Source organism: Aulonocara stuartgranti (genome assembly GCF_965226115.1).
Source record: "Aulonocara stuartgranti genome assembly, chromosome: 1".
Taxonomy (NCBI): domain Eukaryota; kingdom Metazoa; phylum Chordata; class Actinopteri; order Cichliformes; family Cichlidae; genus Aulonocara; species Aulonocara stuartgranti.
The window spans coordinates 10,505,926-10,794,283 of NC_138939.1; the positions used below are offsets into that span (position 1 = coordinate 10,505,926).

The 288,358-nt window shown below is 39.2% G+C and overlaps 5 protein-coding genes, 1 long non-coding RNA gene and 1 pseudogene across 26 annotated transcripts; 3 read left to right on the plus strand and 4 right to left on the minus strand.

The window, feature by feature from the left end:
• Positions 1–8,718: 8,718 nt before the first annotated feature.
• On the minus strand, positions 8,719–180,551 carry celf6 (CUGBP Elav-like family member 6). 8 transcript variants are annotated; one of them, XR_014277217.1, is made up of 14 exons: positions 180,139–180,551; positions 169,277–169,359; positions 74,318–74,366; positions 60,329–60,454; positions 54,757–54,836; positions 45,725–45,868; positions 44,650–44,797; positions 42,068–42,217; positions 40,856–40,918; positions 40,208–40,288; positions 36,265–36,408; positions 30,665–30,814; positions 26,526–26,605; positions 20,864–24,223 (listed from the first exon to the last, which is right to left on the minus strand). XR_014277217.1 is itself a non-coding variant. In XM_082536061.1 (13 exons), exons 1-12 carry the CDS (start codon positions 180,386–180,388, stop codon positions 30,687–30,689), a joined length of 1,479 nt encoding a protein of 492 aa, XP_082392187.1. In that variant the 5' UTR covers positions 180,389–180,551; the 3' UTR covers positions 8,719–8,769; positions 30,665–30,686. The 8 variants fall into 8 exon arrangements, 3 of the variants coding, with proteins under 3 accessions (XP_082392187.1, XP_082392186.1, XP_082392185.1); XR_014277218.1 differs by having other exon boundaries at positions 45,695–45,868; XR_014277219.1 differs by having other exon boundaries at positions 60,329–60,457.
• On the plus strand, positions 91,088–97,371 carry LOC309710085 (uncharacterized protein). The gene is made up of 4 exons (XM_082539289.1): positions 91,088–91,278; positions 94,412–94,829; positions 95,248–95,407; positions 96,471–97,371. Exons 2-4 carry the CDS (start codon positions 94,488–94,490, stop codon positions 96,485–96,487), a joined length of 519 nt encoding a protein of 172 aa, XP_082395415.1. The 5' UTR covers positions 91,088–91,278; positions 94,412–94,487; the 3' UTR covers positions 96,488–97,371.
• LOC309701165 lies at positions 135,054–137,175 on the plus strand. Its single transcript, XR_014274891.1, has 3 exons — positions 135,054–135,139; positions 135,881–135,941; positions 136,429–137,175. It is a non-coding gene; the product is annotated as an uncharacterized lncRNA (long non-coding RNA).
• A 40,047-nt stretch (positions 180,552–220,598) lies between the features above and the next one.
• LOC309710820 (protein mono-ADP-ribosyltransferase PARP6) lies at positions 220,599–242,230 on the minus strand. Of its 9 annotated transcripts, none has more exons than XM_082540618.1 (26): positions 242,084–242,230; positions 241,901–241,968; positions 241,443–241,502; positions 238,439–238,532; positions 237,010–237,082; positions 236,413–236,490; positions 234,667–234,776; positions 234,362–234,422; positions 234,105–234,195; positions 233,856–233,922; positions 233,504–233,653; positions 232,222–232,372; positions 231,632–231,763; positions 231,146–231,241; positions 230,774–230,866; positions 230,409–230,534; positions 230,080–230,145; positions 229,628–229,695; positions 229,341–229,389; positions 229,091–229,203; positions 227,469–227,541; positions 225,724–225,793; positions 224,825–224,904; positions 224,477–224,540; positions 223,911–223,995; positions 220,599–222,894 (listed from the first exon to the last, which is right to left on the minus strand). In XM_082540618.1, the coding sequence occupies exons 5-26, from the start codon at positions 237,010–237,012 to the stop codon at positions 222,792–222,794; spliced, it is 1,929 nt and encodes a 642-aa protein (XP_082396744.1). In that variant the 5' UTR covers positions 237,013–237,082; positions 238,439–238,532; positions 241,443–241,502; positions 241,901–241,968; positions 242,084–242,230; the 3' UTR covers positions 220,599–222,791. The 9 variants fall into 9 exon arrangements, with proteins under 9 accessions (XP_082396744.1, XP_082396750.1, XP_082396749.1 ...); XM_082540624.1 differs by having other exon boundaries at positions 234,667–234,761; positions 241,443–241,505; XM_082540623.1 differs by having other exon boundaries at positions 230,080–230,142; positions 241,443–241,505.
• pkma (pyruvate kinase M1/2a) lies at positions 240,701–257,183 on the plus strand. 5 transcript variants are annotated; one of them, XM_082540692.1, is made up of 11 exons: positions 240,701–240,884; positions 247,766–247,947; positions 248,330–248,421; positions 250,135–250,266; positions 250,367–250,553; positions 250,659–250,929; positions 251,144–251,294; positions 251,441–251,593; positions 253,654–253,820; positions 255,625–255,806; positions 255,922–257,183. In XM_082540692.1, the coding sequence occupies exons 1-11, from the start codon at positions 240,844–240,846 to the stop codon at positions 256,026–256,028; spliced, it is 1,665 nt and encodes a 554-aa protein (XP_082396818.1). In that variant the 5' UTR covers positions 240,701–240,843; the 3' UTR covers positions 256,029–257,183. The 5 variants fall into 5 exon arrangements, with proteins under 5 accessions (XP_082396818.1, XP_082396817.1, XP_082396820.1 ...); XM_082540691.1 differs by lacking the exon at positions 253,654–253,820 and adding an exon at positions 253,075–253,241 and having other exon boundaries at positions 240,704–240,884; XM_082540694.1 differs by lacking the exons at positions 240,701–240,884; positions 253,654–253,820 and adding exons at positions 242,337–242,425; positions 253,075–253,241.
• Positions 257,184–257,262: 79 nt separating this feature from the next.
• On the minus strand, positions 257,263–261,593 carry dhdh.2 (dihydrodiol dehydrogenase, tandem duplicate 2). Its single transcript, XM_082540740.1, has 7 exons — positions 261,464–261,593; positions 259,731–259,842; positions 259,420–259,583; positions 258,923–259,178; positions 258,212–258,336; positions 257,882–258,029; positions 257,263–257,700 (listed from the first exon to the last, which is right to left on the minus strand). The coding sequence occupies exons 1-7, from the start codon at positions 261,551–261,553 to the stop codon at positions 257,591–257,593; spliced, it is 1,005 nt and encodes a 334-aa protein (XP_082396866.1). The 5' UTR covers positions 261,554–261,593; the 3' UTR covers positions 257,263–257,590.
• A 3,007-nt stretch (positions 261,594–264,600) lies between these two features.
• LOC309690351 (trans-1,2-dihydrobenzene-1,2-diol dehydrogenase-like) lies at positions 264,601–274,311 on the minus strand (annotated as a pseudogene). The gene is made up of 14 exons: positions 274,222–274,311; positions 274,007–274,113; positions 273,713–273,920; positions 272,527–272,779; positions 271,889–272,012; positions 271,603–271,678; positions 268,988–269,031; positions 268,058–268,171; positions 267,810–267,921; positions 267,569–267,732; positions 266,298–266,542; positions 265,662–265,785; positions 265,318–265,468; positions 264,601–264,931 (listed from the first exon to the last, which is right to left on the minus strand). The product of its transcript is annotated as a trans-1,2-dihydrobenzene-1,2-diol dehydrogenase-like (transcript).
• Between the last annotated feature and the right edge of the window lie 14,047 nt (positions 274,312–288,358).

The following is a 288,358-nucleotide window of genomic DNA, read 5'->3' on the forward strand; positions in this document are numbered from 1 at the left end:
AGCTTTCATGGCTGCAAAACAAGCCCTAAACAAGGCATATTTGTTCAGTCTTTTTTTCTATTTGTACTATCACCCCTAGTGGGGGACTATAGCAAAACATACAGGAATATCTGATATCTGAAGAGGTGGAATGCATTCATGAACCTAAAGAAGAAGTTCAGCTGCTTTCAACTCAAGTGCTAAAGACAGCCATGACTGAGACATGACTGCATGACTGAGAAGCTGCACAGACATTAGCAAACCTGGAGGAGGAATGGCTTACCTAATTTGAATTCAAGTGGTGATTGCTTATTGGACTTCTGTTTGAGTGTGTATGTCACCTGGGTGAAAAGATGATCTTACCTATCCACAACTTCATCAGCTCGCAGAAGAGGATGCTGGTTAGCTCTGGTGCACCCCAAACTCATGGAGAATCTTGAGGAGGTACAACACATCTTCAGCTATCTGACAGAACTTGAGGGAAGCTAGGAAAATCGAGTTCCATCAGTCCTTGTCCCATATCACTATTGCAGAAGTGACTCTATTCTGCAAGTCTACAGCTGTTGCAATAAGGTTGTTGGTGAAACATCCAACTGTGGCCATTACAGGTAAAGGGAGCTATCTAAATGTAGGGGGAGATGCATTAAGCTGATTAGCTTGTGGGATTCTGGAGGCAGCTGATATATATTGAAAGGTCCAGCAAAGTGTAGTTGTAGCAGTGGCTGAAGCAAAGGACAGGTGTGAGAAGAGTTAGAAAAATCTTCTAAATCTCAATACTATGTCTTCGATCACTAAGGCCTATCCTCCCCAGTGGCCCTGGGCTACCCAAGGCTTGGAGTTTTGGCTCAATTTGTCTGGATTGGACATCTGGGTGATGGTCACCATTTTTAAGAAGAGAAAGCTGAGGTTATATCCCCCTACTTCAGAGATATCATACTCCTCAACCTCCTTTTTGCCAGTGGTTTGGAGACGAGAGATGGCTTCTTAGTTGGATTCAGGAGGAAAAATGTGGTTTTCATTCTAGTTTTGATCCTAGTTCTCAGACAGCTGACCTTGGCCTTTACACTCTTGATGACACTTGAGGGAGCGTAGGAGTCTACATTCACTGTGGGTTATGAACTATTCCAACACAACTCTATCTATCTATCTATCTATCTATCTATCTATCTATCTATCTATCTATCTATCTATCTATCTATCTATCTATCTATCTATCTATCTATCTATCTATCTATCTATCTATCTATCTATCTATCTATCTATCTATATTTACAGATTCATCAGTCAGTCTTTCTTGATTTATTGTTTTACAAGTGTAATTGATTTTCACTGATCAATCATTGTGGTTCTGGGGAAAAATTAAAGTCCTCAGTAAACTGTAAATTATTCATAGTATGATAGGTGCAGTGTACAAGCAAATTCCTATTATTACACACTGCATTAGAATTGTTTACTATAAGGACATTTCTATGTAGAACAAATTCAAATTGTGTCACACTCTTATTATGCTGTATGTGCTAAAAGAAAATTAGTCTCCCTTTCATCATATTTTAGACCTTTTCTCAAAGAGCAACTTCAGAAAATTGGAAAATATATGTACAGAAAGCTTCGCCTAGAGAAATGCATACGCGTGTCTTTGAATGGGCCCATTTGAACGTGAGCTTGTGTGTGTGGATTGCAGTATTAATGGACGTTCCAGTACATTTGGTCTGACGCCAATGGGCCCAATTGCTTAGCATGCCTGCAGGACATTAATTGATGGCCGGGTTACGCTTCCTAATAAGTGTCATAAATAACGGTTTAGCAGGACGAGGGGAAAATCTCAAAAACATTAAACACTGCGTTGACATCTTAATGGAGATTCAACTGAGATGTGATCAAGTAGAATCCGTCAAGTAGGAATTCATTAATGTGGGGCCAAACCCTCCACTCTGGCAAACTTGTGACAGCAATGACAGGGATGGAACAGACCAGCTTTACCGCTGCTCATGTGTCACTTGCAGCTTTAATGGACAGTCTTGTCAACATCCTCATCCCCACTCACACATGGCCCTCCACCAACACAGCTGTTGAAGATCTGTCAAACCTCCGTGTCAGAGAACCACACACACACACAAGCACACTTTCCAAAGTCGCTGATGGAGCCAGTAAAAACCACAGGCCGTTCAATGGCAGCATCATTGATTTTATCCTCGAATTATTGTTGAGGACGCACCATGCCTTGCATACCAATGGCAGGCCTTTCACAGGCAGACAGGCAGGAGGGTCAAGTTAGCCCCAGATTGTCACAATTTTTGTTGAAGGAAGGAAGGTTGGAGAAAAGTACTGGCAGCTCTTTTTGGCGATTTGTTCTTGAGCTCATGTGCACACACACATACATAGATGCACATACAGAAAATATATTCATAAAAATTCACCCAGATGCATTTTGCCAGGTTTTCCCCCATTTTCGGTATGTAGCCAGGAAGCTCATCAGTGGAATTGCAGGTTTAGCCAAGTGAAGGTTTTTCTGTGTAACCAAGCCTCAAATGAATGGTAAGAAATCCCTCTGAGCTCTCACAATATACTGTAAGTGAAACTGTAGAGGTAAAAGTATTAGTCCATTGCTAGGGCTATGTTAGGAAGCAGTGTGTTTATTCGAATGCATGTGTGGGAGAGAGAATGCGCATATACACCGGGGAATGCTCTTTTGTGGGGGTGTTTAAACATGTGTGAATGGGATTCTAAATGTATGCAAATACAAGCTTATTTGAAAATACAAGGTTAGCATGTGTGTATGCCTGTCGACAAAAGCTCCATAGACGTCTTTTCCAAAAATGTCAAATTTATACATTTATTCCTTTTTTCAGTTTTCAGTGCAAAAGAAGACTAGCACTCAAACCAGTTGTACCTCAACAGAGAGTGTTTTAAATTAGATATATGAGAAAATTAGGTACTTTATTTAAAAAGGATTTTTACATTATACCTAATTACCATATATAAGATTACTCAAAGAGACAATGAGTTTACCTCAGTAAAATATTTTATTATCCTTGCTGTCAATCTGATTGACTAGAAACAAATGTACAATAGCACTGCATATGAAGTGCCATGCTCAGCTCTTTCAACAGAGTAGTGGATGTGGTCTATCATTAGCCTACATACTGTCTTGACAGTTGCTTTTGTTAAAAGGAATCCCCTTAAGTGTATCAACTAGGTTCTCTGAAGTTTCTATTGTGAATGTGCCAGTTTTTCTGAGGTAAGTAGAACTGCTGCAGTGACAGCCACCGTGTGTAAATGTGTGCCTGACGGTGTGCATGTTTCTGTATGTGTGCTCGCATGTGCATGGAAATGTCTGCTGGGGCCTGTGGGGTGACAGTTCTGCTCTCGGCAAGTAGGTAATTAGCATGCATTATTCAAATGAAAGACGGAGGGAATGAGGGTGGGGACCTGTCCACCTGGTTGTCAGCATTGGAGCCCGTCTCGTTCAGCGCCACTTACTCCACACATTTAGAACATCAGAACGTCTCGTCAGTATATTACCCTCTTCCCTAGCTTGGATATAATACACTTTTACAAGGTCCCATTAAGAGTGAAGATGTGATAGAAGTAAAGCCAAAATTAAACAACATTTAATCTTTCGACTAAAACAGAAATGCCCATGTTAGACATTTGTATTTAAATCATATTACATCTATTACATTAGTACAGAAATGTCAGCAATTGTGAGCAAATTTCGGCAAAAAAAAGGCAATGGATAGATAGATAGATAGATAGATAGATAGATAGATAGATAGATAGATAGATAGATAGATACTGATCTTGAGAAGATGGAAGGAAATATTCATTCACATGAAGTAAGTCAATATGAAGATAGACACAGTGTAACAAATGCTTTAACTGTGAGGTTTAGATTGTGTCTGTCAGTTCAGCTGCATGAGGTGCTCCTGGCTGTTTCACTCTGTGTCATGAGTGATTATTAAAGTTGCAGCTATTTTTTGCCACATACTTAATTTTATCTAACATGACTTTAAAGCTTATGTTAAGTGTCTGTGGGAGCATTACACTTACATTACACAGCATTACATTACAGCATTACACAACATTACTAACTATGTTCTCCTTTTTTTGTTTTGTTTTTTTTAAGGGAAACATAGTGGAAAAAATATGAATAGGCTTGAAAGCAACATACACATTTTTAGTGATACTTTTGAAGGCATGTTATAATAAGCTACTCTATCATCTTGCTATTGCAATGTTAATTTTGTTGTTAGAATATAGTGGGAAAGATTTGAAGACTTATTGGACCAAGCCATCAAAATTATGACACCAGTGTGTAAATATTGTATTCTAGTTGTTGACTGATGATGGAGGATGCCATCCTTTGGACTGACATTTCGTATATTCCTGGCTAAATACAGGTCAGAATTAATTAACAAACAAACAAACAAATAAACAGAAATTTATATAGGAGTTTCCACTGCAGTTCAGTCTTTTGTAAAGGATAAAGCATTTGTATAAAAAAAAAAGTTTCTCTTTGTTAGTATGAATGAGCCAAATTACATTTCTGCAGGAAGTAAACTGGCAGTAATACAAGTTGAAACAATATGTCTTTGTGAAAACATAAGATGTAAAAACAAATCTATGGAATAAAAATCATAAAGCATCTCATATCTGCACCTAATGGACCAGTGCAGCATTTATACTCACATATGCAACATATCATGACTTTTAGCTTTGTTTCATATATTCACATATTATACCAGTCACCAGGTGTTTCTGTCTTACCACTGCCGTTTCTGTTGCATTATCATCTTCAAGCTGATATTTTAGGCACAGATGAGTCATTAGCACCTTATCATGCACCTATTCTCTAACCCCACCACACCACCCCTCCAGGAGTGGACTGTGTTTACTTAATTGATCAATTAGCTGCTTGAGAAGGCTTCTACTCCTCCACACGTCCCATTTAGCCAACATTTACATGTGCCAGTTTAATTGTGTCCCTATCTCCTCTCCCAAATTATTTACCTACTCACTCACCCACACTGCAAAACTCACATTGTCCCCTGGTGACTGATAGTCTGACTGGAATGGCAATGTGCTTCCTTCATCATAATTTTACCCTCTCACTGGAAAATGATAAACAAGGCAAGAAGTTAACTAGATACAAGTTTAACCTACACTACAACAATAGGTTTTGTGCTAAGTACACAGCACACAATTTTTATCTGTAAATGGCAGTGTGTTGTACAGTTGAAATGTTTAACACAATACTGCAGTAAAATGAAAAGTCAGTAATAACCATCAGCAGACATAGAGCAAGAGTCCAATGAGATACTAAAATGAAACCTGTGTGACAAAACATTTTGCAGGAACAGTGACTTTGTGTTGGTGGTTGACTTTTTACAAAGGATTTGCCCCCCATAACAGTTCAGACATGGGGTCTGCTGGCCTGAGAACCATTTCCAGTGGGTTGACTGGGCATGAAATCAAACTGGCATAACCCTCCTCTTCCATAGTGGATTTGCACGATTTACATACGGCAGTCTTTTGATTGTGCTGGACCACCAACTAATCCTTTGTTCCCAGGAGGGCTTCAACCTAACATCACCCAATTTGGGTCTGTTATAGACTTGTACTGTCCTCCAGTGGCGGAAAAGCAAATTACATCTTGGTATAGAAAGTACACTATTCGTTGCGGCTGATTCACATTTATGTCAACTATGCAAATCATTTTTATTGCAGACTACTTAAAACAGCATAAAAGACAGACTTATTATTATTATTATTAGGATAATAATCATGCATGTATGCTATGTATAATACAAATAATTGAATTGCAAGATTTTTTTCTTGTCCTATGGAATGCCCTCCATTTCTATGAAACATGCATGGAAACATTTAGTTAGCATATTATCACTTTGAAACAGCATATTTGTTCAATAGGTATATGCATCTTTAGGTGTTTTTATGACAGTAAAATATATCTTAAGTTCTACCTCCAGTAACCACAAGGTGGTGATAAATCACTGACACCAATGTGCCTATTTCTTCTTTACAAAATAAGAATTCTGAAACATGTATTTTTTTTATTGAAATAGATTTTTTTAAAGCAACATTAAAATTTTCAGTCCACATGCACTATTTTATTTTTAGTGCTTCATCCTAATTTTAACTTGTCATTTGGGCTCTGTCTTCTCCATCAGCTTAACAGACAGGGGAGAAAAGATGAGTTGCTGTTATATTTTCTGGTAAAACAAAAAGCAAGCAAGTAAGAAAGAAACATTTAAAGAATTATTTTAAAAGCAAAATAAACAAAATGGTAAATACCTTTTTTTTGTATTTATATCCAATGAACAACAAAAACCAATAAGACTATATATTTAGGCTTCAGTGTTAGGCATTCTGCACTAACACTAACAGCTTAAACGAAAAACACTTCTTTTCACTTTGTGCTATGCTAAGAACAGTTTATCCTTTAAAATTGAGGAAATATGAATCTCTTGAATTGCACTGGCAAATAAAAAATAATGAAGAGCTATAAAATGTACTTTTTTACAAGCTTCGAAATCAAAAGAGTAAAGTGAACAACCAGTAAAACAGACCACTCAAATAACTTAAAACTAATTAAAGGAAAGTGTATTATAAATAAAAAAATAAATAAAAGATTAATAACAGTGTTAAAATAGTATGCATTTTTCTTTTTACTATACAATGCGATGGAAAGTTATATAGTTATAGAAAGTCATATAGTGAAAGGTTTATTTTCACTCTGTATTGTTAACATATATACAGTTCATCACTAATAATAGATGGTGTACAAAATAAGTACAACGAATAGTATGATTTGTATACGGGTTAGAATTTACTATGTGTCTGATGTGTGTAGATCTCTGTGTGCGTAAACAATTTACATAACATTCCCTCATATAGCTTTGGGAGATCAGTAAGGGCTTAAAACTTTACCTGCTTGGTATGCACTCAAGGCAGCAGTATGGCAAAAATTAGTGTGTGTGTGTGTGTGTGTGTGTGTGTGTGTGTATACATGCTCATACATGTGTTCATCAGTACTCTCTCTATCGAGAACACTGGTGAGCTAATGGTACAGACCTCTGTCAGATTCAGGACCCCATCACAAGCATCCAGCCATCAGGGTTCAACCTATCCGCCCATTAACACAGAGGCCTGAGGATGCTGACTAACCACACCAAAAGAGAGAGTGAGCCTGACATAGATCAGGCCTCTCTCCCACAGCGTGCTCACCAGCTTGCACTTTCCAAGGACATTACTGCTCCATTCCACCGGCTCTCCGGTGGCAGGCTATCATTAGTGCACTTGCGAGTGCCCAGAGAGGTGATAGCAGGGGAATTGTGGGCTTTCATATCCACAAGCTGGTCCACGGGATGCCAAGGAGAGTGTGGTAATTTAGCTCAGAGGTGATGGAAAATAGTGGGTTAGTTTAATGACAAGTTTGTGTGGCCATGTAAAAGCACTCATCAGAGAGTGGGTGATGGAGAGAATGGTTGAGAAGCACCAAAATGAAGAGGGGAAAGCGGAATTTTTCATAGAGTCACTGTGTTTGTGTGCTCATTTCTTATTGGTTTCTTTTTTCTTTACTAATAATGTGTCAACTTACATTTGCATGCAAACATTGGGGCAAACCTGGGAAAATGGTATATTTTGACATTTTAGGTGATAAGAACCAAATTATGTCCTAAACTGTCAATACATTGCTGTGCTAATATGGCACAAAAATTTTTAACATTGCACAATGTACATTTATTTCATTTACTTATTGTCTATGTCTTGCACAGTCAAAGGAGCAGTTCAGGACACATTTCTCTGTGTGTTGTACTCGTATGTGACAAATAAAAAATCTTAATTCTTGAATCTTGAAACAAATAGACATTAAAAACAGCCTGTCTTTGTGTTAATACACCATAACCTTTTTTCATGAACTTTAAAAGTAGAAAAAACTAAAACTTGAATTGTAGCATAATTGAAAGAACCTTTCATCTTGTTCAGTCATGTAAATGCATTTTGCTTTACTGACCTGCTAAATTTCTACGGCAAATTCTATGGTTTTTACTCTAATGTTTTCTTAGTTTGCAGATTCATCTAAACCTAAATCGCATGTATTCATTATAAAAACGGTTGACTAATAGTATAATTTATGCCTGTATTTAATTCTAGTCAAATTATCTTAAATACATGTATTGCCACCTTTAAATATACACAGTACATTAAATTGTCATTTGATGATTAAATAATTTTATGGTCAACAAAGCTCCATAATTTATCTATATTGTTATAAAATGAATAAATGAATGATGTTAATAGATAGTACTGACAGCATCGTCCATAAACAATTAGTGCAAGAGATCTGCCAAAAATAATTTTACATGATAAAAATGTATTTGTTGCTCATCTGTTGCTAATCTTTATTGATCTATATCAAGGTAAAGCTCAAGGATTAAACTGTAAATGAATAATGTCACCATTCATAAATGTTAGTGTGCCTTGTCTGATGCATTTTTTATTCATGTATCTAATTCACTTTGAATTTTATCCCTTAAAAAAAGAAAAAAGGAAAACAAAATCAATCCTCCATCTCTGTCTCCCTTGGCAACAGGTTATAATCCATAGTTACGAGGAGCTGTTGCTAGGTGCGTTGCTGAGATACAGACCCTTCTCTCCACTGGCACTACGTAGGAGGCCACCGGGTCCTTGATGATGGCGGATAGATGAGGGACGGGTGAAAGGATGACAAGAGACAGGACAATGAGGATAGGAAATAGACGTACACACCTGACAGAGCCACAAAGAGAGCACAGAAGAAAGACTGAAAATGGGAGCAGAGAATAGAAAGTAAACACAAAAAAGATAATATAACAGTCTAAGTGGGCAATCTGCACACCTCCATTTGCCGCAGCTGCATTTTTGTCTCCATGTGTGTGTTTGCATCTGCTTCAGAGTGATCCGGGAAAAAAGGGAATTTGAGGAATGTATTTATATACATATATGGAACAAAAAAGAAAAAAGGAAGACAGAAAAAACCCCGAAACTTAAATATAAAACCAGATAGACGTGTTACACATCCTCTCATTTTCCCACAGATGTTGCATATGGATATGGAAACAGTTCTGTTTATTAGCGCTCACGGCCATATAACAACCTAAGTTAGCCAAGCTGTCATTTTTTCCTAAGGCTGATTCGATTAGTGTGGTGATGATAGAAACCCAGGGGAGTACTTCCTCCTCATGAGTTTCCTTGTTGGTGGATAGAAAGAGTGCTCTTTGGTGCTGAAGCTGCATGAGCCATCTGCCGCTCCCAGCTCCGATTATCCCTAGCTTCTCCCCCAGGGGGCAGTAGCACCGTGCACACAAACACTTGGTAGACTTAACTCTGCTCTTTCCCCGAGATCAAAGGCACAGCGCTTCTGCAAGCCAGAGGCAGCCACCACCATCCCGTCTGCTTTCTATTGTCTCGGAACAAGTTTTGATATACATATTTAAATTAATTAATTTATTTATTTTTAAGGATTTTAACATGATGTAATGGTATTAGAAAGCAACCTCGAATTCTAGGCTTCTTTTGAATAGGTATTGAGTGTTTGCCTAGCGAAAAAACACATTGCTTAACACTCCTGACTTTTGGTTTCAGGTCGGGTTACTTGGTGTGTTTTATTAATATTGTCTCATCTCCTGAGGGAGCAAATATCAGGGTTAGCTGGTTGTTAGGTCTTTGGTATATTTCGTGAATATTACATAAACTTTATATATATATATATATATATATATGTATATATGTATGTGTGTGTGTGTGTGTATACTACTATATCACTAGTTGAAACATCAACAGTCTTTAGTTATTGACTTATAGTGCTTTGCAAGAAACAACCCCCCACCCAAACTATTATATTTTTACTTCACGACGACCTAACAAAACATCTTTTATTATAGTTTGTGAATTTCCCATCTGCACCCTCACGTCTGTGTTTTACCTAATTTTTTCCATGGCTTAAGTTCTTGGAAATCATAATAAAAGACTTGTAAGTAGTCCTTAAAATGCTCGGCAATTTATAATTAATGAAAATTAATAAATTTGAAATCTCAGTAGTTGGCTGCCTTGTGCGATTACTTTGATGTCTTGATGTACCCAAACAAAATCCAAACAAAAGAAAAATAAAAAAGAGAAATTAATTAAGTGCCTATTAGTTTTTATTTGTACCGAAATGATGAAGAAAATGTATACAAAAATACAAAGGTGTCAGAAGGCTGCGTCAATAAACTGGTTTTACTTTATATTCCTGTGTTACAATGCATCATATTGGTTTGGATTGGATTAAACAATAGATGGGCCTCTGGCACAGTGTCTGTCCTTCAGTTTAGCAGCCTCTTCAGGCTTTGCGTTGAGGAGGGACTCCTGTTTGTTGATTGGAATGACTTTCCTAATTGGATTCAATTCCTAATTGAAATGTAATAAAAATGCATCAGTAGACGTGGTGCCAACAATTACCTCATGCAAATCTCTTGATGAATTGACGTGAGGGGCGTAATTGCAGCTGTAAAAAAAAAAAAAACACCAAGAAAAAAACTGCATTGATTTCTCCTGGAATAACATCAATTCAAATCAGTTCACACATGCTTCAACCTGTGTGTGGAAAACATTTGTCATCACTCAGTGCTCCTCTTAGCAGGTATACAGGAAAAAATGGAAACATCTGTATCCCTTCACAAATGTATGTCAGTTTGATTGGGCTTGCGAGACATATCCTGTGGAATACATCTATGCATATGCAATTAAGTATTCTCCACACTTCAAGAAGGAAAACAAAAGAAAAATAACTTTGCTATTGTTTTCATGGAGGTGGTGCATTGATTATTTGACTTCTTTTGGATAGAGCAAAAATATTCTGCTAGGGATATAGCAAAGAAAAACACAAGATCTCTTCTCCACACACATGCGCATGCAAAACTGTATACTTAGAAAAGCAATATGAATCCTCTGATTCTTAAATTCACCAAATGTTCTGAATATTATCTGCCTGTTGATTTGGCGTAGCAGTGTAGAGTGAAAGGGTTAAGGCATCTTCTGAGTTATTGCCTACTGCTGTAGTCATAGCAACAGGTTAATAAGTAGCTTCTGGATCGTCCTCTGTTGCTGCACAGGTTGCTAAGATACAAATAGCATTCTGGACTCAGTGGGCTGAACTACAAACATCTTTGATAAGAAAGAACTTTAAACATTTAAACGTAATATGTAAGGTAAATAGTCATATGTGCGCTCAGGGTTGCAAGAAAAGGTGTAAGACTCCACGATTTCACCTACAACCCCAGTGATTGCATCTACTTGATTTGACCTACCCATGCCAAAAAAAAAGGAACACAGCAAAACAAAATTGAACACTTGCTAAATCCAGCTACCTCATACCTTGGAGGCGAGTGGTTGGCCCATGTCTAAAGGTAAACGGGCCAATCAGCTTTGGAACAGAGTGGCTGTTCCTAGACGCGTGTGCGAAACCAAGGGCAAATTAAAGCATTGCCTCCGAGTTGCATCATTCTCCCCTCACAGCTCTATTAGTAGGCTAGCCACAGTGTCTCTTTACGAGAGCTACTCTCAGAACAGAATTAGGCACACTTCCCTGCAGTGATATGTCTTTTTATGAACCACATTGGCATCATGTGTAACAGTTCTTACAGGAACAAACCAGTGTTGAATTAATGGGAGAAATACATGTCTGGATGCCTTTATTTCCAGAGAAGATGACATAACATGACATGACATTTTCTGACTTCTTTGGATTTAATTAATGTTTTGGATATTTTGGCCATCTGAATAGTGATTTTAAAAAATGACAAATAGGCAGTGTCCTCACCTCCTATTATTATCTTAACTTTTCCATCCTTGGCTCATCTCGTCTCCTTTTAATGGAAGCTGAAATAGCATTGATTGAAGAAGATGGACTATCCACACAAACACAATAAACAAACAACAACTTGACTGGAGGAAGCTGTGAGGCCACAGTAGGGAGTACTGGAGTCATTTTTGATAATAATGCTTGATCCTTCTGATCTCTCTGTCACCAGGCTTCATTCTTTCACTTTAGCTCAGCTATCATTCAGCAATAGCTACTCACTCAAGTGGTTTAGCACACATGTACCCTAGTACACACACACACACTATACAAAGTTGCAGGCTTGTGTGCAGGCTTTGCATAATTATTCAAAAGACTAAGTGATGATTGTGTATCTGTGTGATTAAAATAATTATCAGAAAGTAATAATATATGTTATTTATGAGAAATTATGAAATTTCATATACTGAAAGGTGGCAGGTTGTCAAAAACTGAACTGTGAAAAACCAAGTAAGATTTAAACAAGTTCCAAAGTTAATGCTATGCAGAAACAAAGAGGCTGTATGTTGCACACCCACAGGTTTTTTGGATAGCATAAGAGACCTGGGGGTCATAAAACTTTAACAAAGGAAATTCACTTACTGTTAATAGGTAGAAAAAAAAGTACCCATCACAAGAACCTCTTGGTTTATTAAGATTTTACACTAGATTTTTTCACAGATTTTGACCTCACAAGGCTCATGAATAAATTTTCATTTCAAAGTGAGAAAAGCATCATCAAGTTTTCCATTGCGTGGTTTCAGCCACAGCAGTTTTATTCTGTGTACATCTACAGATGAAAGCAACACTCACTCCAATACTGATTAAAGGCTGATCTCTCCCACTGGGCTCCATGCTGGTTTTGGTTCATTCAATCTAGGCCTTGATTACTCGATTGGACTCATTGATTGAAGGGGAACTTTAATGACCTATTATCTCAAGTGTTAATCAGATGTTGACGGACAGCTCTCTGTGGGACTGGGCATAGCTGAGGACGAGAATGGACGGAACTTGCTGGACTGCTGCTGCTCAGACAAGTTAAGGGTCGAGCAGTAGACACGGTGCAGGCACAGCGCTTGACAAGCTTTCCTCTGGAGCACAAGCTGTGCAGTGACATCATCTTCACTTTGCCCGGGTCAGCCATGACTCAGATGTTTTGATGCCTTCTTTAGCTGTACTTTTTCTTCCCTTAGAGTTATAGTTACAGTTTTACCACCCTATGAACCACGATGAAATGAGAGAGAAAGGGACACGGTATATAAAAGTCAAGGCCTGAGACTGTAATGGTGGTGTTCCAAGTTCCATGAATTCAAGAATTGTTAATCTGAAATGATGGAAAAGCCTGATGTTTGAACATGATTTAGGTTTTTACTGAGTTACTGATTTAGCTTAGTTTGAAGCTACTTTCCAAATGTGCATAATCCAGGCTTTCAGAATTTTTTCATAGGGGTGGCCAGCAGGTTTTGGGAGATGTGTTTCTCTACAGTGGCTTTATTAAGAAATACAATTAGATTTTAATTAATAATGAGGAATCTTGTGAAAAAAGCATTGATGAACCTTTAGGTGCTCTGTTGAGCAAGCGAGGTTTGTTCATTTGTCTCCCTTACTTCCTCACATTGCTTACATTTTTCTCCCAAACATAAATTTTGAACTTTGTATGTTAACTCATATTTTCCAGGACTTTATCTGGACATTTAACAAACAGACTTAGCTGTTGTTGTTGGCCTTCTCAGGCTGCTCTCGGAAAACAAACTGAGAAAACTGTTAAAATAATCAATGTAATCAATGTTACTACCAACCTATTAATGTAAAAGAAAACTGTAAAAGTATAGATACGAATACATTACTCTTGGTTTAAAAGCTTCCTTTGATTCAGGAGAGATCACATGGACATGTGAGTAAATTATTTTAATGATGTTTTCGTGGAAAGCATTGTAGACAGAAGGCAACATACCCAAGTTTCCACCTTATATCTCCAACTTAAATCTCTTTTGTCTCCACCTTCGCCATGTCTCCCACTGCAGCTCTCTCTTTAATTATCTCCCTTTTCAATCCCAGCATCTTCAAGTCTCATCAATGCTTCTTAATTTCCATCAATAACGCTGCAGCCTAAGCTCTTCACACCTGTCCAGTCGCCATGGCAACCTCACCTCTAACAACAAAGAGCTCTGTAAGACATGGCATCCTGTATTCCCCTTGATTAGATATTGATTACGCTTTTGTAATACATAATAGGATCAAAGGGATTGTGCAGCTTTGCTTGCCCAGGTCTTCTTCACACTTTCAGTTAGTTTTAATCTTTTGTTATTTAAGAATCTGCATGTTAAGAGGGATGCAGCTGAAACTTGCCACACTTAGTCACAGCCAATGAGAGCCTCATTCAGAGGCTTGTAGATGCACGTGGAAAAAGAGGGAGAACAAATGTAAAACTACAATTTAAAAAGTGTTGACAACAGATTCAGCTTTCTGGGTGGCATAACTTGTGCCTAGTGTTTGCAGCATGTCTCCCATTAAGGGACATGCTAATAGGCCCATTGGAGTGTGCAGAGGCTCCTGGATGGTTGAGTGTCCCTAATGGATGCATTGATAGATTAATGGACGATAAAAGTCAGATGCTAAATGCATGGTAAGTGACAAGAGATAAGTCAATATGGTAAATATTTGTGTAGGGCATAGTTAAGATGTTGAAAGGCTGTTATTCACAATTACCTGCATATAAGCCTTTCCTTGGTATAATGTGACACATGACATAGATTTAAAAGCTTTTGAAAGTAATGGTCTGGAGTGCTTTTCTGTAAATTACATATTAGTGTCAGCTGCAAAACACACATGACGGAATTGTTTCAGTTTATCATAAATCCATTAATTTTGTTTTAATGACATGTCCCACATGAGGAAAAAGGGCAGTCTTTTTTATCTTAAGCTTTAACTGTAGTTTAAGGTGCATTTTGAAAAAAATAAATAAAAAGAACAACACAAACAAAAAATAAGCTTTATATATGCAATAGAATTTTGACTGTAATATCTGAAGCGTTGTTGTCATTCTTCGGTAAACTGCAAGAAAAAAAAATCCCGAACTGCATGTGCTGTCTGAAATAGCCAATTCAGTTGTACAAACTGCACTTCTCACTTATAGTGCATTTATTGATGTGAATGATGTGATACTCAAATCCTGAAGACACTTGCTTGAGGACACTAGAAAGATCGAGGCTAATCTTTTTAGCACCCGTTTTTTTTCTTATCTGTGCTTTTGCTGTCAGCAACGATATTTGAGCTTCATAAGACCACCCCATCTCAATCAGAATCACCAATAAAGTAAATACACAGAAGAAACACTCCAGCCAGACAGGAGGAGGTTGTGTGTTTGTCAAATTTACACTGAAGACTTAGAAGGATACAAGGCTGAGAGAAGTGCAAAAAACGATTTTTCTCTTTCCGTACTGAGAGAGAAGGGCAGTCAGAATTGAGGATAAACCAAAGAACTGCAAAGAGCCATGTTTGGAACAATCTGACCTTTTTTTTACAACTCAAACAAGGATAAAGACAACAAAACGTAATAACTTTCCCCTATCCAATCCATACTTCATGATTATCCCTCACTCCAAAACATTGGGGGAAAAAAATGGAACTGTCAAAAGGGTCTTGTTGTTCCATTTTCTTTCCCTTGGCCCCCCTCCTGGAGACAAACAAACAAACCCCTGTTAGCACATTTCATCAGCTTTAGGGGTTACAGAACAGATTGAGTATCGACAACGGTGGCTGTCGAGGCTTATGGCTCAAAGGCAACAGTGGAGGAAAATCTCAGGGGTAGGAGATGCAATCGAAAGGACCAAAATAATTCAGCAGGACTCACTCAAGGAACAATCCAGTTTGTCATGTGGAATCATGGAGTGTCTGGTGCACAATGAGTGCAAGTCCCTGGAGAATCAGCACGGGAGTCAGCATGTGAAAAGCCAAGAGTTAGTGCCCCAACTGGCCACTCTTTGCCTTTTTATCACCTGCAAATTTAGCAACCATAAATCTGTTTCCACATGAATGCTACTGCACAGACACAGCAAAGAGACCTATAAACAAGAAATGATGTTCGGTGTCATGGGATGGTTTGGTCATTGATGGCCCCTTGGGTGTCGTACTCTTTTCTAGGAACAATTACTGTCACAAAGTTTTGACGTTTTCCTTCTGCTGTGATGGACAGTTGTGGCTGCTGGAAATTGCTGAACCATGTTGATCTGCAAAGATCTATAGTCCACTGGGGGGTTCAAGTTAGTTGCAATATTGTGTGGTATTTTCATTTCATTGTTATAGGTTCTGAGGCACCTGGTGACTGCTGGGTAACTCTGACAGAGGAGGGGCCTCTGAGCCATAGAATGGACCCTGGCCATATTCTTTGTCAATAAAAAAAGTAGCATGAGAAAAGCCTCTGATTAATGGAATGACCACCTGCTTCTTATTCACAGATGATAACTGGTACCACAAATTGCACCTGATTTTGTTTCTACTGTAACAACTCCATAAGACAAGGACTGAATATCCATTTCCTTTTAATCAATTCACAATTTATTCCTCTCCCTATTCCAATCTCCCTTTCATTTATTATGCATTATTCGCCCTTTTTAAAACGATTTTCTACTAACCGTCTCATCTAATTTGGTATTCGGATATGGTTAGTGCTGTTAGCTCAATTAATACAATGACATGTCCTAAATGCATTCTCTCCACAATCCAAGTGACAAGACGACACCGAACACTTCACATCTTTGCAAACGGGGTCATGCATTCACATCATGCTAGATCCAAACATTTAGGAGTTATTTAATCGGGCTATGTATATGGATAAAAAAGACAAAGGAGCCTCAGTCTTCTACAGGACTGTGCTTTATTTTAGTCTAAGCAGAATATAATGAACTAGAGAACTACAGAGTTCAGGAGCACTATGGGAAATATCATCCTGAATCAGGGAAACGGACCAGAGCCAATGCTAATTCAAATTACATCTCTGTTTCAAACGAAAAGAAAGAAAACAGTAACTCAGATTGTTCAAGACAAAAAAAACCAACAAAATAAATGAGGTTTTTTTTTCATTCACTGTAAATTTAAATACCTAAATAGATTGTGAGTTTTTATGGCAATGAATAACAACAGTGAAATTAGACTGTGAAGCTGGGAATGCAATGATTCATGGTAAAAATCTTCATGGTGCAAAATTGCCTATGACTAAATACGAACACTTTAAAGGCTCTCATTTGAATGCTTGATTGGAGCAAACTTCTCAGTTATCTGAGTTTGTTTACATTTTGGTCCTTGTAACCAATGGAAATGGTAATGGATGACCGCATCCTTATTTGTGTCAGAATGAGCTTGAGGCAAAACTGATTCTGGCAGAGTGTTTGTTTCGAAGAACATTTGGCATCCCCAGAATACAGCGTGTCTGACCACTGTTCACAGGTAGTACTGTCAGAGAGAACAGGCTGGGTTTAAGGCAGAATTTCCTCCTCGCATAACAAACCAAAAAACTGGAGAAAAGCAGCGTGATCTACTTTTGGCATGTCTTCAGTGGATGGTGTCACATCAGATAACAACCTGTGGAAGAACTGTCCCATGAACAAAAAAAGATATGAAAATCAGGTCAATAAATGCAATTAACCCTTCAAAATACAAGGCAAGAAAAGGACATAGAGAGAACTTCATTACAGGAAAGCAACAATGGCTTAAACATAATGACATATGGCAGCATAAGTCCCCAAAACAATCTGATGGCAAAGTTTGATTTTTTTTTCTTAAAACAACAAAAGGTCCAAAAAATAAAATTGCGTTTGAACATACAATTCTGATCCTTTTAACCTCAGTTGTGCAAAGAACCCTTTTTTCTGAATCCACAAAACCAGTACCATCAATCATCCTTTTACAGTGCAGTTTGCTAATTCTTGTATTGATGTAAGAGCTTTCATTGAACAAAATCTCTTTGAACTTTCCAATCCACAAGGGATTTTACACAGGGATTGTGCAGCCAAAAAAATTAAATGGAAAAAAATGAACAATGATCAAAGCACATCTGAATAAACCTCATGACAATGGGTCTATCCCAGCTTCAACCGATAATAACAAAACAAAAGAGAGAAAATAAAGACGTATTTTCAAACATGAGTATAAAATCCCATTTCTGAACATCCGTGCTTCACTCTACAAGAAATAAAATCATTTTATCTTCTGTTTTTGATAAATTATTTCATAGGTTCCTTTTCTTAGTTTCACTGAAATATATTAACTATTCTTTCTTTTTTTCTGTTTGAACATGATCTATTGTACGGCCTATAAAGAATGTTTAACAGAATTGAAAAATAAGCTATATTGTATGTACAGGTGTAATGCAGCTGTGTGGTCAGGAGAGCAGTGTCAGACTGGGTCAAGCAAGCAGGGGGTTCTGCTGGGATCAACATAGTTCTCTTGTTTGTCCCCTTCCTCTAAACTCAACCTAACTGTGTTCGTATATTTTAAACCATGTGTATTAAATGTTTGATTCCAAAATGGTTTATGTACATGTTGAACACACTGTAACCTGGAGTTTTATTTTCTAAAACTAGCGTCTTAAATGCTGTAAAGCCTCAACTTTTACTTCCAAAGAATTTAAAAAAGAGTGGTGCTGGCTGATGGTTTTTTTCACACTGTCAAGCGGAAAGCATGCAGATGGATGAACTCTACTGTCAGTGTCATATCTGTTCATCAGCCCCAACTGGACTAATCCAATTACGGCACAGGCAATCTTTCTTCTGTCAGAAAAATCATGACATGTCGGTGTACACAGAATCTTAATTACCGGATCACTTCAGGGCCATGGCTTAGGTTTGACACTAAGTCAAATACTCTCTAAGCCTTGGCCAGACACTTAGAGTTGTAGGATGCATGTTCACAGCCCAAACCGAAGGGGCTTATAAGGACTAAAACTCTCCTAAATCCCTGCACTGCTGTGGATACATTTTATATTGACATCATTGTCCCACAGAGTTGGACTTCTCAACACAAGTTGCTGTACACCCTTCCTCTGTTTTTTTGTATTTTATAGTCTATTTACATTAAGAAATTAAAAAAAGTCTTTGTCTTCATTTCTTTCAGACATGTTTCTGAACATAATTTCATACCTTCAGCAAACCACTGTGCAGTGTTGGGTTGATAATGGCATCTTTTGTGTTTCTTTGTTTCTCTTTGAATGGGATGGTAATACTATAAATCCAAAGCACAATATTAGGTGGTTCATCAGCCCTTCTGCTGGCTCAGGACACCCCACAGTGACATGTGATCGTACAGCTTCTGCTGTCCTCATATTTATCTACTCAAATGCCTTCAGGATAAGGGGTAAGGCAAGGCTCTGAACCTCTCCACTAATCATGACATCATAGTCCCTGATGCCCTGAGTATTGGGAGTGATTTTGTGGAGTTTCAGTTAAGCACACAGCACCCCCACCACCCAGTGCCTGTTTCCACTATTTCCATTGCTACCTTTTTCAATACAAAATCTCATTTCCACAGCAAACCCTCACTGCGTTAAACCAAGATGCTGAAAAAGCTTTCTCCCAAAGCAGCTATTAAATGAGAAGCATTAATTTCTTCCCTCCTGTCCAACAGGTTCCTTTAATTATCGCTCCACTTTCAGTCAATTACATTTCACTTCCTTTCCTTGACAATCACTGCTATTTTAGGGTGAGTGTTATGCACCCAGGGGTGGGAGATTCATTCTCAAACAGACTTGTGCTCTGCCCTGCCATTGGCTGGGAACCTCTAAGGATACATGCTCCTTAAGCAGACAGATCTTGTGAAAAGTGGTGTAGTGGCAACTGAGGAAAGGGGCTTACTTCATACTATATAACCTCCAAATTTTTAGGTGCATAAGCCAGAGGCAAATGGTTTAAATGCTCACAAAGAACTGACTATACCTAAGTATTACTTTTGCTCATCACTGATTGAAAAATGGCAAATAAAGGCAGTGCAGTATGAGAAGATAGAGAAGATAAGCTTTACCTCTTTGGAGATATTTATACTTTTTCATGTTCACATATATATTTTTTCTTTTGCCTAGCATGCTAAATATTATATTCTAAGAACTTATTCAAATCTTATGTATTTCTTTTGGCAAAAACGCTTAGTTGCATTTTCTTTTTGTAAGCTGGACGGCAAATATCAAATCACAGTTTGGCAACAGCTTGGTAGTGTGCCTGCTGGGTTGACATTTGTCTGTGATTTTAGAGGTGAAACATAGCCTCAGTCTGCTCTTGTCTCCAGTCCAGGCTAAGGGCAAATCAGGCAAGAGCCTCTTTAATAAATGGTAATGAGAAGATCTATTTTCTTTCTATTTTTTTCCTCATTTTGGTAGTTTCAGTGCAATTCTAGTGTTTCACAGCTATTTCTGCTTTTAATGCACAACACTTCAGCAACATTCTCCCTGGAGTGTAAATGTAATAGGAGCACCCGTTTTAAAAATGTTGAAGTACTGATTTCACATTGCCTAATTTAGCCCTGGCATAGCAGATATGCTACATGATCGCTGCACTGTTAGCCAAGCAGACAGCAGGATACTAGGCTAGGCTGAGTTTTGGCTCACTGGGGACTCAACCTGCCATTAGTAGTGGGAACTAGTACAGCATCTGGTATAAGACAGAAAAGATTACAGGATCAACCATGCAAGGTTCGTGTTGGAAATGTATTCTAGAGATGGCCAAGACAAGCAGAGGATATTGCATTGCTCATGGAACATTAGATTTCCCATTGATTAGTTCAGCTTCACTTAAATAATGAGCATAAATGGTTTGTAGAACATGGCTTTGTTTTTACTTACTTCACATTAATTCACAAAGCTCCTTCTATCAGTAACACATGTCAAATGAAATGACAGAGGGAGGGCTGGGTTTTATCTTACAGTATTTAAAGGCAATCCTTAAGAAGTCCTTAAGAGCTGATATATATTCAACCATACCTCATTCAACCATCTATATAGATTATATATATATATATATCTATATATATATCTATATCTATATATATATATATATATATATATATATATATATATATATATATATATATATATATATATATATATATATATATGAATGAGGCTATAACTTGCAGGCATCATCTTCTGAGATGCAGTGTTGCTGCTGAAAGAAAATTCACAACAACAGGCCTCACTGCAGCTGAACAGTAACAGAATTGAGGATTTCTAGTAAAAAATGTTGGATTTGACCCAGTTTTAAGCAACTATTGCTGCAATGTTTGTGATAGAAAACAAAAACTAAATCAATTTTGCTACCTGCCCTTCTCTTTTAGTTTTTGGTCAAATTACTCTGGAACATTAAAACCTTGCTATGATATGGAAGGTTTTATCCCTCATCCTGCATTGCCTCTTCGGTAAATTCGGCTACATTATTGGTGCCAGGTCAGCTGTCACCAGCCTTGCCAGGGAGTAGGCGCAAACATAATTCTCCCTAATCTTCCTTCTGTCATCCATGTGCATGCAGGGGACCATCTCTCCCGTCATTTGGTCCAAGTGATTATCCCAGTGATTTTTCACTTGGTTGCTGCTAATGTATAGAGGCTGATGATTACAGTGTGATTAGGGAGAAAGGTGAAATAGCATGTCTAATGTGGTGCAAGAGATAATTGAAGGGTAGTGAGCACAGGCATTAGGTAGGTTCGAAAATGCTGCTCCAACGGGAGAGCCGCTAAACAATTGTGCCGTGATTTAGAAAGGCATGGCTGCTCTAAGGACGGGAGAAAAGGAAGTGCTACGTGGAATGTTAATATCAAGGGCTGAAATTAGTACCTTCAGCTTTTTTTTAAGTGGCAAAGGCAGTATATTAAAAACTATGAAATCTGCTGGCACATTTAATCAGTCCCTTCTTTAGTGATTTGGACCAATTCTGGTCTGATTTTCTAGTTCAACAAAAAAGAGGGAGAAGAAGACTCTCATTACTTAACATGAGCTCGTTGGACTGGTGCCTAAAGTATTAACTTGAGGTCCTACTTGACTGTTTAATCTGCTTTTGAAAGCATATAACACAGATTATGATTAGATTATGTATACTGTTTGCCACCAGAGCTTGATTAGGGTTTCTATTTTTTTTTGGTTAAATCATGTGGCATCACCTACCAGCATCAGCTTAAAGGATCTCGGTGTGATGAGTTCTTGACTTCCCCTCTTCTCCCCACTCTCTCCTTGCTTCTGTCTAGCCTTGCCAGCTGTCAGTGCTTAGAGGGCTGGTATATGGATTTGAGCTGGTGTTCGGCGGAGAAAATTGGGAAGTGCTCGTGGTGACTGAAACAGCATCGCTCCTCCCCCTAGACTCACTCGAAACATATTGATCTGGTTTTAGAGAGGAGCCTGCTTCCAGAGCTGTAAATTGTTAAAAAACAGAGGCTACAGGACTCTAAATCAAGACACGACACTACTGGAGTGCCTGGCATCAGTGTCAGTGTAGCTAAAGATGAGTTGAATGATTTTAAGAGTGACTGTTAGAATTATCTTAGATCGAGGCCATTAAGCTCTACTTTTTTTTTTACCATGGACTTTATGAATAATGTGTACATTACGCAGGTCAGGGAGCATGTTAACAGTGGAATTAACATTACACAGGTAAATGTGCTCTAAAAGCCGGCACTCCTTTCCTGCAATACAGAAGTAAATTGAATTCATCTTTAGAGAAATTTGCCAACAGACAAGAATGAATTTTTCTCAGTCTAGAGTTTTGCAGGAGCTTCAGTGGACACACACATATCCTTGACATGTCATTCAAATTTGTGGCTGCTTATGATGGGCATACTTTGTTTTTTGAGAGAATGCTGATACCACAAGAGCCAATTCATTACTAAACCAAATACATTCTGCTGGCAGTTACAATAGCTATCACTTTTTTCTCCTTCCCTCTTTACTCTTTCGGTCATGACCATCCATTTGTCCATCTCACTTTTAATCATCTCCTTTTAGAAGTTTGTGGCTTCATATTTCACACTTCATGTAGCAATACAAAAAGGCCAACAGCAAAAAAAAAAAGACACCCCATGTCCATTTTACTTGGTCTTTACAGTGGATTGTCGCTTGAACACAAAGGCCAGTGAAGCCTTAAACATCTGCACCCCGTCCAGCACAGACATCAGTAAAGTCAGTCTTTTTTTTCTTCTTATTCTTTTGTTTTCTTCCAGAAGATCATCTCCATATCTGTCAGAGAGTGCGGTGACTTGTACATAATGATGAGCGCGATATCCAGTGGCTGATACGTTAACATCCAAGAGAAAGAGAGTTGTTGCGTTTAGGGGCAGATGAATGCTTCCCCCCACACCATCCCACCCCTCTTTTGCCCCATTTTCATTACAACTTCAAGTATTTTTTTAAACAACAGCAAAAGTTAGCAAATCTACACTTTTTTTTTTCTAGTCTACTCTACTACTCTACAACCTGGTGCTAAATCAGCATCCAGAGCAAAAGATCAGCCCCTATACTACGTTTCCATGTCTTTTTTTATACATTATTTCCATGTTCTTTTATTCATACTTACAGTAGGCCACTGGATATTGATTTAATGTTTTTGTTTTTTTGTTTTTTTACTACGAGTAAATTGTAATACTTGCAGCTACAAGGTATGAGTTTTTAAATATATATTTATATATTTATATATTTATATTCTTTTAAAAAGCGTTTAGTCCTTTGGTCCCTATTTCCTAAGGAATGATGCATGTAAATTATCCTGGATTCTCCACTTTTCTCCTTTTCTTCTTGTTTTCTTCTTCGATCCAGAGCTTGCCCTGTCACAGAGCACAACACCTGTGTAGGCACAAAAACCAAAATGGCAGCAGGCTGGTGTGTGTGTTTGTATGTTTTGTGTGTGTGTGTGCGCACACGCATGAGTTTGCTTCAGTTCTTGTGTTGGCATTTGCACTTATTTATACATGTACAAAGTTTTTTTTTTCCTTTTTTTTTCTTTAAGTGTAGCATTTTTGAAATGTGTATGTTTGATTTGTTTTCTGTGTTTATCTATATCCTGTGTCAGTATGCATGCTTTGAGCATAATGAGTCTATAAAGGTTTTTTTTTTTCCATCATGTCTAAAAAACAGCAGCAAAAAGTTGGTCTCTGCAAAAAATCTTCTTCCACAGACGCCAAAGCAAAAGAGGAAAAAAAGAGGCATTTGCGAAGAAAAACGAAAATAAATAAACAAACAAAAAAACCCGACAACTCTGGGATCCTTCTCTCAGTCACCCAATCTTTCAGCGGCTTTCCAGGAGGATCAAGGGACCACCCTTCCTTCATGATATGTAGCAGAGCAAGAAGTCTTTGTACTTTTACTGCACTTGTGGAAATAAGGTGTTGTGGCCCTTCATCCTGTGACACAGAGAAAGAGAGAAAGGAAGAGAAAAAGACAGGAGAGAATAAGGAGAGTGGATTCAGTGGGGCTGTGGCAAACATGCTCAGGGTTGCTGGCTCCTGGTTATCACACAGACTGACAGGCACAGCCAACAGCATGAGAAACAGACGGGGAAGAGGAAAAAAAAAGAGGAGCGTGTCAATCACAACCAGAAATAAGTGGGCTAGAGGTGGGGTGGGAAATTTGTGTTTTAACCATATGGAACAGACATCTACACTGTGACAGCACTAATCCAGCGAAGGCCTAATTTAAACTGACTGCATCTCCCTGATTGGAAAAAAAAAGTTGCCCGAGATGTTGCTGCCATTCATCTTTTTGTTAATTCATTACAAACAGGCTACAAAGGAACAAGAAGGAAACATAAAGAAAACGAGACAAGTGTGTGTGCAAGTTCTAATATTGCAATAATTAGAATCACGTAATAACTGACAGTTGTCCATTATGAAAAAGATACATATTTCAAGAACTAACCTCTAATTAGGATAGCATGAAAAACAACTCCCTTGCCTTTGTGCTGGATTGATATGCTGCACTGTTACTAAATGTGTCTGTGCTGTCGAGCTTTGGGTTGATAAAAGATCTAGTTTACAGCCTATCATCCCTAATATGTTGTGAGCTATGATGTGGGTGAAGAAAGGCTATGAAATCACAGCAAATCACTCTCTGAGAGTGAACATGAAAGGGTCTGACTTTGTGACGAGAACATGCGCCCAGACGCTCTTTGTTCTACCTTTCCATTCCTGTAAATGAGCTTGTTACCATTTCATAATAGATCTGCTTTTTAGATGGGGGAGCAGCGATTCAAACTTATTTCTTATGTGTGCCAAAGCGAGCCCGGCCATTAGCAACATAAAGCACTAACAGTCCCAATTACAGATGCCCTATTTTATAAGCCATTCGCAATTCTCCCTATACATGTAGCTGAGTAGAAACACACAGTGGCTTTCAAATTGATCATTTTTTCCCCAAGTAAACAGCTTCTTTGAAAACATCACAACTGTTTCATGCAGTAACTTTGTCCAGTAACAAAGAATTCCTTTCTTTCTTTTCCCTTCACAAGCTTTTAGTCCTAATATTATGCCTCCGCACACCACCACCTACTTGGATGGCTCCATAAATGACACCTGGCAGTTAGGAGGCATAGCTGATGCCAGAAAAACCTTATGCCCCCTGGCGTGCCTGGCTAGACACCCCCTGAGTTCACTGGATAGACTAAGGTTGGGAGAGTCACCTGCAGGGCTTCTGAAATAATAGGGTAGAATGTGCTCAATGAAAACTACTAACGCTTATCAGTCTTGGCCTTGAGGGTTGGAAACAAACTCACTTGCAAAGAAAGGACCTTTTCACTATTAATTTGTATGCTGCTTTTTTGTACACAGAGCAAAAATTGTACTACATACAAGCAGCAAAACCGAATACCTAAATTATGCGGAGCTAGAATCACACTAAAAATATAACAAGCAACAGGCAGCCACAAATAATCAATCCAGGTATTTGTATTTCATTCTATCTTTTGTACCCTACTTACACCTCTCTGTACAGTATGGTGTATGGTGGACGGATTTTGGGTACGCGGGTCTGTAATGCCGCCAGCAGCTTTTCTATCACTGTGTAATTGGTTTGCACCCTCATAAATAAATAAATGGGAAGTGATTCTCGTGTTAGGCAAACAAAACAATCTTGCTGAAGTACTCCCTGTGCAGATGGAAGTAGACTGTCAACATTTGCCTGTGCTCTCTGTGTGAACGTTAGAGATTTAATTGGCTTCACAAACATAGGGTCATCTTGGCCATCTCTCAACTAAACAGCTGTCGAACAGAGAGAGAAATAGGTCCTTTTTGAAAATAAGTAGACTTAAAGAATAAAAGTTTTCTGGAAGAAAAAACGCTTCGTGATGTGAATGTGAAGAGATAGAGAAATCGAAAATACAGTACATCCATACACATGAACCCCACAAGAGAAAGTAAAACATCACAAGGGCACACATTACAATAGCACAAAGGGTTAAAGGCCACTTCCAATTATAATCAACCAACAAGTCAGCACGTCAGTTACAGGTACCAGCCATGAAAGGCATCGATTACTGCACTCCACAAACTGCCAATATACAATATACAGTATATATAAATATATATAAAAGTAGGGCAGAATATAAAGAGAGAGTTTAGAGATATCAATCAACGCCACGTCATGCAACGCAGTCACAGGCCCACCACATGACGTCATCCAAAAGAAAATGACACCATGGGTTCAACTTACAGCTGAGGGAACTTGGCCCCATGACAGGTGTGGGGGTGTGTGGCTATAGCGGAGAAAGGCCACCTCACACTGTGATTGGCCTTGTCAGGTTGCCAGGTTGGTAAGGGTGCAAAAGAAGGAAAGAAACAATGGGATTTTCTTTTCCTCAAGTCAGAATTCAAAGCACCCCATCTATTTGTTCCATACTCACTTATTCTGCCTGACAAATCAAATGAGGTCATTATAGTTATTACCATAAAACTGAAAAAAAAAGACAAGTAAAACAGAAATAACAGAGCAAATAATCTTCAGTGCAGCACAGAAAAAAGCCTCTTTGTACTTTAGTGTGGTGGTGAAATATTATTGGGTTGACAACATCTGCAGGTTAAAGGTTTGAATTGATGTTTTTATATTCGCAAAGATAACCCTTACGGCAAAAATGCATATTTCAGAAACTTGTCCTGTCTACAGTAATTGGATTTGCCTTGCATTGTTTGCTATGAGGGTACAGTGAGTGCTTCAGGTTTTTTGCATTAAGTTTATCTTTAAGACACAGAACGCAATTTCAGAGTAGCAGGGCTCCTGAGACCAGAAAAGGAGAATGCTGTCTGATCGTGTTTTTAATTCAACTTCAAAGCAAAAATTTTCAGTGTTACAGAAAAAAGGCCTTCTGAAGTTATCTACATATTAAAGTTTTTACCTATAAGGAACACACACATGCACACACAGAAAATCATCATTCAAGTTTCATCAAAGTTTTTCATCATAATAACGCATTAGGGTTGGAATTTAGAAAATTAAACAGTTGAACTTTATTTACTTTAAGCCGAACAAGCCAATGTACTCTCTCCTGCTATAAATAAATGCTTGTGCAATAATTTAAAAGAACATACCTAGAAAATATACACTTTGTTTTTATCGGCCATGATTTTTAGGAATCTATTAACCTAATTGCTCAAATTGACTTCAAAAGGTTAATGCATTTATTTCCTTAATATTTCAATGCTTATTATTGGTCTGTCTATTAGTTTAAAACAACCAAAGTGGTGTAATTACATAAGCAAAACACAAAGATGGCACAATGACAGAGGGATACATTGAAAAAACAAGTATGCACACATACTGATTAAGTGACATAATGTCATTATGGGAAACGTGTTTGCTTGGAGCCATTCTGAAAATATTTCAATGACTGTCATGTCATTCAGTGCTGTTGTATTTTCCATTTGCTCCTAAATCAAATTCACTCACTCCTTTTCTCTTCTTATGGTATCTTCTTAATTAGCGAGGATAGCTCTATTCAAATTATATCAGAGAACTGATAAAGGGAGCTGTATCAGTATAGGATACCACCTTCTATGAATGCTTTTTAGTAGAATAGAATAGAATACCAGAATAGAATACGTGCCTGTGTAATTGTAATACAAAAGTTTCCAGGCAATTGGTTTACGATGTATTTATATTGTCTTTTCACTGACAACTGTAGTTTGTATTAGATAATTATTTGAGACTAGATGCACTAATCTAACTTTTTCCAGGTACAATAGGTATCACCCAATACAGCAGTCCTATCTAAAATAAAGAACTTTATTCCACCTAATTTTCTTTTAATTAAAATGTAACAAATAAATGTATGTCATTTTACTGACTTTATGACCATGGATTAATTTGCACTAGTCTAGTTTCAGCAAGAGTTATTAGACTGTTGCACGCTAGTTTCTCCTAATCTCAGGACAGTACATTACACCTCTGTAAATGCAATAAAAGCTTTCCAATAAGTGTAAAATCAAATATAACAAGACAGAGAGAGACTGAAAAGCTTAAAGCATTCTTATTAAGGATTGGCAGTCATGTAAACACATTTGACTACAGTTTACATTGAAGTAAAAGCCAACCTTCAAACTTCAAACCTTTGGTTGTTAGGTTCCTCAATGTTATATAACCTCCTATGTTTGTAACTATTGCCATTCTGCTGAAAAGGGGAATAATGAACACAGGCTAATAGAGGACTGAACTGAATAGATGAGCCTCACAGATCTGCTTGTTGTGACTAATACCTGATCCAGACTTTCAGTCAGGATTGGCCCAGTACCCAATTTAAATATCAGATCGATGCATCCCTATATGTTACAATGGAGAATTATTCTATTGAGGCATGTTGCTACCTTAAGCAATCTGTATTTTTATTGATTTTTATTGAAGCTCTCACATTTTAAGGTACCTAATAGGGAGCTGTTGACAGAAGATTTCTTGCGGCAGATACACTAAGTGTGAAGACAGTGGCACAATTTTTTTTTTTTACATTTTGCCTCTATACACAAACACAGTGGACCTAAAATCAAAAAATGAGGTGTGTTTTCAAAACAAACTAACATATACTTTAATAAAAGTATTGTTTGTAATACTTGGATAAAACTTGGACATTATCAAATTCTGTGTTTCCTTCCTTGAGATGCTCTGCCAGGCCTTTAATAATTTCAATGGCCTCTTTCACTTCCAGTGACAATGACGCTCTAGACCTTTTATTGGGAGTTCAAGTTACCAAGTGGAAGTTCGGCACTTATAATCAACTACACAAATACTTAATTTTTTATGCAATAGCAGGAGAATAGGCCTCATCTGGCCAAGTGTTTGTCAATCAGCTGTCTTTTGAGCCTTTGAAATTGGGGGACTATGTAAAAGAATGTCATAACAGTGTTACTATGCATGCAACTATGCATCCGTGTTGTTGTGGAAGCATTAAAAATGACATTTCCATGTATGTTAATTTCATAATAAAATATACAACACTATTTTCACTTCATAAAACATCTCTATAACCCTTGGTTACAACTAAATAGTTACAATAGAGCAGGATTAAGCTAAAAAACAAAAACGATATCTTAGATTAATAATTGTTTATAAGTACAAGTCTTTGAGTGAACAAAGGCTTTTACATTATGGTTGTCCCATACATGCTGATGGAATGAATCACTGATATCTATGGATATATAGAAAGGCCAGTTTTCTGTATCCTTTAACACTGAACACAGTGTTGCATTCTAGTGCACCAAATGCAGAATGCCACAATGGGACTGACAAATACTGATAAATATAGAGCACAAACATTTAAACATGCTGCACTTACTCTTAATACTCATTAGATGTCTGAATTGACTGTATAATTTTTTTTTCTTCGATAAAGGATCAGCTTGTATATTGCCAAATAGCTGACATAAGTCTAACGCTATTTGAGGAGATAAATTATTGCTTTTGGAAATTTGTTGCTAAACAACTTGTATCGATTTCCAGTGGAGTATCCAGTAGACAGGTAATTATGCACAGCTAGGTATTGATGATGTCATTTATTTGCCCTAAAGCATCCTGCAGGTCCAAGTTAGGCTAGGCTAGACTAGACTCCCAGAAGTAGACATAAAACAAATCTGTGCAGCAGGGAAACCTGGCAGAAATCACCAGAGGTTTTTGTGAAAAGGTCCTGTAAAATCTAGAAACATTGACACTTCTTGATTATCTTGATTATAGAACTATGTTTTTCTGACTGTAAGTAGTTGACACATTTTGTGGACTAATTTGTCTGGCATATAGATGACTCTGTAAATTTCAGTATTTTATTCAATGATGGGATTTTTATTTGGTGGAATAACGGAAGGTTGAGAGTTTATTTTCTTTTTGCGCATCTCAGTACAATAACCCCCCTGTAAAAAGCAGCCCACACTTTCACATTTTTTAATATTTGAAATGAGCAGAGAAATTCATAAAAACGAGCTTGGGAAATGTTATTGTGTAGCTCATTTCATTACATTCTCAGTTAATACTCAAATGCAGTTCTTTATTTATACAATTTTTTAATTCATTTCTGAATTTCTGCATTGAAAGTATACAGTATTACTTTATAGTTGCTCAGATAATAAATTTGAATTTTAGGAGCAATCAACATTTTCATTAGAAGTTACAATGAGATTTGCAGGAGTAAGTTCACAAACATTCTAGTCTTCTGTATTGTGTCCTATGTACTGCACTGATAATATTGTAAATTCAATTCAATTTTGTATAGCGCCAAATCACAACAGGAGTTACCTCAAGGCGCATCCATACCTTTTTCAAGTGAAGTAAAACGCTTTTGAATGGCATGGGACATTATAGCATGGGTGTTACTGTACCTGGGTATGAATAGCAGACGAGTCAGTAAGGTCGGTTGGCATCTTTTGGCCGCTTTAGCTGCACCTTCAGCCTCTTCATGCCTATCTGAAAGCCATTCATGGCCTGGATAGCGGCTTGAGCACTGGATGGGTTATCAAAACTCACAAAGCCTGGGACAAGTACACAGAACAGGAGAGAGATGGGGGCAGAAAATGGGAAAATGAAAAAAGAAGGAAGGAAGAAAGAAGAATAGGGAATATGAGAGAGACATGAAAAAGAGAAAGGGATCGGTTAAGGAACAAAGAGGAAGACAGGTGAGATGAAAGAAGCAAGAGAAGGAAAAAATACCCTTTTTAACTCCCAACAATGGCAAAACAATAGGTCTTTGTTTTCGCTTTTCAGGCGATTAATTGAAAATCTCCGAATTAAAAAAGAAGATTAAACAAAATACCAGAAAGGCTAATAACGTAATAACACAGATATAAAAAAAGCAAAGGAGTACCATTAGAAACTGGGTGTTCAACTTGAACAGAGAACAAAAAAGAAAAAAAAGGTGTTCAGAGATATGAAAGAGAGAAAAGGAGTCTTGTATTATGTGTAACGCAAATGTTGCGCCTGTAAAAGTAAACTGTGTGTTGAGCCATACAACTACACCAGTGGTGTGTGTGTGTCTGTGTGCATGTGTATACATATTTTCATGTATGTGACTGCATCTAAGTAAGGAGCAAAGGGCATCGGGGACGTGACGAGATGCTAGGAGCAAGGTGTATAGGACAGAGGTGCCTGCTGCTCTGAGTTATCACCTGGGTGTCGAGGCGGAATGAGCCCACAGCTTTCCACACTGGGACTCCTTGCCTGGTCTTATCAGACACCTATGTGATTGACGGCCGGAATTTTCCGCCTGCCAACTGATTTGATCACACTGCTATGGGTCCAATTTAATTTGGGGGGAGAGGGCAGGCTTTTGTCAGTACGGGTGAGATAAGGCTGCTGCTTTTACAAACCCTTTAAACAAACTGAGCAGGGAAGGGCCTGTCAGTTGGTAGTGATCCCCCTCCCAATCCTACAAACACATCCATGCCTACACTATCCCTGGCTTTAATGAATCTCCATACCTCACATTTACATCCACATGCCAAATAGGTGATAGGATTCTAGGGGTCAAAGTAAAGTATAAAAGGACAAAGACTACCCTGCAAACTCTTGAATTCAGGCACATAAAATAAACAAGGATAAACAATATTTGAGTGTGCTCCTGATTTAAACTGTTTTCTTGAGGTTGAGGTTTCATTCCTGTGATGTGGCATGGAGTGTGTGTTGCAGTACAACTCAAACCCCAAACACTTCTACCACTTGAAGTACAGTTCTTCCCACAACCATCCATATCAGCAGAATGCTGCAAGCTTTGTAATGTTATACATTTCTAATAAAAACACACATTGAGGAGCAACAGGGAAAATCTAAGTCGAGGTGCCAGGTTGAACAGATTAGATTACTGCAGGAGTGAAGTCTTACATTCCCCCCCTACCCCCCACCCACCCAAAATACTGAGATGACCAGTAGACTCACACACAGTTGTGGCGTGCAGTATGCAGTAATGATTTTTTGGTAAATTAGTTTATTTGCTTATTTGCTGTGATGATTAGTTTATGTTCTTAGGTACTGACAAACTATCTATATGTCCTTTTATTGAACATATAACATAGCTGTTTATGGATGTAAATGTACTATATGTGCACTTTCGAAGCAAACAACAAACATGCAGAGGCAACTCGTCTTGATTTAAAAATAGAAAAGAGGTATTAAAAGGCAAAATAAAATGGCAAAAAACAAACATGTAGAAAGGGTAAGATGTTTCCGGTGTTCTCTAGGTTAGCTGCATCTCCTTGTTTTCATTTTTGCACCGTATTTAACGTGCTTCCTGTGCGTATGTGTTACGCCATTCTGAGAAGACCTTTTGAAATGTATTTTTAAGCTAATTCCGCCTAATTCCACTTAACAAGGTAAGCTTTGATCACATTTTAAAAGTCAACAGCGAGTGACTGAATGCAGAGGATTAAGACTAATTTTGTATCAGAGCCCAGGGTTAAAACCAAACATAATAATAACCATAATAATAATATAGCTCTTCATCAGTGGATATATATGGAGTTTACAGATTACCCTTAATATATGTTTTATTAATTTCTGAGACTCAATAATTCATTAATGATTTAAAAAAAGCTTGGTAAAATTATGTATTTTATAGTTAACAATTATACCAAAGTATATTACAAAAGACTGCACATGCAACTGTAGCATGCATCTGTTGCGATTTCTTGTCATCTTATTGTTTTAATTGTTTTGAGGTGAAATATTCCATCTCACCTGCACAAGTGTTTAATATCACACCACATCGCACATTGATATCCATTTTTTCATACTGCAAATAAATGCACTAAACTAAATAGACTAAATTTACAGTTATAAATCCCTTACGAGTATACTGTTCCAGGTTACATCCTTTAGAAGTAAGCATATTCTTTGAGTGTGCCTCCAGTGACCTCCTTTTTTATCACATTCAAATTCTCAAGCTTCTCTGTAAACACTTGGGTAAGAGGACGATCTGTGATTATCTTCTCACAATATGCCAAAACAAAAAAATAAGGTAACACATGCATACATATGGTATTTCTGTTCATTTGCTTACAAGTAGCCTTCTGCCCTGACGAGCACTTGGAGAGAAAAAAAAACAGGAAAAAATCTTGGCTAACTAAATGTCATCTTACAGACTGCTTTATTTAAATGTTACATATATAAATAATTAGCCTGCCAAAATTTGAATACACACCACAGTGCTTTGAACATTTTCTGTTTAATTAACAGTAAGGTCACCTAGTTTAGATGAGCGCTTCTTATTTGGTAGCCACTGTAATTGTGCTTTGCATAATTAGATAGCTAAGTATATTTTCTTCTTCATTCAATAGACTTTATCAGACAATCAATCTATTCACTGTGATACAGCTGTGTACAGTGTGTAGATGCACATATAATGTATTTACACATTTCCAATCATTAACCACACTATCAAGACTAAACTCACACATTTTTAAGATTAAGTGTTCCAAGTTCTTAGATGCATAATAACGTATCTCCCCTAATGCACAGCATCTTCTGCCTAATTTGTTAATGTCCTACAAAAGAGCCTTGGGGCTCCTGCTATAAAAAGGAGGGAGAAATTACTTTTTTTTAAAAAGCCACAAAAGAATCATGGGTTGAATTGATATTTTTCAGCTAAAATCTTAATTACTTGCTATGAAAAAGAAGCTGGGGAGGCTGATGAAGTTGCCGCCCCTTTGTCCTTCTCCCTTGTTGACTGACAGATAGTGATAGTGAGAGGCATATGTTTATAGGAGAAGACACACAGGGAGCTAGTCTAACAAAGAGGGAGAGATGAGAGAAGAGAGGAAAGAGGAGGAAGCCTCACAGACATGCCATGGTGAAGTGAAACTGAAAGAAAGCCAATGCTGGAAATCTCTCTCTCTCTCTCTGTCTCTCTTGCTCTCTTTCTCTCTCTCTCTTTCCCTGTCTCCTGAGTGCTGCTGTCCAACTGAATCAACAGCAAGGCCCACACCAGTCTATTATTATCTCTTTAAGCCCATGGATTCCACCTGCACCGCCTCCACCCTGATGAACTGGTTTGCTGTGTGGGAGGCGAGAGAGGCAAGCGAGGGGTGGCATGATGCTGCTGGGTTGCCCAGCTGGAGGATTGCGGGAGTCTGGGAAAATGCTTTTCTCTTGGGTAAAGGAGGCTTGTAATTGTAGGAAGGGGAAATAGATACTAATTGTCTCAGTAATGGTGTGATAGAGAGGGTGATGAGCAATGTTGGGCAAGTTACTTTGAAAAAGTAATTAATTATAGTTACTAGTTATTTCTTCAAAAAAGTAACTGAGTTAGTAACTGAGTTACAAGATTCTAAAAGTAATTAGTTACTTGAAAAGTAACCATTGCGTTACTTAAAAAAAAAAAACAGTTTAACCCTCTGGGGTCCAGGGTATAATTGGCCATTTTTTAACTACTTTTGATGTTTCCTCTACATTTCACCTTTAAAAACGATTTACTTTGGCTTGTTTGGTATCATCAGCACAACCTCATGTGTCTGAATTTACAGCTATGTTTTCATTTTTACATACTGTATTAACACAATTGATCTAAAACATAAAATCAGTGTAGAAAAAGTTAAAATTTTACTGTAACAACCACAAACATGTTTAATGAATCATATTTCATAACTTGAAATGCAAATATAAATTGACAATTTTAAAATGATATGCACAAGTTTTGCAAACAATACAGTTATTTGCAGCCATTTACCTTTTACCCCTTTTTAAATAACCATTTCAAACTATTTACGCAACAATCACATGTTCTGCATTAAATAAGATGCCACACAAATTATTTGTGCCACTCCAAAAATATCTGTCCACTATAAAGGAGAACATCATAGCCTGACCTGCACAGCCTGCAGGTCTGACAGCAGCAGGTGTATCACTCCTGTTTCTACCTGGAGACAGTGGTCGCCTCATTGTTCTGACACACAACACAAAACTATCCACAACACTACACACTAACTACACAAGACAACACATTAACTACACATTCCAAACACGCTAAACGTCACAAATCTCTCCCATCTTAAAACTCGCTCTCTCTCTCTCTGTTGTCTTTCTTTCTCTCTCTCTCTCTCTCTCTCTCTCTCTCTCGCCATCACTCCTAAAACTTCCCCCTCTTCCTAAACAACCAAATGTCCTGTTGCCGTATCATTTTTTGATTGGTTGAAATGGTGCATTTTTCCACCAACACGAACGGGCTGTTTTTTATTTTAGTTTTTTGGTCATAAGCAGAGAGTGCTTGCTAGCTCTATCCTTAGACAGTAAACGTGACGAAAGTATTCAGAAAAAAAACACCGCTTATTTATTTTTTATCATGACTCTGGTTTTAGTTGCCCTCTTAGCACAATTTAAAAACTGGTATATATCACTTTATTGCTTTGTCATCTTGAAGTGGTCATGTGATTGGCTTACCACGACTACTATATTCTTCCTCAGCCAAACAGCAGCACTCATGCCATTGTTTTCCCCCCTTAGCTCCAGGTGTTGTGCCAAAAAGTCATCGTTTGCCAGAAAGTGATTGCCGTCCGCGGGAGCTTGTAACGCTGTTATTCCCATCACTGATGACACGTAATGTTGTGATCAACAGTGTGATGGATACATGTGTGAATGAAATGCCAGCTGTGGAGAGACACTTGGGTCAGTGGCTAGCTCACCAATTCTAGTGAGCTTTTGGCTTTTCTATTACTAAGACCACTATCTTTTTATGTCTGTGTGGTAGACTCAGGGAGCACTGTTCCTTGATCTCCCTCTCTGCTCCCCTGTGCAGTGGCATGTAACGACACTTTTAAAATGTTAATTGCAGCTTGATTAGTTCAGACAGTGGGAATAAAAGCAAAAGCATACACTAATTGCAGGGAAGCAACAAGAGAAATGAGAATATTACCAAACACAGCCACCTTGCAACATTCATTTCATTGGATCATTGGAATTCTTTTTCCCTTCTCTTCATAAGTGATTTTTGACTCACCGAAACATTTGCTCTGATTAGTCGCTCGGTCCACAAACACTTTGGCGGAGATGACGTTGCCAAAAGGTAGGAACATTTGCATGAGCTCAGCGTCTCCAAACTCCTGGGGCAGGTGATAAATAAACAGGTTGCAACCTTCTGGCCCTGGTGATGAGAGAAAGACAACAGAAGGGTTATGTGGGAGTGTAATGTGCCCGGTGAGAGAAAGACTGACCATAATAACATGGGTGGAAAAAAATAACTATAAGGCAGTCTTGACAATAATCCAGTAATGCAGGAACCTTGGAAGCACTTCACTCTGTTTATTTTATCGGTGGCACAAATATTGGCTTTGTTAAACCTGGTTATTGTGGCATTTGCGGCGTACACAAAGCCTAATCCCATTTTTTCTAGTGTTATAAGGTCAAACTGTATGTTCAGGTTGTTTTTGTGGTTTCCATTTGAATCTTTCTAAGAGCCCCATTTCATACAATAACTGCATAAAGAGGGGACACTTCACTGAATCAGATTATAACGGTTAAATTTGACTTTTGTGTGAGTACATGTGCTGAAAATAGCAACACACAGACAGGTAGAAGCAAAAATAGGAGAATGAAAAGAAAAGAAAATAGCCAGATTTAACAACATAACCCCAAAAGAAGTTGAATTAAAGTAAAAGACTTAGACAGCTATACTGGGAAAAGTGAAGCACTGAGACACAGAAAAACAGAGAAGAGACAGAGCACACATTAAGACATAAGCCAAGTTTTTGCCCCAATTACTGTGTGACAGTAGGACTGTGTTCCAATCTCTCTCCATCCTTCACACTCATCCAACCAGCTGCCACATATTGTACAGGCCAATCTGGATAAAGGAAGGAATGAACTGGAAAGAGAGTGAGAGAGGGAGCCATGGACACATAGAAAGAAAGAGAAATGTGATGGACTCAGGGACAGTAAGCTTGCAGCTGGCTGCCTGGCTAGGTTTCTTCCCTGTCTCATTGCTCAGGGTGATAGCATGACGAGATGAGACTTGGTCTGGTGAGAAGGCTGATAAGAGGGCTGCAGTGGTGGCTGGCTGCAGTGCTACTATGCCTCGTTGAGATAGAGAACACACACACACATATTGGTTGACAGAGTGAGAATTTTTTTAAGCAGTTATACACTGTATCTCAGTTCTCTCTGTACAGATTTAGGTGCTTCACATAATGTTCACATTAAATTCTTGCTTGCTTGAAAAGCTTTTTGTTTGAAAGAATAAAATACTAGTGCATGAGGACTTTTTTCACATTTGCCTTACAAATATAATCCCCCGTTGTTTTTGTTAATCAACTTCAGTATGCTACTGCATGAGCATGTAACTAATGAATCTTTATGTTATAAAGAATACACTTAAACATTAAGGCCTTTTTTTATGCTTTAGCACTACGAAGTGAAGATTAATTGCACAATGCACCGACTAGAGAATAATGGCACCATCAGGATTTACACTTGTTTCATACGAGCCTGGCTCTTACTCTGCCATTCTTTCTAGCACTAGGTACAAAATCTCCTCTGAAAGTAAAGGTTAACTGTGCACAAAACAGGAAGGTGATAGCACATTTATTTTACCCAGAACAATTGAAGTACCTCTACCTGGCAACAGAAAAACAGCCAAGTTGTCTGAAGGTGGCAAAGTAGGTATATAGAGAGGGATATAGGAAGCGCAAACTTCACATTCACTTCATAGAGAGAGCTATGGGACTTCAGTTGGTAATATTTCGGCTAGATCAGTGGGTAACAAAACATGCCAGATTATTAGCTTAAGAAAAATGAGTGTTTTAAAATAGAGAGCAAGTATCTGTGACAGCAGATAAAGGTGGCGGTGTGTCTGTGCCTTGGTGTCTATGTTGTTCTTCGTGTCCAAAGTATAAGATGATGATAAAAAGGAACATGCCAGTCTCCTGTGGTGATCTAATACTCCTTAGTACTGTCTCATACACAGTTTCTAAAGGTTCACATTCCAAGGATGCCTAATAAAGTACTCCACGATCCAAGACACCAGAGTAACATTAGAATGTGTGGCAATCACCTAGGTGTTTGAATGGTGGATTAGGTATATGATGGAGAAGTTGGGGGTGTCCAGTAAAGACCTAACTAGTGCCTTCATGATGCTATATAAATAAAATGCTATAACCTGTAGCCACTGACTTCCAAGGGCCATAAATTTGAGGTGTGGTTGCTTCTGGGTTACTGGCCATCAGTGTTTTCATTTTGAAACTATTGGTAAAACAACTGGGACATGGAGCCATGGACATGTTGATGTTCCCATCTACTGTTTGATGGCTAGGCATGTAACCAGTCACTTTCCTCATTCCTCTCCAGACCTCCCTGGTGTCACTCTGCTTGTCCCTCTTCAGGTTCAGGGGAGTAGTGTTGTAAAATAAGGAACGGCTTCAATTGACGTCACTTAAAGCATTATTGTTTAGGCTGAACAATAGGAGTTAGTTGTCATTTCACACTGATGTTTTGCACACAATTGGTAGTTAAAGATGCATTAAGTGTTATGTAGGTACCAGGTGTTTGGATAAGTATGTGGAACTAATCGATATCATGTTGGTAATACTGAAAATCAATGATATTTCTAGAGAAACATATACCACAAAATAAACCACTTTAACGTTCTAATTTTGTCAGATTGATGCACCAAACTCTGGAATATAAAACAAAACAACAACAACAACAAATCTCTTGTTTTGACATAATAGAGAATTAGTTGTATACTGTGGTTAAAATTTGAGGCATTTTTATTTATCCTTGTGGTTGATTTAACAGCAGTGTAACAGTGTATTGACATAACATATATTACTGTCAGTGTGTTTTGCAATACTGAATTAAATAAAATACAATACTGTGGTGCCTAACAGGCTAGTGTTGATATTGCTGGATAAAATTATAATTTTGAATTTTGAAGGACTATTACTGTTGACATATCACACACACACAGCTAGACTGAATCCAAATTGCTAGCCTTCAGTGGAAGGAGGAAGCTGAAGTTTGACTCTGCCTGTGTATTCAGGTTTAAATGTATCTTGTTAAATGGAAGGGCTGCAGACTGTGGCAGTGGCCCGAGACAGGCTGGGACACCAGCCAAAACCCACAGGAGACCAGAACTCAGACAGGCCACTGGCTAAACCGAGAAGAGCTGTGTGATAGTGTGCCTATGAGTCTGGCTGTCTGTATTTGCATTAATGTGACTTCTATGATTCTTGCTAATTATTAAAATGTTCAAATGCATCACTGGGAGATGTTAAGTAATTGCCTTAACGATTCTATGTTTCTTCTATACTGTGGAATTATGCCAGCATGCAACTTGTGTGGATAAGTATGCCTGCATTCATTTTCATTTGTACAGTTCTCCACAGTGACCCTGTCATGCGCACACACTAGTGACAAAATATGAACATAAACTAACTTTTCCTCCAGGCAATGCTGGAAACACTCAGTTTCAAGTCCATATATTGATTATTCATACCACTCTACGCTGTCTCATATAATCATATAGATGAATAATTGAGACTGACAAATGGTGCCAAAAAGAGTGATTTACCGTCACAGTATATCCTATACTTTATTATATCTGATGCTGTGCCATAAGAACGAACACTACACTAGGAATGGTAATAAATGATTATGCATGCAGCTAATTAATCTGATGAATATTTATAACCACTTAAACACATTGTAATGGACTGATTAAGCAGTCCAGCACTGCGAGTTTGAATTAGTGCAGTTTTTGAATAATGACAGAGTAACTTTCCATCTCACTGCTAATGTTCTTCTCTTTAAATGGGGAGCCTTTTTCTCATATTTTCCCCAGCCAGCTTTTTCCCTCCCTCGCTAATTCAAAGCAGCGCAGCTACATTAGAATGGAACATGGCAATTATCACCTTTTATCTTGGGTGGGCGCGCTTGCTCGCTCTTACCTTCCCTCTGTTGCTGGGGAATGATGGTTGGTTGCTGGGGGAACGCTTGGCTGATTGGCGCATAGGCGGCAGGGTAGGCTGCTGTTGCAAAGGGAGAACCAGAGTGGAGTTTTTCACATCTCCATTTTCATATTTGACACAACAAAACTCAAATCATTATTCCATTGTTCATTTGTGTCCTCTAGACATTGCATAAATAAATTGCATGATGACTGGGAGCCTGGGCTCATTTGGCTGGCAGATCACTTCACAAAGAGAATGGTAAAAGGGGAAGTTCAAGTAAGCAGACGCATAAAGAAAGGGAGTAAGACTAACACCATGTTAATGAGAGCTGATGTCATGCACAAAGCAGTGCTCACGACAGGTCTGTGTCATCTCTCATCCAGGAGCCTTAGGGTAGGTTAAAAATCTCAGCTCTTGGTGTACTTTTAGAATTAGGGTTTTTGTGTGGGTGTATATCAAGTCAATTAAAAATCTTCTTTGCAGTTCTAATGTAATGTAGCCTGATCCAAGAGGAAACTGGCAAGTCATCTGGCAATCGCTACCTGTCATGTGCCTGCTGATGTGACAAACCGAATGGGAGAGGGAAGAGGCAAAGGGACAGATGGAGGAAGTGAGGGAGTAGTGAAGGTAGGAGAGACAGCTCACCTGCGTAGTGCTGGACACCAGCATAAGCCTGTTGGAGAGGGTCGGTCACTGTTGGACTCTGTGCTGCACAGAGACGAAAAGAAAGACAGACAACAAAGAGCAAAATTAAAGTAAATGAGACAAAGAGAGGATAGATGGCGGTCAAGACGGACACAGACAAAGAGAAATAGAGAGAATGTTAAACAGCACGACAGAAATTGTGGTTAGTTGCAGAGAAACATCGGGGGGTAAGATCACACAGGGAGTGAGAGAAATTTGGGTTGTCATGTCTTTCAGTTCTTCAAAATGCCTGTTCGTCCCAGATGTTTGCATCAAATATTAACTACATGCCAAACAAACCACTTTGTAGTTCATTACAATTGCAGCTGCCTTTGCATAATGCAAAAGTGGAGAGTGAATGTCTGTCAATTTTTCAGGAATCAGTCCAAGGCAACATTAAGAAGCTGAGAACAGACTGAGACATATCAAATTAGCCATAATTGACTGATGGATGAACTGATGGATTCATCATGATACTGGGATGGCTTCTCAGAAATCTGTCAAAGATACTGTTGATTGACCCTCAAGCCTTAAATGCTTCAATTCAGTTGAAAAAAATATAATCAGAAAGTGAAGTTTAAAAGAGCCTTTTGAAGTTTTAGTTTTACATGAACTAATATAAGTTGTTACAGCTGACAACTTGCATTGTAGCTCTAGTATGCACCAACATGAATATTTTTTTCTGTGGTAAATCTGGTGAGCTGGCCAAGGACTTTAAGAAAATTCCAAAATCGTGGCTGATCACAATTTTGAGCAAAATTGAATGCTCAAAACTTATAACAAAATTTGGTTGATGAGTGAAAGGTAGAGAATTTCAGGACATTGGCAAGGCTAAAGAAGACAACATCTGGTTAAAAAGAGTATATATAAGCGGATATATCTATTAATAGATATCTGTTTAAGAGGTATTTCTGTTTATTTCAAAAATGCATATACACACACAGAAGGTGCTTGGTTTGAATTTTATCTGAGGTGTGTCCTTTTACTTTTCAACCAATCTTCAACCAGTAATTGTTAACATTGTTTAGATGTTTAGGCAAATTTGTTTTCAGCTGTTGCTGGGTGAATGTACAACAGAAGCATAATAAAAAATAACACACTGTCAGTGCTAACAGCTAACAGTGTCCAGGCCCAGAACAGACTCAAGACTCAGCTAAACCTAGATATTCTCACCTGGGTAAGGGTGAATACCATTGGTGTAAATGGGCTCGGATGTGGGCTGCCCATTGCTTTGAGGTGGGAGGGCACTGAATCCATTGACCCCAATAGGAGTGGCTATGCTGGGCACGGCTGTGGCAGAGATGCCTGGGGGTGTGCTGGTGCCTGCAAATAGATACAGAGTCATTATGAAAACTGCAGGGTGTAGGCAACAAGCTTAAAATTTGGTCCAAGAAAAGTATATTTTTGTAGTGAAAAATACATGTTCTCACCTGTACTACAATATAACATGCATCGAATGGGTACAGATGTGTACATTTTGACTAGGGCTGGGTATCGTCACTGATTTCTAGAATCGATTCAATCCGATTCGATTTGAATCGGGTAAATTTTGCCTCAGACAGTCAGAAATATTATAATTCTAATCACGTATCAGTACATTTCCATATTTTTATTTCTATGAAAAGAAAGCTGACACTTGCGAGACTTTATCAAAGGTGTAAGCATCACAGCAGATACCTTTGTGTCAAAGTAGCCGAGGAGAAAACACAGAAAAGCATGAAGGCGACTTTCCTGGCCTGGGATTTTATAGCAGATAACCTTAAAAATATTCTCCAGTAGATCAAAAACAAAACAAAACGTAATCAACATATTAACATTACCTAATGCTGCTGAAGTGAAGCAAAGCAAAGTTACAGAGGTTTTATTAGAGACACGGCTAAGCCTTTTGCAATTTTGCATAATTTTAAAAAGTTTAAATTTGTTCAGTAGCCTATTGAACAGCAGCAATGAGGCTTGTGTCAGTCAGTACCATAACATTGACTCCGCCATGCTCAACAGATGATGTAGTATGACTTCCTGGCACTTTTCTCTTTCCATCATTCTGGTAATCTTAGTTAATCTAAGATTTTTTGCAGAGCTGTGTAGGCTCTTCTAAATGTTTTCTGACAAAGTCAAATCTGGTCTTTTTGTTCATGAGTGTCAACAGTGTTTGATAAAGGTGTCTCTTTATTGTAGACTTAATTATATGGCTCCTTCTTTAAGAGCGTTCCTGACTGTACAAGATGATGTCAGTGTTTTCCTTTATCAAGGAAGGTTTGGCTTGGTTTGACTGAACATTCAGTTTTCAATTAAAAAAAAGCACTTAGTCTAGATGCACGCTCAATCATCCAGGTAAGGAAATCCCAGAAAGTTGTTTCTGTTTATGTGGACTTTGTGTTTCAGTGGGAGAAAATGCAACATTTGCCATTGAAAAAACAATGTTCAGCACAGAGTCATATCCTTCTGGGAATGACTGTTGATTTGGCCACTCCTAAAGTTTTGCTGTATCAGTTTGTTTTGGGAGTTTTTCAGATTAGTGAGTATTCCTTTGATTGCAATGTCCCTTTGGACCTTATTTTTGGATTTCTAGTAAACAGTTGCCAAAAGCAACTTTAAAACTTGGACTCAATCACAGATCTTTCGTCTGCGTAATTTTTCATAGAAAAACAAGGAAATATTCTCACCTGGCCACGAAACTGCTTGTTAGTCAATTATCCACTTACATTTGAGCCTTTGGAAATGGGGGGCTTTGTATACAGAATGGCTGTAATTCATAAACAGTCATTTAACAATATTTTAATACAAATTCAAATTTGTATCAAAGCTGAAATTCTGTATTTCACTCACATCTTGTTTTTTTTTTTATTTGTGTACAGATGCAAAATGACAAAAACTGTTTTTGTCCAGATACATATAAACCTGCAAGTCTACTGGATGTAGAGACCTGTGTCTTTTTTTTCATACCAACTTTCCTCCTTGCGATGATATTCCAAGTTTGTCACCTTGTCGGTGCATTTTTATGCTGATGGATTTTTATTATTTTTCTTATCTAGGTGAAGGGCATTTAAGTCATGTAGGATTATGTTTTATAGGCATTACCTGGAATATGTAGGCCTTGTGGATTACAAATGCCAGGTACAGTGTCAAGCCACTTTATTTAATACATTTGCAATGACCCTGTCTTCAGGCAGCCTGCCTACTTAGTGTCGAGCCATCAAAGCTCCTCATGACAAGGGCCAAAATGATAGTTCAGACTGGGGTCCAGGATTATCTCACACAAATCTTTGCTCTTATATTGTATAAGCCAAGGACTCTGCATCCAAAGTCATCGGATTGGCTGAGTTCCCAGAAAACACTGTCATAGAGACACAGAAGGAAGGAGTGACAGACAGAAAGAAAATGAAAGATAATGTGAGAGAAGAGGAGAAAGAGACTCTATAATGTGGCTGCCAATGAGTGTAAAGGAATGCTGTACATCTTCTCCCATCATGCCTCACTCAGTACAAGGCTCTTCTTCCTTTAATTCAACAATGACAGTGTCTGCCTTAACCCAGAAAATGGGACCTATATCTTAAAAAATGTAACAAGGGCAAAACTAGAAAGGCCTTGAATGAATATATTACTACTGCTTCTATAATTCTTGCTAATGATGAAAATGTTCCAGGGCAGGAGTGAAAAATGAAAAGAAAAGTCCTGAATGGCTGTATATGTGTGCTTTTGCACATGCCTCTGCTCTTGCACCCTTACCAGCTAGTAGTGTGTGTGTTAATGTATACCTGAGGAAGGTGTCATGGGAGTAGCCACCAGGCCGTTGACATTGAAAGCTGCCATTTGCTGCATTTGTGCGGCAGCGATGGCTGCCATAGGGTTCAGGTAGGACCCTTGTGTTGCTGCCATCAGGGCTGCTTGCTGTTGCATCATCTGCTGTAGGATTAAAGAGCAGTGGGGAGAGGGCGAATGGTGGGAGGGATGGAAGGAAGGACAGAAAAGGAAAGTAGGGTGAAATAGCCGCAGGATCAGAGCATGTTTACTCTCACATCTCTGTTTGCTTGGCCAATGCCTTGTTCTTGAACAGAGTGGTTTGTGTTGCCCTGCAGCTTTGCTTCCCAGCTCCTGTAAAACTGCATTGGCCTTGTGCTTATTATACAGAAACAAAAGGGTATGTGGTGAAATGAGTTTGAGAATATGTATTTGTATATGTACTGTATATGTATAAGTGTGTGAGAGGAAAAGAGGGACAACAGTGGCAGAGTTAGAGGAAAGATAGTGAGTGGGCGATTCTCACCTGTCAGGGTGAGCTGTTAGCTACTGTGTGAGTGTAAAATCTCACAGACTCCTAACTCAGGCTGTGACTTTCATGTGTGAATATGAAATGGGGGTGGGAAGGGCTGACAGAGAAAGGGGTGGGGTGGGGGGAATCGATGTGGGATGTTAGTAATAACGTGCACCTCTGTCTGGGTAAAAAGAAATGTGTAAGAAGACGAAAATGTTAAAAAGGCAAGCTCGCATTTGCAGTCTAGATTCACAGGCTGAGTCAGAAAATGCAGGAATGAAAAATGAATATGTATGCAAGTAAAACAGTGTAGTGCTGGGCATATGTGATTAACAGCTTCCCTGGACAAACAAGGGGATAAAAAGACAATATAAAAAGCAGCGCTGGATTTTTTCTTAAGCCACTTTAATTTGGGATTCTTAACAGCTATTTGATAGTGTAAATCACTTAAGGAACCATTCACTGGGAGTGCCACATGCCTAGTGGGAGAGAGTGTGAGTTCAAACCTCAAATCACAACAGTTTTTGTTTTCTTTTTTTAAAGCTCACCGTCTCCTCCCCCGCCGGGCTGAGACTTACAGCATGAGAGTAGGCGCCATAGGCCCCAAACTGGATGGTCATAGGACTGAAGATGCCGAGCTGGCCTGCCATCTGGTGCATTCTGCGCAGGGTTCTCTCCTTATCAGTGTCGGCAAATTTGACCACCAGGCTCGACGAGGCACCCTAGAGGGGAGATTTACAAGGTTGATTAAATAGTCAACTTTGAAATTAAAAATACTTTTGTAGCTATGCTTTGATTTTTTTTACATTTTATTTTGGTATGCACCCTATTGTTAGCCAAAACTCGCTGTATAAATGTTATAAATTCATGATAAACTTGAAAAGACAAAAAGAACTGCAATTTTTTATATAACTACAGCAGTTCAAGAAGTCGTTGAACTGCAGTTGTTTTTAACCTGGAACAGTTTTTACCTGGAACAGTTTAAATATGATCTGGGAACATCTGGCAACCCTTAAAAACAAAGTTTTCAATCCCATATATTGCATTGTCATAGTTCATGATACTTTTTTAACAGTATTTGTTTCCCATGGGGAAATACCTAAAAATAAAAAGTACATTTTAATAAATGTCCAAACCTTTTTTTCAATTAAAACACGAGTGTGGATTCCCTGTGTGAAACAAGAGAACTGGTGCAACTCATTTCTGTCATTTAATGTCCAGTGCACATCATACTCAAGCCTTTAAGAACTCATATCTCTAAACCAAGGAGGCCACTGGAATTAAAAATTCCCCTCATATGACTGCAGTCATTTAGCTGTCAGCATTAAATGGAAAAGAATAGTGAGTGATATTTGCTTTTGTGAACTTTCTAACTCTGCTGTATACACTGAAAGTGAACTGTGATCCTAACCAGATCCCACAGGAGTCCAAGTCCCCCACTGGTGAAGCTCCACTGAATACAGCACCGGGTAATTAGGTCTGACAAAAGCCTTCGGCATGTGGAGGGCGAAGTATTGACTAATGGCTCTGCCTTATGGCAGATATAGTTCTGTATTGATGTCCGCGCTCCTGAGTTTGCATCCAATTAAATCATTTGAGAAACAGAGACCAGAGTCAGTTCCTCATGCGACACTCAGGCAAGAAGAGAGAGAGAGACTGGGGAGGGGGGGTATGTCAGGCAAAGAAAACAGCCACATACACTGTCAAGAGAACTAGTCTCCTATTTAATTACAGGCAGTGCATGCTGGGAAAGAGCACGGAGTACCACCAGGACAGAAGGACAGAGACAGCCAGGGGGCAGTCAGGATATGATTAGTAAGATCATAAAAGCAAAGTCGCGGTGAGAAAAGGACTCCATAATCACAACTTGGATTCATCTTTCACAAAATGTCTCATCCTGACAGGGTCAGTACAAATTCGGGCTTTGATTTAAATTTCCATATTTTCTTGAGTTATAGAAATCAAAAATGTGAGCTGCATAGGACACACAAAGATAAGGTTGATCAGGGTGAGTGATGCTGCGTACACCCGTTTCTTGTAAATGATTTCATGGGACTTTTTGTATCATATACTGAAGTTGACAAAGGTAGACCAAACTGTTCTAAAGATTCAAATTTAAGCTTAAGGTACCATTTACAAAAGGAATGTTTCCAAAGCAGAGCTACACCAACAGATAATCATAGAAATAAACAAAATTCCATCTCGTGAATTTTGCAACTATATAGTACAAAAGTGTTTATCTTGCTGTAGTTGAGCTTTACTCTATGCTATTTCAAAGCAATTCATGCAAAAAGTGTGTCCTATTTTTGTAAGTGCCTCATGAAATTTTAAACAGTAACAGATAAGCGATAGTGCCATTGAGAGGGCAGTTTGCCAGGGTTTTCACATGCTTTCTTTGGTCAGTTATGACTGCTGAAATAAATCTTGCATAATGCGAAGTTCATATATTTATCCAGCCTACACGCAACATTTATTATTGATTTTGTGCAATTCCCTAAAGTCAGTCACCGTTTTCTTAAACGCTATCCTCCCCTCGGCACTATTTCTTGCCTTTGTAAGTCTATAATTTTCTGTATAAAATATAACTAATATGTACTGTAAATATCTATTTAGGAAATGCAAAATGAAATAAGTTCTTTTTGTTTGTTTGTTTTCTTTGCAAACTATTTGAGGATGTTAACATTTTCCTATAAACATTGTACAAACACATCCAGGAGAAAATGTTGGCTCCAGCTAACTGTGAGAAAGAGGCTGGAATGGTGGAAGGAATCAGCATGGACCCCAGGGACAGTACATCTCAGATGGGATCCTATCAGAGCCAGCCAGCACCCTACCTCAGGCCAGAGGAGACCCATCTGGTGTTTCTCCCTTGATGCCATTTCAATTAGTTAAATCAATACGCCGACATGGCGCCGTTAACGGCACAGTTTTTCCCTTTCTAATTGCATTTCATTCCACCTTCTGACCTCTTTCTGTTCTTTCTCAACTTTGTGGGCCAATTGAAGGGACTGGGCTGTTGGATTTAATGAGGCTGGCACTAAGCAAACATCTTCCTCGAGCGTTGTTGCTCAAGTTTGCCTACAGCACAGGGGCTTGGCATTTAGATTACATTCATTTTCTGCTTTGTGTATCTGTGTATTCTTATATTCATTTAATACCTCATGAAGAATGCATTGTGATCATCGGGACTGTGAAAGCCCGAGGCTCCCTGTACTCACTGCGCCGTGACTCAAGATGAGGCGAGTTTGGCCTGGTCTCGTTTCACCCAGCACAGTGTTTTGTTATAGACGACAGCACGGGAGGAGAACCACTCTGCAACGTCTGCATAGTCTGCGCGTAGCCTTGGCACTGGCGTTAAAGCAGTACAACAGCCTCTGCAGGTGTTTTCATTTCTGCCGCTCATGTCAGAGCCAAGCATTTCCGACTTTCATAGTATAAAAGCCAAGGAAAAAAAAAAAATCTTACCCTCACCTCTGAACAGGAGAATTACATATCCTCACATCTCAAGGCAACTAGATCCAAGATCTAATCAAAAAGGCAGATTTCAGTGTGATCCCTTACAGATTAAGAGTGTCTGTCTACATGAAGAAAGAATAGTATCTGGCCAGGTAATGAAGGAACAGGTGGTGGCAAGCAACAAGCACTGGATGCAAAGCAGCTACTCCTCACTGGTTGCAGAAAATCACAAGCTGACAAACAAACAGAATAATAACCTCGACCAGCATGACTCCTTTACCTGGAGAGAAAATGAATTTTCCGAATTTGATAAGGGCCAACAGGGAGCCTTCACTTTTGACAGGTACAACTAAGGAATTTGTCACAGGTTCAAAAACGAATCTAATTTCTTGAACAATGCACTTGACTTGTGAAAATCTCCTATATTGGATTTTGTATAGGTCACAAAATGTGTAGATGGAAAAATACACAATGGTAATTGAGGGATTAGAATGCAACTACACCGGTGAAATCGCATTATGCTTTTATCTCTGCATTATTGTGATACAAAGACGCCAGTGTTAAGTGTCTACAAAAATGGAAAAAGACACATATCGTCAATCCTTTACAGACACTTGAAAACAACAATAATAACAATGCAGTATAAAAACAGTTTCAATAAAGGGAAAACTGGAATTTCAAAAAGCACTGTAATGATTGGCCACTAACTCACTAAGAACCATTTTTTCTTCACATTATTCACTAATTTTGAATAATAAGTAAGACTTTCACAGTTGTCTCAGCTTTCTACACTTGTAACTGACTCAAAATTATGAATTGTGTATGTAAAAAAAAAATGAGAATAAAAATAAGTAAAAACGCTAAAAGAAGCTTGTTTGGTAATTGGATGGACCTCTGTGGGCTTTACTGTATGTGGCTGGATCGGTATGCACATTTTGTCCATAAATAACAATTTTTACCTTTCATTTGTAAGGAGCACAAAACAAAACTGCACCAAATGTGGTACAGTATGTCAGTTACAAGGGTTTTTACCGTGGATTTTTGTTTCAAGCTTTCTGTGTCGCAGGGACAGTGTTTTCTGGCTTGGTCTTATCTCTCATTAATCCAGAACTACATTATAATATCATACACATGCACACTCTTGTTTCTGCCAACAGTACCGAGCTCCACAGGTTCTGTCAGCCACACTGTGATACCAAACATGACAATGTCTGCAATTTGCTGGGTGTTGTTTGCCTGCCCCTGGCTTTGCCATTTGAAGTTTTGCCACCTGTGTCTCTGCAGCCTTCTAGTAATTCAACAGCTGAACCGACGAGAATGCCAGTTCTGTGCTCAGTCATATTTTAACTTAATTTTGAGAGCACCTGCAATCTGCAATGAACATCAATTAAAGCTATGATCCAATCTATCGGCAGATGCCCTTAGGTGACATCCCTTGCCCTTAAGCTTCATTAAAGCCATTTGTTTTGGGCCAGTGTTTTTTGGTATTATTTATAGCACGTGTGTGTGTGCCAGGTAACACAGATGCTGTAGTGAGAACATTAAGAGGAAAAGGGAGACAGAGTGAGAGAAAAATCTTTGTTCAAGGTTCATCCAGACCTCACAGCTGGCAGGAGGCAGTGAGCATAGCAACCCACTCTCTGAATCCTACCTCCTGTTAGTTAGTTGTTGACGACATGTGGCAGTAATATTATCCAAATTAACTGCATCCCCCATTGGTACCAAAGCCTTAGTTGGATACTAATGGCCACCTTGCCTATTAATCTGAGAGGAAGCTGGATTTGGGCAGAGGCGGACAACAGGTGCAGGGATAGAGGGAGAAAGATATGGATAATATAGATTATTAATGAACAATTGGATCTCTTGATCTGCCCCAGGTTTATTTGGGGCTCCATATGTTGCCTTGGACAGTTTATCTGCAACAGAGCTCAGGTTTGTTATTGACATGGTCTAATGCGGCTGCATTTGTGAAACAAAGTAGACATCATACACAAACTGTGCAAAGGTAGCCAGCACGAGTTAAACTTGTTGAAAAAGAAAGAAAAAAAAAACATCCTATTGCTACAGTCAATTATGTAAACTTTCTAGTTTCTCTACAAGATATTTTAAGTAAAGACAAATATTTTGATTAGAATCAAATTTCAAAAACAGTCCCAATATAAGTACAATTGATCAATACGCAACATGACTTTTTTTGGCTCTCGACCCGCAACCCAGTGAATTTTGACACTCGATATATATATGCCACAATGTTGGTTGCAAACTATATTCTCACGCAAAGTTAAAACATCTCCTCCACTTATTTCCCTTTTTCACTACTTCAATGTAATGCAAAATGAGGATGCATCAAAAAGATGTGTAAATTAAATCTGGCTTCCAAGACACTATCTGGCTGCCAGGAAGCATCCGTAAATATTTATGGCGGAACATCAGTGAAGTGTGTGAAAGTGCGGATGTCTGCCAGAAAGTGTGTGCATGCTCATGTGTGTGTCCAGCTGTGTAGTACCCAACACACACAGCACTGGCAGGGAGGTGCTTTGTAATTCGTCATTTCTTTTACTTAAGCGTTTTTTGGTAACGTTGTTCAAACCTAACAGAAGCGTATCCAATTCATAATGAACTGCTGTTTGACAAGAGTTACAGGTTTAGTGGTCTCATTCTTCAGCTAAAGAAATAAACACCAACTAATGCTATTTCAGACATTCATCAAACCAGTCTCCCACATTTTACCCAGTATTTACAATTCCTCGCATAGTCACATACGTGGTAATCTATATTTCAGATTACTTTCTATCCGAAGGATGCAAGGTCTTGCATTTGATGTCAGCAACTGTTGTTCTTTGTAATGAGTCAATGGGTGTATTGAGTGTTATACTTATGTAGTTTTCCTATTTCTGTATAATTTTCAACATCAAGTTTTTTTTGATGATTTGATATAAATGAGCTTTTATAAACCTACACAAAAAATAATCTCTCTCTATCCTCATTTATGACCCACAAGACGTTTAGGCAGTTTAGTCTGAAACTGTAGTTAGCCAGCAGTGCATAAAGTGTGATTGCGGGACTCTATAAAAGCACAGAGACCAGTTATAATGCTGTCTCTTATTACATGTCATGTTAAGCCAATGTAATTCAGTTTTGTTTTTACAGCAGTACCTCACAACAACAGTTGCTTCAAGGCATTTCATACGTTCAAGGTAAAGACCCTACAATATTAGACAGAAAATCCCAGCAATGAAGTGTTCCTCTACAAGCACTGGGCAACAGTGGGAAGGAAAAAACTCCCTTTTAAAAGGAAAAAGGAATCCCTTTAAAAAAAAGTTCTAAGAACCACAAGACTGCACCTGAGAGCAAAATGCTCTATTAGTATAATATGATGCTGTGAAGTCCTTAAGATATGATGGGGCCTGATTATACAAGACTTTGAATGTGAGGATTAACTTCTGGATTTAACAGGGAGACAGTGAATATGAGTGAATATGAGAGAAATATGATGCCTCTTTCTGCTCCCTGTTAGTACTCTAGCTTCAATATTTTGGATCAACTCAAGCCTTTTCAGGGATAAGGAACTACAAAAGTTTGATGTATAATTAACAAATGCATGGGTTAGTTTTTTGGAATCACTCTGACACATAGTGTTTAGAATTCTAATGATAATGTCTAGATGAAAGAAAGCAGTGCCACATATTTGTTTAATGTGCATGTTAAAGGATACATGATGATCAAAAGTTACTCTAAGATGACTTGCAGTGAAACTTAGTTTCTTGGTTTATTTGGTGATTTGCGTCATGTGACTTTATATATCAATATAAATGGATATCGTCTGTATAGCTACGGAAATGTATGCAAAGTTTTCTAGTACTATTACCCTAGAGAAGCATATATAACATAAAAATGCTTCAGTCCCAGCACAAAACCCTGTTGAACTCCATGTCATTTTATGTGTGAGAAAAAAACTCCTCGTAGCACATTGCTTTTAATGCCAACAGTGTATTGTAGTCAATGTAGAAAAATAATGCGAACACCAGTACTGAATACTGCACTGAGATCTAGCAGGACAAGCACTGAGACAAACTCTAAATCCTTACTGAAGCTCTTCAGATAAACTGTTACCCTGCAAATGATCACTTAGTTAATTTAAAACAAATCTTTTGAGAGCTTTCAAAATGAAAGAAAGACTGGAAATCAGCCCATAATTAGCTAATTCAGCAGGATCAAGTAAGTTTAAAAAAAAATTAATTCAATTACAGCAACTGTGATGCATAGCCTGTTAATAAAGATAAATTGATCATATGTAAAATCAAAGTACTAATTAATAGCCAGCAATTGTCAGCTGAGGATTGGACTGCCAGGGCTCCGTCTCAATCACTACTGGGATCATCTGGAAACCTAAACCCCTCCAGAATTATAAGGTGGTGATTTAGAGAGATTGGGTGAAGGGCTTGGCCATTTCAGAGGGCTCATCCAAATCGAACGGTGCCATTTAAGGTGGTTTAGGAATCTGACTGAAACTATTAATACTAAGAACTAAAGGAACACAAGGCTCAACATGAAAAGACACTGAAAAGACACAGTACAGAAAAGCAGAATGGCTCCTGGTTTCTTGGAATGACAAATAGTAAAATTTCCTGCCTTTATGGAAGTAGCAGTCTATTTTTGCAGGCAATATAAACTAGTGGAATGTCATTTCCTCTTTAACATATGTGTTGTGTCCTTTAAGGAACAGGTTTTCTAAATAATAATAATAATAATAATAATAATAATAATAATAATAATAATAACTTTATATATTTATTAACAATATGTTTTATTTATTTTAGCTTCTGCAGATAAGCATGGCTACATAATTGTACCTTAAAATGTAATGCTGCTTCCGTTACTCTCTAGATCTCACAGCCACTGCTGCTCCTCTTTGTCTCATGCTGGTTGAGAGAGGAGGGACCAAATTTAAGTATTATTTTACAAAAGTAACCAAATATATTTCTGCTTTTTACATCTTTAGGCAATTTGATCTATAAATAAGCTTGGAAGGTGTATTATTATTGACAATGTAACGTGTCCGCAACCCTGTACTTTGATAGATAATACCCGGGGTTTGATGAGGAAATGTAAAGCCAAAAGTTAATGGAGGGGTGATAAACTGTAAGTGTCTCACAATATTATAAAGGACTTAATGCTGAAATGTCAGGAAGCAGTTAAGGAAGCAAAAGCAGCTTATTAATCTGACCTCATTTTGAAGATCCATCCTAACTCTAGGGTGCTTTTCAATATTATTGACTTACTTGTTAACCTCCCTTCTAGTCTCTGTAATGAGGCTTTCCATGATAAGTGTTTTCAAGTGTTTTAAATATTTAATATTCTTTAACAAAAAGTAGTCCCATGACAGGGACCAAGCTATCACTGTTAATAATTTGAGTTTGATGAGATGTTTTCAAGACATTTCTCCAACACCGTTTAAAGAAACGGACTTTAATCTGTCCTGTTCATATTACAAATGATTCCGTAATCGGTGCATGCGTTACATTTTTGCGGGCAGTTTAACCCTCTCAAGGCAGGCATTGCAGATTTGCAACAGTTAAAAGCTAACAACCTGATTACCCCACATACATATTTTATGAGGTTTTTTTTACTCAGAAGTACCACTGCAGGTATTCTTTTGTGCATTAGCAACAAAAACTTAATTTGAACCTGAGAGGGTTAACTTGTGTAGTTTTTTTCCCCTTTGACTACAAAATGTTCACTAGCACCTTAATAATGGTCCGTGTTTTTTGAATGCATGATAGAGTTTACTACTATATAAAAAAAGAAAATGGAAATATGCTCGGAATTGAGTTTTAAAAGAGGTGCACATTATGCAGTGGGAGTAGTCATGTGGAAAAGAAAAAAACACTTAGTCAGTGGCTGCCTCTTGGCAGGGTAGAAAGTGTCAACAAGTTTACCAGTGTTGTTGTTTTAGACTAGTCTGCCTCAGTGATTTTATAGAACTCAGACCATAGGCAAAACAGAAAAGAGTAAATATGAACAACCTTTGGAAAACTTTCACAGAAAACTGCTCACATCAAGTGTAAAACACAATTGCATGCAACTGTAGTAAATGAACATGACAACTCATGGCAGCAATTATGACAGTACTTGTTATGAGCTTGTTACTCACAGGCATAGTCTGACCACCATGCAAGCTGTTGATGGCGGCCTGTGCTTCTGCATGGCTGGAGAACTTGACAAAGGCACAGCCTGCACAGATAGAAAGAGAGAAAGAGAGGAGAGGCGGGGAGATCAGCAGGATGGCCTTGAATACCATCGTTTTCATGTTATCTGGTTTGTAAATATATTCTGCCACTTGTGTGTTGAGTGCATAACTGAATAAATCAAGCTAATTGTACTAAAGGCATTAGCTGCTTGGAACACCCTGTCTCTTGCCCATTTCTAATTTGACCCCCACCACTTTAGAGCATGGAGCCAAGGCATTTACTATCATGACTTGTTTGTGATTATTAATCTGTTTAATATTTACACATTGTGATTTGTGTGCAGTCACTCATAAAAGAGATTATGATGACAAAGGCATAGCATTATAATCTGCCTATCTAACCGAATCTTTCCTCGAATATAATTTCAGATGAGGGGGTGCTTTGCTCAAGGGACATTCAAATCATCTTAAATCTGTTTTGTAGTTAATACACAAAAGAAAAGTCAACAAAAAAGCTGGCCAGAAGACAAGGAAGCAGGCTTTGGTAGCATTACTCTGGAGCCACATTGCATTAAAAAGTCAAATAATATTAAAAATAATTGAAGTAGATAATATTGCATAGTATTACAACGTGAGTTTTGGAACGCTGCACGACTAAAGCGTATCTGTTAGTATGGTCTCAGTAAGGACACGCATTATATTAATATCATAAAGGGAAAGATGGTGAGCTGAAATGCAGTGGAACTGAAATGTGGTAATTTTGCAGAAAGCCATTAAATGAAACAAGAGCTATTTCTCTAAGCTTTATGGTTGTCATAGACTGCACAGGGTATTCTGTTATGTCCTATTCTTATCCTTGCCTTCAGGTAGCTCATGTGTTAAGTCAAGAGATACCTAATTAACAAACTCATGGATTAATTCTCCCCATTTTTTATTAATTGAGTAGCAGCAGTGTCAAAGAACCAGTCAGGCTTTTTCTGGGTTCAATCCCTGGTTTCTTGTGAACTGCAGATATCGGTTTTAAAATAGTTACACACATTCATATATTCATTCTACATGACCAAAGGAGTGATGATTCTTTTAAACTACAAACACTAATAGGTAGGCTCAGGAGCTTTTTTGTGTCTGGCAGCAATCCATTCACTTCTACCTCTCAGGAGTCAGCTTTGCTTTCCCAACAAACAAATTAATAATTTACTGACAAAATCAAATAGATAGAACTGTGGCAGGACAATTTCCACGTTTACCTCAGGCTTTGCACACACTTTCAAGCCATACAATAAATTGTTAGCACGTGAAACTGTTATGTGTGAAAATGTGGTGAGTAGTAAAGGCCATGTGTTCTGTACAGTCAGTGTCCTCAAAGCTGTATAGATCTACAGAGGCAAAGTGATAAGTCAAACAAGCCCTTGATTCTGTCATAGCATTCTAGCACCCTTTTATTTCACTTGAACCCCCCTCCGGGAAGTGTCAGGAAAGGTCTTCATTTGTCCAGCTGAAATACATCAACTTACTGTGTACCATTTGACTGTAGCTCTGTCTTTTGGAAGAATAAACACATTTAACCTTTGTAGCTTAAATAAAAAGGGATCAGTTTTTTCTCGAAAAAGCCTTCTAGTTTTCTAAGGCAAGATAACTCGCTGCTTGTTCCCTAACAAGGCCAGCATATATTGTGCCAGGGTCACAGTGATCCCGGCAACGTAGCCCAGACAGACCAGACTCTTAACTGCGGGGCTTGCATACACCATCACCAAAGTCATGCTGAACATACAATGTTGTCAAAATTTCCCATCAAAAAATAGTCTGTAGCTTTGCTTTTGCTGACCTAAAAAAAAGTAAAGGGACACGGAGCACAACAACTCGAAAGAACTGGGAAGTGCTACAGCCTCAGAAATTATAGTGCACTGTTGGGTTTTTGAATTTGATGGCTCAGAATGAGTTGGAGAAAAGGGAAAAAGAGAGATTGTATTGCTTTCAAGCGAGAGGATCTGCACTGCCTTTTGAATTCCCGGGGTAATAATATGTATGCATGAATTCCATCCCTCTGGATGGGTGACATTTATAACACAACTTAATTATAGACCTAAAAGCCATCTCTCTATTATTCCTGACAATTCGGGGCTCTATTCAACTCTGGCAGCAAGTGTTGCACTTTGAAAGTACTTTGAGGAGCAGCGCCATAGAGAGATGGATGTTAAACTTCTCGGCCTTTTTATTGGGTGAAGAGGGGTGCTGAAAAGCCTCTGAGTAGCATAAATTTACATCAACAGGGGACAAAGCCTCTACCATGGAACAGATAGCACTGTCAATTTCAAGGTCTGTCTCATTCAAATTACGGGAACCTCATCCCGAGCGAGGCGCCTGGCAAAATAATTTGCCGTAACATCCCGTAATGATTGCATAGGACTGTTGCACGGTGACTGATAGGCCCAGATACCTATATATGAGACCTTTGTCTGGTGGTGGCATTCATAGTTAACATTACTTTACAGTTTCCATTTCATAGCAGTGAAACTTGAAGAGAAATGAATGATCAAGTCTGTGATAATAGAGACAAATAACAAAGCGGGAAAGTATGGCATGTGAAGAGAGACAAAGAAAGAGTTGAGGTGTGGGGTGCAGGAGGGTGAAAAGAAGTGAAAGCACGAATGAGGGAGAAAACTAGCTCCTGTCTGACACAGCAGCACCGGCCTTATTTCATTTTATGTGCTGTCAATCAGCTTGAGGCATCTGAGCAGACAGAAAGAGAGGGAGTCAGATAAGAAGAAAGAGACAGCAAAAGAGGAAACAAGGCAGGGAGAAGGAAAGGTACTGGGCTGCTGGGGCAATGCAGAGCAATAGACCCGGGATTAACAGTGAGGGGAACAGATGTAGACACCGATAGGTGTGTGGTTCAGTATAGCCAGGCTTTCTCTTTGATATACTCAGAAGGCGTTGCAAGATTATCATCCTCTCTCTTTTGCCTTCCCACACATCTCTCACACACATTCAGAAGCTTCATGTAGAAGAATAAATCACAGTCAACAAAAAGAAAAGATGGTAGAGGTTCAGCGCAATATCGTGGGCTTTATTGCTCCAAATTTGGCTGTGAGAGCGAGAGAGACCCATCAAAATTTGATTAGGAGCCTTTTGCACTCTGTGAACAATCACACCTTCATCACATATTTTACAGCCATCTTTAATTTGAACATGCTCTGTTAACCAAATATCATATAAGCCACGGACAAAAATGCATAAGCTGTTCCCGAATACAGGCAAATTTGCCGCACAGTGAGTGACGGCAGCAAAACCCAGAGCCTGGCTGCTTTATTTACAGTAGGGCATTATTGTCCAATGGTGTCTCTGGGGAGGGATGATGGGAATGTGGGAAACAAACATGATTACACCCCTCTGCTTTTCAGATAACAGGACGAACGGGAGGAGGAGAGGAGTGAGCAGAAAGACGAGGTGTTGTGTGATGTATTTGTTGAGTACAAGCACAGGGTGGAGGGAAGCTGCCGTGATGAAGAGACAACATGAGAAGAAGTTCGGGGAGGAAAGAAAAAAGAAGCGAAAGGTGACATGAGGACAAAAGAAAACAAAATACAAAAAGTAGTGAGAAAAAGAACGTGGGAGGAAGGATGTGTTGAGGCACAGTGACAATGATGCATGAAAGGTACGCTTGCGCGACATATAAGAGAGTGGGGAAAAAAACCAAAAAGGGAGGATTATAGACAATGTCAATGAGTGCACCATGGGTGAAGCATGGTGCTAAAAATGTAAAGAGCAGAGGTGTGGACTCGAGTCACATGACTTGGACTCGAGTCAGACTCGAGTCATTAATTTTATGACTTTAGACTTGACTTGAAAAAATGTTCTAAGACTTGTGACTTGACTTGGACTTTTACACCAATGACTTGGGACTTGAATTGGACTTGAACCGGTTTACTTGAAAAGACTTGATATTTTACCCCAAATATAAAATTTAACATGCATATTATATAGAGATTGAAAATGTGACGTCATTCACGGGTAGAACCGCAAAGGATTCTGGGAACTCGTGGCAAGAGGTACTAGCGCACGCAGGCTTTCAATTAAAATCAGTTACACAGCGATAAAAAGAAACACAAAAATGTCAAGAAGCTGTTGTATCATTAACTGCAATAGCCGGTCGCATGACAGCCACGGGAAGCCGACGGGTAAAGAGATCGGTTGTTATCGGATTACGTCGTTGAAGAGAAATTGTTCGAGCCATGTTTCCGAAGTAACAAAGACGCGACTGGATTGCAGCCATTCTAAGACCAAATATAACGTCCCAGAACCCTCCAGCTCACAGGTTAGTCTGCTCCAAGCATTTACACGAAGGTCAGTGTTTTTTAGTAGTTAATACGTCATTTTCATAACATAATTAGTGATATAGGTTACAAGCAAGTCTGGCGCTGAACAGAAATTGTCGCGCTATGCTCCTTTGTTTATTGTGCATAAATAGTGAATTGTCCTGACACAATATTGCGTTTCGCCTCTGTTATTATGGTACATTGACAAAAACATATACTTTTATTCACAGGATAAAACAGGTTTTTTGTATCACTAATTGCCCAGTACGATTACAGCATACAATATTATTGTCACTGCTACATTTCTGTGATGGGTACCAGAAATTATTTCCACTGCTAATTAATTACCGTTGAGCTCAAAGGTCCTATTAATAAACGGTTAATGAATGTGTATTTATGACGACAATTTGTGAGACTGGTAAACTTATGATACGTACGATGGTCTTTCGTTCTACACGGTGCATTTCAAGGTCCTGTACCCATCCGTCGGTAAACTGTACCTGGGCTTGTTGCAGTGACCTGAAGTTACTAAACTTCATGAGTGTATGCACTCACTCCAAGAACCGTATGATTATAAATATGCATATAAATATGCTACGATGAGATAGCTGACTTCATCTAACTAGCAAATGTTGTCCAGGCTACGTTGGTGATACAGTTTTTTTTAATGTGTATGATATTTTTGTCATGCGATTTTAAAGCTGGTCCTACAACCGCATCCAAGAATAACATGCAGCTTATCTCAGAACTGTCGGTGAAAATTATTCTTGGAGCTAAGTTTAATTGAGCTGCATTTTAAAGAGGTGCAATTTCACAATTTGTGTATATTTTCTACGTTCACTTTTGTCATGTGTTGAGAAAAACACAGATTTAAAATTACATGGTCTAATATTTACATTTAGCATATAACTGCAACATTATTTTTTCGTTGTTTTTTTTTTAAAGACTCGAAAGGACTTGAAATTCAAAGTTTCAGACTTGTGACTTGACTCGGACTTTTACACCAGTGACTTGAGACTCGACTCTGACTTGCCTGACATTACTTGAGACTTGACTTGAGACTTGAGGATAAAGACTTGAGACTTACTTGAGACTTGCAAAACAATGACTTGGTCCCACCTCTGGTAAAGAGTAGAAAGTGAAATAGAACACAAAGACAGAAGGACTAAGAAAAACGGAAGAAGGGGGTAAAAAAGAGTTGGAGGTGTGTGGGCTCTGACCCTTACTGGCCCCATCAGGCCCTCGGAGGACGGTGCACTCCTCAATCTGGCCGAAGGTCTCGAACAGCCGCCGGACATCATCCTCACTTTGCTGCTTGCCGAGCATCCCAACAAACAGCTTCCTGTCTTCTAGATAGGAAGAGAGAAAAGGGAAGGAAGAGGGTCGAGGGAGGGTGGAATAGAGGAGAGAAGAGAGATATGGTACAGCTGATGGCACCGTTCTGCAGAGCTGAAAGGAACTTGTGAAACTCAAACCCCCCTTTTATCAGCAGTCTGCCGTGTTGTTGTGGCTGCTGCTGCTGTTGTTATTGTTGTTGATCTTATTGTTCTGTGGTGTGCTACCCCACCCTGGTATGAATGAGATATATTCTTGTTTCCAGTGAGCTATTCAAGTCTGCCACAGTGATGCTTGATACAGATGACGCTTGGAGCGGTGTGGGTTTCAGGTAGAGGTAGAAAGAGAGCAGGAATGTTTTGCTCAGCTAGAGAAACTGTCAGATCGCCTGGTTGCAAACTTGAAAGGGAACACGGAGCAAGAACATGTTATTACATTTTCTCATCACCAAAGCCATAAGAATTATATTACACATGAGTAAACTATGTCAAGGGTCGCCAATGAATAATATGAAATTTTTTTTATATTTTAAAGGTCTTTCTTGAAATCCAGTGTATTTAAAAAAAAGAGTGTTTTTCATTGTGCACTATTCATTGTTTTCTCTACCAGTTCCTGTTTATTTGTACTATACTTAAAAGAAAAAAAATGACAATTCAGCTCATGATATTTTATCACCATGAACGATTCTTAAGTTTGGGAAGCTAAAGCTATGAGACATTAAGAATTAAAAAGAATTAAATGAATAAATAAGATCACATTCAGTGATAGTGCCCATTAAAACAATGGCAGGTGTGATTTAGTAGGATTTTATTGTGAATAATTTGAATCACAGGTTCCTATATTTGCCATTTTTTAATTTCATTTAATTTCCCACAAATAAGAACTAGTACAAGATAAATTAAGATAGCACAATATATAGACAGAATTGGTCTCCTTAAAATGAATGAACACAGTACTAAACACAGCAGAAAGTACTGAAAAATATTTCTGTTGATGCTGTTGTGGTGCAATTAAATAGTCTCCTTCATATTACTGCCCAGCGTCAGCTGGGATAGACTCCAGCCCCCCACGATCCTGAACTGGATAAATGGTTGAGAAAATGGATGGATGAATGGAAAATTAGGAAATTCAAAAAGACCTATGCCAACTGCAGAAAAAATGAAGCTATCATATCAGCACTAGACATGAATCCTGGAAAGATCAGGGCATCAGATCTATCAAACTGTTTGTACAAAGTCAGAAAAAAGTCCTGTGTGAATGATAATAATAATAATAATGTGAAACAATCCTGACTGTACAGTCAAAACCTTAAATCAAGCACGATTTAACATCTTTATCATCAAACATTTCCTCAGCAAATTTATTGGATTCTCCTTATTACATTTGAAGGGCAACTTCACCTAGCAGTCTCACTGTGCCCTAGCTGATATCCAGAAGGAGGCACTCACATTCACATGTATAGGCTCTATACCACTAAACTTTAGCCAGTCAGAAAGCTGGATTTTTCTAATTAATCTTCCTGGTGCCCTGGCATTAGACAGAGCATTCATCTTCTTTACATCTTTTACATTATGCATCTCCTATTCCACCGTGTTGTGGAATGAAATGGCTACTAGCAAGAACCTATCGCCAGAACTGATGGAAAGTGGCAGGAAGAGGAAAACGAGTTTATTGGAAATGACACTGTTGATCTTCAACGTGAGTCATTTGACTGGTAGGGGGCGGGTGAGGAGCGAGGAGGAGTGGAGGGTGAGAGCATCACCTGGGCCTCAACAGATGTGACGCCTCCTGTACCTGCCAGGCCCCATTAGACGCAGCTGTTCTAAAAATAAAGCACCAGGGCTTCCTTTTTGCAGCGGGGAAATCGGATCCTGTTCCATTCCTGTAAAGTTCAAATGAGACACATGCCTGCTAGCCGCTTGGCCACACAAATGAGCACCTGCATAATCAATAAGGCTACGGTAGCTGGTCTCCACTGCTGGTGTTGTAGCAATGGTGCCAGTTCATGTTCCTATAGTCACGCCTTGCACAGTAGGATTTCTTAAACCCACCAGCTGAGTCTGATTTTTTTTACTGTTCATTAATGTGTCTCCCCTGTTGGACCTCTAGGGTCGGAAATGAGAGACAGCCCTGAGGAGATCACCACAACGACTTACATCAACTGAAATTTAGCAATGACCAAAAGGCGTAAAGACGTCTATGGTTCTGGGAATCAGTCAGTCATTGCTGAACAGGTGGTAGAGAGTGAAATGGGGTCAACCCCTGTCAATGGCACCAAAGGTGAAAGTGGTACACGTCCAAGAGACTTTGCCATGTGTGTCCCCTCCATCTTTCAGGTTTTTACTGAGGTGTCACTGTTACAACTTAAATGGGCAGAGTGCAGTTTTACAGGCCTCCTGCAGTGTGTTAATGTTTTGGGACAAAAGTCTCATCTCGGCCCTGGCCCGAGGAGATCTAATGGCGGCTTTACAAGGCTAATTAACAAGCCATGAGCGAGGTAATGAACTTTCCAAATGTGCTGGCAAACGCAAAAATAAATTACACCCCAGTGAAGGCATTAAAGGAAGTGTGAGTGTACTTCTGAGCCTTCCTTTGGGAGAGCCACAGTGAGAAAATGAATTTGGAGCTGCTATCTTTTCATTGCCTGACCTAAGTGTGTCTCAGTCGGCCCACTGCATGCCCTGGCCAGTGTATAGATTGCTATTAATTAGTCCACTTTGCACCTGTCTCCAAAGCAGCTCTTATTGGATTTTGCAAGTTCCCACTCATCTCCTATGGCCACTCGCAAGCCTTAAATTGGCATTTTATGAATATGAATAAATATCTCGTAATGCACCCTCTGCACAAGGAGATGATTCCATGACTCTAAATGAGTCCAATGAGTTATCTGTTAAAAGGGGCAAGCGGAGGAAAAAAAAATACTCCTGTGTAGTAGTCATGTATTTGCATTAAGAGGGTCAAGGACTTTCCTATGGAATTGACTGAGATGACAAAAGTGGGGGGAAAAAATCATTACACTGACTGACCTCTTTGTATTATCTCTCATTGAGAGTGGCTCATCTTATCCTTCTAACGGAGATGAGCCACACAGCTGGAGAACATTTGTGCTCTACAACACTTCTCTGCTCTTCTATGAAGAGACCTTTGTAATCTGTTCTTTAAACAACTACTTTAATATCTTGTACAAATCCATGCATTGTTATTAAGACATGTATTTACATAATTTAAATCACATTTAAATAATATTAAAACACGTCTTAAATGGAAAACTAGATTCACAGATACATATTTAGCACTTTTCCACATGCTTGTTAGCATTCTTGCCCTTTTGGCGTATGTGTATACTTGTTGTCATGTGATCAGAGGTAAATTGATGTTTAAATGAGTCCACTATGAGTGCTTACTTGTGTCCTCTAACACACACTGTCATTCCATACATTTCTGTTTTCCTTTTTCACCCCAACACTTGACTGGAAGTGGGAGCAATTGTGTGGAAAATGGCTCCATGTCAGTCTCCAGCCATGTCCACAGTAAGGTGGCATGTGGACAGCTCCATTTCATGAATGCAAATAAAAAGGGAGATGAAAAAAAGTTATCAAAACACTACTGACATCTGACAATTGCTTGTCTCAGGAAGCCTTTTCATTTCAGCACCCGGTATATTAAAAATTAATGGATTTTGCACAGATGCCATATGCTGTCAGGACTGATGCTTCTCTCTCAGGAATAAAGTGCTACTTGTGTTGTAGGCTGCAGTATATGCATATAGATTTTGTCTTTTCCCCCTTTGTCTCTGTTGCTCTCCGTATATATTTCTCTTTACCCTTTATTGTCATCCCTCACCCTTGCCTGTCTCCCCAGGCAAAGAATCAGTTGCTCTGAAGTCTACTTTTCAAAAGTTTCTGCTTTTGTTTGCCAATAACGTGAATATTCTCTTTAAAGAATTACTCTCTTGCTCCTGTGTAGTGGTAAATATTTCTTTTTTTTCCACAGTTCTATCACTTATTGCCCGTTGGCAGTATAGTCAGGGAAGCTTGCTAGTTGTAAGTGTTCAGAAAGCACGGACAGCTGCATCCAACGATAAAAGATGCATGCTAGTCCGCTGGGTGCATTTCAAATGCAGAGTAATGTTCCAGGCAGCACAACAAAGAAGTTGTGCTTCTTATGGACTCATTAGAAAAGCCTGATGCTGGTACGCTGCTGCCTGGGAGGCCTGCCACCAGACACGCTCGCATATGTAGGCGTGCAGACTGGGTGCACAAAATGTTGGGAACTGCTGCTTAGTATAGAGTTAGACTTGGTTTGTAATCATCTGTGTATTTCCCTGTTGTGTAAATGCTACTGGGGCATGCCTGAAATCAAAATTGGCCATTTGCTTTCAGAATAAGCATTTTAGATTATTAACATTAAATATTTATAGAACATGGAGGGAAAAAAATCCTAAATAGTGACTTGTTAGATACATTCACTGTTGTTAAAGGTACCATTTTCTTATGTAGCGGTGTTTTAACTCTCTAACAATACTTTTATACCCTTAAAAGACTGAATTTCCCTTGAAGTTACATAAGGGACTAATACAAATTCACCTTCTACAACTTTTCTAGTTACTTAGTAGACCTGTTATTAAAGAAAAATGTATAACTTGCAATCTTATAGAGATAAATCAACGTAAGTAAATAGGCATGAATTTTAAAAAAATACAGGCGAAATTGCTACACATCTTAGAGCTACAGCTAGATCTTCCTATAACATGCTGCCAGGTGATATAAGGCAATGTAACTTCCCCCACCCAAGATTACAATTACTAGTCTTGCTGACATTCCAAATGTTTTTCAGTGTTATGGATATACTTGCATTTTAATAACTTCCTATTTTTTAGATGTTACATACTTTGCCTTGCCCTCTTCTGGATTTCTTGTTATGGCCGTTCATCCAGGTCCCGAAGCAGCAAAGAAGCCCCAGACCATCTTATTACCGCCACAATGTTTGAGTTGGTTTGGTGTTCTTTTTATGAAACCCTGGGTTAGTTTTATGCCAGACATACTGTAACCAGACACAAACCTTACAAAAAGTTCAGCTTTTGTTTCATTAGTCATCAGAAGATTTTTCCAAAACTCTTCGAGCTCATGAAGATCATGATGTGTTTTGGCAATTGTGACAAATGTTTGTGTTTTTTGTCAATTCTTTAGATGTTGTTATGGATTCTTTTGTGACCTCCTAGATGGGCCGTCAGTGCAGTCTTGGAGTAATTCCTGGGAAGGTTCACCACTGTTCTGAGTTTTCTCTGTTTGTTCATAATGGCTCTCACCGTGGTTCACTGGAGCCCCAAAGCCTTAGAAATGGCTTTGTGACCCCAGATGTCAATGACTTTCTTTCTCAGCTTTTTGTTTTAGATTGTGGCTTGATGTGTTTTTTGGGGTCTTTTTTTTTTTAGATCTTTTAACCTACTTCAATTTGTCAGATGGGTTTTATTTAAGTGCCTTTTTGATTCAAGAGATCTGGCAGTAAATGGGCCTAAGAGTAGCTGGGGAAAATGAACTCAGCCATGATTAAAATGTGGTTAATTGCAGTTAATTCATGATTTAACAAGGGGGGGGGGCAGGCAATTACTTTTTCACATAGGTCACTTAGCGATGGTGGTGACTCTCAATGTGGACCCAGTGAAAGCCTAGTGAGAATCAATGAGTAATCAAACCAATAGGTGAAATCAATGATAGAATCAGAATTGCTAAATTCTGATCAGTTCTCATTCCTATTGTGCCACATAATATCATTAAGGAATTACATAAGATACTTTGCATTTAGAGGAACAAATTCAATTAGTTAAAAAAAATTATATACAAAATTAAAATTAATTTAGAAAAAAAAGAAGAAAAAAAGTGTTTTGTAATACCATAAAACGTGGAGGTCTGGAAATTTTAGATTTTAGCTGCTAAATAACTTATTTTAAATTAAAATGATTAATGAGTACCCAAAAAACAAGCAAAGTATTGAGTATTTTCTCCTGTTTAATGTGGTTGAAGGTATTAGATACTTCTAAAATGTTATTTCTCTGTTGTTAAGAGTCAAATTAGGTTGGCAAGGTTGCATAAACAAACATTAAAAACTTGGTTATTTTGCTTACAAGCACAACTTCTCCGTACACAGGTACTTAATATGTAGTTATGACAAAACAAAAAACTACATGCTGTATATCATAAAATCTAATATGTGTTAAAGTTGACTTTTAACTCCTGCAGGTGCCTGATTTATCTCTGTAGATAGGAAAACTTTAGGCTAGTAATTAATTTTCTCCAATAATGTTGCTTTTGTTTGCTTTAAAGCAGGTTTCTGATGTCAATACCTTGGTTTTTTCAGACTGTTCCACAAAATCACCTAGTAGTGCTTTGTATTCCTCCAAATGTCACTTATATGTCCAGTCAGTGCAGAAGAATCAGATTATTTATGTAGGTGGCATAACCCAGAGTTGCACTGAAAGTCTGAGGTGTATAACAGGAACAGCACAGTCCCTTGTGGAGCTGCTGTACTACACATCACTAAATCAGACAAAACACTGGCCAGTCTCACATACTGGGGCCTGTCTGTCAGGTAGTCAGTAATCCACAAGATGTGGGGAAGGTTGCTTGACATTTCATGTAGCTTCTCCCTCAGTAGCTGCTACTGTAGGAGAAGATACAAAAGTTACATAAAATGTGTTGAACACACACACACACACACACACACACACACACACACACAGATATATAAGCTTCTTCTGGGCTATACTCTCAGCAGCATATTAAACATATCAGGTCCCCATAAGGAGAATCATGTGCTAACAGCTGTCTAAATGACTCGGGTAAAGTTTGTAGCATGCATGCTTGTTGTTTTTGTCTGCTTCCATTTGTCTTTGCACTAGGATGATGTCGGTGTAAATGTGCAGTCATATTTGTTCCCATCAATTGAGCATTGCGTGGCACATCCGACATACTGTTTTACTTTTGTCCATGACGCGCTTACCATCAGGGTCATGCTTCACATGAAAACCAAGATAGTTCCAAACGCCAGATCTGAATGAGGGTGGGTGTGTGTGTGTGTGTGTGTGTGTGTATGTGTGTGTGTGTGTATTACCTTGCCTGTGACATAGATCCAGTAATGTTGCTACCTAAGCCTTCCTCTTAATGTGAGTGAGAGATACATAACTGAAGCCCATGTTGACGTGGATGTTTGGGCCATTAAGGAATCAAGATATACTGATAAAAAGTAGACTACTGGAAGAACGCAAACATGTACAAGGACTGTCAACATGGACTTGATAGAATGCTAGCATGCCAGCTGATCCAGTGAGACAGGTTATAAGGAACACATGTGGGAACAACGAATGAGCAGAGAATTAACACTGACACTTAAAATACCAAGAAACACTTGGAAGCTCAGTGTAATATTATCATTCAATGAATGTTAATATCAGAGCTGGAGATCCAGGGGCTACAGTGCAGTGGGAACAACAGACAGCTTAATAGAAGAGAGCAGTGGAAGTGAACTAGATGATGCCCAGCCCCTTGCAATGACAGATGCATCTACTGAGCTGAGGATGAAGATCATTGCAGAATTCAAAGCTATCAACTCAACCTCAAAATATCCACCCAACTAAGAGTACAACACCCCTGTCTCACTAACAAAGTCCCATCAGAGGAAAAACTTGCAGATGTGAATACTCCCCTATGCACCATCTCCACTACCAGTATCAGTGAAACCAATGGAGCTCATATATTCGTCTCCCACGGTAATCTTAGGAGCACTTGGAGCACTTACACTCATTAAGGATGTATGTAGGAGAAAGCAACCATAGAGGGGGAAAAAGGGCTGCATGCCAAAATGAGGAAAGGCTGGAAGAATGTTAGAGGGTTAACTGAGGTGCAGAAAGCCACCATGAGTGACAGATCCCTAATGAAAAAAGAGGTACCACACGATTGGAGGCTCTGGAAACTACCAAACAAAGGCTCAAAGTCCACTAGACGGAAGAGATTCACCAGAAAAGAAGAGGCCAAGAGAATAAATGACCTGTTCTCCAAAGAGCCATCCAGGGTGTATTCTCAGCTATAAGGGAATAACATAACAAGTGTAGACCCACCCACCAGTACTGTTGAAACTGTATAAGCAATACAGAAAGAAAATCTGCGCGAAAGAGATGGCACACAACACTAACACCAAGTGGCTGGTGGATCTAAGAGCAGACTTAAGAGCACACCACAACAACCTGCCAGAACAAGAGCCAGTCCACATAACAAAGAATCCTGATCCAAAGGATCCCAACAAGGGCATGATACCATCAAACTGGCCATTTAATTGTCTCTGTACAATATGGAAGCTCCGCATTGACCAGGCTGAGTTGGCACTTGAGTCAATTGGCCACCCACCAAAGTTTGCTGCCCCCCACGTCCACGGATAAAACTGTTTTGCATAAATGTGATGGCGAATGATTATTTTTGTTTTGTACCTGCAAATAGTTGGTTTTGAAAAAAATGAAGGTATCTGTGTGGTATTTGAAATTTCAAAAATCTTATTTCCAGTGAAAGGACTACTGACCTAATTACTTGGTAATATTTGTTTACCATATTATTTACACGTATTTGATCCATATCATGTTGCAGAATTGGGCTGGTGCCAATCCCTGGACAGATCACTGGTGCATCTCATGGGCAACATAGAGACAGGCAACAGTTCACAATCTTACAATATATAATTGTTACTTGTCTTTCTTCATTAAGTTTGCTGTTAAAGTTAACTCCATTCTAGGAAAGTGAATCTTAAGCTACTTCTGCTCAGCTCTGCTGAGAATCATTACAGCGATGGTTGGGACTTCCAGTCAAGGAAATTAACTACGTACATAATTAACTATGTACATATTTATCTTCTTTCTGTCTCTTTGCCATATTCTTCAAGTAACCTATATTTGACAACAGCATAATAAAACTGGAAATTCTGTTTTTGGTGTGCCACCCCAGTGTTTTTGGGGACCCCTATAAGGCCACCCATATGAAAGGAATTCTGGAGGAGCTCCTGCCTGGATTGACTACAGGAAAGCCTACGACACAATCCCCATACATGGATACTTTAGAGGCTTGGGACTGTACAAGGCTAATGCACTGATAACATTCACCAGGACCTTAATGGGACTGTGGAAGACAACACTGGAGGCTAACTCTAGAGCAATTGCACAAGTTATCATTAAGTATGAATACAGATGTAGATTCAGGAGTGGAGTAACCATAACCCAAATCCGGTACATGACCCATGCTTTACACCAGAAGTGAGACAGTCATCAGCTCACTGATGCACCTCACCAGGCAGGATCAGTGATATATGGACACACCTGAAGCCCATACATTTCTCTTAACTAACTTTAGGACATAATAATCTTTAAGGTAAGGTTATGTTAGACTAGATGTAATTTCCTGTATTATTATATTGCAAGAAATTTAAATATTTAATGTGTGAATATCAATATGTGAATCATATTCTGATTGTACATTAAGATTTTTGTCAGACTTCTAATCAGCAGAAAAATTTGGGGTTTGGGGATTTTGCATAAAGGGATATACATAAAGTATTAATATATAGAATGTTAACAACCTGAAAATGATTCATTTCACCTTTCACATTTCAATGTTGATGATGTGTATGGAAAAAATGTCTTTCTGAGGTTTTTGTTTGATGGGATTTGATCATATTTCTATGTCAGCATTAGGGTTAAATGTATTTAGTTGTTTTTTGTTTTGGTTTGCCTATTTGATATGCCTATCTTAAGATTAACTTGGACCAAATCTAACAGCCTAAGCACAGCCCAATTTTCAGAAACCATAAAAACATCCATGGATATCTGGCACTTAATGGGAAAAACTCAAAAATAAATTGAACAGCCAAAAATAGCAATCCCACATGAGGCTTGAATTTCTCCTCTTTGGGCATATTTCTTAATTTAACAACATAATATTCTGAAATGGTACTCTCCACATTGGAAAACGATGCTAAATGGATACCCAGTATGTCACAAATATCACAACAAACATTTCTAACCAAGCATCGGTGTCTGTTGAGATAGGGAATATGCATGCGTTTACTTCAAAGGCCTCATTCTATTTCTGACACGTTTCATTCCTACCCGGTTACCAGACATAGTTAGACCCCATTCCAGAGCAAAATAATGTGGAACCACACACTAAACCTCTCTGCTGTTGGTCCCTATTTGATGTGTACAAGTGGATTATCCAGTATAGTGAGGTACTAAATGGAATAATCAGGGGAGAACAAACATCTAAATTGTCAGCATATCAGGCATGATGGTACATGATACAGGCTTTGTATTTGTGAACACATTACTTATGCCACTGGAGCTGTCACATCTATTTAACTGATGGGGGTAGGGAGGGTAGCTTTAAATGCCATTATGCATGTTCAAAAATTAACACAGAAAACCTGAGAGAAATTAACTGTATGCAGTATCCTAAAAGCTAGGCCATTCAGTTGGTGCCTTGAAACCTAAAATTAAAACAGAATAACTGACTTTGATGGAAATCCCACACATTAACTGCTAACAGGAATCTTTTTTTTGGCACAATTCTTTCCAGAGGCACAGGGGGATCTTTTGGGTTCATTTGCATGTAAAGTGGTGCATGTTCCGTCTGTGGGTTTGAGGTGCCTCCAGACTCCCCCTCCCTTGTAGCCTGCCCGACTGACTCAGTGAGCAGCCCTCACTCTTCCCAACCTGCTGGGCTGGGGCACAACAGCGCAGCACAAAATATCTTAAGGTCCTGTCAATCTCTCCACTGGCCAACTGAGGACAGCCTTCTGAAGAGCAGCAGGTTGGCAAAGACAAACACGAGCCATTCACAAAGACTCCCCTCAGCCAGACAGACAAAAGGCATGGACAAGATGTTAAAAAGGTTCACATAGGGTTGCTGAGTATTAAGTGCAGGGGTGGAAATTATTCTGACACTGTATAAGTTTCCAATATGAGAAAAGTATGGAGAGCTAAGATGTGTAGACAAATGTACTGAGTGGCACTTTGTGAAAAAGTCGATGTTGATGGATGTTGATGGAGGTTGCTGGGCATTTCAAGAGAGTGTTGAAACCATCTTATCAGAGTTAATAAAAGGAGAGGGTGTCGCTGGATGACCCATCATCTTTCTTCTCATCAGTGTGGTCTCCAGTCTCACAGCAGTGGCTAGAGGAGTGGGACCTGGCTCGAAGATTGTGTTTAGATAATGGCCATCTCCAATCATAGATAATCTGGCCCCATCTTTTCTTCACAGACACAGCAGCAGACAAGGTCAGGGGGAAAAAGATTCCTGGCGAGGCAAGGCGGAGATAGGGATGGGGCGGCTCTGAGATGATTTACTGCTGAGATTCACTCAGCTGCCTCCATCACCCTCCGTTAACTTTCTCATCCTGTCGTCTCTTCCCCTCTTGCTCTTTTTGTCTTCCATCTCTCACTCTCTTGCATTTCTCTGTGGGCCTTGTACTGAATCCCCATTTCTGTATCACTTGCTTCTTCTCCTACTTTACTCTGTTTTGCAAATGGTAGATGGACAAAGAAAGGGTAAAGTGGTTATATGGAAAGATCTATTGTAGAGATGCATTTTTCATTTTGGATTTTAAGTCAATTTTCTTAGGTTTCAAGTGCCTTTTCCTCCAATGACCACAGACCAATTGACAAAAAAACAAACAAACAAAAAAACAGGGTGCCGAGTACATTCAAAGTACACTGAGTAAATGTTAAATTGTCATAGTTGTCATAAGAGACATATTAAAAGGCAGCTAAGCTCCCCTACAATGCTAAGTTCTTTCTTGAAAATCTAAGGAAAATATAAAGTAGGCATGAGCCATTGTAATAGACAGCCAGAGAATGTGCTCTATGATCCACAGCGGTAGCCTATTGGCACTATGGTGTGGTGCTATGGCCCCCTACCAGCCATTCTTTGAGCACTGATTTTTATTTCTCCTCCTGACACTCCCATATCCCCAGGGAGAGGACGTCTCTCAGGGACACTGTGCACAAAAGAAGTGCTACCAGAGTCTCCAAATGGAGTAATGGGCCCTAATGTCTGCACAGGCACGTAATCGAGACCCTTCCACAAGTTCCCATGACAGATAATTGCTGATGTCTTGGTAGTGATAAATGTGACTCCATTCTAGAGGTGCAAATGTCCTGGTTCAGCCCTGGATTTGACAGTCTAAAGGCCCCACTGGGATTGGTGTACCTGACTGGTCCTGAGCCTTCCACAGATGACTCCCTCGCTACTTTCTCACTTTTAGTCAGCCCTAGCAGGGCTGTCTTTTCCTTTAACCACAAGCCTTCATAGTAAATCTCATTTCATTGTCAGCCATGACTGTGGTTTACTTCCCTGGCCTGTCTGCTGACTTCCTGTTGCCATTAACGCTCAATATCTCTGTTGGGGCCTGTCTGCTCAGTCTTATTTCATTCTGTGCTGTGTCCTATCCTGTCCTCCTATATAGACAGACTAGCAGGGGCAGCGTAAAAGCCTTCTGTATTTCATTCAGACTACCTGTTCATCTCCCTTCTCTTTCTGCAGAGAAAAGGGTAGTAATTGATATTGGGACCCATCCATCCTCCCCTCTTAAGCCGAGAGATCCAATTTATCTTGGTAAGAATGCCGATTGGCTCTCTCCCAGGCCTTGTCGGTCAGACTTTTCCTGTTTTTAGATGGCCGTTAATTAAAGTGCTGCCATGACAAAAATAAGATCTGCATGGGGGGGTGTATGGCAATTGAAATGGCCCATCAGACTAACACTTGACCACATAAATCAGCAAAGTGACTCAGTGTAAACTGACCTAGGCAGTCTAAATCACCACTCTGAAATGAAAGCACGGGGCTGACACAGACCTGTTTGGTTAGATCAAATTCAGCCCACATAAATCTTTTTTTTTAACTTAATCTGCATTATTCTCAGTGATGTTAGTCAAAAGTGACATTAGAATGATCTAGTCAATCACCATGAAAGTCAAATTAGCGATGATAGGAAGCTGTGCAAAAGAATCTGCACAATGTTAAAGCAGAATGTGATGTTTTGATATCACAATTCGTTAATTCATACCACAATTCATACCTTTTTGTACTAAGCAAAAGACATATCCATTGAGTTCTACTGAAATGCTCACATCAAATAATGGAAATCATTGAAAATTACTTAATTTAACTTTACATGGTTCCATTTATCAGTGCTATTATATGCTATTAATGAGGCAGATAAATTGATAGGAATATAGACAAGTAAAAAGACAGGTTAGTGAATAGGTAGGTAGATAAGTCTATCTGAGGTAATGCAGAGTTTTCATAGAGTGATAGAAGGTGTTACTATCAACTACTGTAGTCATGCTCTTATTTTAGGATAAAACACATTATGGCTATACCACAAATGTTCCAAACGTCTTAGATCATGATACCTCAAAATGGTATTCGGTCGTAGTGCTGAGCCAGTTGACATGTTTTTAAGTTCTGACTCATCTATGTATGTTTGGACGATATTTTCCTCTTAATATTGACTTTAAAATCAGGAATAAAGATTATTCCCTCCCTATTCTTTTCTATTTTCTCAATATTTTATTTTGTTCCATGTCTTTCTATCTTGCCTTTGAACTGCTCCCAGTGACTATAAACCTGAGAAAGCCCCTCTGCTGGCACAGACTGGAAGTCAATAGAAGCAAGTGACCTATATTACAGGCTAGTCTACTAACTCCTGGTATTTTCTCAAGTGAGAGCAGACTATTAGGGATTACATGAGTGCTATTTCAGTGTATTTGTGTTTTTACATGTGTGTGTTTTCTAATGGGGGGGTGGGGGTGCAACAGAGACCAAGAGAAGGTTAATTACCTCCTCGTCCTTCGCTGTCAGCAGGTTTCACCTGGATGGGCCGGTTCATCTGGAGAGAAAGGGAAAGAAGTAGATGGAGAGAAAGAAAGAGTGAGAAGAAAGAAAAGGGAAATCCCACGTTAGCTGGAAACCATATAAGGTGCAAGATGTTGCAATGTTCCTGGTGTTAATGTCCTGAGTTTGTCCTCCTCTGTTAGCTAAACACAAAAATCAAATGGTGAAGATGGCATAAAAAGAGATAAATCTGTCCAGTACTCCATGCCAGCATGTTTAATTAATCCAGGGCACTGCCTCTAGAGATGCCTGAATTCCCCTCACAGTTCAGCAGAATTAGCACTTTTCAATGACGGAGCCACACTGGGTGTCAGATGGCACTTGGAGATTAATGCTATTACATCAGCCACTCCCAGCCCCACCGGGAGAGGTCCTTTCTGGCTGGCCCTTGCTCTTCCTGTCCCCTCCTGGCTCCAGACTCCCAGTCACCAGCTATATCCTGCTCATTCCTGACCCTCAGCAATCCCTCTTTTCTGCCTGCATCCCCTCCTCCCCTTTCGCATCTCTACCCAGGAGCCCTTTTGTGACTTACAACCAATATGCTACTGGTCTGGTCAGCCAACTCCACCCTTCCCAAGCACCCTCCTTGTGCTAGAGCCTCCGAACGGCATAGCTATGAGCTTCTGAAAGGTTAACAGTAGGGAATTAATTTCATAGTGTGGTGAAAGTAAAACATTGCCAAGCTAACATGGGAATATAATAAATAAATATATATATATATATATATATATATATATATATATATATATATATATACATACATACATACATACATACACATATACACACACACACACACACACACACACACACACACACACACACACATATTAAAAGCTGCCTGCCATGAATAAAACTTCCCCAGGTTTTTTTCTCCCTGGAGTTTGAATACTAATACAGAAAATCACTTGATCTAGTGTTACAGATCTCTAAAATACAAATAACATCCCCCTATTCCTCTGTAAAAAAGGTGAGTGGTTTTAAGCCCTCGAAGACCCTTATTTATTGAGGCTACCTACGCACATAATATTTGGCATTGTATTGTATTTTTATTTTTGGCGTTGGGTTTTCTGTTTGTTTTTTTTGTTTTTTGTTTTTTTTCCAGACTTCAGTTGGCCATCTTTCTAACTAGGCCATGCAGACAGGTCCAACGTGAGAGTGCCAGTGAATGGCACAGAGTACTGCCCACTCAGATCAGTCAGCTAGGGCAGGATAGTGGGTGTTGTGGCCCTCAGGCAACACAGCACTTGACAGCAGTTGACATGAGCTCAGACCTTGGTTGAATATAGACTTGGTGGACACGTATAGACAACTGTATACATGGTGACACTCCTGGGACGTAATGTGCTCTCGAAGCAATATGTTGCGACACTGGAACAAAGCTTTGTAAAATGACAGAGCCATCACAAGGCTTGCCCATGGAGCTGTTCACAGATGCACACACAGAGAAAACAGAGAGTGAGCGAAAGACAGAGACCAGAGCAACCAAATAAATATGTTAAGTTGTTGCTAATTGGAATAACAAAATTTCATATTATATATTCATGGAGTATGCGTTCCTCCTGGAGCATAGCCATCCAGCAGATGGCCAGAAATGCAAAGATCAGTTTTTACTCACTGCCCTTATGCTTTGTACTCACTTTTTTCAAGTGTTGGTGTGAGATAATTTGATAAATCACTGAGATAATTTTCACTCTCTCTTCTGTTGACAAACGCAGTCCCTCAGCATAAATGTTCTCAACACAAAAAATATAATTTTCTTCTTCTTCTAGGCTACATCCATTGTTCTGTGGGAGCCTGGTTCACTGAGACTCTTCAGTGAAGGAATAAATTTGGAATCCTGCAATTTTGTGTGATAGGAGCCCATGTGAGTCCCCGTGATTACATTCACATGTAAATCTTACATAAAGTTCAGGAGAGGTAAAGTATTGATATGCGAGTCTGCTATTGCCAGAAAGTTATTTAGAGTTAAGATAAGGTGTGGTGTGTACATTTGTAAGTTGTTGGAGGTGAGGTTTTGGGTTTTTTTGAGGGCAGAAATGGTCTCACATAAGAGGTTTAGGGTAGCCTGAATTCCCAAGATCCACGCCCAGTGATCAGTCATCTTCCAGGTTTTAAATGGAAGCGACTGGTCAGGAGGCTTCATTAGTAGCCCCTGAGCCACTGCAGCAACAAGAGTCATTAAGCAGCCCAAAGTACACTTGGGGTTGCTAGGAAACCAAGTGGAGGTGGCCAGAAGGCAGGCAAGGCAAGCTGGCTGTTGGTCTGTAGGCATTTAGCCAACCAATTGGCACGCTTTTCTTTCTTCTTATTATTTTTTTTTACTTCATCCAAGGAGGTCACAGTAAGAAAGGAGGGGAAAAAAGAGATTTCTCAACCCCCACCTTCAAGCATGCCCCACTTTCATGTCCCTTTTTAGTGACTGTGACAATGAGTTTTCGAGGGAGTCTGTTGCAACTTCTGCTCCAGCTCCCTGCCAAATTATGGAATTCATTTTTTTTTTTGCCAAACTTTGGGGTTGTGAGTGGTGCTCACTTGCATATGGCTGGAGTTAAGATGTTTGCTTCTCTGAGCTACTTTATAGTGTCATCTGCATACATTTTCTTGAGGAAAAACAGAATGTTTCCAGCTTGCTACACAGAAATTGTAAAATTCAACTTTACTTTAATCTTCACTCTCTTTCTCTCACATACTGTGACACACACACAGGAGCACAAAAGTCTTGGGGCTCAATAACAGCAGGTGGCTTAGGTGACATTTTAATCCCTTATTACTGAGTGCAGGATTAGCCAACAGATCAAGGCAGAGTTAATTATATGAATTCATCAGAGGCTGGGCGAAGAGGCTGCCTGCTTTCCCCTTGGGCCAAGACCCACCCCCACCCCACCACCCACCTTTTGCGTGGACACACACACACGCGCACACAGACACACTGAGAAAGATGACAAGTGACGTTCTGTATGTCTGAGAAGCTTGCTAGTTCCTTATTAGCATTGCAGTGGCAGGAAGCTAAGATAACACATACAGTGGAGCCTCCAGAGATGCTGTAAGACAAATGATATCTACTACCTTCCCATTGGGCCCTGTGAAATGAACTGCGTAGACTTTCGAGACAAAGACTACAAGCTTTCATCCTGCAGACATGTGGCTGCTGAGGCTGAAAGGAGTTCAACCACCCCCCGTCTTGCTTTATCTTTGTCTCTCCCTGCCCCTTTGGCCTCCAAAACCAATATGCTTCCCACCACAGCCCCTTAATGGGTTGATCAATGCTGACAAATAGGCAGCTCATGCTGACTTGCCTGGGAACTCACAGCTATGTGCCTGTGTGCTACTGCACTTAGAGAACCCATCTCTCTTTCTCTTCATCTCTCTTTTTTTGTCTTTTTCTGTTACTAACTTTTTTCTGTCCATATTTTCCCATTTGTCCATATTTTCTTTCTGTTCATATTTTCTTTATGCATAGAGATTCATTGTTTCAGTTCTAATCTCCAGGAGTGAGTCATACTGTTATGATGAGTAAAAGTCATCTGGAATCGCAAAGGGTTGGACCAAGTATGGAAGAGAGAAACTTTCTTACATTTTTTAACTAAAGGACAGTATATTTCAGAGTGTACACTTGTGTATTTGTGTGTACATTCACTTAAGAATACAGTATCTGTCTTTGGCCGGTGTGTCTGATTGATAACAGTGCAGTGGGAGAAAAGACAGACAAGGACACCACTGGCATTTGACCATGTTTCACTATGGTATGTGAATACCACAGCTCACAAAGCAGCCAAGAATAAATTCTATCTATCAGATGCTCTACATACAAATATTGCTCTCTTGGAATAAGTGCTCACACTTGTAATAAGTGCTCACACTTGGAATAGTGTGAACACTTAAACACTTCAGCCATTCTTGAGTCCCCTTGACTGATTCTTTAACTTCTTTCCTGGTTTTTAGATAACTAACATTACCAGATATTAAGAGGACGTCTGATGAACATCTCATCTGTAAGCTGAAATACTTTATCTCAGTTGTTACCTACAACTTAAGCTACTAAACAGCTGGAAAGTATCCAAATGATTAATCGTCCAACTTTGATAATTTGATAAAGACATTCTAATCAGCTACGAAAACCTAAACTTAAACATCAACATGATGTAAAACTTTGCGCACCAGACAGAATTAACTACTCAAGTCACAAATTTAATCAATTCCAATTCTTTCTAATGAAGAATGAGTGTTAGTGTTGGCTTAAACTCCCAAAAAACGTCCTTATAATGCAGCTGGTGTAATAAACAAAAAGTTGCTAAACAAAAGGCACTTTGCTGAATCCATAAAATGAAAGTTAATTCCAAACTATAGTTTCATAAGGCTGCAATGAAATATTTCCATATTGAGCTTAATTTTAATGATACATTTACAACACCCAGTGGAATCATTGCGTCATATACACATGATGCAAAATGAAACCAGATCCAGGCACACCTGCTCGTTTCGTTCTTCAGTAAGCATCCACGCTTGACAGTTGCTTTGGGTGAATTGGGATATTTATAGGAGAAGGTGTGGTGATGAATCATTACCTCTTCAGTCAGTTACATTACTCATCTCATAACTTTTAAACAGCTGTGCCAATCACGGTGGCACTGATGAAAGTGGCTCACCAAATGAAAGGAAGAGTCCAGACCGAAAAAGAAAAATCTTCTTGTCCAGAAGGTGCAGAGTGGCAACCTTATAATAAATGCAATTCATCTTCATATTCAGGGTGCAAAGCCCAGATGATAAACCTCTATTTGATTTTTTTTTTTACCCTTTATAGAGATATCGACTGACGGTTCATTATTTTTTCAATCTGTCATAAAAGCACAGTTGTATTGTAAAAGAGACACTGATCTGTTTTATAACCAACCTGTATATACAGTGTAAAATGACTTGCATTGTCATTCTGGTTCTTTTCACTTTGTTTGATTTAGAAAATTAACAAAGTTAGACTCATTTAGTTTTGACTGCTTCTGAATGTTCTAAAAAACCCACAACTGCCAAAAGTGTGATTGAGCATTGCCCCCTTTAAGCCGTACATAAACGAGCAATTTTCCACAAACTCCTGTTTGCATGACTTTTACTAGAAAATTGTGCAAATGTTTTCCTGTCTAAAACAAATAACTTACTTTGTTAACTAAAACAACAATTACACCCATACTTCTGCTCTACTACATTACATTGTTCATCACATCTACAAATCAAGCTCGATTGTGTTTTTAATGTGTTGTAAGTGCATAAACAAAAAGAAAAAACTGTAATACACACTGACCTGTTGAAACTGGAATAACTGTATCATTCAGGTATTGTCTCACTGTGACATGGTGGATTTAAAGGAAGATCTTTAAAGAGGATCAGTGAGAATTAATGTAGTGTCTTATGACACTTATGACTGAGTGTCTAAGTGTCTTAGTAAGATATTCGGCCAACATGTGCTGCCAAAAAAGATTCACTGTCTTGTCATTGATTCTGCACGTATATCAAAGTCTAATAGAGAGATGGAGCACCTTTATTCCAAAAGATAATTCCTCGTTTGGTTTGTTGATGAGTGCTGTCTGACACGTCAGTCCAAAAAGTAGTTTAATTAGAGATCTGTTGATTGGCAAAGACACGGCACACAATTCATAGATTTTTCATTTTTATCCACCCATTCAGTGAGGTCTCTTTGCCTATTAGAGAAGGTTATGCAAACCTGCAAGGGACCACTTCCATTAGGACAAAAATATTTTGGGGTTGGCTTTTTTGGTCTTTTTTTTCCAGAGGACAAAGAGATTCACTCAGAACAGCTTTGTATTGATTTCTAAGCAGGAAATGAGTATAAACCATGCAAGCTAAAAGCTCCACATAGTATAACAGAGGCTGTACCAAGGTTTCAGGGTTTTCCTTAAATATGTCCCCAACATAGTGATTTTTTTGTTCTTGTTTTTGTTTTTACTATTGTTCATGCAACAACTGCATAATGTCAAACCTCACCACAGTCAAATGTTACAAATGAATAACAAAATAGAAAAAATAATATTGACACTGGTTAATTAATTTGTCCTTGCTGTTATTTCATCTCCATTCAAGTCATCAGGGATCATTATCTTGATAAGCCATCCATTGTTTGATGCCTCTCATTATCATTCAGCAGTTTCGCCGTCAGTGAATTCATTGGAGCTGTTGATGCCGTTTACAGCCTTTTAAGCTCAATTAAAGATGCTTAATGCAGACTGACTTTTCTTACAGAACCCACAAAGAGCCATAGGCACTGGTTGAGACAGAGGCTCTTGATTACAAAATGAAATGTACAGACCATTATTAGGCCGATATATATGCCCTGTCTTCTGTCATTAATATTAGTGCCTTTTGAGGTTCAGAGAATTGTGGTTAAGTAATCTGTTTCAGTGAGTGGAACTGACATCTCTGTCAACAGTGTGGTTTTGTTTGTTTGTATGTTTTCTGATTTTTAATAGATAATTTTTTCTTCCAGTATGTGCTCTGTGGAAGCCCTAATGAAAACTGATATTACACACAAGACAAAGCTAAAATTAAACGTCTACATATTTAATAGTTTTTACATTCTCGGTATGCATTATACTAACGTTCAAAGTCCTCTTCTTCACCTTGAATTACAAACATTATGTCACTGTAGGCCTCATTTTCAAACCAGATCTTGCACTGGCTGCACTATACCTGCCCAAATTACTGTTTCCATCATGCATCACTCACACGTCAGGACATTCTGTCTGTGTGGAGGGAAAACAGGCCCAGCACAGCGGGAATGATTCCTCTCTTAAATTGGAGTTCACAGTGACCTCCCCGTGAGGCCAGTGAGCCAAGAGAGGTTGGTTCTTCCTTGTGGGTTGGAGGGAGATGGGTTAGAGCTAAAGTGATCACACCCTGCCTGTCTCCCTTGAAAACACATGAAGGAGGGCTGTGTCTGCCTCACTGTGAGGACGAGGGAGAAAGGGTGCTGACAGCTGAGCAGAGGGTTGCTGGCGGTGAAATGTGGCCTATTTTTAGCTTTGAGTCTGAGCTCCTATTTAAAGACTAGGTACTGAGGGTCAGTTTGGGAAGAAAAGGGGGCATCAACGGCAAAAAAGTTTCTTCAATCTAGCTGACACAGTAATCCCTGGTGTTATGCTGCAGTATCTTAGGAAAACATCTTTGTATTTGTGTTTTGTCTCTGTAATCTCTCTCTAGTTCTCCATAATTACCTGGCAATTGATTCTCTCCTGGAGCGAGGTTTTTGCTTTTAATTTATCTCTATGAATCCGGTATTGGCTCTTTGGTCCTGTGAGAGGCCCGGCTGAACATCTGAACCAATCTATACCACACTGCCCTGCTTTGCCTGGTCCAACCCAATCTAGTCTTGGGGACTGTAGCCCTGACAGCATTCATAATAGATCTATTCTCCTATTCTGTTTTTATGTTTTACCGTATCAAAAGGCCTCCTCTGGAGCAGGGACAGAGGTAGACACAGACAGAAAGTGGATGAGAAATCGAGCTATCACACCATCCTCTGCTCCATAAAGCCACTGTTCTTCCTCTGACTGTAGATGGATTGCTGTGTAGATCACTCCAACCAATGGCCAGTACGCTATATTACATTTATTCCTCCACCTTTTTTCCTCTGCCCGTGGATTTAGGGGGGTGGAAAGAAGGACAGGGGGAGTTGGCTAGAGGTGCATCAGAAGGTGGGGAGTGGGGGGTGACAATTCAACACAGTGAGACAAGACTAACAAATTAGTCAAAGTGACAGGGAGTTTTATGAGGTCTGCTCTTGTGAGGCGACTGCTGCTCTCTCCCCTCTCTTTCCCTCTCTCTTTCACTGGGCTGCAGGGACATTACCGGGGCCGTGTGTGTGTGTGTGTGTGTGTGTGTGTGTGTGTGTGTGTGTGTGTGTGTGTGTGTGTGGGTGGGTGGGTGTGGTACATACTGGAGCATTTCAGAAGGAAAACAGTAATGAAAAAAAAAAGGTGAATGAGGAGAAACTAGAAACATCAAAGTTAAAGAAAAAGAAAAAGTCAGAAATAACAGACTTCTAAAATACAAAAATACTTTCTGTTCTTTTGCATAAATAACTAATTGTTAGGCTTTAGAAATGTGATCATTTAAAGTCAAAACTGCAATTTTGCCAGCACATAAAACTACTGTGGTGTCAATATGAGGGAGTTTTAATATGTTGGGCTTTTAATCTGTTATTTTATAACAAAGAGGGAACTTGTGTTTGTCGAAAATGTAAGAAAAATTGTTCAACTTGTTATTATTGTATCCTTTGCATTGTAAAAATCTCATCAATTATTTTTTTTTAATTAACTCAGTGTAATTAGAGAAGTTTGTCAGGTAACTAAATATCCAATGAATTACTTAAGTCATAATTAGGCTATTTAGAGACACTGTTTAATACTGTGTTTCTAAACACTGATTAATTGCTTATACTTCCCAATACGCATTGTATTAATGTGAAACCAACAATATGCACAGAAGAGTAAGATAGTGTTTTCTCTGACAAAAATGAAAACAATAACAACCATAATTTTAGCCATAATTATGTAAAGTGCCTTCATTTTCTGGAAATTATAATGATAAATATTTTTTCATAGCTTATTGTGACTTTGAGTTTTAAAAGCCCTGCCAATAAGGTTTGACACAGTTAATAGCATGATTAAAATAAACATAAATATAAACATTTCTGGATAAAGCTTGTAAATGTCTTCTCTCAGAAATTAGGAACAAGAAGGAGAAGTTTGGTTTCACTCTATGCTTTGCCGATCTTTTAGCGTCTCTTAATTTACCTGAGACTCTAAATTTACCTGACACTGTGACACTACTGATAACAAGATGCTGAGTTCTTTTTTCAACAGAAAGATCTATTTGGAACTCCTAATTCAGTCAACATTTGTCTATGCACATGCACAATTGCAAAGTAGTACAATCTGATAACAGCACACATACTGCTGCCAGTACAGGCTCCAAAGCACGGAAGGTTAAATGCCCTGATTCAAGCACACAGAGCCAAGGCAAGAATCACAACAATAACCTGGTAGCTTCCCAGGAGCATCTGTCACTCTGCAAGGCCACAGCACAAATGTTTGTGAGCCAGCCTGGGAAAACAGCTAAAGTAGTTCACGGTATAAAGAGGAGCAAGAGAATAATAATAAGTGGAAGGTAATGACACACAATGCATCTGTCAGATTTATGAGTGTATATCCTACTCTGCTCCTCTCGTATACCTGCCGGTTGGCTCTGCACTTGAGGCCACACAGTCCACAATGCTGTTGAAAGAGTCGGCAGTGAGAAATCACAGAGCAGCAGGGAGAATAGTGCCGGACTCTTGCTCTGCTACAACATCCAACAATCAAGCCCCAGAGTGTGCATGGACACAAACATTTCAAAATGGTCTGTGGATTTTTTCAAAATAAAACAAAGGTTTCAACAAACAGGGAGTATCTCCAAAATTTTTGTTTATAGGGAATCCAAAGTTGAGCCAGAGGAGATGTTTCTCTTGTTCTTCATTCAGTCATGCTGAATTTCCAGGTTAGCTTTTGTTTTACTAGTGTGCAGTGAAAAGTTGACAAGAAAACACCAATATGAATGATGAGGAGTTCTAAATGATTTGCAGATGTGTGAGAAAGGTTATTGTGAACAAAACTCTCATATTTGTATAGTTATGGTTGCTTTGTGATTTACATGTTGAAAACCTTTTTTTTTCTTTTGTGCAGTATGTTTTTAGATAGTTATTTCATCATCGATATAAACCTAATATGAAGCACATGTGTCAATCAAACAAGTACATATGAAAGTAAATATATGTTTTAAATAAATAAAGCATGTTTAAATAAACAAAGCATGACATCTTAGCTACCGATATCTTCTAGGAGGTATTTCCAAATGGTGTTCCTTGAGGCAAGTCCAGGGGTGCCTTGGGATTTTGAGTTAATTATACAGTGCAAATGCACATTAAGTAATGAATAAGATTTAAATTTCCTATATTAGTTCACAATGAAATATATAATTGATGATTGACTGCTTTGCTGTGTAGTACAAGCTAATTAAATTGTAGGATACATGCTAGGTCTAAATGCTTCAGATGATAAATAGGCTATTTTCTGCAAATATGGATATAGGTATGAAGAAAAACTGATTCACATCAACAGTGACAGACAGAGCAGACAGACTCTGCTGATATAAACGTAAGAAAAGGGGCAACCATGTATCATGTAAAAATATAACAAAAAAAACCCCCAACAATATAGCGCATACAAGGAAATAATTTGGATTTATGATTTATAAAAACTACAAACACCCAAAACCCAAAATATGTATTTATTTTAGGCTAATAATATATATGTAAACATGTGTTTACCTAAAAAAGGATATCAGGTTTTGAGTATGGAAGAATAAAGTAGATCAGAGTAGAACAGAACAGAAACGGACAATAATGCTATCATCAGTCTTAAAAGCAGAGTAATATCGCCAATGAACACATTTATTTGTCTTCTTATTTTCACTATGTGGATACGGTGATGCATTGAGCTTAAAAGTCACAGGAAGCTTCCTTTGATTGTTTTGCTTTTAAGGATTTTCTTTTCAATAAAAATTAAAACAAAATGACAAATTATTGAATGCAGCAGGACTTTTAGCATTTTAAGATAAAATCCTATGCCATGCTTACACACAAGCTGCTTATGATGCATGCTTTACATTCAACCTATTCTCTTGTCAACACACAAAAGGGCACTGTGTATTCATGAAAATCCACTCACACTCACAGGCTGTGCATAATAATAGAAGACAAAAGCATGAGGTTGCCCATTATGCAGACACCCATATTTAAATGGTCTCATACACACAGAACAGAACAAACACAGAAAAAATAATACTAATAACGGAACAGAAGACCTATTGTTTTAATAATAAAGAGGAGTGTTATTACACAAACAAATGCATGCATGTGGATATCCATTTACATAGAAACACAGACACCAATATCTCCTTGTTCATTGCACACATTCATTTACACACGCTTATGCTAGCGGACTTCTTTAGAGATGCCTTTAGACACAGACTAGCGCACACACATAAGCACACAACCCTGTAAGTGTGTTTCAAGATGCCGTTAGGACAGAAGGTTGTTTGTGAAAATGATCACATCAATCGAAGTGATAGATAAAAGACTGGGAGCAATTGATAAAGTGCCACAATTATTTGGAAGATGAATGGCTGAATTTGCTTTTGAAATTGGACTGGATCTCAGTGCAATGGAACAGAACTCATCATCATCAATGAGCCTGCCGTTAGATTGCATTCTGTCACAACCCAATATCAGCCCGGACAATTGGATCCATCTGCCAAATGGGATCAAATAGACCTACTCACACAATATCAAAAGTGATGTATAGTGACCATGTGCAAACCATATTAGAGTGAAAATGCACAATGCATCACTGTGTATGCTGTTGCATGTGTTCACATATTACATTTGATATCACCACATGTGAGTATGCTCAATAGAAATTATTAGGAGAACACATGTACGACACGGAAGGAAATGATACAACCAGCAGTAGGGGGATGCTTGATGCTTAAATGCTCCAAACGAACCCATCAATTCATATAAAATGTGTGAGATGGTTATAAAGACAAGGTATAGAGTGAATAGCTTGAAAGTGATGTGCAGTTACAGGCCGCCTTTAACAGTTGGATGAAGTAGAAATCACTTTCTTTCATCTTCTAACTCCCCAGTTCCTGTTTTTTTTCTTTTATTGTTATTATTTAAAAGAATATTTGCAAAGTTGCAACTCATAAAACTTGCACTATCGGATCACATAATTTATTTAAGCCTATAAATCCTTTGGCTTTTGCAGTTATACGCCTCATAATGATGCATTGGTTAACACGGCCTGAATATTTGAGCCACATAAAAAAGGTAATAGATTAAACCAGGGGAGTGTGTAGAGCCGCAGCGTGTGTGTGACTGCGTGCGTGTGTGATCAGAGCTATCGGTAAAGAAGTATTACTGCAGCTTACACAGGCCTTTGCATACAGAAGGGAACATCAGAATGCATTGTATCGCCACTGCATGGACACACACAAAGCAAAAGAAGAGGGACAAACCAAAAGGGGCTGGAGGGAAACACACTAAGTAATGTATTGTGCTAGGATGATAGGTGACACGGTCTGATGATAAAGAGGAAGCGTGTAAATGGGCCTCTATTAAGGGAGAGGAAGGTTGAAGGATTGTTTACAGCCACAAATCTGCCCAAAGAAAACATATTACACCTGAAATTAGTTCTTTAATTTTTCAGTCTGCGGTGTCTTCAGAGATATCTATAGCATCTAGTATGTCTAATTCGCAGGGACTATAAATCACATACACATCTGCTTCAACCTGTAAATCTGTCAGGTATAATGACATTGTAATTGTAATCTTTATTTGTTGTATTATTTAGTTCTTGGCTTATTTTTCTTCTTATTTTCATTGTTTTCTATTCTGTTGAAGTCCAGTCTCTGGGGAAACTATAAAGTAAAATATTGCTGTCTAGAGCACTCGCAGGCAAAAGTTAACTGAAAGGTAATTAAACTTTTCCGGAGACACACTCATACACAAATCTACACTGCACCTACGTTTGCAATAAAATGGTCTTCTTTCTGGTTGTATGTGAAGGAGTATGTGTACACTGCATCCTGACATAGCTTTCACCATTCCATCTTGTCTTTTTTCCTTTACCCTCGAGCACACAAAATACCCCCATGGAGTCAAAGAGAAAAGTACGCATACACCGTCATGTGCACTCATAGTCCCCCACACACACATTATTCCTGTGCGGTCAGTGTCTGGGGGAGCTGTGCTGTCAGAGAGCAGACCGTAGTGTTCCTGGTCCCTGCTCCACCTGCTGTGACAGCTAATTAGGCCTGGCCAAAAAGCCAAGCCTGTCTGGGTGCTGAAGTGGGTGTCATAGCATGACAATGCTATGGCAGGGCAGGGCAGGGCATGGCATGGGATGGCACAAGGATAGTGTCGCCAGCTGATAAGATGCCCTACCATGATGTCCAGGGACACACCTTACCTGGGAACACCCACGACCACAGTGATGTGTCCTCGTCTTCCTTAGTCTCCCCTTCAGTCATTAATTACAGTCACGCACTTCTATTAGTCCTCCATTTAGACTAATCAACAAGCAGGGTCTCCGCTGACATCATTAGCTCTCATAACAAGCACCAACACACTGGGAGGGGCATTCCAGAGCCTTTTGTGAGCATTAACCCTTCCTTGACAGTAATGAGTCTTCCTTATTTTGTGGGTACATCAGGGCCGTTTGTCCTCCTCCAGTTGTCCAACACCCCCGAGCCTGTTTCTCTCACACTACCCTGTCATTAGGAGACAGCAGAAGCTAGCACTAAAGCTGTGGATGCTCCAAGCAGACAAGGAAGCTTAAATAGCATGGCAGGATGTTACCACTGCAAGGGGTGTGTGTGCAATGTATTTTTGGGAGGGTTAGGGATCAAAGGCACTGAGGAAATGGGATGAGACAGGACAGCCTACGCCTCTTGGGTAAGTGTGTTTCTTTGAGTGTGTATGTAACTCATATTAGATATGAGGAAGAGAAGGAAACACAGGTTAGAGATGATGACAGGGAGCTCAGACATTCCCCTGGACCAGCAGGGGAGCATGGAAATAGAAAACAGTCCCCTGAGCGACAGCGCAGCCTCCTGAGATTTGAGCCATTTGGACATAATATTAAAAGCACAATACAGACATACGCATAATTCTAAATGCACAAACTGAGTATTAAATCCTGCTAGTTTTACAAAAGAAAAAGAAACAAACTTATTACTACCTTTTACTATATTACTATTTACTTTTTACTTGTCATGCATATGTACACAACTGTGCAGCAGATGGTGTTAATTGTCCTCCATATAGTCAAATTTCTCAAATGAATTAATATGTAAAAAGAAATAAAATCAGTTAGATGTGTCATGCAAGCCATGTGTGTGAGGTGTGGCTTAATGGAGCCAAACAATTCATCATAATTCATCACAGTTTTTTAGAGCATGTACTTGGTGAGGAGCTTTCAATGGGTAAATGCAGAACGTATGTTTTAATATGTCATCCATTGCTTTAATATATCCATGGTAACTGATTGTCTGCAGGGTAAACATCAGAGCAAAGCACTTAGCAATCACAACCAGCTTTGCAAACCAAAGAACACATTCAATAATGTACTAGATGAGAACACTTGAGCCATACTGAAAATAAGCACAAAGGGTGAGAAAAATACAACAAAGTTAGAGAAATCTTCACGTGCACAGCTTCAAGTTGACTCCAAAGGCACAATCCTAGCCAATTACCACATTCCAACTTGCGCTGAGGGCAATGGGTAGGTCTTTCTGTTCTTTACTTATTAATCTCCACCAGACTGTCTGCATGGTGGTTTGACAGACTGTTCGCTGTGAAAATTCATGTAATCTCATCTTCTTCTTCTGTCTCATTCACCTTAGTTTCAACCATCACTGACCAGTAACTGAATTTTATTATTGGAATTTTCTAAACTGTACTTTATAAAGGCATGCATGCCCTTCTTCCCGCTGTGTGTTAATGAGCCTGAACCATGTGAAAAAAGAATTTAAAGTTGTTTTTTGAATACTGTAGCCATACTGGTAAATCCTATAACAGAACGATTGGAATAAAAAAAGTGTGGAGAAGGAAAAGAACAGCTAATGATCCAAAGCATGCCACTATATCCATCAAACATGGTGGAGGCAAACTTCGCATATTTGGCCGCCAATGGATATGAGTCACTTGTGTTTACTGACAATGCGACAGAATGAATTCTGAGGTGTATAGAACTATGCTCAGACTGAGGTATAGTTTGCAAAACTGATTGGTTCCAAAGGCAAATGTAGATACTGCAAAAGCAATAGTAGCAATAGTAACAAAACCTATCCGGTAGTTAAGTGATGACGTGACGAATCCTACTTCCGGGCCTAAAGTAGTCTGCGTTTAATATGGCTTTTGTGTTGTTAACAGGTTTAATGTTTTGTATTGTCTTCTATTTGATCTCAAAAAGCTCCTAAAACAGTCAGTGATCACTGTTGACCTGCCTCGGCTTTTATTACCGCTAATCATTTATTTAAGCTCAGTTTTTAAAACCTTAGGATGTAACTACAGCCCAGCCCATGCAGCAGTATATGAATGACTAACCTCGTATTGTGGATGGATTATCTCAGTTGTTCTCCTGGCTGAAGTTTGGTCCTTTTACAGCATCCTGCCAAGCGATTACATTTGTTCCTGACCACCGAGAACACTCACGTTAACTTTTATCGAGTGGAAAAAAGGTTAGCTTGTTTATATTATGCTAACATAGCTGTGTCGCTAGCGGTCACATAGCACATCATTATATACCAGCTAGCCCAACTTCAGTAACCCTACAAACGTCACTGCTGTTTAGCTTTCTGTCTTCATTTATGCTGGAAGTGATAACAGAGCTGTACGTTTTAATTTGGAATACTTTTCTTAAAACCCTTAAATTAAAACTGACAGAGTCAATTACATCATGATTGCTTGATTTAAAATCCAACATGACTGGCGCAGCAGGGGGCCGGCGGAGCTCACGGGCGCGTCACTGCAACTCCCCCTGACTTCTGCTCCGCGGCTGCTGGGCGAGCCCTCATCTGGGACTCTCCTCAGCTCTTACTGGAACAGTGGCGCGGCTGCCCCTCTGTTGGTCTTCCTTGGTCTCTTGTGTTCTGGGGGCCTCTGGATGTCTGGAGTTTTGATCTCCTCCATACCCGCTTCACACCCTGGAGGACGGGGCTGTGGCCCCCCCACACTCCCTAGCAGATCATTACATGGAGAAACCTTTGGAATGCAAGCATGCTGATCCACACAGGTATGCACACATGGGTATTCACAGACGCGGACTAAAGCTTTCTTGGCTGCTGCCTCAAAGCACACTGTGCGCTGTCTATCTTGCGTGCTGCACAATATCGTTTATTATTTAGTAAATATTGATATCTATGACTAGCTAGTTTATTGTGATGGTGCTTTGTTTTCTCTATTATTATGTTGCTCTTTGTTGTTTGCTGTCTCCTCTGTTTGTTTTTTTTGTTTGTTTGTTTTTTTTTCTCCATACAGGTGACCCAGGAGTTCTTTTTCTTTTTTCTCTCTCTTCCCCCCCCTTCTCACCGTCTCTTCTCCCCTTTGGTTTTCTTTCTTTCTCTCCCCCTCTTTCTCTCATTCATTCCCCCTGTCCTATTTATTAAAAAAAAAAAAAAAAAAAAAAAAAAAAAGACAACCCAGTAAACACCAGTATGTGGGCCCCACATGGGCTATGGGGGTTCCAAGTGGGGATGGGCTTACAATGGGCATCCAATCTGGGACCCACCTGGGTTAGCCAAGTAGGACCCACTTGAGCCAGCCCAGATGGGCTATATTCTATGGGCACCATATGGGTAACATATGGGAAGTTGCATGAACAGGCAACTGAGTTTAACGATCTTAGTTAAGTATAATTATTAGTCATGTGTAATGAAATAACTGATAATAAATTATGCCAGAGGCAGCATATGTATATTTAATTAATAACAAAATATACATATAAAATATATTAATATAAGTGAAACACAAAGAACAGATGCGACTTAAAATTGTAAGACGCTTAATAAAATAAAACAAATGGTTTTACATTTGAGTGGGAAAAAAATTTCACTCCATGTAGGAGTGCTTTTCGAAATCTCGCGTTATTTCATGAAATATCACGAGGTTTTCTCAAACTCGTCCCCCCATTCTGGAACATTCTTCATTTCGCGCCCTTGGACAAAGCTGACAGTTAAGCTGGCAATTTTTGGATTAAGTTCATCTTTGAGCTATGGACTTATTTTCTGCACTAACGGTAAGAACTTTTTGACTTAATTTGAATCCCTAAGTATAAATGAAATGTTTACAAAGTTATGATGCTGCAAAGTAATGTATGGCACAAGTGCTGGCGAACTTTTTCCTAGCACTCACGCAAGGCTAAGCTAGTTTAAATTTTTAGGTAATGTTGGATTTAGCCAATTTTCACAGTTTGAAAGCATTTTCTGGTGTCCTGTATACTGCTTAACTAGCACCAAAATTAATTACTGCGTGTACTTAACATCAAGTTGTACTTAAACATTATCTTGGTTTTTCTCTATGATTAGTATTAATAAAGGACTGTATTAGACCAATTTAACAAAGTTCTAGTTTTTTAGGAGGAATATGGGAGGGTATTTTCACTATCAGAGCAACCAAAATTGCTTTGGTGTTGTCTTTATTAGCTTCATTCCTCACGGCTAAGTGAGGAGGGTAGGCCATGAGCAACTAGTCCCCAGCTTTTGCCCCTGTGTCAGGAGCATGCACAGCAGTCAGAGAGGCAGATCAGTGAGCACTCTATTTCTGTAGAAGACATAATCATCATTTTTCTTGCCATTGTTCTCATTTTTCCAGAAAAAGCAAAAAAGAAAATATAGGTATTCTTGATTTGTTTGGGGTTTTTTTTTTATACACACTTTAGTATGCAACTTTATATGTGTAGTTGTTTTAGTGAGAACTTCATCAGAAATACTGTACTGACTCAAGAATCTGCCTCTTACTGTTGTGCAAGCTCTGTACATGAGGGAAACTGAATATTTAAGCAGAACTGGTCGGTCTTGTTAGGGCCACAGTGCCAACTCCTTTTACTATGATTGCTGTGGCCCTCCTTTTTTCCTTTTTGTAATGTATATTTGGCTAGAATCTACACATTTATTTATTTATAAAAAAGAAAAGCAATTGCTCTTTGGATGTGGTCCTAAAGATATGTGATCTTTAAGTGTTTGTCTGATGCCTTATTTGTGCATGCGCACTGTTATTTTAATTTGTTTCATTATGGCTTAAATTTGTTTGAATTTTGTGCATGCTCCTTTATCAGCCTTCCTGCATGGACAGCTTGTGTGGTTATTGGCCAGGAGGGTTTGCAATTATCTCAAAACTTGAGATGTTTGTTGTTTTGATTATGACTATGGCTACTTATAAATTGCATAGTCACACTATTACAATAATATGTTATTAATATCTGTATATTGGTTTGATTTTGCTGTTGGACAGTGGAGTGAATAGTAGCAAGGGTTATGTGTGATTTCTTTCTTTCTTTATTTTTACAGATTTTGACATAAGAAGCAGTGTATATTTCAAAATTCATTTATATTTAAAATTTGATGCATGCCAGAAATATACTAGTAGGAATCTTTTTTTGAGTTTGTAACAATTAGAATTGTTACTTTATAAAGTGATGTCAGGGTCTTTTATTGTAATACAACAGCTTTTAAGGCTGGTGTAAGCATCACAGCAGATGTCTTTATGCCAAAGTAACTGAGGATAAAACACAGAAAAAAGGAGATTTTCCTGGAGTGGCTTTTTAAATCAGATAGCCTTAGAAATATTCTGCAGTTGAACAAAAACTGAAGAAAACCATGAATCAATATATGAACATTACCTGATGCTGCTGAAGTAAAGCAGAGCAAAGTTACAGAAATTTTTTTTAGAGGTTTTAATAGTGAACAAGGTGAGTTTTTTGCAATTTGGCACAAAAAACAACTGACAACAGCGCTAAGCACAACTGTACACTGATGTATAATAAGCAAGGGAATAATGTGGAAAACATATTTCAGATGGGGAAACTTTTCTTGAAGTATACTACGAGAGAGCTGTGCAAGAAGTATGATGTTTTGTTTTTTTGTTTTGTTTTTTTTTTCAATCGTGGTGGAAACAAGACAGGAAGAGGGAATTAATGACAGTATTTATCAAATGTGAAGCGTAGTTTGGATCTTCTTTTGCTGCTGGTTCAGTTAATTTTTAATTTTGATTGGAGAGTGATGAAACCTGGAGCTTCAGAATCTGTGAGCTGTCTTTCAGAAAGCAATGGAGCAATCTCAGAGGACAAAGAGCTCAGAAAGTTGTTGAACATTTTAGTTTCGTTTCACAGTAAAATGAGTCAGAGCATCATCAGGACTTAATATTGTACTCTGATTCTTTTGAGAATAAAACACTTGAGGAAGAGCACTACGATTGCGATGAACATGCTAAAGATTATGTTATCATGAAATTTATGTTGACTAAAGGACTGATGAAACTTTGTGCTATGGCCAACAAAGAGCACCAGGTTGGGGTGTCACTTTGAACGAGCTGGGTGTGGGATATGGGGGTAATGCGCAAGCTTATTTATCTTTGGTTAAAAAGTCCCCGAAAATGCAGACAGTCTATGCAAATTCTAACTGATTTCAGCATTCATGGTTTCTGTCAGGCAATATCTTCCTTAAAGTTTTGCAAGAAAACCAAGGTCTCTCATTGAAATTAGCACGTAGAAAGCAACTGAATTGAGACAAGTTTTGCTTTACACAAGCCCAGTTCTACTGAATAATATACCAAGCCAAATGTATAGATACTTTATACTGTTATCTGTATCTACAAGAATTCTTCTAAGTCCTGATTTGTATATTGATAACTGACTGTGATTATGCAGAGGATGTTTTGAAGCAGTTTGTGAAAGATTTTGCTTTGATTTATGGTCTTGACTTTGTTGGTTATAATATACATTCTTTAATACACCTAGCTCAAGATGTACGGAAGTTTGGCCCTTTAGACAGCATTTCCTGCTTCCCATTAGAAACCTTCCTTGGTGGAATTTATTTGGATTCTGGAAGCAGATTGGGAAAGGGAAGCGGAAAAGGAGGTAATTGTGTTGAAAACACCTTAAAAGCAAAAATTTATTGAGATTATAAGAAGAAAAAAAACCTGACAGTTTCTTTAGCAGACCCTTGCTGCTCATCAGGTTCAGATATGATTTCAAAATAGCGCTTTATAACTTGTTGACTTTTAAAAAATTGTTTTAGACTTTTTTTTGATGCCATTATATACATTAATGTTTTTAGTTTGTAGGACTAACCAGTGCCCTAAATTATGTGTTTGGATTATTATTTATTTGTGTGTGTATGTTTGTTGTATTTTGTTTGTTTGTTTGTTTTAAGGCCAGTGATCCCGTCGAGCTCTGCTGAGGATTGGGACAACACTGCGGAACAGCCAGAGACCTCACCACCATCAGCAATGGAGAATAGACATTCAAGTGAAACTCACTTCCTGAACATCACTCATCCATTTGTTCAGCCGCTACAACCCTCAACTCCTTCACCTGTGGTTTCACAACCAGTTCCAAGACAACTTCTACAAGCCACCAATACGAGCATGTTTGTACGTGTTCTAACCCTCCTGGAAGACATTAAGGACACTCAGAGGGTCCACAGTCGAATGCTACAGTCTCTCCTTACACAACGTGATGGACCAGTTGCTGCAGTATTACCCGAGGGTGCTGTATTTCCCATCCGGACAGTAGCAGATGTGGCAGCACTGGAGCAAAAACTGGCAGACCCTGTCTTCCTAAAAGAAGTGGTAAATAATAATGATGTAATAACAATATTCAATGATTAATGCCTCAATCAGTCTGTGTTTCATGCTAGCAGTTATGATCAAGGAAAGTTGCTGTTTGTTCGAACATGGTCAGTGCAATGAAGGAGTGGGAGGAGAGCTGAACAAAAGTTGCTATTTTTGTTAATAAAATAACTTCTCCAAACATTACCTAGTTATAAGTTGTGCCATGCCAAACCCAAAACTTAAGAAATTACTTTTGGTGAATCATTTAGCTCTTTGCATTCACATCAGACAGTGTTTGACTTTGACACCTAACTCTTTCTCAGTCAATTAGCATCAGTATTATAGAGCCTAATTACTGTGTAGCTGTGCTTGCTTTCTTTTAGGTGTGACTGATGGTACTACTGTCAGTAAAATTATTGTCCTTGCGTGACCTAAGGTTTCTGTTGTGGCAGAGATCAGAGGGAGCACTGTTGATGAAGCCACAAGAAGAATGATGGCCTTCATTATGGACAATGCTCTTTCCAGGCAATATAACTTCGTTGGGTGCCATGGAAAGCAGGAATTTCGAGGGCTTAAAGTTTTTGAAGTGCTATATGGTAAGTTCATTAGTTGTAAGATATTTTGTTGATGTTTGAATAACGGATGCTCACTACAGCTGCAGTCATTCAGAATCAACTTTTCTCTCCACCATTGTGAGCGGCTAGCTTCGCAATAACAGAAGTTTGACTTGATTGACGCGGGAATGTTCCCAGTTAGCCTAGCAGTCAGCAAGGAGGCTTCAGCGGTGCATTATGGGATCTGTAGTTTGTATATTATTAGCGCCTCATATCGCCGGGCCATGCATAACAATAATAGTACATCTATATAAAATGATCTTGCGGGCCGGATATAAATGTATGCCGGGCCGGATGTGGCCCGCAGGCCTTGACTTTGACACGTGGTTTAGATAGACTGTACAAATTGTGGAGATGAAACCATCAGCTCATGTTGTTCTGGAGGTTGGTGGCTGCTGGCAGGAATGACCACGTTTCTTTCTGGCTTGTAGCATACTTGAAGAAGTCTCTCACTAAACAGTTTTTTGGTTGCTCACAGAATGTGAATAAGCTCCAGGAACTCCAGAGCCAGCCTCTATTTTTTCCAGTGTAATTAGTAACACACTGATTTATCTGATGGCCCTATTTTTGATTTACATGAAAATTATTGGCGCCCGCCTGGCACACACCTCAAGAAGTGGAATCTGTTTTCTCCTTGGTAGATGTAGCCCTTGTTACATTTTACTATTTTGTTTTGTGTTCATTATGAGGTGCTGTACCATGCAAAAAACTGGTTAACCACTTGCCTGTTCTAAGCTCTGTGCCAATCACTGAGACAGCCCACAACACCAGTTATCATTGTAACTATGTAGACATCTTTTAAACATTTGTCTTAAATGTTTTAAGGTAAAATATTTCACATTAATTTAATTTTTGAGTGCCTACTTGGTAAATCATTTTGTAAATAGCTTTTCTGTTTCCATGAATACTCATGGTCTTCAAAGAGTTCAATGTAGGAGGTCAAACAACTTGAACAGCACAACCTCCAAAACAACTTCAGTACTATCACAAATCTGATTTTGTTTGTGAAAATGCACTAATTTCTTTTTTTTTTTATTTCTTTCAGGACCAATGGATTGGTGAATGAGTGAGAAGCTGTGGTTTGCTGCATTTGTTTTTCCTTTAAACTGTATAACATTTATTTGTTATTGTTTTGTGTATACTGTGGACATTTTTGTCAACATGTTCTCCACACAAAAAATGTATTATATAAAAAAGCATACTGTTTTAAAATTTCATAGTAATCAGTATTAATAAAAAAGATAAACTGGCTTTGTTGTACAGGTGATTTAAATTATAGCTTACTTACATTATCCAAAATTCCATCTGGGCAAACACACTTGGGGCCACCATGGAAACTGAGGACAAAAATAGCTGGGTCTCAGGTTGGTAACCCAAGTGGGCCCCAAGTATCAGACCTGCTTCTATCCATCTGGGCCCCATACTCATTTATTGTCTGGGGCTGATTTGGGACCCATCATTAACCCATCTGGGCAAACACATTTGGGGCCATCATGGAAACTGAGGACAAAAGTAGCTGGGTGCCAGGTGGGTAACCCAAGTGGGCCCCAACCATCAGACCCGCTTCTACCCATCTGGGCCCCATACTCATTTGTTGGCTGGGCCTGATTTGGGGCCCATCCGGGTCCCATCAATAATCCATCTGGGCAAACACATTTGGGGCCACCATGGAAACTGAGGACAAAATTAGCTGGGTCCTAGGTGGGTACCCCAAGTGGGCCCCAAATATCAGATCTGCTTCTACCCATCTGGGCCCCACATATTTTTTTCAACTGGGCCTGATTTGGGGCTTATCTGGGACCCAGCATAAACCCATCTAGGAAAACACATTTGGGGCCACCATGGAAACTGAGGACAAAATTAGCTGGACCCCAGTTGGGTTTCCCAAGTGGGCCCCAAATATTAGCCCTGCTGCTCCCTATTTGGGCCCCACATATGTGTGTTGACTGGGAAAGGATGAACTGAAGCTCTGCCATCACGTAATGTCGCATACTGCTGTTTCTGATGTCATTTAGAAAAAAAAAAAAAAAAAAAAACTTTTATCGAGTGGAAAAAAGGTTAGCTTGTTTATATTATGCTAACATAGCTGTGTCGCTAGCGGTCACATAGCACATCATTATATACCAGCTAGCCAAACTTCAGTAACCCTACAAACGTCACTGCTGTTTAGCTTTCTGTCTTCATTTATGCTGGAAGTGATAACAGAGCTGTACGTTTTAATTTGTTTCCAAAACCCCGCAGTCAGGACATGCTATATTGTATTTAGATAGAAGCTAGCGAGCTAACTTCCTGCTAACTTCTAACTCCGTTAAATGTCATAAATTCCGTTTTCATGGATGCCTGGATGTTAAACTCAATTGTTACACCTGGTAGAGCAGAACGCTGATCATTTGATCGGATGAAAGACTTTAGACAGTTTTTCAACTCTCAGCAATGCCATAATGATCGTTTGATATATGGACCTGCAGCGGAGTTTAGGCCCAGACACGGCAAGTGACGTCAGACTTAACAACCGGATAGCTTCTCAAAGCAAAGATGTGTCATATTCTTCAATGGCCAAGTCAGTCACCCTGTCTCAGTCCAATTGAGCAGCCTTTTAAGTTGACAGTTAAGACAAAACTGAATGCAGAAAGTCTCAAAAACAAGCGCTAACTGAAGGTGGCTGCAGTAAAAGCCTGTTGAAGTATCTCAAGGGAGGAAACACAGCATTTGGTGATGTCTACAAGTTTTAGATGTCAGGCAATCACTGGCTGACACAGATTTTGATCCAAGTTTTGAAAGCAAACCATATTGTTAGTTTGTCAAATTGTCCTTTTAAAAAATGGGGAACTATATGTTTGTATACTAATGTTTGTAATACCTAAACTCTTCAAGGAATACTTTTCTTAAAACCCTTAAATTAAAACTGACAGAGTCAATTACATCATGATTGCTTGATTTAAAATCCAACATGACTGCACATGGCCCATAAAATGTGGTGCAACTGTTAAGGGGTAAAGACATTTTAAAGTTGCTGGAACAGAACAATTATTCTACCATTATTCTGAAAATGTGACGCAGAACAGCAGAACACAGATGCCATAGTTAAATACATTAGTGCACCCCTATTTGTTTGTTTTCAAATGATTTTGTTGGTTAAATTTTCTCATTTGCAAACCAACAACAAACAAGCTCATGCACATCTAATTTATTTCAAGAGGGGTTTGGCATGAAAAGGGTTAACACACTATTTTCTAGCTCTTATCGGTGCTTGTAAAAGGATAAGGAGAGGAAAAGTGAGAGATAGAGGGAGGGGGAGCGAGAAAATGCCATTTGGGGGGAGAGCCAAGTGGGTCTGCTAAACGAGTGGATTCTTATGCAAATACATGCTAATTTATGCGCACAAGGCAGTGGCAGCGCCCGAGGCTGCTTTGATTGGCAGTTGCAGGTCTGTGTGTGCTGAGGAGGGACGCTTGGCTCCGAGTGCTTCTGTAAAGTTGGGCACGGCTGCCTCTCCATGTTCTACATGCTCTGGATCCACCGACTGCACACGGCTGTAGCCTAGCCTCTCCACCGGACTAGTCCCAGAGACCAGCAGGGCTCCCATCCAAAAAACTCTCTGCACACCAAGAGCTCAGCTCAGCCAGCTCCAATTCCTCCATGGCTGGAAGGAGCCAGGGCATCATTATAAAATCAATGCCCCAGCTTCATCTTGCCTGTCTCTGTGTGTATGTGGGCAGGAGGGATAGGATTGTTTGTGTTGATTCTAGGGGGTGTTTGTGAGTGGCAGAACAGCAGAGGTGCCGATGCAATGCTCTCCACACTCTCTAATGGGCTGACAGAGAGGCTCTAGGTCAGGGCCTCCCATTACTTCAGGAGGGAAACTGGCAAAATAAATAGGAACGTGCACCTAGCTACCACCCAGAGGAAATGTAAATGCCATTTGTTTCTGTGGCAAGGTGTTGTCATGCAGAGCAGTGGTACATCTTGATAATGTAAACATAAATTCCTGAATACAGCGATGCCAGAGTAATTGGGTAGCTGCTATTTATCATTTTTTTGGCAGTTTTTTTTTTCTGTTTTTGTATTTGCAAGACACAAGGAAGAAAAACACATTTAGCCAGGCGACGATGAAGCCATTACTCTGTCTATTACTCATTCACACAGGCCCCCAAGCCAATAGAAAAACACTTGGAAATCACCAACATAAAATAGAATATGTGCCCAAAAAATATAGTGCATTTTATTATACCTCATAAATATACTCTGTTGTGATGAGGTTTCTTGGAATGAAACAATGGAAACATGTTTTTCATTACTGTTCCTCCACATTAATATATATGTATTGTAGTATTCATGCTACTGTGTTATGAGCTCTCGCATTCTGTTCAACCATGCTTGTCTCACACACGTAAACACATGCAAGCCACATGTTTGCATACCCCCGTGACTGGTAATTTTTACCCTCCCCCTTAAGCTTTTCACACATGCCAGAGCAGAATGGGTATTTTAAGGTCTGCAATTATACCCTCTGCAGAGAGCAGACAGTGAAATTACTCAGTTGGCACCCCCAGCACCCCAATCCCACACTCCCTGTGCACCCCATCTCAATGGGAAATAAAGCAAAACCAGTTAGACAGATCTGGAACAAAACATCCAAACCTTTTGTTTGTCACACCTGGGGACTGCAAATGGATTCTCATCATACAGTAGATTGAAAATGTATGCTTATTTACACCACCATTCCTCTCTTTCTAAGTATTACACTCATTTTCCCAGCAGCAAAGTGGCCCCCAAACTGCCCATGCTTTCCTCTCTCAACTAATCTGCCACTGCCAGCTTTTGATGACACAAGAGTCACGATGTGACGTTCACTCATCACCCGTCAAACGTCGACCAACATTGGCTTTTTGAAATAGCACACGCGCCCTATGCATATTTCATCCACCCCTCCGAAACTGTAGAACCAATGAATAATACATCTTTTATTATATTATTGCAAGAGATTTGTAACACTTGAAACAGAATGCAATATGCAGTTTATCTCTATGCATGGCGAACACAAGGTGCTTCCGTAGTGTCTGTATGTGTCACGAGGCAAGAGGGGAAGAAAAGAGAACAGAGGAAACAAGCTCATGTGACTCCTGACAGTCCATCAATGTCCCAGAACAATTATTCTCCCAGCTGAGGAGTTGGATGTTGACGCTGGTGACGTCCTTTGTGTGTGTCTACACAGAAACTGTGAAGAATGTCTCATTTTTAAACATGCCTTTGTGCTTTATGTTACCTTTCAGCACAGCATACTGTATGCTGTTATGAGCTCATGGTTGCACAGATGTAATATTAAAATCAGTGGCCAAAAGCCTAATAAGCTTATGTTACAGTATCTTGTGTGTTCTCATACACAACAACAAAGCATCAAAAGACATTGGATGATGGTAGCTTCAATAACTCCAGATAGCATCAGTGAAAAAGTTTATGCTCCATACTTTTTGGGGCTTTTTGTTCAATTCTCTAACCTTTCGAGACCTGGATATTATTACATTCATTTCCCATATACTCCAGGCCTGCGTAGAAAATCTGGCATTATTAAAATCCACCCTTAATCATCAAGTGCCTTTGTTTTGCTGCCGTAACCACGGTCCATTTTGAAATTTAATTTCCTGAAGTAGAGGGTCGAGAGTTGATGCCATTTTATATGGAATAATTGAAGTGGTTTTTCCCCTGCATGTGTGCGCAGTGGTGTTTGTCATCAGCCTGCCTTGTCCTCTTACAGATGGAAGGGTGAAAGCATGCCGAAGGCTCGCAGAAAGCCCTCCAGTCTCTATCGTTTAATTTGACGAGGAGGCGTTAGGTGAGCTGGAAGAGGAAATACGTCTCGCTGATGCTGTTTGCCACTTGAGAGCTCATTCACTGCCTGGGGCTGTTGACCACACCATGTCAGGTTCTATGCTAGAAACACGTCCCCACACAACACTTAAATTACATTCGGACCTTGGCTGGGGTGAGCAAATGCCTGGCCGGAAATCAATGGGAGGATACAAGCCTCAGTGGACATGGCAGGGCGTTAGCTTTCATTTCAACTATTGATCAGTGCCAGGTACATTTCATCAAACTACTGTAGCTGACTGAGTTTTGTACACATGCAGAATTTGAGCTAGAGTAGTTGCTTTGAGAGATGATAAGTATTCATAAAGATAGACGTTTATTGTCAACACACAGGTTGTGACTTCAGTGTTCTTCTTTCAGTAGCCAAGCACTCATCAGTCTAAGAAGAAACTTGAAGGAGAGCGCGGTAATGTTATAAAAGAATAAGTAGATGGATAAATAAATATTGTGTCCCAGTTTTGCTTCGTTGATCTGTGACTAACTGGATAGCCATTAAGGTTTAAAAATCTCACAGTGTGAAACAGACTGGAACACATTGAGCTTCGGCTCAGCAGAATAGATTTTCATTTCCTTAATCAACTTCCTTATTCATCCTTTTTTCCAAGGAATTAATATAGATCAGTGTTAATGGGAGCCAAATACGTGAGTGGCAGCATGTGGGGAGCAGGCTCAGTGGAGGAGAGCAGGCTTTTCTCCTTCACCAGGAGCAGCATCTGTTGCTCCTCTGCTCCAATGCTATTTACAGATAGCTGCCATTATTTATGCCTGATGAGATTCTATCCAATTTGTCAATCCATACAGTTCATAAACACATGGACAACATAAGCACTTAAAAAGGAAGTGGAAGAAGTGAGGCTGTGTATGTGGCTTCCAAATCAGCATATATTGTCGCCATTAGTCACCATTACCATTCAGGAGAGGCAAGCTAACATATACACCCGGGTAAAGATACAATATGTATACTGAGATAAGGATTACACAAAGCCCTTAGGATGAAATTCTCTTCTCAGGATATAACAGCCCCCCCTTTACAGAGCACATTATAAAGCCCTAAATACTGTGCCTAAACCTCAGATGAATCCTTGGAAAGTTTGATTTGCCAGATTTCAACTCTAGGTTAGGTTAGACTGTTATTTTTCAAGTAAAATAATGTGAAAATCTGTTCAAGTCAGTTTTTTTGTGGATTTTGAAAATCATATTCTCTCTGACTTTAGGGACTTCACAAGGAAGATTTATTTATGTCTGTGTTTGTGTGCGCTTGTGAATTTGGGTGTGTGTGTGTATATGACGGTGTGCAAAAGACAGGAACCGCGAGAGAAATGACAAAACATGCTGCTGAGAGAGGAAGTGACAACGAGACGGAAGAACAAGGAAAGACTCAGCCAGAGAAGGAGAAAGTGACAAAAGCAGTGAGAAAATGAGGCAAAAGAGAGAAATGACATAAAAAATAAAGGCATTTTGAAAGTAAAATAATAGAAGAAGAGAAAGAAGAAAACAAACGTATGGTGGACACACAGTATCAGACAGAGAGACAGAGAAACTTTAAGGGGATTGGCTGTGGCAACAAAAATGATCTCTCTATGATTGCTGTTCGCTCTGCAAATAACATATAGTGTCAGTTTTAGTCCGCTCCAAGCACCAGATGGATGGGTTTTCCACATAAGGACAATTCAGATGCCAGAAGAAGGAAAAAAGATACTAAATTGTCAAGTGTAAAGAAATAAGTTGACTTTTCAAACGCTCTAAACTGTCATATGTCAACCCATCAGACTGCAAAGAGATTAAAACAAAACAAATATTTGGCTTTTAGAGGCATATATATGGGTGCATATTGCAGCAGTGACATCCATCAGTGTTGCCTGAAGAAATGTCAACAAAGTCTTCCACTAAGATCACACCAACACTCCCTCGCAACTTTTGTTTAAATGTCTAATACAGCTGCCCTTCAAGAACACAGCCGATAGAGTTAACTGCAAGTAAGTTTGAAACCTAACTTTGATCATGTCAGTCTTTGACCACTGTTGAAACAGCATGATGATTAAGGTTTTTGGTTTGCACTAAAATATTTGCATTCTCACAAGTAATTCATCCCTCCGTCCACAGATACACAAATGAAAACAACTACTAAGGAAACTTGAATAATAATAATAAGAACCAAAAGGCAAACATGCACATAAATGCACAAAATACATCCGTCTCCTGTTGCTAGTTGATAACATGGTGGTGTTACACCTTTGCAGGGACTATACAGACTACACAGCTTCTTTTTGGTCTGTTAAAGAAAAGCATTCCAGTTTGGTAGATTACAGTCAGGTGTGATTAAGATCTTTGCCCTGGTAAAGCAACGGCCATGCTTTACTTAACTTAAAAATAATTGACTGATAAATGGACAGTAAATAGTAAATGGACTAGCCTTATATATTGTTTTTCTACTCAGCTTGAGAATTCAAAGCGCTTTATCCATCAAGCCTCATTCACCCATTCACACACATTTATATAAGCACTTTTTTCTGTCCTTAAGTGCTTTCTAACTAACATTCACACACATTTTCACTCCAATGGAGACATTGGAGAGTAACGTGGGGTTCAGTATGTTGGCCAAGGATTTTTTTTGAAATGCAGACTACAGCAGCCATGGATCAAACCACCAACTTAGTAGATTAGTAGATGACCTGCTCAGTCAGTCAGTGTGTTTTTTGTAACCATCTCCCTCACCTTACTGCTTTTATCTCTTGTGTGTTTGTCCTTCACTCTGCTATTTTTACAGTCAAGGCATTATCAATAAACTGTTAAACCAAATGTTGATTCTCATGCTATATGACGCTTGAACAGTTTATGTATGTATGTCTGTGAAGGTTCTCAGTCATCCAGGTCATCGTAGTCAAAGGAGCTTGCAAAGAAAAGCGTCTGGACTTCTTTAAGCAACTTCAAGCAACTTAAAGAAGTCCAGACGCTTTTCTTTGCAAGCTCCTTTGACTTTATGTATGTATGTATTTATTAGCACTACAATGGGAGCTCTGATGCTGTTGTACTTGTTCTAAGTCAGCCTTTGTGAATGCCTAAAATATCAATTTGTGAATTTCCTTTCTCCACAGATTTTATTAAAGAGTTCCATTAACATCTCTTTTTTTTTTTATCATTTTCATTTAAGTATAATATAGAATATACAAGCTAGTTTATGGTCTACACAACAAATAATAAAGTAAGTATTCCATCAGAATCTGATTATTTTAATCTTTTTATTCTCTACACAGTATAATGTTGTAATGTGTTATAATGTAACCAGTGTGTATAACATACTGTGGTTACACTGGAAATGTATATAAAGTAATACAAATCACAGAGCTTGTTTGTGATTATTGAACAATATATTTTTAATGAAATCACAATCAAGTGGTAAAAAAACAGAGTCAATAAATGTGGACTGCAGGACAGGGACCAGCCTGCACATTTTGTAAGCTAAGCTACACACTAAAGTAAAGAGCTCAAGTTTCCCAAATGTCCCTGCTGATTTTACTGATCCAGAACTGTTTAGACCCCTGCTGCAACGGCAGTGGCTAATTTAAGTTATGAGTTGTGAGAATCATGTTGGAAGTGTTGGAATCAAGCACTTTGCTGTCACAGCAAATTCTTTCCCAACATCAACAGTCCTTTAAAAACCACATAGTCTGACTGGGGATGCTGAAATATTCAAACCAAGAGGCAGAGTACTCAATTCCCTTGATATCTTAGCCCCTACCCTGTGTATTTATATTTTACCAAGATATTTAAATAATATGATATATAACAAAATAATAAAAAGCAAAAGTGTAATAAATGCATCGTCCAACACAAACAACTGAAATTGGTGCTTTACTCTGCTTTCTGTGTTCAACATTATGATTGTAAGCCAAAGCAATTTTAACCTAAGGTGCCTAATGTCATGAGGTGATTACTGTGCTCTTCTGAAATGTCACTGATGAACCAGTGGATGCTTCAAATCACAAGTGCTACTGAATGATGTCCATAAGTTGCACTAACAGAGGCTATTGTCTCTTGAACTCACAATGCTGACTAGGAGCTTTTAGGATTACTATGAATCAAGCGGAATAATTTCAGTACAAAAAAGAATAATCAAATCTGCTCCCTTTCTCAAAGTTCCATCACTTTCTTACAGACAGACAGAGTTTTGGTAGACATTACATCTTCTAGGCACATTCCTGAAAAGAGCGAGAGAGAGCACAGCAAAATAAAAGGTCTGTATGTGGCTCCATCTGTCTGCTTGCTTATTGTGCCCACAAAACACAAATAATCACCTTAACAATTCAAGTTGACTGGTGTTCAGTGTTAAAAAAAAATGAACAAACAAACAACAAAAAAACACCACAACAAGAAGCTGGTTATTAACTCGTGACTTTTAGTTAAATAAGATTCTCAGTGCATTGGAAAATTAAATGACTTGCAAAAAAATATCAACGATGAAAAAATATTTCCACAGTGCTTTCTCTGTTTGTCTCCAGTGCCAGCACTCCCTTTGCTCATCTCTCTCAACTCGAGCAGGGAATCAGCCATATGGCAAAGCATCCCCTTATTCCTGCTTGCTTTCCATCCCACCTCCCATCTCCACTGTTTTCAATACACACTCAGCCATACAGAAAAAGAGTAGAGTAAGCCACAGGGATGCTATGGCTTCTGGTACAATAGGGCATTGCAGGGTGGGTGACCATAGCAGATGTCTCTCCCTTTTCCTTTCTTGCTCTCTCACCCAGTCCTCCCGGCGGTGTATGGTGTCAACCCATGCCAGGGCATCACTCTGGGCTCTGTGGTGATCCACACTGACTAAAATGTATTCATACAGAAGTTGTCTGTGGAGATTAAGCATCTCTGTGGTTTCGGCAGGACGGGGTCAGAGTTGGCTGGTAACGAGGAGCGGCAGCACCAGCACAGGGCAGACAATAAATCTTTCTTGTGTGCCAGCAGACTCGTGGACCTACAGCTCACTGAATGCTTTGTTTTTTTAAATGAGCTGAGTTGACCTTAGTGTTGCAGTAATGTGCATTTCAGATGCAAAGATATTCTCTTACAGCAGAAAGATGGAAACGAAGACACAAAACAACAACAAAAAAACAGGACAGGACAGAGAGAAGATCGAGAGTGTTTACTGTTATGACTGTTATGACTGTTCACCTTTTTACCCTGGCTGCAGAATTAATTTCAGATTTATATGGTAACACTGATGTTCGGCTGAAAGATACAGACAGTGCAGTGATCTCCAATAAAGAGCTATGAGTACTTTACAAGGGAAGAAACATTGCCATTTGCTGTAGGAGGCCCATTGGGTAACTAGCTTAGGGCTTGAAAAAAAAAAAACAGTGGGGATTGCATAAGAAGATGACAGAATAGCATTAATTCATAAAAGATCTGCCGTACTCAGAGCGAAATGATGAGTTGTTTATGCTCCACCTTGAGTTCAAATGATATGCTCTCTTGACAAAATAAAAAGAGACACGGCGATGAAGGCAGGAGAGTTGTCATAGTGGCTGCAATGTCACATTTTACATGTGAACATATACGAGAAATAAATAAATATATATATATATATATATACACACACACACACACACACACTAGGGGTGCAACGATACACAAAATTCACGGTTCGGTTTGATACTTTGGTGTCACGGTTCGATATTTTTTCGATACAAAAAAATGTTCATGCCTTTTTAATTTTTCATTTATTAAAATTATAAATATTTATTTTAACTCAAAAGTACAGTTTTTAAATTTAATGTTGCTGAAACAACAAAATAATAAAAAAAAAAAATCTATCTGATCGAGAAATCACTCATCTTTGGAAAAAGAGAGTTTATTACAGAGAAATGGCTCTTTCCAAAATAAAAGCTATACTATACGCTTCTTCTGGGCTATATTCTCAGCAGCATATTAAACATATCAGGTCCCCATAAGGAGAATCATGTGCTAACGGCTGTCTAAATGACTCGGGTAAAGTTTGTAGCGTGCGTGCTTGTTGTTTTTGTCTGCTTCCACTTGTCTTTGCACTAGGATGATGTCGGCGTAAATGTGCAGTCATATTCGTTGTGTTCCCACTAGTGTTGTCAGCGTAAATCTCGTTGAAATGACGTTAACGCCACAACACGGCAAATCTCCGTTAACGAGCTACCCCTGATCGCCGCGTGCATGGGGCTGGACGGCCAACACGTTAACGAGCTAACTGCGCTAACACACTAGCTCCCACCCATGTAATTGAGCATTGCGTGGCACATCCAACATACTGTTTTACTTTAGTCCATGACGCGCTTACCTTCAGGGACATACTTCACATGAAAACCAAAATAGTTCCAAACGCCAGATCTGAATTAGGGTGGGGGAGGTTCAATTTGCCATGTTGCAAGGAGAGCTTAACTTCTGTCTTGCTAGCTTGCCCTGCGCCCAGTGAATCTGCGTTCGACTACTCCGCCTAGGCTGCACTGTCGAGCGCAGATCCACTGAGCGCTCAACACAGACAGCATCGTCAGAAGGAAAGTTGATAAAATAAATTAAAAATTTTGTATTGTTCGATACATATGCGTACCGAACCGAAAGCACTGTATCGAACGGTTCAATATCGATACGAGTATCGTTGCACCCCTAATATATATATGTATATGCCAAATGTCCATCCTTCATTCAATCAACCATGCTTACATAGCCCCATCAAGACTTCCTTGAAAGGCTGGGAGCTCATAAAGTTGGGCAAAACAGAATGACAAGATGAAATAAGGGATGAAGGGGACACCAAAGGAGCACTAGCCGGGGCCATAATATCCTTTATTTGCCACACAAACTCTCATGATGCGAGGCCAAGGTCAGACAAGTAGGCAAGCACAGCTTGGCGCAAAGACCAACGCATCCCAGCAGCAAATGGCCAGCCTTTGATCAAGCGTGTCATTTCTGTCAGGAAGGTGACCCAGACACTCACTCCGCTTCGACTAGCCAGTCTCTGTGTCCGTGGTAACGAATGACGGCTAACAGTCATTCTCCCTCCCTCCCTCTCAAGTAACACTAGAAAGACAGAAAAACAAACAAACACAAAAGCAACTTCATTTTGTGGCTATGTCGGCCTAATAACATGAGGTCATGCTCTAACCCAGATCTGCCCTTCTTCTATACCCCAATATCTACTTTCTGAAGGCTCCTGACAAAGACGGAAAATCAGTAACAAACTACGCTCACAGGGGGTAAAATGAGCAAAGAAAAACAGCAGTTCCACCCACAATATTGGTGCCCACCACAGTAGATTTGGGTACATCTCATGATCCCATGTACCACATTCCCTTTACCCTCCTCCACCTCCCTTTCTTTCCCTTTTCAACTATAGGAAGACAGGCTGACACTCAAGTTAATTAAGATTTTAATCCAGGGTGAGAGTGTCAGTGGAATACCACACAACAAAAGAAAACTCAGGCCTATCAAGACAGCACAGAAAAAGGGAAAAGAGATTGGGATGTCCGCTACACAACGTGCACTGACAATATTCACCCATCCTCCCAGAGGTCAGATGGAGTCAGTCACTTTGTAGAATGATAAAAAGTACTTGACATCTAGGTCCATTTTGCCATGCTAAGGGCTCAAGTCAGTGCTATCTACAACTGAACTGATGAGTTCATTTCCAAACACAAAATATATAATCAAAAGCCATGTCTGATGTTGTAAACATGAGGAAACAAATTACTCACGGTGGTAGGGGAGCGACAATCCATGAATGACTAGAGGAAAAGAAGGATGAAATTGACTTGGAGACATTTAAATGCCTCTCTTTCTTAAAAAAAAATCTCTCACAACTTCAAAATAGGACAGCTTGCTACAGTTGATGTGTTTGGAGATGAAATATGAGCTTGCACAAAGGCTGATTCATTTTTCATGTATTTCCACTTAGTTCTGAATCTGATTTGAGGACCTTTTGCTATCAATGTGCCCCTGAGTTCAGTATAGCCAAGAATAAGATGCTCTGGGAAATGAAGTTGGAGTGAAAATGTAAGCAAACCTTCCCACTGGCCTGATATCAGATCAGGCAACAGACTGCAGGAGAAGCAGGGCCTATCCCATATTAGGAGGGTTCAACTACGTGGCAGGGTGTGTATGGTGGAATAAGTGGGACAACTCCCAGCAGGCTGTGAAAACACTGGCCAATAAATGATAAAAGAGCAGGACTAGTCCCCATGCTGCCTTATTGAAGTTTACCTTTGTACATTTTCACCGAATCCCAATTTACCATCCCTGCCCCCCCACCCCCAGCCCCTTTTTCTTTTTTTTTAATCATACTATCTTGCCTCTGGAGGGGACCATCAGACACATCTAGAACACTTCTGTCTGACTGGCCTTTGTCAGTGAAGACAAATAAGATCAAACTGGTGCAGGATAACTACAATATCCAGAAGCTGCTGCTGATAAAAATAAATAAATAATGAACCTTGAAATAATCTTTTGCCTAAAAACAAATAAGTCTGTAAAAGTTATTTACCAGACAATAACATCCTGGTAAGTTCTTGAAGGCAAAATGAAGACTGAAACAACTTAGTCAAAGTCAATACATGAGCCAGGCAGACATTTTCAAAAAGTCTGGAAAGAAAACCTGCCTCCTTAGTATAAACCACTGAGGTACCTTAGGCCTTGACCCCTACAAGCACTAATGGGTCTAAGATTAAAAGAAAAAGACTCAGTTTAATCACAGTAGATCAACTGATGTGACATTGCTTTCACCTGCTAATAACATTCTCATTTAGCACTGATAAGCAAAAGTTTAATTATACTCTTATAAAGGTATTCACAATCTCTTCCACATCACCTACATGTCCAATAGTGGTTGCAATTGGAACGAAATAATTGGTGTGTTTTAAACATTCAGTGTGGACAACTGCTAAGTATAGAAAATTAATTTAAAGTAATTGCAATTATTTGCAATGATAACAAACAATGCAGAGGCACAAACTATTTCCCTGATTTTGTCTCAAGTAGTTTGGTGTTTTCAGAAAGTCATTTATAATTATACGATAGCAGATGACTTTTGTCGGTGCATTCTGAATTTTCTGTAGGTCACAGAACAACACTGAATATTTATACCGTCATAAAGACTGATAAAGAACAGAGCAAGACAAATATATATTTATTCATCCATTTATTGAAGAAAATGACCAAATATTAAATTTCTGTGACTGGAAAAAGTATGAGAATATTTGTTTTCAGTATGTAGTGTAAAGACCCAGTGTGCAGCAATATCTGCAACTAAATGTTTCAGGGAACGATTGATCAACTTTTCACATCAACTCCATTCCTCTGTACAAAACAGGTTCAGCAGGGGACGTGAGCTGCTAGCTTCACCTCCTTCTATAATCATTCCATTGGATTACATCAGGACTCTAAGATTATTCAAATAATCTAAAAACATTACATTTATTCATCTTTTATAATTCTTTTAATAGAATGAATTGTACATTGATTCTCATAATATGTGACACAGTTTCCCTTATCATTCAGTTCACAGACTTCCTTACATTTTGCTTACAGCCTTGCTGTTGTAAAATTAAAATTCAGTGCTCATCAATGATGCTTGGTTCCCTGTCCTATATACATAAAAATGATGTTACTCAGACCCCATATCACAAGTGAGATAGGTTTCTTTTACTGGAATGTAGTGCCTTCCTTTCTCTAATCATATAATTTTTAATTTAAACTAGAAAATTATATTTTAGTTTTTGTAGCGATTATAGCAGTTTTCCATCTATGGGAGTTGATGATCTCATTGGCACCCAGCCATGCCTACCATTGCCTTTTGGTATTCTTATAATGGAATCATGTAAGCTGACTTAAGCCAATCTGACACAGGCATTTAGATGCTTAGAAGTTACTCTGGGTTCCTTTGTAACCTCTCATGCCCTCACATGCTCTCACGTGCCCTAGTCTTTGTTGGTTGATTCTGGAGGGCATAGAGTCAATCTATCGGATTGTGATACAGTGGTGCCATACATATTCTATGAGTAGTTTTTTTAAGTCAATAGCATGATTGGTCATTTGTTTACTTCTATGCCTCTGAACGAATTCAGAGGCATAAAAGCTGGCACGTGTGTCCAAGCCGTTGCTGCAGCCTTGCATGTTCATGACAGCAGATTGTTTTAGGTGAAAATCTGACTGTACAGAGGTACTGAGATGAGATACTAAAGCCTGTATTTCTGTGATTCTTGTGAATAATTTCTCCTTGATAAATAAATTGCTAATTATACAATGCTTGTCTCATTGTTTAATTAGTCTTTCTGTATCTATTTGTAGAACTTGTGTGAAAATCTGATGATGCTTTAGCAGGGCCTTTGCAAACCTTTAAGGACCACCGTACATCCATTGTGAATGAGAAATGCAGGAGATTCTTAAATATGCTGTAGATCACTGAAAAACATGGGCAAACGTGGAACTTGGCCAAATGGAACAACTCAGTGCTAGTTAAGTACATGTTCCTCTGCTTCTTTAGACCTGAACAGACGTAAGCCTGATAATACTCTGACCCACTCAGCTGACCTGAAAAACTCTAATCATATTTGCACTGATTCCCAGACATAAGCACTTTAACTTTACTTAGATATGCAAATATGCCTTCATAACAGTGTCTACAAGACAAACTCTCAGTGATGTGTTTTTTACTGTTCCATCCAGCTCAATACCTTTCCACTTAATGTGCTGCCAAGTTAATCAACGTTGGTTGAAATCCGAGAGATCACAGGCACTTTAGCTGCTGATGCGCCTGGTGTTCCTCAAAGGCAATGGCTGATGGATCTCCTGTGTTCATTATGGAGAGAAAGAGTTCTCTTTAATCAGCCTGGGAGTCACTTATCATAAGGACGCTCTACTACACATGCATGCATAAGCACGTGCACATGCGCACACAGTGATCCGTGCACACTTACATATAGACAAGCCTTCATGTATAAAAGATGACAGTTATGCAGACACTGAGGTACCTCATCACATGTAGGTGGGTTATCCACACCAAGCTTACAAACGAGGAAGACTGGCCCTGGGTGATCACAGTGAATACATGTACAGATACAGGGTATATGTATCACACGCTATCAGACAAGTGTGTCTTTTAGAGCCAATCCAGCAATACAGAGCAATTTAGAGAAATATATACATCAATAGCTCTTATAAGACTTTATGTTTAATTACACACAAACACAGGCAGCAGTGCATACAGCAGCTTCGACCAGTTTCCAATGTGACACGCAGAGAGAACGTGATCTTGTGGCAGACCATGTTTAAGACTGAATAAATATTTGAGAATTTGTGTTCAAATGCTTGTCAGAGATGTAGGTAAATATAAGCGTCTGGATATTTGGGCCTGTACTGTGTTACTGTGTGTAAGTGTGTGTCTGTTCAAGTGACTGCATGGTTGTTTTGTGTGTGTGCGTATTAGTGTGTGTGTGTGTGTATGTCAGTCTCGTTGGATTGTGGACAGGCATACACTGATTTAATCACTCCCCAGGCAGAGTGTGGGGGAGGCAGCGGAGGCTGTGAGGCAGATAGGAACAGACAAACGCGACAAGGCGGAAGAAGGAGAGAGCATGCTTGCCCGGCGGGCCAACTCTGCTGCACAATAAATACCGACTTGTAGATATTCTGCAATAAAGGTAAACTTACATGGAAACATAAATACAGTGCATGTGTGGATTTACTTACTTACTAATAATCTTACTAATAATCTTGCTGATATCCTATAGATAATCAGTTGCCTTTGTATATTTGATTGCATGTATTTTGTGTTTAAGTACATCTCTGTGTGATTTATTACATGCAACCTTGCCTTTGCGTGGATTCATGTCTTTGTGTCAGCCAAATGCAGGTACTGTATACATTTAGTCCAGACAGAGGTCGCTAATGGAGAACGGGGTGGTAATGGGCCCAGTGTTCCAGGTCGTTCTGTAATCTCATCACAATTAACTCAATAAGGTAAAGGGTAGTCTGCCCCCAGTAAACTCCCTGTCCCTGCCTTGACCTGCTAAGAGACGGGCACTGCACTACAACTTCAGGGCCTATGATTGAGACTGCATCAAGACTCATTTAGTTGCAAACTCTCTTTGAAGCTTTATCTCATTGTTCTGGTTTTAAAGCTGCAAAAGGCAATTTAAAGCCCAGAATACAGCAACAGGTACACACATGCAATTTTATCAAAAAGGTTTTCATCCCAGAGAATAATAACGCAAACAAACAAACAAACAAAAAAAGACTCTGGTGAGTTTAGTTTTCTTTATTTGCTGCATTTTAAGAAATGGCTTTGTATTAACTTGCTGTGCAGAGAAATTTCACTTGGGCATCAGCCCTAATTTCAGGGTGATGTTATCTATTTAAGCTATACTTTGTTATTTGAACTATCCATCCATCCATTCGCTTCCGCTTATCCTTTTTCAGGGTCGCGGGGGGCGCTGGAGCCTATCCCAGCTGTCATAGGGCGAGAGGCGGGGTATACCCTGGACAGGTCGCCAGTCTGTCGCAGGGCCAACACACAGGGACAGACAACCATTCGCATTCACTTTCACTCACACATTCACACCTAGTGACAATTTGGGTTATCCAATTAACCTATCCCCACTAAGTGCATGTCTTTGGACGGTGGGAGGAAGCCGGAGTACCCGGAGGGAACCCACGCAAACACGGGGAGAACATGCAAACTCCACACAGAAAGACCCCGGCCTGATGTTGGAATTGAACTCAGGACCTTCTTGCTGTGCGGCAACAGTGCTAACCACCGTGCCACCGTGCTATTTGAACTAATGAACTAGTATTGTCTTTGCATTAAACTTATTCAATCTACAGCATCTATACAATTAAATTGCCAGTTAAGAGATGTGGGCAGTTTATTTGTTCTGAGAACCCATCCTTTTTCTCGCATGTATAGTTCATTCTTTTTACCTCTCACACATGCCAAATTAACTTTGCTCTCTCACTTTGTTTTCTGCTTTTATACCATAGGCTTGATTAAACTGTCTGAAACATTTCAAAACTTTTTTAAAAATTCTCCTAAACAAAAAAGCATATTTGACCAATTTTCAAAATAACTGTGATCTATGGTTAACAGTGAAATAAAACAAAAAGGTATAAAATCAATAGGGAATTGTTCTCCTTTTGACTGCCTGCATTTGTCCCTCACACCCATGAGCAGGTTGGTACCAGTATTTGACAGAATCAGACCATGTGATCAATCAGAGTACAGCTGTGGCAATGAGGACCAAAGGGTGAAAAATTACATACACACACACACACACACGTTGGAAAGCTGAGACTAACAGCAGTAATTAATCCAGAACTTTCCACAGCATGCACACACACGCACGCACGCACGCACACACGCACACACACACACACACCACAAAATGGATGAAAACTTCAGCAATTGAAAGGTAAACTGCTATAAAATAAGAAAAATGAAAAAATACATTCAAATAAAAAAAAAATTATTTTCATCAGGAGTCATGTCCCAGAGTTTTCTAACATGGCAGACTTCCAAAAAGAAGGAGCATGAAGAGTGACCCGGCAGTCTCCCAGGGAAATGCCTCTAATCAGTCTCAGAGGGTTTAACATCCTCTCTGGGCTCTGGCTGAATAGGAGCCGGGGGCAGGCAAACGGCAACTCTGACTCTCTTTCCAGAGATCAATATCCAGACTTCTTTTACAAATGTGACATGTTGAGAGGCAGACGAGGAATTCTGCTACTGAATTTCCAGGGAAGAGAGTTTTTTTTTCCTTTCTTTCTTTCTTTCTTTCTTTCTTTCTTTCTTTCTTTCTTTCTTTCTCTTTCTTTCTTTCTTTTAAATGTGATTTTTCTGGTGAAATTGCCTGACGTAGTAAGTGTTGGACATCAGTATATGGTTTTGGATGTTGTGTTGCTTAGGATTACATCAGCCTTATCTTCATCATGGAGTGCGAAGGGGATGGAATGTGCATGTTCAATATGTGCACAAATAATGTGACCCGTGTGTCGACTAGAGTCAAATGCTCAATAAACCAATGAAACAGTGTTTTAAAAAGAAAGGAATTTTATATTTTTCTGTAAAAGAGGCCTTTTCAAGTTTTCTGTAGAGACTTAATGCAAATTCAAACACGTTTACCTGTTTAATAAATGTCTAATACCATACTAATCCTCTCTCCCAAAACACAATATACCGATGCTACCGTGTGGGGTGTCTGCCTGTTGGCAAAAATAACTCTAAAGGGGTACCAAGTGTGTCAAAATGTGACAGCAAGGGGTCCTGACCAAACATCAGTATGTTTGCTGGAAGACCTCCCTGCAGTAGTGAAAAAGCCAATGTTGACTGCAGCTACACAAAAGCAAACAACAAAAATGATTTAACACTGTAATCCTTTCTGTTCTATTATAACTTTCAATGGGTGTAATGTTTATGTTTTGTATTTTCATTAAATATTATTTGTTTTTCTGTATATAGTAGAGATGGCACGATACCACTTTTTTATGTCCGATACCGATACCGATATCATAAATTTGGATATCTGCCGATACCGATATGAATCCGATATAGTGTTTTTTAATCAACAAAACAGTTTTTTTAAATATCTTGCTGCATTTTGTATAAGTTCATACTCAAGTTTAAAACAACAACTACACTAAAGCTATTCTGTTATACCTGTATGCAAAAAAAAAATATTTCATAGTTCAGCAATACTGATCAATCTAATAAACTTAAACCTACACCATCCTCCCTATTCTGGTATTTTAAAGAGTACTTAGCATAAATATTAAGCAACCTAACTAATAGGGTTCCAACTCCCAGCAACAACAAAAATAAAAAAATAAAAAATAGGGAACCACCCCTCACACTCCACCTCATGATGCTTAATCGACGTAATCAACCTTAATTTGATGCAGTGTGAAAAAAAATGCACAGAAATCAATTATTTTTCAAGAAATATTAAATAGATTCAACATCTTTCTTCAACAAAATTGCAGACTGCACAGATGGTACCTTCCCAAAGGAAAAAGTACTATAGCTTACTAGGGTATATATATTAGACTTAATAGTCACTATATACAGTAATTGACTTCTATTCATTTTACATCAAATTAAAACTTTGGGTGTAAGATTCGGATAATTATTTATTAAAAGCTAGACATTTTAAATGAGAATAAGAAAGAAAAGTATGTCTTTGTGCCCCCTTTTCCCTGTTAATGCCCTATCGGCCCCCCTGGCTAAACTTTGCTAGATCCGCCCCTGCACAGTTACCAGCCGTCAGCTACGTAGAAAAAGATCCTCAAGTAGAAAGTAATAATAAATAAATTCTAACAACAGCTGATCAAGCTTAAACGTGCTGCTGTTGTTCAGCCGCTGGTTTCCTCTTTCTGGTGCAAAGTGGGCCAAAAACAAACCAGAGAGACGGACTCGCGACAGAAAAGCTGATCAGCTGATCATTAAGCAGTTTCATGATTGAAGTAGCAGCCAGAAGAGGCAGTCGCTCCATATATCGTTTGTTAAGCTTAACGCAGGAATGCTTTACAAACATTCAGAGATGGACTTACACACTTGCTTTACTTCTCTCGGGGATAACTTTGTCGGAGATGAAATGCCGGGTTGCTAGCGAAGCTCCAAATGCTATCCAGACCACCGACAGGTCCTGCATGCCACAGCCGCTCTATCACGTGATGCATACTGCTCCAACGTGCTAACGTTCTGAGGCGAGTTACGGCGTGTTGCAAGTTTTGTGAGGTGCTTTCGTGATATTTAATGGATCGGATTACATTTTTTATTTTTCTCCGATATCCGATCCAGTAATTTAGGTCAGTATCGGACCGATACCGATACGTAATATCGGATCGGTCCATCTCTAGTATATAGTAGCTCATATGCCAAATTTGGTATTGTAACTATTGCTTCTCATGCAAGCTACTCAACCTTTTTCTTGTTTATTTCAACTGAGGCATTCTTGCTGCTTCAATAGCTGTGAAACAGATCGCCTGTTACAGGGGATGTATTCTTATTCTTCTATCTTGTAATTGCAAACTCTAACTTTACCCAGCGACATAACCTGCACTGCAAACTAATGTGCACCTATCTGGAGATGTAACTGCAGATCCCGTCGATCTAGCTCACAACTAGTGTGATTGGCCTGTAGATTGCTCTTTACCATTTAAGACGATGCTTTTGCTTTAGTTTTTGAATTTATCATTAAGGTAGTAATAATAATAAGTGCCTCAATGTAAGGACCCAAAGAGGTCAGAAAATTCCTGGAAGAAGACATGAGGGAGAAATATGTATACCTCTAAAAATTAAAAAAAGACACAAAAAAGTGGGAACCTTGAACAGAAAAACTCCCAGCATTTTCTTTGTGTCTATCATTGCTGGAATGTAAAATGCTGAGACCTAACCACAAGGTAATTAACACATAAAACATTACACAAAAACATGCATGCTGTTAATTATGCCAGCCGCTTACATAATTTACAAACTTGGCTCTGCACAGGTTCACCACAGAAGTCTAAGGAAAAAGTATGCATTCCACAACAGGTTGGCAAATGGTTGCTAGCATTTGCTGGCATGAAATTGACTGCAAACAGGTATACAGTGCTGCATCAGAAATCTCCTTGCAATTGTTTTAGTCATTAGCTGCTTGCCATAATTGCCAGTAGTCACCATGGAAGATGCTGACATATCTGCAAACACTTGCAAAATACTTATCAAAGATTAAAAGAAACTGTGAACAGCTGGATGCAAACCAGAAATTGAGAAGATTTATGTTCAACATAAAAACTGTGCCTTACTGCTCCGACCAACACATTTTAAAAGCTGCAAGTTTTACTTTGAAGGTGAATACACATTTTTCCCTAGTCACCAGTGGTTGCCAGATGGTCACTAACCAGTCTCAAGTTTTTCTATGACTGATGCCTTAAGTGGCAGAAAGTCTTTGACTCTAGACATGAGTGCTAGATTAAGCTTTCATATACTTATTATATATATTGCAGTTGATCTTTACATCTTTAAATGTGCAACTTTTATTCATAATATTTGAAAAGTGTTTTTTAAAGCCCTGTGAGAAAATATAGTGTGCCGTGATTCATTAGCCAATCAGCAGGTGTTTCAAAATTCTGACAGTTTCCTTTTTTTGTTGTTGTTTTTTTCATTTATGTGGCAAACAAGCAACACCACTTCACTTTCCCAGTTGGCAAATTTTTGAAAATCCTTTGCCAGTACCACCTGATCCAGACCAGCATGTTCCCCTGCATAACTATCTCTGCCATCCATCCCATCTGACATCTGGCACCGGCTGACTGGTCACAGCTCAGTCCAGCTCGGTTCCATAGCTTTAGGGGAGGTCAGCAACTAGGGGCTGAGCACTGGGGCCGTCAGAGAGGTTGTTCTGCATACTGAGCAGCCTGATTAGGCAGAGGAGCACAGAGGGGCTCCAGCCCAAGAGGGCCAATAGAGAGACAGGCCTAACGGCACACAGCTCTGTAGCTTCTTGCCACCAATGACCAGGTAACCAGTGCCAACTCATAGACCATCTTCCCCGATAGGTGAATCAGGAAAAATCAGGAAAAAACTGCACCTCTTCTCCTGTAGCGGGTTACTGCCACCATCGTTAAGAAAAAAATATACACTTAATACTCAGTAAGAACAACATTGATGGTATTAAGTTATAAGAAAAACAACTTTCGGGTTTGTATCATATTGGTCACTGTGGCAAATCACAGATAAATAGATGTCTTATCACCGCATGAGGCGAAATTGCAAAAAGCAAGAAAATGACCGTCTATTAACGCACATATTTGCATACTAATAGAGGACATGGTGTACTTTGCCTGTGAGTTATTCGTCTTCTAAATCACTGTCTACTCACAACTGTCTCTATAAGAAGAGAAAATTGATAATGATAATGAGCCTATGACAAGGCTGGCTCCCATTGAGCTCAGCCCAACACAGCTGACTGCCCAGAGCAATGCATCCTCTGCTTTGCCTCCATGGCCTGCACCAGTGTGACAGATAATTTGTGCAATACCGCTCCATTCCATCTCACCCTACTACTCCATCTAATCGCACCAACCTGCACCAAAAATCATCAGCGTTCACATGGAACATGCCCAGGTGCATTATGGTAACTGATGAGTGTTATCATGGTAAAAAATAAAATCAGAGGGACGTAAATCAGCTGATGATTGGGGAAATCATTGCTGCAACACGGGCATAGGGTTTATGAAGCATCCCTGACGCACACTGATTACTTTTGATTCTCTCCACTGTGTCCTCTTTTCCCAATGAGGTGAACAGCGGAGGTGGGGGATGAGGACTTGTATATAATGTCTGATGTGAAAAATAGGTGGGCAAGGGATGACTCAGTGGCTTTCTCATATGATTCCCCATGGCTCATTGTTTGTGCTTTGTTAGATTGGCCTGTCATGCACAAGCGTGTGCACAAACATGCTCACATAAACAAACGTCTGTGTTTACATGCTTTTCTTTAGGTATACTCCTTAACACACACATTAGAGGAAAAAAGGAGCCTTGAACTCACAAGAGCAAGAGAGGTAGAGGGGTCAGCCATCCGCTGAGATGATAATGAAAGAATAATAATAGAGTACAGGATGAAATTACTGAGCTTTACCCCACAATATCTTCTCTCATTAGTGCCAGCACTAATGTTGCCGTTTATGCTTGTGTTCTACACCAGCTCCCCCTAATTAGGCGTGGGCTTCTAAAAATAAACGGCAAACTAAATAGTGGCGTGAAAGTACATGCAAATCTGTTGATGTACAGGAATAATGGTGGCAGGGTGGGGGGGAGGATTAGTGGTGCGCTGCAGACTGAAGTAATTGAGTTGGGTAGTGTTGACACCCAGGCACAGTCATTGCCCATGTTGTGGAACGTGCTGTGAGCGTGTGTGCTACACGGCTCAGCCGGCATTTGTTTTGTGTGGTTGGTGTCATGGTAAAGGTTTTAGCTCTGGATAAAGGCTGGGATAAATGCAGAGATACTAATCCTTGCGTTACTTAAAAAAAAAAAAAAAAGAGGAGCATGGTGGAATCTTCCTCCTGTGAAACAGCACGGACAATCTGTTGCAACACCTGAGCAGGGTACAGCACGAACTAGGGCGCAGGCCTTAGCACTGCAAGGGCAAGGAATTGTCAGGCATCACTCAGAGTGAAGGCGGGACAAGCTGAGATTTCATTGCAAACACAGTTAGAACTTTACAAGTACTGCACAGAAAGGACGAGGGCGTCATCTTATAACATGGGGGACCATGCTTACCACCGAGCCACTGTGCTGCCCTCCTGTGTAATTTTAGTGAGATGAATTTACCATAACAAAGACTTTGAACCCTTACAGAAAAAAAAAAGAAATTAAAATCAGTGGTTTTCAAATAAAATCCTATATAAATGAGAATAGGAGAGAAAGTTGATACTTTTATTTTTGTTATTTATGTCAGATTCAGGTTAGAAAACACAGTGACTTAGAGCAATTTTCACAGCAAAATGGCCGGGGCAAAGTAGGGCCAGGTTCATCTTGATCATTTTTTTCTTAGCATTGTCATTCCAGCTTTTCAATTTAAAGAAAAACCTTGACATTCTTCTTTTGACATTAACTTGCTTATGTTTTTCTTTTTTTTGGCATCCGTCATACTTTATTCACCTTTACTGAATTTTTGTAACCATAATAATCTAAGCAACATTCAGAATAATATGTTTTCATGAACATTTCTGGTATCTGGGGAGTGTGTTTTTGATTATCATGCACGGGTTTCTGAAACATATGACAGTGACATCAAGACCAGTAATGTGCTACTTTTACCAAATGCTGTTACTGTGAATAACTTTTACTGTGTACTATTTTAATTATGTAGTTTGCCATGATCATAAAAATCAACATGAACATATTTCTTCATTAGATTAACTATAAGTAGATATAAATTTAGGTTGGCCTTAGAAATGCAATATTTAATATCTTCCTACCTTCAAAGCAGTTTAGTAAGCAACAATAATAAAATTCATGTAGTATGAGCAAAAATCTTAAGCTACTCCTTATTTCTTTATTTTGCCATGAGTACCTTTCAGGTATTGTTATTTATTTATTAACCTTTATTTAACCAGGAAGATCCCATTGAGATTAAAAACCTCTTTTTCAAGGGAGACCTGGCCAAGATAGGCAGCAGCAGATGTCTCACAGTTACAGAAATTACTCAAACACAGGCAGCAACAACATACATGCAACAATAAGTGAAAGAATACAAATAAAATAAAAATAAAATTCAATAAAATTCAAATAAAATAAAAAGTCAGTTAAAATGACAATCAATCTAATTGAAACAGTTGCATGTTATGGACTTGGCCTCAAGGATTCATAGTTTAGATTTAAAAGCACTTAATGAAATAAATTCAGTCATTTTCCATTCCTTCTGTAGTTTGTTCCAAGCCGAGGGTGCTAAATGGACAAAAGCTCTTTTACCAAGTTCAGTTCGGGCAAATGGAACAGAAAGCAACAAGTAACCATGCGGACGAAGAGAATACCGACCAGCATGTTTCATTACAAGCAGGGAACATAGATAAGAAGGCAGCAACCCAAGTATCGCCTTATATATAAAACTGTATAAATGAGAGTTCCTCCGACTTACCAAAGCAGGCCATCCTACCTGAGAGTATAACTCACAGTGGTGAGTCTGAAATTTACAGTTAGTGATGAACCTCAGAGAAGCATGATACACAGAATCAACCATTCGAAGACATTGAGCAGAAGCATTCATATATAGAATATCACCATAATCCAGCACAGGCAAGAATGTTGCAGCAACAAGCCGCTTCTTTGTATTAAAAGAGAAACACAACTTATTTTGAAAATAAAATCTCAGTTTTAACTTCAGGTTTTTCACAAGATTCTCTACATGTGGTTTGAAGGTAAGCGAGTCATCAATTAAGATTCCCAGATATTTATAGGTGTGAACCAACTCTATTTTATTACCTTCAAGAGTGGTTACTGATGGGATTGTTTGGGCTCGTCTCCTTGATTTAGAAAACAACATGAGCTTTGTTTTGTCTGCGTTGAGAACAAGTTTAAGCTGATGTAATGAGTGCTGGACAGCAGAAAAGGCTTTCTGCAAAGAGTCGATGGCTTGGACAAGAGTTGAACCACAGCTATAAATAACTGCATCATCAGCATAGAAGGGCAAGTTTGCATCTGGCACATGTAGACTAAGATTGTTTACGTAAATGATAAATAGAAGGGGACCTAATACAGAACCCTGTGGCACTCCGCTGTGCACTGTAACAAAGTCAGAACATAGACCGTCAGATTTAATGCACTGAGTCCTGTTACTGAGGTAGTTTGAGAACCATGCCACTGCTCTCTCAGAGAGTCCTGACTGGAAGAGTCTAAGTTTTAAAATACAATGATCAACAGTGTCAAATGCTTTTGACAAATCAATAAAAAGGGATGCACAGTGTTGTTTTTTATCAAGTGCAATAGTAATATCATTTACCACTCTAATTGCAGCTGTGATAGTACTGTGATTCTTCCTAAAGCCTGATTGATATTCAGATAAAATGGCATTGATGTGCAAAAACTCCTTTAACTGCTCACACACAAGAGCTTCAAGAACTTTGGCCAGCACAGATAGATTAGATATTGGTCTGTAATTAGTTAACACTGCTGGGTCGCCCCCTTTTAATAGAGGAACAACAAAAGCTGATTTCCATACTGAGGGAATTTTATTCGTGTCCAGTGTGAGGTTGAAAAGTGTTGTGAGAGGCTCTGCTACAAAATCAGCTGCCAGTTTCAAGAAGTAAGGATCTAGTAAGTCTGGCCCTGGAGATTTTCTAGGATCTAACAGTTTAAGAGCTTTACAGACCTCCTGCACAGAGAAAGGAACAAAGTTAAATGGCTGACCAGTGTACACCGGAAGGTTTGTGCCAGATTTTACAGAGACTGGGTTCAGAGAGTCAAACAAAGAGCCAGAAGATATAAAGTGCTTGTTAAAACAATTCATAATCTCCTTCCTATCATAAACAGGAACAGAATCCTTAAAAACATAGGTGGGTAGAGCGTGGGAGCTTTTACTCACTGAAAGAGACTTAATGATTTTCCAGAACTTCTGTGGATTATTTAGGTTCTCAGTGGTGACAGACAGATAATATTCTGTTTTAGCTTTCTTAATAGAGGAAGTACATCTGTTTCTTAGTTGTCTGAAAAGAAGCCAATCACTGGGGTAGCCTGTTTTCCTCGCTTTGGCCCAAGCCAGGTTACGCTCATGAATGATATCTGCCAGCTCTTGGGAGAACCAGGGGTTTTCACGACCTTTTATCCTATATCTTCTTAATGGAGCATGTTTATTCACAATTTGCATAAACCCATCCTTAAAGAATGCCCACGCTAATTCTACATCAGGGATCAATCCTATTTTCTTCCAGTCATAATTTGACAAATCATGATAAAATGCTTGCTCATTAAAATGTTTAAGAGTTCTTTTAAAAATAATACGATGTTGTGACTTGGCCACTTTAGTATTTCTAATAGCAGCAACAACACAGTGGTCACTTAAGTCGTTACAAAAGACACCCAAAGATGAAAATTTATGAGGAACATTTGTCAAAATCAAGTCAATCAAGGTAGACTTTTCGGGGCTTTTGAGATTCGGCCGAGTGGGTAAATTGACCAGCTGGGTAAGACTGATAGAATCACAAAAAGATTTAAAATCATCTGAAACAGTTTTGAGCCAATCCCAGTTAAAGTCACCAGCTAGAACAAGCTCCCCATAATTTAGTCTGGACAGCAAAAGGTTTAAAGAACGCAGAGCTTCTGTGGAGGCAGAAGGGGGTCGATAGCAACAAGCAACTGTTATGCAAAGACCCTTTGCAACATTCACATTCAGAGCCAAAAATTCCAATTGTTTGCAAATTGATTCTGATAGAACTATTGTAGCATCAAATTTTGACTTAACATAAGCAGCAACACCACCACCTTTCTTAAACCTATCGGTGCGATAGATATTGTAGCCAGCCATGCTAACATGTTCATCAGATATATATTTAGACAACCAAGTTTCAGAAATGAGGACAATATCTGCATCTGTTGATTGAACCCAGATCTTGATCATATCCATCTTGGGTAACAAACTGCGCACATTAAGATGAACTATCTTCAGCCCAGGTGAGGATTTAAATTCAGATGGTGTCTGGCTACATTGCAGCTCAGGGCCTGGGTTAGGTTGCACATTACCAGATAAGAGCAGTAGTAAGACGATCAGAAGTCTCTGCTTTGTACTTATTGATTTTGACGTGTGAAATGTTGACACAAAGCAGGATTTTTTGTAACTAATTTTGTAATTGTACAAAGCAAGAAGGTTTTGAAGATGAGGTAAATCTTTCTGTAGTTCAAAATGATTAATGTCCTGTTCCAAATACATTGGAAATTGTACAGGAGCAGCAGTGACGCATGTAGATCTGGGAACCATGTCACGCAGAATGGGGTCACTGCCATAGACCCAACACATTACTTTTTGTCTTACACTTACCTTAGTTTTATTAAGGACACACTACACACCACGCTGCGACATATGACGTGTTTTTCTAATAGATCTTTGGAAATCATATTTTTGGTGCAAAATACAATTTTGTGCCTGTCAAAATGTGTTATATTTGGCCTTTTTCACAGATTCAACAAAGAAATGGGAACAAATTATATGTTTTTATGTGACAGGCTGCTAGTAACAAAGATACAATTTAAAATTGCTTGTTTGTCATGTGTAAAGACATGTTAGGTGCCTTTTTGTGCTTGAAGGATTTATAGATCAGTGTGGATTAACAAACAGACAAAAATAAAGCAGTTTTCTGAATACAGTCTAGAAAAAAAAAGCAGTCAATGTCCAAAGAAAACCTTTGAAAGACCTTCAGAGAACCTGTATACATTTACAAATTTTTTTTTAAAAAGTCTGACTACTTGGAAACAGAATATAAAGAATTGAAGGGTGGCTCCAGGATTTTGCACAATGCTTTAGATATGCATTTAAAAGAAACTATCCAAAACCTAACAAGGGGTTAAATTCTATAACGCTAAAAATATACCTTTGAAGATTGGAAGGAAAAAAGAATCAATATGGACGTTTTTACTCATAAATAAAAAGCTATTTCACTTCACCAAACTAAAAGTTGCAAGACCTGTTAAAATGAGACATGCTAACTGGAATTACAGCATGACGTTGAGACTGTCACTACTCTGGTTCTCGAGAACTTTAAGAGGCACGTTGCTGTGAAAATAGTTCTAACCCAGTATGTTTTCCACCTTATCTACTGCATATCATAAAGCTGTCAACATCCCAGCCAGTTCTCATTTATGTTAGCTGTTATTTGAGAGCTATTGAGTTTGAATTTGTTCTCTGAGCAATGTCACCGGAGGACACCAAATCTTTGTTATGGTAATTACAGCGCAGTGAAATTATGTAGATGAAACAAATGAATGGGCCAAAGTTTGAGCAAGCAATGCACTTGGGGAAATGTTGTATTTTTCAGTAAGTAATCTTAGAGGAGGGATTACAGCTTGATCAGAATTCAAATCAATGCGACACATTATGATAAAAAAATGAATTCAACTAAAACTGTTGTGAAAATCCTCCAAGGGAAATGAGTGACATCCCAAATGTAGAAGAACTGAGAAACTAACACATGTGTCGCTTGATAGACTATATGTCCTTTCACCTAGAGGAAAATATTTTATGGTCCCAAAGTATTCTATCTAACAAAATGATAAAAAAAAACATTTTGGTTCAAAAGGTAGTGAAACCCTAAATTCTGGAACTGTAGTATAGATTTATCACTAGCATTACTCATTTCTGTGTGTGAAAGTAGTAGCACTATTGCGGTGTGTTCAAAGAGAGAAGTGTGGTGACTAATTTCTGACTTGAATGCAGTCCATTTGGCCTTGTTTCCTCAGTCCATTACTGCAGCTCTGAGTCACAAACCTCCAGACCTGAGGCTGTCAGCAAGAGTCACTCTAGCTGAGGGGGTGGGGAGATTTTTTTATTTTTTTTATTTTTGAGGGGAGCGGTCAAACACACAGACAAATGAGCCCACATGTACTTGTGTGCAAACACGTTCTGTCTCCTTCCCACATCATCACACCCATGCATAGATTACATCTTTTCCCCTTTCTTTTAGCCTGTCTGATTCTATCTCATACATCTACACAACACAGCCTCACTTCCCCAGGAATCTGATCTTTTTATAGAGCATATGTGTGTTGGCGTGGGCAGTGGTATGGCCGTGCTGTTTCACCCAGCTCAGACTGGATCTCAGATCAATATCCTGTCCCCTGCCGGCCAGCTAGTTCAGGCCAGGCAGACCGCTTACGAAAACCTGTCCTTGTGGTTTAACAGCTGCTGTCTCTTATAAAAGTAAAAGAAAAAAGTCTCTTTATTTACTTACTCCTTAAAAATAGCAATCACACCTAATATTGTGTATATTTCTTTAAAACAGAAAAATTTTGGTTGGCATGGAGCTGTGATATTAAACCACTTGCAGAACAGCAAAATGTTGTGCTCTTGTGCATACTTACGTAAACATCCAAGTAACAAAAAAAAGTTCTGAATGAAGAACGCAAAAAGCAGCGGGCTTATTGAGCTTGTTATGTTTGCCAATCTGGCACTTGGTTTTGTTTTCTTTGCCTTGGTGCTGTTATCGTAAATGTGGAAGTGATCCATTATTCTGTCTGCCCTGTGATGTGTGGTAAATTATGTTTTGCTTTTTTGCCCCTTCTTCCCATAAATTATATTATAACATGAACATGAAACCTTACTGGGAAATTTTGGATATTGTTTCAAAAATCATGATCTTTTTAGTCGCACCAAAAAATGATCAGATATGACATCACAGTCATGCTGGGGTTTTTTTTGTTTTGTTTTTTTGTAATCTTTATTTCAAGAGCCAAATCTGTCTTGGCTCTAAGTTCTGTGTAAAGAGATAACATCACTGGGAGAGCTATGCTATTCCACTAAGATAAAGCTGGGGAAGAACCAGGTTTTATTCATTGTCATATAATGCAGGTGCAAATGCAGTGTAACTATGATAACCATGATTACTTGAGAAGGAAACCACTCATAAACTGTTCTTGAAATTTTCCTTATACACTAACCTTGAAATGCCAGCCATAATGTTCTCCATATGTAGACCATATATCGGTCATTCATTGGCTTGGATTGTTTTGATTCTTTTGACTAGAAAAAAGTATTGACAGGAAGAAGAAGATATGGACTATGCCCAATGTCTCACCACTTTAGAACCATCACAGTAACAACACAAAACCAAGCCTTTCCATCCATCTTCTTCCACTTATGCGGTTCAGGGTACTGGAGACTATCCCAGCTGCAATTAGGCAAAAGGTGGGGTACACTCTGGACAGATCACTGGTCTGTTGCAGGGCTAACACAAAGAGACTATTTTTTTGGGACTATGGAAGGAAAAACGTACACATAAGCATGAGGAGAACAGGGAAACTAGGGCCACAGGTGGATTTTAACCCAGGACCTTCTTTCTGTGTGAACTTCTTAATGAATTTGGCACAGATACAAATTATGCAAAATAAGCTTTTCAGGTACTGATTACCTCTTTAGTGAAAATACATTTTTCAAGATGTTTCACGACTCATATAGTCAATAAATTGGCAGTTAATCCAAATTAAACCCAGTAGCTCAAAAACCAAATAACTTTAGTAGAGATCATACAGTTGGATTATTCTACATACCAAAACAACAATTAAAAATTTTTAAAAATATATTTTCTGGCCTTTTACTGTCTTTATTAGACAGATACAGTGAAGACTAAGAGGAAAGCAGAGGGAAAGACATGCGGCAAAGGGCTGCAGGTCAGACTCAAACCTGGGCCGACTGCTCTCAGCCGTGTGGCCTGCTCATCCAACTCAGCTAAACCGGTGCAACCTAATTACTTTTTTACAATTTCTAAAGTACATTTCTCCAAAGCATTTAAGATTATCAACACAGCATCTAAGTATAAAACTAGAATCTCACATTCTACAGTTTGAGATGGGCTAGGTAGATTGTGCAACTCAGCTAGGTTCAGTGATCTCCAAGACTGGTTGGGCCCTTTCGCATCCCTGTCAATCCCGACTGTGCTTCATGATCAAGGTGACTTATGGGGCAGCATTTGGCACTATGATGCTCTGGTCTGGATCTCATTCCCTGACAGATTACAGTGTTGGACAAGCTGCCACTCGCAGCAGTGTGGCTATGATGGCTCTGATAATTGAAGTGCTCAAAGGTGGATGGCTTGGACAGATGAAGCCCAGCCAGTCAATGGATCAATAGTGTAATCGTGAGCTCCAGTTGCTGGAGCTAAATGGGCAAGGTAGACTGAGCCCAAACAGAAGCAAATAAAAAAAAGAAAGGTCATGATGCCTTTTATGCCCAAAGTTAGTCTTTTTTTTATATATGTGTTTCTCACCCTAAAAAGGTTTACCATTATGAGAGTTAACACTTCAGTCCTAAAGAATCCCATACATGCACCGGGCATTTTATGTGATGTACAGAATACTGACAGCAGAAAATATATACCTTTACAAATTATATGACAGCCAATATCTTCTAACTATTTATAAGAGCATTGGTAGGGGTTTAGCCTTAAGATTTGGCTGTTATTGTTTTATATCCCCAGTCCCATTTCACTGATATAACCATCTATTTGCCTGTCTTCTTCCGAGCAAATAGACAAACAGACTGCTCTGCATTCACTCTGTGGCAGCGAACAAATTTCATAATCGTCACTTGCTTTGCTCGCAAGTCAATAGCTATGACTTATCACCAGGAAAACACACAGATGATTTGTTCATGGACTTAATTGAATAGGAATAGCTGAGTCCCAGCATCATGCACGCAAAGTCATTTTCATATCGCTCAAATGTCACCAGCAGAGAGGGTGACAGGATCATCTGGCCACCTGTCAAGCCTCCCTATGACAAGAACCACCGAGGAAAACACCATGAGCACAACATTAAAAACACACTCAGGCACAAAAATGAGCATCAAATGTGTTATTTTTTATAAAAGCATGTGTGTTTTTCTATATATGCATATGGCACTGACAAAGCACCATCAACTCCCATAAGAAGACAATGGCAAGATATTACAAACGGAAGATTAATTTATTGAAGCAAACAGTGCAGGACATCCACAACATTACACATATAAACTTTACATTGCAAACTGCAAAACACAGAGAAAGATGAGAAATCTCAAGGTCTTTTGAAAATGAGTGGAGCAGTCACCAGTAGGAGATGTGCCTAATCAACTACCCATAGCCCTAACATACATCCCCCTGGCAATTTACACTTAGCCGTGCCATGACTGAGCTTGTATGAAGGTGAGATGCACTACTCCTTTTATAAGAAGCAGATTTATCTCTGTCTTTAGTCATAAAGAAGACACTTAGGTGAAAGGACAAAGGGATACATTTAACCTTTTACTTTTACCCGATGTTCCTAGCCAGGACCACATATCAGAAATGGCTTAATTTGTTATATCACTAATATGACAAGCAACTGATAATGAGTGCAGTACATCTGAGGGTCAGAAGTATTGTGGCATGGCTACAGTATGACAATATAAAAGAGATGTGCTAGAAAATTGAATAAAGAGGGAGAACTGACAGGGTTAGATGAAGATAAATGTCAGATGCTGGAAGCCAGAGATGTTTTTAAGCTCTACAAGAAGAAACCCAAAAAGTAGGGAGGAAGGAGTTAAAAAAAAAAAGAGAAAACGATAGTCTGTGAGTGAGAAACCATATCCATGGTGGATGGGGAGCAATTCAGAGGCAGACAAAGAAAGGCAATTCATGGAGGGGGTAAAAAGTTAAAGCAGAAACAGGGAAGTAGCGAGAAAGAGAAATAGCCAATTAGCAGGAAGCCAGCAGGTGTGCTTTCTCTCTTGAGCCCCCCTTTCCTTACCCCCCATCCTTGGTATGGGGTAGAGGGGTGGGCTGATGCTGTGCGGGCCTTAAAGAGCAGGGAGTTGCTATGGCAACCGCCTGGCACGCTCTATCTCCAGGGAAACGGAAATGTCACAGCTTAAGAGGTCTCAGAGAAAGCAAGTGAGGAAGAGAGAAGCAAAGAGAAAGGCAGGAAAAAAAAAAGGTACAGGTAAGTATGAGGAAATGCATCAGCAAGATTGATTCATTACTCCTTATCTTTTTTACAAGGCCGTCATATTTTCCTTGGAGTTTATTTACGATCAAATTAATCATCTGGCTTCACCCTGCGATCCACCTGCTAACCCCTTAACTTAGTTTACAGCATAGATGTTAATTCTGAGACTGTCCCTTAGTAGGAAGCTGAAACCTGAGTCACCACCTGAGCACAATGCAGTCTACTGCAAGGCTTCTGAGAGCTAATCAACCTTCATTTATTGAATCAAATATTTACTGTCATAAGCAGCCGAGGGGCCCGAGGGTGTGGTAGGAAAACTCGAGCCTGCATTGGCAGCGTGTGGTGAGGGTGAATGTGACCGGTGCTTGCTGCTGAGCTATGGGCTGACCCTCCAAATCACACATTAGCCAGGGCTGACTAGCTGAAAGCTCATTAACCTGAATGGCCACTGATTGCTCCACTATTAACACAGTCTGACTCCTCTCCTCCAGGGCTGTACCCACTTATACAGGTGCTTCAGTACCCCTCAAGGTCTTGGCTTAATCAGGGTAAACAAATGTTGTTTCTTTGTCATGGTTGTGCCACTTTGTTTGATGTATGCCACACACTGCAGCTATGGTTGTTCCCACTTTTCTTCCCCAGTTTTTTAATTAGTTTAGTAATTGTACCCATCTGGCATAATTGACCTTTAGTCTGCATCCTGTAATAATTTAGAAAGGCTGTTTCACCTGTACTGGAAAGTCACAGAAGAACCGAAATGTATGCGTCGGTTTGTGTCATCATAAGGACAGTAGGTTCTTGAGGAAAGGAGGTGGGCCAGCTAAATGGAGCATTTCTCCAGCATTCTGCTGCATGCCTGAGAGTGTGGCCTGGCCATGCCTAATTTATTTCCTCTTTTGTCGTTGTTGTCTCCATTCCTCGGTTGATTAAACCAACCTCATGCAGCTATGCTCAACAAATAGCCTAATTGAGTACGACCTTGGCAAATGATATATCAGCCCTATCCTCCAAAAACACCACCTGCACCAGACGCCCATCTCACCAGCCCATCGCTCTGCGGGCCGCCGCACCAAGCACAACAAACATAAACAGGGGATTCGCCTCCTCAGCCAAAGTCATTTCTTGCACGACCTTTCCCACAAATCACAGCGATGACACAGGGCTGGATGGATCACTGAAATGGGACACATTTGTATCACTTAGACCTTTCATCAGATGCAAGCAGATACTCATCTATTATTCCCCCTTCCATTTGCAACTTTCACCCCACAGCCAGCACATGGAGGGTAAAATAAGTGAACGTAACATTCCTATCTGTGCTTCATGCAGCAGCTGCAGCAGGCTTAAGCAGCACAGAATTCTCATTAAATTTCCATCCTGTTTCTGTGTTTAAATGGGAGCTGGAATGAGGGAACGAAGGGGGGCTAGTAGTTTGTGTTCAAAGGGGCCTGCTGTAGAAGATCTGATGGCTCTCTCAGTGCAGTCTCTGGTGGGATCTCTCACAGGATACAGATGCCTGCTCTGAGATGGCTTCATACCTAATGAGTCTGAGCTCAAGCAGTGCTGCACACAAAGCAGCGCTGCCCTCGATTCTCTGTTTGTTTGCCACCCCCAGCCCCACCCTCACTGTCTAGCTCACTCAGCACTGAGCGATGTGCCTGCCCACAGCCAGTGTGTGACACTGATGTGTTTCTCAGGAGGGATGCGTATCCTGCAGGTAAACACCTGGAGGCTGAAAAATCACCCTCCAAAAGCAGGCGACACGGGCTGTTCTGTACCCAGGGACTGTTAACAAAGTGAGACTCATCCCTCTGCCTGTCTCCATGCCTGCACCGGTCTCTGCACCGAGGCACTGGACCACAGGTTCTGAGCGGTGTGTCGTTGCTGGTGCTCAGATTTGGAGTGTCTTCAAGATTTATTTCAGTTTCCTGTCAAGACTATATAAACTTGTTGCAAGACCATGTAAAAAAGGACAACTTTGATTCTTTAGCTAATTTTTTTACAGCTTTTTATTCAATATTATTATTTCAATTTGTATTATGTCTAAATGTCTACGTATATATGTGCGTATATGTATATATAATAGATACATTTTCCAACATTTATTTTATGTTGTATAAAAGCAACAGAGCACAATTTTAAATTGATTTTCTATCCATCTGTCTATCTATCTTACACCTTGACTGTAAACTCTCCACAGCTACTTCCAAAAAAATCCTAAATGTAACAAAAGGATGCAGGGACAAAGAATAATAAAATTCTGCTTGTCAACCAAACAGAAGTGCATCTAAAACAATTTGTGTTGAATTCTCATACATGTCGAGAAGCCATGTGTGTTATATGAATCTATAAAATGATTAGTATTCTTGTGTCTGTGTGTGTGTATGACAGAACCCATGCTGTAGTGACCTCTACTAGAGACATGGAGGGGACAGCAGACTGGTAAACTGCAGATCTTTCTTCCCTGTCCCTCAAAGGGGTGCTGTTTCTGGCCTAGAGGTGGGATAGGGAAGTGTTGATAAAAATAGGTCAGACTGCCAATATACCCCCTGAGGATGGCAGAGAGGTTACCACAGCAAGGAGAGAAGGGAGTGGACAGATATATCTGTCTGTCCATCCCTCTTGGCCTGCGAGAAGATTAGAAGACAGTTTTTGGGAACAATAAAGAAACAAGAGAATTTTGTTCTGCTCTGGTACAGAGGTCAGATGTTGTTTTGAACTCTGCACTGTCGATAATTTTGGTGACAGCATCCAGAGGCATCCACTTTTAAAATCAAGTGGAGAAAAATCACACTGGGGGGTTATGCACACTGTAGCTCATTAAATTTTCTTAACAGATCTTTGACGAGCTTCAAGCTCCAAGACAGCATGCCGTTGAGGACTTGTGAGAATAAGTCCCTTAAGGCCACTTACGTAAGACAAATTGCAGGCAGTGTCTATGTTCTCTGCCATCCAGGTGATTAATGCATACGTCACTGAGGGCTCCATACAGTCCACAGTCCTCATGGCATTATAAGTCTGCCTGGAATGAGCCGTCACCTTATAGACGTTTGCTGTCCCAAGGCAGAATGGCTTTAATCAAAGCCTGTGAGGAGCCAACAGTCACTGGGGACAAGTTTCATTGGGAGTTAAGTTATAAGAATGAAGACGCCGCGCAATCTCAACTCCTTTTTAAATGGGATGAAGGGATTAAACAGTGAAGAAGTGGCAAAGATAAATAGAGAGAAAAGGACATTTCTACATGCCTCTGCCCGTCTTTACCTCAGAGAGCTGTCATGATAGTCAGCCTGACCTGCTTATTTATTGAGAGCTTTCATTCACACCTGGGCTTCTACCCCTTGGCAAGTCTTGATTAAGCAGGGCCTCTTTCATATCCATAAATCAGTTAATTTTATCAGACATCTCGTGCCAGTGACAGTTCACACCAGCAAGCTTTTGCCAAGAGAAGGCCCTAAAATATATGTTCCTTTCGCTACAGCCGGGCAAATATGCTAGGGGATTTATTTTTTTTTAAAAAAAAGTCTCATGGTTTACAATTTACATGTGGCCAATATCACAAGACTTCATTAAATAAATAATCTGGGATCACATCTCTTCTCAGATGTTTGTAAATCCAATTACTGCTTTATCAAATTGGATTCAACGGTGATTATTTTTATTTTTTCAGGGTGTTGTGCCAGGCAGTAGGATGATGAAACTGGTGCAGTTTAATATCAGCACTGCTGATAAATGTGTTTGGTTTCATCACTGCAGCTGTAGACAGTCCAAAGGGCAGGCACAGTGCTCTGGAGCATGGGCCACTGCTGGGACGACTTCTGCGTTAATCATATTACAGCACAGCTTCAAGGTGTGCAGAGGACATTTGCACACAAGGAAATGTGTGTAGGACAAAACTGGCAAGGCAGCACCCCAAGTCATCGTAGAGATGCTAGCTTACAGTCTTGCACAGACAGAATAGTTGTGTTTACTGTTTGAAGATGCAGAGAAGCAGTAACTTTCTATGGGGAGCGTAATTAGCTGTGAAGCGTCAAATAGACAACAAAGAGCACAACATGAAACTGTCTCTGATGCATATCCCTGAACTCTCCAAGAGGAGATGGCATCTTTACAGAACAAAAAGATCCCACATCGTTGCCTCTCATGTCCTCTGATCACTTCTTTTTACAGCACCTTCTGCGTGTTTTCAAAATAAAAACAAAGACATTGGAAGAGCAAGGATTCTCTATGGGGCCACTCTGATAAAATATTTCCTTGTGAGTTTTCCCAAGAAGTAGAAAGAGAGTGGCAGTCCCCAGAGTTCCTGTGTCCACTCAGAATGACACTCCAATGGCCACGCTCTCTACACTGAAAAAAGTCTAACATGCAGTCATTCATTCTGTCTAATAAGTGCCATTCAAAACAGAATAAAATCATTGATTTGATTGTGAAACCCTTTCTTTTTGCATTTTAAAATACCACTTTTGATTTGGATGAAACTAAATATCTGTACAAAGGACACAACGCAAAGTTTTTGATTTCTCTCAAAACATATATTTCTTTTCATGTTGAACAGATAATATCTTTAATTTGAGTCAAAGTGATTTGCACTTGAACACACCCACCAGAAATAGACCGGGACCCATTTTTATTCTGCATGGCTGCTGGAAACATCATGTCACATCTTTGATTAATTTCATCTGAAAATAAACGTAAGTAAAGCCAAGTGTGTTACAAAAGCTTTTATAATTTGTATTGCCAAAATTGCAGAAAATAACCCCATTTAAGCTGGGTCGACAGCCACCCCTAATTTTTGCATGATTGTAGCTGCTAGCTACAAGCTAGCTAGCTATCCGGCGCGACGTTAGAACTGGTTACCAGAAACCGACCATCACAGTCAGGAATGCAAGTTAGGCAAAAAGCCATTTTTTACCAGTATACTAACTAGCTAGCGTTACCACGATGCATCGGTGGTGGATACAGCTAGCTAGCATAAGTTCATAGTACATAACATTCATAGTATAACTCCGTGCTCCGCTTCGTTTGAATTTTTCTGGTGAGCGCGCGGTTTCTAGACACAAGCTTGTGTTTGTGCGCGCACGTTTGTCTCTGTCTCTCTTCATATAAATATCTGTGTGTTATGTGTGTGTACACCGAGCGCAAAAGATAATTATTAATGTGCATGATTTAGAGACAGAAATAACAAGCCAGCATATAAGATCAGTGACATAAGACTAATTCCTTCAATTGACTTTCAGGCGCGGCTCGGAAAAATCTGCATTTTCTGAAGAAATTGTAATTTTAACAGCAAAAAATTGACCCTATGCCAAACTTAGTCGCTAATGGCTGGTCTGTAGACTGTTTGGTATGTCATGTTACGTAGTTCTTGGTTTTTCTATGTAATGTGTTTTATAGAGAAGTAACATTATTCTTTTTTTTCTGTATGCTTTCAGAACCACAGATCGCTCCATCCATTCCATGGCTGAAGCATACATTTTCATTTAATCTGAACAGGTATCATTTTGCATTTACACTGCACATCCTTTTTAAACATTTCATAATAATCTAGACTCTCCCTCATTAGCCTCTCATTCACCTTGCTGATGTGTTGAGGACTTGATAAAAGAATACATGGTATGTCCATATCTGTTCTGTCTCTACATGAGATGCAGTCTCTTGATGTAAATTTGACAACTCTGCTATTAAATGCAGTGATTAATGTAGGACAGCAACGATTAATCAACTCATCAAGTTAATATCTTAGGGTTCTGTATTGTTTTCTTTTTTTTTTTCTTGGGCTTTGTGGAACATTTATGAAAATGTTCCACCATTGATTTAATTTAATGATTATGCAATTCACAATCTGATTAGTCAAATAATTGTTCTAATAGTCTGTGACCAAACAACTATCAAAATAGTAGTTTATTATGGTCAAAGATTTATCAGGTGTGCCAGACTTCAGTTCTTCACTTGTACATTTTGTTCCATATTTTACCTCAAGATATCCCAGAAAGATGAAGCTGAGGAAGAGCTGCAGAGTACCACCATGGCACTCTTCGTCTTCAGGGACAACTCAAGCCTCCTACATCAGCCTCGAGACATCGGGATAATCATTGATGGTGTGGAAGTCCTGAATGAGTTGCCTTCTGTGGCAGCTGGAGTGGCAATGGTCTTTGGACTCTGTTATGCTCTTAATATGGAATATCCACGAGGATTCAGGTTCACCTTTGAGGCTCTTCAAAAGATTATGATGGAGCTTGACTTTAACAAGATGACCTCTAAGATTCGCAAACTTAATTGTGAACTTAACACTGCACAGTAGTGTGTTTGCATGCATGTGTGCATGTGTATGTGCACATGCATGTGCATGTGTGCTTGGTTATTTTGCTTGGTTGGCCTGCAGTGGTATTCTACATTCAAAATTTATAAGAACACCCATTTGAAAGGGAGATTTAAGTTGATTTCATTGATACATGTGTAGATTTTTTTTTTTTTTACATTGTACAGGCACAGTGCACATATAAACATTTTTGAGTACTTGCAAATTGGTTTAAAAAGAGTTTTTATAATGGTTTTATGCCAGTTTTAGACAGGTTGCAGGTTTTATACTGGTTTTCAAAAGATTGCAGGTTTTATAAAACAAACATTTCTCTAATCATTTCTGCCGTAGCACTAAATCTGTATATTACTAATCCTCTCTATTGATTATAGTTAAAATGGTTTGGAACAATAAATAATTTTGAAATAATTGGTTGGCCAACTGTCTTGTTTTTTATAGGAAATGCAGAGCATTTTTGAACTGAAATAAAATGAAATGTAAAAAATATAGTTTGAATATATGTAAATCAATTACCTGGCTTCAACACAAACATATTAGTTCATGTTAATTTGGTTCGATGTGAATACATTAGGTTGGTTAAATTTCAATATATTAGCTTGGTTCAATAATTAAAATATGGTTCTATGTAAAAAAATCAATTTGGATCAATGCAAAATTTAAAGTTTCAGTCAAGTCTAGTAATATTGTTTATATCAACATAAAAGTATCAGGTCATATCAAGTGACTCAATTTGGATTCTATAAAGCCAAATATTTTGGATGTGACAACTGGACATCATTTTTTTTCATTTGAATAGGGTTATTCTTTTTACAGTGTAGGGGAACACCATTTTACGAGGCACAGGAAAAGCCAAGATGAAAAATCATAAGAAAAGTAAAAACACTCTCCTGCTTTGTTCTCTTCTCTCATCTTTGATGCAAACCTCGAGTTACATTTTTGCTTTTAACAACAAGCAAATGAAAACATGTGAGGGAAAGCAAAGGAAAAATTAGGCACCCTAAGGTGGAAAGAGAGAGGCTGGATTCTGAACAGGGAGCTGTTTTTATAAAAACAGCTAAGCCCGGAAAGTGGAACATTGTGATAATGTGCTGCCTACAATACAACCTTGTCCTAATATCTAATATTCCCCAAAGATTGTGATTGTGTGCTCGGTCTTGCATACAAGAAGTGCATTAGAAGAAGCTACTTAATGACCCATTCTGACCTATGAATGAAAAACTGTTAGAACAATTCAACTAGAGACAGTAAATGGAAATTAATCTTATACAGTGGACAAAAGGAAACAAGGTAAATAGACACGAGACTTGGTTGACTCTTGAAGACTAGTTAGCTAGAAATTACTATGACTCCAAGCTGTTGATTCTTATGTTCTTTTCCTTAACTGCCCGAAAAGTTCAACCTAAGAAATAAAATAGTAAACGGCAGAGATGGTATAATTCAGTTAAGAATGCAACCGTAGCCCTCTAGGTCCTTTTTTTCATTTGATCACTGTGTATTTGCTCACACCTCTTGTTAACGGTTGTACTATTTACCCAAAGCACAAAAACTGGATTCTGCTAATGCAGAAAATCTTTAACAACTCCAAAATAGTGAAGAGGCAGGCTAGTTAGCCAAAACAATATCAGCAAATCCTTATTTGGATTAAACAGGACCACAAAAATGATTGAACAGGAAGCAAGTAAGTAAAGTAAAGTAAATTTTTATTTGTATAGCACCTTTCAAGATAAAAATCACAAAGTACTTCACAGAAAAGCTAAGACATAAAAACAGAAATCAACCAAAAGCAAATTTAAAAAGATGAGTTTTAAGCAGTAGAAGAAATTCTCAAGAAAGAGACTGTATCTACTGCTATTTGTCACCTACTTGTGGTTTTTGACATCTAGCTATGCTGCCAATATTGCAGTCGGGAGTTTCACATCCACTGGTAAATGTGACACTCCCACAAATATTCAGAGAATAACATCAGTATGAATACAGTCTGTGGTCTCAGACAAAGAGGGACTGATTGGGGCGTAAATGTTTGTATATTTTGTGTCCAAAGTTACAGCAAATGACCAAGATATTGCACAGGTTCTCCTAGCTTCCTTAAAATGGCTTGCATTTAGATTCCATAACAAAACACACAAGTTAAACTAAAAATATTACCACGCACAAAATATGCCAGAACTACAACCTGTTAAGAATTACTCATGCTATGATGGTGACATCCATAAATATAGACTTGTTTTTCTATCTCCAGAGACTTCAGGGTGTTTATAATATAGGCACTCTAATCTATATGTGTCGTCTCCTGCCTTTGAAATGCGAGTTGTAAAGAACAAGGTAGAAATCCGCTGTGTGCCCAGTAGATGCCCCTATATTCAACCCCTTCTCCTTGTCCTCCTCCTGCCATGCTGTCGACGCCCATACTTCTTTTGGGCCGCACAAAACATTATGTATGTTCCTGCTGTTTCTGTGCCCTGTCCACTACCATTATATATTTATTCTGATACTGAAAAATAAAGAGAAATAAAAAAACACACATTTTTCATTATTTTTCTTCATTCAAGTGCTTTCCAGCTGACTAAAATTCATATTTATGCTAATATGCGGCACCTCTTTCCGCCTCAGCCTCACATGGGAGATGGGAGCCAGGCTAGAATTAATGACATTGCATCGGCGGTAATGTTTGCCGCGTTTCATTAGTTGGTATATCTTTAATTTCCAATAAACACGGTAATTAGGGGAGGTATCCACGGAGACAGGCCCTGGCAGGCTGCTGCTGTGGTAACAGCTGTAACTGAATCTGCACAGAGGTAACAGCAGTCAAGGAGGACTTTCAGCTTAACCAAATCCTGCCTCGCAGTGGGAAGGGCCTCGATTCAATTATATGAAAATGAAGCCCACCACAGATATCGTTCACAGAAAAAGTGAGAGGAAGGGAAAAAACATGGAAGCACCTGCACATGGGTATATACAGATAGATAAATGGAGCTATGAATTTGAATACATGAATATATGAAGAAGTATTATATGCATAAATGCAGCCATATATCGCTTATCATCATGTCACTTCTTTTTGCTTAATAAATCAAACGCAGACATTAATAAAGACATTTAACATTTTTTCTTCAAAACTTTCAAAGCAGTATCTTCCTTTAGTTCATATTTCAAAAGCCTACTCTTTCAAAGAACACTTAGGAGGGAGGGGAAAACATTGACAGAATGTTCTAAAAAATCAGCCCCTAACATATTACACAGTCTCTTGCTCAATGTGAGCACAAAGGGCAGGAGAATGTATTAATCCTACACATTATAGTCAAAGGACTAGTGAGACTCATGTACAGAGAGGCAATTTACCATCCTGACCTTTCAATCTTTAAAACGCTCTGCATATCCCTCCCCTTCCCTTTCACACATACTTTTGAATTCTCTCCTCCAACGCAAGTGCTGCGATCATCTGAGGATTTCTTCATCTCAACATGTCTTGATGAACACAGTGAGATAAAAATGGAGGAAGAAGGACAGACTAAAAGGATTGGCTGGATAGGAGAGAGATATAATGACGGAGACAAAGAAGTGAGAATTTCTCCTGAAGAAAGAATACAGGCAGGTAACTGAGTGGCTGCGCTGTAAAGCAGAGTGGAACTATAATGAAAGCTGACACTGCTGCATTTCCAGTTCTGACCTCCCAGTCAGAGTGTCCTGTTTATTTAGAGACAAACAAATACTGAACCACAATGAGGTAATAGGCTCTACTTGGTACTCAAACTCAGTCCCCACAGTAAGGCAAGGATTCTCAAAACAAATTGAATGGCACCACACATTTGATTTATTACCCAACTATATACCACATTCGTAGAATGAATCCTTTAAAGAATGTAGGGTATCCGGTGACTTAATGATGAAGCCACATGCTCCATAACCATGATATAACCACCACTACCACCTCATTTCCACTGTGTTTCTCTATACTTTAAAATGCAGGCAAAACAACAAACAAACAAATAGACCTTTAAAATGAAATGAAGAAATTAGTATATTTTCTTACATTTAAATGATATGCCCAGCACAGACTTTAATTTAATAATTTAGTTATTTTGCAAATTTTTTCATTATTGAAAATACACCAGTGAGGATGAAACCTTCATTAATGTCAGTAAACTTGGACCGTACAGTTTGTTTGGAGCTGATCCCAAATTTATTTTTCACTGAGAGAGAAACTAACTAAAGCCCTGAATGTCTACTCATGCATGGCAAAAAATAAGTCACCAACAAATCCAGTTTGCTCCTCAAGGGAAAATCTGCCCAAAAGCACAGTGTTTAAATTTTTCAGAAAATTACTAAGAATAATTTTGTAGGTTTTTTCATGAGATTTGCTTGTAGTTTTGTTGACTGCTTTTTCTTTGCTACCTCCAGGCTACACAGTTCTTTTTTTCCTCCTTTGTTTCACATCTTATTGTCAGTTCTAGCACTATAATTCCTTTTTTTCTTTCTTTCTCAGTGTTGCCCCTGTTCTGCTCCCCCTCCAAGAACTACAGCCCTTACTAGCTTACCAGAAAATGCAAAGGACAAAGAAAGGTCCTTGGAAGCTAGCCTTTCCCACTACACTACTCAAGGACCAGGTTATGTGTGGCGCAGAGCACTCTTGCTTCCTAGTGGGTTTTCTGAAGCACCAAACCCAGTTTGATGCCCCAGCATGCATTATCCATTATGTTAGACATCTCCATATCCCCTGTAATAACTAGAATAGCCTGGGACTGTGTGCTGGCCATGATTAGCGACAGTGGTTCACCAGTCCTGTTAAGGCTTCGCACAGGAGAACAATAAGAATTGACATCCCCATCTGCTGCCGTGAATTACTGCTGCTGCCTTCCTTCACTCTCTTCACTGAGAGAAATTCACAAAGATGGGAAGAGGGGCTAACTTGCTTTGGAAAAGCTTGCACCCCAGGTCAGAAAGCAGTGGGCTCAAGCTGTGCCTCTTCACCCTCCCATCTCAGTTGATCTTTGGGTGAGCATATGGCCTGAGAGTCGACAAAGTGCAGCGTCTCGGCAGGCTGGATTAGGGATGGAGTAACAGGCTGCGAGGGAGTGGTGATGGGTACTTTGGCGGGAGCACGCCGTAATCTACCCAGCAAGGCAGAGCACAGATGCTGGGCCAGGCAGGGAGGCTCACTCCTCGTTAAGGGTCCATTATAGAAAAGTTCTCGTTAAAGAAATACCACTGCGAGGAGAGACTGTCCGATAGATGAGCAGGAATGGAGAGTAAAACATTTAATTAAATAATTGATTAATGGCCCCACCATTTTCAGTGCGATCATGTCTCCATTTTCCTCATTAAAGATACAGAAACGAGGTTTGGAGGACCAGCTTAAATTTAAACTCGTATAGGTTTTCCCAAAAATATGTTAGATATGCTTCTGTTGATTTTTGAACCTTATATTTAACTGCATTTTATCCATATGTATGAATTTATTTCCTGACTATCACTTCTGAAATGCCGATTTAAGAAAACATTTTTGGTTAGCCAAGTAAAGGGATGAGATGAGGTAAGAGACAGCAAGAGGAATTCTGCTCAGTTGAGCACTGGGGAGGTTAACATGGAGCCCTGGAACCTCTGCCAAAATTAGTTAGCCTTACTTGATATTTCAATGCTGATTAAGAGACAGAGACGGGAATAGGTTTCAGCTCTGTTTACAATGTGAGCAGCAGGTGCACACTGGGACAAGACAGCTTGACAGTGTTGAATAATATCAGTCCATACGCTAAAATATATCTCTACCATGCCTGTATACAGCTTGTTTCAATGAAAGGTTTCTTATTTTGGGCATTCTGCATTTCTCAGTCAATTGAGTGCTTTGATTCTGACAGTCTTAATAATATAAGGCATCATATGACTGGATATGTATGTATCTGTACTGGTAAATAATAAAAATAATATTTATATGAAAACCAGCTTATCACAGAGATTTTTTTTTTTTTGACATTTAGATATATGCATCTATGTAAACACATTCCAGTATTAACTAACAACCCAAAAAATCAAATTTTGTCACTCTTGTTTAAAGATGCATGTGGTCATGCCCTATGTCAGCTCACTATGAAATTTTGTTTGTGAAAAAAACAATAACTCTACAAAGCCTTTTCACTGGCAGCTGGACTTTTTTGCAATAATAATAATCATTCTGTCAGCTTTTCACAGAATAAAAATCCTGAACCAACTGAAACGATTGCATTAGCAGTTTAAAATTATGTCACTCTGAAATCCAGTTGGTTCACAACAATAACATTTTAATGATCAAGTGCGATTCAATAACATCTCATACAGATATTTTCACATTGTGGAAGCTGAAAGAAATTCTCTAGAGAAGCACGTAGGCTGAACTGATGTAAGGAAGATTTTTCCTCTCGCTTTTTTCACTGTAACAACCTCCCTGAGCATTTCATAGCTGCATATGCTGCTGCTTAAAGCACCACTGAGATTTATGCCGTTGTCAGCTCACAAGGGTGCAATCAGGAATAAAGATCCCATAAACCCCTCTGATGTGTCCACAGGTACAGCAGTACTAGGTTATTGCTCATGGTGGATAAAAACCACGTAGCTCTAGGTTTCTTTTTTTTTTTTTTTTTTCGATCTTATTTGACCTGTGAGCTTACATAGTTTTGAGAGATTTTGTGTGAATTTCATGACCCGTTGACATTTGCAATGGGAATAAACCCCATGGGACAAATTTTACAAATACAATGACGTCAACAAGAAAGTTTTGCATTCCCCTTCTTCATCCAACAACAGGACTGCCAGTTAAAAAAGAAAGAATCCATAAAGATTTTAGAGTGCCAGAGAAAGGAAAAGAGATTAGGATGGATGGAAGAACATGCATGTCTCGTCAAAGCTTTAGGCCCTTTTGTTTTAATCCTAAGTAATGCTGATTTCCTCTGGGTTGCTGAGGTTGCCAAGATTGCTTGTGTGTGTCTGTGTGTATGCATCTGTGTCAGTGAATGCATATGTATGTTTATTTAGATTGTTTGTCCACTTGTGAAGTCAAGCCAGGTTGGCATCTGCTGCATTGTGAGCTTGCATGAATGTGGTGAGTAACGCTTGAACCCTACAGATTATCCACTATGTCCCCTGTCTGTGATTTTGTGTGTGTGTGTGTGTGTGTGTGTGTGTGTGTGTGTGTGTGTGTGTGTGTGTGTGTGTGTGTGTGTGTGTGTGTGTGTGTGCACGCACGCCCTCTTGGCTATCTCTCAATGGGTTATATAAGTATGTGCGAACCCTTCAGGGGACTCCCTAGCTCTCAGTCCAGCTGGCACAATGCTCCAAGTTTTGCCCTTCAAATCCATCAAACAGCTTACTTCATTTATCTTTCACCTGTACAAAAATGTTTTCTTTACTTTACCAGCATTATTTGTTCCTCAGAAAATCTTCACTAGGGTGACTAACAGGCCTTAGCTGATGCAAGCCAGTACTACTGCTGAGACAATTCACTTTTTTCATTCTGTATTTTCATGGTGAGATTATCTGTTGTCTAATGACTTGCTAGATAGTATCTACAGAATCCTATCTGGCACAAATATGTGGTCAAAACTACACTGTCAAAGGAAAAAAATATCTTTAACTGTCTCCACACCTGTGCAACTTGATGACTGCTGGGAAGAGTATTTGCGTGAAAGCTGAAGTGTGAGAGCTGTCTCAGAACTGTCTGTATGAGATTGCAGAGTAATAATCAAAGAGGTGGCACAGTGTCATAGTCATCCCCAGGCAGTTTTTTTTTTTTTTTACCCAGGGGCAGACAACACCAGTTGGGCAATGCTTGGACATCTCGGGCTGAGTTGAGGTATGCAACCATGGCCCCCCTCCAAACTCCCTCTGGGCTTCTCAAAGGCCGTCTATCCCACTCCATCGCATTCCCATAGCGACAGCTCTCACTCGTCTCCCTATCAATCCCCTGGCCAGTAGCAGCTTCCCAATCTCACTGCCAACTCTTCAGCCAGTCAGCAGCTGCCCAACAACACCAGGCCTGACAATCGCTTACCCTGCCGCCTTCAAGGCTGTCAACCCCGCACCTGTCAAATTACTGTCAGCGTAAACAGCGGGGCATGGAGGGAAGGAGAGAAATAAAAAAGAAAGAGGAAAAGTGGGAGGGAAAAGAGTGGCAAGAGAAGTGTGGGGTAAGTTGGGTGTGATGAGACTGTCACATAGGACACACAGACACACATGCACACGAAATGTGGTGAGGTGCATATATATATATATATATATATATATATATATGCACCTCACCACATTTTTTTCTGATACTCATTCCCATCAGTGTCCCCCTCCTCCTTCTTGCAGGTAATTCCCTCAGTCACATCAGTCCTACTCATCTCACCCTGCTTTTACTCCCCCCCATTTTTCCCTTTTCCCCACACTCAAAGCACCCGCTCAACATTGCTTTGATTCAAAAACGGTGAAAAGAAGAAAAAAAAAGACGAAGAAGGAAAAAGTAATGGGCAGAAAAATGAAATGACTTTCTGGGCCCTCACGTAGAAGCATGGCTCGTTCTTCGAGACAGGCAATATTCCCTCAATTATTGCCACTCACAGAGCCCTCTTTGCCAGTGGATGAAGTTTTAATTCCAAGCCTCCAATAAAATGGATGCCCTAGATATAATGTGGAAATAACTTCTCAATGTTTCAGGATCAGCGTGATAGTGCACTCCACATGTGAGTACTACACACATGCCTTCCACATATAAGTGCGTATGTTCTCACATAAATGAGTAGGAGATGATTTGAAAGCCTCATATTGATCTGACACTAGCCGTGGGCTGTGAGTTGGGAACTTCAACCTCTTTTTTCCTTTTTTTCCTTCATAAATAGTCTTTCAACTCTCATTAATTTACATATTCAACACCACCTCTGTATAACAATGTGGCCTGAATAATAACTTTACCATCACTTTGCTGTCCATTTGTGAAAAAAAGAAATGAAAAAAAAGAAGGAATGTCCATATCACACGTCTCAAAAGTTGTAGACCCCCTATGCATACAAGCTGTCTTTAGCAAGTGCTGGAAAAACAAGCACTTTTCACAAGTGTTTTTCCATCAACCCATCACACAGATCACTGCAGAACCACAGATCACTGACAACTGTAACTGTAATGTGATTACTGAGTTTAGTACAGTAATGCATCACATTACCACATTACAGAAAAAAATAATGTGATTACCCACCCAGCAATAGAACTAACAATGCTAAAAATGGGAATTGCAGTGTGGCAAAAGGTATATCTCGAATTCTCGATGTAGCTCAAGCTGCAATAATGTTCATCCACTTTCCCCAAACTGCTTTTGATTTTGTTTTGAGATGCTGGACTAATATGCCATGGTAACTAACCTAAGGCAGTCAAATATCTGATTGGTCAAGGGAGGGGAGTGGTCCCGCTGTGTATAGATGAGTGCTCAGATAATTGGTTGAGAGAATTGGGAGTCGTCAGCGGCCACTCTAACAGAAATGGGTCTAGCCAGCTGAGCTCCCAGCTCCTTAAGTGCCATTTTAACACAGTCCTTCCCCATGCCTTTTAATTGCAATCAGACTTGGAGGGCATCGACATGGCCCTGACCGTCCATCATAAAGATATCTCGTATGCTCGTCAAAGTGAGAAAACATGCGCATTCAGTAAAAAATGTGTTAGACCTATGCCAATGGTCTAGACAAGACACACACATATTCACGTTGACAACAGAACAGACATCTTTCAGATCCACACTGCTGACACACCAGAGGGAATAAACCTGGCAGAGAATTCAGCTTTTACTCTGACTCACTCAGAGAGAACAGGGAAGACAGAAGCTTTGTCTTGGGTGTAGCTGTGTGGCTGTGAGGATCGATAGATTTAACCAGCAGGGGCTTGGGTCTGTGGAGCCAGAAGAGACACAGGCAGGAGGTTAGGGCTGGGCTGAACAGCCTGGAAATGTTTTATCACCACTACCGGCAAGGCACTGTCTCCCATCAGGGGCACAAGAAGCTTAGGGACTTGAGAGCCTGTGTGCATGTTTGTGAAACTGTGTGCTGTGCTGGGATATGTCAGTGTGAATGCATAAACTGTGTGTGACAAATATTACATTATTGTCCTGGGTGTTTCACTTGCATGCTGATATTGTTTGATTCAATTTGGCATCTGCAAAAGACCTCAGTAAAGCCCACTGCTATTGTTTCTGTTTTGTTTGTTTTCTGTTTTTGTTTATTTGTTTTTTGTTTGAAGAGAAGAGAAGAGATATGATGACCTGTCACACTACTGCTGACAATGGCGTCACCCAAGTCAGAGCAATAGTTTGCAGCTTGGTACAAATTCACTATTAGTATCTCAGGCGTATCACAGACATATCAGTTTCCAATGTCTCATCAGTGTCTTCTGCATATTTTTGTTGTGGAACACAGCTGTGTATTGCTGAGTTTTAGATAGGCGAGAAGATAAGAGGACGTTAAAGAAACTCAGAATGACAAATGAATGCTATGTGTGTTATTCATCTCAAACACAGACAATTTTGGTCTCTGACAATTTCATTCATTAAGCTAGACAAGTCATACAGTAATTGAGCTGAATATGTTGGCCTAATGTCTTAGCCCTCCAAACAAACAGTGCTGTCGTAATTTGTTTTTAATCAGATTGCTTTGTTTTGGCTGATAAAATATGCTAACTTGCATTATTATGAGTAATGAGAGAAGCAGAACTTACTGAGCAGCAGTACTTCCCACAGACAGCAGAAAAAAAAAGACACCAATTGTGTTTGTACAGTAGATGCAAATCAGCCTGTCTTGCTGCTGTTGGTTGATTTAAAAGACACCATCTGATATGAATGTTGTTGTCTTTCGGTGTGGTTTTTACCTTTCACCCGAATCAGACCAGATCTGTGCTGTGATCCCAGGACTTTAATTAAAATGCACTTCTCAGCTCAATATTCGGATTAGCTGAGGTTTAAGCGCAGACTGTGAAATTTAATTTGGTGTTATTTTCTGGTACAACAAATGAGCAGGTAAACAACTACAGACCTTTAATATAATCCTCTCTATTGCCAAGTTGCATTTGGGTTGTTAAAGATACCTTCAAAGAAGTATTCATTGTATATGTGCAGTGCTGTGTATATTGTGACAGGCCACATATCTTAGTGCACAACACTTATGTTGTTGTTTACAGGATATCCATATGTAATCTGAAAACTTGTACTGTCTTGTAATTATAACGATTCTAACATTTGTTTGGTTAAATAACCCGATAACTTTGTCACACTGTGTTTCCATGTATCCTTCTAAATGCTCCTTATTTATTTGTACACCATTTTTTAAAAAAAAGTACTTTATTGATTTCAAAATTTTACTATTATTATTGTTATTATTATACTTAAAGTTAACCATACACAAAGCGACATTTTAGGTGTACCTTTTCAACCACTTGTTAATGGGAATATCTAATCAGCCAATAATATGACAGCAACTCAATGCATTTACGTATGTAGACACAGTGAAGACAACATGCTGAAGTTCAAACTGAGCGGCAGATTGGGGGGAAAAAGAGATTGTTTACGTTACTTTGAACATGGCATGGTTGTTGGTGTCTGAGTATTTTAGAAACAACTGATCTCCTTGGATTTTCCCACTTAACCATATCAGGGCTTTGCAAAGAATGGTCTGAAAAAGAGAAAATACCCTGTAGGCAACAGTTCTCTGGAATAAAATGCCTCGTTGACGTCAGAGGAGAATGGGCAAACTGCTTTGAGCTGAAGGGAAGGCAACAGTAAATAACCACTTGTTACAATTTAGGTATGCAGAAGAGCATCTCTCACTCACAGGATGAGCTACAGCGGTTACTAGGTGAAGACCACACCACTAATATCAGATAAGAACTGTAACTGAGGTTACAGTTCACTCAAGCTCATCAAAATTGGACTGATGACTGGAAAAATGTTGCCTGATCTGATGAGTCTCAATATCTGCTGTAACATTCGGATGGTAGTGGTTCAGGCTGGTAGTGATGGTGTGGGGGATACTCAATGGGTACACTATGTGCCCACTATTACAGGCTGAGTATTAGTTAAAGTGGACATGAAACACAACATCCACAAAGGTTAATTTACACCATGGAGCCCTACTCTAACAAACTGTTATAGAGTTAACACTGTCTGTGAAACTGGATTTAAGAAATAAGTGTACTGGCAGCATCCTGTGCCAGTACAAAACATGTTGGGTTTGTTGACTGGTTGCTGCTAAACAAACTTATATTACTTAGTTAGCTAACTAGAATAAGAATAGGTAACTCAGTGAAAAAAAAAATAGGGCTGGTAGGTGATCAGTGGTATTTTATGTAATAAAATAGTCTTTTTTTCCCCCAAGAACACCTCAACAGTTTACAGTGTAACAGATTATTACATGTCCATCACACCACAAATAGGATTTTTTACCAAAGCACCATCCGGAAACAGATTGATGTGTGCCAGATTGATGTGTGCCACAAAAAAAAAGGAGACTATTTTATTGCATGAAATAGTGATGATCGCATTTTGCCAGCATATTGTGGGACGGCAGTACTGGCCTGATGAGAAAAAAATCTGAGTGTCTGACTTCAGCTTGTTGGTCTGGTGAACCACCGGTGCACCTAACTCAGACAAGCTCTCCACACGGTCCTCATTCAAAAGTGCTCTACAAACACTAACATTAAGGATAATAGGTGGATTTCCCGTTTCAGTTCAGCTAGCCAAGTGAAAAACCACTTACCGGTACTGCAAAAGAGACAGAGAGTACATGCGTGTTTTTTTTAACAACTCTTTTTTTTTTTAACTCATTGTTGCATCCAGGGGCAGTAGAAAAATGACTCATGTGAACTGTTTTGGAGTACTTGAATAGGGCTTTATAAATGTCGTTTTTCATGTATACCTGCCTGCACACCATGTTCCCCCAGGATAACACATCACAGATCTCACATAATCTCGAACTGGTTTCTTGAAAACGACAATGAGTTGACTCACTCACTCCAACAGAGCACTATTGGGATGTGGTGGAATGGGAGAATAGCTTCATGAATGTGCAATCAACAAATGTACAGCAACTATGCTATGCTAATATATCGTACTAGCATGATGCCTGTAATAAAGTGTCCAGAAAGCTTGTTTTGCTTAAGTTATGAAACACAAGTATTGCCACAAACATGACCCACAATTTATTTTTTGTTAGTGTTTGTCTCTTTGTTTGTGTGTTTTTAAAACCTCTAAAAGTGTAAGTGGATGGAAATGGTATCTCTAAAGCTGGGTCGAGCAAACACTTCATCCAATTTGCCATCTGTGTAATTTCTGTTTACATGGTAATAGTTTTGTCAGTTTGTGTTTGCATTGGTTCTCAGGGTGGGAATATGAAGGTGCATAAAAACAGCTTATCCTGAATAAAAACAAAATCAGGAAATGAGCTTTACTTAACTATAACGCTCCAAAACATAAATTGCATGTAAGTACACTTATGAAATTCAATCCCTTTCCCAATCTTTTTTTTTTAAATCAGTCCATGCTGTAAAGGAAATGACTAAATTAGTGCAAATCAACAGGTGTCTTTACTGTCAAACCTGCCTCAAAACACCAGGAACCTACTCAAACACTGACATGAATGACTTAAACAGTTTGTACTCTGCTTTAATTTTCTTATTTAAATCTGTGGATAAAATAAAAGGATCAACTACCAAGAATTGTTCCTGTCCATTTTAAATAGGTTATTTGTGAACATGGCTATTATAAAAAGGCGTGAGGATCTGAATCCAATCAAATCATTTTGGAAATTGTGTAAAGAATTGCTCCAACGAATTAATCACGCATCAGAATCACAAAAAAGCAACACAAAAGTGTGTGTGTGTGTTTGTGTGTTATTTCATTTCATATCACTCTTATTTACAATAAGAAGGCATATGGTCTGTTTAAAACTCCATGTCAGTTTTCCAGCATGGTGCAACCTGGTGTCTTAAGATCTGCTTCTGAGATATAATAACCCAACACTTGATGCTGGTATAAGTACTCAAAGCTATACCTAAGCACTCAGCTCAAACTTCACATTTTTTTACATAAAAATTAAACTCAGCTAATTAACAAGCTCAATGAAGAAATTGGATGATAATTGAACCTTTTTTTATGCTTGAATACTTGAAACCAAACTAAATCCATATCTAAATAACCCACAGGCAAGGCAGAGTTGGGACACAAGCTGCTTAAAAGACCAACAGTTTTTACTTCTTTTGTAAGGGCTACGAGGAATCTCAGGCAAATGCAGCTTTGGATTCCAAGCACACCTCTGATATGTCAACTCTGGGAGAATGCTATAATACTGGACATAATGGCATAAGGAGGATTGCTGTTGGAGTGTATGTGTGTGGAGAGGTGGATGTGGTGTGTTGCTGATAGACAGGAGTGAATGACGGTAGAAAAATGTCTGCAGATGGATGCTGAAACAGCCATACATCCTCGTTAGATCCCCTGTCTCCCAGCGGCCGGAGCAGTCCCCTCATCTTACACACACACACACACACACACACACACACACACACACACACACAGATCCATGCTCACACAGGCATACAAACACAAACATCCACATACTATAGTCCAAGGATTAACTACACATACTGGATTGTTGTCAAAATTGCAGCCGTTGCAATAGAGAATTCGTGCTCAAATGCAAGTTGAAACAACAGGTACAAACACTAGGATGAAACTAGTTTTTGCCTTAAAAGTGGCATTGCTGCTAGAACATGATAAGCTTAGCTTCCCTTTTCTTTAATTTGATATTTCTAACTATAACTGTCTTCTATCCAGACAAAGTTATTACACAGCTGCTTTGTGACTTGACAATATTTTTAAAAATTATTTTAAGACTTTCACTTATTTTCTCAAAGAGGACTGAATAGATAAGGCAAAGGGGTGTTTTGTGACAAATGCTAATACTTCTCACATAAGCCCAGTGACAATGGGACAATTGTCACTGGTAATTACTAGATACAATGTTTAGCCTGTGCGCCATCATACTCAAGCATGTTGGGTGAGAAAGTATTTTGATATGTCAATAATGCTAAACACTGACGAGCTGTTGAAGGTGTACCTTGACTCTCACCCAGTGTCAGCTGGGATAGGCGCCAGCTCTCATGTGACCCTGAAATATACATGCATTAAACAATGATGACCTTTGCAAAAGTTGGCAATATATCTGACAGTAGTTGAGATATCCTAGTCTGGACCAAAGTGGGTTACTAATCTTAAAAGGAAACAAACGTAGAGAACAATACCTTCTTTTCATTCTTAGTAAGTCCAAAGTTATTAGTGGCAAATCTTTATCAGCACCACATTAAACTGCAACAAATGGTAAAAGATTCTATTCACCACCATCCCTGCTCTTGCCCTCAAGGATACCAGTTCTGAAATCCTGAAGAGAGCTGGCAGATCTACAATACAAGTAAAAAATGAGGCAAACAAAGAAAGAAACAAACAAATGGCTGCTTGCGTCTATATTCACTACCTCTCATTTTTGTAAGCTTCACTGTGCCATCACACCGGCCTTCAGGGCTCACGGCTTCCACAGTTGAGGCAGTCAGAGGTCAATAATGAATAAACATGTGTGGTCTGCAGCGTGGATACTGGGATAAATAGAGCGAGGGAGGAAGATGAATATTGAGTTAACGTGCTGAGCACGGTAGGGCTACATTCCCAGTTCCCAAGTCACAATGTCCTCTGCTGTTAGTCTCAGTCTGGCTTGTGAACATAAATATTTACATGGCTGTCACGATCAGGATTTATAGGCTATCTCTCTCCTCTCCCCGTAAGAAAATATAAAGTATACTCTATTCACTCTTTTCTTTCACAAAGGTAAGCTTCCTTTTGCACAATGGCAATGAAATTCCTGTTTGCTCTGGGATGTCTATGCAGCCCTGTGTTCACTGTATTGTCTACAGTGCATGAGGTGTGAATATTGTCTCATTATATTGACAGTTCTCGTCCTTGCCAGTTTCAATAACCAACATCCAGCAAAAGAAGTGCTGTAATATAAACAGCGGATATTTCCAACTGGTGGGGTGGTGAAGTCAGAGAAAGGGAACAAAAGCAATAAAACACAGACACTATACTTATTGTCTTTCTTTGTAATACTGGATGCAATAACAGCACTGCAGGCTAATCTGTCTGATATGCTTGATGCTTATTTGTGGAAGTTTCTCCATGCAAACTAAATGTTTGTTATCATTACTAGAAAATTCTCAGTTGTTGCAGCACCGATGCCAACACCCCTATTTTTTTATTTTTTATTTATTTTTTTATCAATGCTTCTTCTTCCTACTGATTCCATCTTTGGCTGCCAGTGCCAAATCTATTTTGTCATGTAACTCTTGTGATAGGTTGGCATGTAATTAACTCTTTGGCATATGCTGTGGGTTGTCATTTGCTAGGCAATAAATCTCTGCTCCTTACTGTAGGTGGGGAAGCCATTCAATACTGTGTGCTCAGCTTCAGCAAATATCTTTCTCTAACACCTAATCACCTCCCTTGTCCCCAACCTGTTTGGTCCAAGAGGCCTAATTGGCCTTCTCATATGGGAGCAAATGTTAACTAAATGTGTTTAGTTTTTATAAACACATTTAAAAGACTGCTGTAGCAAATGCAGCTTTCGGATAACTGACTACTGTTAATCTGATTGTGTATTTTGAAGCCTTGTTTTTCTTTTACTTATTCTCACAAGCTCTCAGTTATCCATTTCAGTCATTTCCTTTCAACCACTTTGCGAGTTATGAGGCTCATCTTTCCTGAAGATCACTGGTGTTCACCCAACTATTGCTTACATACAGTGTGTCTGCCAAAACCAGAAGTTAGATAACAAGTAAGAATGTGGTTGTCCCTGAGTGCACATGCGAAGTGAAGAAATGAGGGGTTCGGGGCAAGGTAGGGCTGGGCGAGTGGGATGGGGTGGGGTGGAGGGGACTGGGCGGGTGAGGTGATTATATGTGTGTGTTTTTAGAGATGGATGAACAGAGTAAAGATTGCACTCATCTGTCGTGGTACAGTGCTCCCATCAAGTCTAATGAGTGTGCCGGGGTGACCTCAGTCTCATAGGTTCACTGGCCTGATTAAACATCGTCTCAGACTCGGCTCAGGGGATGCTAGGCAGACCAGCGCCGTCTCTCCTCTTCTCGCTCCCCTTTCTTGCTACCCTCCGTCGTTCTAATGGCTCCTTCTGATCTAACCCCATTTATCTCTATCACCCCCCACCACCCTTCCCACCCACCCACATACATACACACCCTCACCGTCCATGTTACTCTAACAGTGATTCTACCTTTGTTTGACTGTCATCTCTCTTTATCAATATTTGTTCTCTCTGCATGGGTTCGTAGCTCATATGTCTGACAGCTGTAGGTTTTTACCGTGCATGCTACTTATGAACACCCTAATCCCAACCCTCACATTTACTTCAACTACCATCTTTCTATGTTTATTCAGAGCAAGTAAGCCATAATGAGGCTGAGGCTGAAGGATGATGATTAACTGCAACAGGATCTGGAACTGGCATAACTCATGATAAGACAGCTTTCTGTGGAGACTTTGATTTATTTGGCTGTAAGGTGAGGAATATCAGCCGTTTCTCTGAGCTAGAGGCCATGTGGGGTCACAAGTCGGAGACATGCGGTTAAGACGCAGCCAGCCAGTGCGTTTTAATCTTTTTCTCTTCACTTTGATCTCAGTAACTTCAGTCGAAGCCTGTTCAAATCATCACCAAGACATTTTAAAGGGTTGCAATTAGGGCCAAATAGCCTGCCATTTATCAAGCTCCTTTCATGTCCACCATTTTATTTTATGAAAGCAATCGATTGTCTCTGTGGCATGGAGGCGCAGCCCAACCTCTGTTTGTGCTCCTAGGTGAAAGCGATGAGCACTGCCAGGCCATTGCTCCAAGAGTGAGTGATAGAGGCGATGGAGTAATTTGGCTGGCTAGAACACCACGACCAACACCTTTTTCACATTAACAGCAGAGTAATCAGACAGCTTGGTGTGGTAAAAATATAGCAGCTAGTCAAAATGCCAGAGGCGCCAAGCATCTGTGTTTGTGCTTAGGGTGGGGCTCGATAGTTTGGAGGGGTGCTGAAGAAGAGCTGGAGAAAAACAGACAGAGGTCAACAGAAGGAGAGAGAGCGACAGAGAAAGTAATGGCATTACAGGGGCAAACAAAGCTTGAGAGCGTGTGGGTTGTGTGTTGTTTGTTTACAGTTTTGTGTCATTTACATCGGTGTTCGAGAGCATTGCTCAGCTCCTTTCCAGACAGACGGTGGGGGAAAGACATGTGGCTTAGGCTTAGACAAAGAAAGAGGGAGAGTGCCCACATACAGCAACACAAAGACAACCTAGATTTAGCAAAAGGTTACTCGGTACAATGTAAGCAACATTCATCAATATTGAAATGGTCAAATTATTAAATTAAACATATTATAATGATCAAATTGTATCGATTCCTGAAAGACTTTCTTGACAGAAGAAAATGCATTCTTACAGTGCACCGTAATACAACAGTCCTTGGATGCATATTTATTAGCAGTCCCTATTAAGGGATCGTTGAGAACAATGTTCACAACCAAAGCAAACTACAAAATTATCTTATATCCATATAGTGTGTTCTTCCATGCACACACACAAGCACACACTCACTAAGACATACAGAAGCAGAGCAGAGCTCCAACCGTGCAGGGCAGGAGAGGAGGCTGCAGGGCGCTGACCACATAATCATCTCCTAGAGAGTGATCATCAAGGCCTCCAACATCACTGCACAAATACACCAACGCTGGACCCCCTGGCATGAGCGAAGGAAGGAGGGGTGAAGACAAAGAGAGTTTACAGGAAAAAGGGAGGGAGAGAGAAAATAAAAAAAACAGGAGAAAGGCGGGGGAGAAAAGGAAATTAAAAAGTAGAAAGCAGAACAAGAAAGGAGAGATGGAGTCTTGTGTTTACGCAAGGAAAATAGGAGGCGAATAAACAGTTAAGGAGATAGAAGGAAACACGTAAAAGACAGAAATGTAAAAAAGAGAGTGAAAGACAAAAAGGCTGAAGAAAGAATAGCTAGACAGGGGAAATAGAGAAGAGAGATTTGACAAAATTTGCATTATGTGGGGTTAGGGACAAAGGAGGAAAAAAAATTGTGCAGGTTAAAAATTGCAGGGAAAGTCAAAGGTGCAGGACAGGTGTTTACAGCAGAGGAAAAAATGATAGAAAAGAAAATAGCAAGAGAGAGACATGAACAAAGACAGGGTGAGTAAAGAATTAGAGGTGAAAAAGGACTTTATTGACAGTTCAGAGAAAGAAGAAAAGAACAGGTCAAAAAGAGGTAAAAAGAAGCATGAAGAGAAAGCCAGACATAAGGGAGACACTGTATGTTTGCCACGCATGAATGTACAGCTGTGTTGCCCTGGAAACGGTTGCCGTTTGGATTATGAGCTGATTAGTTGCTCTCCTCTTTAAAGCCCCCAACAAGACTACCTCAACTCAGGAGGGTGCATGCATGCTACCTGGGACATGGTCTAGTGAACAATTGCGCGCGCACACACACACACACACACACACACATCCTCTTTCAGACACATATACATACAATAAACTCAGCCTTTACTCTTGGTTGCCCATTGTATTCACTGTAGCCAATACCTTTCCACGTCAACATCTCAATCTTTCACCCTCCGCTGGAGTCAGCCTCTCTGCCTCTCTGTCTCACTGTGTGTGACGTGGCAGGGTGCTAATCTTGGCCCTTATCTTTGCCTGCAGCTCTGCTCACATTCCCTTCTCCGCAAGCACCTTATCTACCATCACTGTCAATCAGAGCAGATCAGGCTACCTACAACTGAATCCGCTCAACCCCCCTCCTCACTTTGCCCCCACCAGCCAGTCTCCCTACACGTCCATTACCAACACTCACACCATGCATCCCCTGGCCTTGAGTATCTTACACACCACATACGCAAGCAAGTAGACATGCAAACTTGAAAAACGTCTTTTGTGTAAGTATCTCTGAGTGTAGCTTCTGGCAGCTGTCTTACACAATTACCAGCAATGATCTCTTCCTTTGTCAGAACGGGATTAGCAAATTTGACCATTAAACTCATTTGTACAAGCAAATTATCAGATATGTTCTTAAACATTCTCATAGCACTGATTGAAACTTCCCTATTGGGAAAGAAATGAAAAGTGCTACAGTAATTCAGTGAGAGCAATGCACTAAAGGGAAACCTTTGCAATTTGCAGTGTACATTATTATTATTGTCTCTTTTAGATATATGAATTGGAAGAATATTTTATATTTTAAGTATATTTGTTTTGTTTGTTTTATAGCAATGGCCCAGATGAGAATGAGAAAACTTTTAAATTCATTTTGTTTGTTCATGAAACATTTTTTTTTAAAAAGGAAGCAGGTTGAATAAATAAGTAGAATACATACTACTTTTGTCATAGGTGTGTAGTCATTGCATATGTACACAGTCAGTCAAATAAATATGCAAATTAACACATACACACACAAACACACTCCAGCCTATTGGCATAATAATACAGAGCCACTGACCCCTCTCCTGTGATCCCACTGGGAAACTCAGCCATCTAAATACTGCGCACACAGCTCACATTCACAGACCCGCTCACTAATCAGAAGCATTAATCCAGACTGTTGGCATTTTGGTTCACAATCCTCACTTTGAGGGCAACTGCACTGCAGGTACAACAAAAGGAGAAAAAAATAAAATAAAATCGCACAAATCCCTTTTGGGCAGGTTTAATATTTTTAGGTGAGGGCACTTTTATGTAGGGGCAGGTGTGCTGTGGCTCCCTAATGCTGAAGTAATTGTAGATAATGGAGTTTTAAGGACAGCTGCTGATGCAGGTTTAAGTAGGATTTGTGTAGAGATTTATGACGGAGTGAAAATAGGTGGACGGCTGGCAAAGTTGGAGAGGTGCAAGTGCAATGGAGTGACGGAGGAGGTGAGAAAGGAGACGTAGAGGTGAGCGGAGAGGGTTGTCTGCCTTAGCTTATCATAGTACAAGAGAGAGGAAAGTGAGTGAAAGAGAGAAAAAAATAATATGGTCCATATCTTCTTGTAGAAAAAGCTCTGGGACTAAGAGGGTAAGAAAAAAATTAACTCATCCATAGTATAGTGCAAAACGAGAGCCCGTCTGGCCTGGTGCTTCTTGAGAATAGAGGGTTATAGAGGGCACAAGCTGGATGACTAATTGGGGAGGATATGAAATGAGGCTTGACTCAATCTACACCCTTGAATCAACTCTGCCCTACAGTATGCATCAAATGGGCTCCCTAAGTGGTGCTTTTCCATTGATTATACCCTTTCAATGTTACGCTCCAACTCCTTGTTGGAGAAATTTGACAGAAAAAAAAGGGGGAGCGGGAATTGGGGGGGGGGCAGTTGAAATACCGGTCAATACTTAGCAGGGGCAAACTAGAAAAAATAGGAAAGCAGAAAGTGAGTAATACCATATAAACAGATAGCCATGAAAGCGATTCAAGAGAAAGAGAGGGAGAGGGCAAAGTGTGTAAAAAGTGTGCTTGGCTCACCGTAAACGCAGCGGTGCGTGGCACTTCGCCTGGCATAGCACTCACACTTTATGAGGTATGGAGAGGTCGTCTCCCTCGCCTCTCTACCCGTTTTAATGATACAGTTTAAATGGAAAAGCTGGAGCTTCAGTCAGCATCAAGGACTCCACTCCTTCTGGTCCACACACACACTAACCTGAATAGCATGCATAAAGATATGCTCACACACATGACCTGAGCACACACATAAGCTTAAATGGGTTTTTTTTTTAGTGTGAGCATGTGTTTATTGATATAAGTAATCTAATATCTCACCAAATATATTCTAAAGTCTATTAGTTGTAAAATAAGCAAAACCATAACCTAAACATTACTTTACACTAAAATAAAGAGACTTTAATGTGTACATGTAGTAGCTGTTGCATGTCTTCAAGTATTACCAGAAAATTATAATTCGTGGACATCTAATAATCAAAAGGGCAGATGTTTCCATACGAAGAATACAAAACTTTGTAGGACATTTACAAATTGACCATAAATCAATATTGCTCACTGTGTAACAAGCAAGCATGCTTGAACACACAGACACGCACTCTATATACCATACACATGCTCTATAGATGATCATAGGCTGTATCCAGAAGCCTTGGATGAGACAGGAGAGCGACAGCGATGAAGCTGGTAGGTGAAACTCGCTGTCAGAGCTGTGAAGTCTCCTCAGATCTGCCCCATGTGCCTGGCCACTGTACAGACAGAAGAGACGGTTTCTACCCACACCCTTCACCTATCACAGTAACCTCTCAGAGGAGAACATACTGCAGTAATGCAATATTGATTTGAAAATGTAGTGTGTGTGTGTGAGAGAGAGAGAGAGAGAGAGAGAGAGGAGAGAGAGAGGGTGTTGCAGCACAGGTGTCTTTGTATTTTGATGAGCTGTATGCTCACCAGCCTTGTGTAGTTTCTTGATAAGTGATGCATTGTTTGTGCACCTGTAGAGTGTGTGTGTCTGTGTGAGTCATAGGGAGGTGACTATGGGAGTCGTGTATTAATAAGAAAAAGGTGAGGTGTTAGCGTTGGTGCTATTTCTGACACCTCACAGAGTTTTCCCAGTTTTTCAGTGGCGGGGCTGACTGAATGGAAAAAAGCAGGAGCCTGCAAACCCTCATTTTACCTTGCACCTATATCCTTTTTTTCATTATCTTGCCTGGCTATGTAGTCTAGTCTGATGAGAAAATATTATATGAGTGGTACTTCCAGTTACAATTACACCAGAAACTTGCACAGTATGGGAATGCTATCAGGAGTAATTTTCATTTGCTGACTTCCAATTGTTGTTCTAATTGTTAGCAGATTTGCTAACTCTTTCATTTGAAGCAAATCTAGTTCATTCTCTAAAATAATTTACCACCATTGAAATTTAGCATTTATTTTACTGAGGATTTCTTTTTATTTTGCTTGTTTATTGTTATTCATGTACTTTACAATTTAAAAAAGCATTTTATCCCTAGTCATTATCACCGTTTCCACCAAAGTGGTTACTGAATCAAGGTAGCAAAAGAACAAAATCGTTACTTGTCCAGTCTACCTTCCATTACACAAAGCTCAAGTAGTGTGTATTTTTTATATATAAGATAGAGAACATAGGTATCATTAAATGGTAGAAGAGAAAAATTATATTACTCCCTTAAAACTGACTGAAAGCGTTTCTTGTCTTGTAAGAACTATTTTTGCAAAAAGGTTGGAGTCTTCCCTTCAGCTGAGACAAACACTCATACCTACAGCCAATTTAAAAATCACCAATTCACCTGACATATACTTCGGACTCTATGAAGTGAGCAGAGTTTCTGCATCAGAAGCACCCCAGGCACGGGGAGCAACATTCAAACATCCACAAAGAAACTGTGACCCACAGGTTGAACCCAGAATCTTGATGCACCATCCATCTGGATATTTCTACTGTTTTCAGGTTATTAAGCATAGTTGTAGAAATTATCTTTTTCTGGCTGTGGAGGAAAATTTTAATTTCAAACTAAAAGGGTGTGTCCTATCCTGGGTGTGTCTACAAGTTTGATACTATATGATACACATTCAGGTACAGATGTTACATTTAACAGCCTTCAAGCTGTATTATACACTGAATCTCACCAGCTCACCAGATTGTGTCAGAATTCAGATTGGACTTTTTATAGCTTCACTAGAATGTTATCACACAGAGAGTTGGAGCTATTTGTGATGAAATAAAAGAAACCGCTCCCCTGCAGTGATGCAAAAGCAATAATAATTTTAGGGGGAAAAAACACAAAGTGAAAGGACTTATGAGAAACGTGGCTTTCATGTTGAGAAACTATCCACAATAGAACCAGTGGTTTATGATAGTTTAGAGTTCCACTGACAAGAATACATGAAATACTTCCAAATATAACTCCCTTCATTCCCCCCTAAATAAGCCGAAATATCTCTACATAAATGCCTTTACTTCTAAGGTCTAAAATTCAGACGAGTTCTTGCCGAAAAGGAAATATAAGAACCCTCACATGCACATCAAACAGATACAGAGAAAGTATAGTACATGGACTGAATCACAGGGGCCCACAAATAGCAGTTATTCCCAGTGCAATAAAACAGGCAGACTAACTAATGGAACCACCCACACACCAAACATACTTTTTTATCACACACCACTTTCACAAATAAGCATACACGCGCGCACACACACACACACACACACACACACACAATCTTTTTTGTCCCAGCCCACTCATTGCTCGTTAGCTGCATCAGGGTGGTTGTTTTTGCATTGCTGCCGTGACACAGCCTGGCTGCAGCTCGCCGTATCTGCTGAGAGTGCACCACTAAAAATACTCCACTTAACAAACTCTACTGATTACAGTTTGACTTTCTAACTGTCTCCTTCTCTCTCTCCTGTCTTTAATCAGCATGTAAACAAGCACAAGGTCATTTTCTTTCTTAAACGAAATAGGGGAGATAAGAGGAGCGTGGCGTAGTTAATCCTTTGGACACGCTGATGGAGGAGTTTGTCCTGGTGATGGTCGGGTATTAATTATGCAAGAATGATTCTCTTCTAGTGGTTGTTCTCTCTCGTGATGACTCATCAGTTTATCTGTTTCGTCTTTTGCTTTATTTTATATGTTTATTTTCCATGTTCCTTGGCTGTCTTTCATCTGCTCCTCCAACAATTCCCTCCTGGAAATGTCAGTCGTTCAGTTCCCTAAGTCCTAAGGGCTGCTTCCAGATCGCCTATGTTTGAGTGTGTGTTTGTGTGTGCATGTGTGCGTGTGTCACTGTGTAAAGAGCCTTTTAAAATCAGTACAAGGCTTATACTTGTCCACGTGTGATTAACTGCAGTGTTTGATTACTCTGCCAGAGTGATTTGCTGAACTCAGCAACATCATGTTTTCTTTACCCCATGTTTTGTCTTTGAACAAATGCATGTAGATTGCCTGCCTGTTTTTGGCACATAAGGAGAAATTAAGGACAAGGCAGGATAACCAGGGAAAGCAAAGGAGAAAGGAAAGGATTTAAAGTAAAAGGCAGTCTGCTCCAACTCTAACTCCAAAAAGATTTTCAGCAAGATGAAACATCACGTTGTCTGAAACGAGAGTGAAATCTCTCGATGAACTTCTCAAACTAAAAACACGAGTTAATTAACTTTATCCACAGAATTTCTATTGACTTTTCAGTAAAATACATAAATAAAGAATCAGGCTCACATATTAATTTTTAGTTTGTTTTTGATTTCTTTCTTTCTAGCTGTTATTGCCAAACAGTCCGATCTTGATGCAACACAAACTTTGATGTTTAATTGGTTTAGAAGATGTCATATTCTAGCTTGCAGCTTAAGTAAGAGGCAGCGATCCAGTCTAAGTAAAAGACTAAAAGCATCATTTTTTGAGGTATGACAGCACCCAGGCCTCATTTCCATCCTTCTCCGCTATTTGTCAGACTTCTCCTCTTCCCCAGTGAAGCAGCAATGTTAACAATGCTGTCCCCACATTTACCAGTTCTGCCTCATTACAGCTAAAGAAGCGGATAAATTAGTGCAGGAGAGCATGCACGGCCGAGTCCAACTCCACCTGTCAGAGAGATAAAGATAGTGAATGTGTCGAAATGGAGGAAGGGTGTGAAAAAACTGCTCAGCCTTCAGCACGTATTAAAACAAAATCTTCCCATTAAGGAAGACTCATCGCTCCAGAACCATTACCTGAGGTCTATGATTCAGTATTTTAGAAACTATATAGGGGAATCATATTTATGTCAATCATAGATTTCTATTACTAGACCTGTAATTTTCAGTCTGTCTATAGACAGTATAACATGAGTTCTATAACCTGTTTAATTTTAATCTACTGTTTTAGTATATGCATTTGTTAATAATGCATTTATCTCATGGATAATCGTGTTTCCACTCTGATTTAGAAGACTAGAATTATATTTCACAAATCTTGCTTTATTTTGGAGGAAACTTGTGAACTGCTTTCTTTCTGCTACTTTATACATAGACTCCTCTCTTGTTGCAAGAAGAACAAGAAGTTGCATTTTTTTCCAAGCTGAACAACCTGCGCCCTGACCTGTACTGCAATATACTGCGTGTTCAAGATCAAAAGGACAAATGGAGCTGGTTGTCGCCATCCTCTGAACACCAAACTCTCCTGCCCTGCAGCTTTTAAAAATCACTATCTCTCCTGCTCATCTGTCCAGTGCCTCTGGCTTACCATCTTTATGGGCTGGTTAAGGGCGCTTTTACAATCAACTATGTTTGTGCCCTGTCCACATTTGCCTGTAAAATAGCCAGGCATTCCACAATGTCCACCCGCTTGCCTGCCAGGATTAACATTTTGCACTCTCCAAGGTTGAAAATCCCATCAGATGAAACCAAATTAATTTTGCACAATATTCAGGGCCACCGGCCACATAATAGGTGACAATACCAAGTGCATCCCTCGATTGTGATTCTATTCACTCCCTAATCAGCAGGATGGCTGCGTATGGTGCAGCAGCGTAGTAAATGCTTTCATCCCAGGGGGATAAGAAAAACAATGGCCCTTTTTAATTTCTTTTCTAAAGCGGGCAGCAGAAAGAAAATGATATAGACGTAATTGATGATGAGGAGAGTAAGGGGAGCCTTAGCAGAAGACTCACGTCCAGTGGCCAGGCCTTTTTTTTTTATTTTGTGCTTTATAATGGTAACTGCTCAGGGGCACTGGAGGTTGACAAATCTGGCACAGAGGACAAATTGATCGGCAACAGAACACAATTTGTCCCATTAAAAGAATGGGTAAAGCCCTGTGTGGCCTGAGTAATTAGTTTAAACTGTAACATTTCAGTCCAGGAGTGGACCTGTTGGAAAGGGGCTCAGCGCGTCTGCTGATAAGACACTTTAACACTCCAAATATACACGCAACACACTACTGGAATATTCCTCATAAATCCATTACTACTGAATAATTTTTTGTTTTGTTTTCATAAATGACAATATGAGTATCCACATATGTGCATAACTTGTGTCTCTTGCTAAATTTCCTACTAACTTTCCAGTAAAAAGAAAAAAAAAAAGTAGTAATAACAAAATTACAGGAAACGCATCTCTTTTTTTTCTTATGTTCAAACTCACTGCCCATGTAAGGTATGTGTGATTTTGTTAGGATGAAAAAAAATCCAGTTGCTCATTCTCAGCATGCACTGAGACTCAGACAGAGACATACGGCTAGTGTATGGTGGGCACGTCTGTGGTGTGACGTGGGGAGAGAGTGTGTCAAAAACACGGATGCGCTGATCCATGGCCCCATGGCGGTGTGCTTAGTGACACATAATACTGGTATTGCACAATCTGCTCCTGACCCATTTTTGTGTGACACATAACTTTTCATGCATAGAAGGAGAAAGAAATACAAGAAAATCAAGGATCTTTCTATCCACTTTGGCGGAAGTTGATACCTCAAAGCTTACCCTTTCATATTTGAAGTGAAACACTTCTGAATGAGTTTGTAACTGTTTTCATATCTTCTCCACTGTTGTGCTTGGTTGCCTTGTCAATACAGGAGGCTGATGCTGCTGGTACTTTCACTCAGAAACCAAGAAATGAGGATTCTTCAGCTGAAAATTGTAAGCAAATAACAAGTGCTATGTAGGGGTCCGACCCCACCGTCCCATAGTTAATACATATATATTCTACAAGTTCACATTGTTACGACTGTTGTTGTAATTATAATATGTAAATTTGAGTGTGCAGGTGCTCCTCCGTGATTGGTGCATCCAGGGTGGATGGATCGTACTGACTGACTAACGACCGGGAGGCAGCGCATAAGAAGACACAGTCAGGGACTGCCAGGTCATTCATCCTCGGCCCAACCCAACCAGCAGACCGTGTGTTTCACTATGTTGGTTTAATGTAGGAGCATGTAGGGGTGGTCCGCCGTTTTGTTTGATTAGTTTCCTCCTGTTTTTGTTAGGTAGGGAGGAAAGTAATTGTCGTTTGGTTTAGTTCTTTTGACTAGGTAAGTTGTATTTACTCCTGAGATAGGCTACTTTTTGTTTGTTGTTTTGGCCTTGGGTTCACCCCGAAGTTATAATTCGCTCCCTTCCTTTGTTTAAATTCACTCATTGTAAATAATTCCCTGTCACAAAGTATTCATTGTGTGACGTGCTGCTTGGGGTTGGACGGGGATGGATGACCCTTTATGTTGTGGTCTGGCCGCGCCTAGACGGGCCATAACAACATACAGTAAAGGGAAAACAGTAGTGAGTGTGATAGGAAAATGAATGGTGAAATGAACAAGAAACAGAGATATTTTTTTGCCTAGAAGTTTTTAATTGGCATTTGGGCTTCAGTCGCACCCAATTAGCAGGCTTGTTACATGTGAACACTAAGAGCTAATTGGCCTTATAGGTGAAAGGAGCACTGCCCTAAAAGGAGAGCACAAGGCTCACTTGAAAATTCATAGTTCCAGTAGGACTATGTTGGAAGGCTATTTGGCAAAAAGTTGTAAATAACACTCTGCTCCTGCAAGTATTATTTATACTTCCTTGCAGCCTTTATTGCCAGATGCATAACAAAGACAGAATCATGGCCGCTATAAGCTTTATGGGCAATCAGAGAAAAGTATTTGGTCATCAGCATTTTTTTCTGTAATCAACAATTCACCTGTCAACAAAAATTGCATTGATTTAAAAAAAAAAAAAAAAGAAAGTCTTGAACTATATTTTAACAGTGTAGAAATCTTCTAGGAGTCAATCAGATCTGAAGGGAAATATCCCAAATGTTGTTACCCTATTAAATGGCCGTTCTCAGTTGCATTAACTTCAATAGATATGACTAAGAGAAAGATGTCCAAATTACAAAGATGACCACTGGCCTTCTTTGTATAACTGCATGTAAAATTTACACAGGCATTGCCTACCCAAAGCCTCTAAAAGACTCACTAATAATCTGTTGTCCTAACTTACTGCCTCAAGTAGACGTGAAGAGAAAGGTTCTGTGTGACAAATTAAACTTAAACTGCTATCTTTTCCAAAGACTAACCAGACGATTTTGGTGACCAAACAAACCAAAGAAATAAAAACTGCAAAGCACTACAATTTGGCATCACCACCATAAGGTAATAACAGCCTGTTGAGACTGATGGTGGTGTAGGTGATCTCGTATAATTCATTGGCATAATAACAACTGATAACAAAGAATTAATGGGATAATAACACTGGACTTATGTAAACATAATCATTCACAGGAATAGCCTAACCGGTCTACATTCAGTACTATCCTGCCTTATACTGAGGAATATGCCGCATGTAAGTGCAAATACAACAGCACAATGAGCTCACCAAGGGCAAGAGACTCAATCTCTGATTACATTTACTATACAAACTGTAACAGCAGGATCTGTTGCACAGGACATCAAGAGCTCATTATGCTCTTTACATGCAATTAATCAAACAATATAAACAAAGATCCCTTTAGCCATAGATGACAGAGCCCGATTCCCCAGTGGCAACTGATGTACAGTGAACACTACAAAACTTTTTTTTTTGAAAAATGTAAAAGTCATCGTTAATCTTAATGTGATAGTGGTGATACTATGCAATATAATCTGTTCCTCCTGCCTGTTCACACTGTTACCTATAATCTTCTCGTGCTGAAAAATGCAAAGAATGTAGTGGCATGAAAATATCTGGACTTTTCTTGTAAAATAAAAGAAATATGTTGTGTGGTAAGATAACAGCGCATTTAGGACAAGTATGCATTTTGTTATCTTTGTAAATATCCATTACCCCTTTAAATTAATAAATGGGCTTTTAAGTTTACAACACGTGTTGGGAAAGCCAGCCAAGTCTATAGCGTCCACTGCAGCAATCGGCTATAATAAAACAGTTATTGATAATATTTACTCAGTCTTCTTCATGAATTATGCCTGCGACATTACCTAGTCAATGTTGTCTTTCTGTTTTCTTTTTCTTTCAGCTAATCATCCTTGAGCAAATCATAATGTAGCCAATAAAAGCAATAAAAGGAGAACTCAAGGACTCATTAAGAACTGGGAAGCTCTTGTGACCTGTGCGCTCTGTTCACTTGGGACTGTTCACAGGTTCACAGATGCAGATGCCTAAAAGATTCAAATTATGCTCACAATGTTCTGGCTTCATTTTTTAATATTGTTTTTTAGTTTGCTTGCTGATTTTGTCATTTGTGTGTTTTTCTAATCATGCAGAATTTTACAGAGAAGTATATTCACTTTTAGATCTAAATAAGGAAGCCAACCAAAGACTTGGCAATGCAGACTATACACTGCAAACTATACACATCTATAAAAATAGATTAACATAATTCATTAGGTTCATGGCTGTCAGGTCACATTTCAAAATAACAATGCAGTGGTTCCTCTTGCAAGTGTCATTTAACTAAATTATAAGCTTCAATATCTATACTATTTGTCCCATATCCATCCCTGTGAGATAGAGAGTAAATTGACTGGTTCTTATATAGTGCTTTTCTACTCTATTAGAGCACTCAAAGTGCTTTACAACTACAACAGCCATTCACCCATTCGCCCAAGCACTATTAATATAACATCCACAGTCACATTCTAATGGATTCGGGGTAACTCAGGGTTCAGTATTTTACTCAAAGACACTTTAACATGACATGCTGAGTAGTCTATCAAGCCTCCGATCAGCAGATGACCCTGAGTCACAGCTACCTTTTTTAAGCCACATGTCTCATATAAACAAATTTACATTTGGTTACCTGACAGTAACATAGCCACTGCTGAAATGAGCAATCATGGCTGTAGCACTGTGGTGAGACGCCACTAAAATGGCAGCATTATACAACTGGGCATCTCAAACCATCAGGCCATGACAGTGACAATGAGGCTTGTCCAGAAGTGTCACCTCTCCCAGCCTCTGTCTGTCTTTGTTTCTCTTGCATTATTATTTCCACCATTGTCTCTTTCCCTATATCTCTCTCACTTTATGTGTCTCATACACACATGGGCACACACACACACATGCACAGAGAGAGAGAGGCAAAGACAGGGAGAAAGAGAGCGAGAGAGAGGAAAAGACAGAACGTCTTTATTAGTCCTCTGTATGCAGTCTGTGCTCAGCCTGAGATTGCAGGACTGACCCCTCACTGTGAGCTGCACAGGGGAAATGTTTACTCAAACCCCAAAGAACATGCCATTAACCTCTTTCTAGATAGAAGACAAACAATAATGTCCCTCCATGAGGGCAATAAAGACAGAACACCTATCCAGGACCATCATGACAATCATCTCATTATGAAGCTGCGGGAGGTGGTAAGGAGCCAGGGAGCCCGGTCTCCCAGGGATACTTTCTCTACAGTATACCAGTGTGTCTAACATTCAGTAAGGTATTTATGATATGCAGTCAAGCGCAAACAAATTGTTAACCCAACAGAGTTAAACCATTGCAAGCCTGACCCAAATGCTACAACTACTGCTTCCCCCCAACTTGATAAACCATTCATTTTGCTTACTTTCTTCCACCTTTCCTTATTGTGTCATCTCCTATAGTGTCTCTTTACCTCTTTTTCTCCCTAGAGATTGAGACGACAATCCTTGGGCTCTGATTAAAGCCCCAACCTGGGAGGACATTTTAGTGTTGAAAGTAAATGAGGGGGGGGGGGAGTCTTCTTCTTAGGAACACGCAAGCATAATTCAGTCACACCTTGATATGTGTGAGTCAAAGTCCCCTTGCACGCATCAAATAAAGAAAGACACCACAAGCTCACACTCATCCCAGATTGAGGGTCTCCTCCTGGGTAGGCTTAAGAGCCCACTACTGGGTACTGTTTACCTGTGTCGTTTGAAGAGCCCATTATTTTAATTGAAAAAGTTACCTGCCCGCCAAAGGCAAACAGTGAAAAAAAAATGTGAGGAGAGTTAAAACAAAAACACCAGATGGTGATATACATGATAAAAATGATTGTTTATACTTACTGTTTGATTATATGTGATAATGAGAGTGGGATTCCTCAAGGCAATTATTGTCTGTGGCAGCCATATTGTGAGAGGACAAGAGAAGGACGGCACGGGCTGGTATGAGGAAGCGCTTATCAAATATCTCCGGCGGGGTGATTAGTGTAATAAGACACTGCAAGGTGAGATAGGCCACTCACACTCTTTTAGTATGTCTGTGCAAGTTTGCGTGTGTAATTAAGCGAAAAAGAATGGGTGTTAGAATGAGCAAGAAACAGAGCCTAAGAGGGAGTCTGAGAAAGTATGAGCGACTCCCTTCATCTGTTTTCCATATCTGCGTGTGTCTCTGTGTCTTAATGTATACCCTGTCCCCATGTGCCTTACTCTGGTGGTGTGTGTGTGTGATATAATTCCTATGTTAATGCAGGTTCCCATGCCAGGCTGGCTGCCCCAAGGGCTATAGCCTATGACAGAGGGCAGATTGGGGGCACTTACCCCTGGCAGAGTCTTCTGTTCATGGAGGGCGCTCTGGGCCTTCAGTGCTGACTCTCTGGCACAGTATGTTAGAAAGGCACATCCTGCAGTATCAGGAGACAGGAGAAAGAAAAGCTTATTACACACCACTGTTAATGTTTAATGAAAGGAAGGGGGGAATTACAGTAACAGAGAGTTTTCAGATTTAAAGTGCACATGTAATTGCAAGTTATGTTTTTTATTGTACTTAACTGTCTTGAGAGATCAAAACACAAACTAAAAGCTAAAATCATATGTCATTGTGGTGATTTAAACTTTTTGTGCATGTCAAACATTTGATTATATTGCTATATATTACATTAAATAATATTCAAATATGATTAAATGCATAAACTACAAAAGAAATCCATCTCATTCATCACTTAAAACACCCTAGAAGAGATTGGTAACACATTTGTCTGTAGAGACCCAGTTTCATTCTTTTGCTCTTTTACAAATGTGCTGGTTCAGTACCCAACCAGTAACAGCTTCCAGAGTGTGAGGGTTCAACTGAAAATAACATAGTGACCAGGTTATATCACCGACTTTGTCACTCTCTTTTCTCTCTTTGTCTGTGATATGGATGAACCAAAGCTGGAGTTTGATGAGTTTGTTTCACTAAGGGTGGAGTTGAGGTAGACACACAAGTACAGCAGAGAGCCAAGAGAGGACAAAATTGAGCGAGCACTTCAGCTGTATGCAAACAAAATCTGGAGAGTCACCTTTCCTTGATTCTCTTCTTTGTTCTTGTGAATACTTTTCAAAGTTTTCACTGTTGACTTTACAAATAGGAATGACAATTGTTTCATAGTACAGTACACCTCTGAAAGGAGAACACTTGACTTGTATAAAGTCATTCAAGGTGAGCAGAAAAAATGCTTTGCATACAAAAGTGAACAGAGATTTGTTACAAAATGTAACTTAAATACAGATCAGCTTTTAATTGGATAACTCAACTGTAGTCGCGTTGTGAACAGGTGACACCAGCGTAGCGCCTAAGTTTCAGTGTGTAAATGTTACAAATAATTTAAAAATTCGCAGGAGTAGTTTCATTGAATATATGGCAAAAATATGACACCTAATATAAGACTTACCGTGTTATTATATTAAAATAGAATTCATATATCCTGACAGTTAAAATGTAGCACTCTAAATTAAGCAGTTCTATATCCTTGGACTCATTAAATGCTGAGAAGATTAAAACTTTACTTTTTTATGTGACAACCCCTTTAGATTAGATTTAGTGAACTTATGTCATCAATGTTTATGTCAATAGAATGTCTGCCACGTGGCTTGTGTTTTTTAGTGTTTTCATCTAATTCATCCATTATTGCCCCATTTTAATTATGACAAAGTACACAGGACTAAGCAAAACAAAACGGCAACATTGTTAATGTGCATGTGTAATGTGCAAAGTAAAAAAACCCCATTTACTATTAGAAAGCATATGTAATGCTTTCTAATAGTAAATGACCACTTTCATAGCTACTGAAGCCCACAACAGAGTCCGTACATTTAAGGTGACAAGTGATTATAAAACTCTGACAATGAGCTGGAACTGTAACACATATTTGTGGATACTTTTGAGTCAGAAAATTCAGGAAAACAGAATATAAATAAATAGTAACTAGTAAGTAAGTCTCCTAAAAAATGTGACAGCTTTCATTAAAGGGTAAGTTGTTGCTCTGTTACGCGCTTGGCAGAGCTGACAATGGGTGACCCCCGTTCAGAAGAGGTTTTGCACTGTGCAGCATAATTTCTCATTACTACATGTCACACCTACTGCCAAGGATCCCCATGGGAGAAGACACACACATACACTCACACACACACCTACACATACAGATGATACCCGGCATGCCTAGCACCCATCATCCCCAAAAGCCAGAAACACACTCTGGCACCCAGCCAAGAGAGCTCCCTTTCACGACAACCTTCACCCACCTCCACAACTAGGTGGTTACTCAAGAGGAAAAATCACCTAAACGACACTGATGAAACAGCATGCCACACAGCAAAGCAGAAAAGTTTGGGAGCCTGGGGAAACACTCTTCATCCTTTATGGCATTACAAAACTGTGGAACATGAGTTGAGGACTCCTGGGGGGAACGTCCTGGCAAAGGCTTATGGGACTTGCAGGCTCGTGCTGATATTCTTCTATCGGTGCCATGCCATCTTTGACGTAGTTTTTAGTGCACATTTTTTCAGGAGAATGGCATAATTTTTATCTTGATGTTATATCCCCACAAATCAGTGAATCAGTGATGCAGCTGTAAAAATCTATAACTAAGGTCTTTTAATGTCAACATTTTAACAGACATTTAATTTACTTATTGTTTAGCTTTGTGTGAAATAGCTTAACTCCACACTTCAGCATATGTTAATAACTAAGTAAATGTATACACGTGTTGTTATTAAATGCAATTTAATAGAAATGACTTTGTTATACTTTGGTTCCCAAAAAGTTCCCAAAAAGCTGATTCTGTTCATCTGGAAGTAGCGTTTTTAGTGGGAGGAACATTTTTGTCACTCATCCAAGTGGCTTCTTCAGTTTTGTACTTTGGTTGGTTTTTGTTATAAGATAGTATAGAAATCATTACAGTTTCTGGAAAATGTTTTTGGTTTACGTCACAACATTTATTTTGCAAAATATCTCTATAACACAGCATTGTTCTCTTCATGTCTTTATTATCTTTTATAATGATTATAATAAATTCATATATTAATTAAGGTGCAATATCAGAATGCTAACACTGATTACATTAATATTAAATGTCTACACGTTAATGTATCAGTGCATTAATATTGATCATATATTATTGAGTATCATTTGAGGCTTTCCCGCAGTATTAATACTTAATAAATATTACATAATATATATGGAAAAATAATGCATTTAAATCTAAATAACAATCATATTAATGCTATTGTTTAAGTAATTGTGTACTTATATTATATTGTTGTTGCTTTACTGAAATAAAATTTAAAATGTGGAACTTTACTAGTACACCTGTAGTAATTAGGGGTGCAACAATACACAAAATTCACGGTTCGGTTCGATACTTTGGTGTCACGGTTCAATATTTTTTCGATACAAAAAAATGTTCATGCCTTTTTAATTTTTCATTTATTAAAATTATAAATATATATTTTAACTCAAAAGTACAGTTTTTAAATTTAATGTTGCTGAAACAACAAAATAAAAAAAATAAATCTATCTGATTGAGAAATCACTCAAAGAGAGTTTATTACAGAGAAATGGCTCTTTCCAAAATAAAAGCTATACTATACGCTTTTTCTGGGGTATACTCTCAGCAGCATATTAAACATATCAGGTCCCCATAAGGAGAATCATGTGCTAACGGATGTCTAAATGACTCAGGTAAAGTTTGTCGCATGCGTGCTTGTTGTTTTTGTCTGCTTCCACTTGTCTTTGCACTAGGATGATGTCAGCGTGAATGTGCAGTCATATTCGTTGTGTTCCCACTAGTGCTGTCAGCGTAAATCTCGTTAAAATGACATTAACGCCATAACGCGGCAAATCTCCGATGGCCCCGTGCTTGGGGCTGGACAGCGTCAACACAAGCTAACTGCGCTAACGCACTAGTTCCCACAAATTGAGCATTGCGTTGCACATCCGACACACTGTTTTACTTTTGTCCATGATGCGCTTACCTTCAGGGTCATACTTCACATGAAAACCAAGATAGTTCCAAACGCCATATCTGAATTAGGGTGGGGGAGGTTCAATTTTGGGTTGCGTTGAGGCATTTGCCATGTTGCAACGAGCTTAGCTTCTGTCTTGCTAGCTTGCGCTGCGCTCAGTGGATCTGCACTCCACAGTGCAGCCTAGGCGGAATAGTCGAACGCAGATCCACTGAGCGCTCAACACAGACAGCATTGTCAGAAGAAAAGTTGATAAAATAAATAAAAAATGTTGTATTGTTCGATACATATGCGTACCGAACCGAAACCACTGTATCGAACGGTTGCACCCTAGTAGTAATGCTACTTTGTCATGCAGGTACCCTTAGAAAAAAATGCATTTGATACTGTTAGTTTAAATAACATATTAAAGTGGGCTTCTTATGCAGTGTAGCCTTTAATATCCATTCAAAATATGTATCTGTCTCAGATTTCTGACAGCTGTTGAATATCTGCAAGACTTTGGGAAAGCTTTATACCCAACAATGTTGGCTCAGGGAACATCTGTAGCCCAAAGGATTCAGTGAGTGGGAAATCCAGTTGTGGAACAGATGAGCATTCTGCTTGGAGAACATGAATGACGGAGAGGAGGTAACAATGATCCAACAGCTGGTAGCAGGTTAGGCCTGTCATCTTAAAAATCTAAAGTAGGTAATTGGCATAGGATTACATATAATCGTTGGTATTATATTCAATGATGTAAAATGACTTGAAAAACAAACGACTTTTACTGAATATGCAGCAGAAGGTGCAAATTTATTACATATATACAAAATATTACAAAAAAACATCACATTTACACCAAATGAATACATGTTGTTTTGAATTATGTAAGAAAACAGAGCAAGGTTTAAGGATTTGGCAGTAATGTATACTACATGTTATTAAAAAACAGATAAAGCACAATTGCTCTGTGCATCATGTTGGGTTTTTTTTTGTTGTCATGTTTAAGATGTTTCTGTTTTATCAAGTACATCCACTAACATTTAAATTAACACATTAGAAGTTTGACTTAACTAAATAATGACTAGCAATTAGGAAAATGCAGTAACTTACTGGGATTTAATGTGAAAAAGAAGATGAGAACATGTACAATGTTCAAAGATTAAGGGTAAGCACTGGCGATGGTTCAGCAAAAGAACTTGTGACTTTCTGTGATGAGCAGGTTAAGTGGGGTGAAAATAATAGTTGGGTAATCAAACACAATTTACCACACTACATTTTCAGTTAGGGACAAAAGTTCAACCGATTGTATTTAAGGCAAATGGAAAAGTAAACCCTGAAAAGTGGTTCAAAGAGAAAGCAGAGAATATGAAATGAGTCTTTTCTTTTGCAAGGCACATTGTGGGTAATTACTTAAAGAACTTTTCCCCCTGTAATGCTTTTTTCTAACAATTTGTTTTAAAATGGAAATTAGTATGTGTGAACAACTGCATGCATTGAGGCATAAGAGTGAATTGTGATTTTTTTTTAAGGCATCAGGCACCTGTAATTGAAATAACTCCAGAACAAATTTGTATAAATTTTCAATTCATTAGCTGTGAATTTATGAATCATCAGCAATTTGCTCCTCACATATGTCTCATCCAGCAATAATCATTAAACTGGAAAAAGAATGCAAATTAATTCCCAACAAGATCTCGGTGCAAAGAAATAAAATAAAATAATATAGTGAAACAACTGAATCCTGCCGAATGTGACAGCCTGACCCTCTGGTGAGTACTGAGACAAAGATGATGTGAGGATTCATCCACTTCCTGCGTCTGTGTTAAACATACTGTTACCTGGAGAGCATTTTTCCATCTTTCCGTTGTTCCATCCATCTACATTCAGAGCTGGCTCTTCAGAGCCGTTAGCTGTCTGGTTCACACACAGCCCCTTTTCTAATGATCAAAGAGGTCATCTGTAGACTTAAGCTTTACCTGTCACTCAGCTTACACAAACTGTCTATCACTGTCCAACACTTGCTCTACAACACTCCTACTGTAGATAAAATCCCATACGTGTATGGCTCTGTAGCTCAGTGGCCATTACTAGAAGTCTGAAGGACTTAATTGACACAAAGCCACCAATCTGTCTCTGAGCTGAAAAGGATTTCTTGAACTCCAGGAGTATTGTGCAATTAGATATTACTGCCCCACTGTAGTTTACTTTTGGTTATTTCAACGCCTAAAAAGCTTTTTTATGTCAATTTGGCAGGCTATTTATAGCCAATTTCACTGCATGGACCTACCGAGGAGAGGAAAATGGATGAGGATATTTAACAACTCTTTGTATCTCTTCTTCCTGGCTGTGTGGTGCACCTCAGAGTCTCTCCTCTCAGCATCAGAGACGGATTGATAAATAACGCTACTCAAGCAAAAGATTTGCCCCCCACTAACATTCAGCATGTCTGAACAATGCATGCATTCTGGCACTGACACTAAGTATTATGGTAATGTAGTGCTCAGCGAAATGATGGATGTTAAACAGCACGACCTGGCTGCACTACACACTGGCGATCACCATGCCCGCAAATAGTGTCAAGTCATCCCACGCACTGTATACAGCTCCCTGACGACACACAAACTATCAAATCGGCATTAAAGGCAACAGTCTCTAGCAGCTATAAGGCTGGATATAATTATCTGTTAAGAGATGAAAAAAAAATGTTCTCTGAACAGACTAACCATTCGGTTACACTCCTCTACCCAACTGTACAGGAAATCACAAAACAGAAAATTACCAGGATATTTAAGTCCCTGGAGATGCCCTAAACGCTCAAAGTAAGAAAGCACATAACATCTGTTCAAATTGTTGCAGTGCAATCCACATGAATTAGTCATGAGCTAATCTGACATATTTTGATCAGTTCTTAAATCCATAATTATGGTGCAATTTTTTTGTCATAGGCCTCGAGCTGTGAAAAAAGGCAGTGCTGCAAATCATCCATTAGGCATGTTTTACTGATTGACGCCAACAGTTATATGCATCATATATCTGTAACAAGTCAAATCTTTCTCACCCACGAATTAGACATGAAGAGGAATTTCAAACTAAAAGTCAAATTAAATGTATTGCATATTGCAAAAATAATAATAATGTTTTCAGGTATCATGGAGGCAGAGTTTTTATAACATCCTCTGGTTCTCTGATACCGTGCTGTGAAAAATGTTTATGTTGTGGGGAAAAAAGAAAGTTGATTGAATTTCTGATGATGTTACAATATTGAGAGCCTTCCAGGCCTCTGACATAAAAGACTGCCAATATACATTGGCATGTTGTGCATTGTTGTGAACGAAGCCTGTAAGCTGCTTTATAAACCCCTGTGTAATATGCACGCAGCTGCCTTATTAGGCACAAGTAGGTGTTGCTTCAGCTTTATAATACTTCTTGCACTTTAAGTTTGTTGTTGTTAAACTGTATTTAATTCAATAAAAAAGGTGTTTGTTTGTTTTGTTTTAATTTAGCTTAGCTGCACAGATTGAAACAGGGTCAAAATAATATCAACATGTCTCCACATTAAATAAATAAAGGAATTGTTGAATTATTAAATTAAATGCAATGCCCCAACTGCAGTCTTCAAAATGAACACAAAAAAATTTAATATTGAAACTGTTGCATGAGTATTGTATTATGTCACATTAGCCTAAGCTCAATGTTCTCTAAAGTGGTAACTGAGTGCATATACTGTGCACTAAAGATTACAGCAAAATATTATATTGTATAGAGCCAAGTAAATGACTCAAGCTACAGCGTTGACAATGGTTACACAGCAACAACACTTATCTATATTGATTAATACCATTTATATCAGCAGACAATCAACAGGCATAAATAAAACTATCTATTGTGGACTGTAGTAGATAAAGATTACCTCAGGGATTTCTACTGGACAGCAGTGAGTCTGGGATTCATGTGAGTCTAACATCTACCAATTATTTCTCAAATGACATCCCAGATGAGTCCATACTTGTAAAACTTACATACTAGACGTATTTTGGCCAGTCAGTGTTTTGGACAAATACGTTATATTACAGAATTTGCACTGCTAGACCACCAAACTGCATTGCACTGTTTAGAGACCTTCATTATTAAACCTGCATTTATTTATTTAGTTACTTATTTATCCGACACTGTCAGCAGTGAAAAACAAACCTGCAGGATAAGACATATTATTTGACTTTAAGTTGATTTGAGACTCTTGGTATCACTTGATAACAGTTTTGTTGGTTTGTTTGTTTTGTTTTGTTCATAGATCTATCCAGCAGACTAAGAGCGTTAGCTTTCATTTGATCTTATTTTTCTCTGAGCCTGATAAATGGGAACTTATTTGCCTTGCATTTTCAAAATGATTCTACTTTTAAAAAAAAACTTAAAAAAACAAACAAACTGCCCACTTCAGCCAAAATCAACATGAGGACAACAGCAACAGTGAAGCAAAACAGTAAATTTGAAACCGCCCCAAAAATAAAAGAGTCAATCCTAAAATCTTTTACAGGGATCCACAGAGCTGTAGAATAAGGTGATTATTTTTTGTGCATGTATTACTCCTTGCATGACTCCTAACTTGTTTTAAATGTTTTAAATACAGAAAAGATCAACTAGACATACTGTACAACAGTACATATAAAATATATAATAACAATGTGATGGTGTTTGGATCAATCGCATGTCACCTTTTATTTTGGCAGGTAAAAAATGGAATAATTGCAGTAAAACTGTTTTTCTTTCTTTCTATAATTTTAATTTCAAATTCTTTTTTTGTTGTTGTTGTTGTTTTGTTTGTTTTTTTTACCTATTTTTTTATTTGATACATAACAATTAATTTATAATTCAATTCATTTAAAACATGGAACTTAATTAATGACAGACTTAAGTTAAACATGTCTTGTTCACTGTGTTGTTTATAGGACACTTTGTCTTGGAAAACCTGTAGCCCTTCTTTCAAAGTTAAGTAATTCATTTTACCTTCGGTTCCCCTACAAAAGCTTCCAGTGTCAGAATGATCAGTCTGTTTGTAGTTTACTCTTTTCTCCTTGAGTGACACAGCTGATTTTACACTATATCTACTTTGTTTTGTTAATGTCACTAATCCCATTTTCTCACTCTTGTACTTTCTTGCTTCAGTCTAGAGATGTCACACATTGGCACAGCAGGGCACATGAGCATGGTTTAGATGAGTGGCCAATAAGAAAAACTCATCCATATAATGCATTGGTAAAATCTTATTAAAAGTGCACGCCTGTGCTCCCAAAGTGACTTTGAATGTCACGCGGGATGAAGTGGGCATAATGCGAACATCAGAGTGGCCTTGGTGGAGGATGATTTGAACAGGCATACAGCTTTGGAACAGGATTATCCTTCCCGAGGCAACTATCCTCCAGAGTGTTGACATTCAGGGATGGTTAAGGACAGGCGTAAACAACACGGATATCAGAAATATTGTTTTAATCGATCATCAGGCTCCAAAGAGGAAAACCAGAAAGACAAGAAGCAGGTTGAACACCAGCAGCTGATGGCTGGAGAAACAGGTGGTGCATGGAGATCCTCAGGGCTGCACACACAAGAAAGTAATGGTGAGCCTTCGCTCATTTCTCCCACTAGAGCGCCTGACCAGTCTAATCAATAAGATCATGAACTACTGCCACTGAATTACATATCATACATAATTTTCCCGCCTGGTGAATTATTTTTTGAGAGTGAATTGCATGTGAATTCAGCACCAGTGGTGAATATGTGAATGTGTGTTATTTGCCTGTGTGCTGTCTCAGTGCAAGTGTCTGTCTGTGTGCACACATGCATGTGTGTGCGTGTGTGTGTATGAGAAAGAGAGCAAAAGAGATAATTAAAGCATAATCCAAAACTATATGTATGTATATAAATTGTTTCTCAATACAGTGCTCTTTAACTTAAACTGATTTCTGGTTATATTTATATAAGTAATAATAATCCTACCAAATAAACTTAATAAGTACGTAATATGAATGATAATAACAATAATAGTAATAGTAGTAGCAGTAGTGCAAGTAGTCTCACAATAAAGATAAAAAGTTATACATTTTTATTGTAGCTTCTTAAATAGATTACTAACTGAGAAAATAATGTATAATAAAAGACTTTAAATATATGATAATGATCAAAATTTTAATTTTAATAAAATGTTTTGAAATTGTTGCAATCACATCAAGTTAATGACAAAATTTTATAGCAACAGTACAGGAAGGAATAAGTTGAACAAGACTTAAACTTTGAATTGTGGACTTAAAAAAGAAGAAAAAATAATTTAAGCTTGTCTAGAAATACAAAGCCGAATTGCACACTGGCATCTATTACTATCACTGTAATTAGAACCGATCGATCCGTGATTATCCGTTACGTGTCTGACTAATTACTAAGTGTACACAGATCCCGCTCCTTTTGGACAATAAGGGTTCGGGGGTGAAAAGAGCAAGCGAGAATGCAATGTGTGCTGGAGCCGAGCCTCTACTATCATCCTGCTTTGTACTTCCTGACTGCAACCCGCCCACGGAGCCCCGTTACAATACAGCTGCCATGTAAGTAGTATTTTCCACAGCTAATGACGTCCGAAAAGTAGAAAACATATCAGCCCGCTGAAAGGTCAAAGCAGCTTGTCAGCACCACGTTAATCGCCGATTTTGATTGTCTGATAATGGCTTACATTTTCAGCTCCCCGGAAAGTATTTACTTCTCGCTGATAATATACAGCAAATGTGATGGATTTTTTAAAATGGAATTTATGCGCCTGCACAGCTGCCTGTCCCGTGTCCCGCCCCCTTAACTGGCCTTAACGGGGATGCTGAGCACATGATAGTAAATGTAAACACACAAAGGCATTTTCAGCTGTAGTATTCACGTGGATTGTCTGGTGGCGGTAACAATTAACCCTGCACTTCCAAGCCGTTCACTTCCACGTGTTCCCCCTCTCACGCCTCAGACGTAGTTGTGTGTGTGCCTCTGCGTGTGCGTGTGTGCGTTCGAAGCCACTACGGGGCTCCCACACTGTCCCAAACATCTGCAAATTAGCACACTTTTCATGCCCTCTGCCCCAGAACTGAGCCGGGACGTTCTTTGTCACTACTTTGCGTAAACCTTTTCTCAATCCCTAAAGCACCATAAAAGTAGTCAAAACAACCAACCTTTATGCATTCCCGTAAACCTGTCTTTCAGAACAGTGAGTTCGTATATCTTTCCGAATTCCTCAAACAGGGGTTTCAGGTCTTTTTCCTCCAGGTTTCTGGGAATCTGCCCGATGAAAAGCTTGATGGCGTCGTGGTCCTTCATTGGAATGGTGTTCTGGCCGATGGTAAGCCCGTTCATCCTGCCGGCGCTGTTCGTGGTGCTGAATCCATTCTCTTGCTGCACTCCGTTTGCAGTGACTGTAGCCATCTTTCCTCAATGGGCCGGCGGGCTGCTCTCTCTCTCTCTCTCTCTCTCTCTCTCTCTCGCTCTCTCTCTCTCGCCTCTGTGTAGTCAACTGCACATTGCACACTCCCCCCCTCCGTTATATCTTCCTGTCTCCCCACTCCTCCTCCGGTTCTCCCTCCCTACCCTCTCCTGTCCTTCCTTTACAGGCTAAGCCGCTTTGTTTGGAATCAGTGTTATTTATTTATTTATTTATTTATTTATTTATTTATTTTTCTTATTCTTTATGAGTTTTTATTTTTTCCGCCCCCCCCCCCTCCCCACACACACACTCACACTCCATCACCACCGCCACCCCCAAGCTGCCACTCTGTCCCGTGACGTCAGCTCATACTCTTATGAATACACCACGCCCACCATCTGATTTGCATAATGAGTTCGACCAAGGCGAATGGGAGAGCAGGTTGACTAAGGACCCCACAGGGCAGAGTAAGAACTCAAACATTTGGGTAGAGTGTAAAGGTTGGGACATTTAAATGATGCAAATTCAACATTAGTGCTTCTTCCCCAGCTTATCTGCGGTGGTTTAAGTTTGTCTCGGAGAGCAAAATTTGATGCTCCTTTTGGCGGAAAAATATTGACCTGATTTTAAACTAGTTTGAGTTCATCTCTAGTTCGTAATTTATTAATAATAGAAATTAATCAAAATCTAAATTGCTTTTAATGACTTAAATGTTAAGAGAACCAACCCTGCATTTTTGTGTTTTGTATAAAAGAAGATTCACGATAGTTACGCGGTGTTACTAAAAATGCTGTCCTCATAACCCTTTTTTGGTGTGGTGAACGTATTTGCCCATGTTATATATCCCCTGAGGTAAATAATGTGATTTATCTGGTATACTGGGGTAAAAAAAAAAAAAGTCTATGAGATGTATAGAAAGAAAAGCAGGAGAGTTGTATGTCTTAACACCAGTATTGAAAAACACTCTTATGAACCCTTGTAGAAATGATCTTTACACCAGCAGTTCTCAGGAGACAGGTCCCTGTTGATTTTCATTGTAACCATCTAACAAGGACTATTGTACGCCTGGGACACCCGGTGAATTCTACTGGTGAAGCAGAAAAACAACACGGGTGGGATACATAAAAGCTCATATCTATGCTTTGGTCTACTAGTCTACTGTTCAATATGTATTGGTAGAGTTCTTTAAATAGAAGTACCAATGACTGCACGTTTTAATACGCAATACAGTCATAAGTCTACAATCATGCAGAAATCTGAAAAACTTAGTGCAAGGTCATTTAACTTAGAATGACCCTGGAGGCTTTGAGATTTTACCCAGATGAAGAATTACATTTAGTATAGTGTTTGTGGACACTTCAGTATTTTTTTTCTAAGACAAATTCTTTCAAGATTTCACCCTCTTAATTAAAAAAAAGGACCTATAAAATATTGAAAATTTAGATTACTAAATTGGCATCGCAAGTTATGCTCCAAGTCTTCATATGCGTTTTGACATTTTGGCTTGTTTGTTTGTTTTTTAAAACTGTTTTCTTCAAAATAGCAGTAGATACTCTGCAAGCTCACTAGATAATTTCAGATTCTTGGCATATTTATCTTTGATTTGAAACTATAGCTGATTTAATAAAAAGGTGATTCTGAAAGAAACTAGTAGCTTTCCAGGTGTTAGAATCATCTGCAATGTCTGAGTGAATAACTAAAAAGTTTGCCACAACCTTCGTGGTACAAGAGTTTTAATAAAATAAAACATATTTTTCTTTCTCACTGAGATAAAGGCAAGGAGGTAGCGAGAAAAAAGGTGAAGAGAATAAAATAGTGTTTGAAATAATGTTAGCTGAAACCTCTGGATTTAAAGCCGCTGTCTGTCACTGTCCATGGTGCTGAGCCAGTGCTGCCATTCATAGACCGTGAAATAGATTGGAGCTACAGTTTTAACAGTACGTTTGCACTACAAATTCTCCATACATTCTATCTAAGTCCTATGAACCTTTACGAACCTTTCAGGCCTTTTCACGATGCAGAGAATGATGCATTCAGCACCACTATCCATACAAGAGCCTTCCTCTTCATGCAAATAAGCATGTGCATGAGCAGTGTTTCATAACTTGCCATGTATTTTGTATAGTGAAACCTATAATTGATGCACATGTGAATATGAAATTCATGCAAGGCCAGTCAAGACCATATTGATATAGATAATTATGCTTAATTATGCAAACTGGCATTTATGTAGATCCTGCCATGCATCAATCGTTGACTGTATCTGATAAGTTCAAGAGGTGAAGTTCTATACCTGACCCTGGCCTCTGTTCCTCTTGTTGAATTCTGGGAAGAAAAAAACCAGTCATTTGGGACCAATATAAAATCCCTGAAAACTGCATGTTTACTGAAGTGTATTCACCAGACATGCTTAACCTCTGTAAGGTCAGAATTAATTGGGTACTAAAAATATGTCGTTAAATAATAAAGATTTCTTTGTACTGCTGCTTCTGCTAATTAGTACAATAATGGATCTTCACAAAATTTAACATTTTCATTGCTCTATCTATCTATCTATCTATCTATCTATCTATCTATCTATCTATCTATCTATCTATCTATCTATCTATCTATCTATCTATCTATCTATCTATCTATCTATCTATCTATCTATCTATCTATCTATCTATCTATCTATCTATCTATCTATCTATCTATCTATCTATTGCTATCTTTACATTGATTTTTAGCCCAAGGCTATAATCTGGCATATTTACATTTGTTAAAATGTTCATTAATATGTATTTCCCCTCTTTCTAAAAATGAATAAATAAATAAAAATGAAAAACAATATTGTAGAGAAAATCAAGAAAAATCTCTCATGACAAACAAACAAACTGACCAGTTACTTTCTCTCTGATACTGACGCAAATTTGACATTTAAATGCCTTTTCAGTGAGTTGCTTAGTGTTTGTGGTACTAGAGGAACAGTGTTATCTATCAAAAATAGAAAACAAGGTGGTCACCCCTGTAAATAAGTCATATTACAGCATGTTAAGAGCATATATTTGCAGGGGGTCATCCCAGTGGGAAGTGCCACAACGTAGCCAGTGAACTTTTTTGGTCACTAGGTGGTAGAGAAGTCAGCTTTGATGGATTATGTGCTGTTTGCTTTGTGTGTGTGTGTGTTTGTTCAGCCCTGATGTCTGTCAGAGTGAGTGGTCTTTAGGGATAGTGGTATTCCGAGAGCAACACTAACATCTGGTACTGCATTGTCTTTGTTATGGATACCTATTTATTTTCTATTTAATTGCATCTTTTTAGACAATCTAAAAAATCATGCAGTTTTTCTCTCTTTTTTTCTGCTGTGAATGGGGATCAAAACACAATGGGTCTCCCTTGTCAGTACCATCAGGACCATTGTTTCCCAGAAAGACAGAGCTAATTTAGCTTCAGTGCTTCTTATTGGCTTTGTGATTTTTGTTTCCTTGTTTTTGTCATTTCTCTGCGGGATAGTTTGACTGCACAGCTGTGGAGACTTGGAAACTGCCTGGCAGGAGGAAATGCAGGTACTGTATGATCTCTTCAATTATGCCTGTGTGTAAGCATCCTCTTTGTTTGACGACAGGCAAGCATATTAGAAAGGTTGACAGGGTTCTTCTTCTTGTCTGTGCCAAGCTCAGCACCTGGATGGTTGCACAGGGCACCTCTCTCGATTGCTCTTCTTTCAGACAAAAGAGCAGTCAGAATAGTTCCAGCTGTGTTTGTGAAGTGAGGATGAACGACGCAGACACAAAGTAATCCCTCAAGGATCTTGCACTCCAAGAAACACTTTTCACTCAAATTATTTTCTTATTATTCCTGGATGGAAACTGCATTTTCCATTAAAAATGAGCGAGGATTTTTTTTCCCCTCACCAGGCTAGCAAGAATTGGAATCAAGGGGGGTGTGAACATTGCAAACGTGTCAGCAAAATCATTTCCAGACTAATGCAAAAAATATTTACCCAGAGTATTTCACACAGTACAACTGCTATTTTCCAGACCAGAGTGAATGCCATTTCTTTTTATTACCCAAATTATTCACACCAATGTCAAGGTGACTTGTTGGAATGTCACTGGCACACCACTTGAAACAGCTACCAAAAATATAGTCCCTTGAAGGAGCCAAATCAGTGACATAAGTCATGCATTGTATATAACAGCTTGGTGTCATGCAATATTCCTTTATACTGCGTGTTCATTATCCCATTAAACTGGATATATGGAGTGGCCCAGGTGGAACGTAGTCATGCATGAACATTTTTCACTGTCTGTTTTGTAGAGTGAGTCCAAAAGGAGAGCAACCATTGATATTCATGGCACAGCCAGTATGAGGTGTGGCAGTATTTTTTTGTGTGTGCGAATCTGTGAGTGTATATGGTAATACCAGAGCAGCCTCAAACCTCAACTGCAGTCGGGGTGGTGGAGGGTGGGTGGGTGGGTGGGGGGGATTCACTGTTCTCCCCACACAGGCTCTGCAAGATAAAGAACCACTCACTCAGAAGCCATAATTTTCTCTTAAAACACAATTTCTTGCCAGTTCATTTGCTTCTGTGCTGCAGGGAAAATGCCGAAGTGATTGTTGGTCTAGCCTGAACAATGTTTTTGCTAAATTAAGTTTTGCCCATTTTTATTTTGAAAAGGTGAATTACATGTCTATTTTCCATTTATGGGCGGTGTTTCATTTGTGCTGCTGTTGATGTAGCGTGGAATGATAAGCAGGCATCTTGCTGCATGTTTAAGTTCACTAGTGACGCAAGGTAGGAAATAAATGAGAGAAAAACAAGAAAGAGGTCAGGGAGACCACTGTGAGTCATCTTCTTTCTGGCAGCTAATGAATCCACATTGCTGTGTGCAGGCCTCCCCTGAGTACAGTCACATGGATTTCACTTCCATTGCTATTGCATGTAAATGCAGCATTTTGCTTTTTGTTAGGCATTCACAGTGAATCACTATGTATGTTATGTGTGGAAAGTGAGTTTACCTTTACCTGTTCTCCCAGACTAGATGAAAAGTTTTGCCAGATACAGACTTGAGGCCATTGAGGTCATCTTACAATCTTTAACTATGTCTGATTTGCCAGTCTGTCCTAAAACTGTGATTCAACTATGCAACTCCATCCATCCATTCATCCATCCATCTTCTTCTTCCGCTTTATCCGTGGGCCAGGTCGCGGGGGCAGCAGCCTAAGCAGAGAAGCCCAGACCGCCCGCTCCCCTGCAACCTCCTCCAGCTTATCCGGGGGAACACCAAGGAGTTCCCAGGCCAGCCGAGAGATATAATCTCTCCAGCATGTCCTGGGTCTGCCGCGGGGCCTCCTCCCAGTGGGACATGCCCGGAACACCTCACCCAGGAGGCGCCCAGGAGGCATCCTTGTCAGATGCCCGAACCACCTCAGCTGGCTCCTTTCGATGTGGAGGAGCAGCTGCTCTACTCTGAGCCCCTCCCGGATGGCCGAACTTCTCACCCTATCTCTAAGGGAGAGGCCAGCCACCCTTCGGAGGAAGCTCATTTCTGCCGCTTGTATCCGCGATCTCGTTCTTTCGGTCACTACCCACAGCTCGTGGCCATAGGTGAGGGTAGGGACGTAGATCGACCAGTAAATTGAGAGCTATGCAACTCAGTGGTGTTAATATGCTGCCAGTGTGGTTTGTGAGACTGTGCCTACATGCACACTCACCCTCTCCTCTCACTCCCCTTCCCTCAGGCTGTTGTTCCAAAACTGATGTCACTTATCTGTCAAGCTAGATATTCCTGATATGGATTTTAAAGAACAGTACCTAAGGCTGTTTGAGCACATTATCTGTAACAGAAGTTCATATAACGTTCAGAGTTAGTGTGTTTATAATGGCATTTAAACAAAAAATGTTTTTTTTCATTCATTTCTAAAAGAAAACTTCAGTGGAAATTGTGATAATGTGTTAGATGTTTATTATATCATTGTAGTCTGTCTTTTTGATGTAAAATGTATCAAAGCCATTTTCAAAGCCATGCAGAGCTGGGATAGTTTCATGGCCTTACTTGGTAAGTTGATTCAGTTGTTTTATCTTTAAAAAAAAATTAAACACAGTGCACCAAAAAAGAAAGAAAGAAAAATAATTGCTTGCGACTACAGAAAGGAATACATGTTTCAGTATCCAGGAGACAGTTGTAGTACCATTACATTGCACTTACCAGACAAAGACTGTACTTTAGCAGAATTAGAGTGGAGGAGATGATATTAGGTAATGATGGAATCTGTTTGACACAAGACTCTGGATATGGCTAAGATTTCAGTTTTTGGTATTCAAGCTACCCCCATGGTCCCTCAGCAGAGAAGACTTTTAAACAAGACAATAATCAATAATAGTTAGAACTTGGAAAATCAAAAAGAACTTATTTTAAATTATAACCAACGTTATAAAAGAGAACAGTGTCGTAGATAGCTCTGTCGTGAGACCAACACCGCTCCTGTGGAATAGCACGAGACAGCTACCCTGGCTCTCACCAAAGGTAACAAAATCTGCTCACTAATTAAAACAGTATATCTCATTCGCTTAATACTTAATCGGCACAGAAATCAGAAAGTGTAAACACAACATGTTGCGGTTTTACGGGGGTTATGCATCAGGCTATTTTTTCCCAACTACGATTTGTCATGTTTTCTATTAACAAACGAGTAAGTGCATGTTAATTAGCAAGTTTTATAAGGCTTGCCGAGAGAGTTTACCTTCAGAAAAAGCCAGGCTATTTTTTTCTCCCTTAGTAGTCTTTGTGCAAACTTAAGAAAAGAGGGTGCCAGCTCCAGCTACATATACAAACATTAAAGTGGTCTTCTCTATTAAGTCTCAGCAAGTAAAAAATGAACATGTACTCTGAACATGTTCCTTTCCTTGTCTAGTGTTTCATGAATGTGGACATGTGCTCGTTAATAATTCATAGACTAGAATAATTCCAAATATATTGAGTGGTCCCGGTAATCATGCTAAGAATGACCTTTACTTGACTAAATAGACACCTGAAGATTAAAAATGTCTCTCTTTTATTGACAAGGCAAAGACAACATAATGACTACAGACTATAAAAGTTATTGTTATTTCACCAGCTTGCAAAGAGAAGACTTTTCAAAGCTGTAGTCATAAGTGCCTTTAAAATAAACACCCCTCTGTGCTTGTCATTACCAACAATAACATCAGCACAATGTCATCAGTGTCTGAAAACATCAGAGCGAAATTGCTGTTTCAATTTGCAGTAGCATGCGTTGACAGATGTTTTTGTATATATAAAATAAGAGTGTTGATGTGCTGCAGTGTCCTTGGATTTTGAATCAACTTTTTCTTTAATACCTAGCTCGGGAAGGGCCACTTGGAGCATGGACACCATTAACATGATGGAAATTACTGGTAGTCATCTGTTCATAATCATCATGACACAATAAAAATAATAATAATTGTGAGAAAGCACAACTGAATGATTAGTTTAGTAATATGCCATTAAAGGGCCTGTCCTCACACTTCAATGGCAAAAATATACAATTCGCACTAACAATAATATTATTATTAATAAATGTAGACTGCAAGAATATGCAATTTAGTATGAAGTTCCATTGGAGGTTCGTTGCAGAGACATCTATAAGTCACAGAGACACATCATACTTTATGTATAACCAAAAGAAAGAAAGAAAGAAAGAAAGAAAGAAAGAAAGAAAGAAAGAAAGAAAGAAAGAAAGAAAGTCTGTTTTAGAGAACAGAATGCAAAATTCTCAAAATATTTGTTTGCCAAGAAATAAATAAGATTACGCTAAATACGGGACAGAAATGACAGAGGTATACTCTCCCTTACAGTTGGGTGAGGTACTCGCTCCTCTGAGGTCACCCACATCTGTTAGGCAGTTTCGCTATCAGTGATGATGAGACCAGTGTGCAGCTGGTAAGTTGGACTATTGTGCTTAGTCAGTGGTTGTGCACATAACAAAGTCAGTACAAAGTCATCATAAAAGTAAAGCCGCACATACAGTTATACACATAAACCAGCATGTAATAAGGTAGAAATACAACAGTTATTCATATTTAAATTTTTATGTTTTCCATAAAAAAGTGAAAAAACAACCACATATTTTAATTGAAACTACATAGTAACATAATACATAACCCACATCTGTGGACAGACTATGCAATAACACAACTTGTCTATATGTGTATTTTTTGTTGTCATCTTATATAACAAAGTCTTTTTTAAATTAGTTTGTAGTCTTTTTTCTTTATGGTTGACCGGCATCTCTTTGGTTTCATCTTGTATATCTGCACCTCTGCTCTTACCACCCCCATTCACCTTTCTGGCTCTACCCTAGTCTCAGTACCTCTAATACATTTGCAACCAACCCTCACTGCATGGCATCATGCCCTTTAATTCCCACAGAGTTACCCATGCAGACATGCAAATTCAAGTCAACCCTACATTCCTTGGAGTCAGACAAGGACCTTCACATTGTGTGACTCGACAGAAAGAGCACAGGGGAGTTTACACGGCAGTCATCCATTCTCAAGTTCATTTCTGCACCTTGCACCAATAGTCTGCACTCCTTTTCCATCACATGTGGCAGATGTGGAAACGTGTTAGCTGTTTTAGCTTATATTAGCAAAAATAATTGTATTCCTGTTAGGGCTGTTCGATATAATGATATATATCGGATGACGATATAAAAACGTCTATCGTTTCATTTTACGAAATGCGACACCAGTTTGTTTCGTGGTGTCGCAAAATAAACTGTTTACGGCAATATTTTTTTTATTGTTTTGATGGTCACTGTAGTGGCTATATTAATTTCTTAAAGTTCTCTCTTTCTCATATATTTAATATAACCACACTACAGAGGGACTAGCGCCTGTTTTTATGCGTTGTGGTTAGCAACAACAACGGTCACAGCATCGCATGTCCGCTTGTTTATGTTCCACATAAACCTTTCACAATAAAGCTCAAGATCCTATTGAGACTTTTCAAAATAAACTGAATCACGTGAAAGAGCAGATTATTTACGGATGAGAATTAAAAAAGAGCCGCCAGGTGCTAAAAAATAAACCTTAGACTCAAACGTTAGAACAGGCTTTTCCCCGCAGCATGCCGTGTAATAAATACTCACAAAGAAAACGGCGGCCGTTACAACTTATGTCTAAAAATGTATAGTTTCATACATCGGTTAAAACACTCGACTCCAGCTACATGACGCGCAGCTGGAAACACTCCCCGCAAGATGAGCTGCCCGAGATTCACAGAATTTACAGAAAATGTTACATTTTTGTGATTTATATCGTTATCGGACGATAGAATTCTTATATCGGGATATGAGATTTTGGTCATATCGCACAGCCCTAATTCCTGTTATATGCAGTATCCAGAGTTTGATCAAAGTGGTTAGCTGTTTTTTTTTTCTGCTGTAGGCTTTTTCAACAGCTTGAGGTGAGCTGGAGCGCCCTTGGCAGCATGAGAAACACACATTTTTAATGGGCGTCTTTATGTCACAGCAGAGTTGCCATCACAGTCTATTTTTATTTTGGTTGAGGCCCGGCAGGATCAACGGTGTGGCATTTGAAGCTCTTGCCGCTGACTCACAAACAGTGTTGCTTCAGAGAGCCTACACAACTAGTTCACAAGCTGTTATGTCGCACATGTTGCCTTCCATCACGCTGCTTTGGAGAGACTGAAATAAAGTAACACTTTCCCTACTAAATCTATTTTTCATTAGCTTTTAGCACTGTGTTGTGCAAGCTGTTTGATTTCGGCAGCACTGCCTTTAGAGCTTTGGCTCAACACATCAAAACTCCTACATCTCCTCACAACTCCTAAAACCGTCGGAGGTTCCTTTCTGGTATTTTAGCCCAGAAATGGGAAACACAGCGTATACACAAGCAAGCACATATGCCAAAGAGACAGTTTGATAAGGAATGTGCATATTTTAGTTTACAGTTTAAAAAAGAATTCACAAAATTTTGCGCTGTGAGTTTTCTGTAAAAGGTAGAGAGACATTAGAAAATGATTAATAGTAATAACATAAAGGAACACAATATTCTTTGAGTATTTTCTGCACCTGTAACTATCCTTGCTCCTTTGCTTGTGCTGAATCCCTTTCAATGCGGTACATATATTGAAGGCACAGTTTTCATTTGAGTGTGTGTCCATACATGTGTGAGTCTCTATATGATTCACACAGCAGCTTGAGTATGTGGCAGAACAGAAGCCCTCCTCTCTTAAGATGTCTGAGGACCTCAGGGGCTCAATATAATATTGTTGTTTTCTACTTATTTTCTAAGAATGTTTCATTCCCAGTAGTATGTTTCCATCCAATATAATGCTGTTTATTGTGCTGGGAGGACAGGATATGTTTGTTTTGCCATCTAAAGGATGTTTTTTTGTGTCTCCAAGCACTCAAGGTTGTACATTGAACAACTCATAAGTGCGCTGGCAAAGAGTACAAATAATGGTCCAACTGCGAGATGTTTCAGCTAGTAAACTTTTTATATATGTTGCTCTTTATGAAACATTTTCATAAATGTTTTCTTTAATATGCTGCAACCCAGATGAAGACTGCCCTGCAGAACTATAGTGGTTTATTATATAACTCTATTTGCTATACCGTGTTTCTGAATTACTTATTGTTTTTTTGTTGTTTTTTTTACTTCTCATCTTGAAGCAATTTGCTTCAGCGGAATATTAGAGACAAATTGCTCCATGGAGTGCTCCATAAACGAATCAGTCAATGTTAACCTTAGGCTAAAACTACATTACAAATAACATTTATTTACAATTATGTTTCTTGAATGGATACAGTTAACAGCTGATATTCATTAATCTGTAAACAAGTTGATTTGTACTCTGTAGTAGTTTGCAGTTGCAATTCATTTTGAATAGATATATTTTTTCCTTAATTTATGTCATCCATTCATACAGGAGTTTTCCCTTTTCTTTGCCTGCATTTCTGAGCCTATGAAACTGCAATAATGTTCAGTAAATATCCAAACCAAAATGGGTGCAGGTAAGGACGGTGGTTGTGGATCATTCGTGGTTTGTGCAATATGTAGAAGATAGAAGTATCAGTGTGATTTGTAATGCTATGAAAAATGCTATTACAGCATCATAATAATGAAAGCTATGGGATGGAGTTGTATTAGATAACTAAGAAAAAGAAAATGTTTCAGGTAACCCTTTTTATTTTTTATTGCTATTTAGTTACGTTTTTGCATAATGATTTCAAAGGTATTAGGTAACTCCGTCAGCCAGAGAACAAGATTGAATCCATTGTTCTCCTCTGATGGATCATTTGCAACAATCCAGAGATAAATCTGCTTTCTATTTTTGGGCTCTGACAGCCTCTACCTGTATCCAGCCGCCTGCTAGCCCCCACCCAGACAGTGACTGGCCTAATGTCTGGTCGCAGTGGCTTCCTCGAAGCGCTCCTGCAAGTTAATAAATTCTGGGCCATCTGTTTCCATACAGCCCCTTTCCATTACCAGGTCCCCCCCCTCCTTGGACTTCTATCTAATTAACTTTCCTCTCTCTGCTTCTCTTTGTGCCCACATTCGAACTGGGGAAAGAGAAGCAAGGACAGCGAGAGCGAAAGGTAAATTTGTTTAACCTGATGTTTTCAGGCAAAGTAAACAGTGTGGTAACCTAGTTAGCTGCAGTGCTTTTTTGTATGATTTAACAATGATGTTATTAATAACCATGTGAGTCTGAAGGGTACTTAACCATGCAATAAAGAGATGGGGCACTGAGTGCCACTGTTCTGCCTTCGCTTTGGAGAGGAACACTAATTGCTAGTCGGGGAATCTAATGAAAACCCTCCAAACAAATAACAAAGCAGACATTGAAGAGTGTATGAAGTAGAACAAAGGGAGGAGAGCAATGCAAGAGAGAATATATGAAATAATTATAATAATAATAATAAAAAGTATTGCTATAGCTATTAAAAACAGTAAATGCGTGTCTGTGAACAAATAATAATTCAAAGTCACAAGGAGAAACAATAAATATGCCAGTTGCAGATTGAAAAAAGGTATTAGAAATCAGGAAAATACATATTTATAGTAAGAATAAGGCAGGTAAAAACAAATAAAAAGCCGTTTTGAAACATATTTTAGGAAGAGATTTAAAAGCTGACACAAAGGTCATTATCATTTGGATGGGTTTTTCTTTATCAGATAGAAATGAGCAACATGGTTCGTTCACAGATTTTGTGTCCCTTCTTTTGGATCAATGCTGTTCTTGAGAACAGAAACGGCTGCAGAAAGAAAAACAGCTCTCTGACACTGAAAAGACTAGCAATGCCCACAGCATATAACGCTTTTAACTACTTTTTGCTCTCACAATCTAACTGAAAGCATCAACCATCAAAGCCATTAGGGTGCCAGAGTGCCCCTGTGGTTTTGCCATTAGCCCATAATATATTGGCAACAACATGCCACAATGGCACTACAGTATCATCATACATGCACTGAGGAAAAATATGGCACATAAATGGCATAGCCAAAAGAGCACAACGCTCCACACAAGGATAGGAATTCCTATTGTGGAGGAAATGTAAGTTATGTGTCTACATTAGGCTGTAATGTTTTTGGAAAAGATGATGCTACTTTTTTATGGTGAGGCTGTTGACTATTCATGAAAATCATGAAGGTAGCTGTAGGAGATTAGATGCCTGCTGTTGCAAGAAGCCCACCAACCCACCAACTAGTAATTTTCAGATTTCTACCTGAGCTGTCGGTTTATATTGTTCTTTATAGGAGGTGCCAAGACCCCAAGGCTCACACTATCTATTCAGGCTACAATAAGGATGCATGATTGCTAGCATGAAAATAAGGCTGCTTTTTAAAGATACAAGGTTGTTACCCACTGGCAGCGATATTTCTGACATGTGTTTCAGGCATTTCTTCATTTGCATGAATCCTATGCATATTGCATCGCTCGACCTGTTGGCTATGGGAACTGTCATCATTGGTTGCAGGCAATAAGAGTAAGTTACTGCTGCATGTAACCACCATGCCACCCTGCTTTGGCCATAATTCATTGGCCTATGATGACTGTCTTCTCACATGGGAGGCATTATGATCCAAGGATCACATAACCTCTACCAATGCAATGTGAACTAAAACCTGGCATATGCCAATAATTTCCTTTTCAAACGGTAATTTCAGGGGAATTTCTTATATGCAGAGGGAAGCATGTGGACTTTCCTACTTATAAACTGTGAGTAAGAGGAGGCTCCATAGGAAATTTGCATGAGAGTGACCTGCATGGTTTACACCTCTAAGGAGCTTGTCCAGAGGGCATGTCCCTCATTACAGCTGTTTGAGGAGAGGTCTCGTTTTGCCAGCACGCACTCCTCTGCATGCTCTACCTACAGCAGGTCAGGGAGGGAGGGAGAAGTCTCTGACATGACCTCCAGTGAAGTGAGCATGTCGGGGACCGCTGGAGATTGGGGGGTGGAACCAATGCTATAGAGGGAGAAACACATGCCTCTCAATCAGCCATGAAATGCAACCTGGCACCAACTGGACTGGGCCTGCAGGGAGTCTCAACAGACCCAAGCCTGCTGAACAACAGGGGGAAAGAAACGGGTAGAGCTGAGGATTGCAAGGGAGGGGGTGCTGTTGGGTGCGAGGTCATTGTACCACATAGGGTGTTTTATTAATGTAATTAAACACGGCCGAGCTCTCTGGCCCTGCATCATAGCTGACCTCCAGAGAAGAAGAAGAGAGGGAGGATTGACAGGAAAGGGAGGGTGGAGGAGGAAGCAGAATAGAAAGGGAGTTTGCAGGAGAGAGCGGGGGGATAACAAGGACATGAGATTGGCAGGATAAGGCAAGATGAAACAAGAGAGGACAGAGCTAAGCAATAGGGATAAAAAGAGATAGATGCAACATGATGCATGAGTGGGAGGGGAAAATGTGAATTTCGTTGGAGAATTAGTACATAGGACAAGGCAACTGAGCCATGGAAGAGTCACAGCCAGGGCATGTGAGGAAAGGGAGGTCAACATCAGGGCAAACAAAGGCCTCTGGGCCCAGTACGAAATGTGAGGAATGTCATGTAATCATATTAGACACACTTCACCGCTCTGTCTAAACACAGAGCTGTGCTCTCTCATAGGATAATGATAATGTTTTACACAATATTATTTCACCACACACACATTCTCTCACACACATGCACAGACGCACACACACAGACGCTCTTACACACACACACACATACAGTTTCATTTATCAATTTCAGAAAATTCTTCCACAACAATAATAAATATAATCTTTCAGTACTCATTCGATTTGTCTCTAAAACATTCAAAGAGGTCAAAAGCAGGACCGGGCGCAGACAAAGTAATAAATTCATAATGGAGCCTCTGTCACATCTTTCAGTCAAGATGGTTTTCAGAATATCTTGCAGGATATTTGAAAAAGAAATACCTTACATAAATTCCCTTAATCAGGAGCTGCATCTTGTTGTTTAGTGCGCTGTATAGACAGACTTGTGGATGGGTCTAAAACTTGTGTTATGAGCAACGAAATGTGTGCACAAGCTGTGCTGTGAAGAGGAGCCAAGACACTTATGGGATACAGCCACAGACACCACAATGATCCCTGCACCAAAGTGGAGATAAACAGGAAAGAGCTTACAGCACAGTAACATTGTTAAGAAACAACAGACTCCCAGACAAAGGCAAAACAGAGCTAATGAGTATATTCCAGGGCTAGTGTTAGAAAATATCTTCTTCTTTCACTTCTTTAGAGGTCACCACAGCAAATTATCTGTCTCCTTTTCACCCTATTCCTAGTATCCTCTTCTGTCACACCAGAATTCTGAATATCCTCCATGACTACATCCATAAACCTCCTCTGAGTTCTTCCTCTTTTCCTCCTACTTGACAGCTAGATCTTCAACATCCTTTGTCCAGTTTATCCACCATCCCTTCTCTGCACATGTCCAAATCATCTCAGCCTCGCCTCTCTAACTTTGTCTCCAAACTGCTTAATCTGAGCTGTCCCTATGATGTGCTAATTTATAATCCATTCCTTCCTGGTGAAAATCTTAACATCTTTAATTCTGCCACCTCCAGTTCCAATTTCTGCCTTTTTGTCAGTGCCACTGTCTCCAAACCATACATCAAAATAGGTCTCACTGCTATCTTGTAAACCTCCTCTTTTACTCCTGCTATCATTCTGTCACAAATCACCCCTGACAGTCATCTCCACCCACTCCTCTGGGTATTTAAATTCATCTACCTTCAATATCACTACTCCTTGTATGTATTTTGCACATGTATTTTGTCTTGGTTCTACTGATTTTCATTTTTCTTCTCTCCAGAGCATACCTCCACCTTGTCAGGCTCTCTTCCGCTTAATATCTACTACAGATCACGATGTCATCAGCAAATATTGAAGGCCATAGAGACTTCTGCCTGACCTCATCTGTCTACCCGTCCATCATTATTGCAAGCAAGAAAGGGCTCAGAGCCAATCCCTGATGTAATCCATCCCCACCTTGTCATCTGTCATGTCGCACCTTGCCACTGTCTCACTATCCTCATACATCTCCTCCGCCAGCCTCAGATATTTCTCTGCCACTCCTGACTTCGTCATACAGTACCGAAGTTCTTCTCTTGGCACCCCATATGCTTGTGCTAGATCCACAAAAACAGTGCAACTCCTTTTGACCTTCATAATACTTCTCCATCAACACTCAAAGCAAATGTCTCTCTTATGTTTAACAATCACCACCTCCTCAAAGTAGGAGGTGGTGATTGTTAGCTCCTTTCTCTCCTTTTACCAATCATAGTCTTTACATTTAAAGTGGCTCGTCTCACCACCGCTCTCCTCTAGGGGTGGGCGATATAAACGATATACGATAGAAACGATATAAATTTGGCCAACGATAGAGATTTTGACTATACCGCTCTATCGCGATACCGCATGTTGATGATGTCATCAAGCTGCGCCTGTTTTGGTTGAAAGCATCGCAGTGGCTACAACCATTATCATCTGCAAATTATGCCGGGCGACAGTCATAGCAAAGAGATGAAGCACTTTTGAAATATGGGGAAAGCCAAAAACTGCGCGTCCTCCACTTCCGTAACATTGATTCATTAATGTTGAATTCTCTCGCAGCTGTTCTGTTCCCATGTTGTTGCAGTATATAAATAACTAACCTTGGATTGTGGACGAATAATCTCAGTTGTTCTCCTGACTGAAGTTTGGCCCGTGTATAGCATCCTGCTATGTGATTGCATTTGTCCCTGACCACCAGAATCCCTCACATTAACTTTTATCGAGTGGAAAAAAAGTTGGCGTTCATCCTCCAGCTTCACTGTGCTAATGTTATGCTAACATAGCTGTGTCGCTAGCAACAACATTATATACCAGGTAGTCCAACTTCAGTAACCCTGCAAACGCCACTGCTGTTTAGTTTTCTGTCTTCATTTATGTTGGAAGTGGTAGCAGAGCTGTACATTTTAATTAGTTTCAGAAATCTCTCAGTCAGAACAAGCTACATCATGTTTAGGTGGAAACTAGTGAGCTAACTTCCTGCTAACTTCTAACTCTGTTAAATTTATTTGTTGGTTTGTTTGAGTTTGGGATCTCAAGCAGAGTTTGGACCCGGATTACTCTGTGAGGCTCCTGACTATGGTAGTCGTAATGCTCCGACAATCAATCAAGCGGTGCGTCTTCGTACTAAAACATTTTGTGACAGATTTTTGAGCGCCATGTACCACATAAAATCGGTTAGAGGTCAGTAAGCACAACCAGAATTCATAAGGCACACTCTCGATTTTTGAGAAAATTAAAGGATTTGAAGTGTGTCTTATAGTGTGGAAAATACGTTATACAGAAGAAAAGAATATACTGCGATATATATTGTTACCACATATGCTTCAAATTATACCGCGATATGGATTTTAGGCCATATCGCCCAGCCCTACTCTCCTCCCTTTCCTCCTCTCACACCATTTTCCACCAACAGCACCATTGGTGATCATTGTCAACCCTGACTAACCCAGTACCTCATTCACATTTGTTTTGCAATGATTTCATGTCAAATGCCCATCCTGATGCTACATTCCATACATTTATCCAGTCTTGAATTAAGAGTATAGCGGTACACTAGCTTGTGCTCAAACTCCACCCATGATTGGAGGATTGGTTGTTGTTAGATGATATTATATAAACATTGTCAACAAATGTAGCATCAGTATTTTAGGACCCTATTTAGTGTAATTAGTGTAAAGAACTTTTTTTTTACATGCATTGGAAATAAAAATGTACTTACACCAAAAGAAAAATCTGATGTAAGGCATAGCTCTTGACATTATATCCACTGGCACTATATGAACAATGAAAATAAGACTTGAAAGAAATGCTTTTTGAAATAAGAGTGCAAAGAAAAGTCATGACAATAAGAGTTTGGTGGCTTTTTTTATCATATGAAATATAAGGGCCTTGAAACAACACAAGTCTTGAAAGTCTTGAAACAGCAAATGCATAAAGTCTCTGTTTGTTTTCTATCCTCCATTTTGCCACTTAAACTTTTCTTATCCGGTCGTAAAGTCTGACGTCACTAGCCGTGTCTGGGCCTAAACTCCGCTGCAGGTCCACATATCAAACGATCACTATGGCATTGCTGAGAGTTGAAAAACTGTCTAAAGTCTTTCATCTTTAATAAAATGATCAGCGTTCTGCTCTACCAGGTGTAACAATTGAGTTTAACATCCAGGCATCCATGAAAACTGAATTTATGACATTTAACGGAGTTAGAAGTTAGCAGGGAGTTAGCTCGCTAGCTTCTATCTAAATACAATATAGCATGTCCTGACTGCAGGGTTTTGGAAACAAATTAAAACGTACAGCTCTGTTATCACTTCCAACAAAAATGAAGACAGAAAACTAAACAGCAGTGACGTTTGTAGGATTACTGAAGTTTGGCTAGCTGGTATATAATGATGTACTACGTGACCGCTAGCGTCACAGCTATGTTAGCATAATATAAACAAGCTAACTTTTTTTCCACTCGATAAAAGTTAACGTGAGTGTTCTCGGTGGTCAGGAACAAATGTAATCGCATGGCAGGATGCTGTAAAAGGACCAAACTTCAGCCAGTAGAACAACTGAGATAATCCATTCACAATACGAGGTTAGTCATTCATATACTGCTGCATGGGCTGGGCTGTAGTTACATCCTAAGGTTTTAAAAACTGAGCTTAAATAAATGATTAGCGGTAATAAAAGCCGAGGGAGGTCAACAGTGATCACTGACTGTTTTAGGAGCTTTTTGAGATCAAACAGAAGAAAATACATAACATTAAACATGCTAACAACACAAAAGCCATATTAAACACAGACTACTTTAGGCCTGGAAGTAGGATTCGTCACGTCATCACTTAACGACCGGATACCGATGTAATACAATACTAATACTAAATATTTATATTAAATAATATAAAAAAGCTATAAATTGTTACCATGTTTACACATAAAATAACACACTTTCCTTTTTCGCCACTGAAGATGAACTTGGTGACACAGAGCAGCTGCTATATGAACATATGTTTTGGAATACAAACTACAAAGCCATGCACTGGGTGGGGCTTTAAGGAAAGGCCGGTGAGAATTCACCACTGCATGTGACAGCTTGAAGCACACCCTGTCACAATTCATTTTTCATCCCCATGGCCTGCGTTAGACACCTTGTCACAATAATTAGATTTCTCTTTATTAATTGATGACTTATAATGAAAATAAGAGCTGTCAGCAAATGTATCAAACCACAGCAACAATAACAGCAAAGGCAATAAGCAAACAAATATCAAATGTACAAATGAGAGCAAGTATCAGATGTGATTGATGAGGGGACCAAACCCAACCACATGCATGCACACTCACACACTGGGTATGTGGTAAGAGACTGTGGTGTACATTTGACATGTTTTACGGTGACTGTGTAAGTACAGTATTAAACAGAGAATGTAAGAATTTGGTTGTATTTTATTTTGGTGTGGGTCTTTACGAGCATCTAGTTTTCACTTTTAGTAGGGACTAGAGACTCTGCTTGGAGGAAATTATAACAACTAATAGAGCAGGAATGAGAAATTTGTAATCCGTGTCAGAATTGAATTACTATCCAATAATGCTTATTCCAGTACACAAAAAGACATAATCCCATTCATCTGTAAGCTTTCCTTTTGTCAGCAGTGTTAACACAGCAGAATATCAATGCAGAAACCCACAATCATTACATTATTGATATGAAAACTCATTCGTCCTTTGCCCTCTAAGTTCAGCATAGCTTAATGAGGTATATCTGTCTTTTTCAGGTATAAATATTTACAACTGCTGCATAATGGCTATGCGCATATCATTAGAATGTATGCTGTGCACATGAGTAATGAACTGAGAAACCATCAAACACAGTTAACAATACAAGCACAAAGTGTGTCCATGTATGCAATTAGTGAAGCTACAGTCCACTGTAACTGTCTGCTTTGACATGTTTTTTTTCCCGCTTTCTTGGAAAAGCTTTCCAGCTGACACATGAAAAGTCAGTCTAGAGGTTTGAAGGATAAACAAACACTTGCACGTATCATTCAAGAGGAAGCTTGACCTTTTGCCACCCACTTAAACACACACAAGCTGAAAAAGTCATGCATCAATGACTTTAGAGGACATTACAATGACATTATATAGGCACACATTTATTTCCTAGAGTCTAACTCTAACCTTAACCATCACTTATACGTGACATTATTATGGGGACTGGCTTTAGGTTCCCATATGGAGGACACACCCTCATATTTAGGTCTGCAAAACATGAGTAATAACTGGGCCATAAACACACACATACAAGCCAGCCTCTCATTTTCAACTTCATGTTTCATGTTACATTTAACTTGCTTTAACTAAATGTCTTTGTGACAAGGCTTTGATATATGGGCGGAAATTGCATATCATATTTTCAGTGTTCACTAAAGTCTGCAACAGTGTTTCTGTTTCATGCTAAAAACTTGTTTTTCTCAACTGATATACTAAAAGGAGAACGTATAAGGTGCCATTTACAATCATATAGTTACTCTGTGCTTGTAAGTGCCATAACTAGGACATAATATATTTACAAATTGAGCGTTCCTAAAATTATGTCAATTATTATCCATGAAATTGTACTCTAAATTAAATCAGGACATCTATTGATTATAACCTTGACTCAGGAACAGCTAAATTACTTAAACTTAGAGAGCTAAGTGTCCTCTGAGGACAAAAAGGGTGTATATATGCTCCTATTTTATAACAGGGAAATAACTAAGGTAGAGCCAATATTTTTCATATATAATCATTTCTGTTATCAGAACTTATCATTTTGAGTAATAGCCTTATAGTGTTGGTGAAGAAAACAATGCCAATTTAGCAATATCACAAGCTGCATGATAAATTAAACACTCTTTTGTAACATGCTCAAGAATGTATCCACTATAGTCTTGCTATATTTCCTCATCTGCTTATTCTACCAAATGAAAAATTTCAACTATTTTTAGGACTAGTCTGTCAATAGGCCAACAGTGCCCTTCAGACCAGATCACAGTCTAATGTGGATGCCATATGTAGAAACAGCACAGCTTCACTGCTTGGTCTCGCTGTGTGTTGATGCAGCAAGATACAATATTGTGAAACCACTGTTAGTGATGATGATGATTTCTAGTTTGATGGACCAAAATAGACCAAAAATCTGGCATTTAACATAGTCAGCCGCAAACTATAAATAAATAGTCCCCTGGTAGTGGCTTTCACTTGGAGAAAGAAGTAAATCATCCAGGATTCTAGGATTGTCCAATAGATGTGAAGGTATTATGACTGTGATTATGTTGACTGCAGATTGTTTTAATGACCCATCCCTACTGTCACAGAAGCTAAGTAACTGAAGTAAGCCTTTTTTTGACAGCTGAGCCGTGCACGGGTAAATTGTACCCACCTCTAAGGTCAAGACCAATTTGATGACCTTCCATGAACTGGCAACCATCAACAAATGGTCAAACAAAACAAAAGAACAGCTCGAGTATAAACAAAAATGAGAGACTGAAACGTTTCATAATGCAACAATAATTTAGTTCCATTTGATTTTTAAATTTCTTTTTCACTAATAGAATTATCAAGACTCGACCATTTTTGCATCCTCTGAGCCCAAGCCCTCCCAAAATATCTGGAACACATCTAGATGAAAGAAATATGTTTTGAATAAAAAGCAAATTGAGCCCACACTAGTCATAACTTCGCTGAATAAATTTCTGGGAATATTATCAACAGGACTAGAGGAAAGGCTCACATGTGACACAATCTCTGTGAGAGTATGCAAAGAAATCGGCCCAAAGCGATTCAGCAAATTAGGGAATGGGCAAGGGAGGTGTGCAGCAGAAATGAAGGGAGTTGGAGGAGTGATATTAGCCCTTCTTCAGTCTGAGCAAACCCAGGGAAATATTTCAAGTCTCTTTTCATGTCTATCAGATAATGCAAACATTTTGAAGCAATTTTGGGGTCTCGGTGATATCACAAGTACTCTGCACTCTGCCTTCTTGGAAATTCAACTCCATGTGTCATAGTGTATATTAATGACAGGGAACTAAAGCTTCCTCATGGTAAGTTACTGCCTCGGGTCAAACTTAAAGGGGTAGTTGTTGTTCTGAGAGAAGATAACAAATGCAAGCTGCAAATATGTGATGATTCACAGGCAAATCATAATGGTTTATGCTAAATAATATGTAGGGAAAATGTATTTTTTTCAGTTAAACTTCAAAACAGCACCCAAGAAGTTTAAATATTATCATTAGCGCTGCTGCAATAGGAATGTTTTACATCAGCATCTGAAATGGTTGCAGTGCTTTGTTTGAAATCGAGACCACGTCATCTCTGCTGCTATTTATGAAATAGCCTATCCAGATGATTCACTGTATCTTCGTGTTGAGTGAATCTGTATTACATGATTTGCATCTATTTATAGAATTCAGTTCCAATGTATACAGGTATTTACATCAGTTTTTGCCTGCGGTTGTCTTTGTTCCATCCACTCTCTTCTCACGTCAGACCCTGCGACTCCTACCTGACAGTTTTCTGACTAGTTAATCATGTGAGTTGACTTTTCTCCATTCACCTGCAGCTGCTTCCCAACTCAACCCTTCAGTACTGCTAGAGGACTGTGGCACTGCTTTTCAGCATTCTTTTTACATACTTGTACTCTGCCTGACTCTTGTGCCTGTCTGTAATCGTGGAAGCTCCCTCTGTCTACCTTGGTTTTGCACCCTTTCAAGCAACTTATTCGATCCAAGTAAACTTGTATTACCTTTATCTGCTTATTTATTGTGCTGGGCTTTTTGGTCCTTTAATCTGAGCCCTGACAGGTACTCTACCTCAAAACAACCTACTTCTGTCTCGGGTAAAACACAGTGTAGTTGCACTGATTGCATCTTCGTGAGTCAGCAAAATTTGAGAAACTCTCTTATGTTTACCACCAAGAGTAGAGCTAACATTATTGATATTAGGATAAGGTTTGCATAAACACAAACTCAGAATGTATTGAACTGAAAACAATATTTTGCTGTAAATTAGATTTTTTCTCTCATACACTGAAAAATGCAAGTCTTAGAGAGAGGGAAGGTGAACCTCTTGGGGCAGTACAGGTCACTGACCATGGAGCGATTTAGGTCAAGACGCACAAGGTTTGTATAAAGCAATATATACGTTCACTGAATACCAAGCACTGTCTTAGGGAGCTCAGACATATCGCTGCACTGTTAACATATTTAAACTTGATAATGGGTCATTTGTCATTGCTAATTTGATATGCATTTTTTTCCATCAAGCTTTGTAACAAGATTAGCTTGCTTGAAGCCAAGCAAAGGCCATAAAGCACTATAATTTATTCTTTGGCTCCTTTTGTTATTGAACATGGTCAATACCAGCTAGTTCGCAAATAGGAAATACTTATGTATCCAATTATTCATTTTCTTAACTTGCAGTAACATTGTAATTAATTGTTAAAGTCACAATTTGTGAAACACAATTCGAAAATTTTAGGATGTCCATGGCATCCCAGTCTTCATCTAGCAGGTGATGGACCACATTATGACAAAACAAATTTTTATCCTATCGGTAGATGAATGATAAACAAATGCTCTTTGCTTTTAGCACTGTTTCAGATACCTGAAACTATCACCTTACCCGAATGAAAATTCAAGTAGCACTATTCCCGAAACCCTGCCATACAATTGGGAGACTGCAGGAATCAATATTTACATGACGAAAATCCATTTAAAAAGAAAGATCTTAGCAGGGAACACACAAAACATGTAGATGGAGTTGGCTTTTATTACAGTACAGGAGGTTCACCACAATAAAAAACAACAACATTTATTTATTATTACACCATTAGCGCTGCATGTTTGCCTCTAGTGTTAGCGCTGGTTATGTTTTGTGTTTACAGTTGCATCTGTGCATTGCTTTCATTTAAATTACTTATTGCTGCAGGGAATAGCAGTTTTATAATATGTTAAGAAAATGACACATTTGCATGGGGTGCATATATTTTCTCTATAGGCCTATACTCCACAAAAGAATGGGAGATGACAAGTTAGTGAGCATCTGGAAGGACGAAGGCAGCAAGGAGACAAGTTAGGAATTATGAGGGCATCTGTTTGGCTCTCCTTGCTTCCCAACTCTCTATTGGAGCACAGGCTCTCCTTCTTCCTTGTTTCTGGCATCTTTATCCAAGAAAGACAGATGGATTCAATTCTCGCTGGATACACAGTAAATCAAACACACACACGCACACACACACAGTAGGCCCATAGATGCATGGATGCAAACACACTTATAGAGTAACTCAAAACCAAAGGCACAAATAACTTACAGATCGCAGCCATAGTGACTTTGACAAACAAATAGTCTCCAGCGGGCCCACACTCATGCACTCGGCGCTTGGGAAATGGACAGCTGCGCAAATACGCCTGGCCCTCATTCTTGGGATCTGAGTGGCACTCCAACTGCAACAGCAAATATTTCCCCTGCTGTCATCTTCTCTATTTTCTCTCCCTTATTCATCAGAAGCGTGCCCAGGAAGTGGCAGGAGAGGTTCAGCGGCTTCACTGTACAGCCAGGAACGATCACATCTCTCTTTTTCCCCATTTCCATCTTCGTCCTCCAGGAGCCAGATGCTGATTGGGGCGAAAAGTAGTGGTGAGGTGGGACCCAACCTGTCCCCTGGGGAAGACGAAATGTAAATTTTGCGACGTGGGCTCATTTGCTACAGTCTGGAGCTGTCTGATAGGACATGACTGGAGGCTTATTTGATTAGCTTAATTCCATCGTAGTGTGGTCCACCGCAGCAATGTTCCTGGGACATTTGTTAGAGCATTAAGCCCACAGTTAATGAACAATTTGTTCCGTTGAGCAACGAACCACATGAGCAATTGTGAGCTGTCCACATATTCTCTGAAAAGGTTTTCATAGTTGTGACACCTGCCCAAGAAATTACACTGGAGAACCTGCGATTGTAAAAAGTACAGGCCTATTAATTTTTCTGTGCTCAGATGATGGAAAAAACAGCCTTGTTAATTTCTCTGTGCCTGGATGATGCTTTAATTTGATGACTTGCGCAGGTTTTGGCTCTACTGTGGATGTTGTTACTTGTGTATGTATCACATGGTGTCCATTGCTGTGCATGTAAACTGAATTTCCTCCTGGGAGAGTAAACAGTACTTTATCTTACTATATATATCTCCCATAAAAAAGGTTTGTTGGAGGGTTGAGGCTGCAAAACCTTCTCAGCATGAGCTTAGCCATTACTTCTCACGAACTCAATACACATTCACCTTACATGGGGCATCTTTCATATCCTCTCCTCAAGCTACATTTCAGATTACATCTTTATGTGAGGAATAGTATGAGTCATAACATTATATGAGCAAGAATGTTCATACATGACTGAGGGAACAAAACACAATGACAGTCCCACAAATAGTCTCAATAAAAACCAATCATATTGACAAATATTCATAAGATTGCTGTAACTACATATGTATGTGTATCAGTATTTGTAAAAAATACTGTATTTGTATGGTGACATTGTATGGACTGTGCAGTCTCCCACTGACAATGCCAATACTGTTAAAATTCCTGTCAGCAAATAACATTTATTAACCCTTTAAGACCTACCATAGAACCAAGTCCACCAGAGCTTATGGCGTAGAGCCATTTTTGGGAGAATTTCAAGTTGCTATACATCAATACAACCATTACAGCCTAGATTGTAATAATATGTCTGCATTAAGTGCATAGTAATTACATAAATTGCAAAAAAGTGCAATAAACTACAAAAAAATTGAAAATCATTTTTGTTTTTTTAACATACATTTCTAGTTAGAGAAATTTAAGAGGCTTATCCCTCAAAACTGTAAATACAAAAAAGTTGCACAAAATAGTTTCCCACCACAGGAAATTTATTTTGAGTGTCTTCATAGTTTTATTTTTGAAATACACCAATTTTTATACACTGCAGGTAAAACGAAAATAAATATTATAGTGCAAATTTGCAAAAAAGCAGCAAGTGCATCAAAATAAACGATTTCCAGCAGTGCAATATGAGTCCTAAGCATCCCAGAAACGACACAGAAAGTCAAACATAACTTTTAAAAACACCAGTATAGGCTCATGAGGCCCTGATGGTAAAAAACTACATTTCCGCAAAAATGACGTCACTTTTGGTTTCGGGCAGGTCATGGCGGGCATGCGATAGTTCGCGCTGACGTCTATTCCAACATAGGAAGTGTTATGAACAGCTGATCGGATCAGCAAAGCGTGTTTCTGGAATATTATGTTTTTGTTGCTGCAAGTGCTTTTTATGCAGTTTTTGCAAAGCTAAATGTGGAAGGAAACTGTGACCTAGGACAAGCTGATGGCATAAGATGTCAGTACAACTTCTCCGGTTTCATTTGCAAAAAAAATGATTGCGCTAGCTTACATGGTTGCAGTGCTACCGGGATTTAAAAGTAGTTGTGCAAAACAGAGCGTGCCCACTCTGACTGGTTTTAAAGGGTTAATAAGTCATTATGCAATGCCAATTGTTTTTGTTATCTAATTATCCTTTCTACTTTCACCAGCCTCTTTTTCTAAAATTATTAGAAAAGCCACCCATTTAAATTTAGAAGTTGCTGATGATTTGGATTGACAAGTCCAAATCTTTAATTGGATTTCTTCAAGTCCAGTTACTTTTCTTTCCAAACTCCATGACCTTTTATTTTATTTTTCCCCTGTTCCGTTTGGTTTTTTAGCTGTCAGAATTGACAGAATTGACGTCTGAAAGCTAACAAAGATACCCAATGGATTTACTTTGCCAAGGGGATCATCACAGCCTTGCCATTTTGGTCACATGCCATTATAAAAGGTGTTCTTTTTTTCTACTACAACAGCAAAACTGTAAGTGAGTCGTCAATATTCCAGAGAGAGCAAAAGAAACGACGCAAACTACCTGTGTCTATGAAGTGCTGCATTACTTTTAAGAAAAGTGGTCCGTGTAATATGTCTAGTACGTTACTTTTTTTCAGTAATGACCCAAACACTGCTTACAACGAAGAGGTGAAACATGCACAAACATTTGACCTCACAACATGTACTTAATTTGCATGTATGTAATGTCTTTGATGTGCTGCTTAGAGATGGTGGTGACTCTCAAAGCGGAGCAAGTGAGATATTGATAATGGAACCTGAATTGGCAAAGTCTTATCAATTCCCATCACTAACACAGAACCAGCTAATGTATTTCTGGGGTAACAGCTCAATCCAGATGGCTAACATGATCAATGTGCCTTTTTTTAGTGGAATACTTGAAAAGAATGCACAATAGTTTATATTATGGATACACAAACCAAGAAAAATGTTAAGTGCAGACATTATTTCTAAATTTGAGACTAATGGACTAAAGCTTCACTGTATTTTAACAATATTTAGCTGAAACATCTTCTACTAATGAATTATTTAATTCTGAAATTGTATTAATGGTTAAATTTGCACCCAACTGTTCAGATCATTAATGAAATGCGATTCAGAAAGTCACATATCACACATCATAATGAGCATGATATAAAGAGAAGAATTACTTGTCTGACATTTACCTCTTTTCAACTGACATGCTCTCAATCTTGCCTTGCTTTAACATAAAATAAAGACCCTATTTTTATGTCACAGCCATTTCCCTGAGTCAACATCCACACAGCAAATCCAGCATGTCCAAATTAACACTGTCGGATTTGATTTCAACACTATTAAAGTGTCTATATGGGTCCACACCAGAGAGTGTTAATTTAACTCTTTTTGGAGAGTTGGTACGTTAACTCTGATTTAGTGTTAAACACCAAATCTGTCTGGAGTTGATAATTTAACACTTGGTGTTAAGAGTTTATATATTAACTCTCAAAGAGTATTTTAGTTTAACTACGTAAGAGTTATCTTCTAATTCATTCTAAAAAGCAGGAATTTTACTGTTCTGAACTTCTAGAAATTTCTTTTGGAAATAAACATTTACTAAAAAGATGCAATGGTTTTTGAAAAACATTTATTCTGAACTGTGCACCACAATTTCAAAACATTTTCTGAAAGATGTAACAGTATACATGTTCTCACTTTCATTAGAATTTTGTTTATCAAAAGGTCTGACATGGTAAATGCAAATAACAGCATTCTCATCACTTATTTCTTCAATACAATATGCATGTCTTTCATTCATCCCTTTGTGGAACTTCAACGCACTTCTGCTCTCCCCCATATTCCATCTTCACAAGCATATCCTGTGCGGAGATCGAATAAAAATTAGTTGACACTAATTAATGGCACAAATAATCCAGTAAACAATTGCAGCACAGTAAAAAAAAAAAAGGAATCCTCTTTGAGCCATTACTTGTGTAAAGTATTTTCCCAAAAGACAAGGACACAGGCAACAGGTAATACTGAACTAAAGGTAAAACCTCAACCTTTTTAATTTTTACCTAAACCGTGTGCACAAAACTCTGGAGGGATCTATGCTAACGTAGAATCCAGTCAGGACGTCAGCTACTGCTGTTTGCTCGTTTGTTTTTTTTATGGGCGATCGTTTTCAGGCTTCAAGTAGCACCATTATACCAACATTTCACATTCTACACATTGTTTTAGGTGTATTTGACCAAAAGTTTGACTGAAAATTCACATGCAAGCTTTTTTTCAAGGCTGTGGTATTTGCCTGCAAACAATACCTTTCAGCTAGCTAAAACAGAATATTATGCTATCACCGAGCAACATGGCTAATGCCTTTCACACAGCTTTGTCTCAACTCCAAAGAGCCACAGAAGTAAAAGCTAATAGAAATAATTGAAACAATCTTTGAAAAAATGACTTACCAAGCATGGCAAACAACTCAAATATGTAGAGCAAAATGTTCTGAAACGGCTTCACTTCAGCTTCGATTGGAGCCGTGCTGGGGGCGGAGTCTGTGAATTTACTCTGTTGGTGTCATAGCCCCTCTAGGAGTTCAGAGTTAAGAGGTCAAGAGTTAATGTTTCCATTGTAACACCTCCAGATTTGACAGAGAAACACTCATTTTTAACACTCGATTTTAACTACTATCATTTTACACCTCAGAGTTACATTAAAAGAATGTGACTCTACTTAGAGTAAAATTAACTCTACTTTTGCAAGAAGACTATTAACACCAAAACATTTAACACTTTTGAATTTGCTGTGCATAATAGCAGATCCTCGGTCACAGGGGCATAATTAACATTCTAAATTACAGCTGAGTTTATCCTGTAGTGATTGCTGCTGTTGTCTCTTTGTCCTCAAACACCACTCTGCAATTAATCATTAGTTATTATTTATCTCTGACACTCTTACACATCGAGCTTTGTCTTGTCTCTGTCCCATCACCCCCAACCAGTTGTGGCAGATGGCTGACTGGCCCTGAGCTAAGTTCTGCCAGAGTTTTTCTTCCTGTTAAAAAGGAGTTTTTCTTTCCCCCTGTTGCCAAATGCTTGATCAAAAGGGGTTGTTGGGGTTTATTTTTTGTATTATTGTAGGGTCTTTACCTTACAATATATACTGCCTTGCAGCAAATGTTGTTGTGATTTAGTGCTATATTAGTCAAAATGTAACTTAATTGAAATAAACTGAATTGAACTGAATTATAAGAGTGCATTTTCATGAGTTGAAAACCATGACTGACAGAATCTGTGTGCTGCATCTTCAGATCATCCATGGATTTCTTGCAGTGGGCTTTCAAACAAACAGTAATGTCACCTGTTCCAAACTGCAAATTTGTGCTAATGCCAGCTTTTTGGCACAGGCTGTGATCTGTTTTCAGGGAAAATTAATGGACCTGGTGCTAGATTAGGCACGGACTCGCACCACAGCAGTGGAAAAGAGACAATTATGCATGATAACTAAACGTACATTTCATAATCTGTGTAGAAATTTCACTGGCAAAATTATTATTTACATTGTGTGGAGGAGCTGCGCTTTCTGATACTTTTCACTGTCATAGACAACAGGATGATCCTGCATATAGAAACTAATTGAAATTGTCACAGGCCACAAAACGTACAACAAAAATACAGGTTAGTGTGCAGTTTTATTGTGCACACTTGTGGAACAAAACAATTTGAGTCAATTCCAGATTGTAAGCCACTAAAAGTAAGCACAGTATGTCAGCTGCCACCCAGATGCTGCTTGATTAAACAAGCATTCAATCATATTTATCTGCCTATAACACAGTGGGAAACAGCTGTAACAATAACTAAAAATAAACCTCTCTTTCTTATTCCTAACTCTATTCTGCTTTTTCCTCATGTAACTCTTCATCTTTTTCTTATGCTTTTGTGTCTATCTCTCTCTCTTTTTGTCTGTCTCATTCTCTTACGCTCTCTGCTTTTTCTCCTCTGGCCTACCACATTTTCATTTGTCACATTTACAATGGAAACATCCAAATTTACAGATGCTATCAATTAATCACCTCTGCTCTAATTACAATCCAATTAACCTCTGTTTCCACACGCCATGCTGCAGGACGGCCAGCGCTCTCCCTACTCAATCACACAGCTCAGATAGAGATAGGCAGCGAGACAGAGAAGAGGCTGACCAAAAAGTAAAGTGAGATTTAATAGAAGAAAAAATATGCATGAAGGGCAAAGATCTTGTAGATAGACAGATAGATATGCTGTCGGCCTAAAGGTGTGCAGAAACATCAAAAATGATGGAAAACCACTTTCTATTCAGCAACAATAGTTTGGGGAAGCAGGTTTCCTGATTCCTGCTATATAAAGTAAGATCTGTGAAGCTATACTGTTTGGTGTCAGAGCTGTCAGACTGACCTAAACAGGGAAATGGTCTCAGCTCCATCACACAAATTTGGGATGTACTGGAACACCAACTGTGAACTTGCCACACACACACACACACACACACACACACACACACACACACGCACACACACACACGCACGCACGCACACGCGCGCGAACAGGTATAAACACACAAATAAAGACAGGCAGTTATGGAAAAAAATGAGAAAGACAGAAATGCTTAGAAAAAATGACGCTCAGCTCAAGAGCTGATGTCTCAGTGAAGGATCACAGGTGTGACTTGTGCAGAGACAAAGACAGAAGAGAAACCTAGACGATGGGAGAGGAAGAGAGACCGAGGAAGAGGAAGAGAGGGAGAGATGCTTCTGTTTGCTTCTGTTGTCAGGAGAATTGAAGAAAGAGGAAGGATGTGTCCATTACAGGCAAGACTGTCCTCCTGGTGCTATGGGAAACCAGGCTGTTACCATATTATGCCTGTGCATAATATGCCAATGTTACCACTCAAACATGCACACACATTTTAATGTATGTGCTAACACAAACATGTGTACAGTAGTATATACTTGCACATGCACTTACAAATAGGCACTAGTTAAGATGTTCACACACATACCACAGATCCATTAACATTATGTATATGTGTCTACTTAGTTTAGAGGAGCACAAAGACAGGCACACACACACACACACACACACACACACACACTCACCCATACAGCTCTAACACAGATGGATATACGCCATGACTATTAGCAGCTCTGGATTTACAGTGGCCTGTCAGCCTTCAGTTTTTAATGCCACGTGGGGCCTGTTTTACAGCTCTGCCCCAGGGCCCCAATCGGCTTTCAATTAGCAGGTGAGCTGCAGCCCTATTCCCAATCAATAGTCCAGCACAGGAAGGCTGGAGGCACCCTGGGGCCCCCAGCTTGCAGAGAAGAGAGGGAGGGTTGGAAGGGTGGGGAGCTGGCAAGAAAGACTTAGATGGAATCATGCCATGCTACTGGGCAGGAGGGCTTTTTGAGAGGTGCCTGTCACTTCCTGTCTTCCTCTCTCATACAAATACACATAGCCAGACATGCATCAAGACACAATTTCTCTGCAAATTCAGTGGTCAAATTGTACTTTTTTGCACATCGTTGGCAACTGTGAAAGAGGAAGCTTTGTATCAGTCCAAACTAAGAAATTAAAAGTGTGTTTAGATGTGTCTAAAGAAGGAAATCTGAATAAAGAAATACTCTGAATCTACAGTTAAATTCTAAATTGGATTTAAATGGATTCATTTGTATAACAATTGCACTTCTACCCGACACATACATGCAATTTATTGAAAATTATTTGCAATGAATCACAACAGGGAACAGAGGGACAGACCACAGGAAAGTGACAGGTCTATAAGGGCTGGCAAACTTTAAACTACAGCAGTGGCAATGTGCAAAGTTTGCAGAAGGAGAGACCCGACCTTACTAAGAGGGCCTGACGTGACTTCACTCACTCCTCTGGAAAGTGGGATGCATGATTTCATTTCAATAAACCAACAGACAACAACAGAGCCAGTCAACAAAAATAAAGAGGAATTGGGGAAGAGGGGAAAAAATTAGATGATGGTGAGTAACTAGTATAACCCCAATTCCCCAAAAAGTTGGTACATTCTGTAAAATGCAAATGGAAACAGAATGCAGTGATTTGCAAATCTCATAAACAGATGTTATTCACAATAGGAAAAAAAACATAGAAAAGAAAACGTATCAAATATTTAGACTGAGATATTTCACTGTTTCACAACAAATATTAGCTCATTTTGAATTTGATGGCAGCAACGGGTCTCAAAAAAGTTAGGACAGGGGCAACAGAAGGCCGGAAAAGTAAGTGGTACTAAAAAGAAACCGTTTCGTAACTAATTAGGTTAATCTGCAACTGGTCAGTAATATGACTGGGTATAAAAAAAGAGCATCTAAGAGAGGCAGAGTTTCTCAAAAATAAAGATGCATAGAGGGCAGAGGGCATGCTGGGAAAAATATTACTTGTACTTCCTGACCTTGTTCTCTGTCATTTGTGGGAAATGCACATGAACCTGTTAGCATCAGAGATGTAACAATTTATTTTTCGGCAAGTGTTTGCAGATTAGTCATCAGCGTTGTAAATTACATTTAGTGAGCCAAAGCAAAAAAGTGGTCCTCAAAAGACAAAGGGCATGACTTTCTACTTGAACAGTGTTTTCAGTAACATTGCTGAGCTCAAGTCCTGGAAGATTAAGTTCTGATGAGTGAGTAGTTTGTGTTTTTGTGAAGTATTTATTGTGTTTAACCCTGGATGTCAAAGGATTGGAGACTGCAGACAACTAAATTGTTTCTTTATCCTTCCTGCAAGCTTGTGTAAAGAAACATTTTTATATACAATATATTTTAACATATTAGAATAATATCAACACTTAGCAATAAATTCTGGGATAAAAACAGATATGTGTATGTAAATATTTTGGAGTATTCTACCCCAGAGTTTCCTCAAAAACTCTGGCCACCATTCATCTGTAATGAGAGTACCCAGAGAGCAAAGTCACTCTGGACCAGAGTCTGGGTAGGCTGTCAGTTCACTTTTACTTCACATTCCAATGTTGTGTGAGAAGCGTCCACCACTATTTAGTCTGGAGGAAGTTGTAAGACTGTGTGAAAGCAGTCTGATACAAGTCGATGAGTCAGTGACCTCAGTATTGTCATCAAATAGGAGTTAGTTCTGTTAGCTGCTGTTAGCTAGTGTTAGTGAAAGTTTTTTTGAAGTGGACACTTAGCAAATAAACTGTCAAACGAAGTGAGAATGTAATCAAACCATTTATCAGAGCAAAATGGGACTTTTAGGACACTCAAGCCTGACATTAGCTGGCATATTAGCTTATAACCAGCTGTTGTTGTCGATTAGCTGGCTCATTGTCAGCTGTCCAGATACAGAAGGGTTGCACGTTTAATCTGCTGACAATAAGTAATATCAGGAATAAATAAGCATGCGTCTACACGTTTGCGTACGTTAGTGCTATGATTTCAGTTTAGGAGATGATATTTAACCTGAGGAGGACGTTTACGTTGTTTTATAAGACTGCTGCTGGTGGTGTCACATCATTTAACATAATGGTGATTAATACTGGAGGGGTCCTAGTATTCCAGTGCCCTAACAGATACTAGAATAGCCACAGCCTTAGAACAATCTGTCTTTAATGTGTTCCTCAAAACAAGAGACAGTCTTCAAAGAAAGCAATTACTCTGCCTATTTCAAAGAAAACATCAGTTAATACAAGAAAGCACTTGAAAGTGAGTCTGTTGCATTAGACACAAGTGAATTAGTGTCACATGCTGTTTTAGTGTGTAAGATGACTGCTTTAAGCAAAGATAATAGAATGAAATAATACGAGATGGACATTTTGGCAGCATATCTCTTATCACAGGATCTAAAAAAATCGTACTTCTTTCCAGGAACGTCAATAAGACCAAAATGACTTTAAGTCAAACTTAGCTGATAAACTGCCTGACAAGAGCACTGCAATCTGCACACTTTGTGGTCTGGTCATTTAATGCTCCTGCACTGCAAGTTAAATTATTTATGACTATAGGACTGAATACAAATTAAGTGACTTATTAAAATGGGCATTTTTACAGTGTGCACGCACACATAAACACATCCTCTAATATGCATCAGCATGCATCCACAGCTGTCAAATCCACACTCTCATCAAGACTTGGTTCAGTCCAACTCCACAGAGAAGTGGAACCAAGTGAAACAAAATTGAGGGTTTTCAATTCTCATCCACCTCTCTTTGAAAGACCCAATGCATGGCAAAATAGCCAAGTCATTTTAATTAGATTCAAAGTGCACCCCATGCTTTGGTCCCTGACTCCAACACATTAAAAAGAAAAATCCCACTCCCTGTAGTGACAGTGGAGAGATGGGAGTATCTGCCAAAGCAACAAACATGGCAAAACATTGGCATTCACTGTATCACTACAGAATTAAATTTTTTACATCATGCTGCACTGATTGTCAGAAGAGGAACACCCATCAACTGATTTTCTGTCTGTATTCTCCTATTTATTTATTTATTCATTCAGTCATTTATTTATTTCTCCTGTGTTTTTGGTAACCTTGTGGAAAAACTGGTAATAAAGGGAACGTGATGCAGGGCGGAGCGGCTAGAAGACTGGAAAGCACAACAGATGCAGAAGAAGAGGAGAACAAGCGGAGATGCTACAGCGTTACTAGAGTGACATGGGTGTCTTTGAAGGGGGCAGGGTGCTCAGCAGAAAGAGGAGAGGTGGGAGCGATAACCAGGTCCCATCCAACAACCTGCTCTTCTGTCTCTCTACCCGTGCCAATTTTATCCCAGGGGCGCGATGAAGGTCTTTGAAGGCATCCCAGCAGGAGCTATGTGATTGTGTGTGAGCATGTGTGGTTGTACATTTCATATGCGAATAACATCATCAGTACAGATATATATGAATGTTAGAGTACAGGTGTGTGTATGTATGTATGCACAGTTCTGTTCCTGTATATGTTTGTGCTTCTGTCCCGGCATGTGCAATGGTAGAGCAATCTGCTACAGTACATCTCACTCTGAGTAGTGGAGAGCCAGAGCTAGAGCTGCTGGAAGGCGGAGAGACAGGCAACTCTTCCCTCCACACATCTCTGTTCAAAGGCGCCATCAAAGTCTGGCAGAAATGTCAGTGCTGCAGGCAGGGGACTGGCCTCTGAATGTCAGTCCTTCTCAGGTCAACACCGAGAGCCAGCCTGCCTCACACAGACGTGGTGGGGTGGGAGGGGGTAAGAGCAGATGAAGATGAAAAGGAAAAAGCACGAGGACATTGATTACGGGAACATGATAAAATGAAGAAGAAAAACAGAGGGAAGAAAGTGATAAGAGACGAGACAGAGATTGGAGGACAAAGACAATAATGGAGAGGATAAGAGAACAAAATGTTGGGTTTGGTCATTTGTGGCAAGACTGAGTCTCTTCTGATCTATCAGTGTGTGTTTTTCTGGGTGCAGCAGGATGTCAAGAGACTTTAGGCCTGAGATTTAAGGGAGGCATTGAATGGGAGAAGTAATAGGGAAAGAAACAGAAAAGCAGTGCATACAACACAAAAACCATCCTTGCTTCTGCATGCATCCAAAATGCAGGAATGCCCTCAAAGAGACAGACATAATAGCAGACACACACACACACACACACACACACACACACACACACACACACACACACACACACACACACACACCAAATACAATAGAGGGAGAGAGAAAGAAAGAGAGAGAAGTGCACTTATATAAAAGACATGCACAGTCATACACGCACACACTAGTGATTGTCCCAGTGCAGGCCATGAGGAGCCTGTCAGATTACAGGAGGGTAATTGAATGGTAACGGAGCAGACAACACATCTAGCACAGCCGGACTCCAGAGGCAGCCGCCACCATACCAGAGCTCAGGGGAAATTCAGGGCCCACTTAATAGTGAATTGGAGATGGGGCATTGTGTGTGTGTGTGTGTGTGTGAGAGAGAGAGAGAGAGAGAGAGAGAGAGAGAGCGAGAGTGAATGAGAGGGTGTTCTTAGTAGATGTGGCATAAAGGGAAAACACCCATGGCAGTGGTGGAAATGGTCAAAGAAAATTTGTAGAAGGCAGATTGAAGAAATTATACATGACATGCAAAAAGAAATCAAGCCAGAGAAAGAAAGAAAGAAAGAAAGAAAGAACAAAAACCTGAGTGCCCTCTTGCCATTGACCATTTCAAAAAGAAAAGAAATCGACAAGTGAGCGTTGTGACCGAATCAAAGAGGAGCATGTGCAGCATGAAGGTGTATGCGTGTATGTGTGTGTGTGTGTGTGTGTGTGTGTGTGTGTGTGTGTGTGTGTGTGTGTGTGTGTGAAAGAGCGAGACAAGCAGGTGACTTCTGTTGGTTGCCTCTCTCTATAGAGCCAGCCGCTGAGTAGAAACTAACAAGTAACTTCACTCTAGTGAGAAACACCATACAGGGAAGGACACGGAGAAGCAGATAGAAAGAATCAAAATGAAGAGCGAGATGCGTATGAACAAAAGGTAGAGAGAGAGAAAATTAAAGCAAGGTGGAAGTGAGAAAGTAGACAGGAAAAGAGGAGAGAAAACAAGAAGGTCTGCTGGGTGTAAAGTTTCCCCTGGATATGATATGTGGATATGGGGATGTCATCAAGCCTGTGAAGTGGAAATAATAAAGAATTAGGATTGTCTCTGAAGACAGGGGAATTAATCCAAAATGAATTATGAAGGGGTGTTGGGGGGCAGGGGGAAAAAAATCAACATCAGCTATTTCCTTTTCCTCTGCTTCGAGGCAGATAGGGGGCGGTTTGCGCAAGTACTGTGAATCCCATAAAAATTAAATTAATAACAAAGGGAAAAAACACACACACACACACACACACACACACACACACAAATAGAGGCGGAAAAATTAGTAGTACGGGGGTGGAGAGAGATAGTCGTACAGAGAGCAAGGGTACAGATGGAAAAAAAAAAGACGAGAGAGATTTGAGGGAACTGAGGGTGGGCACTGTTGCTGCCAGATTGCACTGCTCTTTTGTTTCCCCCCATCTTTCTGGAAAGGGCTGCCAGTGTTAAAGAGGAGATGCTGCAGAGGCCATTGTAATAAATGCCACTTGTAAATTGCGGAGTGGAATTATACAGCGTGCAGATGGATCCATACGCCTGAACAAAACGTGGCCAAAAAACCGGGAGCGATAATTAAGACTTAGGGGGTGAATGACAGAGCCATTTGTGACGACGGAATATGGCGTCTCCTAGCTCTCTGGGAAACAGAAGGGCTCGGAGAGGCTTGGTGTCACAAAACATTACCCACACAGCTGTTGGCTTTATGAGCAGCAATGGTGTGCTCCTTTCCTCCCCTCTCCCTCTCCCACTCATCCTCATCTACACTCTATCTCTTCTACACTCTATCTCTTTCTAATGCCACCCTCCCACCCACCCAACATGCTCGCACACCCTTCTCCCATTGGTGACCACACAGTGGTGCTAGTGTTTTACATTTTGTGATATAAATCCCCCCCCCCCCCCCCCAAAAGGGAAAAAGACAGGGACAGTCACCATGCCATCAGCTTTTCATCCATTGTCACTCTGTTCTTCTTCTTCACCTCACACCACCATCCCTGTATCTATGTGAGACCAGACTTGTACCCCATCATTCATTCCCAGGCAAGAAGTAGAGAAGGCACTCCACAATGCACACAAATATAGAGTAACACCCAGGCTGAAAATTCGATAAAAAGCACTGACACTGACAGTGCTTGGTACTCTTTTGAATGGGAGTTTGGGTTTACTGGGGCTCTGGGCTGACTGTAAAGTAGGAAAATCGAATTCTGTTGTTTTTCTTCTTTCTCTTTGTGTTTAAAAAAAAAAAGTGTTTGTATGCAATCCCTGCATTCACAGCATCCACACAAGTCCGTGCATGCTGTGCTGCTTGTAATGTACAAGAATCATATCCAGGCTTTGTTCATACTGTGGCTGATGCAATTCTCTTCAAAATCATTAAATACTGACTCTCTTGCAGTTCTGGGAACTCTCCACACCTGCTCAACAAGTGCAACCACACTGTCATGTGCTCAAATACCTCTTTTGCTTTGTGTCACTGCAAAAAAATGTTGCCATGTCTCTGCAAGAACACGACCAAGAGAAATTCCTGCACATTTATCCTACTTGGCCAATAAAGCGATTCTGATTCTGATGTGTCCCCCAAACTCTGCCCTCTAGTCTCTCTCTCCCTCGATCTTAAGTCTATCTATCTCTCTGCCTGGCTGGCCATCCTGTCTTCTGGTCTAGTCTACCTCTTTGTCTCTGTCCCAGGGGCCTCCACAGCGTGCAAAGTAGCCTGCGAAGTCTTAACTCAAACGAGACCCCTTCGCGCCCCGTTAAACCACCGACCTTCTCTGTCACTCCTGTCGCCCGCTGCTGCCGACGACGGGAGCCTGAGCTGCAAGCTAAGAGACCCCGAGCTCAATAAAAGTGTGGGTGATTAAACAACTCCCTTTAATTGCTCCTTTTGTGCAGGAATCAAACGGTCACACTTATTACTGAGGCAAGAGAAAGGGAGGCTGGGAGCAGTCGTTTCCACTGAGGGCCAGACACCCTCAGTGACCCGCTGCCCTCCCGTCACTACTCCTTTATCTGACCAAACAACGACTGCGTAGTGTGTGTTTACCTATGTGTACGTGTGTGTGTGTGTATGTGTGCGCGTGTGCTAATGCCCTATGTGTATTTACCCGTGTGTAAATTAAGTATGCAAAGAAACCTGCTGAAACAAAGGGAGAGCAGAATAGCACCAGAGCTCCCCTCAGTGGTCAAAGCTTAAACTACACACCAAATCCCCTCGGTTGGATCGAAGGGATTTGGAGTTGTGTGCCATCAGCCAGCTGGCTTTGGTAATGGGGGAGAAAGCCAAACCAGAGGACCATGTCCAACATGAGGGCCGGGTTTCAGAGATCATAGTAACACATGAACCATACACATCATCTGCAAGTCACACACATATATACAAATATCAGTACAAGGGCCCAACCACAGGCCCTGTCAAATGGGTCAGCTTACCAAGGGGAGGGGCCCAATTACCTTAGCCACAAATACACACATAAAGTGCCTTTCAAGGGTCCATGAGTGCTTCAGCTTCCCTATGATTATACCCACTTTCTACACACCCAGCACTTGTCGTACACATACAGCACATCCAGAGCCAAAACAGCCATCAGACTGGACTTTTGCAGCAAAGTAGCAATGTGCTGTTTTCAACTGGTTTGAAAGTAAAGAGCTTTCTGTGGTCAGACAGAGCAAGCGAGACAGAGAGAGGGAGAACAGAGTGAGCATTTGGCTGATCAACAAATATTAGTGATCCTCTCTGAGAGGGAGGCATACCCTGCAATATTTCGAGGAGGAGAGATTAAATTTAAAAGAAATCAATAGCAACTTGAATGAATTTATGATGCCCTGAATTGTAAACATTTAGATGTTGTAAGTACTTTTGCACCGGCATGTCTGTATACTGGTATATTGCACTACTATTTAAAAAAAACTAAATCCATTGTTTTTAAGAAGCAAAGTTAGTTTCAATGGTGGTGTTTAAGGTCAAAGACTTTGTTTCTAACGAAAAAGAAACATAACACGAAATTTAAGGAACGGGATCGCACCGGTAGGCCTATGGCGCGAGATTCTGCAAAATATATGCCACTCAAGTGCCTATTCACTTCTGTTGTTTTTATATCAGCATAGCGATGTGTGATGTAGTTTGCAACTGTATGCTAATTCATCACCTATATTTTTATTTATTTGCAGTTGTCGAGTTTGGTCTTCCTGTAACTGCATAAAAACGGCAAAAGTAAATGTCATACAAACATCTCTTTTGTGTTTCTTTAGGTACAGTTTAGTATATGTTGATTCGATGGCTTCAAGCTTCTCTTTTTTGCAGCATTCTTGCTTTTTACATGATAATCATCAAAGACTGACACATTAATGACTCTGTTTTCTCAAATACGAAACCTCATTTCTCTTTGACATGTCAGTTTTTTTATATTTAGCATACTGCCTTACCTTTATATACACGTGAGCGCGAATACACAGGAAAACATGTTGATCACCAACACAGGATTGAAAAAGAACGGAGGACTCGAGCAGTCTAAGCGGTGGTGGAGTAATAGTGCCCCCTTCTGCTTAAAATGCCGCACAAAAGCTCAGCAACAATAGACATTTCAACACATATAATAAACAAAACGACGCCGAGAATAAGACTGTGCAAAACCAGGCTTTATTTTTTATTTTTTTGTCTGCATCGCCCCCTTTCATCTCGATCATAATCACCATCACTGTCATAACATCATCGTCAAAAACATTACTCACCAGTTACAGTCAGCGAGAGAAACGACTCTCAGAGACACTCAGTGTCTTGGCAAAAACAGGCATCAGCTGTTAGAAGAGTCCCAAGTCCCACAGTGGGTCAGCTGTATGTGTCCATCTTTTTCTGGGCAATACATTTCAACAAGCTCTCCAGTGTCCTTATGTACAATCTGTTTTGTTTTTGTGCCCCACAAGTCCATTCAGTGGTCAGTTTCAGAAGACAAAATCCATCTTAGTACAAACACAGTTAAGATGTTGGATATTTTAGTCTTGCTGATTCCATTAACATTTATTTTATCATATCTTTTTCACCACTTCCCGTCTACTGCAGGCCCAAGGACAGTCAAATTGTCCAGTTTAGGCGAACGCTGAGTAAGTGCAATGTCTATTATAATGTCAAGAAAATACAAAGCCACACATACATACATACAGTACATGACTAACTGATAAACTTGTTTAGCTATACAACATTGCCATTCTCCAACGTGAAACCAAAGAGTTGCACATTCATGCACCTCTATATAATATCCAGTCTCAATTGCGTTAGGGGTGAGAAGGACTTGAGCTCACCTGGACTAGATAATGTTTGTAGTTAGAAAACTGTCCATGATTTTTTGTACAGGTGATTTTGTTTGTGGATCCACTGGTCAGTGTAGTTCATAGACAAAAATATTCATTTTAAATTGAGATATTCATTGATGTTTAAGTAGTAAAGACTACTTAAAAAGGGGTATATGACAGACTGTGGTAGTTTTTAAACAGAAAACAAACTTCAAGTAGTTGATGTAACATGTTATATGACATCTGATCAACATTCTTTTCCATCAAGTGAGACAAGAGTAATGTGTATAATTTCACCTATATATTTTGCTGCATATTGCTGTTTTTGAAGGTCAAACCTGACAACCAAAGTCACCCCACTGGGTTTTTAAATGCTTGAAATAACTGTTTGTGTTGAAGAACTACAAATCCCATTATTCTTCAAAACAGGAACAAAGACAAAACCTTGATGGAGCGGTAAGTCATCACAACAAAACACTGTCCACTTTATCATAATTGTGAAATGAAAGGAAGAGAAACAGATCTTTACCAAAACAATAAACTGAATTCATTTAAAATGAGCAAAAACAGTGCCAATGTCTTAATTTCATAAAAATATTAACAGCAAATTTTTCAATATATGAATCCTTGAGGAAATTTTATTACATTTGTCCTTTTTGTCACTAATTTTTCCAGAGAGAACAAAGCTTTTTTTTTTTTTAGAGCTCTGACATTTGGGGGTTCTAAAGATTTAAAGTGCATCCTTAATCAAAACTGTCTTAATTGTTCTGTGAAAAATTCTAATCATGGTAAACCCCCACATCAAAAGCAAAGTGCTTAATGTGTATGTGATCTGAGTATAAACCACACCAACACCTCGTGTTTTGGATTCTGGGAAATTCATTGAGTATGCGGGGATGAAACAACAGAGCAATACTTGCTGCTCAGGGGCTAAACATATCACACACAATAATTCATACCATTACTGAAAGAACACTGTATAATAAGAAAAGGGATAAAGACTTTGCAAACACAAAAATAAAAAAATAAAAAATTCCATGTGTATGTAAATCCATCACTTACTCGTTTGCCACAAAGGGAACAATTATCATTTGGAATGGTTATTTGTTTTACTATATATTCACAGAGAGAAATAAATAAATAAATGGAGATGAAGAGTTCAAAGGATCAGTAAAAATGCAGCAAAAAAGAAACCAAGGTCAGAAGAGTGTGTGTTGATAATATATCCGATGACTACTGCCATTTTTCTTCACTTGTTTTAATGATATGAACTGAGAAAAGAAGACATTACCCCAATTAAGCCTAACTGTAGATTAAATGACCATGTAAGGTGTAACAATTTGGAAAAAGGGGGGAAAAGAAAACAAGGAGACCAGAACAAAGCAACTTCTGAAATAATGTGCTTAAGAGCTCCCTCATCCTTCATTATCAAGCCTGAGGACAGCCCAGCTGAAAACATTCGCTAAAACTGTCTGCCTGCCTGTGTGCCTTCCACAGAGAAACGTATGGATCCAAACACTGCTGGTGAACCTCCATTAGCTCGAGTAGATCTGGGTCCCAATCACACGCATGATCTCCTTCTGCACCTTAGGCTCTTGGGTGTTGATGTTAGCATCTCCTACTTGGCCATCCTCATATCTGCGCATAGAGAGAATACTTTATATTTCTGCTTAACACCTGGTCTTGATAACGTCCCTGCCCTTTCTACTGCACTTTATTTTGGATATAACTGCCCAACTTAATGGTGCTTAAGCGCAGCTTTAATAAGGAAGACCTGTATTCATTCTTCTGCCTGCAGGGCTGCTCGTCTATTTACATCACTTCCGCATTCCCACGCTGTCAAATTAAATTCTGTTGTCATCAATCAGGCCTAATATTTTTCTTTCCCTCCTTCTGCAAGCCACTTTTACATACACTTCAAATCTTAGTGAGTTTCTGTCATTCTGCCTTTCAGACTTAGATTCATGCAATCCACTTCCTCTTCATCTTCACCTGGCCAGAGCTGCTTATCCAAGTCTCCACCTGCTTCATCTCTACCATCACTAGTGTCTAGACTCCAGGGTGTCCTGCCCTACCAGACTCTTATCCCCAAATAATTAAAAACTAAAACTCTGTATTTCATTAAATCATGTTCAGTTTTTCCAAATATAGTTTACCTTATTTCATTTTAAGATTAAGATTTAATCGAGGTGTTAAGAAAATAGGCCTTTAAAGGGAACAACTGAGGTTTGGCTTGATGCTCCTGTCTGGGGAGCAAGGAAAAATGATTTTAGGAGTTCTGACATCTTTCTGTTTTTATTCTAACCACACTCTCCATTCTGGAAATAAGAATAAGCACACACATAGCACAAGAGTTCATTTATGTTTAGCTGTCATTTGAGTTAGACTGTAAGAAATCTAAAAATTATTTTCTAACTCAGAAAACAGAGAACATATTGATAAAATCTGCTATTTGATCCGATCTTTAAATCACCTGCATCTTTACGCAGTGTAGCAGATTAAAAAACGAGAAAAAACAAAACAACATAAAAACACCAACGATGCATTCAAGAGTGACAATGACAAAATTAGATGGGTATGCCAACTCGATTTTGTAATAATTCCAAGAATTCAGTTGAAATTATAAAGGCGCTGAAAGTTACTGAAATACTTACACAAAAAAGAAGCGAGTACAGACATGGTCAGAAACCGGACACACCCAGATGTTTCCATGCTTCTGCAGATCCTTTGATGTGATAACTGTTAAAATCAGAGAACTGTGTTTTATCAAAGGAACGTTATTAGAAATTGTAAACTGTAACAACAGTGCTTCTTGTTCTGCTTTGATTGTAGTGTTGCTGTTGTTTTGGAATTATCTGATACAGCATAAAATGTATTATAGCCTAAGTGCTAAATGGCCTTATTATTCTAAGTGATGCAATCTAAATCTTTATTTTTATTGTCTCCTTTAATAATAGCAGTGATCATATTGCCATGACTTCATAGCAAGAGCAATTGCATTATAATATCTTTTAGTCTGTAATAGGACTCTATTTGTATTTTACTTTATCAAGGTTTGTGAAGTTTGAAAAGGGTTGAGTAGAAAATATCAAAAATGTGTGTATTAGTTGTTACATCATGTCACATTTAGTCTGTAGTTAATTTATTTCTTAAAAGCTATAATGATGTGACTCAGTTTAACCCATCTACCAATAATATTACGCCTCCTACATAATATTACCTTCACAAAGAGCAATACAGTTCAAGTTTCGACTCTGAAGAAACCTTGACTGGATAGGACGGCTCTGTTGAAAAGCAAACATCACTCAATTAGTTGTTACAGAAAAGGCGATGATGTAACTGAAGCATCCAAAAGACAAATAATTAATGTTTAGAAATACTGAAATTATATGGTTCGCCACAGGCAGGTTCAAGGTGACGATACAAGTGTTTAAAGCATGAAAAACGTCAAAAAATGCAAACTGCCTTTTGGAAACCAACTCTCATCTAACCATCAATGTTATTTTAAAAAGAAATCGGATCTTTTAAGAGATCAGTATAATAAAACTGACTCTTCACTGTCCCTCACCTGTGGTATAGTGTTCATGCGGTTGTAACGCTGCACTAGTTCATCTTTGGTGGGCATGCGGTGCTGTCCTTTCCCCATTCCTGCAAGAAGCAGCACACAACAAATAAAAACAGTCAGAACAACTTTACCTCAACTCAACCAATATGTGGGGAAAAAAAGAAACAAAAAACTTTCTCTGGTGAACTTTTGATGTCCTTGTCAACAGGTCCGACTTTAATATAAAATTCACTGCCCTAAATGGTACCAAATACATGCTACATGGAAAACAAGTAAAAAAACAAATATTCATTTTCAGTATTGATAAACAGTTCAAACAGTACTTGTTTTAGACTGTGCCTATAATTAAAAAAAAAGATTTGTACTTAGAAAATTAGCTGGGAAAATAAAACCAAGTAGATGTAATGTCAAAAACTGTAACATCTGTTAAGCGTTTTGCTTTCTTTTAAGAATTCCACATCCATTCTCCAAGTTAGCATATGTTAATAGCTGGCCCCCACTAGGAACACACTGTGCTGAAGTCCTTATTATTGCCAGCAAAATCTATAAGCCTTGAAACATCTTTGCAACCCTCAACTGACAAAGGCAAAGCCAGATGAAAACCAAAAAATGTGAAAACACACAAATCCAATGACAAACCTATTTTTATACAGCCACAACATGAAGCATGGCATGGCAGGTGGCACAGAAGCTCAGAGGCCCGAGACCCAGCACCCAAAAATGGAAACACAGTACAGCACAACAGGATAACATGGCAGGCACCCACAAGTGAAAATGGAGTGTTCCACGATGTCAATTAGGCCATGTGGCAAACACAAAGGCTACTCGGTGAACATGGTGGAAAAAGCAAGGGGGGTGGGGGTGGGGGCACAGGGGTCTGAATGGTGATGAACCGTTCCTACCTGAGTATCCAAAAGATATGCTGGAGATGGGGCTCAGATAGATGCCCTTTCCGTACGCTGCCCCATGCAGCTTGGGTTTGAAAAGAGCAGGAAGGAAGGGTCACTGAGCATGTGCACAGGACAGCCTTACACACACATATGTACACTTGGAAATGCTAACACATACAGTGAAATTCATCTCAGATCAACTGTACTCAAAATAGCCTGTGAATGTCAATGATTTTAAAATGGATGTGACAGTTCCCCTCAACAACCAAGCATACTAAATACACCCACACATGCAAAGTGCAAATCCAAATTCTGCAAAGAAGAAAGCGTCAAAGAGAGAGATTGTTCCAGGAATCTGAAGCAATTCATATACAGTTACACCTGCTAACTTCTTTCAACATTATGCATTAGAGATCAAGTGATACTCTTGATTTTTGTGCTTTGAATTTTTGCATAAGCGTCCAGGTATTCAAATAATACTTGCATGAAACTTGAAATGTAGACATAAATGGAAAGATGGCAAAGTACAAAGATAACTGATTATAAGGTGAGCCTTCTCTCTGCAATGTCTGCCGGGAGGAAAACAGAAGGGCCACATGTGTAACGACTGAGAGTCAAATTAAGAGGAAGAACAAAGAGCCACTTGACTGGGAATGCATGAGGGAGACAGCAGTCAGGACATTGCACATCTGGAAGAAATGAAAAGGAACAAGAGACAAGAGATTTTGTGTGATGGCTGGAGCTAAAGGCAGATTCAGTCATCCTCCTCCTCCTGCTGTGAAACACAATGACAGAGGAAGAGTGTCAATGCTCAAGGTGAAATAGAGAGAAGGGGGAGGCAGACGAGCACCAAAGCAAGATCAAAGATGAAGACTTCAAAAAGTTGGAGAATAAAGAAGGCATAAATGAAACACATCAGCACGATAGAGCAATCATGGCTGAAAGATCCTTGAGATTTCAGATTTAATTGTGTTTAATCTATTTTCAGGACAAGCCTGAGTCTCTCCCGAGCAGCAGTCTTTATCAGCTGTATTGTGCAAATGAGACAGTCTGTTCTCTCTGAAGATCAAATCTTTTCCCTTGTATTATTTAAGAATTATCTATGAAAGACCAGATTGATTACAACTACAACAAAATAAAAGTGAGAACAAATGTGGAAATTAATAAGAATTTAAAAAAAAATCACAAATATAATTGGGATAGGTGGTATGCCCTTCTTTCCTGGGAAACTCTATAGTTCTTATATGGTCATTTGTTCCACTTTGGTATTAACAAGTTTTCTATAAACATTTGAATGATTTATATAAAATATTTTTGAGTATATAAAGAGTAGTGACAGTTACTAACCTTTCAAAAGAGATCCCTATTCACTCTGTTGAAGGCTGTACTCACTGCCACAGAACTTGTCCTCTGCGTCCTTTAAATACAGATCTAACCTACTCAGTGCTCTAGATGGTTGACCCCAACAGGGCACACAGGCTCTCAGCTGACACCACAGCCCATTTCCTTTGTCCCACAACAGGAAGGGACATGCTGTCTGCTGTTGCCAGCAGAGAAGGCAGAAAGAGGCTGACGCTGGCAAGGAAAATCTCCTAGTGTGCCCTGCTTGCTAAAATGCCAATTGCAAAGCTGATGAAAAGGAAGCTGGCATCCATTAACTGTGAAAATGAATCAGCCGGACAGCGAGCCTGCTTTGTGCAAGGGCAGGTTTGCTGTCCGATAGGAGATGCTTCCAGCTAACTGCCAGGGTTACATACCTGCAGTTTGGTATAAGAGGCATTGACTAGTCCATTTCTCAGAACAGAGTGCCAGTTCTCTATATGGGAACCACTAGAGCAAGTGTAGAGAGGGAGAGATAAGAAGATAAAACAAATACCATGTGAATATAACAGTGTAATAGCATGGAATCGCTTTTCTTTTTCGTATTGGCTCGATCTTTGCTGTTCAACACTGGAAAAAAATTAACAAAAATAAATATTTTGCTATCTTTTCATAAAGATCTTTGTAAAATATGTTATCACAAAATATTTAATCTTATAGTTTTTCTATTTTAAAATTCATCATTTTTCATGAACTGGGTAATTGAAGGTTATTACTGGCAAGAGAGAGCAGCAACAGGGATGAGCAACTGGATGCTGAATATACTTGCATTTATCACCATGTAAATTACTGCATAAGAGGATTTTTTTTTTTAATTTTAAAAAGAAAGGGTTAAACAAGCTATAAATCTTTTGGTTTTTAATAATTTAACATTCTACAAAATCTACAACTTAATTCGTTAAAAGAAAAGATAACATCACAATCTTCCAGATTTATATTGGTTAATTAAGCCTTAAAACACGGGCAAGTAGTTTTTTTTAAATATTTTTAACTAATCAGCCTTTGAGCATAATTAAAAGAACAGTTCACCCCCAAATCAAATCTCTGTGTTTTTGAGCTGACTAGTGGTGCTGTTTATCCATCTGGATTGTTTTGGTGTTAGTTGATAAGTTTTGCAAATATCAGCTGTACGGATTTCACTTGAATATGATGAAGCCAGATTCTGCTGCTCAAAACACCAAAATACACGAATCTCAGCAACAACATCTATTTTCAGTAATCATGACCCAGTATAAGGTTACTTTTCTACTGATTTTTTTCAAATATATTATTTGGTGATTTGAGAACCATTAGGCAAGTGCCATTTAATTCCTTTATATGTGAGATGGTCTCTCTTTTTTTTTTTTCAAAAAGTCATGTTTCTATTTATATCAATCTAAAAAAAATTTGCAGTCAGGCTAAATTAAGCATTTGGCATTTATTGTTATCTGATTATTAAATTTCTAGTAGGAACCATCATGCAGAAAGACTGTAAGCCCTGTTGGTGAATCAGTTGTACCCTGCACGTGCCCAGATGGGTTGTGAGTATCTAAAATATTCAGCACAGCCCCATCTGCTACAGTACAAATCTGTATCTCATAGATATTGCTGGCTCCATGTGCTGGCTAAGAAAGGTGGTTTCTCAGTCCAGGAGAATGACCATTGCTCTGTGCTGTTATTTGTTATGGTTCCATAAAAATCTGCTAAAGTGGCCCCTTTCAGCAAATGCATAATGACCAGGTGTTACACTGAGACATGTTCATGTTTGCAAAGTATAGCGCTCCAAAGCTAAAGTATGCATTCATTTTAGCAGCTATGCTTGATTTGACATCAATTATTAAAAGAATTTGATTCCTCAGAAAATATTTCCCACCAGCCACACGCTTATAAATATAATAACCACTAAGTGTTTTCTGATACTTCAGCACAGCCTAAATGGTTTTACTTCTTAAGCATTAAAGGCTTTAAAATTTTAAATTCATTTACTGACAACATGTTAAATAATGGAAATGTAACTCACTGGAAGGCAAAAGTGCTGCCGTATAACTTCTTGGCAGTGCGAAAACGAGCTTCCTTGGCTGGGGGGCTGCTGAGCAGGAGGAACTGGTGGGAGGTGTGCATGAATTTCAGTTGCTGTTACGGTGAGATCATTGAGACGAGAGAATGTCAGAGACAAGTGGACAGGGAATGAGTACGTATCAAATTACACAATATAGCATTCAAAAATGTTTATAGAAGGGACATAAGGCAATATTGCTCTGGTTTCCTACCCTACTGAGAGGCAGCTTGACGATATGAGATCTGTTACTGGAAATAATCCTGTAGAAACATAGAGAAGAGATTCAAATATGTATATAAACTATATCGTATCATAATAGCATCGTGTTAATACTACTCACAGCAGACATCTTGACTTGTCAAAGTAAAAACAACACACCACTGAAGATGCTTCCTTTTTTTTCAAGTGTCCAAGTATCCCATGGCAATATGACAGTGAGGTGATGTAGATAATACCAGAAGGTGAAAACACACAGCACAACGGATTGTCTTTACTCACCACTGTAGCAGGGGATGGGCCAAAGGGTCTAGTTTGTCCATCTGTTTCTTAATCTCCAGATATGAACCCTGGAAAAAATGCCAAAACAAATGAGTAAGCTTTTACTTGTGATGTGAATATTAGATAAGGATATCATCTTATAGATGCACTCCAACCACAGTAGGTAACAAGTGGGTAAACAAATGTAGCATGGAGAAGACCATGCTACCACTTTGATTAACAAAACTGCATCCATGAAGATTAAACAGCACAGTTCCTTAAATTAAAATAAAATGTGAACGGACATTGTCAGTAATCTCGATACAAAAGCCTACTTCCAAAGACATTGGGATGCTATTTTTATCTGCATTTCTTTTTCTTTTTTCTTTTTTTACATGCCTTTCAACCCATTTAGAAAAAAAAAGCTACTCTACTATTATGGCCTTTCTTTCCCGCCCACCTCCTTCTTGTACCTGGGTCATTTCCCGAATGGACATTACACTATCCAGTGCTTTTTGTAGTCTTTCATAATTCTTCTTCTGTGTTCACCGGTTGAGCCAAACATCCATTGTATGCAGTAAGAGAGAGAACAACATACAGAAATCTAAAATCACTGGAGACATACAGGTCTTAGGTTTAATCATTAGTTTGAAATATATGATATAGAAAAATGAATTGTAACAATAATTTTAGTTTGTTCTGATGGCAGAAGTTTGTTTTTAAGCATGCAGTATGTCTTTTTCAAATTAAATGTCATGATGGAATTAAATATGATCTTTAGAAATGTAGTGAGGATGCTGACCTTTGGATTAAAGGCAAGAGTCTTGGGGTCGTTGGGATCAACAACTGAAGGGTAAGGTTCAAATATGATGCTCTTACGAGGAGACTCCAGGGCAGCTCGACACATAGCTACAAGAAGGTCCACGACCTGGGAAGAGATGGATTATATATTTATATTTTGTGCCTTCAGTTTATGCTGATGAGTGAAATTGTGTTTTTTCCAATAACACATATTAGCTACAGGTAATCAGAATTGGATCAAAATGTTGACATTGGTATTTTTGTTCTTATCTATATTTCAGCACTTTTATCTAATATCTAAAGGAATGGACTATAAAATCCAAATAATGTGCATTATTTGATATACTGTCGAAGTGTTGTGGTCACCTCTGCCCCGGTGGCCACTTCCTCTGCGGCTCCAGACATTACACCCAGAGTGTAGAAAGAGAACACACACAGCTCCCTTGTGCACACAGCAGGCTGCATGAATAAACAAAGTTTAAACTACACCTATTTCGAAATCTACTACCCATACACAAAAAGGTACATTGACTCACACAATCTTCCCATTTGCTTACTCTAGTATTAAGTAAGCAAGAAAATCTTCAACCAGAAATATGCATATGTATATTACTGACAGAAAAAAAAAATCATAGATCATGTTTCAAGTTACTGATATTTTTTCCACTTATATGAGGGTTCATATTTCTGCATCTCTTACTTATACATCTATGTGTTTCTCTTATTTGCCTCTGGTACCTTCAGCATGGATCCATTCTGAAAGACATGCTGTTCGTCACAAACCACGCAGTACTCATTAAGTGTGGGGATCCTCTGTTCTGAGTACTTCATTATCTGTTTGGGGGGAAAAGCAGTTTAATTCTGAATTAATTGTCACCTTCAGCACTGCCATTCAAAGGAATGCTATTTTGGCAAAGTTGTTACAATGCCATGGTTTTGGGTCCTAGAATAACATTACATTTTAGAGCTCAACAATCATTTGCACAATACTAGGAGCTAATAGAATCTACAGACTGTATGGTGTGGGTTCACACCTAACAATGATGAAATCCCCAGAAGCCATTTATAGATTACTCACCAGGTATTATTTTTTATTTTTAAGTCATTCAAACAACATGTGGTATTTTAATGCTCAGGTAATTAGTTTACTTTCTTCTTAGCTATGACTGAGACAAAATGTAGAAGTGGCTTTGTAAGTGGAATGACATCTTTTTGAGCTCTAACCTGCACTAAGAAGCCATACTCCAAGGTAGGAATGTTCTTGCAGTGGCCGCCCGCCTGGGATGAGAAAAACAATTCAATCAGCTGCCTCGTGGTAATCTGCGCTGGGGCCCTGGCCGCTGGGACAGCCACAGTCTGATGAGTCAAGTGAAGACAAAGCATTATGGGAAAGGGCGCACCAGCCATGTTACGGTAAGGGTAGGGAAAGACTCAGGTGGGTACAGTGCAGGTGGCGGGTGACTGAGAAGGGGGTCAGAGTGAATCACAGCGGATTAAGACATAAAAACAAAAACAACAAAAACTTAAATTTCTTAATAACAGCATTTCACCACATACAATTTCCAGAATTACAGTACTTAAAATATTAACTTCAAACATTACGGGTTTCTACAACAGAACTTTTCTGAGTGGAAAGAAAGTAAAGTTAAGAGCCTCAGAGTTGTGGGTTAAACACTGCAACCAAAACTTGACATGTGACAGTTAAAATATATATTTACTGAGAAAGAGGGAAAGGAGTAAAATTTACACAAGTCAGCATTTTAACTGAAAGGTATTTCACATTTGGGTGTTGATTTATCGAGACTTGCTCTGACCTGGCTATTTGGTGGATAGCTGAATAGCTCTCCTTTAGGGTTCTTCATGGTACAGGAGATCGAGCGGTTCATTAAGCGCGTCACCCTCAGCTCAGGGACACTCAGCTTCCCTTTTAAAACTGTGTCTTGAATCAGAGGAAAACTTGGAGACCTGACAGAGACCAAAATACAAAGAAAGCTGTCATTCAGAGTTTCAAAGGGGATATGATTCAGAGCACAAAGGATTTCGATTTTAAGGTTAAAGAACACATTTTGGTATTACTATGATGCTGCTAACAACAAAATCTTAATTTTGAGTAATCTCATTTTAAATATCATATTATCTATAATAATATATGATCTAGACTGTAATATACTTGTCGACTATAGGCTTGGACAATTTTATAGTGACATCTTCTAAAGAAGTACACACTCTGCTCTAGTGATTCACATGTACTAACAGGTAATACTAGCTCTGACAACTGAAATCTGGCAGCAGCTCAAGTCACTAACTGTTACCTGCAAGAGCCAGTGTTGACTTCTACCATTGCTCTCAGTATATAATCAATGAACCACCTTGACGTGAGACTTGTCAAGTTTTGAGGATGTCAAGACAGGCTAGTAGTTAGAGGAGCTGACCTCCACTGAGTGGGCTGGGATTTAATCCCTATGCACCAATAACTGTCAAAGAATGTCTGAGGAAGTCAGAAGCCAAAAATTGTAGTTACCCAAAGGGGAATTTGGTTGTGCTTGTCAAAGCTTGAATTTCAGTCAGTCTTCACAATGCTGAGTCAGAGCTACCATTCCTGTTTGTCTTTTTTGCTATAGTTCACCTAATAGTTTGTAGTATTTATATGGTGTATTTATCCTGTTTATGAACGTAGGTAGAGAATGAATCATTAAACTTTAGGTGCGCACAGTATTTTATATCATGAAACCTTAAGTTGCATATGATTTATGATTTGTGCTTTCAGCTTTGTTTTTATTTTGGCAGATATGCTTATTTCCTACTGTCTAAGACTGATAACTAACTTTGATAATTAACTGGAGAAACATAGCATATTAGCACTTGCCACTACAGTCTGAATCAGCTTTGACATGTTCTCAAAAAAGTCAATGTCTTCCATCACTATGCCTATATTATGTCAGTAAATAACAAAAGTACAAACAGACTACACAGAAAGCAAACATGCATTTGTGTTGAATGAAAAAAAAAAAAAGACAGAAATCAGAAATTAAATCTTACTCGGGATTCCAGTGTCATTTACCAATGGTGAAGCTAAAGTGTGAGAGAGATACCTACTTTGGGATGGGGGAGAAGATGCTGAGCCCGGCACGGAACTTCTTGATGGTCCCTCCGGCTTTGAACCAGCTGTGCCTCTTCTCCTGCTGGGCCTTGAGAAACTCATTACTAAGGTGCTTCCACTGCTGTGAGGTGAATGTGCTCAGGATCCTGTGATAATATGACAGTGAGGAAGGAAGACGCTAATTTTCTCTTTCAATCGGCGCCAAATATACCTTCTCATAAACTAAATATTACTATTACGTTAAACTAAGCTACTGAAACTAACTGAAATGTTTCTGCAGCTCTTGCTCACAATGGTACAGGTATAGATGTTTTTTAGGTCCCAAATTTAAGAGATGACATCACTTACTTTTTAAGTTGCAGGCCCAAGCTGAAACCTTCTTTATTTGACGGCTGGAACACTTCTACTGACGGCTCTAAATAAAGATGACTAATATTATTACACATAGTGTACAGATAGACACAAACTGTGTTTGTTTTTCCCCCCCATTCTCCCTCTTGTACGGCGCACAATGTACTCATCTCTCACACTCATTGAGTAGCACAAATACAAAGTCCCTTCCAGAAAACCAACATCCACAGTGACATCTTTACTCACCGGGTCCATCGAGATACTGAGAAAGAGAAAAGCGAAGTCTCAGAATAATTGGTTCTGTTCTGATAACTTTCCATGCCGTCGCAACTTCCTCCTGAGTCGGGCACAGACACACAAATATGCAGAGTTAGCATCCTAATTAAAGACATTTCTTGTAATATAAATAGATTATGATTTTATGATGCATTTTACTTTGCAAACTGTCAATATTAGAATAGTAATAGGCAAAATCAGAGGAGGTGTTTCCAGTGAAGACTCACATCTAAGAAACTGATGTTAATATGAAGATCGATGTCTACATCATCAATGGTTCCATACTCCCTGTTCATAAACACAACAACATGTAGAGTTAATTTATCATGAGTAATCAAAGTTATACTCAAACCAATTCACGTGGTTATACCCTGAGGGTGGTTGTTTTTTTTCTCTTTTGGCCCAGCTAGTTATAACAGAGTGCAAGCATGTTTAATCTTATCTCTACTTAGTTATTTCTTTCAAAACTAGTCAAAATTTAAGCAGCTTGATTGCATATGTGTGTGTGTGTGTCTTACTATCTATGCTGTACCTGACAGAGATAGCACTGTCAGTGTAGATGTCTTTTACAGCCTCAATGTCTGCATCCAGTTGAGGGTGTCGATACAGGTCAGCAGCACAACTCCCCTGCAATAAGCAGCACTGGTCACAGTTATAGCAGGGAATGAATTCTCAGTGGTTCCTAATCTTATTTTCTTTTTTAATCAAACATATCCCCACACACCCCACAGTCCCATCAGATAAAATCCAAGTACACGTTACTGTTGTGTTTCAAAACAGTTTAAGTTTTCAAGTTAAGCCTTAAATTAGAGATTGCTTATCAAAATGAATGATCTAACATTTGATATTGCTACAGTTTGCACACAATTGTTTATTCACTGTTTGTGTTAGTTTGCATTTGTACCAGCTTAAGGTTTCAACTTGCTGCTCATTACTTTCATACACTTATTTTAACTAATCATCCACAGTATGATTTACTATGACCTTGCAAAGCTCTGACTCAAAAATAAAATCTTTATAACAAAGCAATTTTTTATATGAAACTATAGTTAATAACTTATATGGGATATCTGAACAATATGATATGGAGTGGCATTTAATCTTTATATTACAAAAATTAAAAAGCCTAAATAAAATGTACTATGTCTGTCATATATGTTCCTGATATCTAGAGTTGATATCTCTTCCCTTCAGCTGAGTGTGTAGAATAGATCACACAGTTTTGTTCTTATCTTCACTACACTGCTTTCATGTTCTCTGACTGCACTGAAACGAGCGTTAAGTCCCAGACTGGATTTACATTTCAATCAAAAGACTTGCAAGATAACCACAAAAAGGATAACTAACAGATTAAGGTCTTATATGAGAGTGAAGCAATGAACTTTGTGAGATGAGATGACACATTAAATATTTGCATCAGAAATGAATTTGACTGAGGTACTTGGGATTACTTGGGCTGTTTGGGGTTATGTAAGGTGTAAATAGTAAATGAAAATACTATGATCCTAATTTGAATAAAAACACAACATTCCCAGATCGTCACATATGGTAATATAAACACTTACACAACTTCACAAAACACAGCATCACATTCTGTAATTAATTAAAAATACATTTGGATTTTTTCCAGCACAGCATTAGAATGCAAATGTCAGTCATTTGGCCCATCGGAGAGAAACATGTCAAAAATGATTTACCACAATGCCGTGACATTTGGTCTGAATATTTACAGTTCCCAAGAGAATCACCCCAAATGATTCTGCTGACCTCTGACTTATTGTCTGCAGTTACTATTGGGTCAAAAATTCCTCCTGACATAAACTTAGCATACTGAAAAGTAGAGCTCTCTGCTCATGCATGTTAAATTGTTAAAAGATTACCTTTGTATCAACTGGGCTATAATATTACACAAAAGCACTGTACCAAAGATATGAGGCTTACTTTTTCCTTCATAACACTCTCTGTTATTACTGCTGAGGATTTAATAATGACAGAAGGCTTAAAATTAACACCATACATGTTTTTGACTTACCAACATTATCCTAACGTGAGGTGAAATTAACAAGTAATATATATTTCAAAACCTGTAAATTAACTGTGGTTTTGCTTGTGTCAATGTATTATAACATTGGGAAAAACTTTTTTTTTTTTTAGAAAAACACATACTTTTAAATAACTAGAAATAACCACAAATAAGCACAAGTAGTAAAAACACAATGCCAATCTCCTGACAACAGATTCAACAGAGATTTTGCGATGGTAATAGTGTTTGCTGTACCTGAATGCCATATAGGAATTGTTCTGATTCGTTCTCCCCATCTGACTCCTCATCTGTCCAACACTGTCCTTTGATGTCCTGTGGGCCCACACATTGTGAAAAAGCTATTATAGTGCAGTAGGACGAAAAAGCAACCTCTTTCTATCATCCTTTCATCTCCCACTTCCCTATTTAGACTTCCTTCGTGTGCTTCAAAATACTGCTTAAATAGCATTGCAAAGAGAGAGATGAAGGGACACGATTTATTCCCGACAGGATATTCTCTCAGTTCAACCCTTTTTAAACGAATCCTCAAATGACAATGAAAAAGGATGACTTTACAAAAATAGGATTTTATAAATAAAATGAACTCTGTTTCTTATCGTTTCCAGCAAAGCCTGAAACCCAGAGGTCCAACAGAATAAACCAGAAGAATATGTTATATTTAATACTTAGATCTAGGTTATTTAATGTTTAAATGCCTATGGAAATTATTTATTTTGTCACGTCAATATAATTTAATTTAAAGCTTTTTATATCATTAACAAAGCCAAACATTTTTTTACACCATTTTAATGATAAGTAATGATTACGCCAATAGGTTCCCAGTTGTCTTACCATTGGGTCTGCTGTTATGGCTCTCTCAGACAGGTTTGGGCCTTTGATTAGTGCCAACCATGTCAGCCTGTTTCTAGGTGGAAGGAGTGAGAACACAAAAGCTTTGATTGACAGTCTCACATTACTCCTCAGTATCACAACCTCGAAAAATACAAATATAAAATTAAAAACAAACAAAACAAAACAAAAAAATAATAAAACAAGAAACAAAGAGGCCACTGCAAGTGACGCCATGCTTTGTAAACGGTGCCCTCCTCCTCTTTTCTTTAAATCTTCTGCACTTCACCTTGCCATGTATCCTAGCAACAGCCATCTCTGCCTTCTTTCAGAGTGGCATTAATCACTGCAGAGAGAATGTGTGGGAGATATGTGCAGTACGTTCAGTTCCAAGGATGTTTCCATTTTTTTGTTTGTTTGTTTTTTTTTCCAGGAATTTAACCTAAAAATATGAAAGCAGCAGAGGTTTTTATAGACCTTACCTGTTGTAGACACAAGGCTAAAGCAGCACATTTACTTATCTCACTGCACCGTTAGACTGCGATTTATTGTTATGAGTGTGAGGAACAAATGTGAAAAAAAATATTTTTTCTGAGCTAATTTCCCCCGAGCACTAGAGTTTTAAGTAATTTTTAACGCAAGAAAACAATAGCTGCCTCAAAAGAAACAACAGTCACAATGATTGCCAAAAATATCGAAATGATCCAGTCGCTCCCTTCTGTTAGATATGTAAATAATGCACTGCTGAAAATTACAATTTACATAGTCCAGCCCACATCAAACAATAAAATGAATGAAAAAATTAACAAAATAGAAAATGATCTAGGAGGGGTGTAAAATACGGCAAGGTGACAACATAGCTTAGCAGTACGAGACTGAATGCCTTGAAAAAGACAAAGACAAAAAAGAACAGACATACACAAAGCCATTCATGGGATATATAGGTCAGTATAGTAAAAAGGATACCAATTTTTCATGTCTTCTTTGACAAGGCCTATTTCAGTATGTCTACATGAAAATTATGGGTATCTGTTTTTGTGAGTCTGTCATGATCATGCTCTTCTCATTGTTGTAAAACACCCTTTCTTACAACAATAGCACACAAGTAAATTCTCATTAAACATTGCTACTCTCAAAACCATATCTTCTTCTTTAGCTTCTTCTCTTTTCTCTATATGCCTGCTGCCTTGCTGTTCTCAACCGTGCTAGCATCTACATCCTCCCAGCTCCCTAACCGCCATTCCTGGAGCCTCTGTCGTCTCACATGCCAATAGTTACTGACACAGCGCCCACCCCCACACAAACACACATTTAGCCGTCCCCATTCCTCCTTTTGATAACTATTTAGCTTAAACACAGAGGCAGTCAGGCGTATTTTCCCCTCCCCCCATGCTCTGGAACCCCCCCACCTACCCCATCCATCCACACTTACCTCCACAGAGGATGGAGACTGGGATGCTGTCCTTGCCTCAGCTTTTCTCCCTCTTAAAGGGCACACCTGCCTCTCTCTCGGCGGCTGCTTTCCACTGAAATGATAGATGACAATAAGTCCTTTCAAATAAAACCAAACCAGAGCCACAATCCTAAATTCTGAAGTGTCTATTTCTCAATGCTTGTGGTGTGAGTCCGTAGGCAAGCCAGCTAGTGTGTGTGTGTGTGTGTGTGTGTGTGTGTAAGAGCCTATGTGTTTATCTATTACAGATCTCTGCTCTTACTGCTCTCTTATATTTTGCCTGACAACACTGAGGTGTCTGAGCATGCTCAGTGAGACTAGGCAAGCCAGTCATGTGACCTGCAGCTGACTGCACTGCTGCTGAGAAATAAGGGGGAAAAATGGCTCTGCATGTGTATGCATCTGCATGTGTGTTTGCATGTGGTGTGCGGTTGCATAAGTCAGTGTCCATTAGTGTGCTCTTTTACTTTGGAGGCAGCTTTTGGTTGATATTTTAATGCTTCACGACTTGTTTAAATCTATTTAACATAAAAATAGTATAATTATACCACAAGCTACATTTGCAATGTATACTACATAGCATGCAGTTACATGCAATAAACATTTCATGCAACATAATATACTAACACTCCAATTATGTTTTAAAAAGTGACTTATATTATATTAACATTATAAGAAAATAATTGTTTCCATCTCCAAAATAGACTCACTTGCATGTGTGAGACAATGGCCCTTCAGCTAATCAGTCTTTAACCTCTTTATCTCCAGGTATCTATTTAAGAACTGACCTGAAGAATGGGAAGATTAATGGACAGGTGTCCATCCACTTGCCTGTTGTGAGGCTGTAGTCTGGACAGACATGCTTGGGACAGCCCCTTACCCACCCAATTGCTAGGTATTGGATAAGATAAAGGCAGATGCACAGATGATCTGCTGAAAGAGTGTGATTGTTTACACCTGAGTTTGCTGAGTGTCTTGGAAAGCTGCTTTTTGATTGGTATTTATCCTCATTTTAGTTTTTTTATTAGTGTATTCTTGTTTTTTCCCGATTACTGCACTATAGAGGCTGGTTAAAAACAATATTTTGTTTCAACCTGTGCATTTCTGTAAATACCATGTGAAATGACAATAAACTTGAATCTTGATCTGCTGTGGTGACCTCTAAAGGAACCAGCTGCCAGAAGAAGAAAATAAGACATTTATTTGTCCCACAATAATGCAAACTAAAGGGCACTGACTCCAATGAAACACTATAAATATGGGTTTTGATGTCATTCACAGTGATTTCATCAGCTTACAGAGTTTAGACTTTTTGGTACTTTATTTGTGAAGCTAAGAAGTCAATCTAAATATTCTAAATTACATATGCAGACTTATTTAGACAAGAGGTTGCCAAATTAAGGGAATCGCTTTTGATTAAAGTCTACAAAAGAAAACTGCACACATGAACCCTTTGTCTGTTTGTACATTTTTCTAATATTTCAGTTTAGGGTGGAAGTTTCTGTTGGTTTTTTTAAAAAACAAGCTTTCTAACCCTTACTGAGCAGCCATTTTCCAGACAGCAGCTATATTTTTCTTCATTAGCGTTTAGTCTGCTATGATGACTAGTACAGAGGAGTCCAAATTCATCCGTCTGATCTTATTCTAAAGAGCTATATCACAGTGGACGAAGGAAATGAACAGAAGTTTGTCAAGCTTGTCAACCTAGTTGCCTGCACAAAAGGTTACCAGGTTACCAACAGCTAACACTGGGCAATAGGCCACACTTTGAAAACTCCGTCTTTAGTCTAGGTCATTATCTTTACTCCATTTTCAGCATAATCAGATTGCTAAAACTGCGACCACACCATCACTATTCTATTTGGGGTTAGGAGAAAAAAGACACAATACCATGTTTTGGTGATGGATATATGTATGTATTCACTTCCATACATATATACGTATATATAGATATGTGTTTGTAATAACATAATGTAAAACATGTTGTTGTTTTTTTCATTTTGTAAATGAGCTCAATATTTTAAAGCAAATAATATTAAACAGTATCAACTGATTTTTATCTGTGGTTCCAAGTACTTCACATTCTGTTTTATTTTGGTAGCACTGGTGGAGGCAGTTTTACTAGAGCAGTATTAGCAGCATTAAGGTGTTCTATCTGCTCATCTCTGAGACTTATCTGAGCATATTCTCATACTGTCTTACTGTACAACATGGCACAGGCTTTAGCAGCAATTAATGCTGACTGACAGCCAAGAGCTTGGGCAGTGAACAAAGAGACTGAACAGCAGGTCTGTTCCTCACCTGGAAAGGTGTGTCAACTGGCCTTGGACGCTGGAGTAGATGGGGTCCAAGTAAAGGAAGTCAGCAATCAGAGGGACAGCAACATGGGCAGTGGGAGTAGCAGTGCTACCACAACTGTTAACAGGTGAGTTAAATATGTAACATGGTAAAAGGGGGTACACCTGCAGTGGGAAGTGCAGGCTTTTGTAGCAGTGCAAAAAAATAGCATCTGTGTTTTATTGTTGTTGTAAACTACATGTTTAGGATTATCTGCAGGTTTTGTTGCAGAGCTTAAACATTTTGTTCACTGCAGTTAAAATGTATTCGCGCCTGTGTCAAGGATTTACTTTCGGCAACCAGATAATTAATCACTGTGGCAAGCATTTTTTTTTCATAGTTATGTACTGTATGCAAGGCACAAATCCGTGTTATGTGTATTTATTGCCAAGTGGTAAAACGTAAATGTATACCCCCACCCCCAAAAAGTTTACATTCTCTCTTTCTCTCTAACACAGGAAGGTTTTTAATGTAGTCCAGTGGCTTTTAAAAGTTTTATGACATTCACAACTTCAGAAGCAGTTTATGCCTAACACATTCTATCAACTTTTACCAATTAAAAATCAATCCAATTTGAATGTTATTATTTTCTTTCCTTATTTCTCCAAAAAATGTTTTTTATCTTAATTTTATGTCATATATTTACCTTGGTCATCGTTACCCCACCTGCTTCAACCGTGGGGGACAAGCCACTGTTTGGGGATGCCTGCTACGGATATGATTTAAAGTTAAAAATAATAATTTAAATAAGGCGCAAATAATATTTACATAACATAACAAATAATCGAAGTTAATGTTTATATTTTAAGAGAACGTATTTTGACAATATTCAATATTAAGTAACAAAATGCACATACTTATATAACTGACCATAACCAGACTGCTGTATCGTTTTTTTATCGCTAGATGGAGTTAGAGTCTATAAGGAATTTCCGAGGCCCACGTTAGATTTTTCTGTCTACTGCTGAATGATTGGGAACTTACAAAATACAGCAGGGGCACTAAAAAGCATTTGGGTCTCTTTTTTCTTTCTTTCTATTAACAGTCTTTCATCAACTAAGTTTAACATAAAAAATATATGATGACAGCACACAAGTCGGTTACCGTATACAGCACGTCTAATGATGCTTCCCATGTTACACTAAGCAGCAGATGGTTAGCACGTCCAGGCACTAATGAAGCCAAAAGACAACAAGTAATATTTAATTCATTTAAATACTACGGGGCCTGTAAACGGAGACTGAATGCCGATGTTAAGCAAACTACTGCATTTTTCATCTTCCTCACTTTTATTCGGGAAAGCCACACATAGTCACATGTCCAGGTCCTCACGCGTCCCAACCACTCTGTATCCTTCCGCGCTTTTTTTTATTTACCACTTCCTGGCTTTCAAAAGGCGTAAACCCGATATAAAAGTGAAATAAATCTTCCTTTTTCGTGTTCTTGATGCTATAATGGTCGCAGCGATTGATATAAGACTCTAAAGACCCCCTTTCCCTTTTTACACGTTCTCTCGGATGGATATCGTAGCATCCCTAGAAAGTAGTGCCATAGCTTGAGGTTCTAAAGAGATCACCTTGAGCTGAGCTCAGTGATACGCCAGTCACATCGGTTCAACAGCTACTAAAGGTGGGTATCCTCAACAGGGGGTTCAGCTGCATTGTCTGTCGATCCATCGGACGTGTCACAGCTTTTAAAACCTGTAAGACTTTTATTTTCAGTAGCTATTTTTTACACTCTGGTAAGATTACCGAGTAACTCTGCGTGTTGCTCACCGACATGTGGTTTCCTGTCTTTCTCATTTACCGGTATTTTAATTGATTACTATTTTAAAGCCTCAAAATGTAACAGTGTTAATACAGCTAGATGAATACAGTCGACTTAGATCAGCCATTTTAAACCCCTCATATGCGGACTTAGAATGCTTTTAACAGCCTTGTGGCAGTGCATTTAATAAAAGGATTAACCGAGGGAATGTATGTGTAAATTGAGCAGCTGCTTATATTACAAACTCTCAAAAAGTAGCAGTATTGTTTTTGTAGCCAACCCAGAAAATGTATGCATACCAGTAACATTTTATTTCATTCGCGTGAAACGTTGTAGAATCGCTTCCTGTTGCCTCTTGACGTGGGTGTGGCCCCTCCGTCTTTTCGGCTTCCCATTGGTCAATCTCCGTGATGCGTCTAGCTCAGGAAAATGTGACGCAGGATGAGAACGTGACCTTTAGCGCATCGTCTTTACTATAACTTGATGCATTTTTATAAAACACTGAAGCTTTATAGCTGATGTAGCTTTTAAATAATGAAAAAAATCTAGTTAATTTCATTGTTGGTAATGTAATGATACTTAATTAAAGAATTGCGTGGTATGTGTTCTCCTTTTCCTCCGTGTGCCCGTTACTGCTAAGCTAAACTCATCACGATGCGCATCTTCATCCTTTAATTCATCAGTCTTTCCTCTCTTAAGTAAATGCCGGCCACGTTAGATGTTGTGTATGGCATGACCGTCCTGTAGATCTAGTTTGAAATATGGGTTTTGTTTGACTACAGTAATTTTCCGCAGTGGTGGAAGGCCTTATTGACACTAGATACATAGGAATGAAGGCAGGTCTCATCCTGCCAGGTATGTGAACACTTTTTTTTTTCCACAAAAAGAAGTCTTTTAGCTGAATTTTTAAACTGCAGTTTGATATCCTTAATAATTGTGAAATACACCTCGTGCATATGCTTTATTTTCTGAAATGCAGTTATTTGTATAACACTAATTGTCATTGATATGACCTTCCTGGGCAAATGAGCTGTTTACAAAATGAAGTCTCATTTAGTCTGTGAAGGTTCTCAGTCATCCAGGTCATCGTAGTCAAAGGAGCTTGCAAAGAAAAGCGTCTGGACTTCTTTAGTCTCAAGTCTCATTTACAAGAGCCCAACCAAATCAGTTTGTCAGGCAACTGACTGAGTTCTGTTGAAGTGATTAACTCCACAAGAGAACCTTGAGTGTCTTTGCCACTTAAAGCTAGACTGAAAGCACAGAACTCTAGAGGCACTGTTGTAATTATTTTCTCCCATAAAGGCAGAGTAACCCAAGTTAAATTGAGCCTGTGAACTTAAACTTCAGACTCTAGAACTTTTTTTTATTTTTATTTTTTATCAACAAATACCTCAACAGAAGGTTCTGTGTGACAAACATCTGGGTCATCACTTAGTAATTTTCTGCTTTTGAAAGCATTGTAAAGGGCACCTATCTGTTTACCAAGACCAGTGTGAGTCGTGGATGCCACCTGCTGCTACAGTTAATGAATAAAACTACAATTTCCTCTTCTAGTAGGAACTCCTGTCCTTGACCTGCTGTTTTGATAAGAAAGTTTAGCTTTAGCAAAGCTGGTGGTCAGTGTATTAATCTGGACCAAACAGCTGTTGGTCTCTCTACTGTAGATGTATGTTTGCTAATGCCGCATGGAGCCAACTCCACCATTATGAGTATTCCTCTGCCACCACCTGACAAAATGGTCACTCTAAAGGTACACACTACCCTAAATAAAGTTTGTAATAATCTGTAGATTCTAACAACCATCATGTATTCTGAGGATTAGCTTTCTGCCACTTGACTTGCCATGTTGTGTTATTATTAGCCAAAAATCCATTTTTAGACTCGGGGCTACCCTAGCCTGGTAGCAACACCAGAAGTCAGAATACAGAATACTTCCTCACAGAAGTCTCATGTATGTCGGTTGTATTAGATCGTGGTGACTGTCTAGTCACTGTGGGTGCTCTTCATATCCTTTATCCTCATTGAATGGATTTACTCTTGAGCTCCTGGGAATGTTGCACACATGCATGCACGTTGCTGCCGCACTCAGTTCTGCTGTAGCAAGGAGAAGTTTGTTCGCTGGCATTGGAAGCTCAAGCACACTGGGGTGGCTATGGAGGTCATTTGTGTTAACATGCTTTGTCCCCAAGAAGAACAGGAAGATCTACTGGGGGTATGTAGTGTAACCTGCAAATGGTGCCTTGGTTGAGAGAGTGTGGAGGATTGAAACCATTCAAGAGCCACCTTGGATTAGCCCAGTGTTACATCACATGCTTAGCAGGTCATACAAAATGTTATGTCACCCTGGCAGGAATGCTACTGTAACTGCTTATGATTGCACAGCTGTTTTCATAGATAAGTTGGATAAGAAATGGTTTAGAAAGACGTGATAAGATGGTGAGACAATATGTTACAAAAGTATATGTCTTACAAAATGATTATCAGCACTCTGCTCTTAGCTGGTCCTGTATCTGTGTCAGGGTTGCTGTAGCTGCTGCTGGTCTGTGACTACTGTCCACTAGGTATCCGGGGTTCAGAGATGCCTCTTTATGTAGTCATTGTGTTTCTCTATAACAACAAGGAGCATACAAGCTGGAACAATGCATGTTCTTTGGCCAGTCTCATTCCTTCTGGTCCAAAAATAACACTTCACTTGAGGATACAGGCAGTATGTGAGTGTGAGAGGACATTTCTCCTGAACTGCAAAAGACACATGCAGATAATTCTGTGTATTTGCAGAAGAAAATCTTATCAGATCCCTATTTTATAACAGTAATGATGAGACATTCAGCACATTTTTGGTTGATGCACATTTGAAATCCCCAACCTCAACAAGCAAGGGTAAGCTAGCAATTCTGTCACTAGAAGCAAGCCTGTAGTTTTATTACTATTCCTACTCCTAGATACAGCTATGTGTTTTTTTTTTTGTTTGTTTTTTTTTTTTGTTTTTTTGTTTGTTTGTTTTTGGCCAACTATGACTGTTTGTGTGTCCTGGAGACACATTATGTAGTGGGAACTACAGCAACAGGGCTTTTGAGCACTTTGGCAAGGGTCAGTATATCTGTCTGTGGAAAGCTTTTTAACACAGTAGCTTTCCAGAGATGCAAGGAACAGCCTAGTAAATATAGAAGGCTTTACATGTGTGCCCACGTGTAGCACCAAGACTGGCTGTATGGTGCAGAGAGGCCTATGGGCCTGCCCAGCTTGACGTTTCTGTCACAGTTCTAAATTTTTTATTTTATTTTTTAATGCATCTCTTTTCAAGTGAATTCTCTCTATCTGTTGTATAAATACAGAATTTTCCTTTTTTGGGGGGGGAGTTGGTTTTGGACATATTTGTAGTCGTCTAACAAACATCTTCTGTAGGAAGTTGCATAAAACTTCATTTCCACATTTCCTTCTAAATGTCTTTAAAGTTCAATACAGTCCAACATTGCAAAACTGAAGAGGTTTAACGTTAAAGATGTAACATTCAAATTAGACTGTAGAAAAGAGTGACAATGATGGCATTGCATCTAGATGTTGCATTTTTCTCAGATGTTTTGATTGTCTGATTGTCATCGGCTGTGTTTGTTCGACATCATGCTATTGTACTATTTAATCCATTTTGTTAAAGTCGTTTTATTGCTTTTTGGGTCACACCAGGAAATCATTTAAAAACAGCATGCTGCAGTAGCTAGCATGATTACAGGCTCCTTTTGCCCCCTCTGAGATTTTTCCTTGTGGTTCAGCCCACTGAAGGGTTGAGTGTGCTGCAGTAGTGTGACTGAGCTCACGTACAACATTAGTCTGCCTCATTGATGGAAATGTTACATCACCAGTTAGCAGGCTGCTGGCAGTGAGGTTCTGTCTGGAATCCCCCACCATGATGCATTTGCATTTAGGATGTTATGAGTAAGAGAAAGTCAGACCACTACCACGTGTCTGCAGTAAATCTTCCACTGAGAAATTACCACAAAGATGGCTTTGGCTTCAGTTGTAGCTGCAGCATCTAAAAATTGTCTGTGTTTTCCAGATTTTTTTTTTTTTTTGCATTAGCCTTTGTATCCTGTTCTGTGTATATTGGTAGGGAATTAAGACTGGTACTAAAGGTGGCTTTTAGTGACTTGTCAGCCTGTTGCTTTGATTAAAAAAAAACATAAAATAAACCCTTCAAATCTACTTAGAAGTGAAGTTAATCAAATCTGATTAATTTTGCTGTCTGTAAAACCAGCCTATTAAATGAAATATTTGTTTTAGTTGTGTAACCACAGCAACCAGAGCCCTAAAAGAAGCTGCACTCATAATCACTATAGATAAGTAATGTTACACCCTGCTGAGACATGCCTACCTTGTTGGATTAAACATGATACAATGCTCATTGATACAGTACCTCTCATAACTCTGATTCGTAGGCTGAAAGGAAGGGAGTGTCCCAGCCACACATAAAAGTTCCCTGTGTGCAACTGACTATATTGAGTCACTTCCCACTGCACAGGATTTTAGGTAATCTCTGTTCTATACAGCCTTGTGTTTTACAACTAGAAAAGAGTGATGGTTTCATGTTGAAAGTACAGAAATTCCAACCTTCTAGTTGAGATGTGACTGTTGGCATCGGTGACTCAGCAAGAAGGGTGGGTGGTCTAGCAGCTCAATGGGCTGTACTACTCTGTATAAGCCTTAGCATGTCCTCTAGCGCTACAGATCAACGTTAATATATTTCCTGTTCGTTTTTAAGCTGTTCCAAAGAGGTTGGAGTTATTTTCCTTAATTATTGAAGCGTGAAACATTCATATCCTCAAATTCAAGATAGTCTTGTGCAAATTCTGTGCTCACAATAACCCAGTGCAATATTTAGATTTCATAAGGTGAGTGAGTGAGTGAGCTGTCTGTCCGTCTGTCTTAGCACTACCATGGTTCAGTTTTCCCCTTATGGCAAACTGAGCCATGACTTGTGTATATCATGACACATTTTGTTGGACTTGCGCAGTCTAATACAAAGGTATACAAAAAGGGCTTAGACTGTTAACAGTCTTACTGTTACTCTATGATATAAACTAGCCTAACTAATAGCTATCCTGTTTTACAACACAAATGCAGGTATGTGGATGATGCTTTCAGTGGAATCCAACAACCTCAGTAATAGATTAATTTTATATATTTTTTTTTCTCTTTCCTGTTTAGGACTTCTCCAGTTGCACCAGGAATCACCATGCCTCAGTTAAAAGGAGATATGGGCTCGGCCTTCATCCAGACACAGCAGCTCTATGCTGCTACAGCCGACACTTTCCTGGAACACATGTGCCTGCTGGATATCGACTCAGAGCCCATCACTGCGCGCAACACCGGAATTATCTGCACCATTGGTTGGTCCAACCTACCTTTTTTTTTTTTTTTTTTTTTTCTTTTAACTTGTACTCACACAATAATAGATGTGGAACGAAGCTCTTTGTACATTTAAAAGAGAACATCTGTTTTTAAAGCCGCTGTTGTAGGGGCAGCTTAAAAGCTAAGACACTGCATTTCTGGAGATTTAGTTTTTGGTTTTGTGGTGCAAACGTTGCAACGTTTGGTTAAGTTTTCCGTTCACACCATTGAGTCTTCATACAGTACCGTATCTTTTAACAAAATAAGATCTGTTTGGAATTTTACATTTTGGACTTTAGTTTGTACACAATGACTTGTTCCTCCCTGCTAGTAAACGGTATCAAAATCCTAAATGTTAGAATTTTCAATAACTCTGTGCAGGGCCAGCCTCTCGATCTGTGGACATGCTGAAGGAGATGATCAAGTCTGGAATGAACATTGCTCGCTTAAACTTCTCCCATGGCACACATGAGGTGGGTCTTCCTACAACTCGGTCCGCTATGTAAATGTCTTGGGCAATGGCAGTTTACATTTCAGACAGTTAAATCAAATTTTATCTGAGCTGATGGTTTCTTCAAATATAGTTCTTTGTTTGTTTTTAAAGGTGTTGCAGATTCTGAAAATTCAGTGTAGAAATCATTAATAATTTTCTTTGAAATTTTTTTTTTTTAACATACTTGACTTTAATATATTCTTGGACTGAGTAGATCTAGCTGTTTCACAAAGAATCAATGTAACTGTAGATTTGAAAATGGAAAACGAAATCAAAGCTTTGCTGTTTTGCAGTGCTAGAAAAGCAAGCAGCAACACCTGGCTTTGTTTTGGGGTTTTTTTTCCAGCTGGCAAAACCATAATGGTTTTCTCATAGTGGTTGTGGTGTAACGCTGAAAGTCAGCCAATGTGATTACCTGCCACTTAAGTTATTATTGAAAGCTCCGGTTACCCAGGTAGGCAGCATAAGCCGTGGGCAGGCAGTAGCTGTTTATAAAACCACAAACGATACACTGCTAGTTAATTAGCATGCACTAAGGTGCAAAGCTGGATGTGTTTAATTTTCTTATAGCATTTCCCACAGCTCTGTAGCAAATGTTGGCCAGCATTGAGAAGTAGCAAGATTTCTGGGGGAAAAAGTGCACCTACATTCTTTATCTTCCTTTAAGATATAACAATGTATTTTAGTTTGTTTGCACTCCTGCTTGTGCTAGGATTTAGTTTCATTATTGGCGTACTACTTTTCATCATCTACTTGACTGAGGAATTTCCTTTTGAGAAACGCTACACTCAAACTTATCATACATGGCACAGTATCAGAAGGTGTCTGTCATAATCAAGTTTAACCTGTGTTTAAGGACGCACACAGTGGCATGTCACCCGTCCAGTTATTAACCGTGACAGCTTTATAGCCAAATACACACTTAAAAATGCAAGCCCATGTCAGTCCATGCTTCATGAACTCCTGTCTCAGGAAAACGAGACAGGAGGACGGTGCACCCCGCCCACCATCTGTTTGACCCACTGCCCTCTGACGGCGCGTCAGGTCAATCAGTTCCCACACTTCCATATTCACAAAGGGCTTCTTCCTCTGAGCCATTTGGACTGTAAACAAGCATCCCCCCTTCCCCAACCAACACACACCCCACTCCTGCCCACCCACTTTACTAATCTGAGCCATGGATTGAGTAACCCCCATCCCTCAGGCCACTCATTTAAAAAGAAATAAGTTTTTTTTTTGTTTTTTTTTCCCCACTACTTCCAAGCACTTTGCAACTTGGTAGTATACATTTCTCCTGTTTGCTATTTATTCATGCTACCAACTATTTATATTTTATTCCACCACAGTGGAGCTCCCAAAATTTCGTTGTACGTGTAAAATGACAATAAAGGGCTATTCTATTCTCTATTCTAACCCCATGATGATAATGTATAATTATGACCCAGTTTATAGTCATGTGAGTTGTATTTTTATCTGTTAATTGTCTGGCGTTACTTTTATGTCTGCTTTGTAAAACCTTTATCTGAGAATAAATGCATAAAGTAGTATTGCTCTTTAACATGTTTGCAGTCCAAGATGGAATAGAAAGAGGTTGTTAGGGACAGTTTTGACTGAAAGAAATAGTTGGGGTTGACATCTGGGGAAGAGTATTTACTGGAAATATTAACATATTGACTTCTTCCTTGCTTTACAGTATCATGCACAAACAATCAAGAACGTTCGTGAGGCATGTGAGAGCTTTGAGCCTGGCAGCATCCAGTACAGGCCTATTGGCATTGCTCTGGACACCAAGGGCCCAGAGATCAGGACTGGCCTCATTAAGGGAGTGAGTTCAGCTCCACTTGTTCTTTACGAAGCTTCAGTAGAATAAAACCCAACCAGAAAGAACAATAACTTATGTGATGATTGTGTTAATGATTTGACAGAGTGGTACTGCTGAGGTGGAGCTGGTCAAAGGCAACATGATCAAGCTTACCTTAGATGATGCTTACCAGGAGAACTGCAGTGAGGACATTCTCTGGCTTGATTACAAGAACATTACCAAAGTTGTTGAAGTTGGCAGCAAGGTCTACATTGACGATGGACTCATATCCCTGCAAGTCAAGGAGATTGGTGAGTAAAAGCCAGGCCATGATAAATGAGGCCAGCCTCAAAGTCTCTTCTTCTGATCTATTATAATATTTAAAAAATACTTATGTTTATTTTTCACCTCCAAAGGCACTGATTTCCTCAGTTGTGAGATCGAGAATGGTGGCACCTTGGGAAGTAAGAAGGGAGTGAACCTCCCCGGTGCTGCTGTAGACCTGCCAGCTGTTTCTGATAAGGACATCCAAGACCTGCAGTTTGGTGTGCAGCAGGGAGTCGACATGGTCTTTGCCTCTTTCATTCGCAAAGCGGATGATGTGCATGCTGTCCGCGCAGTGCTAGGAGAGAAGGGCAAAAACATTAAGATCATCAGCAAGCTTGAGAACCATGAAGGTGTACGCAGGTGTGTGGAAATGGCTTGCTATATCAACATCTTTTATTTAAATGATGGTGTATTGTAGAGAAGAAATAAAAGATTAAGCTGAAACCTTTTTTTTAAAGGGCTTTAAAGTGGTCTTTATGAGTGTATGTTTATGCCATAGTCCTGACAATATATCATAACAAATGGTTGCACTTGATGAATTTGATAAGCTGGAATTTTTGTACCCGTTTTGCAGATTTGATGAGATCATGGAGGCCAGCGACGGTATCATGGTTGCCCGAGGTGACCTGGGTATTGAGATCCCCACAGAAAAGGTCTTCCTTGCCCAGAAAATGATGATCGGTCGCTGCAACAAAGCTGGCAAGCCAATCACCTGTGCCACTCAGGTCAGACAACAGTAAAGAAAATGTTGCATTTCCTCCTAGCACATCTAGTTTGCTGAGTACTCGGTGTACTAATCATCCTGTCGGCCTAAATGTGTTCAGCTACGTAAATTTTAACCAGACTGGTTTTATTTTCCTAAATTATTCAGATGTTGGAGAGCATGATCAAGAAGCCTAGACCCACTCGTGCTGAGGGCAGTGATGTAGCCAACGCAGTGCTGGATGGAGCCGACTGCATTATGCTCAGTGGAGAGACTGCCAAGGGAGACTATCCTCTGGAGGCAGTGCGCACACAGCACATGGTGAGTTAATGTATAATAACAATATCAAAAGATGGGGAAAATATCTCAAATTAGGCCATAAAGAACTGTAATTTAAAGTAATGATTTTGTGATTTGATTGCATGAATTACAATTATAAATTGGAAAAGATTATAGCTACTGGGTGGTTATGCTTTCATTCTTTCCCTTTTTTCCCCTTTCAATTTTTTTTTGTGTTCACTTTCATGCCCATTGGCATAAACTTTTTACTTTGTCACTTGGTGAAACTTTAAGATGTCAGCCGACATCATCAATATACAAATGAACCATGTTAAAATTCTCAGTTGGGATAATTGACAAAATCCCAGTGATAATTCCGTCTGTGTTTGGCATTTTAAATAACTCTGACATTGCATGATTTCCAAATCATAATGCATGTTGCCTGAACCCCTTCATCTAACACATTGGCTGTTACTGCTATTGTTTACTAGTTACTAAAGTTGCTATGATTTCAGGGAAATCTGTGGAACTTTGGTAGCTGTTAAATAATTCATAGTGCAAATCACTTGTATTCCAGAAAGAGAGAAAAAAAGTGGCTGCTGGAAAAGGGAACAGAAAAAGCTTTTTTAAATGATGCTACACTCAATGACCTGATTAACAAAGGACTGTGGAGATTCCTTAAAATTTGCACACTGTATACCCACATTTGTGTTGTTTAGTTAGGGACAGTCTGAATGAAGTACAATAAAAGTAAAGCACCTTTGATGAAGTCTTAGACCCCATAGAAATTTGCTCTAAAGTATGCACTTAATGCTGTGTTCATTGTTCATGCCTTTTTTTGGCTTACTGCAACTGTTCACAGCTACTCTGCAATAGAGATGCAGTGACTCAGCAGTCCTGCAGATCTTAGTTTTGAACTTGCTGCCCCCACAGTGAAGTTGGAAGGAATGCTTTAGAATCTTATGTACAGTACAGCCTCTTAATAGCCTCTGTTTATTTAAATAAAACACTTATTTAGTAAGGAAAAGGAAAATAAAACTAACCTCTTCTAAGCCTCTGTTAAAAGTTATTTCTGTATGGTTCCTCTTTAGTCCTCCTGGCTGCCCTTAAGTTTCTTCAGCTTTTTGTGCAGTTTGTTTTGACTCAGTGTTTGTCATTTGTTTTTAACCCAGTAGCTTCTTTAGGACATATTTGTGATTTAATGTTTTAGATAATTTAATTTAAAATTAATATGCAGTTCACTGTATGTCATATTTGATATCATGTAAAAGTTTTTGTAATTTAATCTTGACATTCCCCTTTTTCCCCACTTACTGCACACCTAAATTCTTATATTGCCTTTCATTTCTTTTTTTTTTTTTTTTTTTTTTTTTTTAAAACCTCCTTCACTAACTTTTTTTTTTTTCCCCCTGTTTTTCATCTTCCTTAATTTGTTTTCCTTTTCTTGTCACTTATTCTTGCTTTACAACTGTTTGCCTGGTTTGAAAACTTTCTTCGATGCATCTTGCCCTCACTTGTGCCAGATTGCTCGTGAAGCCGAGGCAGCCATGTTCCATCGGCAGGTGTTTGAGGACCTGCGTCGTTCCACACCGCACTGCAAAGACCCTGCTGAGGCCATTGCAATCGGTGCTGTGGAGGCCTCCTTTAAGAGCTTGGCCTCTGCAATCATTGTGCTCACAGGCTCTGGAAGGTAGGCAGGTTATCTGGTCTGCCAGTTGGTGGAGGTCACTAATAACTGTATTTAAGGAGTCTGAGAGGCAGCGTAGGGCCAGGCAGGGACTTTCCAAGGGAACAACTGGGAGAGCTGGCAAACATAACTAGACTCATGGTTGGATGTTAAGAAGTTCTATAGAAGCAGTTAAATGCTTGTGTGGGGACCCTAAAGAAAAAAGACAACATATCCCCAACCCTATTACTCGATGTTCTTCTTCACTGATTTGTGTGTGTGTGTGTGTGAACATCTTCATTGGCTACATTAGCCATCCTTGTTTAACCAGGAGTCTAGCTACACATTTGCCAGTTAATCCCATTGGTGTGAGTAGCTCATTATATAGTGTGTGATTGAGAGTAACCCCTCCCCAACCCTTCCCTTCGGGGTTCAGATAGCACGAGAGGCCGAGGCAGCCACCTTCCACAGAAAGCTGTTTGTGGAGCTGAGGAGACACTCGCAGCTGACCAGAGATCCTACAGAAGCAGTAGCTGTTGGAGCTGTTGAGTCATCCTTCAAATGCTGTGCTAGTGCCATTATTGTTCTCACTAAGACTGGAAGGTAAGGAAAAGTGGAATAGAGGTGACATGATTCGGGTCCGCAGGTAAGGTGTCGCCAAACGTGTGCTCGCCCATTTAACCCAGCTCCTCCGTCTTCCTCAAACACCTAATGTACTTGTGAAAATCCCCATCCTTCTAGTGTGTGTGTGTGTGTGTGTGATAACAGTAACTAATTTTATAAAAAATGAGACGGTTATGTCATTAGCCCAGGTGCCCATCTTTTAGACTCTTGTCATTTATAGTTTTGTGAAATTTTAGTTTGGATTGTTGTATTGGCTCAAAATGTTTGAGAACTTGTGACAAAAATATTATTTTAAAACCATAACTTATTTACACACTATTGTGTAAATATGCAGATTTTTAAAAATTGCCAGCATTTTTCTCTTATCATTATTAGCTGTACAGCAGCTGGTTTATTCAGAGAACGCCAAGTTCATGTTTAACAAAGTGATCCTTTAACAGTCTTTGCTATTAGAGGATCACTTGGTTTTTAACCGTGGACATCTTGGGCTACTGACAGTGACTTTAAACCTCTGCATATCGATGCTAAAACATAAGTGTTGTCACTTATTTTGGGCTACTCTGACCACTCACTATGGAAATGTTAGAGACTCTGGTTGCTTCCCTTGCCTCTCATACCTGTTGGGAGCAGAACACTGAGAAATAGAAATGAGCCAGACTATCTGAGAACACTTGTGTGTGGGTGGTGGATTATTAATTGCACTGAATTGCTTCTTTCAGGAAACCATCAGTATGGAGATAATTTGCATATATTAAGTTGTTAGTTTCTTACTTATTGCTGAAAATCACTAAGTATTATGAGTTAAATGCTTGGATATGTCTGCTTGGTTAATGAGCATATTTAATTTTATATCCATCTGTCCTGTTGTAGCTACCATCTTTTTGCTTCATTATGGAGTAACCTTAAAGTTTCATCAGCAAAAAAAAGGGAATTAAACACAGTGTTTTATGTCAAGGTGCTCTGACAAACTGATGTTTATTTCTGGAGTGTATTGTTATCCCAGCTCTGTGCTACTGTACCAGTTGATGTGTCCCATGATTAGCATATGGTACACCTGTGAACAGCGACTTTACCCAACTCATCTTTTAACAGACAGCTAGAAGCTTCGCTCATCTCGGTCAAGGACACAGCCACAGTATTAAATCATTTTTTCTTATCTAACTTTTGTAAAAGACTTTGAACTTCTTTACAGCTTTATGGTATTCAGTGCTTTTTGATTGCAAGGCAGACTTCTTTTTGGAACACGATTTCACATTAGCAAATTCCTCTTGTAAAATGGCTGAAAGTTTTCCTATTATAAAGCCCTCCAGTCACGTTTCATTAATGGAACTCTTCCTTCATTTCTGATTCCAGTTGTTATACTTGATATCATTAGGGGTTAACATGCTACTTCCAAAATACACTCGTTTCAGTGATCCATTTAACATGGGTGAGAATCCCAATGTTTTGTAAATTAGTAGTTAAAAAAGGTTGTGCAGAACAATGAGGTTTTAATTAGATTTTTTTTTCTCCAAAAAGTGCAAAACATTTAAAGACACCATATTGCAATTATTTGCCTAAGAACATGTGGTTATCTTTACTTGATCATTTTAACTTTGAGACTTGGGCTATGATTGGACCAATCAATACAAATTTTTGGGCAGTTGTAATGGGTTCACCTGCTCAGTATGCATTAAAATCCATCCATTTCCTTTTTGGAATCTCTTCAGTAAACTTGTACTACTGCAGTCTTTACATCAATGAAATATGGATGAAGTGTTTAGTTTCCTCTGTGTCCGTGCAGGTCTGCCCACCTGATCTCCAGGTACAGGCCCCGTGCCCCCATCCTCGCTGTGACCCGTAATGCTCAAACGGCTCGTCAGGCCCACCTGTACCGCGGCATCTTCCCTGTCCTCTACACCAAGCCCTCAAACGAAGTGTGGGCAGAGGATGTAGACCTGCGTGTCAACTTTGCTATGGAAATGGGTAAGCAGCTGTTACCTTTAATACCCTGTATACTGTAAACCTAATTTAATACATCAAATAACCACTGCTTCATGTATTGTTTCATAATGATTTTTTCTTTTCTTTCTTTTTTTAGGCAAAGCCAGAGGCTTCTTCAAAGAGGGTGACGTTGTCATCGTGTTGACTGGCTGGCGTCCGGGCTCTGGTTACACCAACACCATGCGTGTGGTTCTGGTGGCCTGAACAGCCAGGAGGGCAGCTCTGCTTTCTCCTTTTTCTTTTTTTCCCCTTTCATCTATCTTTCATAGCGTTCCAACACCACACCTCACTCCTGCTCACAGCCTTTGGAATCCAGACACTGGGGCTCACATGCTCTACCATTCAACAACTTAGCATTTAGGAAATGATGCAAAGGATTTTTGAAAAGGTACAACCCTCATGGTCGAGGTTTTGAGTGTGAGTGGAGTGTGTTTTTCGCACAGTTCTACCTATGTTCCATTCCTTTCAATTACCTAAATCAAACCAGTCTTCAGGGCCTCAGTAACACACCCTGACCAGAAACTGCTGTATTTATTCACTCAGAACACTTGTATAACTTTAAAAGTTGAATTTTATGAGTGACTGCTTCCTGGTCTGTGTGCATGTGCGTACTGACTCATGTTTAGGTGGGGTTGGTGGTGGAGCCAGCTGACCTTACCAGAGCCCCTTGAGTCTGTAAGGGCATACTAAAAACACTCCTCAGCTGGTTAATTGAACAAAGTAGTGGCATTCTCTGGGCTCCCCGCACAGTGGCTCCACCACTCCACCCAAACAAATCCTGCTCTAGTGCTGTCTATATGAAGTGTCCTCATTCGCCAGCTTTCACTGTACAACAGTGTATATGTAAGTGTTGCACTCCTAATTTACTCCAATGTTACATTCAATATTATACTTGACTCTTGTGAGTGGTGAACTTTTGTTTTGGGACATCCAATACTACTTATATTTTGACTGTCTATAGAAAGCTAGTTTTGGATGTCTAATTCAGAGGTAGTTACTGTGTTTGTGTGTTTAGTTGTGTCAAAGCCTTTACATTTCTTTGCATTTAGATGATATCAAAGCTGGCACCTATGGAAAAATGTGTGGTTCACTAAAGATGACTTGTGTGATTGAGTATAGGACTGATGTAAAGATATGAAGCCCTGACCCTCTAAGTCAATGGTGGTGATGGGTAGGATCCCAGATTTTCTATCTCTGTTGGTGACCCGCTGTAACTGTCTCCACGTGTGTAACATGCTTTTGATTGTAATGCTAGAGTGTAAGAACTAACAAAATGTAAAGGAGTATTATAATGCTTAGCTGGTGTACTGAGCTGTCCAACAAGACTTGAGTTCCATCAATAAAAGAGATGAGCACCTATCTGAATGTTGTGATGCGTTTGAATCATTGTTTGTGGGTATATTCAATTTCCGTGCACAAAGTAAAGGAGTGAGACTAGTGAGACTTGACTCCTTTATTAAAATTTATTTAAATGTGTTCTAATCACCAAAAGGTTTCAGTGGTACAGGGTATTGCTAGACGCAACAGTATCCAGGAATGTAAGAACTTACAAGTACAGTTTGGCAAAGTGTTGTTTTTCCATATATGACCATTAATGACAATATTTTTAACATCTTCTGTAGTGGCTGGGTTTGGCTGAAGGATAGTCTTTATCCTTACAACTTGATGTGTTCCTTGCAGTGGTGTAGGAATAAAGGTTAATTTTGAACCAATAAAAGAAAATTATCTGGCTCCCGTTAATCACAGCATGGGTACGTGTTTAACATTTACTGGCAGTCCTGGCTGTACACCACCCCCACCTGCCTGCGGATCTCATCCTCCAATTCAGCCAGCAGGAGAGAGTCTGCATGGGACATGACAGTACTTTCCTTCAGCCCTGGGGGGGGGGGAAGAAAGAATGTTAGGCTTGCTTATGTTTTTAAGTAGAGTTTCTGATGCCACCTTGTGTTAAAGGTGTGAATTACAAGTCAGCCAATAGCCAAAATATTTGGACCATTAATGATTTTTTTTTTTCCCCTTAGTGTGGATGCAGACTAATAATCTAAAAGTCTTAGTACCTTTGAGCAAACACTGTCGAACCTCTTCTGCTTCATAACGCATTCCTGTACTATTGATGAAGTTGAGAGGCAAATAGGGTTCTGGAACTGGGTACTCAATCTCCTTCTCATTCACCACTAATGATGTGGGGCACCACATAGCAGGGACCTAAGAAATAAATAGATTTAAATAAATAATATAAAAAAAATATAGATAGAGATATATAGATATTTGATTCAGAAATTACCTTGGTTGACTTTGAAATGATTTGTATGATGTATATCCTTAATGATTAACAAAAAAAGGTTTGCTCAAACTAATAAAATTTAATTTAACCTTTGATGACCTACCCGAACTGTGCCCTTTGTTCCCATAATAATGGCATCATTGGGCAGTTTTACACCTGAGGAGCAGGTAATCACTGCCATTCTGTTCTTGGAGTACTTCAGAATGGCGACCACGGTCTCATCCACTCCTATAATAACAATATAATTTATATTATATATATATATTGTTATATATTTGTTATTATATACTATAATAGCAAAGAAAGTACATTTGGTAAAGACACATTAGGATGAAGGAATATGGAGACATGGTTGGCTGAAAATATTGGACCATAAATAACTGCTGCAGTTCAACCTTTATTGTGCCTCATAAAGGCAACAATAGATAAAGACTTAAAAGAGGAATGCTGTAAAAGAAAAAAAATCTGAGTTCACACTCAGCAGATGTCATGGTGTCACTAAAGCTGGAACATTAACTTTACAACTTGAGCTTTTTTCAGATTTCAGTTCCCTATAATGTTATCACATGACAAGCTGCAACTGAAAACAGCTTTGTCACTGTCAGCTCTATTGTGGACCACAAAAATAATACATTTTAGTGACTAAAATGTCAACAAAGATTGTTTTTTCATTGTTTTTAAGCGAGCAACAGAAAAAAAGAACGAGTCAGCTATTCCACCATTGCCATTTGACTCAGGACAGTAGTATAAACAGCATTATCGTGTAAGTACAAAACTACATGTTAATAAGTGACACGGCTTTAAAAGTCATTACCAGTCTCCACGTGCAATACTCCACTAGCTTGGATGCTCTCTGGCTTCTCTCCATTATACACCATGGATACAAACTGCAAGCAGTAGATCCCAATGTCTAGTAATGCTCCTCCACCTAGCTCCTTCTGCATTGCTCTCGGTACATGCATAAATGGAAAACCAAACTCTGATCTGACCATCTTCACTTCGCCCAGCTCCCCCTGGGCCAGCAATCGTCTGATCTCAACTGAGACTGGGAAAAAGCGGGTCCAAACAGCCTGGAACAAAAACACAGTAGATATTTCATACACTCACATATACGTACTTGGTTCTGAGTAAATTACATAGAATCAGCTAAAAATTAACTAAATGTTTTTACATTCTCTTATTTACATGAGGGTTTGACACTTTGACGTGCACCAAAATTGAAATAAAGAAACACTTATGACTAATAGTGAAGGTGAAAAATAACACCAAGAGGAGAATTTCCTTTTTCTTTATGGTTTTCTGTACTTGTACCTCCATGAGAAAGACACCATTCTTTTTGGCTGAGGCCAGAATCTGCTGCACCTCCTTGGTGTTCATAGCCAGTGGCTTCTCACACAGCACATTCTTCTTGGCATTTGTAAAGAGCAAACAAGTGTTCAGATGGTACGGGTGGATTACTCCGATGTACACCACATCTGCAAATACATAAAGATGCCGACCAGAGAGAGCACCATAACAAGAATGATTATGGAGTCTAACAAACATCTAAGTCCTAACCGGAGCAGGAGCTTTAAATCATCAGCGAAGCAAACCGAATCAGCAAACTTTTGGCAGAAACTGACCAATGTCACGATCTCTGGCCAGCTCCTCATAACTGCCATACGCTTTGGAGATGCTGTGTTTTTTGGCAAATTCCTGTGCATCCTCCAGCTTGCGTGCTGCCACAGCCACAACCTGTAATACAGTCACAGATGAGTTCCTCCTGTCAATAACTAAGTAAGCAGGCAGTTTCTTGTTGAGTCTTGTCTTGTTTCCCGTTCCAGTTTATATAAATCTTCTGGATATATAACAATTAGGTAAGATTTTTATCTTTTGTTAGTATACAGGCTCCCTCAGTGCCACCACAAGGTCATCAGTTAAGTGTGATATGTGTTGGGAAAGTTACTTTTAAAATGTATTCCATTACAGAATACAGAATACATGCCCCAAAATGTATTCTGTAACGTATTCCGTTACGTTACTCAATGACAGTAACGTATTCTGAATACTTTGGATTACTTAATATATTATCATGCTTTTTACAACAACGTGAATGTACTATTGCTGTGTGATTTGTTACTATTACTGAAGGTCCGCGACTCCGAACTGTAGTAAAGGGACCTCTGAGTAATACGGCGGGGTCCCTGTCGGCTCGTAGCCGAAAAATAGCTTTACTTTGTTGTGTGGGTCAACTTTGCTATCAGAGACAGAGAGAGGCGTTGAAAGGCTGCTCCAACGGAACTTATTGTTTTCGGAGGAAAACAAGAACACGGTGTACAGTCGAGTCTTAATAGCTTACTTACAACTGGGCTCGTCAGGCACTCTTCTTGGCTGAAGTGGTTATTTACATGCTTCCAGCTCCCGTTTTTCCTCGATGACAACTCGTACCTTTCCACTCCCCTTTTTCTCCCTCCTCGCGCTCACAGACCCATAACGTGTATGGCAGTCCATTCTCCCTGCAACACGGACTACACTGCCCATGATGCTACATTCTTTAGAGCTATGCTTGTAGCGTTCTGCCTGTTAGCTTAGCACAACAACAACAACAACGAAAAGGCGCTCTCTCACCCAGGAAACACACAGTCGCAGAGAGAGAGAGCGTAGCTGTCAAACAAAACCCAAACAGTCCTGACCCGCGACAAAATGAAACAGGAAAGTACCGCAGTGTAATCCATTTATTTCAACAAAGTAACTGTATTCTAAATACCACCTTTTTAAACGGTAACTGTAACGGAATACAGTTACTCGTATTTTGTATTTTAAATACGTAACGGCGGTACATGTATTCCGTTACTCCCCAACACTGGATATGACACACACACACACACACACACAGAATCTTTAACTCTCAAGGCCATTTTGTATTCACAAACCAGGAAAAGTCAGTCTCAAGTTGCTGTTTCTTTGTAAACTTCGTTGCAAATAAAACGGAAGTTTTAGGGAAACTTATAGATATTTATGTACCATAACTGTTGATTTGTGGAGTGCCAAGAATTTGAAATACCCATTTATTGCGTTATTTACGGTAAACATGTAACGCATACATGTGACGCAACATACTGCAAACTGTAACTTGCAGTTTTCGCAAGTTCACGGCCGGAGTCACTTGTATCGGCCTTTGTTAAAGACACAAACTGCAAATATACAACATTGCGTCAATCGAATGTTGTAAGAAACTGATTTCAAAAGCACTTCTAATCAGTAGAAACTGAGCGGCAGTCAGCACGGCTACAGGAAACCACGCTGAGTGATAAGGAGAAGGTTTATGTTTGATCACTGGGTAGATTTGTGAACAGTAGTTCGCTAACAGAAATACCTGATGGTCTTCAAGTGGAAGAGTTTTCAGGGCCACGGTGAAGTCATGACTGATCTTCCCAGCGCTGCAGATTCCCCACCTGGTTGCCATATTGGACACGGCGGACTGAGACAGATTCGAAGCAGCAGTTGCTGTTCTCGGCCTCAGAGTGGCGACACAGCATGCAATGTGGACTTTCAGACACAAGTTGCATTTTCCTACATGCGTTGTAGCTTCATGTAAAGACAAATGCATATAATCTGCAAGCAGTGAAAATAAATGTAAACTAAAACAGGGAGAGCAAAGAATAAAGAAATGCATTTAAAAATATGTAAAAACATACTTTGTTCTTTAGCTATTTAAATACAAACAACCGAAATTAGGAACTAAACAGACGATTATCAGACTACTGTTACAGAAAGTCACGTTTTCATGAAATTAAAAAAATCAGAAAATAGCAGCTAGATTTTTTCCAGGTTTCCCAGAGGTGCTGCCAGCATTTCAGACACAGCACGTGGAAATTCATTGCATGCGTGAAATAAAGACAATACTATGCTGACGATGTGGTTTTTAAAACTACTGCGTCGTAACTGTGACCATAAAGGAAGAACTAAAAACGCTTTTTTTCTTCTAATTTCTTATTCCATCTGCCCCCACTAAGGGGAGCTCTTTTCCTTTAATCTTTGTAATAATAACCCCCACATTGTTTTAACTTTGATTTCCTCTTTTACAGTGTGTATACTGCTTACTTATTTTGTTAATTACTATTAATTTATTTGCCTATTATATATTTATCTTTAAAAAAAAACCAGTCTGTTATAACCTGATTCCACTACAGTCACCAAATTTTATGTGCCTTTTTTTTCGCTGACTGATTCTGTTGTGTTTTCCTCTTTATTTTTTGTCAATTATAATTTAGCTGTATATCCTGGAGTCTTAACTTTGTCCTAGGGAATGATAGGGCGTGGAACACGACCTAACTAGGCACAGTTTTTGAATGAATTCACTTGTTTGTTTGTTTTTAGGACATAAATCACATGACATGTTAGAGCAGAGCTGATATTTACTTTGTTTAAAGCTGCACAGTCCTTTTATTTAACCTGCCCATTAAATAGCATAAAGGTTTTTAGTATAAACACAGCAGATGTATAGAAAGATATATCTATGATTAAATTACCCAAAATCAAATAATAAAAACATGTCATTTTGAAGCCATGGGATAAATTCTGTATGTATGTATACATAAATGTGTGTTTTTATATATATTTAGACATGGCCCTACTATATATAATTCTATATATCCTTCAGGTTTTTATCAGTCCTGCAAATCCCAACGGTTGAAATTAAAAGTAAAAATATTAAATAAGCCATACCCTTCCCTGACTGAAAAAGCCTTTCTTAAGTCCTAACCTTGAAAATCAGACAGTACAACCTATTTTTGAATTTGTTTCTATACCAGTGCAATAGTCAGACACAACAGAACACTTCAACATGTGCCACTTGAAGTTGCTTCTTCTCTCCAGTGGATGATATTTCAAATGAACATGGCTTTCACAATTAGTCCTTTATTGAGTTAATCAATCAAACACCTCACAGTGACAGCTGTTGGTTTTTTTTTTTCATTAAATGACTAGGACTCCATCACAGGATGGTGACACAAAAGGCAGAAGCTCTATCTGTTTACACTGCGATTTGTTTGATTTAAATCTTTTTCTTCTGTGTAATAAAAACATTGTCAATGTTTTTCAAGAAGTTTGCTGTATTTAAATGGTAGCTCTGGGGTATGATAATTATAATTTGCTCTGTCATGGCTCTATCATGAAGCTAAAAAGACTATAAAGATCAAACTCCCTAATAATGCAACCAAAATTTACATGTTCCAAAAATTTGATGACTCTTTAATTTGGTGGTTAATCATAGTCACTGTTCCCATACTTTGTCATGTGGTGCTCTGATAGATCTGCTCGTTTCAATTGCCTCACGCAGAGGGGTGGACTATGAAGCAAGATTAATGGGGTAACAATATATTAGGTTGAACTTAAAACTCAGCCCGACTGGTCAGCTATGTATAATGTATTAATTTGTGTTTGTAAATTCAGTTTAAAATCATCTGGAAGAACCATTTTTTCTCTGATTATTTTATTTATAATACATTTTAAATGCAATATAGATTCTCTATTGTTAAAAGATCTTTTTAATGAGCAACTTTTAAGTCATATCTTACAACAAAAAGCCCCTAAAAAACCTTGCAATAAGGTTACATAGACAGACAGACAGACAGACAGACAGACAGACAGACAGATAGATAGATAGATAGATAGATAGATAGATAGATAGATAGATAGATAGATAGATAGATAGATACTTTACAGATATTTCATCTTGTTTGATTCTATTTACAGAAAGGAAGTTGTCAAATTTTATTCACAATAGAACACAGAAGAAAAACCATATGATAACAAGCTGGATGTTACCTCCCTTCTCTAGTCTGAAGGATATGATGTTCATGTTTTGTAATAATAATTTTGAAATTCTATTAATCTGACCATAGAGCAGTTTTGCACTTTGCTTCAGTCCATTTTGATGAACTTAGCCAAAGGAAAATGTCAGCATTTCTTCTTCTATTTCTGGATCATATGGCTTCTTTACCTGATAGAGCTTATAGAGCAGCAAACTGTGTTTACATAAAGTGATTTAGAAAAGTTTCTGAGCCCATGAAGTGACACTAATGAAAGAATCATGCTCATTAAAAAAAAAAAAAAAAAAAATCCTGTCCTGCCTGGCAGCTTTTGCAATCAGAATTATGATCTGTAGGCACTGTTGTGCCAAACATGTAATAATAACGATAGAGTACAAATGCACAACGTATTGCCAACTGCCGCACCTGTAAGAAAAACAAATATACAAAACCTGGAACACAAACATTAAAAAACGCACAGGTACATAAATCAACAACCTTCTTGTGGAGTGTGTGAGTGTGAGAAAGATAAAGAGAGAGAGTGTCGAGTTTGAGTGTGCCTTTGTCACAAAATGTACTTGAAAATGGGGTAGGAAGCTGTCATAACACCCCCTGCCTGGTACCCGGCAGAAGATAGAGAAGGAATCAGTTATAGGGATAATTTCATATAGAAAAAAGTCATGTGTTGCTAAACCTGTCCTTTTCATGTGAATGTGAAGCAGAAAGCTTAGCTTAGCAGAGAAAGCTGTTAAACACTGTTGTGATATGCATTTTCTCTCGGTTTTAGATTTTAGGTTTTGTCAAACCACCCATTGCAAAATAAACCTGGCTATGTTGAACTTCCTTCATAGTACATCCCACTGCTTCTTCTGTTACATCTTAGTAGGATTTGGTCTGAAACAGCTCTGCTTGACAGTGGCTTCACTGGCTGTCTTGGTTAAAGACAACTCCCACTTGTTTCCTGATTTCAGCCATGATCTCTGACAGCAAGACAGAATCTGCCAGAGGCATCCGTTTACTCTCCTTAAGTCCTGCAAAGGAAGAGAAGTTTTATCCAAATTCTGGCTCATGGACAGATGTTATATTTTAATAAGTGTAACTTATGTACATATCCATAATGAACTGCAATTTATGACAAGGCAGGAATATAAAGATTGTGTAAATTATTATTAGAAGTAAAAGTAACAGTACTGTAATATTCTGTGAGCTAAAGGACATTCCAAGCACTCATTACATTCAGTCATAATCTGATGAGTATAATTGGTGTATACTTCTACATTTTCATTTGTCGCCCTGAGAATGCAAGTGATTGTCTAAACCGCAGTGTCCTTCTTACAAACTCAGCTTTCCTTTGAAGCAGTGGTTTAGGCTGTCTCTTCAGAGAGAAATACACACATTTCCTTTTATCATGACCTACCTTTAAGCAGGCACTGCCTCACTTCTCCTGCCTCATAGCGCAGCCCGGCGCAGTTGGTAAAATTCAGAGGGAGACACGGCTCAGGCAGAGGGTACTCTGTTTCCTTGTCATTCACCACCAGTTTGGTGGGGCAGTGCATGGGGCCAAGAACCTGTACAGTGAAAAGGAAGCAAACTTTTGTTTCAGTCCCTCAATTTGCAAATTCATCAAATACAGTGAGATCTATGTCTGAATATATTGGTTTAATTAAATGTGAAATTAATCATCAGTCAGCACAGTCTTTGCATGTCCCTGTAATTTCTTAATGAACTCAAATGGTCCTGCAAAGGACGAGCATAGCATACTTTAATGGACCCTTAGTGCCCGCAATGACAGCGTCATTTGGTAGTCGGGCTGCAATTGAAAAGGCACACAAGGCCATCCTCTTCCTGGAGAATTTCATCGTCACAACCACTGATTCATCCACTCCTGTTAAACATTCAAAAACATGAAATTATTGAAAGCATCAAATAAATTAGCATTAAAATGTTGTTTTAGACCTCTGCAGCTTATTTACAGTGTCATCTTTATATATTTTATATATATAAGTAAAAAAAAATCATATATTCAAAAAAATTGCTTACATTAAACTAAAAAAAAAAAAGCTTTTTATATTATTATAGATATCCTTCAGTGAGACATGCAGTTACATATTCTCCTGCCAGTTTTACCGTATTACTGTATTCTCTGGGGGGATTTGGATTAGTGTGACATTTTAATGATAAGTCTTGGATTTTCTGTGTGAAATTCTGTCCTGGGGTGTTTACATTTTAGGCAATTCATTTAAAAGTGATTCCTCTGTATCACACAAAGTGTGCTTCTCTTCCTCTATTTGTTTTTTTATGGCAAGGCTCAAGCGTGCGTTTGTGATTGCTGAAGCACGCCCTGTGGTAAATGATACTAACACACATCCTATTTCTCCCACATGATCTGAATCATACCTGAGTCAAGCAGCACCCCTGTGGCTTGGATGGACTCTGGCCTTTCACCATTGAACACCATCAACACAAACTGCAGGCAGTACATCCAGCAGAGCTCCTCCACCCAGCTCCTTCTGCTCTGAGCGAGGCACTTTGAGCCGAGGGGAGCCAAAGTAGGCTTTTACCAGCTTCACATCCCCAACCGCCTCCTCTGCCAGCAGCCTGCGCACCTCAGCATACACAGGGAAACAGCGGGACCAGATGGCCTATGAGGAAAAGGGCAGATCCAGATATTTTGATCCAGTCTCGCTACAGAACTAAATAGTTGAAACTGAAGTTTCACCTGAGCAGGCATTTATTATAAAGCTCCTCAGTTATATGACTGTTGTGGCAAATCTGTACTGTGAACAATAATTTTTCCTGTCAATAATGTAAAATAATAGGAATGGCAATTTCTTACAATCCATGTATATAATTTGACCATTGGGTTTCTTAGTGGTGTAAGCCAAAAACAAATACACAGTTGCATTTTATGTAGCTAACAGTTAATTTAGAAGAAGCAAGAACAGAAAAACATTGAAAGCTGCAGGTGTATTGTGCACGAAATGGGAATTAAAATGTGATCATCAAGCCAGGTGCAGATGTGTCTGGCTGTGGCCACAGGTTGCAATAGCAACCTGAATCCCATTCCATCTGAGCACAGATAATGTTAACTGCATGCCTGTGAGGCTGATAACCCTCAAATAATAATAAAAACAATAACATTTTCCAAACTGATTATTAACTTTTGCTGTGTTTTGGAAAGGCATTAGTTTAGTGACTTATATTTTCTTATTGCTGTTTTTACAACAGCTGCATGCATGACAATAATTCCTCTTTCAATTCAATTCAATTCAATTTTATTTATCACAACAACACTTGACTCAAAGTGCTTTCAATTGTAAGGCAAAGACCCTACAATAGTAGAGAAAAAAAACCTCACCAATCATTTTACCCCCTATGAGCCATCTGCCATGTCCATGTCCAGACCATGTTGATCTGCATATTTGGAATTTTTTGTTGTAAAATTGAAAAATTATTGTACCTTTTTCCACTTTCTTAGTAAATTGTAAAAAAAAAAAAAAGAGAGATTTAGAAGATTTAAGATAATTGCCTTCGGTTTCCTCCTGAAATGGACAATTCTTTCCTTATTCTGTGGCACTGTAAAAACTGACCCTTAAGTTACCACTACTGTTAGCAAGTATCCTCAGGGCAAAGCTATAAATGACAGCACTTCATCCCTTCAGCCTTACCACCATCAGGAAGACATGGTTTTTCTTAGCTGTGGCAACGAGGTCTTTAACCTTTCTGGAGTTCATAGCAAAGGGTTTTTCACACAGCACATTTTTCCCAGCCTTGAGGAACAGCATGCCAACTCTCCAGTGTTCTGTATGCAGCATTCCCAGATATACAATGTCTGTGGGAACACAAGTTTTTCATCCAAACAATAAAACCGTCACACCCTTATCTCTAATTGTGCAGTCAGATTATTACAAATTTTTGGGTTATTGGCCAGCTCCTCATAGCTGCCATAGGTCTTAGGAATACAATGTTTCTGGGCAAAATCTTTGGCACGGTCAATACTCCTCGATGCAATGACTGCAATCTATGCATAACATTAGAAAAGGAAAGAAAAAGAACAACAAAACAAACTCAAACAAACGCACACACTGCACACCTGTTCAGTGTATAGGGGACACTCTGTGTGACAATGTTGTACCGAACTTCCTTTAATTGAGTACCCGATGATCTCCCGGAGGCAGAGTCTTAATGGCCACACTAAAATCATGGCTGATCTTTCCAGCTCCACAGAGTCCCCATCGAGTTGCCATGTTGACAAGTGACAAATGAGTAGGCTATAGTGTTGCTTCAGAGAAAAAAAAGCCTGCGCTATGACCTCTTGGAAATCCTGCAAATCGGGAGAAGACACCTACTAAACGAGACTGCCCTGTAAAAATAACTGCCTCTTAGCTTGTTAGCACAAGTCCATTTTTAGAAACAATACATACTTTTTGATATTAAGCGACTTCTAGCGGTGGTGCAAGAAAGGGGGTGGGAATAACGTGGAAAAAACCAAACATGGATTTCATCTGACCTGTCTTTTTAAAACTCTCGGCCATTACAAAGTATAGTTTTTCTTCACGTAGGAAAGATTCTCGCAATATTCATTAACAGTTTATTTTTGCTTCACATTATTGGGCGTATTGATATTTTTCTTAAAATCTTAAAACTGACGATAGATGTGTACTAAGACAGCAACGGTTACGCAACAGAACTTGCCCAAGATTCCGCTCATTTTTAAGATTTCATCACTATTAATGTAATCCCATGATATATATCAGCATATCACCACAAGAAACTGATATTAATTATTTTAGCGCATTAACCTTTTCAAAAATATATAAACAGTGTACAGAGTAGCGTGTCTCACTGTATCCATGGTAACATTATACTTACTGTTTCTTGTACGTGACATCTAAATCACGCCCATGAAATTCTAATATTCTTCTAATATTATTCTAATTCAATGTCATATGTCATAAATGAAATCAGGTATTATTATTATTGTTCATTTCCCCCCCAAGTAAAATAGCCTATGGTATATCATACGAGTGACCATAACGTGACCGATTACGCATGCGTAGCTGATGGGAGTTTCGGAACTTTCTTACCATACTTTGCGGATTTCTTGTCGTGTTACTCCAGATATACAACACTGTGTCAATAAAATGATGTAAGAAACTGATTTCAACAGCACGTCTAACCGCTGAATGATGAGGGAAATTTTTATGTTTGAATGACTGGGTAGATTTGTGAACAGTGGTTTGATAAAAGACATATCTGTTGTTCAGCAAATGGAAGTTTTCAGGGCCACCGTAAGGTCATGAGTTTCCCCACCTGGTTGCCATATTGGACACCGCTGATTGCGAGATTAAGTTCAACTCAGCAGCTACTGTACTCGGCCTCAGAGTGGCGACACAGCATACATGTGGACTTTATGACGTAACTTTTTAAGTTTGCCAGTATTTTTGCATCACAGTGGAGATATATGGAGATACGGGCATTGCAGTGTTATATAATATAGCTTTGAATCAATGAAAAGAAACAAAATGCTACAAAAGAAAAAAAAAGAAGGAATAAATAAATAAATATTAAAAACATTCATAAAAACAGTTTAAATGTTTTAGGATTACAAAAATGCAAAATCACCACATGAAGGTATTTAAAATACATTTGAAATAAAGGCAAAAGCTAAAAATGCAACAGCTATCTAAATTTTGAAGCCATATTGTTGCAGTATTGTTGAACGATACAGCGGATTGCTTCTGTTACATTTTTAGCAGCCATCCAGATATTTTCCAGAAAGTGCTGCCAACATTGGAACCAATAATGTGTCTTCTTAAAATTTATTGCATTTGTGGAATAAAAATAACACCATGCAGACGGAGTGGTATTAAAAACCGAATTCTAATATTAGCCATGAAAGGAGAGCATTTAAACCAATGTGCTTTTTTGTTCCAATTTCTTATCTCGTCTTACCCCACTAAGGGGAGCTCTTTGCCTTCAATCGATGTGTAATAACACTACATTGACTTTTATTTCCTTGCTTTATGTTTTGTGCTGACTAATGTTAAAAATTTGTCTTAATCAAGCTGCACTGGCATTTTTATTTTCCTTTGGATTGATAAAGTACCTATGATAATACTTGCAATATTTTTAATTTGTCTGTTATGTGTTTAGTTTGATGTAACTTTATTCTACTACAATTACATCAGTTGTAAATTAGTTGTATATTTTGCAGTCTAAACGTTGGTTCATGGCATAATAACTGCTCTAGTTATATCTTGAGCTACTGTTGATTTTAAAATGGAAAGCATCATTTATTTGTTTGTACGACATAAATCACTTGAGCTCACTTGTTTCTCAAAAAACAGGGGACATGTTAGAGCTGATATTTCTTACTACCTTGTTTAAAGCTGCATGTCACATTTATTTAGCCTATTTTAACTAAGACACACAGCACAGGATGTATAGAGAGATATGTATATAATTATATTATCCATTAATCAAATAATCAAAATCTATCATTTTGAATTTAAGGGGTAAATTTTATATCAGTGAAACATTCTTCAGTTTTTATCAGTCATGTGAGCCTATAAGGTTGAGACGAAGTATTAAATGAGCCATACCCTTCGCTGACTCATAAAAACCTTTCTAAGTCTTAACCTTGAAAATCAGACAGTGCAACCTATTTTTGAATCTATTTGTACACCGCTGCAAGGGTCAGACATGACAGAACACTTTGATTCAAATGTGCCACTCGAAGTCTCTTCTTCTCTCCAGCGGATGATATTTGAAATGAAACATGGCTTTCACAATCAGCCCTTTATTGGATTCATCAATCACACACCTCACAGTGACAGCTGAGTTTATCTTTAAAGGACTAGGACTTCATTACAGGATGGTGACACACAAGGCAGTTGCTCTATCTGTTTGCGTTGCGATTCATCTGGTTTAAATCATATTTTCAATCTCTCTGCTTAATCTGTGTAATACAAAATTTGGCAATGTTTCTCATGTAGTGTATTTCACGGTATTTACATAGTAGATCTGGGGTAGGATAACTATGTTTTGAGCTATCATGGGTCTATATTGAAGCTAAAAAGACTACACGGAGAGCAAACTGCCTAATAATGCAACCAACATTTACCTATTCCAAAAATTTACTGAGTCCTTCACAGCTGCCATGCTTTGTCACGTGGTGCTCTGATTGATCGGCTCATTCCAGCTGCCTCAAGCAACTCCTTCTGTTACATCTTAGTAGGATTTGGTCAGGTGAAACAACTCTGCTTGACAGTGGCTTCACTGGCTGTCTTGGTTAAAGACAACTCCCACTTGTTTCCTGATTTCAGCCATGATCTCTGTCAGCAAGACAGAATCTGCCAGAGGCATCCGTGGGCTCTAATTAAGTCCTGCAAATGAAGAGAAGTTTTATCCAAATTCTGGCTCATGGACAGATGTTAAATTATAATAAGTGTAAATTATGTACATATTTAGAATGAACTGTAATTTATGAGAAGGCAGGAATATAAAGATTATGTAAATTATTATTAGAAGTAAAAGTAACAGTACTGTAATATTCTGTGAGCTAAAGGACATTCCAAGCACTCATTACATTCAGTCATAATCTGATGAGTATAATTGGTGTATACTTCTACATTTTCATTTGTCGCCCTGAGAATGCAAGTGATTGTCTAAACCGCAGTGTCCTTCTTACAAACTCAGCTTTCCTCAGGCAGAGGGTACTCTGTTTCCTTGTCATTCACCACCAGTTTGGTGGGGCAGTGCATGGGGCCAAGAACCTGTACAGTGAAAAGGAAGCAAACTTTTGTTTCAGTCCCTCAATTTGCAAATTCATCAAATACAGTGATTCATCAAATACAGTGAGATCTATGTCTGAATATATTGGTTTAATTAAATGTGAAATTAATCATCAGTCAGCACAGTCTTTGCATGTCCCTGTAATTTCTTAATGAACTCAAATGGTCCTGCAAAGGACGAGCATAGCATACTTTAATGGACCCTTAGTGCCCGCAATGACAGCGTCATTTGGTAGTCGGGCTGCAATTGAAAAGGCACACAAGGCCATCCTCTTCCTGGAGAATTTCATCGTCACAACCACTGATTCATCCACTCCTGTTAAACATTCAAAAACATTAAATTATTGAAAGCATCAAACAAATTAGCATTAAAATGTTGTTTTAGACCTCTGCAGCTTATTTACAGTGTCATCTTTATATATTTTATATATATAAGTAAAAAAAAATCATATATTCAAAAAAATTGCTTACATTAAACTAAAAAAAAAAAAAAGCTTTTTATATTATTATAGATAGCTTTTGGGGAGACATGCAGTTACATATTCTCCTGCCAGTTTTACCATATTACTGTATTCTCTGGGGGGATTTGGATTAGTGTGACATTTTAATGATAAGTCTTGGATTTTCTGTGTGAAATTCTGTCCTGGGATGTTTACATTTTAGACAATTCATTTAAAAGTGATTCCTCTGTATCACACAAAGTGTGCTTCTCTTCCTCTATTAGATTTTTTATGACAAGGCTCAAGTGTGCGTTTGTGATTGCTGAAGCACGCCCTGTGGTAAATGATACTAACATACATCCTATTTCTCCCACATGATCTGAATCATACCTGAGTCAAGCAGCACCCCTGTGGCTTGGATGGACTCTGGCCTTTCACCATTGAACACCATCAAAACAAACTGCAGGCAGTACACTCCGATATCCAGCAGAGCTCCTCCACCCAGCTCCTTCTGCACTGATCGGGGAATGTCGAGCTGAGGGGAGCCAAAGTAGGCTTTTACCAGCTTCACATCCCCAACCGCCTCCTCTGCCAGCAGCCTGCGCACCTCAGCATACACATGGAAACAGCGGGACCAGATGGCCTATGAGGAAAAGGGCAGATGATCCAGTCTCGCTACAGAACTAAACATTTGAACCTCAAGTTTCACCATGAAGTACCATGAACCATCATTTTTGCTAGTTTTGCTTCTTATATGAGTCTTGTGAGCATCAAATTTGTATTGTCGTGGCAGTAATATTCAACTAATCTGCAGTGGAGAGTAAATGTAAACTCATTTATTTTTGTGCCACATTAAGCAGAGATTAAATAGTAATATTATATTTATTTATATTTAATACCTGTATTTTTTCACCTTATAGGAAATGTTTAAGATATTGAAAAATATGATTGTCTGCTATTTTCCTTTGAGTTAGATGAGAACATCATGAGCAGTGGTCTGTCTGTTAGGATGCCTAATTATGAAGCTACAGTCAGCAAACTGCTTGCTTTGCATAGACTGGATACAGCTATCCTCAATCTGTCTTAAGATAACAAAACACAATTATTAGCTCCATTAAAGTGTATTAATTTACACTTTGTATCTTGTGTTTTGTTCATCCTTTTTATAATCTGTTTTAGACATTTTATACCCTTCAGAACAATTTGCTATTTCATAAATGGTTTTGCACTGGAGTATTGCACTGACATGCCTACAAGATATAACATAAAGAAAATATAATATCCTGAACTAGCTCACAGTAGATACATTTTCAACTTTTTTACAGATCTAAGGAAGCCATTCCTCTCCATTTATAGTGTTTTTATTGTGCTAAAATAAGCTGCTTTATTTAATTTTTAACCATTCGTACATCAGTATATACTGACACAAGTCCAACTGTATCCTGAAATGTTACATTTTTGCTACATAACATTTAAAATGATTACTTTTATTTTTCATCCTGAAACAAATATTTTCTTTTGTTGTGGTAGCTTCAAAACAGCACCTTCAATTACCCCTACTATTAGCAAGTGACACCAGAGCAAAGCTGTACAGAGACCACTGCATCCCTTCAACCTTACCTCCATCAGGAAGACATGGTTTTTCTTGGCTGTGGCAACGAGGTCTTTCACCTCTCTGGAGTTCATAGCAAAGGGTTTTTCACACAGCACATTTTTCCCAGCCTTGAGGAACAGCATGCCAACTCTCCAGTGTTCTGTATGCAGCATTCCCAGATATACAATGTCTGTGGGAACACAAGTTTTTTTTCCCAAACAATAAAACCGTCACACCCTTATCTCCATTTGTGCAGTCAGATTATTCCCAATTTACCAATTTCTGGGTCATTGGCCAGCTCCTCATACCTTAGCCTTAGGAATACCTTCCTTCGGGGCAAAATCTTTGGCACGATCAATACTCCTTGATGCAATGACTGCAATCTGTGCATAACAAGAAAAAAATGCACACACACCTTGCAGATCTATTTAGTTGAAAGGACATATCCTGTGTGACAGCGCAGCTGCACTGAGCTTGTTTATATTACGTACCTGATGATCTCCAGGAGGCAGAGTCTTAATGGCCACACTGAAGTCATGGCTGATCTTTCCAGCTCCACAGAGTCCCCATCGAGTTGCCATGTTGAATTATATGGTAAGTGACAAATGAGTAGTGTGTTGCTTCAGTAAAGATCTCAGCTGCTGGCGAGATGTAACCTTGGAAAGTTTGCACGTTCAGAGGAAGGATCCCACTAAACTATTGTGCCTTTGTGATAGCAGATAGAAGGCTCCTGCATTACATGCTGGAGAGGTAGTGACTGTAACACACACATGCACACACACATACACGTATGCACACACACACACACACACACACACACATACACATACACATATGCACACACACGCACGCACGCACGCACGCACGCACGCACACACACACACACACACACACGTATGCACACGCACGCACGCACACACGCACACACACACACACACACACACACCTTGCTGTTTTGCTACATTGTTGCTGATACAGGTCTTTCAATCCAGGTTGAAGTTGTTTGAACCGGTTGTGTCCAACAATCTGTAACATGGGGATCACCGGAGCCCATCATTAACATGAAGTAGTGCAGAGTTTAATGTGTATAGGCCAGGGTGAGGGATCACCTTGCCCATAGATCAGCAGTCTTCCACAGTACTTCAGGTCAAGTATCGGAACCAGGAGGTGCTTTGTTTTCCACTGGGAGAGAAACTGATTAACCTGAAATGGCTTGACAGCCACAGAGAAGCCAATGATTAAACCAGAGTCTTGTGGGGGTTGCTGGAATAAATAGATATGCTGGCTTCACAGAATGCTCATGGAGCCCAACGCAAGGTAATTTAACTGACCAGTAAGCTGAGCCAGGATGACTATGGAAAAGCATCAGCACACTTGCCCTTGAGCTAATAATTATCTATTTAGCCAGACAGGTGGTTGTGTAAACTTCCTGCAACATGCTGCCAGTAGAGGACACTATGTTGTCAGCAGAGATTACTTTCTTCGTCAAGCTCTGAGGATTTGGCAAGGCTTATCTAAGGAATTATCTACAGGTTTGCAAAATCAGGTGACTCATGCAAATGGACAATTTACTTTCAAAAGTATCTGCCAGGAGTCAATGGAGGTTACTGAGAACATCAAATCAGGTTAGCTGACAACTGTTTCAAATTCAACTTAAAAGTCCATCTTTTCCATTAATTCCTGTCATAAGTATATGATTTATTTTCCTGGAGGTACTGCATGCTGATTGGAATTCAGTGGAAGGCCAATCATCATGTCTGCAACATCCTCATTATAAAAGAAAAGGGAATTTTATCAATGGCCTCTCACTGGCTGCTTTCTTTTTGTATTTCACTTCCAAATGAATTCTGGGAGCTGTGTGCCGTTGTCATAACAACAAGGTATCAGCTGGGCAATTTGTATGCAAATGGCATTGGGCTTGGCCTGATATCCTTGCCTATACCAAAAGACCTGGTTGCCATGGGAATGCCCAACTCCTCCTTGAGTCACTTTTACATTTTTGGGGTAAAACACACATCCGCATTTCTTTAACGGGGTGATTCTGTGACATCACCACAGGTAATAAGAAAAGAGAGGTAGAAGTGTGATAGAGGAAGTGTAACCAGAATGGGAAAGTGCAAGTAGATTTTGAATTGGTGTGAAGCAATGAATTGGTTCCATGCTGTTTGACTCAGCTGCCAGCAGAAGGGCGCATAACGCAGAGGCTCAGGTGGTCAGAGAATGGTGCTTTGGTTGGGATTTGGACAGGTTCGCCCAACTGTATGGCACTTGGACTTTACCCAGTATCACCCTCAGGATGCATAAATGCCACCTCTTCGAGTAGAAAGTGACAACTAGTTCATAGTGAATCATACTTTTGCTTTTAATGAAGCAAAAGCTAAAAAGTGGCCATCATATACTCTTCAGCCACATAAACTGAAATTGCATTTCTTAACCTGCTGTGGCTGGACTGGAAAGAGGCAGATGGTAAAGACAGCTGATTTGTCAAGTTATTCAGAAAACTGGCGTGCAGGAGGAAACCAGGAAACTCATTAATTCAGCACGGGCATGATGATTGCCTTCCATTCGTATCACTTCTCACTCTCTTTATTTGATTAAGAATTCATGCATCATCTCTTGTCTGCATCGTTATTCCACTGAGACATGGAAGAATGACAGTCGATGGGTCATGTGACCAGTCACAAGTTTCCTTAGAGTGGGTGGAGAAACTTCCCTGTGAAGGTATTTGATCACAGCAGACAGCTTTGTTTCACACTTTGTCATATCATTTCATCTGTGTTGCTGTCAGGAACAACCCCTCCACCACCCAACCTCGCTGTAATACTAACAGCACAGAAGTATTAATTGAGTTTTTCTTGAATGATTGAATTATTTAGGCTTGCACGTGAAATATTTAAAATTTGTAAGACAAGCTGAATGAATCTTATCTGCTTTTTTCTTTTGTTTAACACTTAATTAATTTTAATTTAAGGTAACTTGTGAAAAGAGTAAATGCTACAGTGGGATTCTGCAAACCCGATTACCATTAAACTGCTTGATATTTCATCACCAACTTTAAGTAAAGGGGGGAAAGGAGCACAGAAAGTCACCCTAATCCTGTTTTGATTGAAGTAGATATGCAGAGGGCTTTTTACCCCCTCCTTCCTCCAGCTGGGAAAGTGAGAGCCATCTTGGTGATGCTTTTTTTTTTTCTTGTAGGGGAGAGTCGGGGGGTTGTACTGCAGCAGTTATGGGAGCCCCATCACTGCTTCATCTCTCTCTCAAGGTCACTGCAGAGGACGAGTGACAGGCTAGATGAGTGCCAGCCATTTTGAGGGGAGGTTAGGAGTTTGATGAATCTAGGAAGGGAGAGGGAGGTGTGCAACGAGGGGTAATAAGTCATTTTGTCAATGCTACTGCATGTTCTGATGTGTGGGCTAGACTTTTTTTTTTTTTTACTAGAACAAGTGTGATAGAGGGGGAGTGAGACGAGCAAGCAAAAATGGGAGCCTTTGAGCCACCCAGCATTGTGCTGGCCCTTTGAGAGTCCTATCTTTGTCTGCCGCACAAACACACACAGGGAGGCTGAACTATGGAGCAAACGCCGACTGGACCAGAGCTGACTTACCAGCACATGATTTGGGTGTTAGTGTTGGTGAGGAGGGGAGGATGAAGACTAAATTCACACACACAAAGAGCTATTATCTCAAGTTTTCAATTTCAATCATCTTTCTTTGGGTTTTCATGTTTTTATTCCATTCAAATTCACATTTTCAATGGTGAGGTGCCTTATCTCCATATAAAATGATAATGAATATACTCAGCAGGCAGGTTATTATATGGCTGATAATTTTACATTATAGACTGCTCCAACAAAAATTACAGGAACACTTTTTTTCAGAATTTAGCATTAAATCAATTAGGCCTCAAACCCCAAAGTTGCACTAGTTTTGCATTTGGCTAGGGTCAGTGTCTCTATGGTAGCATGAGGAGAGGTTGCGCAGTTAGGCCAACACCTATGCTTTGCTGTGTCTCCCAGCACAGTGGTACCAGCATGGAGGAGATTTCACGAGACAAGCAGTTACTCTAGGACAGCTGGACAGGACTGTAGAAGGTCATGAAACCATCAGCAGGACCTATATTTGCTTATTTGTGCAAGAGGAACAGGTTGAGCACTGCCAGGGCCCTACATAGGCCCTCCAGTAGGCCACTGGTATGAATCTCTCTCACCAAACAATGAGAAACAGACTTAATTAGGGTGGCCTGAGGACCCGAGATCCCTAAGTGGGCCCTCTGCTTATTGCCCAGCAGCCTGAAGCCTTAATGGCGCTTACCATAGAATACTAGAATTGGCAGTTCCAACATATTATGCTGCCTATAATTAGTTTATCAATGAAGGCATGCACAAACCACTAAAGGCTAGGCAAAGGCACTGCTACCACTGACTAGATGCTACGCTAGCCTGACATAAATCCACTGGAACACCTCTGGGACATTATATTTTGATCCATCCAAAACTATCAGGTTGCACCCCAGACTGTCCAGGAGCTCAGTGATGCCCTGGTCCAGATCTGGAAGGAGAGCCCCAGAACACCATCTGCCCCGAAATTGACAGTGCATACATGGGGGCCATACAAACTACTGAGTGCGATTTTGAGTTTGAAATGAAATTTCATCAAAATGGACCAGCTTGCTGCCTCATTCTTTTACTTTGATTTTGGGGATGTCTTTGAATTCAGCCTCCTGTAGCTGATCATTTTCATTTCCATGAAATATTGTGGAATCCATCTATTCCTAACAAACTGTGCCGTGATGTTAATGAAGCATGATTTTTTTTCCCATTAGGATATGGTATGTTTTCAAAGTGGTCCTTTAATTTTTTTTTTTTTTGAGCACTGTATATGTAGTCACTGGTGCTTAGTTGTCTATTACACCAAATTTAGCACACTTACTGATATACTGACATAGTACTCAATCATAACCTCTGTCAAATCCTCTAATTTTAAACCCAAATTCAGTCTGAGGTAAATTTATTTTACAGTTGGACTATGCCATTGTTGTATGATATTTATTTAGATAAACAGTTCATCAAAATTTGAACTAAACCTGCAGGCAGACATACAAGGTAATTTTTCATGATTGCCAGTGCACAATTTCTTTTGCCATTTTTCTGCTACATTTGAACTTGAAACAATTGCTCTTGCCAAATAAAGTCCTTCAAGCCCATGATTGGTGAACGTTTATGTCTGTTTGAGTTATCGGTTCTGTTGTTCCAGTGGAGTTGTTACTGTCTCCATTAACTGCATAGTCAATCTAGGAAACATGACACAACACTCACTCACTTTGCTTTTTTTTTTTTTTTGTTACTGTATCTGTTTCCCTCAGACACACGTGCTATAAAGAACCGAAGTTGGGTCTCCACCTTGTATCAGCAAGATTGTGTGAGGTGATATGGACTGCATCACAGAGCCCCTTCTGAGGTGAGAGTGGTAGACATGGCTGGAACTGAGATATGGAGCAGATACTAACCTCTACCAACAAGCTGATAATACCTTAGAGTGTTTGAGGAATGTCCATTGTGGAGTGTGGATCTGTCACCCCCATGATGTTCTGCATGTCCAGTAGGACAGCTACACACACACAAAGCATTCTGCTGAGGTGAAAGTGCATGTGATCTCAGATAGCAAAGCCGTTTCTTATTGTGAAACCTAGTTATCACTATCACCAGGTAGTCATGACAATGCAAAATCTAACTGCTGAACTATTGATAGGTGCACAACAGCATCCTCAGAGACTGTAGTTATTGAGAGCTTTTCTCAGAGGGACTTAAATACAGTGTAGAAATCCAAGTATCCATACCCATAATGACTTCAAAAGTAGCCTATCACTACAAACTATAAAAACTACACTCTTCATTAGTCAGATTTCTGTAAGGCTATAGCACTTTTACAAAAAGCAAATGGTAGAACTGTCTAAAGTATATGGAAATTAAAGTTATTCTCCTAACAAATCTTTAAGGCACTGACAAATGAATTATCAACTATTCATAAACCCATAAGTTACAACTCATTTATAATGTGCTACAAGCTAAAAATACAAAGGTTTTGAAGTCCAGCATGACAGGTTGAGAAATTATTTTTCTCAACCTAACCTTACCATGTGGAATTACCATATTACATTAACTATTTCAAAACAAAAGCAAACTAAGAGTACTCATAGTTACAACTCATTACAAATTAGTACCAACAAATTCTTGCTATTTTTTATGGTTTGCAATTCTTACCCTGAACATAATGGAAATGTACTTTAAGTAAATGATCTCTTTTTTTAAAATATATTTTTCAACATAACTTTACATCTAAATCTCTTTTTTTTTTAAATATAACTTTCTCTCTTTAATCCTCTTCCACCACATGACAGCATAACTGTTGACTGTGACCAATGTAGCTACTTCTCCCACCTTTTGATTTCCTACTCCATCAGTGGTCTGTATCCCCCCTGTTGGCCAGTCACACTGACTTCTCTGCGGGAAGGCCGAAGCCATTAAGCAGCCAACACACTCTGCTGCGTCTCCCTGTTTAATTGCCTGATGGGGCCTGTGATATTTTTATCAGCCACCCTGCGGCGGATGGCTGCCAAGAGGGGAAGTGTGTGTGTGCGCATATGTGTGTGTGCGTGTGTGCATGCATGTGTGTCTTTACGTGTCATGCCTGGGTACACCTCTGACAAGAGAGCTGCCTGCTTGCTGCAGGAAACCCTGTGCTTCTGTGCACCTGCATATCAAAATATGTGACATGGCGCAAAGCATCCACACCGAAATACAACGTTGACTTTGATGCCTCATCATCACTGTGGATCATGATAATGAACCATATCTCCAGGAATTTGGAGCTTTGTTTGTTTTTTTTACTGATAAATATTTTCCATCATACACTATGCTGTTGTTCCTTCTCAGTATGAAATTGGAGTATGTCTTTATAGCGCTGCAAGGTGAAAAATTGCTCTAGATAAAATGTTAGATGGAGTTATGGCACCAGGCTGCTATCAGTATCTCATATGGTGCTTTCTTGCCAAGCGACTTAATATATAGATATACAAGTTATCCTTGCCCTTGCACTTTCTCTCTGTTTCTCTCTCTCTCCCTCACACACACACAAACACACACACACACACAAACACACACACACACGCAGAGGTACTTCCCTGCTGGCTGTTAGGTTTATTAACTGCATGCTTGTTCACAGTAATAGTGATTTAGGGCTTTGGGGGGAGAGAAGGGGGAGGTGGGGGAGTTAGAGAGAGAGAGCAAAAGAGACAGCACATGATCCTTATTGGAGCTTCAGAGCCTAGTAATTACCGACCAACAAAAACCAGGGGAAAACCAATTCTCTCATTTTTCCAGCTGAGTTTTTTGGAGGGTGATTAGGAGGTGGATTTCACCGTGCTGATATCTCTTTGAGCACAAGCTCAACCTTCTGTGGGAATTTTGGAATTCACTCTGCAACTCCCTCCATGTGGTTTTAGACAATTCACTGTGGTCACTGATTGCTTGGAGCTCTTCACTCACACAGTCTCACACAGCAAACACACTGAAGCCCACTAAAGTCTTGTTGAAACCAGAAATGTATTATTGAAGAAAGTAACACATTTCATTTCAGTTATTTTTTAATTTCTCATCTGACAGCATTAGTAATAAGGTGAAGCAAATTAATTACTGGCAACAAAAGAATTACGGGATTTTAATAATAATGGATCGCATTAATATAGTGCTTTTTGAGACCCTCAAAGTGCTTTACAAGTCATTCCCTCTCACATTCACACACTGGTGGAGGGAAGCTATAGTTGCAGCCACAGCTGCTTTGGGGCAGACTGACAGAAGTGAGGCTGCCATATCGCGCCATCGGCCCCTCTGGTCATGACCAGTAGGCGGTAGGTGAAGTGTCTTGCCCAAGGACACAACGACCAAGACTGTCCGAGCCGGGGCTCGAACCGGCAACCTTCTGATTACAAGACGAACTGCCAACTCTTGAGCCACGATCGCCGCTTTAATTTATACTTTGCCAAAGACTAAGAACTCTCAAAGAAAAAAATAGAAAATACTGTCCACCCCCAGACAAAGTTATAACTACAAGTTTATGTTAACAAAATGTTTTCCTCACAGAGTTTTGCAGAAACTAGTCTTAAAATCAAAGAAATGAACTACCTATTTGCATTGGTGGGTGGTTCACTTGTATTAAATTAAATCTACAATATAAAACAAGGAAGTAAATACTGTGCTCACAAATTTTTAAAGGTTTACTAAAAGGTAGCAAATAACACTACAGACATTGTTGGGGGACAGCATGCTAATTCAAATCATGAACTTTGTGGTGATCTTAAAGTCATGTGACCATTGTTGTCATGATCCTGGGTCCTTTTGACCCAGCATTTTGTGTTTTCTCTTCGATTTTGGTTCTGTTCTTCCTTTGTTTAGTGTTTACCCTGTTCTGCCCGTGTGTTCCTGTTTTATTGTGAAGGTCTGCGTCTTATGTGAGTGTTTTCATTTGCCTCCCTAGTCTCGTTATGTTAATCACTCCCAGCTGTGTTTCCCACCTGTGTGTAATCTCCCTGTGTTCTCTGAGTGTATTTAAGTTGTATTTTCTGTCTTAGTAATTGCTGGTTCGTCTGTGTTGTTTCCCCTCGGTCTCCCTGCGTCTCTCCGTATGTATTTCCCCGGACCTCTGCATCTTCGTTTCTGGTTTGTTTTGTTAGTTTTACCCAGTTTAGGTTTTCCTGTTTCACCTTCACCCACGCCATTGCTGTTTGTATTTTCTTTTGTTAAATAAACACTCACCTGCTCCAGAGCTGCTGCCCTTTGGGTCCTTTTCTACATTCCACACGGCTTGCCCCGGCAATCCGTGACAGTTGTGTGGTTCATTTTATCAAGATATGATCCATTTCTTTCAACGTTGGGAAAATTACTTTATTACAGCAGTTAAAAATTAAGTTAAACACAAGAAACATGTAACAAATAGCTTAAAGCAGCAGAATGGTATGTAGCTCAGCAAAACAGAATACAGTTTGACCAAACAAATGTGTGAAATAGGTTAATCAATTTAAATAAAAAATGAAGTAATAATGTGATGTAGAACAAAATAAAGAATTTCAAAATGAAAACAAAAACAAAGTTAAATGGCTTAATAAGTGTTGTAAAAACAGCATTAAAAATATCAGTAGAAAGTGTGGTGCAACAACACGGGTTAGTGTCAAGTGTTGTGAAAATACACTGTTAAAATTAAATAGATGCATAATGGCAGATGTATTGTTGCATGAGGTATAAAACGTTTCTTGCATCTGTCCTTGTCACAGCTTAGCTGAATCAGCCGGTAAAGTGGTGCAAATGTTGAATAACAGTTTGCTCAGTGACCACCGCAGCTTCAAACGTGTTTCATCACAGATAGTTCTCAAGACTTCATTCTCTGAAAACCAAACTCACTCACAGGCAACAAATCCTGGCCCTATATTAAACAGAATGCCCTTAGCAATCCAATGACATTCACGGGGTTAGGTTAACTGTTGATTCTAAATTATTTGTTGGTATGACTGGCTGTCTGTCTCTATTTTGTTATCTCTGTAACAGATTGGTAAGCTGTCCAGGGTGGACCCTGCCGCTTGCCCTGTCATACGGTGCAGGTTCCCCCTGAGCCTGAATTGGATAAGTGGAAGAAAATGGATGGATGGTAACCTATAATCTCAGGGCTTCCCATTTTATTCAGTTGATATTGAATCATAAATGAGGTAATAGCTAGGAAAGAGGAAAACTAGAGGTCAAGAAAGAAAAACATTTAAGACTTGTGACTTTAACAATCATCACTAATTATCTAGATAACTGTCTAGATGTGTTTTGGTTGACGGGTTAAAAAAATTTAAAAAGAGAAGAAAAAATTGGATTAAACAAGGCTGTTCTGTAGTAGACAAAACATTTTTTGTCTCCTTGTCTGTATCATATAAACCTGAAGTAGTCACCCTGGGCGCAGATACACTCCATTGACTCCATTGATCACCCATCGCCTCACCAAGTCTTTTCTTTCCACCTCACGTCCTCCTCCTTCCTGCTCTATCTCTGCTCTGGGTTCTCTCCATCACCCCCTCCTGTAGCCCTCTTATCACCCACAAAGCACACACATTTGCACATACTGGCATATATACAGCCTTTGTGTCCTGGCAGACAAGAATGCACACACTCATAGACACAGCCAGAGAGGCGCAGTCACACATTTAAGCACACACACAAACACACACAAGATAATTTCCCCCACTCCTCCCTCCTGTTATTTGTGCTCTATTTTGCTCTGGGTGAGTTGGCGCCATACTGTAACTGTCGATTGAACCCACTGCTGTGAGCTATGTGGTTACAAACCTACACAGACAAATTCAGGCAATATAAATCTTGCACATTTTGCAAATAAAAATGATTCCCTGTGACACACCTGAGGAGGAAACATCAAAGCTCAGAAGGATCCTTTTCTTTTAATGAAAGTGAGTCATCCTTTACACAGCTGGTATTTGCCTCCTTCATGTCATATAAAGACACCTTATCAAATTGTTTGTGTTGTTAAAACTAACCAATTCATATAAGATCCTAAAAGTGCATATTTACAGCACTTTTTTTGTTTTAAATGAGTGAAAGCTGTTGCGCTTTCCTCAGCGTTTTTGAAGTGTAGCTCTTCTCTGTTGACAACAGACTGACATAAATGGCACAACTTTGCAGTGCTGACAGGCAGAAGGAGAGAATCACCAAATGCCTGAATGATCCTCTCATCTCCTAGAGCGGCATGTGACTTGATTCTTTCTGAAGCCATATTGGCAATAGCACAGAAATCATTTCAAAGTGCCCTTTGCAGACGGCAGCCAAAAGAGGACCAGAGCTGGTCGATAGGAATGTCAATTAATAAGTAGGCATAATAATTTGACTCTGAAGCCATTGTAATAAACTTGGTTAACTTTGTGCACAGAATTTTTACCCACCTCTCATTCTTTTGTCTTGCCTCCGTTGCTTTTTTCTCACCGGCCCATTTTCTTTCGCCATCACGGCCCTCTTTTTGTGAATGTGCCATCAATTGTTCAGCAGTCTTTTAAGTCTCGCAGTGAGATCTATTTCTGATTCTTAAACACACCATGGGTGGCCAGTGACAGAGTTTTTTTTAAAGTTTCATAACAAAAAAGAACTCATTCAACACAAGGCCTTTCAGGCTTCAGTGATACTAAAGGTAGCAATCACAGTTGATTTAGATATCAGAGAGTGCTGGTATATGTAACAGCTCTCCTGGGTTGTATGACATAACAATACAGGCCACTTAACAAAAGGAGGATGATTGCATTCACCATGTGTGTCCCATCTGTTACCTGACAAATGAGAAACATTTTGTTCATGAATCTGTAGCTTGTCCCTATAACATGGCTACCTCACGAGAGGATAGACCCCCACCACCCCCACCACTACCACCAATAGCCAAGACATTCATTTGCAGGTGAGATGAAGGATGGAGGTCAGTAGGGTCAGTGTGACATTTAGAACATTCACTTGCTTGAAATTGCTCCTCTTCTGTGTTCCTCTCAAGGAGTGATTTGACAAACCGGCTCTTCTGCAAAATTATAATTATGGCTGTCAGTAATGACACTTCAAACTATCATAATTATTCTGAACAATGGCAAGTCATGAACTGGTGTAATTAAGCCTTTCTAAATACATATGGTGGATAATTTGATCCTGGCTTCCCCAACTGTTCTACTTGAGTCTCACATCAAGATGACTTTGAGACACAATATGTTGTTCTGCTAAAATTTATCAGACGACATTTTGGTTTCCATGGTAACAAGAAAATAAACTCTATACGCATACACAAGGGCCACGTTTTTAAGATTTCTCTCAAGGGTGGAATGGGAGCCATTGCACAACACAAACCTACCAAAGCATGCAAGAGTCGAGATGTTCTATTCTGAAGCCTGAAAATGGTTTAGTACCTGGCCATTTACAGTTTCAATTTAAACACATAGCCAATAGTATAGTTACTGTGGTCTTTTTTTTCTCCTTAGTTCAAAGCTTGAACCTGGCAGCGAAATTCTCAAGGGCACAGGCTAATATGATAAACAGGGAACAGTGGTTTGCAGGCTTGGGGGTTGGGCTCTCTGCTTTTTACAGTTTGCCCTTGCCCTATGAAAAGTGAGGAATGGCAAAGCAAGGGATGGTTCGTCTACATAGCCAAGGGGAGGAAGAGGGACGTGAGGAAGGAAGTCCCCCACCCCCATCAAGTTTCACTGGGGTATAAGGAGACAGATGAGGAGGAGGTGGAGGAGGAGGATAGTGTTGCAGAGATCACCAGTCATGGAGGATTATAAATGATAAATATAAGGAAATAGTATTTTCCTCTCTTTCAAATGAGTTCCTCTGGGTTTCTTTTTAAACCATTATTTTTAGAATAGACAGGGGATTTATAAAATATGCAAGAGTCATCCACTGAACAACATTGCATGCTAATATAACCAGATTTCTCTGGTTTCTTTGTTAAATCCTGTGTGTGTTGTCGAGTTGAAATATCAGCTTATTGTTCCACATTTCAAAAACCACTGCTAAGCATCCCTCTCCTTTAAATTGAAAGCCAAAAATATCTACTAAAATATTTTACTGTCATGCGAGCAATCAGTTAAGCGGGGTAGGGGTCATATTTTGGAAATAAGAGATACCACATTTTGGAATTAATCTCTGCAATTCAATCTCAAGGACTGATTCAATAAACAGTATTTAAACAATTTATGAGCATTGCAAGATGGACTTAAGCCCTCGTAGTCAGAAATAGGCAGCTAACTCCGAGAGTGTCTAGAGAGGGGATTGGCTGTGCTTAGAAACAGACATTTAGGACAGACGGTTAGCAGATGGCAGGGTGACAACTTGAGCTAATGGTTCTTGTGTTGACATGGCTCAAGGCAGCACATCATCACATCAAAGTCCAACTCTCTCAGTTTCGATTAACACTCATCAGATGACCTGGAAAATGTTAAAAGCACGTGAATATTATTTTATATATTCCAGTATAATTTATGCATGGAACATTAAAAGCTAGGAAAAATAAAATTGTGTTTAACACAATACAAGAATACCATTGTTACAAAGTGAAAACTAAAAGTATATCTTTACTTAAAAGTAGCTAATACCCTAATAGAGTCTTGATACTGAAGAATTAATATATTTTAAAGCTATTGTTACCTAACGAGCTTTCTTGCAGCTAATTTAGAAATGCAGTTTACTTTTTTCCATCGTTTGGATAGAAAGTTATCAAAGTCTGTGAGTCAATAATTCATCTCAACATTCACCGTGGTGCTAATTAAGTTTCACATGTCTTCTTCTGATGATGAAAAGCAATAGCTGACATAGAGAGATCATATTATCACCTTTTTATTTTTAATACAAACACACGCAGACTTTTCTCAACACCTTTCTCCACCTTTAAGTAGGGCACATATATCCCATTTCTGACCATAATGATATTGTAGGAGCATAATGAAGGAGTAAGCAGCAGACTGGGGTTTTTTTTAAGTTGGGTGATGGGGGTCAGGGGTTGTGATTGTGGTGGTGGGGGCATAATTGGCAGAGCAAGAGGTTGAGAGAGGACATCAGGTTGGCAACCTGTGGCCATCCTTCTGATGTTATCCATGCGTATGCTTTCATGAACCTAATCCCACGAGGCACAAACAAGCACACACACACAGATACACAGAGTCACGCACGTGCATGAGTACACACATCAGCACTGACACAAAAAGAAAACTTTCAGCCATGCGCATCAAGAGCTGGAGCATTGCAAAGTTGGCATTTGGACAGTATTTGCGAACAAACTGGCAGATGTCAAAAGGCTTTGACGGTAGGGTTTTAGCGGGGGGAAAAGCACTAATACGGATATGCTGTAGTTACTGTGTGTGTTTTTGAGTGCTGTGAGTCCTGGGCTGCCAAAAGCTATAGCCCCAAGCCAGCATGCTTGAGCATAATGCCGCAGTTCAGCATGAGTGTGAGAAGATATGGAAAGTAAAACTGTTCTCCTTCTCAGAAACAAACAAAAAAGTTTGTTGGGTTTGGAAAAACTTTAAAAAAGGATCTTTAAATGATAACACAGTTCTTGTGATATAGAAAGTGAGTTTTAGATTAAATGTGGTTGCACAGACTCTAGATGTTCAGGGCGCTCAAGTTTCATCCTTATGACCATCTGATATCGACCCTAATCCCCATGTCTTTCACACATGCCACTATTAAAATGTTTTAATTTATGTAAAAATCAAAATATGTGTTCTCTCTATTTCAGCACCAATGTCAATTTGAAAAGGGCTATCTGGCAAAAGAGGAAAAGAACTCAAGACAGATTTGTATACATTGCTTTAACCCTCAGGCTTGCAGGGTAATGGTAGGATTAATTACTGTTGAGTTTGACCCAAGGAGAACTAGAGCAGATTATCCCAGATACCGCAGAGGAAGGCTTTAGCGTTGTCTCTTCCCTCCATGATAGCAGAGTGACAGCCACCTCAACCGCTTGGATGCCACTATGCCCTCACTGATTTGGGCCATTGCACAAAATCACACAGCGATAGCATACAGTGGGCTCACGTGGCAACGGCAGCTAT

Bases quoted from the DNA above. Each gene is read 5' to 3' on its own strand.
- dhdh.2 (XM_082540740.1), bottom strand. From the start codon at position 261,553: ATGGCAACCAGGTGGGGAATCTGCAGCGCTGGGAAGATCAGTCATGAC. The intron at 259,843-261,463 runs GTATTTCTGTTA...ACTGTATTACAG, and splicing joins TTCCACTTGAAGACCATCAG to GTTGTGGCTGTGGCAGCACG. The intron at 259,179-259,419 runs GTACAAGTACAG...TTTTTGTTCCAG, and splicing joins ATGGTGTCTTTCTCATGGAG to GCTGTTTGGACCCGCTTTTT.
- pkma (XM_082540692.1), top strand. From the start codon at position 240,844: ATGGGCAGTGGGAGTAGCAGTGCTACCACAACTGTTAACAG. The intron at 250,267-250,366 runs GTGAGTTCAGCT...ATGATTTGACAG, and splicing joins GGACTGGCCTCATTAAGGGA to AGTGGTACTGCTGAGGTGGA. The intron at 253,821-255,624 runs GTAAGGAAAAGT...GTGTCCGTGCAG, and splicing joins GTTCTCACTAAGACTGGAAG to GTCTGCCCACCTGATCTCCA.
- LOC309710085 (XM_082539289.1), top strand. From the start codon at position 94,488: ATGGAGAATAGACATTCAAGTGAAACTCACTTCCTGAACATCACTCAT. The intron at 94,830-95,247 runs GTAAATAATAAT...GCGTGACCTAAG, and splicing joins CTGTCTTCCTAAAAGAAGTG to GTTTCTGTTGTGGCAGAGAT.
- celf6 (XM_082536061.1), bottom strand. From the start codon at position 180,388: ATGGCTACAGTCACTGCAAACGGAGTGCAGCAAGAGAATGGATTCAGC. The intron at 169,360-180,138 runs GTTGGTTGTTTT...CTGATACTGCAG, and splicing joins GTTTACGGGAATGCATAAAG to GATGTGCCTTTCTAACATAC. The intron at 44,798-45,694 runs GTGAGCTTTAAA...TTAATCCTACAG, and splicing joins GCCCGGCGGGGGAGGAGACG to CAGATGATGCAACAGCAAGC.
- LOC309710820 (XM_082540621.1), bottom strand. The intron at 231,764-232,221 runs GTCAGAGCAAGT...TTGACTCATCAG, and splicing joins GCTATCCACCAAATAGCCAG to ACTGTGGCTGTCCCAGCGGC. The intron at 230,146-230,408 runs GTCAGCATCCTC...CGGTGAACACAG, and splicing joins CTCTTGCCTTTAATCCAAAG to AAGAAGAATTATGAAAGACT.